Source organism: Bos indicus x Bos taurus, chromosome 8, assembly GCF_003369695.1.
Source record: "Bos indicus x Bos taurus breed Angus x Brahman F1 hybrid chromosome 8, Bos_hybrid_MaternalHap_v2.0, whole genome shotgun sequence".
Taxonomy (NCBI): Eukaryota; Metazoa; Chordata; class Mammalia; order Artiodactyla; family Bovidae; genus Bos; species Bos indicus x Bos taurus.
The window spans coordinates 38,410,629-38,690,575 of record NC_040083.1 but is presented as its reverse complement, the minus strand read 5'-3'; the positions used below and the strand labels follow the sequence as shown (position 1 = coordinate 38,690,575).

The window sequence follows — 279,947 nt, the reverse complement described above, 5'->3', positions numbered from 1 at the left end:
CTTTCCTTCCACAAGAGGATCTTCTCACATGCTGAGTTGTCTAGAATGTTCTTCCCTCCCCTCATTGCCTAGTTTTAACTCCTGTTTATCCTTCAAGTCTTAGCTTAAGTGGAACTTCCTCAAGCAAGAACCTCCTAATCTAATGAATCCAGTTTCCCCTAATTGTAAGATCTCACGGCTCAGATCATGAGCTCCTTATTGCCAAATTCAGACTTAAATTTAAGAAAATGAGGAAAACCACTAGACCATTCATGTATGACCTAAATCAAATCCCTTATGATTATACAGTGGAAGTGAGAAACAGATTTAAGGGACTAGATCTGATAGAGTGCATGATAACTACCCATGGAGGTTGTGACATTGTACAGGAGACAGGGATGAAGACCATTCCCATGGAAAAGAAATGCAAAAAGGCAAAAGGGATCTCTGAGGAGGCCTTACAAATAGCTGTGAAAAGAAGAGAAACGAAAAGCAAAGAGAGAAAAGGAAAGATATAAGCATCTGAAAACAGAGTTCCAAAGAATAGCAAGGAGAGATAAGAAAGCCTTCCTCAGCAATCAATGCAAAGAAATAGAGGAAAACAATAGAATGGGAAAGACTAGAGATCTCTTCAAGGAAATCAGAGATACCAAGGGAACATTTCATGCAAAGATGGGCTCGATAAAGGACAGAAATGGTATGGACCTAACAGAAGCAGAAGATATTGAGAAGAGATGGCAAGAATACACAGAAGAACTGTACAAAAAAGATCTTCATGACCCAGATAATCACAATGGTGTGATCACTGACCTAGAGCCAGACATCCTGGAATGTGAAGTCAAGTGGGCCTTAGGAAGCATCACTACAAACAAAGGTAGTGGAGGTGATGGAATTCCAGTTGAGCTCTCTCAAATCCTAAATGATGATGCTGTGAAAGTGCTGCACTCAACATGCCAACAAATTTGGAAAACTCAGCAGTGGCCACAGGACTGGAAAAGGTCAGTTTTCATTCCAATCCCAAAGAAAGGCAATGCCAAAGAATGCTCAAACTACCGCACAATTGCACTCATCTCACATGCTAGTAAAGTAATGCTCAAAATTCTCCAAGCCAGGTTTTAGCAATACATGAACTTTCAGATGTTCAAGCTGGTTTTAGAAAAGGCAGAGGAACCAGAGATCAAATTGGCAACATCTGCTGGATCATGGAAAAAGCAAGAGAGTTCCAGAAACACATCTACTTCTGCTTTATTGACTATGCCAAAGCCTTTGACTGTGTGGATCACAATACACTGTGGAAAATTCTGAAAGAAATGAGAATATCAGACCACCTGACCTGCCTCTTGAGAAACCTATATGCAGGTCAGGAAGCAACAGTTAGAACTGGACATGGAACAACAGGCTGGTTCCAAATAGGAAAAGAAATACATCAAGGTTGTATATTATCACCCTGCTTATTTAATTTCTATCCAGAGTACATCATAAGAAACCCTGGGCTGGAGGAAGCACGAGCTGAAATCAAGATTGCCAGGGGAAATATCAATAACCTCAGATATGCAGATGACACCACCCTTATGGCAAAAAGTGAAGAAGAACTAAATATCCTCTTGATGGAGGTGAAAGTGGAGAGTGAAAAAGTTGGCTTAAAGCTCAACATTCAGAAAATGAAGATCATGGCATCCGGTCCCATCACTTCATGGCAAATAGATGGGAAAACAGTGGAAACAGTGGCTGACTTTATTTTTCTGGGCTCCAAAATCACTGCAGATGGTGACCGCAGCCATGAAATTAAAAGACGCTTACTCCTTGGAAGCAAAGTTGTGACCAACCTAGAAAGCATTATTAAAAAGCAGAGACATTACTTTGTCAACAAAGGTCCGTCTAGTCAAGGCTATATTTTTTCCAGTGGTCATTAATGGATGTGAGAGTTGGACTACAAAGAAAGCTGAACACTGAAGAATTGATGCTTTTGAACTGTGGTGTTGGAGAAGACTCTTGAGAGTCCCTTGGACTGCAAGCAGATCCAACCAGTCCATCCTAAAGGAAATCAGTCCTGGGTGTTTATTGGAAGGACTGATGTTGAAGCTGAAACTCCAATACTTTGGCCACCTGATGCGAAGAGCTGACTCATTTGAAAAGACCCTGATGCTGGGAAAGGTTGAGGGCAGGAGGAGAAGGGGATAAAGAGGATGAGATGGTTGGATGGCATCACTGACTCAATGAACATGAGTTTGGGTAAACTCCGGGAGTTGGTGATGGACAGGGAGGCCTGGTGTGCTGCGGTTCATGGGGTCGCAAAGAGTTGGACACAACTGAGCAACTGTATGCATGTAATTATTTAGTATCTTCCTCATTAGACTGTAAGCTCCATTAAGGCAGGAATCATATCTGGCTTTGCTCACCATTTTATTTCCTTCTCTTAACACAAAACATGATATGTACTATGTTGTCAATAAATATTTCTTGGTTGTGTGAATAAATGAAATCATAACAGTTTTATGGCAGAAGCATAATTTTAGATACATAAAATCCTTTTTAGTCTTTAAGACCCATGAGACCAAAGACAATGGCTATCTTATTTCTTTGTTACTGTGTACCCAGTGCTTAGTCCTGTGCCCAGCCCATGGTCATTGCTCAATACATATTACTGAATGAGGAAATGAATATATATTGTCCTTTGTAAGAACCAGCTCTCTTGCTGTCTTGTCTCCTTCTAAAGAGTCAGCACTTCCCTTATCTTTAGAAGGTAAAACCTCAGAAGTGCCTCTACCAACACAGAATGACAAGATGTGAATGTCTCTAGTTCCTAGGGGTAGGGCTCAAACATCTCATGGTCTTTTAAACTTTACACTGTGACTTGCTGAGCTGGGTGGATGTCAGAAAACCTAGGGATAAGTTCTACCTCTCAGGAGCTAGGTTACAACTTAAGTCATTTGAGCCTTCTTTTTCTGAACACATAATGTTTGCAAAGCATTTCTGACAATATTCCATGGGAGGCAATGTGCCATAGTAGAAAAAAAGCCTGGTTGTCAGTCAAACAGAACTGATCAGTGAGGCTGACTCAATTCATCTGGCCTGACAGACATGTTATTTTTTTTAATGTGTCCCTTTATGACCAAATAAGTTAAACCAACTTCATGGGCACTGAGAGTCCCAAGTCCCTGTTTGCCATCTCTCCATTATTTCCTATTAACCTGGCCAAGGTGAGTGGAAGGGCATGGCATGCCAGTTGTCAGGTTTCAGGTGAATTGCCAGTCTCTGTCTTCCACAGAGGTCATCTCACGACCTGTGCGCCTTCTTCCTTGGAAGAGGGGCTAGTGGGGGGATATGGTGGAAGTTCTCTAGGACTGACTTTAACATCAAGGGAGGTGCCAAGCCAAGAGGTGGAAAGAGAATCCAAACCATTTGCAAAAGACAGAGCAGATGTCAGAGGCTAACAGAGGATCAAAGACTGAGAAATCAAGAACAGTGACTCCAAAGGCAAAAGAGATCTTTGATCAATACTGTAGACAGGTCCTATTGCTACAGCAACAGGATTAGATGTACTCACTTGAGGTGGTGTGAGGATGGGTCAACTATGTTTAAATGTGCAGGAATAGGGCTTATGCCCAGGTTCAGGAGACACCATTAGTTTGTTTTCTGGTTTGTTTATTTGGGGGTCAGAGGGCGGGTTCAGGTCCCATCAGGCTTAAGTGAGGGCCTCAGGGTGCTAATGGACAATTGGTCTTCCCAATTATGCCACACTGCAAGGGAATATTTGAGAGCTGGTGACAATGTATCAGCTACAAGAAGAACCTGCATTAAGCCAGGCAGCCTGGGAGCTAACAGTGGTGGTAGAAAAGAGCTTTCTCAAGGGCACAGAAGCCAGATCTGCAAATCCCCCTTTTGTTTAGAGTTTTTCTACCCCCATGAGCTGAGCTGTCCCTGGAGCCTAGGACGAGGGTGATAGTACACCACTCTTACCTCCCCTTCAAACTCCAGGCTGGTCCCTCCTGTTCCTTAGTGTCCTGTCACTGGTGGCCACACAGGAGGTAGAAAACCAGTCCAGTTGCGTTATAGCTGAAGCCACCATGTCCAATTACCCTTTTCCATGGCCAATTAGAAAGGAGATGCTCTAATTTTGAAAGAACTTATATCTGACTAAAAAGGCCTTTTGAATGGGCAGAAGACCTAAGGAGACATTTCTCCAAAGAAGAAATACAGATGGCCAATAGACATGTGAAAATATGCTCCACATCACTAATTATGAGAGAAATGCAAATCAAAACTACAATAAGGTATCACCTCACACCAATCAGAATGGCCATCTTAAAAAGTCTACAAATAATAAATGCTGGCAAGGAGAAAAGGGAACCCTCCTACACTACTGATGGGAATCTAAGTTGGTGTAGCCATTGTGGAAAACAGTATGGAGGCTCCCCAGAAAACTAAAAATAGAATTATCATATGATCCAGCAATCCCACTCCTGGGCATATATCTAGACAAAGAAAGTGAAAGTGAAAGTGAAGTCGCTCAGTCATGTCCAACTCTTTGCGACCCCATGGACTATAGTCCACCATGCTCCTCTATCCATGGGATTCTCCAGGCAAGAATACTGGAGTGGGTTGCCATTTCCTTCTCCAGGGAATCTTCCTGACCCAGGAATCGAACCCAGGTCTCCTGCATTGCAGGCGGATGCTTTAACCTCTGATCCACCAGGGAAGCCCCCAAAACTATGACTCAAAAAGAGATATGCACTGCTATGTTCATAACAGCACAATTCACAATAGCCAAGCCATGGAAACAACCTGAACATTCATCAACAAGAGGAATGGATGAAGAAGCTGTGGTATATGCATACAATGGAATACTACTCAGTCATAAAAAAGAACAAAATAATGCCATTTACAGCAACATGAATGCAACTAGAGATTGTCATACTAAGTGAATAATTCAGAAAGAAAAAGACTTCACTTATATATGGAATCTAAAATGTGATACAAATGAACCTATCTATGAGACAGAAGGAGAAGGCAATGGCACCCCACTCCAGTAAAACTCTTGCCTGGAAAATCCCATGGACGGAGGAGCCTGGTAGGCTGCAGTCCATGGGGTCACTAACAGTCACACACGACTGAGCAACTTCCCTTTCACTTTTCACTTTCATGCATTGGAGAAGGAAATGGCAACCCACTCCAGTGTTCTTGCCTGGAGAATCCCAGGGACAGGGGAGCCTGGTGGGCTGCCATCTCTGGGGTCGCACAGAGTTGGACATGACCGAAGCAACTTAGCAGCAGCAGCATGAGACAGAAACAGAATAAGGGATATAGAGAATAGACTGGTGATTGCCAATGGGGAGGGAAATAGGAGAGTGTAAGAGTGGGAGCTGGGGATTAGCACATGCAAACTGATATGTATAGAGAATGGATAAACAAGAAGGTCCTACTGTATAGCACAGGGAACTATTAGTATATTCGATATTCTGTGATAAGCCATAATGGAAGATAATATGAAAAAATGTGTATTACGTATAACTGAGTCACTTGGCTGTACAGCAGAAATTAACAACATTGTAATTCAACTATGCTTCAATAAAAAATAATTTTTTAAAAAAGACCTTCTGGAAACCAACAGGGTAAGAAAACTGGCTCTTTTGGAGGAAAATATAAAACTGGAAACTTGTGCCACATTACACTCCCCCAAAATCAAGTAGAAATCAGAATATGAACAACTTTTTAACTGATAGAAAATAAGGTAATCATAATTTAAAAATTATAATTAAGATTTAAAATGGCCAAGGGCTCTAATCAAAAAAGATTTAGAGGAAATCATAAAGTGAAAAAAAGTCACATGTTGAGCAAATAAAATTCAAAATTTCTGCGTATCAAAAACAATGACCAAAACAATGAAAAGTCTAATGACAAACCTGAAACATTATTTTAAACAAGTTTTTAAAACAAGAGACTAATATCTTATACACTGTCTCTCATCCCCTCTGTCTTGAGAGATTCAATGTATATATCTAATTTTGTTATATATTATATGTAATTTATTATAAATTAATAGCTATATTTAACTTAATATATATAAAGTCAGCAAGAAAAATATCAATGCCTCATTAGAAAAATATGTAAACCAGTCACCCTTTGTATCAAAGGAACACATGTGAAAATGTAGACCATTTTAAACTTATCACATGGAAAAAGCTTCTTGCATTCTATTTTTAATTACAATATGCATGCTGACAAAAATTTGATTGATAAGCACTTACATGATGTAGGTGGAATAACTATCAAAATGCCTTTTTGCAAAGCAATTTGGTAAGATGTACCAGGAGCTTTAAAAGAATTCACAATTTTCGATGTAGTATTTTCATATGAAGGAACGTGTTGATGTGATAAACTTAAAAAAAAAAAAGGAAAAGAAATATGCAGGTTCCCTGGTGACTCACTGGTAAAGAATCCACCTGCCAATGCAGGAAACAAAGGTTTGATCCCTGATCCGGGAACGTCCCACATGCCACAGAGCTACTAAGCCTGTGCACCACAAATATTGAGCCTGTGCTCTAGAGCCTGGCGTCACAAATTCTAAGCCCAGGTGCCACAACTAACGAAGCTGCACGTCCTAGATCCTGTGTTCCACAGCAAAAGAAGCCACCGCAATGAACCACATGAGAAAAGCCTGCGCAGCAATGAAGACCCAGCACAGCCAAAAACAAATAATAAATAATTTTCTTAAATGCAAAAGGATTGCTCACCGATTAAAGTCAAATATGTGGAAATGACTTCAGCATATAAAAATCCAGTCAAATAAATTATAGTATATCCAGAGTGTGGGACATCATGTAGTATTAAATACAACATTGCCAAAGTCTATCCGATAATGTGGGAGAAATGCTCATGTTGTAAATACTAACAGAAAGGAAAAAAATAGCCAAAATTGAATAAAGGATATACTTAAGAATACTAAAAACATGGAAGGAAATACATGGATACAATGACAGTGGTTTTCTGTGGGTGATTTTTTTCTTCTTCATTCATTTCTCTCTCTTCCACCTTTCCTACCATGATCTCAGTGTTCCCTTTCAGAGCCTCAGGCTCCTCAACCCTGTGCCTAGGAAGACACTTTAAAATCTGCTGCATTTTAATCCTTAGGAAGGCAGTTTTTAAATTGATTCCAGCATGGATGTGATCCAACAGGGGAATGCAATGTCAAAACCTCATCTCCAGCCTAAGCACAAGTACATTTGTAGACTAAAAGGTTTTAGGGTAAAGATTCAACAATTAATGAATAGCTGAACCAATTAAAAAAAAATTAGGGGAGAATTTTCATGAATAGAGAAGAATTCATGCTTAGACTTTTAAATGGCTTTGGATTTTGCATTTTCTCTTCCCTCATCCATAGTGCATTCCTTGTATTAGAGGAAGAGAACCCAGAGAGCTGGAAGTCTCTAGGAATTTATTTGAGGGCCACATGCCCAGGGCTTTGTTTGCCTTCCTCCCTGGGCTGTAGGGGCAGGAGAGCCAGAACAGAGGTGGGTGACTCAGCAGTTTAGGGGGTGGAAGAAGCTGACTCTGGGCCAAAGTTCAGCTGTTTTAGACGTGTAACAAAATTAATGTTCATGTATGTTGCCAGTGTTCAGCACATCTAAGAATGCATGCCCAGAGACCACCTGCAGCCCCCAGAACCTCTCTTGCAGGCTCTGACCCAGGCCCATTTCATGTGACCTCCACTGGGACCTCTGCAACTGTGCTTCTCCCAGACACCTGAAGGAGAAAAGGGATAACAACGGATCTGGGATGAGAATAACAAATCTCTCCCACAGTGTAGTCTGAGGACCATGTGGTATGAGAATTACTTGGGCACCTGCTTAAAAAACATCTTCCTGTGTCCTACCCACCTATTGCATCTGACTCCCTGCAGGTAGGGCCCTGGAACTGTGATTCCTGCATACACTGAAATGGTAAACCACGGTGCAGTCAAGGGCCTTCCATCTCTGGTCCACAAGCCCAAGATGGCACACAGGCTGACTGAGCAGAGCCTGGGCCAGATGCCCCTCCTCTCACCTAAAGGAAGATTGGATCAGCATCGCTGCTGCCACCGTCTCCCAACCTGCCATGCCCTCCTGCACCCCCAGTGGCCAGAAGGACTGTGTAGCACCTTGGCACATCTTGTTAGCAGTTAGGAATGTCAGACCCAGAAGGTGTTCTGGCTAAGAGCATGGGTTCTGCACTCAAACTGCTTCCATCTGTGCTCTTTACTACCAGCTTGCTGTGTGACCTCCAGTGGATTATTTACCCTTGCAGTGCCTCAGTTTCTCCAACTGAGAAGTAAGGTTAATAGGGCTATTTTGAGGGCCTTGAATGGGAGACCTGGCAAGAGCTCAAGGTGTGAAAGCTGTTGCTCCTTTTCTGTGGTTTGAACCTATTCTGTAGGACATTCACAAGATGAAGAGATAACATCTCTGGGTCTCTGACCTGGTTTCCAAAACCTACAGGTCACTCTTTTGCTGGTGGCTATATGTGAGTGAAAGGAAATGAGAGAACTCGACAGACCCTTTACAGAAACTTAAAGTTGTTAAGATCACTGCGGACAGTGACTGCAGCCATGAAATTAAAAGATGCTTGCTCTTTGGAAGAAAAGTTATGGCAAACTTAGTGTATTAAAAAGCAGAGACGTCACTTTGCCGACAAAGGTCTCTATAGTCCAAGCTATGTTTTTTCCAGTAGTCATGTATGGATATGAGAGTTGGTCCATAAAGAAGACTGAGCTGAGCACCCAAGTAAAAACTGATGCTTTCAAACTGTGGTTTTGGAGAAGATTCTTGAGAGTCACTTGGATAGCAAGGAGATCAAACCAGTGAGTCCTAAAGGAAATCAACCCTGACTATTCATTGGAAGGACTGCTACTGAAGTTGAAGCTCCAGTAATTTGGCCACCTTATGCGAAGAGCCAACTCATTGGAAAAGACCCTGATGCTGGAAAACATTGAGGGCAGGAGGGAAAAGGGACGATACAGGATGAGATGGCTGGATGGCATCATCAACTCAGTGGACAAACTCAGTTTGAGCAAACTCCGGGAGATAGTGAAGGACAGGGAAGTTTGGCATAAACCTCAGAGATGAGGTCCTTAAAAGGGGCTAACTGGTGTCTGAACCAATGGGGTTGCAGAGTCAGACACAACTTAAGCCACTGAACAACGACAACAAAGTTGTGAAAGGCAATTTACAATCTTAGCCTGAGGGAAACTTGCCTAACCTTGAAATACAAGGCTTTCATATCCTTGCAAGTATTGTACATTTTTCTTTATCCCCACCTTCTTGGTGAGAGGTTTTGTGGAAAAACTATTTCCCTTTCTTATCTCAAGTCTTGGTCTTCTATGGTACGAAGCAGTCAATGAGCAAAAAAACCAGAAATACCAAGAATAAGTACTCTTTTTTTAATAATAAAGAGTATTCAGTCATTAAATTATTATTAATATTATTCAGTCATAAAAAGAAATGAAGTGCTGATACATGCTACAATGCGGATGGACCAAGAAAGCATTATGCTACACGAAAGCAGCCAGACACAGAAGGTTGCCTATTGTCTGATTCTGTTCACATACAATATCTAGAATAGGTAAACTAACACAGAGAGAATGCAGATTGATCCTTTCCAGGGATAGGGAGAGGGGGATGGAATCAACTGCTTTATGGGTACAAAGTTTCCTTTGCGGGTGATGAAAATGTGTTGGAACCAGACAGAGGTGGCAGCTTGTACAATATTGTGAATGTACTGTTGCTGCTGCTGCTGCTAAGTCACTTCAGTCGTGTCCGACTCTGTGCGACACCATAGACGGCAGCTCACCAGGCTCCCCCGTCCCTGGGATTCTCCAGGCAAGAACACTGGAGTGGGGTGCCATTTCCTTCTCTGATGCATGAAAGTGAAAAGTGAAATTGAAGTCGCTCAGTTGTGTCCAACTCTTTGCGACCCCATGGACTGCAGCCTACCAGGCTCCTCCATCCATGGGATTTTCCAGGCAAGAGTACTGGAGTGGGGTGCCATTGCCTTCTCCATGTGAATGTACTACATGCCATTAAATTGTACACTTTAAAAATGGTTAATTTTATACAATATGAATTTTACTTCAGTAATAATAAAGTTATATTCACTATAAATTATACACAGCTGACCAGATAGTAAGTGGAATTTAAAAAGAATTCTTAGCTCCAGAAACAGATGCCTGTCCAAGTTCAAAGTTACAGTACAATGATTTTCTACACCAATGCTATTGTTATAAATTGTGATGATAATAATAAAATAAGATAACCTCTTATTTTCAAGCAACCCAAACTAGGATTTCTCACTCAAGGATTATTAATTTATTTCTAAGATAATCAGACAGATCTGTGGCAGAGATGGTCATTCTTCAAAGAAAGCAAAGAAAGGACCTTAATTCATAGCCTCATTTTTAAAACCATTTCCTCCAAGATTCCTCCATGGTTCTAATTTCACTTAACATAAAGAGTTACCCAAATACCCTGGTCAGAGGTAAAGCTAATTTTTAAGGGACTCCTGTAAGATCAGGAGGCCAAGTTGAGAGATTCAGAGATAAAAACCCACAAGGTCTTGTGCTGTTGTGCTCATAGGGTGGTTTTGACTAATTTGGGGCAACAGAACATTTATAAACTATTTTCTGATATGGGCAGATAAGGTAAGGCTAAAACAGTTCAGATTACGGTTGCAGGGAGTGGTAAGAACTGGGGTGAACTGTGACCCCCAAGCCCCACCTAAATCTGTGACTACTGCTCTGTGGAATTGGGAAGCCCAGCATAACCAGGTCTTCTAATCTTTCAAGAAATGGCAGAAATTCAGATATTTATGTGAAAGCTTCTGCTCTGCTAATGTCAAGAACTAATTTTAAAAAGAGAAGATCATTGTGCACACCAAAACAAAACAGGTCTGTAAACGATCCTGCCTGCCAGCTGCCAGTTTAGAACCTTCAAACCCTTATCTTTAAGCCTTCAAGGACACACTTGCCAGAGATAAGTATTTCCCTGAGTGAGAATCAGATTATACACTGAATTCTTAGCTCTCAATTGAGGGTAAAGTTTTCAGCGCTAGAGTAGATCAGATGTAGCCAGTGTAGCCGGACCTCTTTCTTTTCTTTGCAGGTGACAGGTGAGTCCTGTCTAGTGCTTCCTCATTCTACTCCTCACCACACCCAAGCAGTGTGTGCTTTGAACACACGGGAGCATGAAACTGATCCGCAGTTACAGCCCTGTTCCACCCTCTTAGATTTGGATCAAGCTGGGGCTATGCCACTGTATTTACTCTCTGAGTGTCCCATGGGAAGGAAGGGAGGGAAGAGCAGAGAGTGAGTGGCCTAGGATAAAGCCCACAGCTGTGGGAAACAGAGCATTCCTCCACAGAGTGGTCAATATCAGTAGCAACACTTTTTTTTTTTTCTTTTTTAATCTTTTGGCCATGCCACATGGCTGTGGGATCTTAGTTCCTTGGCCAGGGATTGAACCCACACTCCCTAGGTTGGAAGGCAGAGTCTTAATCACTGGACGGCCAGGAAAGTCCCTGACTCTTAATTTGAAGTGGAATCCTCTGTAAAGTAGGAGGGAATTTCCAGGAGTTGAGACTCAGTCAAACCTACAAATTGGTTCTGATGTACAGAAAAACACTTTCTTCTTAAAATTAGATCCCTGTTCTAGAAAACACTGCCATCCTACATCCCAGCACCTTCCTTCCTGCACCTTCAAGCTCTTTTTGTCCAGGTTCAGACATAAGTGGACCCAACAGGAGAGATTAAATTCAACTTTTGTAAGAACTAAAGAGAAACCTCTGCAGTCCGTCTTGCTGAGACCTAACAAAAAGCCACTTGGGTCAGACTGAACGGCCCTTGCTCCTCTTGCAGAAACCTAGGCGAGCTACCTGCATCCGTCCTTCTGATTGTGTGTATACTGGGTGGGTTTTTCAGCTTTATCGGCCTTTCAGGAAACCATAAATAGACTTCCAGTTGACACTCATGCATTCTGATTATGTCAACCCCAGTTCTTCCTTCCAGAGACACCATCCTGACTATAGAGATAAAATTCAACAAATATCACATTTTTCCAACTGGTCTATCCATAAATTATGGCTGGTTTTCTCCAGAGTGCAAGTAGTGCCCTGGGCACACTGGTGGCTTAGCTGGGTTTCCTGCTGACATGAACAGAGGGAAACGCCCCCTTCCACTGGCCAGGACCCTCCCTAGGAACAGCATCTGGCCCCTTTGAATCTTTTATAACTCTACTTGCTGAGCCTAAAACCTATATCTTGGTATTTCGCTTGTTTCTGTTTCATCAGATGAACTTCAGTGCCCTTTCTGTATTGGCTTAAAAAAAAAATTGTTTATTTTTAAACCTGTAATGCCCCTGACCTGTGACCCTGAGAGGATCTGACAATTGTTTGTGCTCTTAAATTAAAAAAAAAGAAGTTTCTTAAACTTTGGAGGAGTGGGGAGGAGAAAGTGTGAAAGAGACTAATTTGTTCAAGTTATTTATCTTCTCTCTGTTCTGTCTGGCAAAACCAACCCCTAATTGACTGATTATCTCTTCCGGCTTGCAGGTTAATCACACATACCCTCCCCACCTCCTGCCACCAATACCTCACCCTTTCCTTTACTGCCAAGAATCTTTGTTGTTTCTGCTAAGGAAGAGGAAAGAAAAAACTAGAATTAGTTCTCTTTGATTACCCAAGAGAGGTTTGTGGGGCCCAGGCCTTATCTTGATCTCTCTTCAAGCAAATAATGGAGTCCACTCTCACCTCTTAGGGAGTACATCTTACTGAGAGCCCTTTGAGCATTCTGTGATAAAACTTCCTTGAATGAACTTCTTGCTAGAGTGAGCCAGGACTCCAAGGTGGAAGGGCTTAACAGAACAAAATGTGGGGAATGAACGAGCCTATGAAGTTCTTTTGAGACCATAAAGCCATCAACTGGTACAGGCGGAAGTTCCAGAAGGAAAGAGGAAATCAGTGAAATTCCATTGTTACAATCCTCGTGGTGTTAGGGACAGGAAAAAAAAGGGAAGAGAAGGAATCATTTTGGATTACCAGGTACACAGATGTGGTAGGGTAGGGCTTCTTGAACTTGATTGTAGGAAACACCTACGATCGGAGTCTGGAGGTCTAGGGTGGGGGAGATTCTGCGTTTCTAACAGGCTTCCTGACAATGCCAGTGTTGCTACTTTGCTACCCTTTTAGAAGCAAAATGATAAGAGTATTTTGGGAACTAGGGACTAGCATAAAGGTGAGGTGCAGTGAGGGGCAGAGGCAAGAGAGAACGAAAAGAAGTCTGCTACCACTCCACTATGAAGTGAACAGACGGACAGCCTTCCAGTGAGGCAGCCAAGAGGAGAACAAGACAGCCAGTGGAGATCAATATAGGTTGACATTCTGGCTCTGCCACTACTCTGCTGTCTGATCTTAAGGAAATCATTTCATCTCTTGGTGCCTCTGTTTCTGCATCTGTAAAAGCAGAGATAGTAAAATCTGCTTTGGCCAGTTTCCAGGGTTACCCTAAGGATTACATGAAATAAACATAAGGAAACTCTTTATAGATACCAAAGTACTTTGCAAATGTAACCTATAATTATGCTGATACCACTGCAAATTTTCACCCACATATGATTAACACTAACTCTAACTACCTTTCTCAGAGCACTGGACACTTATTCCCATGAGACTGGAAAAGAGGAACTTGTATCTGTTTCATCATCCTTCTAAGCCTTTGTGATGTTCACTGGTCCATGTCCAGGCCTTTGCTATCCTTCTGGTTCAATATTAATCACTTCATCTGTTTTATTGGATGATTAGTCCTCTCTGAAAAGATGAAGGAAGTGTTTGTGTTGATGGAGACTTCTCTTTTCTATTTGGGGCTGTCTCACATTTCACCTACACTCTTGGGCAGAATAGTTGATTTTCCTGTTTGATGTGGAACTAGATGCCCTTTCATTAGGAAACTCTAAATGAGTAGCCCACAAAGGTGTGTTACAGATGCTTCTCCTGAAAACAGGGCTCATTTTCCTTCCAGTGTGACAGGGCCCCTCCCACCAGATTCAGTACCTTTCCTGCTACATAACCTCAGCACCAATGCACAGGCACCCACCCAGGCAGGCCTCAAGGACCACAAATACCAAGGGGAGAAGGGAAGAGACTCTGGCAAATAGAATTTTCTGTTTAACTCACCATTAAAGGGAGGTCCCTTCCCCAAGTCTTATAATTAAAATTTTTTCTGAGACGCTACTCTCCAATTTACCACCTTAATAAGGAGAATATCTCAAACAATTAAAGCTTTGGAAGATTAGGATTTTGCAGCACCTGAGTCATCATCCTGAATATCATCACTGATTACACATGATGCTAAGGTGTAGATGACTGCAGACAGGCTCCAGATTGGTTTTTAAACTAAAGCCCCAAATTTTCTCCTCTTAAGTATAACACATAGCAGGTAGACAGTATGCCATGGGCTTAAACATTTTCTTATTTAATCCTCAAAAACCAACCAATTAAAACAAGACAAAAAACCATACAGTGATTGATTATTAACCCACTTTAATTGATGAGGAAACTGAAGCCCAAAGAAAGGATATAATTTACCAAAGGTCACATAGTGGCCAAGGTGGGATTTGAAAGTAAATGTGCATGTTACGCAAAATAATAGCCCCCAACAATGTCCACACCCTAATGTTAGAACCTGCGAATATATTACCTTACTTGGCAAAAAGGAGTTTGCAGATTGCTTAAAATAAGGATTTTAAGATGGGAGATTATCCAGGATTATTTGGATGGGGCTAATGTAAACATGAGGATTCTTATAAGGGAAAGTGAGAGGTGGGAGAATTAAAGAAGTGATGACAGAAGGACAGGTTGGAGTGACACAGAGCTACAAGCCAAGGAATGCAGACAGCCTCTTGGAGCTAGAAAAGATAGGATATGGATTCTCCCCTATGGCCTCCAGAAGGAGAACAGCCCAGCTGAGCCATTTTGGTCTTTATTTTTTCTTTTTTAAAAAAGAAATTATTTAATTTAATTGGAGGCTAATTACTTTACAATATTGTGGTGGTTTTTGCCATACATGAACATGAATCAGCTACAGGTGACCTCCAGAACTGTAAGGTAATATATTTGGTTCTTTTAAGCCACTGCATCGGAGAAGGCAATGGCACCCCACTTCAGTACTCTTGCCTGGGAAATCCCATGGATGGAGGAGCCTGGAAGGCTGCAGTCCATGGGGTCACTGAGGGTCGGACAGGACTGAGCACCTTGACTTTCACTTTTATGCATTGGAGAAGGAAATGGCAACCCACTCCAGTGTTCTTGCCTGGAGAATCCCAGGGACAGGGGAGCCATCTATGGGGTCGCACAGAGTTGGACACGACTGAAGTGACTTAGCAGTAGCAAGCCACTGCATTTGCAGTAATTTCTTATAGCAGCAATAGGAATCTAACACACATACAGGTGTTTCGTGGAAATACTGCAGATTTGGTTCCAAACCACAATAAAATTTATATTGCAATAAAGTGAGTCACATGAATTTTTCATTTACCAATGCATAAAGAAGTTAGATTTACATTTTCATTACTGTGCACTTAATGGATGACAGTAACATTACATATACATATACACTGGATCATAGAAAAAGCAAGGGAATTAAAAAAAAATAACATCTGCTTTATTGACTATGCTAAAGCATTTGACTGGATCACAACAAACTTCAGAATATTCTTAAGGAGATGGGAATACCAGACCACATTACCTGCCTCCTGAGAAATCTGTATGCAGGACAAGAAGCAACAGTAAGAACTAGACATGAAACAATGGACTGGTTCAAAATCGGGAAAGAAGTATGTCACCCTGCCTATTTAACTTATATGCAGAGTGCATCATACAAAATGCTGGGCTGGATGACTCACAAGCTGGACTCAAGATTGCCAGGAGAAATATAAATAACCTCAGATATGCACATGATACCACTTTAAAGGAGAAAGTGAAGAGGAACTAAAGAGCCTCTTGAGAAAGAGGAGAGTGAAAAGCTGGCTTAAAACTCAACATTCAAAAAATTAAGATCATGGCATTTAGTCCTATCACTTCATGAAAATAGGAGGGGGAAAAAGTGGAAACAGTGTCAGATTTCATTTTCTTGGGCTCCCAAATCACTGCAGACAGTGACTGTAGTCATGAAATTAAAAGATGTTTGCTCCTTAGAAGAAAAGCTATGACAAACCTAGATAGTGTATTAAAAAGCAGAGACATCGCTTTGCCAACAAAAGGCCCTTGTAGTCAAAGCTATGGTTTTTCCAGTAGTCATATATGGATGTGAGAGTTGGACCATAAAGAAGGCTGAGTGTCAAAGAATTGATGCTTTCCAACTGTGGTGTTGAGAAGACTCTTGAGAGTCCTTGGACAGCAAGGAGATCAAACCAGTCAATCCTAAATGAAATCAACCCTGAATAATCACTGGAAAGACTGATGCTGAAGCTCTAATGCTTTTGCCACCTGATGCAAAGAGCCGACTCATTGGAAAAGATCCTTTTGCTGGGAAAGATTGAGGACAGGAAGAGAAAGGGGTGAGAGAGGATGAGATGGTTGGGTGGCATCACTGACTCAATGGACATGAGTTTGAGCAAACTCAGGGAGTTAATGAAGGATAGGGAGGCCTGGCATGCTAAAGTTGATGGGGTCGCAAAGAATCAGACACAACTTAGCGACTGAACAATAACAGCATTAGATATAAAAATGTACATGTATTACATATATGTTTAAAAATACTTTATTGCTAAAAACAATCTGAGCCTTCAGTGAGTGGTATTCTTTTTCCAACAGTAACATCACTGATCACAGATCATAACAAATAAGAATGAAAAAGTTTGAAATATTGCAAGAATTACCAAAATGTGACAGAGAGACACGAAGTGAACAAATGTTTTGAAAAAATCGTGTCAAAACAGTTGCTTTGACACAGGATTGCCACAAACCGTCAATCTGTAAAAAGTGCACTCTCTGAAGTGCAATAAAGTGGAGCACAATAATCAAGGTCTGCCTATACCAATAGGAAGAAGAGCGGAAAGAAAAGTCTGGTTTTATCAATGAGTCATATGTATGTTGCTGTTAGACATTTCTGGTTTTACACCCAGATTTAGGGAACTGTAATTATTTTTCAATACTCAGAGCCTGAACTATTAACCACAGAATGAAAGAGCCTCTCCTCACCTCCACCCCCAAACAAGACTTCTGTTGTTTGAAAGTGGTTGTGTGTAGCTAGAATTCTGGTTTAATATGGAGTATTAAAGAAATAAAGACTATCAAGTTTATTTACATTGGAAATTATTGGTAGACTTCTTGAGTATCACCTTTCTAAGAGTGAATAGTGTGGACTGGTTTATAAAGGTGTCCGTTTGAATGCAGGTCAATGGCCGAAAGGAAAGGAGGGACCCACTTGGTGTACTCTGATCACATGGGGTGATTCTGAGCAGAAAGAATGAATGGAGAAGACTTTCAGTGCTTCAGTCTTGCAAGCAGATAGCCATATCCTGTGGGGGACAGAAGGGACCCTCAAGATAATCATCCAAAACTTCATTTTACAGAAGAGGAACTTAATCCCAGGGAGGACAGCCAACTTGCCCAAGGTACACAGTGAGTCCTCAGGCAGGACCAGAGCCCAGATCTGGCTCCTGGTTCCAGTCTCTTGCTCTGCCTACTCCCCTGACTTGGCACATAGTGTAATTTTTGTACACTAATTGGGCATTTCACATAAAAACATTCACAGTTTGGTCACTGTTCAGAGGATGGTATTTGTAGACACTGTCTTAAATCAATAAGAAATTTTCATACTTCAGTAAACTGTCCTATTATACTTGTCCAATAAAACCCATGCTGCTGGAAAACTCCATGGACGGAGGAGCCTGGTGATCTGCAGTCCATGGGGTCTCAAAGAGTCGGACACGACTGAGCGACTTCACTTTCACTTTTCACTTTCATGCATCGGAGAAGGAAATGGCAACCCACTCCAGTGTTCTTGCCTGCAGAATCCTAGGGACGGGGGAGCCTGGTGGGCTGCCATCTATGGGCTCGCACAGAGTCGGACACGACTGAAGCGACTTAGCAGCAGCAGCAGCAGCTTTTTAACAGGTTTATTTCAGAGCCACAGATGTTACAAAATCATTGAACTATAACATGTCTTTTGCAAGTTCAGTTCTTGCAGGAGTGCCTATGTCAGCATCGGCTGTAGGATTACATTTAAATCCACCTAAATTTTGACATAAGATAGGTGAAACCAGGCCAAAGGGCACCTTTCCACCCATCCCTAAGTTCACACACACAGGCTTAAATGAATGAACCTAGAGACCTAGATTTCCATAATTTCAATCTAGTCTTCTGTATATATATCAGCCTCCCAGTGCACATACCTACCCACCCAATAAAAATGCATACCTGGTGGCCACAGACATACTTAGTCCTTCTAAAATCTGCTTTCCTACATAGGAGCACATCTTCAATTTAGTTGAGTGCCTACTGTGTGCCAGGAATTGATGTAGGTTTGGCGGGGGGCAGGGGGGGCTTGGGGGGGTGGATACAAAAATTAAAACGCCCCAGTCCCTGATTGATGGAGCTAGGTATTAATAGATGTAGGTATAGTAGATTATTTCTATAACCATTTTACCAATGAGGACCAAAACTAGAGTACTTATTAATAGGCCCAAGGTCACACAGCCTGCTGTTGTCAGAGCAGACTAGACCCCAGGGTGTTCCTCCTTTAAACTGGTGTGAATCTGTGAATAGACTGCCTCATAATTACCTAGGGTTCTTGTTAAAAATGTAGAATTCCTCAGCCTTCAGAGTCAGAGGCTGGGAGGATTAGGAGGCATACTGTGACTGAGCAATTTTAATGTTTAACAAGCTCCTCAGGGGACTGATACACACTCAGGTTTGTAGACTTCCAAGTATATCCAGTTGTCTGTGTTTTTACTCAACTGGCTATACATAAGAATTAGCTGGAACATTTAAAATATATATGAATTCTGGGCTCAATCCTAGAGGCCTATATCCAGTTCATCTGAGTGGTGCCCAGGCAATTACACAACTTTGGAAAGTTGCCAGAAGGATTCTAATGTGCAGAGTTCAAAATCCACAACTCTGGGAGCAGTGAAAACAAAGACTACACCCCGAAGTCAAGGTAACTCCCCAAGTAAGTCAACCCTATCCTTCTGGCTGTGTTCTAGCTTGCAGGCTCCTGAGAGGAAGTATGGGGTTTAGAGAGAATAGAGAAGGAATGAGGAACAAGGTTGGGTCCCCTGAGAAGACCAGGGCTTTGGATCAGAAATAAGTGTAGAAGTGCTAGTTGCTAGTTGTGTCTGACTCTTTGCAACCCCACGGACTGTAGTGTTGCCCTAATGGTCTGGGAGTGAACAATGAGAATGAAGACAAAACACGAAACTTGTTGCAATGGGTCAGGGGACCTGCAGCCTCTATTGGACTGAGGTGCAGAGTCTGCTCTGAGTCCAGCTTTTATTCCTAATTGCAGACTACAAGACTCTTTTTGATCTTAGCTTTCCCAAGACACTACACTGACATAGTCCAGATCTTGTTTTTATCCCAGGCCATTTCCTTTTGGGCTAGTCTCAGGAGAAGGCAATGGCACCCCACTCTAGTACTCTTGCCTGGGAAATCCCATGGATGGAGGAACCTGGTGGGCTGCAGTCCATGGGGGTGCTAAGAGTCGGACTCGACTGAGCGACTTCACTTTCACTTTTCACTTTCATGCACTGGAGAAGGAAATGGCAACCCACTCCAGTGTTCTTGCCTGGAGAATCCCAGGGACGGGGAAGCCTGGTGGGCTGCCGTCTATGGGGTCGCACAGAGTCAGACACGATTGAAGCGACTTAGCAGCAGCAGCAGCGGGAACAAGCAGCAAGTGCATAGGCAGCGTTCATGCCTGACGCCGACCCTGGTGTTCCAAGGACCATGCTTTCATGATCCCAGTCATACTCCCTTCTGGGTCTGGCCTTGGGGGTTGTAGCAAGGAGATTATTCTTAAGAAAAACATGAAAGATAATTATTAATACATTTTCTTAATATATGCTGTTTTGCCAGTTGCTATTTCTGTGGAATTTCTCAAGGCTGTGAAAGGACATTATTAGGAATTCCCACTATACTGTAGCCTGCCATGCTCCTCTGTCCATGGGATTCTCCAGGCAAGAATACTACAGTAGGTTGCTATTCCCTTCTCTAGGGGATCTTCCTGACCCAGGGATGGAACCCAGATCTCCCACATGCAGGCGGATTCTTTACCATTTGAGCCACCAGGGAGGCCCACCTCATTCCCAAATCAGTGAGAAGGAACTGCTCAAACCCTTAGGTCTTTCCCTAATGATGTTTCCCAAAGATTCCCCCAGTGTTCCTTCTTTGCCGGTATCAAGCAAAGCTCCTGGAGTGTTTGTTTCCATTTTGTGGACATAGTGAATCTTATAATTGGTTTGTTTTTCCTTTATTCTCCTCTGAAACTCAGAGCCAAATCTGAGGCTCACCTTTAGCAATAATACAGCACCTATGGCATGCACTGTGTATTTTCTTAGCCCTGAGCCACTTCTTGTTTCCCTTTAGTTTTTTTCATCCCTTGTTTCTGCATTTACTGTTTTTTCCCTTGGACAAGTGTTCTCTTAATTTATTCTGACAGGCTGTAAGTGAATAAATCACTATTTAAAGAGCTATTATCAATATAGTTTTTCTATGTCTTAGGTCATATAAAAATAAAAGAGCATGCAAATAATACTGAGAAAAGAAGTGGGTGGGGAGAGAGGCTCCTGTGAGACCCTTGCACAGTGTGATGCTCTCCAACAGTGAGAGTTAATCTGCTCAGAGCCACTTAACAAGGATTTTTAAAACTTTTGTGGTCAAACCCTTTCACACTTTCCTTCTATTTAAAATCAGTGCACTTGTTGCATCATTGGCGGCAGGAATTACAATATCAAGGCCTGGCAGTTGGGAAACTAGGCATTGTGACTATGAGTCATTTTAAAAAGAACATGAAGTGGATTTCCTTGCTGGTCCAGTGGTTAAGAATCTGCCTTGCAATGCAGAGGACATGGGGTTCACTCCCTGGTCTGGGAACTGAGGTCCCACATGCAGAGCAGCTAAGCCTATGCACCACAGCTACTGAGCCCGAGTGTTCTGGAGCCCACGTACCACAACTAGAGTCCGTGCACCACAAGGAAAGATCCTGCATGATGCAACAAAGATCCTGCTTGCTGCAACTAAGACCCAATGCCCAAATAAATACTTTTAAAAATTATTAAAAAATAAAAAGTATATATAAAAAAGGAAAAGAATGACTGTCTTTCCTTTCCACATATTCATACACACATAGAAAATTTATTTTAAAATGAAAAATTGATAGCTATGACAGGGAAGCAACCTAGACATCCACTGACAAATGATAAAGAAGATGTGGTACATACACACAGTGGGATACTATTCAGCCATAGAAAAAAGAGCAAATTCGAGTCAGTTCTATGAGGTGGATCAATATAGAGCCTGCTATACAGAGTGAAGTAAATCAGAAAAATATTGTATATTAATGCATATATATAGAATCTTAAAAAAATGGTATTTTTGAACCTATTTGCAGGGAAAGAATGGAGACACATATATAGAGAGTGGATTTGTGGACACAGTGGGGGAAGGAGAGAGTGGGACAAAAGGAAAAATAACATAGACGTAAAGACACTGCTGCTGCTAAGTCGCTTCAGTCGTGTCCAACTCTTAGCAACCCCATGGACTGCAGCCTAACAGGCTCCTCCGTCCATGGGATTTTCCAGGCAGGAGTACTGGAGTCGGGTGCCATTGCCTTCTCCACATAAAGGCACTACCATGTGTAAAATAGATAGCTGGTGAGAAGTTGCCACATAACACAGGGAGCCCAGCCATGCGCTTTGTGATGATCTAGAAGAGTGAGGCGGAGAAGGCAATGGCAACCCACTCCAGTACTCTTGCCTGGAAAATCCTATGGATGGAGGAGCCTGGTGATCTGCAGTCCATGGGATCACTAGGAGTTGGACACGACTGAGCGACTTCACTTTCACTTTTCACTTTCATGCATTGGAGAAGGAAATGGCAACCCACTCCAGTGTTCTTGCCTGGAGAATCCCAGGGACGGCAGAGCCTGGTGGGCTGCCGTGTATGGCGTCGCACAGAGTCGGACACGAGTGAAGTGACTTAGCAGCAGAAGAGTGAGGTGGGGGCAGGGGAGGGCAGCTCAAGAGGGAGATGATAGATGTATTATTATGGCTGATTTGTGTTGTTGTACAGCAGAAACTAACACAACATTGTAAAGCAACTGTCCTCCAATTAAAAAATAAATTTAAAAAATAAAACAAAAAATTGAGAAAAAGTTATAACACTACATCTAAAATGATTTGCAAAGGAATTTTTCTTTACAAGTGGCCTGAAGTAGTCAGACAACAAATTAGGGAGATTTTGATTACATGGTGAGTCAACAAGGCATTTTTGTTATTGTTTAAAGAAACTCATTGCCTTAGAAACATTTTTTAGTTGTTGATGATCCTATAAACAAAAAAGCTCCCATTTCTAAATAAAAACTGAATCCGAGACCATATAGACATTTACAGCAATTATATTTATCTAAGTGACATACATAATTCAGTGGTAAGATGTTAACTACATTTCAGTAACAAATATGCTTTCTTTTTTAATAGCCAAGAACAACAGAGAGCGTGCAGAACCTGAAGGATAATCTCAAAGTCACTACGTTTTTCTAAAGTCTTCACTTTAGATGCCATTTTCAGCACAGGTGACTAGCAGAGGCTTTCATACGCTCGAACACTGGAACCTTTGGTTACTAGCATTCCAGCAAAGCAGCCAACCATTTTAAGGACGTTTTAAGTGAACAATTTGCAAACCCCAATTATGTCTATTTTTTAGCCTTATTAATATATATATTACTAAGCTGCCTCAAATCTGCATTTTGAAATAAGGGAGATTATAGAAAATAACAGTGACAGAAGAGATTCCATTCACCACAGAGAAGTGATTTATAAGTGGGATGAAAATCTTTTCCTCTTTCAATACCAAAGGGCCATGCCACCTGCCAGTTCTTGCCACTGAAGCAGGCAGGAGGGGAAACTTTTTCCTCTGTTCTCATGTTTAGTCACTGGGACCTGCAAATTAAACTGACAGGAGAGGGAGTTCCCTGGTGGCCTAGTGGTTCGGATTTGGTGCTTTAACTGCAGAGGCCTGGGTTTGATCCCTCATCAGGGAACTATTCCACATGCCAGCCAAAATATAAAAGCCAAACAAAAGCACCCCCCAAAACAATAACAACAACAACAAAAAACCTGCCAGAAGAAAAGGCATACAAATTTTATATGCACAGAAAATGCTTCACAGAAAACAAGTGAAAACTCAAAAAAGTAGCTAGACTTATATATTAACAAAATGATAATAGTGGACAAGTAACTAGAAAAAGGAAAGAGGGTTTGCCCCTATTCCAGGGGCAGTAAACTATGGGAAAGTGACTAGGAAACTCGTGGAGGAGACTACCAGGAGGTAGAAGGTAGGGCTACTTTAGTAAGGTCTATTTATGCAGACAGCCTTCCACCTACAATGATAAGTATCATTCTCCCCATCCTATACAAGAAGTGGTAAAAATTATTGCAACCTTCAAGAGGGAAATTACGCTCTGCTTTGTAAAGAGGGTAGGGCAGAGAGCTCTTGCATTCGCTGTTTCTCAGTTGCTTCAGCTCAAAATAATTAATATGCCAAAATGGCATTCTTGGCATAGCTTATCTGGAGCCACACCACTTGTCTTCCCTCTTGCTCTGTGGCTGTGGCTCAGAGATACCTGAGGTTTCAGGGCTGAGCCCCCAGGATTGTTGTATTTGTCCTGTAAGGAATCATGCTCTGCCAGCTAAGAAACAGCCACCACATGGGGTTCAAAGGATTCTGCATCCCAGCTTGTGTGTCTTCCTAACTGTGCTTCAACCTTGAGAAACAAGGGTTGGGAAGCCTCGGAAAGCCAGGTAGGTGGGAGTCAGAAGCTCTGGCAGGGGTCCTAGAAGCAGCACTCCCCACTCCCAGTTCTCCAGGAAATGGGTCTCAAACTTGAGTGTGCATAAGAATCATCTGGAGGTCTTATTAAAATCAGATTCCAGGGCTCTCCCCAATAGATCTAGGAGGGCCAGCAATTTGCATTTCTAGCAAGCTCCCAAGGGATGCTGGTCAGGGGACTCCACTCGGTAGCACTGCCCGAGAGGTAGGACCTTCCAGTCAGGGTGACGTGGGGAAACAGGGGCTGTTGTGGGTGAAGATCCACTCCAGACTGGGGGTAGGAGAGGGGGCCACGCCCCTGTGGATGTCTAGGTGCTAAAAAGAAAATAGCTGGGATTTTCCATCAACTGAGTATTGGTCAGGATGGTACACTTAGATGGGATATGAAGGGAGTTTAATAAGGGACTGTTTACAAAGGTGTGGGCAGGATGCAGGGAATTCAGCAAGGGACAGTGAAGCACTCTAGGGCTAGCTGCAGTGGGGACATGTCTCCACCCCAGGCACCTCAAGGGGCAAGGAGAGGCAGCTGCTACCACAAGTCTACAACAATCAGTGTAGCTCCAAAGAAGGTGCCCGGATGGGAGCCGTGGCTTTTGACAAGGGGTGGAATCAACCTCATGTCAACACAGCAGGCAGGAAACTGACCGGAGAATAAGTAATTGATTCTCATTATTCCAGGCAGTTATGCTCTACGAAGTAGCTGCTAATACTGAATTAGTGAGCACTGAAACTTCGTTCCCAGGCGAGATCCAGAGCTAGGGTCCTGCCACAACATTTTCATCACCCAATCAATACATATCCTTGTTTAATGTTTGTTTCGAATTGTTGTTGTTTAGTTGCTAGGTCCTGTCTGACTTTTTGCAACCCCATGACTGTAGCCCGTCAGGCTCCTCTGTCCATGGAATTCTCCAGGCAAGAATACTGGAGTGGGTTGCCATTTCCTTCTCCAGGGGATCTTCCCCGACCCAGGGATCAAACCCAGGTCTCCCACATTGACAGGCAAATTCTTTATCACTGAGTTACCTGGCATATAAATTGTTGATTCATTAACCTTGAACTCACAGCCATGAGCACCTGAACGCAGCTTATGTAACACACATACATATTTTTTCCCATAAGGAACACTACACAGCACTTCAGCAGTATGCTTGGGGGCCATTTAAAACAGTGAAATCACCAGCAAAAAAGCACAGACGTGAGAAAACATGGTGTTAACAGACTGTGAAATGGATGCTTATTCACAGTATGAGAGCTGAAACAAAAAGGCAGAGCAGTTGCCTTGTCTGACCTCATCTGGGAATGAGCACATTGGGCAACAAACCTTTTTTTTTTTTTTTTTTAAACCATTCTGAGCGTGTCTACAAATGACCACAAAGGCACCACAAGCATTGATTTGGGGATTATAAATAAACTTTAGCAAGTAGGCAAATCTGCAGCTGTAGAATCTACAAATAAGGAGAATCAACTTTACGTACACTTCACTCTTCTCCTTCCTCTAATCCATTGGTGCCTCCCATTGACCGAACCCAACCAGAGGGCACAAGGACCCTTGATACAGTCTTATAAAGGTCAATTTTCAAGGATACTGAGAAGGATGAGGAAAAAGTGGTGAGCAGTTCTGGGAAGGACCTAGAGAATATTAGTGCATCATCCCTTATTATTTATAGCCTTGGCTGAAACCCTAAGGGATATGGCTATTTTATAAGCCATTCATTCATTCATTCTCTCACTCATTCATTCATCATGGAGTTTTTGAGCACAGAGCACTAGGCTATACACTCTAATCTGTGTAGGAGAAGATTGAAAAGGTTAGAAGATAGTTTCCCGTATGGAACTAACACAATACTATAAATAACTAAATAAAAGATAAGAGTTCCCATTGAGCTATTTAAACATCTCCTACATTCCAGACCCTGTTTTAGGTGCGCAGGATATAGCAGGACCCAAGAAACATCCCTGCCCTGATAGAACTTACAGAGCAGGAAAGGGGAAATACAGTGAGTGAAGCACCCTGCTCTGGAATCCTAAGTGGAGCAGAGAAGCCTCTACTGTCAAGGGAACAATGAGGGGCCCCAGATCTAATTAGGGCAGAAAGAATGACTGTGGAATAGTCAGGGAGAGCTTTTTAAAGGCAAGAATGAGTGGCTTGACGGACTCTGAGTCACTGCCAGGAACCTAGAGCAGAGGAAGTAAGAAAGGCGAGAAGTGAAGCCATGTCTGTACACAAATGTGATTACGTTGTGCGTCCAAATGCTGAGAAGTGCCGATGAGAGCAAGAGTTAAAATGCTGTCAGAGCTCACAGGAAGGCAAGGTCACACTGCACTGGCCCTGAAAGCATGAGGCGGACTCAGGAGGCTGAAGCACCAGACAAGTTATTCTAGAGCTCCTGGCTCACTGTAATAATTTCCTAAAGGCAGGGACCTGTCCCCTGTGCCCGCCACATACAGCATCCACAGGGCAGCACTGATGACACTCATTCTCCGAGCCTGCAGCTGCCTGGAATTGCCCAGGGCGGGCCACTGCCCCCTCTGGAGTTCAAACGTCAGAGTTGTAAGCAAAGTTCCTTAAAGAGAGCCTCAAAAACTTAACAGGGGTAAAACTGCAGGGCAATTGGGATGCTGGGGAAATGTTCAAATCACATCATGCAAAAGGGTCTTCTTTACCCCCATGAATTGTTCAATAACGTTGCACGGATTCTCCTTGCTCAGCTTCAAGTGGGTGCACTTGTAGAAGTAGGGAGGAAGGAAGGGAGGGAGAGAAGATGAATTGATGGATGAATGGTAACAAGTAAAACCTAACATTCTCTATGCTTGTGGCACTGAGCTGGCTCCAAGCTGTGGTTCTTTCTACTCATCAGGTAGTGGGGTTCACCAAGCCGGTCCTGTGTGCCTGGCTCAGGGCCAGGCCCTCACACAGGAATGGACTCATTTCAGGATTCCAGTATCCGTGAGAGGGAGACACTGATTCCTCCATTCACTGAGTGAGGAATGAGGGGCCCAAGGAAGCTGAGTAACATTTTCCAACTCTGTGCTCTGTCAGAGGCAGAACTGAGACCGGAAGCTAAGCCTCTGTCTCCAATTCATGTCCTCTTTCTTTATTCCATTTCTATTTTGCTTCCTCTTCTCCTTTCCTTCTATATTAATAAGAAGGAAATCCTTTTGAAACAGTATCTTTTTCTGTTCTAAATAGGCCTTAATGGAGCTTTATCACCTGGCAAAGATGCTATTTTTGTTTCAGTGAATTCTGGGTGCTCTTGCTACCCTCTTGGGAGTACCTTGCTCTTTTAACCTTTCAAGCACTTTCCCACCCCTCACACCATTTAAACCTTCAGTGGTCTATAAGGGAAGTTATGGTCTCCATTTTACAGATGAGTAAATATTAATAGATGCTCAGAGGAATTTAATGATTTACCTCAAAGTCATGCATCCCTACACTGAGATAAAAAAAGGAAGACTCTCTGGACTCTTAGTCTCTTTCTTCTAGCCTGGGAAGGAGAATCTTTTTCTGCTTTATTGACTATGCCAAAGCCTTTGACTATGTGGATCACAATAAACTGTGGAAAATTCTGAAAGAGATGGGAATATCAGACCACCTGACCTGCCTCTTGAGAAACCTATATGCAGGTCAGGAAGCAACAGTTAGAACTGGACATGGAACAACAGACTGGTTCCAAATAGGAAAAGGAGTACATCAAGGCTGTATATTGTCACCCTGTTTATTTAACTTCTATGCAGAGTACATCATGAGAAACGCTGGGCTGGAGGAAGCACAGGCTGAAATCAAGATTGCTGGGAGAAATATCAATAACCTCAGATATGAAGATGGCACAACCCTCATGGCAGAAAGTGAAGAAGAACTAAAGAGCCTCTTGATGAAAGTGAAAGAGGAGAGTGAAAAAGTTGGCTTAAAGCTCAACATTCAGAAAACGAAGATCATGGCATCTGGTCCCATCACTTCATGGCAAATAGATGGGGAAACAGTGGCTGACATTATTTTTCTGGGCTCCAAAATCACTGCAGATGGTGACTGCAGCCATGAAATTAAAAGATGCTTATTTTTGTGTATGGTGTTAGAAAGTGGTCCAGTTTCATTCTTTTACAAGTGGTTGACCAGATTTCCCAGCACCACTTGTTAAAGAGATTGTCTTTAATCCATTGTATATTCTTGCCTCCTTTGTCGAAGATAAGGTGTCCATATGTGCGTGGATTATTCTCTGGGCTTTCTATTTTATTCCATTGATCAATATTTCTGTCTTTGTGCCAGTACCATACTGTCTTGATAACTGTGGCTTTGTAGTAGAGCCTGAAGTCAGGTAGGTTGATTCCTCCAGTTCCATTCTTCTTTCTCAAGGTCGCTTTGGCTATTCGAGGTTTTTTGTATTTCCATACAAATTGTGAAATTATTTGTTCTAGCTCTGTGAAGAATACTGTTGGTAGCTTGATAGGGATTGCGTTGAATCTATAAATTGCTTTGGGTAGTATACTCATTTTCACTATATTGATTCTTCCAATCCATGAACATGGTATATTTCTCCATCTATTAGTGTCCTCTTTGATTTCTTTCACCAGTGTTTTATAGTTTTCTATATATAGGTCTTTAGTTTCTTTAGGTAGATATATTCCTAAGTATTTTATTCTTTCCGTTGCAATGGTGAATGGAATTGTTTCCTTAATTTCTCTTTCTGTTTCTCATTATTAGTGTATACACAATGGAGTATTACTCAGCCATTAAAAAGAATACATTTGAATCAGTTCTAATGAGGTGGATGAAACTGGAGCCTATTATACAGAGTGAAGTAAGCCAGAAGGAAAAACATAAATACAGTATACTAACGCATATATATGGAATTTAGAAAGATGGTAACAATAACCCGGTGTACGAGACAGCAAAAGAGACACTGATGTATAGAACAGTCTTATGGACTCTGTGGGAGAGGGAGAGGGTGGGAAGATTTGGGAGAATGGCAATGAAACATGTAAAATATCATGTAGGAAACGAGTTGCCAGTCCAGGTTCGATGCACGATGCTGGATGCTTGGGGCTGGTGCACTGGGACGGCCCAGAGGGATGGTATGGGGAGGGAGGAGGGAGGAGGGTTCGGGATGGGGAACACATGTATACCTGTGGTGGATTCATTTTGATATTTGGCAAAACTAATACAATTATGTAAAGTTTAAAAATAAAATAAAATTGGAAGAATAAAAAAAAATAAATAAAAATAAAAGATGCTTACTCCTTGGAAGGAAAGTTATGACCAACCTAGACAGCTTATTAAAAAGTAGAGACATTACTTTGCCAACAAAGGTCCGTCTAGTCAAGGCTATCGTTTTTCCAGTGGTCGTGTATGGATGTGAGAGTTGGACTGTGAAGAAGGCTGAGCGCCGAAGAATTGATGCTTTTGAACTGTGGTGTTGGAGAAGACTCTTGAGAGTCCCTTGGACTGCAAGGAGATCCAACCAGTCCATTCTAAAGGAGATCAGTCCTGGGTGTTCATTGGAAGGACTGATGTTGAAGCCGAAACTCCAATACTTTGGCCACCTGATGCAAAGAGCTGACTCACTGGAAAAGACCCGATGTTGGGAAAGACTGAGGGTAGGAAGAGAAGGGGATGACAGAGGATGAGATAGTTGGATGGCATCACCGACTCGATGGACATGGATTTGGGTGGACTCGGGGAGTTGGTGATGGACAGGGAGGCCTGGTGTGCTGCGGTTCATGGGGTCACAAAGAGTCGGACATGACTGAGTGAACCAAACTGAACTGAACTGAGGAATTAGAATGGCAAATGGGCTAAATCTCTGACAGAAGGCTTCTGAGGCTATGTTCAGGCTCCAAGGGGAAGATATGTTAATTGATTAGTAATGTCTGCTGTCGGAGAGGGAATAAGGTAAATGGAGGCACATGGGCTTCGTTTTTGCTAACCCAACCTAACATAACTATTTCTAAGCCTTATCTTATTTCTTACTTTAATGAAGAATTTTGTTAATTCCCTTAGCCTAGCACAAAGTTAATGCTCAGTACAGAGAGGTACTACAATTTATTGAGTAGACTACTGGTTATCAGGCACAGGCTGCTTAGCTACATTTATAGCCATCAAGTTGATCATAAATAAACATTCTGATTCAGCTACATTGAAATATCAATATTTCCTGAGCTGTTTTTACTTCCCATCAGTTCAGGTCAGTTCAGTCGCTCAGTTGTGTTCAACTCTTTGCGACCCCATGAATCGCAGAACGCCAGGCCTCCCTGTCCACCACCAACTCCCGAAGTTCACTCAGACTCACATGCATCGAGTCAGTGATGCCATCCAGCCATCTCATCCTCTGTCGTCCCCTTCTCCTCCTGCCCCCAATCCCTCCCAGCATCAGAGTCTTTTCCAATGAGTCAACTCTTCACATGAGGTGGCCAAAGTACTGGAGTTTCAGCTTTAGCATCATTCCTTCCAAAGAAATCCCAGGGCTGATCTCCTTCAGAATGGACTGGTTGGATCTCCTTGCAGTCCAAGGGACTCTCAAGAGTCTTCTCCAACACCACACTTCAAAAGCATCAATTCTTCAGCACCCAGCCTTCTTCACAGTCCAACTCTCACATCCATACATGACCACAGGAAAAACCATAGCCTTGACTAGACGGACCTTTGTTGGCAAAGTAACGTCTCTGCTTTTCAATATGCTATCTAGGTTGGTCATAACTTTCCTTCCAAGGAGTAAGCGTCTTTTAATTTCATGGCTGCAGTCACCATCTGCAGTGATTTTGGAGCCCAGAAAAATAAAGTCTGACAGTTTCCACTGTTTCCCCATCTATTTGCCATGAAGTGATGGGACCGGATGCCATGATCTTCGTTTTCTGAATGTTGAGCTTTAAGCCAACTTTTTCACTCTCCACTTTTACCTTCATCAAGAGGCTTTTGAGTTCCTCTTCACTTTCTGCCATAAGGGTGGTGTCATCTGCATATCTGAGGTTACTGATATTTCCTCCTGGCAATCTTGATTCCAGCTTGTGTTTCTTCCAGTCCAGCGTTTCTCATGATGTACTCTGCATAGAAGTTAAATAAACAGGGTGACAATATACAGCCTTGACGTACTCCTTTTCCTATTTGGAACCAGTCTGTTGTTCCATGTCCAGTTCTAACTGTTGCTTCCTGACCTGCATACAGATTTCTCAAGAGGCAGGTCAGGTGGTCTGATATTCCCATCTCTTTCAGAAGTTTCCACAATTTATTGTGATCCACACAGTCAAAAGCTTCGGCATAGTCAATAAAGCAGAAATAGATGTTTTTCTGGAACTCTCTTGCTTTTTCGATAATCCAGCAGATGTTGCCAATTTGATCTCTGATTCCTCTGCCTTTTCTAAAACCAGCTTGACTTCTAACCAAATGTGTGGTGTTTTTCCCAACAGTGGTCGGTTCTGCAATTCTCTGGACACCAGCTGGGTGTCCAACAATTCCATTCAACTCTGACACTAACTGCCCAGAGTTAGGGGAGACCCCACAGGTTAAGGGCTCAGTCCCACAACACCATCCCCACTTTAGATACTGGTCACAGATCCCAGATTGCAACCTGAACTTCTGACTGACTGGCTCTAAATTGAGATTCTCATGACCCCCACTTCAGGTTTGGCAACTCACTAGAGTGGCTTACACAAGTCAGGAAAACACTTTATTTAAATTCACTGATTTTTTAAAATAAAAGATACAACTCAATAGCCGCCAAATGGAAGAGATGCGTAAAGCAAGCTATAGGGAAAGGGTTGAAGCTTCCTGCTCTCTCTAGGAGCATCCCCTCCCAGCACTTCAGTGTGTTTACCAACCCAGAATCTCCCCAAACCCCATCATTAAGCAGTTTTATGGAGGTTTCATTATATAGTCAAGTTGGATTAAATTATTGCCCATGAGGTGGGGATGTAAATTAATACAGCCAGTATGGAAAACAGAATGGAGGTTACTTATTGTACAGGAGGCAGTGACCAAAACCATCCCCAAGAAAAAGAAATGCAACAAGGCAAAATGGTTGTCTGAGGAAGCCTTATAAAAGGCTGAGAGAAGAGAAGTCAAAGGCAAAGGAGAAAAGGAAAGATATACCCATCTGACTGCAGAGTTCCAAAGAATAGCAAGGGGAAATAAGAAAGCCTTCTTAAGTGAATAGTGCAAAGAAATAGAGGAAAACAATAGAATGAGAAAGACTAGAAATCTCTTCAAGAAAATTAGAGATACCAAGGGAACATTTCATGCAAAGATGGGCACAATAAAGGACAGAAATGGTATGGGCCTAACAGAAGCAGAAGATAATAAGAAAAGATAGCAAGAATATACAGAACTGTACAGAAAGGTCTTAATGACCCAGATAACCATGATGGTGTGATCACTTACCTAGTACCAGACATCCTGGAGTGTGAAATCAAGTGGGTCTTAAGAAGCATTACTACAAATAAAGCCAGTGGAGGTGATGGAATTCCAGCAGAGCTATTTCAAATCCTGAAAGATGACACTGCTGAAGTGCTGCACTCAATATGCCAACAAATTTGGAAAACTCAGCAGTGGCCACAGGACTGGAAAAGGTAATTTTTTATTCCAATCCCAAAGAAGGACAATGCCAAAGAATGTTCAAACTATTGCACAATTGCATTCATCTCACATGCTACCAAGGTAATGCTCAGAATCTTTGAAGCTAGGCTTCAACAGTACATGAACCGAGAATTTCCAGATACACAAGCTGGATTTAGAAAAGGCAGAGGAACCAGAGATCAAATTGCCAACATCTGCTGGATCATAGAAAAAGCAAGAGAGTTCTGGAAAAACATCTACTTCTGCTTCATTGACTATGATAATGCCTTTGACTGTGTGATCACAACAAACTGTGAAAAAATTCTTAAAGAGATGGGAATACCTGACCATAGTACCTGCCTCCTGAGAAACCTGTATGTAGGTAAAGAAGCAATACTTAGAACCAGACATGGAATAATAAACTGGTTCAAAATTGGGAAAGGAGTACATCAAGACTGTATATTGTCACCCTACTTATTTAACATGCAGAGTACATCATGTGATTTGCTGGGCTGGATGAAGTTCAAGTTGGAATCAAGATTTCCAGGAGAAATATCAATAGCCTCAGATGTGAACATGACACCATTTAATGACAGAAAGCAAAGAGGAACTAAAGAGCCTCTTGATGAAATTGAAAGAGGAGAGTGAAAAAGCTGGCTTAAAACTCAGCATTCAAAAAACGAAGATCATGGCATTTGGTCCTATCACTTCATGGCAAATAGATGGGGAAACAATGGAAACAGTGACAGACTTGATTTTCTTGGGCTCCCAAATCACTGCAGATGGTGACTGCAGCCATGGAATTAAAAGACGCTTGCTCCTTAGAAGAAAAGCTATGACAAACCTAGACAGTGTATTAAAAAGCAGAGAAATCACTTTGCTGACAAAGATCCTTATAGCCAAAGCTATGGTTTTTCCAGTAGTCATATATAGATGTGAGAGTTGGACCATAAAGAGGGCTGAGCACTTAAGAATTGATGTCTTCAAACTGTGGTGCTAAAGAAGACTCTTGAGAGTCCCTTGAACAGCAAGGAGATTAAACCAGTCAATCCTAAAAGAAATCAACCCTGAATATCCAGTGGAAGAACTGATGCTGAAGCTCCAACATATTGGTACCTGATGCAAAGAGCCAACTCATTGGAAAAGACACTGAGGCTGGGAAAGACTGAAGGCAGGAAAAGAAGAGGATGACAGGACAAGATGGTTGGATGGCATCGCCAATTCAGTGGGCTTGAGTGTGAGCAAACTCTGGGAGGTAGTGAAGGACAGGGAAGTCCACGTCCTACAGTCCATGGGGTCACAAAGAATCGGACAGGGCTGAGTGACTGAACAACAACAATGACCCTGCAGTCCGACTACTGGACATACACCCTGAGAAAACCATAATTCAAAAAGACATATGCACTTCAGTGTTCACTGCAACACTATTTACAGGACATAGTGTCCTGTAAATGCTAGGACATGGAAGCAACCTAAATGTCCATCAACAGAGGAATGGATAAAGAAGATGTGGTACATATATACAGTGGAATATCACTCAGCCGTAAAAAAGGAACAATATTGGGTCATCTGTAGAGACGTGGATGGACCTAGAATCTGTCATACAGAGTGAAGTGAGAAATGGAATATTTCCTGTTATAACAGTAAACAAAGGATGTGACAGTCATCAGCGATTGCAGCCACCATGGATGGTGAGCTGGTGAGCCTTGAGGGAACTCAGGAAGCAAAGAATACCTGCCATGTAGTAGCCATCAGACTGCAGCCACACTCTGTAGGGAGCCCTGAGGAAACTCAGGATATAACACAAGATACTGGTCTCAGATAGCTGATTGCATATCAAAGGAATGATGTCAGTAAGCCCAGACTCTTGCATCTTCCCATAGGTAGAAAAGTGCTAAATTCCTTGACATACATAGCTTCTTTAACAAACATATGAACACCAAGTGGGGGAAAGGAAAGGTGGGATGATTTGGAAAATTGGGATTGATACATGTGTACTGCCATGTGTAAAACAGATAGCTAGTGGGAACCTGCTGTTTAGTGTAAGGAGCTTAGCTCGGTGCTCCATGATGACCCACAGGGGTGGGATGGAGGGAGGAGGGAGGTTTAAGTGGGAGTGGATATAGGTATATTTATAGCTGATTCACTTCATTGTACAGTAGAAACCAACAACATTGTAAGGCAATTACATCCCAATTAAAAAAAAAATTGTTGCCCACTGGTGGTTAACTCAATCTCCAACCCCTCTCCCCTTGCTGGTGGTTGGGGGTGGGGTGAAAGTTCTAATAATCATTGGGAGACCAATCCCCATCCTGAAGTTATTTAGGGGCCAGTCATCTCATTAGTATACAGAAGACTTTTATTGCTGTGGAGATTCCAAGCATTTTTAAAGAGCTATGTGCCAGGAACCAGGGGGAAAAAAACAAATATATTATTTGTCACAGTTGGCCTTAGACATACCTTGGAAAAACAAAACTCCTTTGTACACAGATGTCAGTACCAGGATTAAAGGAAATCTGATATAACTTTCTTAGCACAAAACAAGCTTACATTAAGTTTATTAAGACAGCAGTTTTATATGTGATAAATACGATTATCAGTATTTTAGGCATGAAGTTTACTGCCAGTGAGCACAAGAGCATTCTACTCATTTCCATGTCCCCAGTGTCTGACCAGTCCTGGGTACTAACAGGAAATGAGTGAGTGAGTGAAGCTGAGGACCATTTGCTGATTTTAACTGGTGATATGTCGCGTGTCCCCCCTCTAGTGGCCATGAAAGGTTGCCGGGACAACTCCTACAGCTTTTCTTTCAAAATGCTCTTGTACGGACGCTTCGGACATTTAAGACGATGTCACTGGTGACTGCCATCTGTGTGCCCATGTGGTTGTGGATGCATGCAAATATGGTTACAAATACCAAGGAGCAAACAGCCACAAGCAAGGCCCCAGAGGCAAGGTGTCTTCCAGTGTTCAGACCCCCACTATTATTATGTACAGAAAAACAGTCTCTGCCTGAGGGAGGGAGAGAAAGTGGGGCTCTAAGTCTAGCCAAGGTGTTAGGTTGAGGGCAAGAGAGAAATATGCTCCCTGAGACGCTGACTCCAAAGCACGTGTCCTGCTTGGCCAGAACAACAGGAAGAGGACACCCCAAAATCATGCTCTTGAGAAACTTGGACAACCCACATCTTGTTCTCCATCCTCATGCTTTCTTCAGCTCCCTGCCTGTGACACAGGGACAACCTGCTTTCCTGGAAGAACACTCCATAGTGTGGTGCACGCTGTAGCAGCCCAGACCCAGGAAGCAAGACATGACATTGCTTATTTTTCTGCATCTCAACTCAATTTCTGTGTCAAGTGCCCAGTTCCCAGGAATACTGGAAAGAAAGCTCATTTAACAGGAGCTGTGTCAGGGCCCCGCGGCTTGTCTTTGCCAACCCTTGCTGAGATATTTGAGTTCCTGACTTTCTGGCACCTTCAGTTGGGTGATATTTCTGCTCCCAGTCAGCCAGTTGAAGGCAAAGGAGTCATTCTGCTTTCTCATGCCCTTGGGAAGTCATCAAAGGTCCTTGCCTGCCAGAGACACCTCTGCAGTGGTTTCTCACTCAGAGGTTTTGCCAGGGAAGCACAGCCCCGAGCCATCCGAAACCCACCAACTTCATCACTTCCCTTCCATCATTTTGACCCCACTTTAGGTCAGGGGATCTTTTCTAATTTATGGGAAAGTGAAGGGATTGGTAAGAAGTTGTGCTATCTGGACATGTGTGCATTTTCTAAGACAATGAAGACACAATGGCCTGGGGCGTAGGTGTGGAGTGTGTGTGTGTGTGTGTGTGTGTGTGTAAAAATATGAACTACCAGGGAGGGAGAAAAAAAAAACACAGTTACTTACTCAATGTATTAGCCCAAGACTTTATTATTGGCCTGAGGCTGTGTTGGATTTGAGTGAAAAGGGAAGATTTAAGGAAACACATTATACTCAGGGTACATGACTGAGTTTTGATAACTTGGTTTTACTTCTTTTTGAAGCACTTAGGAAGGAGGACGCAGGAGCCTTGTGTGTCATTCTTGATTAAGGACCATTTGTCTAGTTCCAGAGATGGCAATAAAAAAGGACCCATTTGTCTTGTTTCAGAGATGGCACTAAAAGCAGGTGCATTTGCCTGTAAGGAGTGGACACTTAACTGGAAACTCAGACCCACAAGGTAGGACCTCTGGAGATCTGGCAATAAAAGGTGGAGGGAGGTACTGAGCAAGTGGAGAGAGCCAAGGGGACGTTCTCTCCCCAGTGCAGACAGGGCTCACAAGAGTTGACACTGAAGAAAAGATGAGAGTTCAAGCATCTCAGTAGGGGCAACAGCAGTGTCGGGGTGGGACACCAGTCATTCCCTTTCCCTAGGCCACTTGGGGAGATGGCTCCTGGCCCCTCTCTTTTCATGAGGCCAATTGAGTGTAGTTTTTCCTGTTATTAAAAGTGGCCAGAGGTTCAGGGACTGCCTATCTAAACACAAGTCAACCATCTTTAAAAAAAAGTCCTTAAAAAAAAAACAAAAACAGATAGCCAAGAGGCACATGAAAAGATGCTCCACATCACTAATCAGAGAAATGCAAATCAAAACTACAGTGAGGTATCGCTCACACCAGTCAGAATGGCCATCATTAAAAAGACTACAAATAACAAATGCTGGAGAGGATGTAGAGAAAAGGGAACCCTCCTACACTGTTGGTGGGGCTCTAAAGGTGGCGCAGCCACTGTTGAAAACAGTATGGAGGTTCCTCAGAAAACTAACAAAATTAGTTAATAGAATTATCACATTATCCAGCAATCCTATTCTTAGGCATATATCCAGACAAAACTATAACTCAAAAAGAGACAGTCACCCCCTATGTTAACAGCAGCACTAGTCACATAGCCAAGACATGGAAGCAACCTAAATGTCCATCAACAGAGGAATGGATAAAGAAGATGTGGTGTGTATACAAGGGACTGCTGCCGCTGCTGCTGCTAGGTCACTTCAGTCGTGTCCGACTCTGTGCGACCCCGCAGATGGCAGTCCACCAGGCTCCTCTCTCCCTGGGATTCTCCAGGCAAGAACACTGGAGTGGGTTGCCATTTCCTTTTCCCACAGTGGACTGGTACATATACACAATGGAGTATTACTCAGTCATTAAAAAGAATACATTTGAATCAGTTCTAATCAGGTGGATGAAACCGGAGCCTATTATACAGAGTGAAGTAAGCCAGAAAGAAAAACACCAATACACTATACTAATGCATATATATGGAATTTAGAAAGATAGTAACAATAACCCTGTATATGAGACAGCAAAAGAGACACTGATGTATAGAACAGTCTTTTGGACTCTGTGGGAGAGGGAGAGGGTGGGATGATTTGGGAGAATGGCATTGAAATATGTATAATATCATATATGAAACGAGTCGCCAGTTCAGGTTCAATGCACGATACTGGATGCTTGGGGCTGGTGCACTGGGACGACCCAGAGGGATGGTATGGGGAGGGAGGAGGGAGGAGGGTTCAGGATGGGGAACACAGGTATACCTGTGGCAGATTCATTTTGATATATGGCAAAACCAATACAATATTGTAAAGTTAAATAAAATAAATTTTTTTAAAAAAAGAATGAAATAATGAGATACGCATCAATATGGATGCAACTAGAGATTGTCATACTAAGTGAAGTCAGAAAGACAAATGTCACAGGGTATCACTTATATGTGGAAGCTAAAATATAATGCAAAACAGACACAGTCACAAACACAGAGAAGAGACTGTCAAGAGGGAGGGGGTGGAAGGATAGAGTGGGAAGCCAGGGTTAGCAGATGTAAGCTTTTGTATATAGAATGGATAAACAAGGTCCTACTGTATAGCACAGAGAAGTATATTCAATATCCTATGATGAACCATTTATATACATAAATATGCTGTGCTAGTTTATTTCAGTCATGTCCAACTCTTTGCAGCCTTATGGACTGTAGCCCACCAGGCTCCTCTGTCCATGGGATTCTCCAGGCAAGAATTCTGGAGTGGGTTGCCATGCCCTCCTCCAGAGGATCGTCCTGACCCAGGGACTGAACCCACATCTCTTATGTCTCCTTCATTGGCAGGTGGGTTCTTTACCACTAGGGCCACCTGGGAAGTAGATATATACACACGCGCGTGCACACACACACACACACACACAGCATTCACTGATGGCTAAACCAAAACTCCTGTTTTATACCAACGGTTATTACCCAGCTTGACCCTGAAGGCCTACAGCTTTCGGTCTTTCAGGGCACCAGCTGACCATCAAAGCAAATTCTCATTATAAAGGGGTACATACTTGTTGGGGTCATGGGGTGGGTCTTGGGCCCTGGGAAGGGATTTGTCCAAGGGACTCCAACCAAGACAGTGTATGGCAATCCAGTGAAATGTAACAGAAAAGCCAGAATCTGAGTGTCTCTCTTAAAGGTGGTAGAATTAAGGGAGGAAAAGTATCAGAGGGAAAGACTGAAACAAGAGGAGGAGATGGAAATGTCTGTTTCTGGTGGCACACCTTCGGAGAAAAACTCTTTTGAGACAGTTTCTGCTATGAGTTTGAAAACCCAGTTCCTGGGGCAATGGAAATACCAGTAGTATCCCATAATTATGGGAATGAAACATCCATTCTCTGTGGGGAGAGGACCAAGACCATGCTGTTTTCTTAGACTAGTGTCAGTTTAAATGTCCCATTAAATACACAATGTTAGAAATGTACCATTTCTGAGACTGGGCAGCTGAGGGGAGAGTTTAAAGGCAGTATTTCATAGCAGGAGTTTCTATAAAAGCTGTCATCCAATGACTTAAAAGTACACTGGGCCACAACCTGGGACCTGGAAAATTCCAAGGAATATCTTTCCATCATCGCTACCTGTTTTAGGACCAAGCCATTGAAAAGCCAATTTCTCATTTCCACTCCTTGCACCAAGCCTAATGTAGTTTTAAGAACCATGGGCAAAGCCTGCTCTATCAGTGGTGATAAAAATGAGGTTGGGCTGAGTTGGGAGAGGGAAGGCTGGCATGGTTTCCCTCCCTGGCTGGGTGTAACTGCATTCTGATAAATCTTACTGTTTAACAGGTTCTGTAAGGACCAAGGGAAGGTCAAGGGCATGCATGCCTTTGGAAGCCAAGCAGAGATTCTTGGAGGCTTCAAAAACTAATTTAAAATATAAAATTCTTATCACAGAAGCCACACTTATTCATCATCAAAATTTAGCATGTTATATCTTTCTAGATATATAAATACATATATATATGCTGCTTTTTAACAAAAATGGGATTATTCTATAACATACTTATTTCACTTAACAATATAGTATAGGCACTTTTTTTGTGTATTAACATAAATCTACATCATTTTGGGGGCTTCCCTGATAGCTCAGTTGGTAAAGAATCTGCCTGGAATGCAGGAGACCCCGGTTCGATTCCTGGGTCAGGAAGATACGCTGGAGAAGGGATAGGCTACCCACTCCAGCCTTCTTGGGCTTCCCTGGTGGCTCAGCTGGTAAAGAATCCACCTGCAATGCGGGAGACCTGGGTTTGATCCCTGGGTTGGGAAGATCCCCTGGAGAAGGGAAAGGCTACCCACTCTAGTATTCTGGCCTGCAGAATTCCATGGACTGTATAGTCCATGGGGTCGCAAAGAGTCGTATAGGACTAAGTGACCTTCACTTCACTTCACTCACCATGTGTAAAACAGTTAGCTAGCAGGAAGCAGCTATATAACACAGGGAGCTCAGCTTGGTGGTCTGTGATGACCTAGAGGGGTGGGATGGTGGGGAGTAGGGTGGCTAAAGAGGTAGGGGATATATGTATATGGATTGTAAAGTAATTTTACCCCAGTTTAGTAACACAGGTTATGTTTTCTCGACTCCATCTTCAAGACAGTGGCAGCAGTGTCTGTGATCTAGTCAGCAACATGCAGCTCTTTGTCCACACCCAGGAGCTACACACTCTCCAGGTGACTGGCCAAGAGTCGCTCGCCCAGATCAAGGCTCATTTAGCCTTGTTGGAGAGTGTTGCTCCAGAAGATAAAGTCCTGCTCCTGACAGGCACATCCCTAGAGGATGAGGCTCCCCTAGGCCAATGAGGGACAGGGACAGGGATTCCTGTCTAGAAGCTCTGAGTACTCTAGAAGTAGCTGGCCACATGCTTGGAGGTAAAGTCCATGGTTCCCTGGCCTGTGCTGGTAAAGTAAGAGGTCAGACTTCCAAGGTGGCCAAAAGAGAAAAAGAACGCTGGCCGGGCCAAGAGGCGTTACATAGTACAATCAGGGCTTTGCCAATGTTGCACCCACCTTTGGCAAGAAGGGCCCCAGTGCCAACTCTTGAGTCTGCTATAATCTCGGCTTTCTCTAATAAAACCACTTAGCATGATAAAAAAAAAAGGTAGGGGGTGTTGAAAACCAATGAGTTAACTTAAACATGTGTGTATGTGCAGAGTGTGTTCATTAAGTGATGGATGTTGTATTTCTTCTTTTTCCCCAAACCAGTAAAGAATTATAGTGCTTTTTCACTTCAGAAGAGGGGGCCCATTGACTTGTCCTGGCGGCTGCCCTCTTTGCATAATTGAAGAAGAAGGAGAATGGTGGGGCAGGGGTCCCTGAGGCAGCTAAAGGGCGGGAAGGGGTGATTCATTCTCTTTGCTGTTTTGCTGGTGAGTCACGGTGTTTGACTGACCACCTCTGGCCAGGTTTAGAAGGAAGGCAGAAGAGAGGATGACAGAACTCAGGTCAAAGAGAGGCAAAAGAGAAGAGAGTTAATGGCCCAGATTCTCTGACCAGTTCAGTGGGGTTGGAATCCCTGTCCCTAGAAGCCCCAGGTTCGTGCATTTGGCCTTCCTGTGCCTCAGCCTTCCCATCTACAAAAAATAGATGATGATGGTGCTGTAATGATGATGACAGAATCCACCATGCAGGGTTGCCTTAAAGATGAACTGAGTTAACATATATAAAACATTTAGAACTGTGTCTGGTACATGACAAGGGTTCACTCTTATTAGTCACACTGTATGGAATGAATAGAACAGACAGTCTAGGTCAGGAAAGGTGTCTGAGATTGTGTTTCCCCTGCATCATCGTCTGTGCCTGTGGACAGGTGGCCAAGAGCTTCGAATAGAGGCTTGTCTAAGCCCACAGAGTCAGCACAGGGAGGCCAGGAAACTTTGATCCTTAACCTTTGTGTTTCTTGTTATAACCGCACGTTTGTAACTACAAGCAAAAGTCTGTCCTGAATCTCGGACTTGGGCTCCTTAATTGCTGTCCCCTCTGTGGAACCCATGGAGAAGGCAATGGCACCCACTCCAGTACTCTTGCCTGGAAAATCCCATGGATGGAGGAGCCTGGTAGGCTGCAGTCCATGGGGTCGCTAAGAGTCAGACACGACTGAGCGACTTCACTTTCACTTCTCACTTTCATGCATTGGAGAAGGAAATGGCAACCCACTCCAGTGTTCTTGCTTGGAGAATCCCAGGGACCGGGGAGCCTGGTGGGCTGCCGTCTACGGGGTCACACAGAGTCGGACACGACTGAAGTGACTTAGCAACTGTGGAACCCAAGAGTCTGTAGGCTCCCTACCTTGACTGAACAAGAGCTGGAAAAAGGCAGCTAACAGGATCTGTTGAATTACCAAATTACCTGCGATAGTTTTGGGATTGCAGAAAGATCATGGGAAAGACTGGTTACTAGTTTGGTATTAAAAACCACCAGCTACTAAAGAAATAATCCTGCTTTGGGGGTGGAGTGGCAGCCCCCTGAGCCAGCCAGGTGCAGCATTTCAGGGACACAAGTGACCTGAGAACAGGTGCTTTGGGGAGAATTCTATGGCTAGTTCCTGGTGGCTACATATCTGTCTGCTAAAGGCTTACAGCAAACACCAGAGAGAAAAATAAAATTTTTCTATAGGAAAAGATATTCTAATTTAATGAAATATAATATACTAAAGTATAATATTAGGTTAGTGCAAAAGTAATTGTGGTTTTACATTGTTGAACTTTGCTGTTTGATATTGGAATACATTCTTAAATATGGTTATTTTATACATCATTTTAATGTGTGTTTTTCACTTTATGTCTTTTGCTTTGCCTTATTACTTGCTATGTATTTTATTATATTTATTTTAGACTACAGAAATGATGTTAGACAAAAAGCAAATTAGAGTGATTTTCTTATTTGAGTTCAAAATGGGTCATAAAACAGCATAGACAACTTGCAAGATCAACAACGCATTTGGCCCAGGAACTGCTAATGAACATACAGTGCAGTGGTGGTTCAAGAACTTTTGCAAAGGAGACAAGAGCCTTGAAGATGAACAGTGGCTGGCCATCAGAAAGTAACAACAACCAACTGAGAGGATCATTGAAGCTGATCCTCTTAAAACCACTTGAGAAGTTGCCAAAGAACTCAACATCAATCATTCTACGGCTGTTTGGCATTTGAAGCAAGTTAGAAAGGTGAGGAAGCTCAGTAAGTGAGTGCCTCATGAGCTGATTTCAAATTTTTAAAAATTGTCATTTTGAAGTGTCATCTTCTCTTATTCAATGCAACAACAACAAACCATATCTCAATCAGACTATGACGTGTGACAAAAAGTGGATTATATAGGATAACTAGTGATGACTGGCTCAGTGGTTGGACAAAGAAGAAGTTCCAAAGCACTTCCCAAAGCCAAACTTGCATCAGAAAAAGGTCATGGTCACTGTTTGGTGGTCTGCAGCCCGTCTGATCCACTACAGTTTTCTGAATCCCAGCGAAGCCATCACATCTGAGAAGTATGCTTAGCAAATTGACGAGATACCCTGAAAACTGCAACGCCTGCAGCTGGCATTGGCCAATAGAATAGGCCCAATTCTTCACCATGACACCTAACCACTCAGTACACAACCAACACTTGAAAAGTTGAACGAACTGGGCTACAAAGTTTTGCCTCATCTGCCATAGTCTCTTGACTTCTCACCAACTGACTGCCAGTTCTTCAAGCATCTTGACAACTTTTTGCAGGAAAATGTTTCCACAATTAGCAGGAGGCAGAAAATTCTTTCCAGAAGTTCACTAAATTCTGAAGCATGGATTTTTATGCTATAGGAATAAACGAGATTATTTCTTGTTGGCAAAAATGTGTTGATTGTAGTGGGCCCTATTTTGATTAAAGATGTGTTTGAGCTTAGTTATAATGATTTAAAATTCACAGCTTGAAACCACAATTACTTTTTCACCAACCTAACACTATATTTAAAAAGTAAAACATGTTCACCATAGACAATTCAGAAAAGAGAGAAAACATAATGAAGATATAAAGTTATTTTTGTGTGTTTCCTTTTTTGGTTCTTTATATTTTTTTAAAGAAAATTATATTTGTAGTACAGCTTTGAAGCTGTCATCATCCTAACCATTCTGAAAGTTATTTTTTTATTAACTCAAAGCTATGCTAAATGTTATAAAAAGCGTTTAAACATAACACCCTGACTCACACTACAGAAATGCGTTACCAGGACTTCCCTGGTGGTCTAGTGGCTAAGAGTCTGCCCACCAATGCAGGGGACGTGGGTTTAATCCCTGCTCCAGGAAGCGCCCACATGCCGTGGAGCATGGGGTCCATATGGCACAGCTACCGAAGCCCGTGTGCCCAGAGCCCATATGCCCCACAACAAGAAGCCACCATTGCAACCAGAGAAAGCCTGAGAGTGGCAACGAAGACCCAGCACAGCCAAAAATAAATAATTTTTTAAAGAAAGAAATGCATTATCAACATAGATACACCTAAGATATATCATGAACAAAATAAAAATATTTAAGCCTACACATGAAAAGACAGCAAAGAATGTATACATTACTAGAAAAAAGTAGTTAATGGCATTTGTGTGGTTCTTCTTGGCCTTTGACTATGAATCCATAGTAGTATTTGATATGATTGAGATTATAAAGTATATTAAATTTTATATCTTGATTTTCACATATTATTAGCACTTTTCCATGTCATTAAGTATGTTCTTCAAGATAACATTTTTAATACCTGCAAAGTATTCTAGTACAAGGATGGACCATAATTCTTTTAACCATTATTAGACATTTAGACTATTTCCAATTTTTTTTTTTTACCCCAGTTATGAACAATGCAACCCTAAGCTTTCATAGTTAAATATGTGTGTGTATTTTCAATTATATCCTGAGGTTAAAATCCTAGAACATGGACTTGCTAAGGTTCTACACTCTCCTACTATCAGGGAGAATGCAAAGCTTCCCCTGCAAGGCCCCTTGGAAAGGAAGAGCAGGAGGGGGATGGCTGACACAGATCCAGAAAAATCCTATCAGGACATGGTGCTAAGAGGTAAGGCTCTGGGTGATGACAGGTGTAACCCTCTGGTGCCCATGTAGGGCTGCTCCGTATAGGCTCTACTTTAGGGGCCTCTGTTCTTTAGGCCCCAGGCTGCTGTATTAGAAATGCATTTAAGATTACTTTAAGCAAAAAGGGAGTCAATTAGAAGAACACTGGAGTATATCTCAGGTAATCAAAAGAAGGGCATGTAACCCAACCATGGGAAGGGCAGAGACACTGCTGAGCCTTAGAGGAAACAGGGCCCAGGGAGTCAAGTATATCAGCACTTCTCCATCAGGTACCTTACTACCTGACCAACCAGCCAAGCCAGGAGGACAGGCTCTGTAAGAACATGAAAACTCCCACATATGGGCTTCTCAGAAATAAGGATGCTACTCCATGAAGAAAGTGAAGGGAGAGGCCTTTGGGGTCTTTTTTCAAGTTGAGATAACATAATGGACGTGGGACTGCCTATTACTGGGACCTGTCACTGTCACAGGCCCTGGAAAAGTCTAGGAGTGGGCTATCTTTAGTTTTTCTCAAGAATTTAGGAAGGAATATCCTTTCTTTTGGGCTTGTCTTTCCTTGTTTCTTCCTGCTCTTAGGTGGTGAATCCTTTAGGACCAAAATTAGGAGATGGGCCTTGGGGACAAAGGTGGAGGTGGTCAGTATAGGGATAAGTGTTAGCGCAAACGTACAAAATGAGCACTGTGGCTCCCATAAGCTCCAGCCCAGCTTAGTAGGCCTGGAGAGTCCGTGCAGTGATCTGGGACCAAAAACCAGTACAAAGGCCAAGGCTTGTGTGGAGTGTTCCCAGAGCACACCTTCCTTCTGCACCTGTAGCAGCAGAAGACTGAGGATGTGGGGGCGAGCAGTCCTGGCCAAATATCTGTCCATTTCTTTATGAACAACAAAAAGGGAAGCACATTTTTAGGGATTTTGAGACATATTATGAAATTACTGTCCTGGAAATCACACCAGTTCACACCCTGCCTGGAAGCAGCCCAAGAGTCCAACCACAGGGGGTTCTTGCCAATCCTGGACACAGCACCACCTCAATCAACTACAATGAGCACCCAATGTTCTGCATAGGATAGAGTTTTCCAGAGACCCAATCAATCAAGTATAATAATCACCATCATATAATGCCACTGGATAAAACATTGTACTGGTTCCTTCTAGGCAAAGTTTTTACATAATTTTGCTATAGTTTTTTTTTTTTTTTTTTTTAGATAAGAAATTGCTTGGGGACTATTTTCAAATGATATAGAATTCAGAGGGCTTCCCTGGTGTCTCAGTAGTAAAGAATCTGTCTGCCAGTGCAACCAATGTGGGTTTGATCCCTGATCCAGGAAGAACCCATATGCCACAGAGCAAATAAGCCTGTGCACACAACTACTGAGCCTGGTCTCTGGTACCAAGGAGCCACAATTAATGAAGCCCGTGCACCGCAACAAGAGAAGCCACCAACTAGAGAGCAGCCCCACTCACCACAACTAGAGCAAAGCCCATGCAGTAATGAAGACCCAACACAGCCAAAACTAAATAATAAAATTTAAATTTTTTTTTTAAAAATCAGAAGTATTTCTTGGGAAACTTTTGTTTTGCTGTGCTTTTTTCTCATGCTGAAGGTTTTGTCTTGATCACAGGCATTAGAGTTTGGGTGTAGCCTTTCTGTTTTTTTCAAGCATTGGGGTCCATTTTTTCAAGACTGGACAAACATGGATGAACGCTTGCCTGCCAGGGCTTCTCTAAACAAACATGATGTGTTGGGCAACGGGTCATAGGACATGAAGAGCACACACCAATACACAAACATTGATATTATCTGACATACCTGGCCCTGTTTGTAGTTTCACAATTGGATCAAAGCATGATAGAGTTGGAAGGACCTTCGGAGACCATCTATTCCAAGCTTCTCCACCTAATCTACCCATACTTACAGATGGAGGGAGGGGCTAAAAGTGGCTTGTCTGTGGTTATACATGCAGAATAATTGATCAAAAATAAGATGTGGGGAAATTCCTGGCAGTCTAGTGGTTAGGACTCCACCTCCTCATCCCCAAACCAGGGTTTGAGTGAAAGGTAAACATGCATTTAAGTAAGAATTTAAGTTTTGTCTTTCTTATGTCCAAATATTTTAATACACATAGAGAATGATCAGTAAGTCAAGCACAATACAGCCAGGAAAGACCTGTGTGCAAGTATTTTGCAGTTTCAGGACTCCACCTCTTAGTGAGGAGAAGTTAAGCTTGAAGGAGATCTCACTACAGACCAGTGGTTAACCAGTGGTTACAAGTGTAAACACAGCTCCACAGACATATACACAATGGAGTATTACTCAGCCATTAAAAAGAATTCATTTGAATCAGTTCTAATGAGGTGGATGAAACTGGAGCCTATTATACAGAGTGAAGTAAGCCAGAAGGAAAAACACCAATACAGTATACTAACGCATATATATGGAATTTAGAAAGATGATAACAATAACCCTGTGTACGAGACAGCAAAAGAGACGCTGATGTATGGAACAGTCTTATGGACTCTGTGGGAAAGGGAGAGGGTGGGAAGATTTGGAAGAATGGCACTGAAACATGTAAAATATCATGTATGAAACGAGATGCCAGTCCAGGTTCAATGCACTATACTGGATGCTTGGGGCTAGTGCACTGCGACGACCCAGAGGGATGGTATGGGGAGGGAGGAGGGAGGAGGGTTCAGGATGGAGAGCACATGTATACCTGTGATGGATTCATTTTGATATTTGGCAAAACTAATACAATTATGTAAAGTTTAAAATAAAATTAAGATAAAATAAATAAATAAATAAACACAGCTCCGACTATGGTATTTGTTAATGATTATTCTTTGTTAGTGGCTTTTGGCTCAGATTCATCCTGTAGCAGGTAAGGCTGCTAAATTCAAGGTCACAAAACTGAGTTCAATGCAATGCTCTACTTCTTTGCTAACTGTGATCTTTGATAACGACCTCCTGAATCTCAGTTTTCTCATCTTTAAAGTTGGGATAATAATACTGGCCTTATAGGTCAGAAGATAGTGGGTTTAAATGTATATAGTCACGGGACTTTCCTGGTGGTCCAGAGGCTAAGATTCCTCCCTCCCAAAGCAGGGGGCCTGGTCAGGGAATTAGATCCTACATGCTGCAACTAAGACCCGTAGCAGTCAATTAAATAGAATGAAAAAAAAAAAAAAGTATATAGTCTTGTGACCGCCCCACCTCTGCCAAAGAAATCCTGTTTCTAATCCCTGGAACCTGTGAATGCTACCTTCTATGGAAAAAAGGGTATTTGTAGATATTATTAGATTAAGGAATTTGAGATGAGCAGATTATCCTGGATTAATGAGGAAAGCCCTAAACATTAATACAATCACAAATATCCTTACAAGAGGAGAGCAAAGGGAGATTTGACTACAGATGGAAGACAGAAGGCAGTGTGACCAAAGAAGCTGACATGAGAGTGATGAAGCCACAAGTCACGGAAAGCCAGCAGTCACCTGAGGCTGGAAGCAATAAGGCAAACATTCTCCTCTGGGGCTTCCAAGGGGGAGCGTGACCTGGCCAACACCTTGACTTTGACTCGGTGAAATGGACCCTGAACTTTAGGCCTCCAGACCTGTGAGAGAATAAGTTTCTGTTGTTTTAAGCCACTGAGTCTGTGGTAATTTGTTACAACAGCCACAGGAAGGTAATATAGATTCCACTGAAATAAAGAGATTGTTGGAGTTACAGCTCTATGGTGTCTTAGACTTCCTCCAAAGCCTGACAGTTACATGAAAGTGACAAAACTGTAAATTCCAGGCTGATATGATCCAGAGAAGAAGAGTAAGATTTAGGAGAAGTCAGAGGCCCTGTCAGCAAAAACAAGACCAGGAGCTGACTGTGGCTCAGACCATGAACTCCTTATTGCCAAATTCAGACTGAAATTGAGGAAAGTAGGGAAAACCACTAGACCATTCAGGTATGACCTAAATCAAATCCCTTATGATTATACAGTGGAAGTGAGAAACAGATTTAAGGGACTAGATCTGATAGACAGAGTGCCTGATGAACTGTGGAATGAGGTTCATCACATTGTACAGGAGACAGGGATCAAGACCATCCCCATGGAAAAGAAATGCAAAAAAGCAAAATGGCTGTCTGGGGAGGCCTTACAAATAGCTGTGAAAAGAAGAGAAGCCAAAAGCAAAGGAGAAAAGGAAAGATATAAACATCTGAATGCAGAGTTCCAAAGAATAGCAAGAAGAGATAAGAAAGCCTTCTTCAGCGATCAATGCAAAGATATAGAAAACAACAGAATGGGAAAGACTAGGGATCTCTTCAAGAAAATCAGAGATATCAAAGGAACATTTCATGCAAAGATGGGCTCGATAAAGGACAGAAATAGTATGGACCTAACAGAAGCAGAAAATATTAAGAAGAGATGGAAAGAATACACAGAAGAACTGTACAAAAAAGATCTTCACGACCCAGATAATCATGATGGTGTGATCACTGACCTAGAGCCAGACATCTTGGAATGTGAAGTCAAGTGGGCCTTAGAAAGCATCACTACGAACAAAGCTAGCGGAGGTGATGGAATTCCAGTTGGGCTATTCTAAATCCTGAAAGATGATGCTGTGAAAGTGCTGCACTCAATATGCCAGCAAATTTGGAAAACTCAGCAGTGGCCACAGGACTGGAAAAGGTCAGTTTTCAATCCAACCCCAAAGAAAGGCAATGCCAAAGAATGCTCAAACTACTGCACAATTGCACTCATCTCACACGCTAGTAAAGTAACGCTCAAAATTCTCCAAGCCAGGCTTCAGCAATATGTGAACCATGAACTTCCTGATGTTCAAGCTGGTTTTAGAAAAGGCAGAGGAACCAGAGATCAAATTGGCAACATCTGCTGGATCATGGAAAAAGCAAGAGAGTTCCAGAAAAGCATCTATTTCTGCTTTATTGACTATGCCAAAGCCTCTGACTGTGTGGATCACAATAAACTGTGGAAAATTCTTCAAGAGATGGGAATACAAGACCGCCTGATCTGCCTCTTGAGAAATTTGTATGCAGGTCAGGAAGCAACACTTAGAACTGGACATGAAACAACAGACTGGTTCCAAATAGGAAAAGGAGTTCATCAAGGCTATATGTCACCCTGCTTATTTAACTTATATGCAGAGTACATCACGAGAAACGCTGGACTGGAAGAAACACAAGCTGGAATCAAGATTGCCGGGAGAAATATCAATAACCTCAGATATGCAGATGACACCACCCTTATGGCAGAAAGTGAAGAGGAACTCAAAAGCCTCTTGATGAAAGTGAAAGTGGAAAGTGAAAAAGTTGGCTTAAAGCTCAACATTCAGAAAACGAAGACCATGGCATCCAGTCTCATCACTTCATGGGAAATAGATGGGGAAACAGTGGAAACAGTGGCAGACTTTATTTTTCTGGGCTCCAAAATCACTACAGATGGTGACCGCAGCCATGAAATCAAAAGACGCTTACTCCTTGGAAGGAAAGTTATGACCAACCTAGATAGCATATTCAAAAGCAGAGACATTACTTTGCCAACAAAGGTTCATCTAGTCAAGGCTATGGTTTTTCCTGTGGTCATGTATGGATATGAGAGTTGGACTGTGAAGAAGGCTGAGTGCTGAAGAATTGATGCTTTTGAACTGTGGTGTTGGAGAAGACTCTTGAGAGTCCCTTGGACTGCAAGGAGAGCCAACCAGTCCATTCTGAAGGAGATCAGCCCTGGGATTTCTTTGGAAGGAATGATGCTAAAGCTGAAACTCCAGTACTTTCGTCACCTCATGCAAAGAGTTGACTCATTGGAAAATACTCTGATGCTGGGAGGGATTGTGGACAGGAGGAGAAGGGCACGACAGAGGATGAGATGGCTGGATGGCATCACTGACTCGATGGACGTGAGTCTGAGTGAACTCCGGGAGTTGGTGATGGACAGGGAGGCCTGGCGTGCTGTGATTCATGGGGTTGCAAAGAGTCAGAAACAACTGAGCAAATGATCTGATCTGAGAGGCCCTGAGGCCTCTAACTTTGGGCTGAGGTGGCCTCTTGTGGGCTTGAGAATTCTTCACAGGAAACAGAGATGTTTGTAGATGCCTTTCAGGCAAAGCATTGCTTCTTCAGTGACTCTACATAGCTTGAGAGTGGGGTTCCAGAGGGCTTTAAGGGGTGGATGGGACTTCTCTGCCTGGAAGAAGGGCAGAATTCTGTTAGTTTTGAAGAGAGTGAGGGGACAAAATGAGCAAGTTGCAGAGGGCTGAATGCCTGTTGGTGGCTCATCAGTAAAGAATCCACCTGCAAGGCAGGAGAGGTAGGAGACTTGAGTTCGATCCTTGGGTCCAGAAGATTCCCTGGAGAAGCGAATGGCAACCCACTCCAGTATTCTTGCCTGGAGAATCCCATGGACTGAGGAGTCTGGTGGGCTATGGTCCTAGGGTTGTAAAAATTTGGATACCACCAAAGCAACTCAGCACGCACACACAGGTCATTTCTTTCAACCCCTTCCTTCTTCATTCAAGTTACAAAAAAATCACAGAATCATGGGTGTAATGAATCTGTCCCTCCAAATTTTATTGTGGAAAATTTCAAATATATAGAAAAGCTAAAAAAAAAAAAAAAAAAATTGAAAGCAACCAGCCATATACCTAGATTTTCCAACTAACATCTTATCACATCTACTCATCTGTGCATTCTTCTATCCACATCAGTCCATCTTATTTTTTAACATGCTTCAGGCCTCAGTACAGTGCTAAACATCTCAGTTATGCATCTCCACCATTAGCTAGGGTGGTTTCAGTGGATTTTTTGGTGCAAACCACAGAAAGAGAGCTTGAGTTTGCTTCTGAACTGACATGGGGAAGAAACAGGCCAGCAGACTGGACACAAATCTAAGAGGAAGAAGTGTAAAGACGTAAAGCCAGGGAGGGCGATGAAATGTGGGGAGGGGGCTGGTTTCCTGTGAGATCAGGAGTTGGATTAGAAGAGCAGCTTAACCATATTCCATCTGCTGTCCAAAATGTGTTCATACAGGCGAAGGTCCAGTGGTTACACTATGTGTATGGGCAGATGAGGCTGAAACCGTACTTATAAGCCCCACAATCTTTTCCAGGTTGGACATGTAGGAACCTCATCAGTGCAAAAGTTTAAAGGAAAAAGATCTTTTATTTTTAAAAGTATCACCGGAAGGAGAAGAAAGAGGAGGAAATAAATATTTGAAGAACTAATGACAGAGAATTTCCTCAAATTAATGTCAAGACACCAAACCACAGATACAGGAAGTACAGAGAATACCAAGCAAGATAAATGTCAAAAAAAACTACACCTAAGCATATCATATTCAAACTACAGAAAAGAAAAGATGAAGGAAAAAATCTCCCAAAAAAGTCAGAGGGAAAAAAACACCTTACCTATAGAGCAGTCAAGAATTATATCCTCAGAAATCATGCAAGCAAGAGTGGTGTGAAATATTCAGAGTGTTAAGAGGAAAAAACACCAACTTAGAGTTCTGTATCCTGTGAAATTATTCTTCAAAGGTGAAGGAGAAGTAAAAACTTTGTCTAAGGCAAACAAAGATTGAATCTGTTGCTAGGAGAGCTGCCTTAAAGAAAGGTTAACAGAAGTTCTTTAGAGAGAAGGAATCGTCCAGGGAAGAAATTCGTCTAGGATTTCTCTGGTGGTAGATAAGAATCCGCCTGCCAATGAAGGGATGTGGATTTGATTCCGATCCAGGAAGATTCCACATACCTCAGAGTAACTGAGTCCGTGTGCTGCAACCATTGAAGCCTGCACGCCTGGAGCCTGTGCATCACAACAAAGAGTAGCCCCCACTCCCTACAACTAGACAAAGCCTGCAGGCAGCGACCAAAAGTAAACAAATAATTTTTTTAATTTATTAAAAAAAAAAAAAAACAAATTCAGGTCTAGGAAAAGAAGAATGTTAGAAAAGGAATAAAGGTAAAATTATTTCACATTCCTGAAATAAAACATGCTCATGCACATTCACACACACACATAATGTGTGCTTTTAACAGTATATCTTGCCTGGAAGGAAGGATGACTCAGAACTCTGAGGGAAAGGGAAGGAGGGAGCTCCCAGGAAGCAGGGAAGCTGGTGTATAGAGACTTGGCCCAGGGATGGATGAGGATTTTTGCTTCTGCCTGGGCTGGGAGCCTGCCCTCTCCTGGGTAGGGAGAGAGGAAAGAGGAAGGCCCAAACCTGCCCACAAGATGACATCCTGTCCAGCCAGAAGCTGGACCTTTGGCTTTCCAGGTGGCAGTCTCACTCAAGACCAGAGGAGAGAAAAGAGCATCAGAAGCCATGTGAAGGAGACCTCTGACCACAGGAAGCAGCAACATTACTGAGGCTATGAACCAGGGACCACCAGAGTCCCGGTGAGAGCTGGGGATGGTGAAGGTTTCAGACACGGCAGGATGACTCAGCCTCAGAGCAATGGACCAGCAGCAACTGCAGACCCAGCTCTCTGCCTGAACTTGCCACCATTTGGTCTTGCCTGCACCTCTAGCTTGATGCAGCCTAGAGAAGGGGAGGGAGGAGAAGTTTATGATTCATGGCTGTCCCGTCTTTTTTTGTGCCTCATTAGCCAAAACAGCAGACAAGGCAATGGCACCCCACTCCAGTACTCCTGCCTGGAAAATCCCATGGATGGAGGAGCCTGGAAGGCTGCAGTCCATGGGGTTGCTGATGGTTGGACATGACTGAGCGACTTCACTTTCACTTTTCACTTTCATGCAATGGAGAAGGAAATGGTAACCCACTCCAGTGTTCTTGCCTTGAGAATCCCAGGGACAGAGGAGTCTGGTGGGCTGCCGTCTATGGGGTCGCACAGAGTCGGACATGAAATGACTTAGCAGCAGCAGCAGCCAAAACAGAGAAATCCCAAGGCTGGAGATTTGAACCTCAAAGTCTCTGCTCAGGAGAACCGAAATGGAGCAGGAGGGCACGGTGGCACCTATGTGGCAGAGGTGCGGGGTATGGGAAACAATGGGAAAGGCCTGTTGGGTTGATCTTTCAGAGACTCACCTGCCTCCCTTCAGAGCTGAACATGTCTACAGTGATAGAGACAGCTTGGGTCCTTCCTGCCAGGGACTCTGGTGCCAAAACACAGTCTCCCTCTGTTTGGTCATCTTCTGCCAAAGGTGACAGGATTGCTTAGTTCAGAACCTGTATGATGGTTTAAGCATTTGCCTGAGTGATGTCAAGGACCAGCAAACCCAATGTCAGGGATGGAATTTGCCACGTTAATGGAAACAACTTTTGAGTTGGTACTGGCAGTGCTAGTGTTGGGTCTGGTTCTGTCACACACCTTTGTGTGACCTGGTGGGTCATCTCATCTCTCTGTGTCTCAAAAGAGACCACTCATTACCTTCAGATCATTCAGACCAGCCAACTCTCTGCAGAGGGCAGTGAGAGAGAGGAGCATGCTTATGCCAGGTGGGAGGGTGGGGGTGCCCCTAACCTTAGAGCTACTACCCCCAGACTATGAGGTGGAGAACATTCCCACAAAGGTATAATTGTAACAGATCAGATGTGGCCCAACATGTGAGGGTGTCAACATGTGAGACCATGGTGGGATGAGCTAGCCCATGGCCAGGGAGGGATAGCAACAGGCCTCTAAGGACTGGCAGGACTGGGCCTGGGGCTGTTCAGAAAGCTTTCCTGGGAAGCTGTGAGTGGGCTCAACCTTCTCTCTATCAGCCTATACTTCTGCCCATGCCAGAGAAATGAATGTTAAAAAAAAAAACTTTTCTCAAACTTTGGCTTGTGTTAGAATCACCTGCAGGACCTGTTAGAACACACATTTCTGGGGTGGGAACCCAAGTTTCTGATTCAGCATGTCTGGAGGGGGCATTGAGAATATACTTTTCTAACCTGTCCCCAGGGGCTGTTGCTGACACAGAGTTTGAGAATCACTGAATTTGGGGAAACACTTTTATTTTATGTGACATAATGGTAGAAAACTATATGTTATCATCTCACCACAAACTTGCTGGGTAGATTCCGGGCAGTCTGTGAAATTCTATTATGAGTGAATGTGTCCCCTGAAAAGATACAGTGAAGTCCTGACTCCTCGTATCTCAGAATGTGACCTCACTTGAAAATGAAGCTGTTGCAGATGTATTAGTTAAGACGGGGCCCTATCAGAGCAGGGTGAGCCTTTAACCTGACATGACTGGACACACAGAGAGGGCACAAGGCCATGTGAAGAAGGAGACACAGAGAAGACAGGTGACAGATCCTTCAGGTAAGGACTGCAAGCATGATAGGGAGATAACAAGAAGTACCAGAAGGAGCAGTGGGGGCCTTTGGCTGACAAGTCACTGAAGCTACAGCCACCTCCTTAATGAAAATGGGGCCTTCCCTAGCCTCCATGAAGTAGCTGCCAGCTCAGCCTTGGAGACACCCTGTCCTTTCTAACAACACACTTCTCCACCTCATCTGAGGTCCCCTATGGGTTTCTCTTTGCAATCTGGCAGAACTTAAATAAGAATAATCTTAAAAAAAAATACTGTTCCCACTTTATGGTTGAACAAATTGAGACTAAGAAAGGTCAGATAACTAATCCAAGGTCATATGGCTAATAAACAGCAAACATGGAACTTGAACCCTATATCCTGAGAAATCTGTATGCAGGTTAAGAAGCAAAAGTTAGAACCAGGCATGGAACAACAGACTGGTTCAAAATTGGGAAAGGAGTATCTCAAGGCTGTATATTGTCACCCTACTTATTTAACTTATATGCAGTTAATACATTTATATGTATGCAGTTAATACATTTCACATTACATCATGTGAAATGTCAGCCTGGATGAATCACAAGCTGGAATCAAGAAGTATCAACAACCTCAGATGTGCAGATGATACCACCCTAATGGCAGAAAAGGAAGAGGAATTCTTGATGAAGGTTAAGGAGGAGAGTGAGGAAGCTGGCTTAAAACCCAACATTCAAAAAACTAAGATCATGGCATCCAGTCCCATCACTTCATGGCAAATAGAATGGGAAAAAGTGGAAGCAGTGACAGATTTTATTTTCTTGGGCTCCAAAATTACTGCAGAACAGTGACTGCAGCTATGATTAAAGTGACTGCAGCAATTAAAAGATGCTTGCTCCTTGAAAGAAAAACTATGACAAATCTAGACAACATTAAAAAGCAGAGACATCATTTTGCCGACAAAAGTCTATCTAGTCAAAACTATGGTTTTTCCAGTAGTCATGTTGGATGTGAGAGTTGGACCATTAAAAAAGGCTGAGTGCTGAAGAATTGATGCTTTCAAACTGTGGTGCTGCAGAAGACTCTTGAGAGTCCCTTGGACAGTAAGAAGATCAAACCTGCCAATCTTAAAGGAAATCAACCCTGAATATTCATTGGAAGAAATAATGCTGAAGCTGAAGCTCCAATACTTTGGCCACCTGATGTGAAGAGCCAACTCATTGGAAAAGACCCTGATGCTGAGAAAAATTGAATGGAGGAGGAGAAGGGGGCGACCAGGCATGAGATGTTGGATGGCATAATTAATTCACTGGATGGAGTTTGAACAAACTCTGGGATTTAGTAAAGGACAGGGAAGCCTGGCATGCTGCAGTCCATGGGGTCATAGACTCGGACATGACTTAGCAACTGAATGACAACAATTCATTCATCCCTCATGGGAAAGGCCCAAGTAGGATTTCTTGGCATGGGTAGATTCTCATGTTAACTTTTCACATTTCGATCAATGCCCTCTAAAGAGCACAAAATGGCCACACCATGGGCCCCAGCGAAGGTTATCTAGCAGGCAGTGACCTTGACAAGCTACTTAAAGGTGATCATTCCCTCTCTGGCTTTGAGGCCCAGAACAGGACTCAATCCTGAATGTCTGCATGCATTTCTCTAATAAGCATTTATTAAATACCTTCTGTGTTTCCCAGCCTGTGAATGTTAATGGTCCATGCAATTCTTTCTTTTGAGGCATTATCTTTCCAACTCTTCACCACTAGCACAGAATCCATCTCCTCAAGCAACCAATGTGACTTATCATATTGAGGAATTCATACAAGAAAGGGATGTCTCAGGGAGCTCAACCCAGTGCTCTGTGACAACCTAGAGGGTAGGATGGAGTGGGAGATGAGAGGGGGTTTCAGGAGGGAGGGTGCATATGTATACCTATGGCTGATTCATGTTGATATATGGCAGCAGGCCAACAGAATGCTATAAAGCAATTATCCTCCAATTAAAAAAAGAAAAGAAAGGGGTGTCTATCTCACTTGTCCACGTATAGTTTGAGAAGGGCATACTCCTCACATAGCTCTTGTATGACATATCAGATTCAGCAAGGGAAAAAGTAACTCAAATTTTCTGGTGACTAATGAGTCCTTGGCCTAGCATAGGTGCTCAACAAATATTTATTGATTAGATGAAAGAATTTGGGCAATTTTCAATTAGGAAATAACAGATCAAAATCTGTTGTAAAGTCATCTCTTCATTATTTCATTCACTCACCCAAGAAATAGCTGTGGTGTACCAACTACACATCAATTAAAAAAAGAAAGAAAGAAATATCTGTGAGCCCTTGCTTTGTGCCAGCAACTGATAATGCAAAAGTCTCTGCCCTTGAGAAAGTCAAAGAATAATCCACATAGACAGTTCCTGGACACATGTTCTAAATAAATGACTCTGGGGAAGGGTAATCAGTCTTAACGTTTCCTATGGTGGACTCTGTTTAATTACTGGGCAGTTTTCCTCTGAGGGAAGCCCCATATTTAAGTATGGGAGTTCGGCCATCTCCACTCTGCCAATTACTATCTAGTGACCTCTAGTTACCCAACCTCCACAGGCCTCAGTCTCCTCTGTTAAGTGGAAGTAATAATAACACCCACCTGATAGCCGTGCTGTGGGGCTTCAAGGAGAAAATGAGACAACCTACATTAATCACTTCACTCAGTTTCTGACACACAGTAAAAATACATTTAATATACATGTATGGGCTGAACTCTTCATGGAAAGGGACTCATTTAGGCTCTTTGTTAACTACCTGAAGGGAAAGGCCAATCACATGAGAAGTTGGACTGATAATGACCCTTCGTGGTGACACAGCCCAAAGGTGTTCTTGGAGCACCATGGAGATCCAACTTTGTGACAAGATGCCTTGAGAAACTCCACTGGACAATGGCTTTCCCTGAAGACTCATAATGTGCATAAGAAAACTAAGGATGTCCAGAGAGTTATAGTTAAACAAAATCAATCTGTTTAAGTTTGTTTAGACCAGTGTTTTCCAATCTTTCAGGCCAATAAGATACACTGGAAAAACCTGAACTCATGAATTTAGACTTGGAAGGAAACTCTGGGCAGAGAGAGCTGCTTGGGCCCTGAGTGCCAGCCTCTCCTCTGGGACTTTTCCTTCCCCCTGGGGTCCTCTGACTTTACTATGTGTTGTTATCCTACTGATTGCAAGGGCTATTCTGATACTTCATTAAAATTCTTTGGTTTCTCCTGGTAGAGCTGATACTGGCTGAAATATTACAAAAATTTTACTAAATACCTCTAGAAAAATACAAAGAAACAGCAAGAAACCCAGTTTCTGGGGTGCAAGCCCCTGATCCCACCACAGCCTAATGCTCTCAGGCAGTCTCCTTAAAACCCTGGATGAGCTATCTTCTTTTGGTCCCCAAAGAGCTGCCTAAACCTGCATGCACACTAATTGGCAATATGAAATCTGTATTCTCTTGGTCAAATTCAACCCTAATCTTGAAAGCCAGCAGCACCTGACACTGGTCCCACATTGGTCTTGGGGGGCCACTACTGCCTCTTTTGGGGATTCTCAGGTGGCGCTAGTGGTAAAGAACACGCCTGCCAATGCAGAAGATGATAGTTTGATTCCTGGGCTGGGAAGATCCCCTGGAGGAGGGCATGGCAACCCACTCCAGTATTCTTGCCTGGAGAATCCCATGAACAGAGGAGCCTGGTGGGCTGCAGTCCATAGATTCGCAGAGAGTCAGACATGACGGAACCAACTTAGCAAGCACTGCCTCTTTAAAAGAGTGCCTAACTTGGGCCCCTGAAGCTCCCCTAAACTAACTGACAAATGGACCCTGCGCTGGTCCAGACAAATAAGCTTAGGTATAACACATAGGAAGGTGATGCAGAGATAAGGCAACTGGATGATTTGAGTCACAAGGTCGGTCTATTGAGGTTTTGGCTTGAATACCAGCAGAATGTTAGAAATGATGGATTTATCCAATCCATGAGTATGCTAAAAAAAAAAAAAGCCCAGAGCTGGGACCTCCCCTTCAGATGATAACTCAAGTTAACCAGATTATTTTTAACATAACAATTAAAATTAAAATGCTATGTAGAAACTTCTTTGTAAAAGAAAATCAGCATTGAATTCTTTAACAATTAAAAAATCTGAGATAGACAGCATATCCACCCATCATCTCCACAGAAACTGTTAGAAAGAAGGTATAAAGCACAACTCTGACCTTCAGCAATTTCAAGTTCCACCTCTTCCCTATTATCCCAACATTGTTCTTGAAGTCCCAGGATCTCAACCCCGATGGATGAAATGAAATTGCTTAACTCCCCATTGAGTTTATTCTTTTCTGCTTCACACACAGAAAATACTCCTTTTACACAGAGACAGTTCGTGTTTTTATCTGTCTAAGGTCTGGAGTTATTTCCAGGCATTCTGGGAGACCAGCAGGAAGGCAGAACGGAGCACGTCTTATGGGTGAGCCAAATGACCTTCACTTACTGAAACACAGCCAAAAGTTCATTATAAATGGTCACTCTCTCAAAATATAAAAACTATGGGGCTTCCCTGGTGGGTCCAGTGGTTAAGAATCCACTTAGCAATGCAGGAGACGTGGGTTCTGATCCCACATGCCTTGAGACAGCTAAGCCTGTGCACCACAAACATTGAGCCTGTGCTCGAGCCGGGGAACCACAACTACTGAGCCTTTGAGCCCAGTGCCCATGCTCTGCAACAAGAGAAGACACCAATGAGAAGCCCACACACTGCAGTGAAGAGCAGCCCCCATTTGCTGCAACTAGAGAAAGCCTATGCACAGCAATGAAGAATCAGAACAGTCATGAATAATAAATATATCTTAAAACAAAAAACTATGGGAACATCAAAATGTCAGCCCTTAGAAGCCAGAATTTCTCGTGGGATTGTAGATTTTGTGGCCATGGAAGGAAATCTGGAAAAAGTGCTTCCAGAGACAGAGGAAGGTGGCAGCTAATACTTCAAATGTTTATTATTTGCAAAAACTTTCTTAACCCTTTTAGCTCTTTGATACTAAAAGGGAAGAGGGAGGCTTGGAGATCATGGCTATCCTTCCTCAATGTGCCAGCACCCAGGGACCCTCAAGGCTACATTCTAGAGCCCTTTTCTCCTCTGAGCACTCCTCTGTATGTGGCAGGCACTGCTGAAGAGCTGTGAACAGTGATTAAGACCCTTTCCCATCACTAAACCTCCACCAACTCTTCAGGGCAATACCTGCCGAGAGAGATACCAGGCTCTAGGAGATGGTAATTGTGCAGGGAAAGGAGGATTTCTTTCAAAATTTAAAAGATAAAAATATGCTGAAGCAGACAGCTGTGTTGTCCTTAATGTTGAAATATTATCCCATTTTCCTCTGACGACCGTACCTCCTAAAAACTTCACTGGGGATGAGATGGGGCAAGAGTTCAGTTCACTGAGGTTCCATCATGGGCCAGGCTCTGTAGCAGGCACTAGAGATATGGAGATACATGATTCCTACCCTCAGGGGGCTCAGGAATCCATGGACACATCAGATGAACAGACGTGTCAACACCACAGAGTAAGCAGTAGGAAGGGAGTACAAACAGGGAACATCTGGCAGCCTTCCACAGTCTCTGCTCACAGGATTTCCTCTCACAGTGCCAATTAGGAAACAGAAAATCTAGGGAGACTTCTCAGAGATAAATCCTCACTTGGGGAGCCTTGTGACAGCCATCATTTGCCAAATGTTGTCAAGGTCTCTCTCTGTCTTTCCTGCATCCCTTCCTTCTTATATTGGTAACAAAAAACCAGATGACCTCTGAAAATTTCTCCTTCTCTAATTTATCAGCCTTGATGGGGTATTAAGCATCCCTGCCCCTACCATTAGTCCATGCCTGAACAAGGATTTGATCATATCAGATCGGATCAGTCGCTCAGTCGTGTCCAACTCTTTGCGACCCCATGAATTGCAGCACGCTAGGCCTCCCTGTCCATCACCAACTCCCGGAGTTCACTCAGACTCATGTCCATCGAGTCAGTGATGCCATCCAGCGATCTCATCCTCTATCGTCCCCTTCTCCTCTTGCCCCCAGTCCCTCCCAGCATCAGAGTCTTTTCCAATGAGTCAACTCTTTGCATGAGGTGGCCAAAGTACTGGAGTTTCAGCTTTAGCATCATTCCTTCCAAAGAAATCCCAGGGCTGATCTCCTTCAGAATGTCCTGGTTGGATCTCCTTGCAGTCCAAGGGACTCTCAAGAGTCTTCTCCAACACCACAGTTCAAAAGCATCAATTCTTCGGCACTCAGCCTTCTTCACAGTCCAACTCTCACATCCATACATGACCACAGGAAAAACCATAGCCTTGACTAGATGAACCTTTGTTGGCAAAGTAATGTCTCTGCTTTTCAATATGCTATCTAGGTTGGTCATAACTTTCCTTCCAAGGAGTAAGCGTCTTTTAATTTCATGGCTGCAGTCACCATCTGTAGTGATTTTGGAGCCCAGAAAAATAAAGTCTGCCACTGTTTCCACTGTTTCCCCATCTATTTGCCATGAAGTGATGGGACTGGATGCCATGATCTTCGTTTTCTGAATGTTGAGCTTTAAGTCAACTTTTTCACTCTCCATTTTCACCTTCATCAAGAGGCTTTTGAGTTCCTCTTCACTTTCTGCCATAAGGGTGGTGTCATTTGCATATCTGAGGTTATTGATATTTCTCCCGGCAATCTTGATTCCAGCTTGTGTTTCTTCCAGTCCAGCGTTTCTCATGATGTACTCTGCATAGAAGTTAAATAAACAGGGTGACAATATACAGCCTTGATGAACTCCTTTTCCTATTTGGAACCAGTCTGTTGTTCCATGTCCAGTTCTAAGTGTTGCTTCCTGACCTGCATACAAATTTCTCAAGAGGCAGATCAGGCGGTCTTGTATTCCCATCTCTTGAAGAATTTTCCACAGTTTATTGTGATCCACACAGTCAAAGGTTTTGGCATAGTCAATAAAGCAGAAATAGATGTTTTTCTGGAACTCTCTTGCTTTTTGATTTGAGACCCCAAGCAAGATCCTCCAATCAATTTAAATCTCATATTTAAACAAGGAGGAACTAGTCAGAGCTGATTTCTTCCTCATAAAAATAACCTGAAGGGTCATCTATTAATTAATTCCTACCACCTGTGTCCAGGTAGAACTCAGCTGTATTCCTTCTTAAGATCTGGTATGCTTAGTTTTTTTTTGTTGTTTGTTTGTTTTTTTAAATTATGTGGGTCACTTCTATAACCTTCCATTAATTTTCTTATATCCTTAAGTAGCCAGAGTCAAGTTTGTGTTGCCAGCAAGCAAAGAACCCTGACTAATGCAAGAGTTCACTGCACACCAGGCACACGAGCCTGACAGCCCCCTCAGAGAGACAGACACTCTGTTCGTATTCTGTAGATGAGCAGACTAGTGCCAAGAACCTTGCATACCTGAGGACCACAGTCAGTCCATGCCGGAGCCAGCATTTGACTCAGAACCAGAATCCAAAACCAAAACCCAGGCTTTCTCCTATTCATCTCTCCATGTCACCAATACATTGCCCCAACATTTAAGGGCAGACTGCTGCTTCTAGGTTTCACGTCAATATGATTTACGGTTCACAAAATGTTTCTACACACAACGACAGCACATGTAATCCTCGCAGTCACCTAGGAGGTAGATTAAATACCATGACACTGGAAAACAGACTGACCCTGAGCCTGGTCAGCCTCAGTGTTTTTTCCCCTGCTTACAACCTTTCTATGACTCAATGTAACCAGCAAACGAGGGTCAAAAGCTTTGGCATGGCGTTCACACGCTTTGAGCTTCAGAACCTCAGGACTACATTCCTTTTCTGTACTTTGAACTCCAACCGTACAGAACTTCGAGCAGTCCCCCAAACCCGCCAGGCCGTCCCACACCTGTGTGCCCTCCCTCCATGTGGATGTCACCTTCCCAACCTGGCTCCCAAGTCGTGACTTGCAAAACGTTTACTTATCCTCTGCACTGAGAACGCCCTCCCCATCTCACATCTGGCGACCCCCTGCTCACCTTTCCAGACTCAGAGGAAACTCACCTTCCTTTAACAAACTTCTCATGTGCCTCCTGTCCCCAAGAATAACCCATACCCCTGCTATTTCCTGGGCAGGAATCTGGGGTGGCTCCAATATTATCTGACATGGTGGTAAACATAGCATTCCACCCCAAAGATCATTCCAATCAGTCCTGCAAGCCCATCCCTCTTGATACTGACTGGTCACAAGTGGCCATGGGATTATTAAATCCCATTTCTGATCTATTAATGCTCTTTTCTCTGCACCTGAACAGACTCAGGAACTGGGCCTTTGTTCTCACACACAACCAGCTTCTGTGCAAGCCTCCAGACTGACGCTAGTTCTCCCCAGAACAACTTACCTGTTGGATTGAGGAACTGACGGAGCCTCGTGAAAGTCCAGCCTGAGACCCGCAGAAGCTGACTCTTGCTCTAGAGTGCCCGAGGGAGAAGGGCCGGGGTGGGGAGGGGGTGGGTGTCCTGTTAGGCGCCCCCGTGTAGATACACCTTCGTTCTGCTCCCATCTGGACCTCATCACCGCCACTTCCACCCTTCCGACCAATGGCCCTTTATACCACAGGCAGTATAACTTGTTCACTGATTAGCACTGAGCAATTATCAGACCACAGCTGAGCATTATTAGTTCACAGGCTTATGCTGCTATCCCACCCTCTTAAGGCTATTTGCACATCCACAGGAGATTCCTGGAGGCATCAGCCTTTCTCAAGTTTTAATAATTTGCCAGGCATTGCACTGGATGATTTTATGTATTTTATCTCATTTAAATCTCACAGCAATTCTGTAATAATTATTAATTCCCATCTTGTAGATGGGGTTGCTGAAGCTCAGAGAGCTTAAGAAACTTGCCGAAGGTCACACAGGTAATAATGGGAGCTGGGATTCAAGGCCATTCTGACTGGGTCCCAGGACTCCACCGGGGGTAGGGAGAGAGTACTGTCTGTGGCCTGCTTCAATAACCGCAGAGATGTCTACCTGTCTTCTCCACTTTCTGATAAGCAAGTTCTGTTTGTTTAGCTTCTCCTACAAAAGGGCAGCACAAACAACTCCCATTTACAACAATGCCTTTCATAATATTCTAGCATTTCTGTGGTAAGAGAGCAAGAGCTCACAGTCTTGTGGGGCACTGAAGAAAGTTCTAATCCCCAAGAAGGAAAAGTGAAGAGGACTCTGGTTCCTGAGCACTGTGAATGAGAGGGTTTTGAAAAGATCAAAGAAGCATCTCTGCAATCGGTCTCCCAGCTGCTTCATCATGTGGGGGCCTGCTGTGCAAGGGGACCAAGGCCCACCAGGTGGCAGCAGAGAACAGGTCAGTGGCCGGCCAGGTGCTAAACTCTAATCCTGAGTCTGGGGCACAGGAAGTGCAGTGTCAGGCCCACACTCAAGGCAGGTCTGAACTGGGCCAAAGGGGTGGTGGGTATGGCAACCTTGTAGTAACAGCTTACACAGTCGTTAAACTCAGTCTGTGCCAACCAGGTGGTAAGCCTATCTCCTTTAACTTTTACAACCAATCTAGGGAGTAGATACTATTAATAACTCTCTTTTTTTAGATGCATGCAATGACGTTCTAAGAGATTTATGATTTATCCAAGGTCACACAGACCGAAGAGAGGAAGTGCAGGCAGTTTGGACTTTAGAGCCCCAACTGTGAGCCTGTTGGTTGTGATGGTGGTGGTGGTGGGTAGATGTTACACCAGGGAAGAAGAGAAATCACTAGTGGGGGTGGGGGTAGGGTGAGGGCAGGTGGAGCCTGGGCTGGGCTGGACTGGCTCTGGGGCAGATCCTGGGGCCTAGGCCAGTCCAAGGACAGTGACTAGGAGCCTGAGGCAAAGGGAACTGCTGGGGGCACTTTCAGGAAACGGGATGTGTAGGATTTTGAGGCTGAGGGTCCCTGGTGACTTATTTAAAGAAGCCACCCTAGCTCTTCCTGGGTGCTTCACTCTAACAGGACTGGGTACTCCAGAGGCTGCAAAACCACTCAAAAACCTAAAGATATGCCCCTGTAAGATCTGATCAGGGCTCCCTTGCTGAGCTCCAAAAAGCAGAGTAGCTGGAAGGGAAGTGCCAAGACAGGTCACAGTATCCACAGTGAGCTGGGCCTGGTCCCAGAGCCTCTTCTGGGGGAGCGGACAATGCCAGCTGCCTTGCATTTTCCACCCTGGAACGGTGCCCGGGCACACTCAGGGCCCCTGGATTAGCTCACATCACTGAGGGACTTGAGCAAGACCCAGGAGCTTCCCTTTGCCCAGAGATACAGGTTAGTACCTTCCTCCTTTCTGGTCTGGCTGCTCATCATCCAGGGGGCCACGTTAGTTGAGTCCAACTTAGCACATTTCAGTCTCTAGGCTCAGAACTGCATCCTTTAGTTAACATGTCTTGTAGGATTCTAGAACAGAAAAATGGCATAGGTAAAAAACTAAGGGTATCTGAGTGAGATATGGCTTTAGTTACTGGTTCATTATTGTAACTAATTTAAGATATTAATAATAGGGGAACTGGGTATGGGATATCTATGTATTATCTTCATATTCTTCTATAAATCTAAAGCTGTTCTAAAAAATAAAGTATACATTAAAATTTTTTAAAAATAAAGTAAATAAAAGAACTGTATCCTTCTTTCTAGACTAGCACCCACCACTAGGCCTTCCTGGGAGTTATTGGGCATAAACCTGAGCCTCAGGTTAAAGTTGCTCTCCTCAAATCCCTTGACACCAAAGGCTTGTATCCTTCCTGATTTTCTTATGAAATCTCCTAAATCAGCCTCAGTTCTGGGAGTCCAGACCAAGTCTGATTCTTTCTCTGCTGTGGGGCCTTTGCACTGATTCTTCTCTATGAAACACTCTCCATCCATCTGTGAATGGCTGACTCCTTCTTGTCACTCAGATCTGTTTGCATATTCTCTCCTTTTCAGAAAGGAGAGAACAAGGATCTCACCTAATGAAGACCAACCTCACTCATGCTGTTTCATTTCTCCCATGCCATTTCCACTGATGATTATCCAGTGCTGATAATGCCCTCACACAAGACAGTCCAATGGGAACTGGAAAGAACCATAAGATCTGCAAGCTGGGGAAGGGGACCTCGTGTTGTAGTCATGTTAGTCGATCAGTCATGTCCAACTCTTTGCAACCCCATGGACTGCAGCCCATCAGGCTCTTCTGTCCATGGAAATTCTCCAGGCAAGAATACTAGAGTGGGTTGCCATTCCATTCTCCAAGAGATCTTCCCAACCCAGAGATGGAACCCAGGTCCCCTGCATTGCAGGCAAATTCTTTACCGTCTGAACTACCAGGGAAGCCGTAAAGGGGAACCTTAGTGGTCATTTAATCTAAGTCCTTGGCTGATGAGAACTTTCACATTCCTTAATTCTGGTGGGTGTTTTGTTTAGTTTTTGCTTGTTTACAATGGTTACAGACAGCTTGTGAGCAATGATAATTCTGTCCCACTGAAATAGTTCTCGGCTGTACACATTTGACTCTCAGAGCAGGCTATGTAGGTTGAATTAGCCCTGGTTTCAATTAAATTCTAGGTAGGTCATATCCACCTTCAAAGAGGAAGTTTTCTCTGCTCCTTGCCAATGCAAGAAACCCATTCTTCCCAGGGGACAGTCATCTCTGAGGGTGTCACAAAAAACCTGGGAGCTTAGCTCAGGAAGTTTCAGGGATCCTCCAATTCCTCTTCTTGATCAGGAGGTCATGCTCCTAGATGACCCTCATGCCTGAGACCAAAGGCTCACCCACACTTTGAGGTGAAGATGAGGGTGGGTAGAGGGTGCCCCGTTACGACTGAATTTCAATTAAATGGCAAATAATTTTTTGCACTAAAAATGTCATGGGACACAGTTATACTAAAATCTATTCATTGCTTGTCTGAAATTCAAATGTAACTGGAAAGCCTATATTTTATCTGGCAATCCTACAGATGAGGGATCAGCATTAAAACTAATGACTCCCCTAAGATGAAACCTGGTCACAGTGAGCCATGACTTTTTGAGGAGAGGAATGAAGTTGGTTTCTTTCACGCTAATTAAGCAATCACAAATGACCCCATCAGAAATCCAAACTCGTGATTAACATGGGACTCGAGACCAGGGGGGAAAGAAAATTAAAAAGGTTAAGAGCCAGAGAAGCAATCTTCACACAAACGGCAGCCAGCAGACGGAGTTGGTCCCAGGCAGGCAGGTAAGAGCAATGCCTTTTCACCCACTCTTTCAGAACAGAACAGGGTTTGGGAGATTCCAGTGGACTCCTCCAGCCTCCCTGATACCTGGATGTCGGCAGAATTCTCCTCAATATTCACAATTCTCCGACTTTTGAGGGTTCACAAAGTCTCCTCCTAGGTCCTACCTCTAGACTGCCCGGAAGCAAAGCAGAGAACCAGGAAAAGCAGTTATTCGTAGGCTGTAACTGGCTCGTGAACAGCTGTGTCTAGTCTTCTGAAGAACCACTTTTCTTGGCTCAGGTAGGATGAAGTACATTTGCTGTCCTGCCACTGTTTGCCAAGGCTTGAAACTGGAGGTATAGATTTACAGAAAACAACTGAATGCAGAATTCGTTGTGTGTCTGTCATTTTGAACAGAGTTCATCCCCACATTATTCACCTGAGATGATCAGTAAGGTCAAGTGTGACTTCTTCTTTACAACTGGGAAGTGCAAATGGCACATGAAATTCCCCAAGGAAAGAGTTCATGGGGTGAACTCTACACTCCCCTTTCCCACTTCTCTTCAGCTGTTTTAAACGGGCTCATTAATATAACTCCATGGGGATCAGACCTATGCAATTCACGAGAACAGTAAAAGGGATGAAAAACACACAATAGCAAGGAGAGAAGAGAAATCATTGTTGGTTTTTAATAAGCACACTCTAATAATGACCACTGAAGTTCACGAGCTTTTTATTTGTTTGTATCATAGTTTAAAATTTCATATTTGGGGGACAGTTTCCTTTGTTGGAAAATGGGCTTGAAGGATGCTGTGCTAAGGCACATGCCCATTATATCATCAGAGCCTTTTATTTGTCCAAGGATTGATATAAAATAATACCTCTGGAGAGAAATAACTCCTCTTATTAATCTGTCTTGAGCCAGGGAAAGTAAGCAATGAATTAAAATGCTTGTTTGTTTCTCTACAAGTTTATGGTATAGAGTCATATTAACTCTCAAATCACAACTCAGTTTGAAAGTTTTTTCCTTTTGTTTATAGTTTCTTCTTTGAACTTAAATTTCAGTTGGTAGAAAGGGGTTAAAAACCTGAGCAATTCCCACTTGATATCTGGGAAAGAAACAAGTACGAGTCCTTGCAGAGACAGAAAACAGAGGGTTTGGATGTCAATTTTGGTCACCTAGCGAGAATGTCTTTGTGGGTGTTTTTGAGATGGTAAGAACACTCTGGATGCATGAAATGACACCTCTGTGCCCCTGCTGCTAGGTGTCCCGTGGCCTGACCCTACAAGATGCCAAGAGAAGAGGCTCACTTCTTCTATGGTTCCCCCAGGAAAGGGCACAGCCACTCTTATGTCACGGCTGAAGAGTAAGTTCAAATCCAGACCCAGCGGGGTTACAGTTTGCTGTTTGCTGACACAGCCTCTGGCTTCCACCAGCACGTCTGTCCGTAAATCTCTCTAGTGTTTATTTCTCCAGAAATAAACCTGGCAAAGAGGGAAGGAGACCCTGAGGTCCTACAAAAGGTCTCAGGTTTCTCTGAGACCAAAGAGGCAAAGAGGGAGGGAAGGCAAAAACCCAGATCTTGCCATTTTTGTTTGCATTCTTGGCTATGAGGCCTTCGCTGTGGGTTCCCGGGCTGAAAAACCTCTGTCCGAGAGCATGATGCCTCTGTCCTCAAGCCTTGCCTATCTACTCCACTTGGGCTCCCAGAGGTGGTTTGCAGATAGAACAGAGGCAAGTTGCCAAAGGACAGTGAGGTTGAAGGGCAGGTGCATCCCTCCACCTGTTGACTGAGTCCAAGGTGAAGAGGGTGGTCATAACCTTTGCATCAATGCTTTACCCTAAAGAAAGGTGTTTTGTATTATGAATTATTTTAAAATAAGTATTTGCATGATTAAACATTTCTAAGTGCTAAGCAATATACACCAGCTCAAGATGCTATTCTCTCCTTTGAAAAAATCTTACAACCTACTGGGACAGTTAGGCATGGGAGTAATTTCATCAGGTATAAGTGCTGTGATGGGGACCTAAGCCACAGGACATACTCTGCAAGGATGAGAGTGAGCAAGGGGTGGTGGTGGTGGAGGGGCCCCTCTCTGAGTGGAGACTCCAATAGGACAAATGAGGAATTGCCGGGGTCCAGCCCCGGTGGATCCAGGGAATTCGAAGCGGGGACGGCGTTGGCGAGGATCAGGAAACAACTGCTTATTTAAACTTTAATTAAGGATATAAGGAGTAATAGAATAAGGATAGCTCAGTGAGGAAATTCAGTGGAGAAAAGAGGCTGAATAATTCAGCCAGAAGGTAAGAGAAAGAACGACATGGTGAGACCAAGTTTCGGTGAACAAGGCCCGCACTTTATTTTCCAAAGTAGTTTTTATACCTTAAGTTATGCATAGAGGATAATGGGGGAAGGGGTAGAGTCATGCAGTAAGCCACGCTTTCTTCCTGCGAACTTACCATATGCAAAAGTTTAGGTGATTTGCATCATCTTCTGGCCCGGAGGCCTGTTAACATTTTAAGAAACTTATTTTTCTCTAAAGGTGATTATTCTAAAGTCAGGCGCCAGCCTCCAAAAAGCATTAGATAAAGTTGCATTCCTACAGAGCAAAGGTGTGGTGGGCTATAACAAGAAAAAGAATTAACTCAAGGGCCCCAGGTTACAAACATTAAAGCTACTACTTACACCAATTATATTAATCAATACACTGCCAGGGACACAGCAGGTAAGGGATATGGAAACTTAGCAGCAAACATTGGCCTGACAAGTGAAAATCCCTTCACCAATACAATTTCTAATCAATCTTTTAACTGCTAAACGGAATCTGTATTTAGACAGTTTAGAACATCTCATGCCTCTCACAGTTGGGAGGCTCTAAGCAATCACATGTGGCCGGAAAAACCTATTCAGGCAGGCTAGAGGACTTCCAAAGGAGTTTGTAGGTTGAAACACTGTCACACCCAGGAATTATTAACTGGAGCTGTAAGCTAACTCTTTTTTCAGAGAGAGGTAGTGGGGGACAGCCCCCCGTAAAGTCAGAGGTGTAGGTGAAAGCACAAAGCAGAAAGTAGGCAGACTCTGGTTTTAGGGGTAGATGCTCGAGAATTTCCAGGGAGACTCCTGAGGCTTGATCCCGCCTTTGCGTATGCCGAGCCTCCTTCCTCACGACCTTTGCCAGGGGCGGAGCTCGCTCCCCGCATCGTTTGGACGGTCTCTTAAGTGATCTGCTCAGAACCTCCTGCAAACCTGCTGTCTTGGGAGAGAACTGTTGAATTACTTTACTGGAGTGAACTAGCAGGGGCAAGAGAGATGGAGAACCTGTCAAAGGCACTGAAGAGGAATTCAGGCTGGAGTATTTCTTCAGAAGACCCTAGTGGGATTCCCTAATATCCCCGCATGGTCAAATGGGATGTGGTGGTGAGATCTTCTGGAAAAAAGTCCCAACAGCAAAAAAATACTCTTGAGGGGTGCAACTGCACGTGGTATTAGGTAGTATACTTTTCAGGATTTACATGATGACTCAACAGACTCTACCTCTGTGAAACCACAGTTGAGAAGTTCTCAGTTGAGGTGGCACAAGCCACCTATGGAGCTCGTGAAAATGCAGCTTCCTGGGCACTGCTGCCCAAGAGGCTGACTCAGTAGGTCTTGAGGTCAGGGGCCCCGGATCTGTACTTTAACACGCATCTCAGGCAACTCCCTTGCAGGAGGTATTTGGGTGACATCTGAGGAGCCCTGCCCTGCTGGGCAATGGGTTCTTATGGTGTGTCTGGCACATCCCAGCATTTTTGGCTCTCACTTCCTGTGTGTGAGCGCAATGTGACTGTGGTGTGAGGAGTTCAAACAGAGCTCTGTGTGTGTCGAGATGCCCGAGGGGGTGACCACAGACCTAGGAGGTAGAATGAGAGCACAGGCATGCTGGGAATGGAATCATCTGCCTTCAGTCACGAGAACCCACTGAATGCCCTTGTAACAGCTCCATTTCAGGAAGGGGTGATGCGGTCAAAAGGGCACTGGCTGGGTACCTCAGGCCAGTCGCTATGAATGCTGGTTCTGTCTCTCTCTGGTTGTGCAACCTTGGGCATATTACCAGCCTGAAGTCTTGGGGATGTCAGATGTGAAATGAATGTCATACCTACCCCTGAGGATTGTTGTGACAGAGCCAATAGCAGGGTGCTCGCCATAGTGCTTGGCAGGGTTGTTGTGAGAATTAAATAATCTAATGAATACAGAATGGTTATCATGGTACCCAGCTTACAGCAGACATTAAGTCAAAGTTAATTTCTGTTTCTTTTTTGTGGACTGACAGTTGGGGAAAATGTTTTAAACTAGCCCTAATGGAAAGATAACTCAGTCCACAGAAGGGTCAGCTGCCACTGCACCTGTTGCACTTGGAGCCTGGGTGCCAGGGCCCATGGCACTTAGCACTGCTGCGTGGACACACACCTGAGAGGCTCCTAGAGATGGTTCTGTCTCTGTATATGCATGCTGGACGCCCACGGGTGCCTGGTGTAGGGTGGGGTGGAATACTCCTTGGGGACTGGGAGATACTGCTCTGATCACAAAGCCCCTGTGAAGAGAGAAGACTGACGCAGGTTTCATCATAATCTGGAGCAAGGTTTCCATACCAAGGTGGACTTGTCTGTCTCTCGGGCCAGGGCTGCAGGGATTGGCATCCTGATAGTGATTCTGGGAATTCTACTACTTCTCAGCTGCTGGTACTGCAGACGACGAAGTGGATACCGAAGCTTGAAGGTCAGTAAAGTGTTCCCACTGCTGAGTCTCTCCAGTTCCAGGACCTCTCTTCTCCTTCTTTCTCTGAAATTCTGGGGAGTGTAGTGACAGTCTCACGATCACCTCCAGCACTGATTCATGGTTCTGATGCATCTTTCTCTACACTTCATGTCTTATAACTCTTCCTTTGCCTCTGCTCAGGCATGAATCCCAACCAGGAACTTGGTCCATCTTTCTGATTCCACTCACAGCAAACTCGAGGGCCTGCCTATGTAGCTGATGGTTTGTGGGGCAAGGAGGAAGGCTTCGTGGTCCTCTTGCACAGTTGAACAGAAATACACGAGACACTCCAGGTCTTACCAATCCTTCTGGGGATTCCCACTGGCTCTGTTACTCCCCTTAGTGGCCCATTCTTCTTATCCTACCTCTTCACCCCTTTCTTTCCAGGTTTCCTGGGAATTCCAAGTTCTTCTAACTCTATTAGCAAGCAGTCCAGCATAGCCAGGACCCATGTAGCCATCAGTGCAGTGAGGAAACTGTCCACCCCTCAGCAGCACAAAGCACCACCAGGTTTTTAACAGGCTCCTCCCTCCTCTGATGCTCGATGTGGTTTTATTAGGATTTTTGCTCCTTTACCCATATAAGCAGGAAGTTAACAAATGACAATGTCCAGTCTTGGGGTAGCAGGATCCTTCAGAAACAAGCAACATCAACAAAGTCACTAACCTGTGAAGACTACAGGTTTCAGAAACCTTGCTTCAAAGACAGGTGGCAGTTTGGAACTTAAGCATCCAAAGGCATTCTCCACAGTGAGCAACAGGATAGAAGGAGAGTTGCAATTTTTCTTTCTCCTCTCTCTTTATTACAGATCTGAAAGCTTCTGAGGTTGATACATAATGGGAAAAATTTTATCTTTACAAAAGATGTTGGAAAGTCCCCTTCCTCATTTAGCAACACTTCATTCAGAGAAAGTGGTTCTGTGATGGAGAGGAGGGCTGGTCTGGGTGGAAGTCTAGAGCCTGGCAGTTCCTGAGAAGGAGAAGGAGAAAGTGAAAATGGTAGCTTCAAATTCTTCTCCTTGCTGGAAAGCTTGGGAAGTCCCATATGACCCTTTTCCTAATGGCCATCTTGCCATAGTGTCCCAGATATAAATCATGAAAGGGTGAACGTGGGGAGACACAGTCACCAAGCAGCAGCCCTCCAGTGTGGTGGCATTAATGGGAAGGAGAAGTTCTTGAGTCTGAATAAGACTCCAACCATAGCAAAGCCTTGGGTTGAGAGGTTAGGGAAAGAACTCTTTGCTCTCTGCTATACGCTTACTCCTTGGAAGGAAAGTTATGACCAACCTAGATAGCATATTCAAAAGCAGAGACATTACTTTACCAACAAAGGTCCGTCTAGTCAAGGCTATGGTTTTTCCAGTAGTCATGTATGGATGTGAGAGTTGGACCGTGAAGAAAGCTGAGTGCCGAAGAATTGATGCTTTTGAACTGTGGTGTTGGAGAAGACTCTTGAGAGTCCCTTGGACTGCAAAGAGATCCAACCAGTCCACTCTGAAGGAGATCAGCCCTGGGATTTCTTTGGAGAGAATGATGCTAAAGCTGAAACTCCAGTACTTTGGCCACCTCCGTGAAGAGTTGACTCATTGGAAAAGACCCTGATGCTGGGAGGGATTGGCGGCAGGAGGAGAAGGGGACAACAGAGGATGAGATGGCTGGATGGCATCACTGACTTGATGGATGTGAGTCTGAGTGAACTCTGGGAGTTGGTGATGGACAGGGAGGCCTGGCGTGCTGCAATTCATGGGGTCGCAAAGAGTCGGACACGACTGAGCGACTGAACTGAACTGATACACTTCATGTGTACCTCTAGAACAGGGTTATGACATTGCCTTGTAATTTGTTACTTTTTGCTTCTTCCACACCTTCTCTTCATCCCATTTGGAGCTGATGCAGAGAGTATTTTTATTCCCCTTTTACTTCCAGAGCCTAGCACAATGCCTGGCACATGGCAGTCAGCCAATTGTATGGCATAAGGATTTGGTCTCACTCTGCTGTTGACTTACTGGTGGCCTTAGATTTTCATTTCTCTGAGCCTCATTTGCTCTATTATACACCTGGACACAGATGACATACATGATGCATATCACTTTTTATGTAATATATGCTTTCTTCTATAATTAAAAAAATTAATTCTATGTTTACATATTAAAAAAAAATGATTAGTCATTCAAGGAATAAAAGCTCTACAAACTCAGTATGTTGGTATCCATTCCTTCAGTTCAGTTGCTTAGTCGTGTCCATTCCTTCAGTTCAGTTGCTTAGTCACGTCTGACTCTTTGCAACCCCATGAATCACAGCAGGCCAGGCCTCCCTGTCCATCACCAACTCCCGGAGTTCACTCAAACTCATGTCCATCAAGTCGGTGATGCCATCCAGCCATCTCATACTCTGTCGTCCCCGTCTCCCCCTGCTCCCAATCCCTCCCAGCATCGGGGTCTTTACAGTGAGTCAATTCTTCTCATGAGGCGGCCAAAGTATTGGAGTTTCAGCCTCACCATCAGTCCTTCCAATGAACACCCAGGACTGATCTCCTTTAGGATGGACTGGAGAGTGAAAAAGTTGGCTTAAAGCTCAACATTCAGAAAACTAAGATCATGGCATCTGGTCCCATCACTTCATGGCAAATAGATGGGGAAACAGTGGAAACAGTGTCAGACTTTATTTTGGGGGGCTCCAAAATCACTGCAGATGGTGACTGCAGCCATGAAATCAAAAGACACTTACTCCTTGGAAGGAAAGTTATGACCAACCTAGACAGCATGTTAAAAAGCAGAGACATTACTTTGCCAACAAAGGTCCATCTAGTCAAGGCTATGGTTTTTCCAGTGGTCATGTATGGATGTGAGAGTTGGACTGTGAAGAAAGCTGAGCACCGAAGAATTGATGGTTTTGAACTGTGGTGCTGGAGAAGACTCTTGAGAGCCCCTTAGACTGCAAGGAAGACTGTCCATAATTTCTAGCTTGATGCTACCCAGACAAAAAAGCAACCTTTCCCCCCTTATTCTGCTTCAACACTCTCTTATCTTAAATGCGTTCAATGGAAGAATGATAGTCTGAGCCATGGCCTCCGACACTGAACATTTGCCTGGCTGTTCAACCTGCCATCCTCCAGTCCTCTTGCAGAGTTTCTGGAATTTTTATGAGATTTAAAAACTGTGTTTAAATTCTCTGATTCCTTCTAATGTTTTAAAATGGAGTCATTTATTTTTAAAATTAATATTAAAATCTTGTTTTGAGCTTTCGTATCTCCTGAAAAGCCAGGTTGGGGACCAGCAGTCTAAGAAATGTAGGTAAAATTATGTAAAGTAGTGCATTAAGTACTGTATTTAATTACATAATTACCTCCCTGTCTCTCTTTGGTGATTCTGTTTTCATTATATAACAGAAGAAGATAAATGACGATTAATGCAAGCTTCAGGTACCACTTTTAAGCAACCTTTATTAAGCTTTGAAATATGTTTATTTTTACACTTTCATTGACCACAGAATGGTAGAAAGGTTGGTTGGAAGTAAGGCCTCCTAAAATTTCTTCCTTGCCCAACAATTCCTCTTAGACCTGAAAAACATCTTTTGAAAGGAAAGACTGCTTTTTGCAGAAATGCGTTTCTGCAGAAAAATGATTTATAAGGCATTGGAAGTTGGCTTTCATATATATGAATTTTATTCTTTCACTTCTAAGTTTAGGACATAACACTTCTTATTCTTGGGGAAAAATTCAAAAGCTCTCCTGACAGCTCAGTTTCCACTCACATCTTTCAGTGTCATGTTTCTCAGTGTACACTCAGGGGCCCCTGCACTCAAATAACCTAGGGTTCTTGCTAAAATGTAGAGTCTGGGACCATCTCTGGTGGTGGGACCCAGGACCCTGTTTGAACACACACACTGAAGTTTGATGCAAATACACAGAATTGGCAGTGAACTGGGGAAGTGAATCAAGCTCCTAACCTATGGTAGGTGAGAATTAAAAAAATAAGGAATAAAACCAATAATCGAGGTAAAGGGAGAATGCATTAACATTAACACACCTTGTGCTGTGCTATGCTGTGTTTAGTTGCTCAATCATGTCTGAGTCTTTGCAGCCTCAAAGACTGTAGCCCGCCAGGCTCCTCTGTCCATGGGGATTCTCCAGGCAAGAATACTGGGATGGGTTGCCATGCCCTCCTCCAGGGGATCTTCCCAACCTGGAACGGAACCCAGGTCTCCTGCATTGCAGGCAGATTCTTTACTCTCTGAGCCACCAGGGAAGCCCAAGAATACTGGAGTGGGTAGCCTATCCCTTCCCCATGGGAACTTTCCAACCCAGGGATCGATCCAGGGTCTCCTGCATAGCAGGCGGATTCTTTACCAGCTGAGCTACGCAGGAAGCCCATTAAGCACCTTACTGGAGGTATATCACTGGTAGCTGTGGAGGGGAGCAGAACCTCCTTGGATCCTCTCGTCAAGATTGGGGTCTCTGTGCTTATATACTTCCAAAAGGTAGTGTCAATAATGATTTCAGAGTAGAGTTTAGGAAAACTTCTTTACAGCCGGCAGACTCTATAGGTACCAGCCCCAACCATGTCTGGTCTCATCCAACTGATGATCCAAACACTTCTCCTTCCTGGGAGACCCATATGGATGCCATTCTCTTTCAACCCAGTAACGCCAATAATCAACCACAGTCTACAGACAAGACTGTGGAGGAGGCACTGAACAGGCATGGCCTTCCTGTTCCAGTTCCCCTCAGCCAGGACCCCAGAGAGCTGCTCATGTCCTACTGGTGGATTTGGTTCACAGATAATGTTTGGGTCTGTAACTTAAAAAAACGGAATTAGGTGCAAACATTTGAAAGTAACATTTTATATAAAAATCTTAATTTCTTGTTTATTTTTTGAAAAAAATAAAAAGATCTGGCAAAACTTGGCAGCTATGCAGTGGTTTGTCCCTTTAGAAGGGACACATACTCCCTCCTTTTCTATGGCCCCCACCTGACCTCCTCCTTCCTCTAAGGGTCATATCGTAGCAGGATCATGCCAGGCACAGGCAATAAGGAAGTGCATTGCCTAGAGAGCCCGGGACCAGCAGTATCAGTATTACTTGGGAACTTGCCAGAAATGCAAATTTATAGGGCTTTACCCTATACCTACTATGTCAGAAATTCTGGGTGTGAGCCCAGCAATCTGTGTTTAACAAGTCCCCCAAGTGACACTGCTGCATTCTAAAGTTTGAGAATGACTACTGTGGAGAGGCTCTGCCATCCCTGGGATTCTCCAGGGTAGAGTACTGGAGTGGGTTGCCATTGCCTTCTCCAATGCATGAAAGTGAAAAGTGAAAGTGAAGTTGCTCAGTTGTGTCTGACTCCCCACGACCCCATGGACTGCAGCCTACGAGGCTCCTCTGTCCATGGGACTCTCCAGGCAAGAGTACTGGAGTGGGTTGCCATTGCCTTCTCCGTGTCATTATGGGGAAGGCAGAAATAGTGTCCCTGCTATCAAGCTGTTCCTATGTTTCTCCTCACTGTGAAACCACCTCCTGCCTCCCTAGCTCTGATCTACTGCTCTTGTAATCATTCTCTGAGATCCAGTTTTATATTTCACTCTTCTTCTCCTTCCTTTCAAAAATATTCATTGACTAACTAATAGATGTCAGGCACTGTATTAGGTGTTTTGTTGTGCTCAGTCATGTCCTATTCTTTGTGACCCCATAGACTGTAGCCTGCCAGGCTCCTCTGTCCATGGGATTTTTCCAGGGAAGAATACTGGAGTGGGTTGTCATTTCCTCCTCCAAGGGATCTTCTCGACTCCACATCTCCTGCATTGGCAGGTGGGTTCTTTACCACTGAGCCACTGGGGAAGCCTAGTTCTGAGAGGTAGGTGACATTATCTTCATATTACTGATTAAAACACTGGAATTCAGAGCGATTAAGTGCCTACCTGAGGATACACTGAAGATAAGTGGCAGGGCCAAGATTAAAACTCATTCTTAAAACGTCAGCTTCCTTCTCTTTTTCTTTAATGGACTCAATTATTTTTTTCTCACCCATTGACCTTCATGAATTCACATTTCAGGACAAAAACATTCATGCTGGTACTCAAAGTACCCTAACAGGAAGATGTTCACATGAGGGGCTTGGTCAACAGGACAGCAAATTGCCTTTTCAAGAGAACAATTGTGAACCTGTGGTAGGTTGAGATCTTGCATCCTGGTGTTTCTGTATATGCCTACTTTTAACTCTAATGAATAAAATATTGCCATTTAAAAAACAAGGGCAATGTGAATATATTTAATGCTACTGACTAAAAAATGGTTAAAATGTTAAATTTTATATGGTATATTTTACCATAATAAAAAGTAAATAGTAAGATTAAGAACAAGGGAATTCACAGAGGTTTTCTTAAATTGTGTCCTCTCATATCCAGAGTTTCCTGGGTCAATAAAGAAACATCTACATGTAAGGCCCAAAGGAAGAACTTGGTTCTGGATACAATGTCCTTTTGTCTCATGCTTTTTAGTATAATTGCTTTGGTCCTGAACATAGACATAACTAACAGAGGGAAAAAGTACCTATTATTAATTGTTTAGAGTTGCACTGTCCAACAGTTGCACTGTAGCCACTAGTCACATGCGGTTATTGAAAACCTGAAACGCAGTACTTTGAATTAAGACATCCTGGAATACGTACTAGATTTCAACAACTTAGTACAAAGAAAATAACATAAAAATCCACTAATGAGTTTTATACTGACTACAGGTTGAAGTGATAATATCTCACTTCAACATGAAAGTGGGGTTAAATAAAATATATTAGTGAAATTAATTTTACTTGTTTCTCTTAATTTTTAAACATGCAGCTACTAGGAATTTTAAAACCACATATGTGGTACACTCTATTTCTACTGGACAGTCCTGGTATAGATGCAGTAATTATAGCTTTTGAGAGCACTGGCTCCAGAGCCAAATTCCTATATTTGACTCTTAGCTCCATGACTGGCCAGTTGTAAGACATTCATCAAGTGATTTAACCTCCTTGTGCCCCAGTTGCCTGACCTGTAACATAAAAGCAATGGAAATATTCCTAAGGTTGTTGGAATTAAATGAGGGCCTGATACATTTGTGCTCTGTTGATAGAAGCAACAGCCTTTAGACACAGCTATCAGGATTTATGCTTGTGGTAAAGATATTGTGTGATCAGTGTCTGTAACAGGACTGAAAAATTTGTAAGTTAGGGCTTGGGGCTTCTACTGATAAAGATAATCCAAGGAGATTTTGGGGAAGCCACTTAGCCTTTTTCCTCCCCCCACCACTGCCCAAATGCTTCAACATACACACTTGCGTAATTTAACATTAATTACCTCACTGGGTGGAAATTAGATATGGACAGTTAAGCGAACAAGTTTCAATCCAGAGCGAAAGTATAAACATGATGCTAACTATTTTGACTTAATCCCTCTTCGAGAACCATGTGTGTTGTTGTTAAGCCCATGCTCTCCTTTCTCATCCTCACAGATTCCCAATGCTCCACCCGCTTATGAGAAACTGTCTGCAGAACAGTCACCACCACCTTATTCTCCATGAGAGCCAGCGAGGCCTTGAGAGGTGCTGAAATGATTTCCCTCATGCTTTTGCTTAAAATTGATGTGGATATGCAATGTTATGCTTCAGAATGCTGTAGAAACAATGTATATGAGCTCTACTAATAATAATAAGCTAAGTGTCAAATTCTTTGTAGGGCAACTGATTGAGGAAATGATAAGAAACATTAAAATGGGAAAAACTTTGTCAATAAACATTGTAATGGATTGATACTATCTGTGCCAGTAATAATAAATCTACAATGTTATTTTCTGAGGGAGAGCATTCAAGTGCTGTTCTGGGACCAATGGATTTCTTTTTAAGTTAAAATGTGGCTAAAAACTAACCACTATTCTGATTTTTGAAGAAGCAGCCTCTTGACCAACATGAACTCTAACAGAACAGGTGCAGGTTAGTCTGTGTTATGGAGTACTCAAAATGATACCTTTACAGGTTTAAGATCAAGAGCTGAATGACCGAACAAATTACAGTCAGATCCATCTGATCAGGAATCAGTCATGTCTCTTTGTGTTCTACAGTTCCATGGTGCAATAACAACACACTGCAGAGATACTGTATTTTCAGTAATACAGTTCATGCAGTTCTAATTACATTTCACTTCAATGCTCAATGCTATGATAATTAATGACAAGGATTTCCTGTTAAATCAAAAGGTGGTGTAAGGACTTAAACAAATAAAAGCTACTCTAGTTTGGCTGACACCTTGGTTTCAATGTCCCAAAGGCAATTTACCTCCTTTGGGCTCCCAAATTCCTCTCAAAAGAACATACAGAAGAAATCATAAAGGATCAGAAATTCTGGAATGGTGTCTTTATTTGTATAGCAACATTGCAATTTATGTGACATCTACATATTATTATCTGTCTAATGTTTTTCTTCTGATCAACCTCATTTAAAGTTTTTTGGCTTAACTTATATCACCACTCTAAATGGAAAACCAGTATCACTTTTTCTAAGTAGGGAATAAAGATAAAAAAGAAGATAATGAAAGCAAATTACTTTCATTGGAACCTAGAAAGATACTGATGATCACAGCAGGCCATCAACTTGAGACCTGCCCTCATTATTAAATAGGAAGATTAGCAAGAATCAGAGAAAATCTTCTGACATAATTAGAAGGCTTGTAAGAGAAAGAGATGACTTTCTCATTCTGTGACTATGTATCTAATGCTGAGTCAGTAAACCACCTACCATCCTCTTGTGTCAGTGGAAATGCCAGTGTGGCAAAACTGCATCATTTTCACTGAAGACAAGCTTGCATGGGGTGGGGGGACACTGAGTAAAGATATTTAGTACACACATTGAAAAAAACACATCATTCCTCAAAGTGCTAAAAGACATCCCATCTTTCCCGATTCTGTCCAGTCTAACTACTTAAACCCTCTCTCCCCTTTTCAAACAAATATATTCTGAGAAAGAAAACTTAACTAGGATTTGGCTAGCTCCTATCCTCATCTGTCTTGAGCCTCAGTCCTCCACTTCTACAGAAGAACTTGTATCCCTGTGCCCAACCACAACTGCTTATTTATCATTGTGTGTCACTGAGGGTAGGGGTAGGGGTCTGAGACTTACTTCCACCCCTGCTATAAACAATCTTCCTGCTATTAATAAAGTCCCAGTAGGAATGTCAAAAAAATTTTTTTGACAAAAAAATAAAGTTGGAGCCCTATCTCATATCATTATAAATATTAGCTAAAAAAAATTCATAGAGCTAAGTATAGGAGTTGAGACTACTTTTTAGTTAAGACTTCTTATTTTTCTTAGGAGAAAAAGAAGAATAAATTTTTGCAAAGTTAGATTTGGTAATGGTTTCTTAGATATGACAGAAAGCCACAAGTGATGTTGGTAAATGGAACTCATCAAAATGAAAAGCATCGTGCTTCAAATGATGAAAACAATCAAGAAAGAGAAGACACACAGCACTGGGAGAAAATATCTACAAATGATACAACTGATAAGGGACTTGTACGTAGTTTATATAAAGAACTCTTACAACAACAACAAACAATTAAAAAGTGAGCACATTTACAACACTACATATATTATATATATATATATATATATATATATATATATAAAATCATGGGTTCATACTGATAACTCCAATTCTAAATCAACTACAAAGGTTTAGTTGTAACCTTTTTCATTCTAAACTCTTTTCATGTTTTCAAATCCATTTTTCCTGCTAGTTGGAAAATGACTTCTGTTAATCTCAAATTACCAACTTACTGCATTAATCACCTTAGTATGTAAGCATTTTACCATCAGTCTGCCATGCCATTCCACGCCCCCTCAGGAGATGCTCAGATCCTGACATCTTGCTGTGGACTACCACCAACAAGCTCCCTAACTGGAACCCTCCTTATCCTGCTCAGGTGTCCAAACCCTGTGCCCAAGCTTCTAACGGTCTGCCTACCCCTGACATAGAACTCCTATGGAACCTATTATTCAAATGTCCTCTTTATCACAACTGGGCTCTGAAAACCTTAGCTCAGTGATCACCAACCCCATCCCCCTACCCACTGTGCACATGACCTCCTCAAACTTCTTTGGCTGCTCACTCCCTACTCTGGGCCAAAGTCACCCTTGCCCTCACCTTCCCACAGATGTTCTATCTTCTGCAGAGACTTCATTGCCACTCATTGGCCACTACTATTACCTACACCCTGCACAACTTGGCAAAGAATAATAATAATAATAAAGAACCTATGGCTTGAGCCCTGGACGCCTTCAAGATCCCCAGACCATCATTTGCTGAGAGTTCTCTCTTTTCCTCATGGACAAAGGCTCTGTTTACAGCATTTTTCAAGGTAGTGTTCCAGGCGATGGACAAGGCTTCACTGAGTTTGCCAGAAAGAAGCTAGAAGAGTGAAATTCCATTTAAAGGAATAGAAAATGCCAGACAAAAGAAGAAACTGCTTCCTTCACAGAGGCAGCTACACTTTTGAAAATGAATCTCTGGACTGGAGATCAGCTGACAACTCTGGGAGCCATGAGTTGAAGATAGCAGAGTCACATGGGAGGAGCCTGGGTCACTGAGTCACTACTGGAGGAAAGGTTCCCCCATCTAGGAATGCTTTGATTAAATGGGGGTAAATTGGCCCCAAAGAAAATCCATGAACTGTTAACACATTGCCAAATTTGATACTGAAACCCAAGGCTGTTACTTAATACCTTTTTGAGGACCTTCAGGGCTCTGTCCCTGCCCATGTGAACTGACCAAACACAAACCAGAAGCCTCCAGGGGAGAGAGGTCTCTGTGACCTCTGCAGCCAGGATTAGGCTTCCACCCTGTTGAACGCAATTATAATTCAAGAGAATGAGCCTCACCCTGGGCTGTGGGCATGAGTCCTCTACTGCAGTGTGCCCTACCATTATGCCTGTCCAGCTCATGGGCAGAGAATACACAATGGCATGGAGCTGCTTTGATCTCAGAGGCTTCCTGCAGAATTGGGTTAAGATTAGAGTAGTCAGAGCTCATGGGTGATCTCCTCTGGCTGCAATCAGTGTTTTCCACTTATCCAAATGCACTGGACAGATAATATCACTATTTGTGCAGTAAGCAGAGCAAAGTTAGACAGTTCTGGTCTTCCCTCATCCACTCACCCTGCACCAGCCCTCAGAAGCTGTTCTCATTTTTGAGATAAGGTGCAAGTCTCCATGGGTTTCCTGAGGAGATGATACTGTAAAGATGAAAAAAAGCTAGCCAAAAGATTTTTAGCTCAAGTTAGTCAGTGAGAAGACCAGACTGATTACACAAACCAATGAAGTGCTCAAGTCACCTCCAGTAGAGACCAGTTCTCTGAAGTTACAAACACTGAGTTTGGTAGTACTTATAAATATCTGGACAGGTCCACTTGTCATTTGAGAACATTGTAGATCTTCTCCCAAAAGAACAAAAGTGAGCCCCCTAAACTCTCATTCCATGGCTTGATTTTAAGGACACTTAAGGGCTTCCCTGGTAGCTGAGGTGGTAAAGAATCTGCCTGCAATGCAGGAGACCCAGGTCACTTAAAAGTTGCATCAAAATCCCTTAATCTCAAGTGACTGTCCCAGAACATATTAAAAGCATTTCAGAAGGATACAGAACAACTTCAAAAGGAAATCATGGATGGTTTGAAAATACTTATTTTAAAGAAAGCCTAAAACTGCTATCCCAAGATGGGGGAAAAGAGTGGAAAATAAAAGAACAGGAAAAAATGCTTGGCAACTTGAAAACACAAAGGAAAGAGGCTTTCCATGGTAAAGAGGGCCCATTAAAATCTCTGAAACTGCACCAAAGACAATAAGTTTGCCTGATTTCTCTAGAGATTACATGGTTGATGGCAACTTGAAATTAGATAAAGAGCAAGGCAGAAACTTGAGAACTCTCTGGACTGTCAATCAGAAGTCAGTTTGAAGGAATCCACTGACCCTGACAAATGTATCCTTAAAAAGGTTTGAAGGAGAAAAACCGATGACTATTTAAAAAGTGAAGAAAATTAAATGAACAAATCACTTACAGTTCAAATGAATGCTCTCCAAAGTAGACAAAGTCTTTGCAGTCTGAAAACAGTTTGAAAGTGAGGTCCAAAAACTTTAGCTAAAACTTCAAATAGTGTCTGAACTATGTTAAGAATTAAGAACGTGTGACACAAATTTGCAGAAAATAATCAAGGAGAGAATTTACTGCATATAAATTGAGAAATGTCCCAAAGTGCACAAAAATATTAGTCATATACATCAGAAGGATGATCCCTAGAAAGTATGGCCTTGAGAATGAGCTGGAAAGCACTTCCTTTTATCAAAGCTGGATTGTCTTCCATGAGAAAAAAGCTCAAAAAAGTTGTTTAGCAGCTGAAGGTACAAGTCCATCCAAAACTCCCCAACTATCCTTCCCTCTCCAACCCTCCCACCAGCAACCATAAGTTCGTTCTCTAAGTCTGTGAGTCTCTTCCTATTTTGTAAGTTCATTTGTATCATTTTAGATTCCACATATAATGGAACTCTGCTCACTGTTATGTGGGGCCTGGATGGGAGGGTGTTGGGGGAGAATGGATACATACGGCTCTGTATGGCTTTGCTGTTCACCTGAAACTATTACGACATTGTTAATCGGTTATAACTCAATACAAAATAAAAAGTTAAAAAAAAAAAAAAAGAAAGAAAGTTGTCTGGCAGTTACTGAGCTAAGAAGATAAAATAATCAAAACAAAAAATTGGCTGGAGCAGTTTAAATCCAGCTTTTCCTAAGTTTCCCACACTGTTCCACATGTATCCCTGGACAGAGGTAGAAGAGTATCAGGAGATTCTGAATCATCAGGTCCCCAAGGAAGATGGAGGGTTAAGCTCTCACCCTGAACAGTTCCCATGTCTTTTTAACCTCACCTCTCTTTTGATACCATTACTGGGAGGTATCAGGTCCTCACATCATCTGGTCAACTCACCTAGTAGTCAATTGGTCTTCCTGTGTCTCAGCTGTCCCTCAGCCGTGTCTGACTCTTTGCGACCCCATGGACTGCAGCATGCCAGGCTTCCCTGTCTATCACCAACTCCTGGAGCTTGCTCAAACTTATGTCTGTAGAGTCCATGATGCCATCCAACCATCTCCTCCTCTGCCATCTCCTTCTCCTGCCTTCAATCTTTCCAAGCAGCAGGGTCTTTTCCAATGAGTCAGTTCTTTGCATCAGGTGGCCAAAGTATTGGAGTTTCAGCTTCAGCATCAGTCCTTTCAATGAATATTTAGGACTGATTTCCTTTAGGACTGACTGGCTTGATCTTCTTGCAGTCCAAAGGACTCTCAAGTCTTCTTCAACACCACACTTTATACAGAGTGAAGTAAACCAGAAGGAAAAACATCAATACAGTATACTAACTCATATATATGGAATTTAGAAAGATGGTAACAATAACCCGGTGTACGAGACAGCAAAAGAGACACTGATGTACAGAATAGTCTTATGGACTCTGTGGGAGAGGGAGAGGGTGGGAAGATTTGGGAGAACGACATTGAAACATGTAAAATATCATGTAAGAAACGAGTTGCCAGTCCAGGTTCAATGCACGATACTGGATGCTTGGGGCTAGCGCACTGGGACAACCCAGAGGGATGGTGTGGGGAGGGAGGGGGGAGGAGGGTTCAGGATGGGGAACACATGTATACCTGTGGCGGATTCATTTTGATATTTGGCAAAATTAATACAATTATGTAAAGTTTAAAAATAAAATAAAATTCTAAAAAAAAAAAAAAAAAAAGCATGAATTCTTCGGCACTCAGCTTTCTTTTGAGTCCAACTCTCACATCCACACGACTACTAGAAAAATCACAGCTTTGACTATATGGACTTTTGTTGGCAAAGTAACATCTCTGCCTTTTAATATGCTGTCTAGGTTGGTCATAGCTTTTCTTCCAAGGAGCAAGTGTCTTTTAATTTCATGGCTGCAGTCATCATCTGCAGTGATTTTGGAGCCCAAGAAAATAAAGTCTGTCATTGTTTCCCCATCTACTTGCCATGAAGTGATGGGAACAGATGCCATGATCTTAGTTTTTTTGAATGTTGAGTTTTAAGCCAAGTTTTTCATTCTCTTTCACTTTCGAGACTCTTTAGTTCTTTGCTTTCTGCCAAAAGAGTGGTTATCTGTGTATCTGAGGTTATTAATATTTCTCCCTGCAATCTTGATTCCAGCTTGAGCTTCATCCAGTCCGGCATTTCGCAATGATGTACTCTGCATGTAAGTTAAATAAGCAGGGTGACAATATACAGCCTTGATGTACTCCTTTCCCAATTTGGAACCAGTCTGCTGTTCCATGTCCAATTCTAACTGTTGCTTCTTGACCCGCATAGATTTCTCAGGAGGCAGGTAAGGTAGGCTGGTATTCCCCTGGGAATACCTCGTAATCCCAGGTAAGGTGGTCTGGAATTCCCAATTTCCATCTTGAATTCCCCAATTCCCTTTAAGAATTTTCCACAGTTTTTTTTTTTTTTTTTTTTATCCACAAAGTCTTTGGCATAGTCAATAAAGCAGAAGTAGATGTTTTTCTGGAACTCTTGCTTTTTCAATGATCCAACGGATGTTGGCAATTTGATCTCTGGTTCCTCTGCCTTTTCTCAAACAGCTTGAACATCTGGAAGTTCATGTTCACGTACTATTGGAACCTAACTTGGAGAATTTTTAGCATTACTTTGCTGGCGTGTGAAGATGAGTCCAATTGTGCGGTAGTTAGAACATTCTTTGACATTGCCTCTCTTAGGGATTGGAATGAAAGCTGAACTTTTCCAGTCCTGTGGCCGCTGCCGAGTTTTCCAAATTTATTAACATTTACTATGTGGCAGGCATTATCTCACCTAATTCTCAAGCAATCATGAATTGTAATTTAATTATCTTCACTCACGTTACTTTTGCTTTCAAAGCTTCCTTAGCTTCCTAACTACTTTCAGCGTATTTTTCAGTCCTCTTTCACACAAGTTAATTTTTAATCCTTCTTCATTAATCCTCTTAACCCATATTATTCTATTCAAACCCAAAGGTTCTGTTCCCTGTTGTTTGCGCTTTTCCTTTTTAAAAATTGAGGTACAATTAACATATAACCACATCAAGTTAACATTCACTACACAGTTACGGTTTCTTCTTCTTGTGGTGAGAACTTTTCAGATCTACTCTCTTACCCACTTTCAAATATACAGTAGTGTTGTTAACTTCCTTGTGATTTTCTGTGACTTGAGTCTCTGCAGGCTGAATTCTAAACATACTCTTTTATCTCAATACAACCACCTTGTGTATAAAACCTCTGGCAGCTCCCTACTAAACTCTTAGTTCTTTATTCCTCTGACATTTACTTTTAACTTGTTATATTCTTTTGCTTTTTGTGGGACAGGGATGGAAATTTATCTATGTTGTTACTACAGCCTCTTTTGTATTATATGGTTCTCAATAAATGTGTAGAATGAGTTTATACAACTCTTCAGATTTGACTTTACATTGAAAGTTATGCCTTCAGTTTATGTTGATAACTATATATATTAAGAATGATATTAAAGGGACTTCCCTAGTGGTCCAATAGTTAAGACTCAGTGTTCCCAATACAGAGGACCTGGGTTCAATCCCTGGTCAGGGAACGAGATCCTGTACGCTGCAACTAAGAGCCTGCATGCCTCAATGAAGACTTACCACCCCCATCAAAACAATGATATTATACGTAAGAAAACACATAGTTTCGGCTCTCTAGCACTTCATATATTATTTTTAACTATAGATTTAATTATAGATTTTCAGAGTCTGTCTCCAAGTTAAACTATAAGAACCTGAACCATACCATGCCCTTCAGCTTTCTTGTTAGTAAACAGCCAAGCATCAAGCACCATGGTAGATATAAATGCTTTCTGACAAAATGAGGAAAAATACCTGGGGCAGATGACAGCCTAATAGCAATAATGAGGCTTCAGGTTCAAGTGATGGCAAAACAACTTCTGGAATGAAGGTAAGTTGTATATCATTTCTGTATTATAGTACAGTATAATTTTTAATAACTAAACTCCCCATATTTTTTAGATCACTTTCAGATCCTGCCACCTTCTCAAGCTTTTAATATTAACTATATCTTGATTCGCTCTAAGTCAATGACAAACTAGATTGTAAACATTTTCATTTATCTTAGCGTATATTATAGCCATCACTGCTTTGATCATAAAACTATTGATGTCAATTACATATTAAATACACCAATAAAATTAGAGCCTTGGAATGAAAACAGAGATCTAAACAGCCACTTAGTATTTTATATATATACTAAATCACAAAGGAAAATTTTTTGGTAGGAAAAGTCATAAGGAATGAGAGAAAAGAGCTAAATACATGAGAGAAAGGAATGTTATTTCAGCATGTTTTAACTTAGCATTTAAAGTGATACTGAATACTGACATCCAAATGGCTTATTAATTCTATACTAAATGTGGAAACATACCCTTCTAGGATCATGAAGTCCTGCAGGTAGCATTGTGGCGATTTTTCTTCCTTTACATGGACACTTCAATGGATGACCTTTAAAGACTACTAAATGATAACCCTGAACACAAAGAACTGGGGAATTTGACTTTGCACTCTCTGGCCAAGATCCCAGAAATCCATGTGACTTACGAAACTGGAGGCAGAGGAAAAAGAATTTGACTTTTTGATTATATAAATCCATTAATTTAGTCACATTTCTAGTAAAAATGGGGTATTACTTTTTAAAAAGTAAACTAGACCTTAAATAATATAAGCTAACTAGATTCCTCATTCATTCAACAAATGCATATTGAATACCTACTGTGTGCCAATTGCTGGGGTGACAATGATGAAGACTAATGAGGTCTCTCTCTCTTTTTAAGGAAGACAGGCTGTAAATAATTGCGTACAAATAATTTTATTACAGCTTTGAAGGAGTTCCATGTACTTCTCACTCTATGACCTCAATCTGAGTGACTGCAATAACATGATGCTGGCTGGCATAAGGAGATAGAGTTATGTAATACATAATAAGAGCATATATAATGAAACATTAAGTCAAAGAGAACATCTGGGAAGACCGTGAAGTCTTAAACTTTCTAGGAACTGAAAGAAAACTACAGTACAGAAAGCAAGGAGGGTTAATTAAAATTAAGCTGGAGAGTGAAGCAGGCACAGACTGAAGATAGTAGGGAGGAGGGACTTTAAGGTTCACCATACCACACAGAGCTTTGATAGTCATATTAGGATTTTGATTTAGGAGTTAGAAAAGAATTAGTGGTTAATAAGTGAGAGCCTTCACTGGGAATAAAGTGAGTCATAAGTAACTAAGTAGTTTCTGGAAGTGATCTAGAGAATTCTTCTCAGACAAAAGATGAACTGTTTTAAAGATTTAAAAAGTTGAGTAGGTAAATCAATGCAGTGTATTCAAATATCACCCACTTCTCCCTGAAATCCAACCACTGTTTCTAAACTGACAAGGAAATGGGGAAGGTGACTAGAGTACAACATAGACATGATTAGCAAAGTTACTGCCTTAGAGTATGAATACAGGCTTTTGAAAGACTTTAACAACTTTCCAGGAATATTCTCACTGCCCTCTTCATTTTGATAACTAATAAATTTCAGTGTAGTTTCAAAAGAAGTCTTCAGGCCTACTCTTCCATACCATCTTCAACCTTGGACTATTAACTCCATGTGATGAGGTTTAATAATATCACTACAAATGGAATGTGGACAAGTATGCAATCATTATCCCAAATAAGATAATGGATACAAACATTGAGTAAGTATAAAATCTACCTTTTATTTAAGTAAAGGCAAATCTGAAATACCATAACGTTAAAACCCAAGAGAAAGCTGACCCATAAACACTGCTTTACCATGAAATTTAAGTAACTGCTCTGTAATGAAAAATCTGCAAAAAAGGAGGGAGTATTCATAAATAATTTGAAAAGGTGCTTGCATTCATCATTCTAAACTAAAAAAAATTCATGTTTTTAAATATCATTTTGGAAAATCACTATGAACCAACCCCTCAATGTAAAAATAAATGTATCGGGGGAAATTAGGTGAAGGGTACGTGAAACTTCTCATACTATCATTGCAACTTCTTCTGAATCCAAAATTATTTAAAAAGTTGAAAAAACATATTTGGCTTAAGATTACTTACTTTGATCAATGTAGAATTTGGTGATGAATTAAGAAAAAAAAGTTAAAACAATGAAATCCAGAGTGAAATTTTAAAGCAGAAGTCATGTAAAGTTATGCAAAAAGGATTTAAAGCATTAGGTTCAAATACTGAATATACCATCCACTTGAAGAAGGAAATGACAACCCACTCAGTGTTTCTGCCTGGAGAATTCCATGGACAGAGGAGCCTGGAGGTTTAAGTCCGTGGGGTCGCAAAGAGTCGGACATGATTGAAGCAACTTAGCACAGCACATACCATCCACTAGCTGAGTGACCTAGGACACACCATTTAAAATTTCAAGATTAACTGTGAAAGTCAAATGAGATATGTGGAAACAAAGTTTGTAAATTGTAAAGCCTTGTAAAAATGCTGTTTGTGGTTAAAATTTCCTAGCTTAAAATTCCTTTTTGTAAATATCTGTCCTCATTTTATATCACGTTATCTTTCAACAGAACAAGAACGCACTTCAAAAATGGTATTCAAACAAGGAAATACAGCAACTCAGTTTATTACATGCAGATTCTTCTGCATTGATGCTAACAGTTCACTGGTCCAAAATTACTAAAATACTTAAAAAACTATACATTATGTAAACAAAACATAAATAAGACAGCATAGTTCTTTGTACATATAGTTTAGTACAGGTTGTTAAGGATTTAGGGATATGTACAATTTTACACAATGGACTGCATTTTCACAATGCATAAATATATATATATATTTTTTTACAGAAACAAAAATATTATTCCACTAAAGACACAGAATATTGTATCAGAGATACACGCTGCAACAGTCCAAATTCAAGAAGAAACATGTCGATGCAGGTGTGCAAAACCCTAGCTTATTCCAAACTAGTCAAACTTGACTGTTCAATTTATGTCATATAGACAGGTAAATCCTGTCTATTTTAAACAAATAACCTTTGAAAACATACTCACATCAATGAGTGAAACGGAACAGATTTTTTCCTCCCCAAGAAAATCAAAGCCTTGTTGCAAGCTAATGAAAAGATACATTAACACACACACAAACTATGTATAGTATGTTTTCAACAGTATAATAAACAGTTAAAATTTTTATGGGAGTCAAAACAATGCCCCATTATTTAAAACCTGGCTCGTTTAGTCTAAATTCAAGATGCAGCTGTGTCAGGCTTCTCTAAGCCAGATGACTGAAAAGCAGGGAAGACAGAGGCAGGATTTCGACTGGCAGATACAATTTGAGAGAGTGATGGAGAGACTGAAGAAACCTTAGATGCTGGAGTATTTATGGTATTCAAAATGGCTCCTTCTGGGCTGACCAGTAATTTTTTGACTGACGTGTCCAAATGAAATACTGAAGTGTTACTTGGCAGTGGAGGATTACTAGAACAAATGGCAGAAACCAAAGATGTCTTAGCCAAAAGAGTTGCTGGAGGAGACTTAATTACTGAAGTCAGTGACACTGTTGGTACAGGAGGTGGAACAGAAACTTTAGCAGTTGGGTTTATGATTTGTGGTGCTGCAGGTATTGTGGATAGAGAACTTGCATTCCCAAGAGAGTTTACAATTTTTGTAGAGCTTTTTAGACAATGTTTTACAGGTTGCCCACTTAAAGAATTATTTGATGCTAGTGTGATCTTCTGGGCCAGGTTATCTACTGGCGTAGGCTGAGCACCTTGGCCACTATTAACAACTAAGGGAGGTCCATATTTTGGATTAGTAGATATAAGAAGAACATGGCTGCCTGCTCCAAGACCTTGTGGTGGAACTATAAACCGGGCTCCATTAATCATGATCTGAGTACCAGGTGCCAAAGGTGTACTGGTGTTGATGACTATTTTTTGCTGAATACAAGGTTCACTGAACTGACTCCCTATTAGACTAGTTACATTTGATGGTGCTGTAGCAGTGTGAATGGCAGTGACACCTGGAGTAGAACTGTAACTAGGGATCGATTTTAAGAAAGCAGGGGACATTTGCTGGTTTGGCAGAGAAGCAAAATTGGAAATGTTAATTATTTTACCTGGATTTGGTGAAAGGGATGGCAATTCAGTTTGAGGTTTATTTGTGTTTATATTTGTTGGCACTGTAGTTGAAACCCCCGGTGACTGAAACTGGACCGAAGTCCGAGATTGTCTTTTAGAAAGAGATACAGAACGTGTAGTTCCTGGAACTGTTGCTGCTTGTGCAACTGTATTGATTATTTTAGGGGATATAGTCACAGGTGTAGGCAAGGCAACAGTAACAGGGATTTGCAAAGCTGATGTTAGACATTTCGGAGACACTGTTGGTTGTGTAGCTGAAATCAGAACAGATGATGCAAGATGTCCTGTTTTCACAGTTGATATAGCCACAGTGTTTCCGAGATTTGATGTGCAAAGTCTGTTTGACAAACTAGGCATAATTCTTGAAGAGGTATCATTTCCACTGACTAAAACAGGAGGTCGTGTCCCAACTGAGGCAGGGGTTGAGGTCACTGAAACAGAACCCAAAGATACATTTGCTCCTGTTCCTGAAAACATGTTTACTGTTCTTGAAGCAGAAACCACTGATTCATTAACAGGAGTAATATTTTGACTCATAAAATTTGAGCTTACTGGAATTGAACTGCCACTTGTTGACAATGGTAAAACATAGCCCTTGCTACTTTTCTCTTCTCCTTTTGAGGTTACATTTTGCAATATGTTAATTGACGGTAGAGCTGGCACACTGCCTGAAGTATTAACAATTGCTTGGCCTATGTTTAGCCCAATTTTCACATCTTTTATCTGAGACACAGTTGGCGATGAATTTATTTTTATTGGTGTTCCCACTGTAGATGGAATTAGTACTATCTGGGGCTGCTCTGGAGGCTTAACATATGTTTTACTCAATGGAGAAGGAAGAGCTTGTTTTAATGGTTCTGCTACAATAGTTGGGGTTGAAGTGCCACTGGGAATTGCAGCATTTATAAAAACTAATTTCTGGGCAGAAACACCTGGAGATGTTGGTGCAGGTGCCACATTAATCGAAGTTCCACTGCCAGAAGAAAGAACAGATGGAGCTGACACCAGCATAAGTTTCTGCACTGGAGTCCCACTGATAGTATCTCCATTTGCTGTTGCTTCTGATCTTGTAACAGGGTAACTTTTTGTGACATAATCTACTTGTTGATGTTTAGCTGGTGTACGAATAACATTTGAACTGGTTTGTCCACAATTTCCTGTTGATACGTTAATTACACTTACCGAACTATTTGCTGTTGATAATAGAGGGCTAGAAGAAACAGAGGACTTTAAGGGAGAGGAGGGCATGGGTGAAGTTTTATCTATCATATGGCCCAAATTACCACTGCAGGAAGGTTGGCTTAATGTAAATTTAAGATTTTTGCCTGTGGATGGATTAAAGCCAGCTGGAATGGAAACAGAAGTAAGTGCTTGGCCAAAAGATGGGAGACTAGATGTAGCAGTTGTTCCAGCTACTGACGAAAAAGCAGATGATGATGAAGCTGTTGATTTTGGTACCAGAAATGCCTGAAGCTGAGGAGCAATAGTGAAAACTGAACTTGAAGATAAACTGTTGGGTGAATTCTGATCTGGATTGGTCTGTACTTTTACAACTCCAGTGTTTCCACCTCGTGTCCTAACAAGAATTGACTGTGAATCTCTTATACACACAGTTTTCAGTTCTTGCTTTGCTTCAGAAGAATCAGCAGTCTGTTGTGCAAAACAGTTGAGGGAACTACTGGAATTTGTAGATCCATTTAGTGTTGTTGCTGATAACTGAGGCTGAACTGTTGAGGAAATGGTGGGTGAAGCAATGGGCTGTGGGAACGCGGTGGCTGAAACTGTGTTCTTGAATTTTCCTGCCTCACTCTGGCTAGTCTTAACTGGTGGTGCTAACAAATTACTTATGGAGGTTACAGATGTCAAAGACTGTGGTCTAGCACTACTCACATTTGACAAAGGGGTAACTGTCTTGTTGAAAGCTGTATTAGGTAGTTGGGTAGAAACAGTTCCTGTTGGGTTGACAAGAACTGATGGTAAAGAAGAGTTTACATTTGCTGTCTGTGGGAAAGATGAACCATGTTGTTCTGTACCTTTTTGTTGAAGTGGTGGTATTTCTTTTGCAACTGCTTTCCCTTCCTTGTGCTGAATCACAAAATTCTTAGGCAGAATGAGAACCTGTTGCATAATTTTTTCTCCTGATTTAGGATCTAGCATAGGTTGCATCTGAATCTTTACAGAGCTGTTATGAAGATCTAAGGGCAACCACTGACCACAGGGCATTTTGTATACCATCTGTAAAGGACCTTTTGTACTGGTGTGGCAGGTCAATGCTGGCTTTATGGGGCTTGCTTCTGGAGGAGATATAACTGGCTTTTCCACAGCAGGGGCACTTCTACCTGTGGAAGGGGGCAGTTGATTTGTTAAGGTCACTTTGTTCCCAATATTCTTTGCAAGCAAGGCCTGAATAGGTTTGGTCCCTTTCTGGAGAGTAGACACTGGTGTTGAATCCAATGAGGCAAACGACTCTGGACACAGTGGCTCTGTATGCTTTGATTCATTCAAACAGTCCATCTGCACATCACCTTCTGCATTCTCAACCACTGTCTCATTTGTGCTTAACTTTGCTTTCTTCCTTGGGGAAAGCTCTTTTGTGCTATCATCCAGGTAACTAATTTGCTTGGACTGTCGTTTAAGTGTTTTAGGCAGTGTCTTCAGTACATCTTTAGAAGGCAATTCCTTTTTCAACAACTTACTTCTGGCCATAGGAAAATCTATTTCTGACAATTTCATATCATCTGAAAATGATAAAAACAAGCATTTTGTTTATATAAAACAACAACTGAATAGCAATGATAAGATCAATTATAAACAAAGAAAGTCAATCTTTGATCCAGCGATTTATTAAAAAAACTGTAGTGCGATTCAAGTCTCAGTACCACTGATGGAAATTAAGGTAAGGAGACCATTGACATGGTTATCCTCATACTGTAACCATTCCCAAGAACAACATATTATTAATGAGAAAATTATGTTTGGTCAGATTCTGCTGCCAATACAAGTGTAAAAGGACTTTACAGCTTGAGATACTCAAGCCAGCAATTAGGGCTCAGAATTTACAGTAGACTAGTACTCTACTAGTCTACTTTTCTCCTTCTAGACAGAGAAATCTTCATATCAAAGAGAGACGTTTCTCCCTATTTTCTTTTTTTTAGAGAGAGACTGTAAAGAATAAAAAACATTCAGTTTTTTTCTGCTGTTCAATTATTCCTACAGTAAAAAATTTATGTTCATATCTGGTCAAATTGGGCTGATGAGAAGTTACACCTTTTCAATTCACCAAAGACATGAAATGTAATAGGTTAATACATTTCTAAGCACAAATTTTCATACCTATCAGATAACTAAGGAAAGTTATTTAACTGGATTTACAGAATAATATAATCTGACAAATTGAAAGGAATTAAAGATAATCTTATCCAGCCTCCTTATAAGAATGAGGTGTCCACTCTAGTCACATTAGGTCATCAACATAAAAAATAAAAACAAAAAACACTTCACAATTATTAGGGACTTGCCAAGTTCCATTTAAGCAACATCACATATAGTGTTTCAAAAATAACAACAATAAAAAGAAGAGGATACACCTATTTCAAAGGGATTGTATATTAATGATGTGTGGTCTGTACTGAGCAATAACTTGCCTATAGTTTGGAGTCAGGTACTGGTTCTAGAAACTCCTAGAACAGTAATAATGACTCCAAAGAACCTTTAATAAGACATTAGCACAGCTTCAAACATAATAGATTTCCCCAATCAATAAACCTCATTAACCAGACTATCTTCTATCTCCACAAAAGATACTAAAATTTCTCTTTGTGCTTGTAGTGTTGATGTAAAGAAAGTTTGAATGCCCACCTAAATCAAAATGATCCTTCTCCAGGATATCTAGAGGTTCTGTGGTGTCTACAGACTTGCTACTGATTTCTACTTTAGGGGTTTCTCTTCCAGGATCTCCTTCACCTTCTTCACTAGTCCACAGTTCTCTAGCAAATTTATCATGATCAGGCTGTCTTCTAAAATCATCGTAGTCTTTCTTTAGGCGACTCCTGAAATAAAATATTCAGCATAAAAATACGTATGTGTTAATCTCTTGGAAGCTAAAGTAACTCAATATTTCAAACTATTTATTTCAGTATTTTCAATTAAGTCACTAAACCTATATTTTAATCAAGTGTGTGTAAGATGCCAATGATGATTGTTCAAGAAGACACAACACAAGATGTAGGCATAGGAAACTTAAAGATTGTATCTGTAAAGTATTTGCACATACCACCCACTGTCATTTTAAAGTCTACTGGGAGACCTATTAAATGTGAAAATGTGAAAAAGATTAACTTTTTTCTCTAGCTACACTGACAGAAATAGACTTGAGATAGTCTTAAAATTGATTATAATACTGTTTAAAAGGCCACTTAAAAGCGTTAATCAAAAAATTCTAAGAAACAATATTTATTATTTTTGACTCCTACAAAGAGTAACAAACAAAAATAATCCTTCATTTAATACTGAAAGCAATCCTATCTAAACCTTGGGTCTCACTAGAATTTTTTTTTTAAATTAAGTATAGGAAAACAAAGCTGGAAAGTGATCCTTTTCACATAAAAACAGTACTTATGTTTCTATGAAACTACAAGAGATAGAAACATTTCCAAGTGATTGCATGGTATTTTAAAAATCCTTTATTATTCATTTGCTTTCAGTTGAGTTTCTCTATTCTATTTTAATCTTTGTTTATTTTGTTTGTTTAAAAAAATCTGAACATACATTCTCCAATTTACTTTTGCTACAAATCCCTATCTGTGCATACCGGAGTTTAAATCTCACCTCTGTCACTAAGCAGTTGTAAGACTTCAGACAAGTTCCTTAAACTTTCTAAGCATCAGTTTACTTATATGTACAAAGATACTTATCTCATAGTTATGTGTGGCACATAAATATTTAACAAATGTTAGTTAATAATTACTCTCAATGTATTTACGTTTCAATGATTGCTTAAGGGTTTTACAGAGCAGATGAGAGCTATAAGATAATAGACTGGATTATCAAAGGATAACTAAATTTAATTTCCTTTTGGCATCTGGTCCCATCACTTCATGGGAAATAGATAGGTAAACAGTGGAAACAGTGTCAGACTTTATTTTTTTGGGCTCCAAAATCACTGCAGATGGTGACTGCAGCCATGAAATTAAAAGACGCTTACTCCTTGGAAGGAAAGTTATAACCAACCTAGACAGCATATTCAAAAGCAGAGACATTACTTTGCCAACAAAGGTCCGTCTAGTGAAGGCTATCGTTTTTCCTGTGGTCATGTATGGATGTGAGAGTTGGACTGTGAAGAAAGCTGATTGCCGAAGAATTGATGCTTTTGAACTGTGGTGTTGGAGAAGACTCTTGAGAGTCCCTTGGACTGCAAGGAGATCCAACCAGTCCATTCTGAAGGAGCTCAGCCCTGGGATTTCTTTGGAGGGAATGATGCTGAAGCTGAAACTCCAGTACTTTGGCCACCTCATGTGAAGAGTTGACTCATTGGAAAAGACTGCTGCTGGGAGGGATTGGGGGCAGGAGGAGAAGGGGACGACAGAGGATGAGATGGCTGGATGGCATCACTGACTCAATGGACGTGAGTCCGAGTGAACTCCGGGAGTTGGTGATGCACAGGGAGGCCTGGTGTGCTGCGATTCATGCAACTGAACTGAACTGAAAGGGGAGTAGTATAAAGTTTCTCCCTTCTCAGTCTTCTTCTCACCTTGGCTAAAGACTTTGCTCTTTATTTCACAGAAAATGGAAGAAGCAATCAGACAAGAACTTTCATATGCTCACACCTTGTCTGTAACTTAAGACCTTCATCTGTACTCATATTCTCCATCTAACCCCCTCATATTCTCTAAGCTGACCCCTCCAACTTATGCATCCTCCCTCAACTAGTCAAGAATCTCCAAAGTACCTTCCATTGTCTGATCCATTTCTGCCTCTCTATTTGATCATTTCCGCCAGTATACAAACATGTTATTTCTCCCAGGAAGAAAAACAAACAAGGACAAAAACAAAACTAAAGCACTCTCTTTGACTCCAACTTGTCCTTCCAGGTACTACCCTACTTCTCTGCTCTACTTTTATAGAAAAACTCCAATTCCTCACCCCTCATTCTCTTCAAAAGACTAAGACTTTTACCCTCATTTTCCTCAGTTCATCATGAGCAGTTTCCTTTTTGAGACTTTTTTTTTAACCTGTTTCTAAAACATCACTATTTCTCTTGGTTATGCTCCATCTTGCTAAATATTCCTCCTCAGTATCTTCTGCTGAGTCCTACCATCTCCACCACATCTAAATGCTGGAATGCCCCAGGGTTCAGTCTCTTAACTGTGCTCATATACTAGGTGATTTCTATTATCTCATAGCGTAAGTATAATCTATATCCTGACAACCCCCAAATTTATATCTTTACTCTGGCTTATTCCCTTGAATTGCAACTCATATACTAAACTGCTTATTCAGTATCTCCAATTAGATGGCTGAAAGGGATATCAAACTTAACATGTTGAAATCCTAACTCCTCAATCCATCCCCTCCCCAAAATTCTGTTTCCTCTATCTCAACTATTGGCAATTTCATTATTCTAGCTGTTTAGATAAAAATATTGGCACCACCTTTTTCTCATTTTTTTTCTGACACTCCATATGCAAGTCTTAAGGAAATTCTACCAATCTTACTTTCAAGATATATCCAGAATTCAACCACTCTTTGCTGTTTGCATTGCTACTACTGTTGTCCAAGCCACTATCATTTTTCACCTGGACTACTGCTAAGCGTAACTGATTTCCTGCCTGTATCTTTGTGCCACTCTAATCTCAACCAAGTAGGCAGAAGGGAGTACTTTAAAAAAAGTCAGATCATGTAATTCCTGTTTAAAACCCTTCAAAGGCTTCTTGTCTCAGAGTAAAAGCCAAACTCCTTAAATTCCTATATGGTCTGGCTGTGTTGGTGTTCAGTCATTATTTCCGACTCTTTGCTACCCATGGACTGTAGCATGCCAGGCTCCTCTGTCCTCCACTATCTCCCAGAGTTTGCTCAAATTCATGTCCACTGAGTTGGTGATGCTATTTAACCATCTCATCCTCTGATGCCCTGCTTTTGCTCAAGGTGCAATACTTTGGCCACCTGATGTGAAGAGCTGACTCACTGGAAAAGATATGATCTGGCTACCTTTATCTGTATTTCTCTGACTCTCAACTCTTACCACTTTCCTTCTCATTCACTCAGCTCTCCTTATGCTCACCCCTTTGCATTTCCTACAAATGTCAAACATGCTTTCAACCTTAGAGTTTCTGCATCTTAGATATCCACATGGTTCTCTTCCCTATTTCCTTAAGGTCTCTTCAAATACCAACTCATCAAGAAAACTTTACCCAACATCCTGTAAAAAAAGCAATCATTATCCCATCTAAACCAAGCATTTCTTTCTTTTTTAAAAAGTATTTATTTATTTTTGGCTGTGTTGGGATTTTGTTGCCACGCTTGGGCTTTCTCTAGTTGCGATGAGTGGGGGCTTCTCTCTACTTGTGATGCACGGGCTTCTCATTGCAGTGGCTTCTCTTATTGAGAAGCATGGGCTCTAGGGTGTGCAGGCTTCAGTACTTGCAACACATGGGCCCTAGAATGTGGTGGCTTCAACAGTTGTGGCCCATGGGCTTCATTGCTCCAAAGCAAGTGAAATCTTCCTGGACCAGGGATCAAACCTGTGTCCCCTACATTGACAGACGGATTTTTAACCACTGGACCACCAGGGAAGTCCAAAGCGAGCATGTCCTTTTTTTTTTTTTTCCTATATAGCACAGTGAACTATATTCAATATCCTGTGATAAACCATTATGAAAAAGATGAAAAAGAATACAGTATATAGATGAGTCACTTTGCTGTGTAGCAGAAATCAACACAACATTGTAAATCAACTATACTTGAATAAAATACATGTAAAACATTTTAATTATAGGATAATTGCTTTACAATATTGTGTTGGCCTCTGCCTTACATTAACATGAATCAGCCACAGGTATACGTAAGTTCCTTCCCTCGTGAACGTCCCTCCCTCTAGTTGTCACCTCATCCCACCCCTCTAGTTGTCACAGAGCACCTGATTTGAGTTCCCCACGTCATGCAGCAACTTTCCACTGCCTATCTATTTTACATATTGTAATTTATATGCAAAATAAGTATATCTTATTCCCTTTAACCAGCTTCATTTTTCTTCACAGCACTTATCGTATCTGGCATTTGAGTTTGTCTGAATAGACATAACTAGTAAGGAGATTCAATCAATAACAACAACAAAATCTCTAGACATTTCTCCAAAGACACATAAATTGCCAATAAGCACTTAACAAATGTACTTAATTTCACTAATTATTAGGGAAGTGGAAATCCAAACTACAGTGATATACCACATTATACTCATTAGGATGGCTATTAAAAAAAAAGAAAATAACAAATGCTGGTGAGGATGTGGAGAAACTGGAATTCTTGTACATTTATGATGGGAATGTAGAATTGTACAGACAGTATAGAAAACAATATGATAGTTCCACAAAAAATCAGGTTTATGAGGTCTATCTTCTTTGTGAAATGCACCTTCTATCATTTAAAATATTCATCTTTGTTTCATTTAGAAAGAAATTAAAAGTAGAATTACCATAGTCCACTTCTAGGTATACATCCCCAACACTTGAAAGCATGGTCTTAGATATTTGTACACCCATGTTCACAGCAGCATTATTCATAATAACTAAAACATGAAAAGCCTCCCAAATGCCCATTACAGATGAATGAATAAGTAAAATGTAAGGCCTCCCCAGACAGCCATTTTGCTTTTTTGTATTTTTTGTATTTCTTTTGTATTTTGTATTTTTTGTATTTCTTTTCCACAGGGATGGTCTTGATCCCTGTCTCCTGTACAATGTCATGAACCTCCGTCCATAGTTCATCAGATCTAGTCCCTTAAATCTATTTCTCACTTCCACTGTATAATCATAAGGGATTTGATTTAGGTCATACCTGCAGATGACACCACCCTTATGGCAGAAAGTGAAGAGGAATTAAAAAGCCTCTTGATGAGAGTGAAAGAGGAGAGTGAAGTTTAAATTGACTTAAAGCTCAACATTCAGAAAACGAAGATCATGGCATCTGGTCCCATCACTTCATGGCAAATAGATGGGGAAACAGTGGAAACAGTGTCAGACTTTATTTTTTTGGGCTCCAAAATCACTGCAAATGGTGATTACAGCCATGAAAGTAAAAGATGCTTACTCCTTGGAAGGAAAGTTATGACCAACCTAGATAGCATATTCAAAAGCAGAGACATTACTTTGCCAACAAAGGTCCATCTAGTCAAGGCTATGGTTTTTCCAGTAGTCATGTATGGATGTGAGAGTTGGACTGTGAAGAAAGCTGAGCACCGAAGAATTGATGCTTTTGAACTGTGGTGTTGGAGAAGACTCTTGAGAGTCCCTTGGACTGCAAGGAGATCCAACCAGTCCATTCTGAAGGAGATCAGCCCTGGGATTTCTTTGGAAGGAATGATGCTAAAGCTGAAACTCCAGTACTTTGGCCACCTCATGTGAAGAGTTGACTCATTGGAAAAGACTCTGATGCTGGGAGGGGTTGGGGGTACGAAGAGAAGGGGACGACAAAAGATGAGGTGATTGGATGGCATCACCGACTCGATGGACGTGAGTTTGAGTGTACTCTGGGAGTTGGTGATGGACAGGGAAGCCTGGCGTGCTGCAATTCATGGGGTCGCAAAGAGTCGGACACGACTGAGTGACTGAACTGAACTTAGAGTAGTCAAAATTAAAGACACAGAAAGTACAATGGTGGTTGCTAGGGGATGGGGGAAGGAAGGTACAGAGTTTCAGTTTCACAAGATGAAGAGTTCTGGAGATGGATGGGCTAAGAGAAACACAACATTATGAATGTTAAAAAAACTGGTATTAAATATACCACTGAACCATACACTTAAAACTAGTTAAGACGGTGAATTTTATTTGTGCATTTTACCACAATGAAAAAAACTGGGGGGAAAAAAATATAAACCACACAGTAGGGGTTTTGTTTAATTAACATTACCTTGTCAGGACTTAGGAAGTGCCTTGCACACAGGCTCAAAGATATCTGAACTACAAATCAATGGGATACTACTAATTCCAGGACATCTTCCATAATCATAAAGTATGAGTGTTAAACTAAGTGAAACAGATAATAAAGCTTGATTTACCTGTTTCTTTGAAAAGCTTTCATTAACTTTGGTTCCCATGGCAGCAATTCGTTTAAAAGACGTATCAATGTACTATGCAATTCTTTTACAGCTTGCCTCCGATGATACCATTTGCCCTAAAAACACAATTTGAAAAGTAAATCCTTTAGATTTAATCTAAAAGTCAACATCAAGACTTATTTTCTGAGTAAAAAACAAAACAAAATGCCGATACCCATCAAATAAGTACATATCTCTTCTTCAGAAGGTTGCAGAAAGGAGAAAAATATCCTATAATAAATCTTCTTTGATATACTTTAAAGATTTTCAACTATACAGGAGAAATCTAAAACCCATTGAATCAAACCAGGACATAAAAAGTTTTCTAAAGCTTTTAATTGGGTCAATTATAAATATTCAATAAATCACAAAAATGCATGTAAAGATACAAACATTCATATAATTATGTAAATTATATGGCTCATTTCTGTAATATTTCCAAAAGGCTGGGGGGGGGGGGGGAAGAAAAATCCAAATTGTTATCATGTCCAAAAGCAGTCCTCTTAACAAACTTCCTTAGGAAATTTTACAATTATTTTATTTACAAATGTTTTCAGCACAGAAAAGCAAACAAGTGGTCACCATTTCGATTATTTTTATGCTATACTAAGGGATAATAACTTGACACCCGCCCCCCCAACCCCGCCATTTGCTAAGTATTATCCTAAGTATTTCATTCATACATGGAGAGAAAGAGACAGGGAGAGAGAGATTGAGTGAGCATGAGTGTGTACACGAAACAGCAGTTACAAAAACCTTCTAAGGTGTGTGCATTTTTAGTCTTACTTAACAAAAGATGAAACTAAGGGTCAGCGAGATTAAATGACTTGTTTAAAGGTTCTCTGACTTAAACCCAGATCTGCCTGTTGGTGTAGTCCAAGTTCTAGAACTAACTATATTACTACCTCTTAAAAACTGTATCACATAAATTCAGTCTGACACAGGTTATAAAAATCTCTAGTAAAGATATATTTCACCGTACCCATAAAATTATTTGCATACCATAGGAACAATAAGATTATAGAAGTTATATCTTTAGGTAAGCTACTGCTCCACGTCTATCAACATCACCACCACCACTATCACTATTATCATTTACTGTTATATAACCATGTTGTAATTTTTATTTGGTAAACAGCTTTGAAATATAATTTACATACCACACAGTCCACTCATTTTACTTCGTTTATAACAAAAACATACAAGTAAATGTTACAGATCACATTCAACCTGCATGAAACTAGATTTCATCCCACAGGAACTCTGAGTCACATTTGTATACAGGCAGAATATTAAGGCAGAAAAATAACCACTCCCTAGAGTAGAGCATAGGAGAAGGCAATGGCACCCCACTCCAGTACTCTTGCCTAGAAAATCCCATGGACAGAGGAGCCTGGTAGGCTGCAGTCCATGGGGTCGCTAGGATTTGGACATGACTGAACGACTTCACTTTCACTTTTTACTTTCATGTATTGGAGAAGGAAATGGCAACCTACTCCAGTGTTCTTGCTTGGAGAATCCCAGGGATGGGGAAGCCTGGTGGGCTGCTGTCTATGGGGTCGCACAGAGTCGGACACAACCGAAGTGACTTAGCAGCTGCAGAGTAAAGGATATACTAATCTGTGCATAAAATTCCCAACTTTATTTGTGTCTTCTTAGCAGCATAACAAATTATTATATGTGAAAAAATTTCAAGAAAAGTTAATTTTTATTTCATATACTAACCTGAACAGACATCTTGTCAAAAGCTTTCTAAAAGGACCCAACTAACAACAAGTTATACCTCAAGTTATTTTTCTCAAAGGAAAGCACTCATTGTAACCCATGAAAGTAAAACTAGACTATGAACAATAAAACTTAGCAAAAAAATACTTTTAACCTATGGAAAGCTATCTGAAGAAGATGAAAAGGCAGATGATAGTCACCCTAAATCCTTTTTGGAATGAGGTAAGATTTTGTTTCAATAAAAAATAGAAAATAGGTAGATGGAGAAGACTTTTCCCTTTAACAAGGCGTATTAACAACATTCCTTTTTCTACATCTCAACTTTTATTTGGTTCAAAAATGAAATGGTGACTGTGGAAATAAACTTTTCCTAAGCTAAAGAGGGAAAGTCGCTCAGTCATGTCCAACTCTTTGCTACCCTATGGACTATACAGTCCATGGAATTATACAGGCCAGAATACTGGAGAGGGTAGCTGTTCCCTTCTCCAGGGGATCTTCCAACCCAGGGATTGAACCCAGGTCTCCTGCACTGCAGGCAGACTCTTAACCAGCTGAGCCACCAGGAAGATGATGCTGTTAAAGTGCTGCACTCAATATGCCAGCAAATTTGGAAAACTCGGCAGTGGCCACAGGACTGGAAAAGGTCAGTTTTCATTCCAATCCCAAAGAAAGGCAATGCCAAAGAATGTTCAAACTACTGCACAACTGCACTCATCTCACACGCTAGCAAAGTAATGCTCAAAATTCTCCAAGCCAGGCTTCAACACTACATGAACTGTGAACTTCCAGATGTTCAACCTAGATTTAGAAAAGGCAGAGGAACCAGAGATCAAATTGCCAACATCCGCTGAATCATTGAAAAAGCAAGAGAGCTCCAGAAAAACATCTACTTCTGCTTTATTAACTATGCCAAAGCCTTTGACTGTGTGGATCACAACAAATGGTGGAAAATTCTTCAAGAGATGGGAATACCAGACAACCTAACCTGACTCCTGATAAATCTGTATACAGGTCAAGAAGCAAGAGTTAGAATAGGACATGGAACAACAGACTGGTTCCAAATTGGGAAAGGAGTACCTCAAGGGTGTATATCTCACCCTGCTTATTTAACTTAAATGCAGAGTACATCATACAAAATGCCAGGCTGGATGAAGCACATGCTGGAATCAAGATTGCTGGGAGAAATATCAATAACCTTAGATACACAGAAAACACTCACCCTTATGGCAGAAAGCGAAGAGGAACTAAAGAGCCTCTTGATGAAAATGAAAGAGGAGAATGAAAAAGTTGGCTTAAAACTCAACATTCAGAAAACTAAGATCATAGCATTTGGTCCCATTACTTCATGGCAAACAGATGGGGAAACAGTGGAAACAGTGAGAGACTATTCTTTTGGGCTCCAAAATCACTGCAGATGGTGACTGCAGCTGTGAAATTAAAAGATGCTTGCTCCTTGGAAGAAAAGCTATGACCAACCTAGACAGCATTTTAAAAAGCAGAGACATTCCTTTGCTAACAAAGGTCTGTCTAGTCAAAGCTATGGTTTTTCCAGTAGTCATGTATGGATGTGAGAGTTGGTGTGAGAGTTGGACCATAAAGAAAGCTAAGTGCCGAAGAATTTATGCTTTTGAACTGTCATGCTGGAGAGGACTCTTGAGAGTCGCTTGGACTGCAAGGAGATCAAGTCAGTTCTAAAGGAAATCAGTCCTTAATATTCATTGGAAGGACTGATACTGAAGCTGAAACTCCAATACTTTGGCCACCTGATTCGAAGAATTGACTCAGTGGAAAAGACCCTGATGCTGGGAAAGATTGAAAGCAGGAGGAGAAGGGGATGGCAGAGGAGGAGATGGTTGGATGGCATCACCAACTTGATGGACATTAGTTTGAGAAAGCTACCCGAAGTGGTGATGGACACAGAGGCCTGTCGTCCTTAAGCCCATGGGGTCACAAAGAGTCAGACACGACTGAGCAACTGAACTAAACTGAACTGAAGCTAAGGAGAGCAGAAAGAGGAAAGATATAAGGAATGAAGCTGGGGAGAATATGCTCTTCCTGGTATAATTAAATGGAAAAGTGTTAAAAGACTAGGGGGTGCCAGCATGCTGAATTCCTTATTGTGCATGCAAGCTAAGTCACATCAGTTGTGTCAGATTTTTTGCGACCCTATGAACTGTAGAGCCCACCAGGATCCTCTTGTCCATGAGATTCTCTAGGCAAGAATACTGGAGTGGACAGCCATGCCTTCCCCCAGTTATTAACTGGAAGTTAATATGAAGAAGAATGACAGATTTGAGTTAACCTAGGCAGTATGGTTGCTGTATAAGTTCGCATAGTGGTGGTGGAGCAGGGAATACAGAACTAACAGAATTGCAGGACGTTTAGGACTAGGTAGTTGAGGCACATGAAGTGGAGACTGTGTAACTGGATACTATTTCAAGACATTTATCAGCTCTGTTTGCGTTTTGACTAAATTACAATATTAATTTTTATAGGAAAGAATTTGAAACATATTAGGAAGACTTTACCTTTTGATTTTATTTTGGTTACTAAATTTTAATTAATCTAATGCCCAGAAAATATATGACTGAACTAACAGCACACAGGGAAGGGGTCATATAAATTCATCAGAGAACAGACTTCTAACTTTCATATAACTCTGTTTCACCCACTGACCTGTTTGTAAATGTCTAAGGTCTTTTAATTTTATATATGTTTTTTTGGCCTTCTTCCCTTTCTTTAGTCTAAATATTTGCAACTTGGGGTAGTGATGGTGTGGCTCCTAATTTATATTTGAAAATGCCTATTTAATCACTCTGTATTTCAAAAAAAGTTTATTATTTCCATAACACAAATTACAGAAAGTAAAGGCTGATAAAATGTTTGACTAGAGAAGATACACATAAAGGATATAATGACCTCAACAAAAGGGCATCCCTATACCTGCCATGGGGTATGTGTGTTATCGATCAAAAGGTGGGACATGTTTAAAAAAAAAATTCAGACTCACTACTCTGGGACTGGTGTTTGATGCAGTAGTGTACTTTAATCATTTGACAGTAAAAGAGAAACTCACACTGCTTGTTTCATTTATTATCTTCTTTGGTCAATATAACCCAAATGGATTTAAAATAGTGTGTTCTTTTCTACCCAGTGCTGATCTCAAGAGTATCACAGTATACAATGAAACTAATGTAGAGAACTTATGAATTTTTAAATAAAGTTAGCCAAATGGTAATAATCTGACTTAACTTAGATCTAATATAAAATAAAAATCCATTTAAAATTAAATAAGTATTTCCTGAACTTTCAATCAGATTAACTGAAAGTTAGCAATAGCTTTTATGACTGACCAACTTTATATACACAGATAAAGGAAAAACTATCATGATTCTAGGATGAAATTTTTAAAGCTAAAGGGGAACTTGGCAGACATAATTTTACAGATGGAAAATGTTTAAGGTAAACAGAGAAGTACTTGTAGGTGGGAGAGACTTTAGAACTTTAGATCTCCTGAATGCTAAAATCCATTTTCTTTCCACTGCACAAAGCCACTTCTCATGGCTTACATACAGACAGTCCCTAAAGAACAGACTGTATTGTGTAATTCCTATATTTACATATTTCTGTGATGCAAATATTAAAATCTCTAAAATTTACATTAATTAAAATAATACTTAAAACTATGGTGATCTAAAGTTTAAAAGTGAATTAAAAAACAAGGAAAACAGCAAGCTCCCCATCTCCAAATACATGACAATATGGCTACAATGAAAATCAGAAAGGCTCTTACAATCTTCATCTGCACTGATCAATAGAGAATAAAAGATAAAGATGGTAGGTAGACAAAAATTTAGAGATGAGCTAACATCTATCCTACTCAAACTCTTCCAGAAAATTGCAGAGGAAGGTAAACTACCAAACTCATTCTATGAGGCCACCATCACCCTAATACCAAAGCCTGAAAAAGATGCCACGAAAAAAGAAAACTTCAGGTCAGGATCACTGATGAACATGGATGCAAACATCCTTAACAAAATTCTAGCAAACAGAATCCAACAACATATTAAAAAGATCAACATCATGACCAAGTGGGCTTTATCCCAGGGATGCAGGGTTCGTCAATATTCGCAAATCAATCAATGTGACACATCACATTAACAAATTGAAAGATAAAAACCATATGATTATCTCAATAGATACACAGAAAGCCTTTGACAAAATTCAACATCCATTTATGATAAAAACCCTCCAGAAGGCAGGCATAGAAGGAACATACCTCAACACACTGCTACTGCTAAGTCACTTCAGTCGTGTCCAACTCTGTGCGACCCCGTAGACGGCAGCCCACCAGGCTCCCCCGTCCCTGGGATTCTCCAGGCAAGAACACTGGAGTGGGTTGCCATTTCCTTCTCCAATGCATGAAAGTGAAAAGTGAAAGGGAAGTTGCTCAGTCATGTCCGACCCTCAGCGACCCCATGGACTGCAGCCTTCCAGGCTCCTCCATCCATGGGATTTTCCAGGCAAGAGTACTGGAGTGGGGTGCCATTGCCTTCTCTGACATAATAAAAGCTACATATCATAAATTCATCGCAAACATTATCCTCAAAGGTGAAAAATTGAAAGCATTTCCCCTAAAGTCAGGAACAAGACAAGGATGCCCAGTTTCACCACTACTATTCAACATAGTTTTGGAAGTTTTAGCCATAGCAATCAGAGAAGAAAAAGAAATGAATCGAAATTGGAAAAGAAGAAGTAAAACTCCTACTGTTTGCAGATGACATGATTCTCTACATAGAAAACCCTAAAGACTCCACCAGAAAATTACTAGAGCTAATCTAGTAAAGTTGCAGGATATAAAATTAACACAGAAATCCCTTGCATTCCTATACACTAACAATGAGAAAACAGAAAGAGAAATTAAAGAAACAATTCCATTCACCATAGCAACATCTAAAAGAATAAAATACTTAGGAATGAATCTACTATCTAAAGAAACAAAAGACTTACATATAGAAAACTATAAAACACTGATGAAAGAAATCAAAGATGACACAAATAGATAAATATACCATGTTCATGGATCAGAAGAATCAACATAGTGAAAATGAGTATACTACCCAAAGAAATCTATAGATCCAATGTAATCCCTATCAAGCTACCAACGGTATTTTTCAGAGAACTAGAACAAATAATTTCACAATTTGTATGGACATACAAAAAACGTCAAATAGTCAAAACAATCTTGAGAAAGAAGAATGGAACTGGAGCAATCAGCCTGCCTGACTTCAGGCTATATTACAAAGCTACAGTCATCAGGACAGTATGGTACTGGCACAAAGACAGAAACATAGATCAATGGAACAAAATAGAAAGCCCAGAGATAAATCCACGCACCTATAGACACCTTATCTTTGACAAATGAGGCAAGTATATACAATGGAGAAAAGACACTCTTTTTAACAAGTGGTGCTGGGAAAACTGGTCAACCACTTGTCAAAGAATGAAACTAGAACACTTTTTAGAACTAACATCCAAAAAAGATGTCCTTTTCATTATACGGGGCTGGAATGCAAAAGCAGGAAGTCAAGAAACACCTGGAGTAACAGGCAAATTTGGCCTTGGAGTACGGAATAAAGCAGGGCAAAGGCTAATAAGAGTTCTGCCAAGAGAATGCACTGGTCATAGCAAACGCCCTCTTCCAACAACACAAGAGAAGACTCTACACATGGATATCACCAGATGGTCAGTACTGAAATCAGACTGATTATATTCTTTGCAGCCAAAGATGGAGAAGCACTATACAGTCAGCAAAAACAAGAACGGGAGCTGACTGTGGCTCAGATCATTAACTCCTTATTGCCAGATTCAGACTGAAATTGAAGAAAGTGGAGAAAACCACTAGACCATTCAGGTATGACCTAAATCAAATCCCTTATGATTATACAGTGGAAGTGAGAAATAGATTTAAGACACTAGATCTGATAGACAGAGTGCCTGATGAACTATGGAATGAGGTTCGTGACATTGTACAGGAGACAGGAATCAAGACCATCCCCAAGAAAAAGAAATGCAAAAAAGCAAAATGGCTGTCTGGGGAGGCCTTACAAATAGCTGTGAAAAGAAGAGAAGCAAAAAGCAAAGGAGAAAAGGAAAGATATAAGCATCTGAATCCAGAGTTCCAAAGAATAGCAAGGAGAGATAAGAAAGCCTTCCTCAGGGATCAATGCAAAGAAATAGAGGAAAACAATAGAAAGGGAAAGACTAGAGATTTCTTCAAGAAAATTAGAGATATTAAGAGAACATTTCAGGCAAAGATGGGCTTGATAAAGGACAGAAATGGTAGGGACCTAACAGACGCAGAAGATATTAAGAAGAGGTGGCAAGAATACACAGAAGAACTGTACAAAAAAGATCTTCGTGGCCCAGATAATCACAATGGTGTGATCACTCACCTAGAGCCAGACATCCTGAAATGTGAAGTCAAGTGGGCCTTAGAAAGCATCACTACGAACAAAGCCAGTGGAGGTGATGGAATTCCAGTTGAGCTATTCCAAATCCTGAAAGATGATGCTGTGAAAGTTCCGCACCCAATATGACAGCAAATTTGGAAAACTCAGCAGTGGCCACAGGACTGGAAAAGGTCAGTTTTCAATCCAACCCCAAAGAAAGGCAATGCCAAAGAATGCTCAAATTACTGCACAACTGCACTCATCTCATATGCTAGTATAGTAATGCTTAAAATTCTCCAACCTAGGCTTCAGCAATACATGAACCGTGAACTTCCAGATGTTCAAGCTGGTTTTAGAAAAGGCAGAGGAACCAGAGATTAAATTGCCAACATCCGCTGAATCATCGAAAAAGCAAGACAGTTCCAGAAAAACATCTATTTCTGCTTTTTTGACTATGCCAAAGCCTTTGACTATGTGGATCACAATAAACTGTGGAAAATTCTGAAAGAGATGGGAATACCAGACCACCTGACCTGCCTCTTGAGAAACTTGTATGCAGGTCAAGAAGCAACAGTTAGAACTGGACATGGAACAACAGACTGGTTTCAAATAGGAAAAGGAATATGTCAAGGCTGTATATTGTCACCCTGCTTATTTAACTTATACGCAGAGTACATCATGAGAAACGCTGGGCTGGATGAAGCACAAGCTGAAATCAAGATTGCCAGGAGAAATATCAATAACCTCAGATATGCAGATAACACCACCCTTATGGCAGAGAGTAAAGAAGAACTAAAGAAGAAAGTGAAAAGAGGAGAGTGAAAAAGTTGGCTTAAAGCTCAACATTCGGAAAATGAAGATCATGGCATCCGGTTCCATCACTTCATGGCAAATAGATGGGGAAACAGTGGAAACAGTGTCAGACTTTATTTTTATGGGCGCCAAAATCACTGCAGATGGTGATTGCAGCCAGGAAATTAAAAGATGTTTACTCCTGGAAGGAAAGTTATGACCAACTTATACAGCATATTAAAAAGCAGAGACATTACTCTGTCAACAAAGGTCAGTCTAGTCTAGGCTATGGTTTTTCCAGTGGTCATGTATGGATGTGAGAGTTGGACTATAAAGAAAGCTGAGTGCCAAAGATTTGATATTTTTTGTGGTGTTGGAGAAGACTCTTGAGAGTCCCTTGGACTGCAAAGAGATCCAACCAATCCATCCTGGAGGAAATCCGTCCTGGGTGTTAACACATTGGTAGGACTGATGTTGAAGCTGAAACTCCAATACTTCTGAGCAACTGACCTGAACTGAACTGAGAACACTTTCTAACAGCATACACAAAAATAAACTCAAAATGGATTAAAGATCTAAATGTAAGACCAGAAACTATTTAAAACTCCTAGTGGAAAACAGGCAAAACACTCTCTGATGTAAATCATAGCAGGATCCTCTATGACCCGCCTCTCAGAGTAATGGAAATAAAAGCAAAAATAAACAAATGGGACCTAATTAAACTTACAAGCTTTTCCACAACGAAGGAAACTATAAGCAAGGTGAAAAGACAGCCTCAGAATGGGAGAAAATAATAGCTAATGAAGTACTGACAAAGAGTTAATCTCAAAAATACACAAGCAACTCTTGCAGCTCAATTCCAGAAAATTAAGCAACCCAATCAAAAAATGGGCCAAAGAACTAAACAGACATTTCTCCAAAGAAGACATACAGATGGCTAACAAACACATGAAAAGATGCTCAACATCACTTATTATCAGAGAAATGCAAATCAAAACCACTATGAGGTACTATCTCACTCAGGTCAGAATGGCTGCTATCAAAAAGTCTACAAACAATAAATGCTGGAGAGGGTACAGAGAAAAAGAAACCCTCTTAAACCTTTGGTGAGAATGCAAACGAGTACAGCCACTATGGAGAACAGTGTGGAGATTCCTTAAAAAAAACTGGAAATAGAACTGCCATACAACCCAGCAATCCTACTGCTGGGCATACACACCGAGGAAACCAGAATTGAAAGAGACACATGTACCCCAATGTTCATCGCAACACTGTTTATAATAGCCAGGACATGGAAGCAACCTAGATGTCCATCAGCAGATGAATGGATAAGAAAGCTGTGGTACATATACACAATGGAATGTTACTCAGCCATTAGAAAGAATGCATTTGAATCAGTTCTAATGAGGTGGATGAAACTCGAGCCTATTATACAGAGAGAAGTAAGTCAGAAAGAAAAACACCAATACAGTATATTAACGCATATATATGGAATTTAGAAAGATGGTAACGATGACCCTATATGCAAGACAGCGAAGAGACACAGATGTAAAGAACAGATTTTTGGACTCTGTGGGAGAAGGCGAGGGTGGGATGATTTGAGAGAATAGCACTGAAACATGTATATTATCATATGTGAAACAGATCGCCAGTCCAGGTTAGATACATGAGACAGGGTGCTCAGGGCTGGTGCACTGGGATGACCCAGAGGGATGGGATGGGGAGGGAGGTGGGAGGGAGGTTCAGGATGGGGAACACATGTACACCCATGGCTGATTCATATGAATGTATCGCAAAACCCACCACAATTCGTAAAGTAATTAGCCTCCAACTAAAAAAAAAAAAAGAGCAGAAAAAAAAAAAGATGGTAGGTAGAAAGATTAAGGAGTAAATGGTTATTTGTGGAACAGTGTTATAACTGTTTCTATAATAAAAAATACATTTTATAAGCTTTACATATATAAGTTTAGTCCTGACTTTTCTTTATAAACAGGTACGTCAATATGGAGATAAATGAACTATTTCTAATAATCAGAATTCTATTTTCAGGAATAAAAAATGTTTCTAAAATAATCCCAATGTGTTACATGAACTTAATAATCCAAATATTTACTGATGGTCACTTTAAAAAGAAGAGTGATATATCTTTTTTAAATAAATTTACTATAAAGTTTAACATGAAGTATGAATTCAAGCTCACACCATGGAACCAAAAGTATACAGTATGATCTAAATTTGAGGCTTACCTTTCAATATTTTCTCATCCAATGTCCACAGCAGCTGTAGATTGCCAGCTCCCTTTCCATGAGATGGCTCAACTGTCAAATACTAAAGCTTTTATAACCTGATAGGGATTACTACAACAAGGAGTTTGTCTATGGTCACAAGATAAGTGCTTTATTATATTATGCAGTTTTATAAGCTTTATAATGTGATATGTTAATAACCTAAGGAACTACAAGAGAAAGATACTCTGAAAAAACTTACAAAACTACACAATATTGTAAAATGGAAAGCTAAGTCTGTTTGTGTGAAATGAGTGGGGAGGGAAACTTACCTTACAACTAAAGAAAAACTCCATTCTGCTGCAGTAATCTGGGATGGGTATGACAGACCAGCAATAATACTGGCTGGGGTGTTGCGAGGAGAGGGAATTGGCAATCTACTGATGCTGGGGACACTGAACATCTAGAAGGAAGAAAAGAGGAAAACAAATAAATTCTAGATTTATTAAATGTCTCATCATTATGGATCTTTTGCACATTTAATAAGTTTAGATACTCTGAATATTAGGTGAAAGTAACTGATTTATACAATTCATTCTGTTACTTTTAGATTTTCTTACACCAATTTCTAAACAAAATCGGTATCAACTGTTGTATGCAGAAAAAGATTATCATATATAAATACATAAAGAATATTTTTAAATTGAAATGGTATTATTGTGATAAAAATATAATTTTTATTAAAAAGAAGAGTACAAAAACATAATGTATATGAAAAAGGCATCAATGCTCTCTTTCTATATGCTTCTATTTATACATGTTGCTGGAGCACAGAAACAGGGATCATAAAACAAAAGCATTTTTTGTTATAGGCTTGGTTCTTGTCACAGACATAAATCATATGGTGGAAAGGGATTATATAATAATACATCATGCTTTTCCAAGAAAATTCAAATAGCTTTTAGAAAAGTCAAATGGATTTATATATAAAGATGTCTTATTTAAAAACATTAGGAGTATCCAAAGTTAGAATAATTTAATGGAAATGGATAAAAACACAGCACAAGTTAACTGGAATTAAGCATTTTAATAATTTAATTATTTCACATTCTCCTTAATCTAAGTAATAGTAAATGAAAAAGTAACACGTATTTACTTTTTTTTCTTATTCCTCACCTAAAGAAACTACCACTATATTAATATATTCCTGCATATTCACAGTTTTGGGGGTAAAATACCACATTCATCTTGGTGGTATACAGTCTCTTGAAAAAGTACTAGTTAGACAATATAGTGAAGTGTTTGAATATTAGTATGGAAGAAGTTAAAAAAAGTATTTTAACACTACCAGAGGTCTTAATATGAACTATTCTATCATATACTAATGTTTTCTCTTTAGGTACTCTTACCCACTTTCTCTTAATACTAATTCAATAGGAAACAAAAGCATAAAGATATCCAACACTGCACAGCACGTACAATGTTTCCATTGTATTTCTAAATGAGCATTTAACTAGAAAGCATGATGATCAACAACTACATCAGTGATAATACTGGAAATTTCAGTGTCATTTGACTTTGTAGAGACTGTGAACAGATCACATTCCCAGTAGTCATTATTACTGGGGAAGAAAATCTAACAATATGGATATAACTGATGGTATGTAACCACTTCCATTCATAAAGAAGAAAAAATCCTGGACTAGAAATTAACTACTGAGTAGTATCTGAATCTGACCCTTTTTAGTAAACTGGTGGTAGCAAAGAGGTTAATAACATTTTATCAAATCTACACCTGTTATCAGAAAGGTGGGTTCTCAAGCAATTCACAGCACAATCTGAATCACTAAGTAATGCTACACTGGTAACACCAGAGCATAAAAAGTTCCATGTAAATGAAACTATGACTGGGGATATACTAAAAGTAGGGTCAGTATTCTACTTATTTTTACTTTCTCAGGCTCCATTACAATACCCAGCACACAGCAGGTCCACAATAAGTATTCAAACCACAGAAGTAAATTTCTAAGCTGAGATTTTCTACTTAGCTGAAAAGATTTTTAAAAATTGATAAACATTCCTAAAATACATGTCTTCCAGATTTTCTGAACACACAATGAATATAATTTAACTCTTACTGACTTGTTCATCATTATGAACAAGCCATTGTTTCATATTTTAAAGCAGTGATGCTAGGGTTTACAGGGCTATAACCTATATTCCTATATTAAGTGGTTATTGATTACTGTTAGTTTTGGACCCTGAAGTCTTTTTTGTTTCTTAAATTGTCTATCAGTATTTCATGCAACTAAATCTGTCTTAAAATACTTTTGTCCTAATTAAAAGCACTTGCTACAACTAGTTAGCATCATATCTTCATTAAAAGAAACTGGTTCCATACAAGGATATATATATACATATTTTTTTTTTTTTTCCTATTTTAAAGTGCTAGAGATCCATATGTGGACTCTGTCTTCTATTTAGACTCTTTTTTATTCTTTGGTAGATCTAGATTAATTTTCCTTTAATATATAATGAATCACTTTTACCTTCGTATCTATAGAGTATAATAAAATGGTAGGGAAGTTTTATTGAGTTGGACACGACTGAGCGACTGAACTGAACTGAATCTTCTCTATTGTTTGGATGATATTCTTCCCTAATCCACAAAAGGTATTAAACTATTATATCTTTAAATTTTGGGAGCTTTCCAAAGATTTTGATTTCTTCTGTAATATAAATAAACAGAATGATACAAAGTTCATTTTTGGTCTCAAGCACCTTATGGATTTAAATTCAATTTGTCAGAACTCTTGTCAGTGAAAGGCAGTAGAGTTAAATAGAAATAGATAAATAGAAAATAATAAAAATTTACTTGGGGCTTTGAAAAATATTTGGCATTTAAACTTACTTATATTTGAGTACGTGTGTATGATATGTAATTCAAAAGAGTTTAAAGCAAATTATAAAAGCTGCACTATGAAGCTCTACCTATAGAAGGATCTGTCACCTAGTTCAATTCTTCCTTGAAGTTCACTCCATGCTGAGAACATGCAGTATTATTTCTCTGGCTGATGTAAAAAATATAAAACACTTTCCCTTTTTAATTGGAACTTTCATTGGGAGAAAACAGGTTCAAATATTACTTTTAAGAAAGTTTCCCTGATGGGATACAGACTACATCAAATTCCAGTAAGTGGAAACAGTGAGCACTATTATAGGAGTTAATATCCAGTTCTCAGTTGAGCAGAGTAGTTATTAAATGTCAAAAAAAAAAAAAAAAAAAAAGCCCCAAAGTGAGACCTACCATAGACAAATGAAGATAATGCATTCTCAGATAATTTGGTGACTACAGTCAATTGAAGCTTTGTCTTACTAGCCAGCTATTGTTCTGGTTCATGTTTCCCGTCATCTAGTTCTCTTTCCTTACTATTATTTTGAGTATGTCAGTTAATATTTGATTCTTCATAAAGTCCATATGTTATCTACCTTTCCACCCTTACTCCCAAATAATATATAAACATGTCATTAAGTGAGTGAAGCAAGTGTCTAGAAGTAGTGACTCCTGAATTTAAATAGCTTGAAAATCAAAGATCAAGTCTTTTATAAAAGGACAGGAGTCAGCCCAACCAATCCTGATTAAAGATTTATCCTCAGGATTGGGGAGAAAAAGCTTAAGCTCTAAAGTGAATTACTTGAGGATAAAGACTTTCAGCCTCTGAATATCATTACCAAGTTCCTTGGTGTTATGTACAGTACACAGACCACATACTCATTGAGGAAGTACTTATTGAGGAAGTATGTGCCTAATGAATAAGACTAGAATATGACAGGTAAAGGAACTTATTTATTATACAGGGTTTCCAAAAGGTTATTTTAATTTTTTGAAAGCTTTAAATGTGACTATTTAATGGCAAAGCATCTTCCCCCCCACAGCTGAGAGTTTTTTCAGTTTTGTTAACCTTTATCAAAAGATCTAGAATAAGAAAATAAGATACATAATGATATAATCATCAAAAACTTATTTAAGGATAATTTAGATATTACTGCAATCTCTGCATGACTGATACTTGAGGCCAGATAATTCTTTGTTGTGGGGGGCTATCATGTGCATTATAAGATTATACAATGTAGAATATTTTTAGTAGCACTACTGGCCTCTATCCATTAAGTGTCAGTACCACCTCTTCAACTATGTCAATCAAATATATCTTAAGACATTGCCGAAGTCTCATAGTAGGGGTGCAAAATCATTCCTCATTGATAACCACTGGCTTTTACAAAACTCTGACAAAAACTAGGGTGTAATCATCTTTGATCTAAGCTTCTGATTTCTCTAATGTTTGATCTAGTTAATGTACAGCCTTTGGTTAAGCAAGAGAAGTCCTATTATTATGAATTTAAATTATTTCAAGAACATAGTAAAGATTAATTTTATTCATGACTTGCAATTTCTTCCTAATTCTCTTAAAACATGTCTTACAAAAAAACTACGCTTTTTGACATACTGTAATTATTGTGTATATATTTTTGGATGTTTTTAAAAGTTAACAATTTCACAAATACTTCCATATAGTAACAATGATCTACAAATATTTTATTTTACCAGCCTTATGACATACCACTGTTAATATTATTGCTCTCTTTACTATGAGAGAGATACTGAACATAATATCATGTAAATTACTTTTGGGGGGATAGGGGAGTAGTGTGCAAATATGGGAGGATAAAAGTTAAATACTAACTACGACTACAGGACCAAAGAGTACAGACAGTTTTATAGCTTTTATTACATACTGAATATGAAATCTGGAAATATCTGAAGTCTTAAAACCTGCTCAGTGCTGAAGTGATTAACTGCTAAAAGGTGTATTAGAAAGATATGGTATTATATTTTAAATTTTAGTTTATCTATATTGACAACTATCATTTATCATGTCATAGTCCAGACAAGGTTTCTTTTATCTTTTTGTTTTCTGCCAAATGTTCACTTTTCCATATATCCCATCTCTACACTGACTTTTCATTATCAAAAAGACTGAAAACTCTTTTAAGATCTAAACAATACTATAAAACATAAGGAAGTTATGCAAATATGAGAGATTAGGGTCACTTGAAAAATTAAGAAATATAATAACCATTTCTGTATTAGTCTTATGAAAATCTATCAAGTTTGATTATTTATACAGCAAAAATGTTTAACAAATTTCAAATGTAATAGGATCAGGAAAATTTATCAATATCTTAGGTGTAAAACTATCTTTCTGGAAAACTAATAAATTTCCAAAGTACAACTTTTATCTCGATTAAACCCACAAAGATAAAAACAATAAAATATCACGATGTCTTTAGAGCACTAAAAAAACCCCCTATGATCTAAATAATAATGAGACAGACAAAAATTAAAGGATTTTGTCAAACTATATAATTCTATTTATCTCTGTCAGATGTCTCACTTTAAACAAAACTCAGGTAGGTAATTTGTATGGCACTGGAAGATGTAAAGGACATTGATTCCTCTTTGAATAAGCCTTTAAATGAAGTAATGGGATCAAGTGAACTAAAGTAAACTCAAGAAAATTAAATCATTTATTTCTCTCTTCACACTATAAATCATAAGTAGAATTAACTGTCCTGCAATAATGAGTAAACAATCCAGATTTTAAAAGACTAACTCTTCCAGTACAATGAGCAGTTTAATGGCAAAACCTCCAAGAGATTAATAAAGCTTTTTTAATGGAACATTGACCTGGATGAGGAAATGGGGTAATTCTTCCTTGTTGCTTTGGTAAGAAAAACATCTTGAAATGCCCTATAGAGAAGCTTCCCAAAACAACCAGGTGTTTAAATGAATCCATGTTAAAACCCTCTATCACATATGTAATTTCTATCTTTAGTAACAACATTTATGACAACCAAAAGTTTATATGGAATATATATCTTCTTTGTTTTTGAAGCCATTATTATGGATATGAAAGTTGATGAACAATAGAGTTGTTTTGACATTATTTTTCACAGTGATATCCTCTTATGAAGAACAATACTAATAACTTCATTTGTCTGGCAATGGTGAAGGAAGCTCACTATGCAAGGAATAAACAAAATGGTTATCACTACCACCAAGTTCATACATTTCATTATTAACAAAATCTCTCCAGTTCTTACCATGAGCCCAATTTTGACAATATGGCTACTTGCTCTGCAACCATCAGTTAGGGCAAGTAAATGGACACACACAAGAAATGACAGACTGACAATGAAGAGACAGAACAAAAGCAAGCAAACAAACAAAAACCTTCAAAACATATAACCTAAAGGCCTATCTGTGAATGTTTAATAAGAGTTACTGACATCAATAGATTTTTAGGGAATCAGTACAATTATGGATATTCATAATAATCCCTGAGTTATCAAGAAAAGGGTTCAATTATGCTCAGTATAGTACCAGGAGGCAGGGAAATCTTTTTCATTAAATGATTAAAGTAAGGATTTTAGTACTGAATGTTTAGGTTTTCTAGAAAATTCAGTTAAGTGGAACCCCTACTCCCAAATGATGACAAACGAGTATTCAATACCAACATAAAGTTCAATAAAGCTTATCATACTCAGTATCAGCTTTTGTAAAAAATAAGGAATGACACTGAGATGTAAACTTTTACTATTCCTTTATTTCTGCCCATTTTATTGATTAAGATAAGTATTCATGAAAACAATTTTTTAGTCAGTTTATTTTAGGGCAAGTAGCCTGTATACAGATAATCTCAATTATTCCCAAAAAGTAAAGTTCAAACAATTTCTGTTTCTTAAAGAGCAGAAAACATATTTTAAAACTAATATGCAAATACCAAGGGTTATGGACGTGTCAAAAATTTAGAGACACAAAACCTAAACAATTAAAACCTATATATAACCTAAAATTTTCTGATAAACATACCCCTAAGTATTATAGAGTCAAATATTTGTAATTTATATTTTCTTTTACTCTTATAATTACTTCTGTGAAGGAAGGCAATATGCTAATCCCTTATACTACCAATGGAAATGAGGTGGATGGCTTATAAAAAAACTCTAGGATGCTTGCAAAAGTCTTTTTGTCTTACACTACATAAGTAAGCACATAAGCCTATTATGCTTTAAACTATCCATTAAAAACAAAATCCTAATTTATAATATGAGAACAAATTAAGATGAATGTTATTGTTTAACTGAAGCTAATAAAAAATAACAAATTTACTTAACAGAATTCTGTTTAGAGTCATGAAGCATGGACAAGTCACTAAAAATAAATGGCTTCTGCAAAAAAAAAACTTTAAATATCCTGATCAAAATTTTTTTTTCCTATTAAATAATAGAATCACTCCTTTAAAAACATACACACAAAATACATTAAAAAATACTGGTTGAGGAAAAAATATTTTAATATAGTTTGAGAAATATATCACAGAGGTTGTTTTAAAACATGTAGGGTTCATTCCACACCAAGAGACTGCTGACGTATTCAAAACAAAACAAAGCAAAACAAAACAGATAACCTCTCACAGTCTTATAATGATCTAAACCATTTTTAATGGAAATAATCCTAAAATAAGTTTTCTGCATTCTCAGATTATATATTGTACACAAAAATGTATTGAACATGATGCTTTCTTAATGCATTTGATAGCTGTCCTTATCTTATCTCTTAGATTATAGCCAATAGTCTCAGGGGTATCATGTGGGATACTTCTGAAATGCTTAAGGCTGTTTTACCTCTGTATTAAATGATCTCAGAGTACTTTAATTTCCTTCCTTCAGAGTGCTACCAATATGTCCTTTCTGAACAACATATAAAATGAGTATTACAAATCTGCTGATATGAATGAAGCTTGCTGTACCTCTAACCTTATTATCATACACAATTCTAGATTAACAGGTTCTGAACAAATTCCTAAATGTGGTTTCATGACATTCCTGAGGCATAAAATAAAGAGATTTTTAAAAATAGTGACTGATTTTTTTTTTCAATGCTTAAAGCCTTCTCCATTTATTTATTGGTGTTTGTGTTTCAAATCTATGATATAATAGAACTATAAGTGTCAGTTAAATGGGTATTACTGATTTAACAAATAACATAATTGAGTGTTTTACCAAGTGCTGGGTGAATAAAAATAAAGCCCTTTATACTCTATTCTCTCAAAAACAGTTAAAAGCGAAGGTAAAGGTTAATTGTGAATTTAATATAGTGAAAGTTAAAAGAAGACCTTTAGATGCTAAAGGTTCTTAAGATATACTGTTAAGCATGGATCAAAAACATCTGGGGCAAGATTAAATAATTTACATGTTATTTACGTCAGAGCTAATCCATTAAATGCATATAATTATTAATTAAGAATATCTGTAAGGCAAGCACTACCCCAAAACTACCAGTCAGAAAACAACCAACCAGTATATTGGGAAATACATAAAACTAAACCTGATAGAAACCAGGCAAACAAAATTAATTTACTTGCCCCAGCACCATGTTTGTCTACTAAAAGTGAAAACTAGACCACATAGGAAAAATAAAAGAAACATCTTTCTATTTTTCAAGCAAATTTATATGTAATTCAGGACAACAAGATTTAAAAAGGCTTTAGAAAAAGCAGGAATAAATTTTAATGCTGACAATAATAGATAGAACTTTTGGATCAACACCTACCGATTTTTTTCTATTGTTTTCCAGATCTTTGAGTTCATTCTCGATTTTTGTGATTAATTCCCTGAGTTCATCAAGATTAGTGCAAATAAGCTAAAATAAAACACAAAAACACAGCTTGATAACACATAATATAAAACACCCAAAATGTGGTAACAGAAGTTGTTTTAACACACATTGAATTCACAATTATTTGTCTTTGTAACAGTAAAATGCAAAGAAAGCTCCACAGTTGATATTTTAAAAGATATTTACTTGTTATGATGTATGAACTTCAGGCTTAGTATAAAATTAGCTGAAATTTCAACATTGGTGGTTTCATCCCACATCCCCATCTTTCAGTTTGTTTTATAATCCAGGTTTTTTTTTTTTTTTTTTAAACATTCTTAACTTTCATCCCAGAATGACAAAGATCTGGAAACTCACCCTAGATTTCACAAGTTACTGGATCACCTTTATGAAATGTTTCATCAAGCAGTCTCTGAGCAGGTGAATAAATGCACCCCTGGAGAACTATTGTTTTACTTTTGCTTTGGTTGCTAACTATATAACAAATTGTATCATTGCTGTTGGGACTGCTAATAAAGAGGGGCTCCAACTATATGAATATATTGAAAGAAGTTAATGAAATTAAGTATACATTCTTTATATGGTCTTAGTAGTCTTTAATAAAACCAGATCCAAAGATAGCATCTATTGCCTTTCATAACTGCGTGGTTCACCTTATTTCGCTTTGGTAATATTGGCAAATGGTCAAAACAATTGGTCTTTAGTTATTAATTAATAATCAAACAAGTTTGGCTTAACTGCTAAATATTTAAACAGTGAAGCATTGGCAACATAACAAAAATATTAGTAACTACATTTTAGATCTTGTAAAATTATACTGAATGTTTCAATCAGTTTGATAATATTCAACTTGTTTTCTAAAATAATTTAAGCTTATAGTTTAAAAAATCTGTCGTGAAAAAGAAATAGAAGATTTCTAAAACAGAACTGCAATCACATACAGGGGAAAAGTTTTAGATTTAATGAAAGTCTTATAATGTGTAATACTGTATAAATGAAAAAATACTATACTTATAAAGCTATTAATTCATCATTAATTTTTTATTAGTTTCATGTTTTTAAAATTCATTAATTTCTGGTAAGGGCACTGTTTTCCTAAAAGGCATATTTTCTTTTAAAAGAAAATGAACAAAAACACAAAGCAAAAGAGGACTACAACAAGATCATTCCTAGTGACAACTATGTGACAAAAATGGGAGACTAGGAGCCTCCACACTTTAAGTTGAACCATATGAAACGCTGATATGCCTTTGATCTACAAAAAAGACAATACGGTTCAACTGAATAGACTAAGAAAGAATTATCACAGGTAATATAAATTATACTTAGTATTAACAATGATTAGAAACATCTACATAATTTCAAACTCACAGAACTGACAAAGCAGGGAAAACATGTATTTAGGCAACCCAAATTAACAATTTCAGAGTAGAAAACACCAGTAAAACAACTAAATAGTAGGATATTGCTGCTGACACATTATACACATTTGCCTTTGCTAAATCTACAATTATGGAAGAAATGCTGATGTAAAGTGGCTAATTACGTAAGTGCCTTTAGAACTAGATAATGTCTTCAACTTCTATCATATCAATAAAGCCTCAGAACCATGTTAGCCCTACACCAGGTTTCTAGTAAGTGCTCAATGGGAACTAAACTTGTATAAACTGCTATTATGACTACCATGTCAAATTTGCCATGGAACTTTCAAATGGTTACACCCCTTTCACTGAACTTGGTGTACTAGGTTAATGACATGCTCATTTGTACATACGGCAAAGCTCAGAGCAATTTTCACTTGCATTTAGCTGTCTCATTATACATGGAGTAAAGGTACATTTTCTTTGTACTTTGTAGAAACTTACAGTAACAATGAAAATATATACCCCTATACCTGAACACATCCTAAAAAATTTAAGATCTTTTAATTAGCAATTAGTCATGAGATCAGAAAATATTTATATTTCATTTAAGGAAACAACATAGTTTTGAAGTCAAACTAGGAATTATTTCTATACCTTAAGAGCTATATATTAAAAAAATACTTTCCTAGTTAGCAAGCTGTATTAAATCAGTGCTTCTCAAACTTCAATGCACATAAGAGTCACTTGGGAATCTTGTTAAAATGAGGCTTTTGATTTAGTAGGTCTGAAGTGGGACCTAGGATTCTACATTTGTAACAAGTTCCAAGGTATGGGCTGCAAATCTCACATTTTTGGGCAATTATGTACTAAATGATTATGAATTACAAATCTGCATGGTCACAGAAACATTTGGTAGTATGGAGCTAAATGAGTACAAAATTTAAAAAGATTTATCTTCAAATAGGGGATGGGATACTGAATTAAAAGCACAATGTTCAATGTTAATGCACAAACATTCCTTAAATGCCATGATTCAAACATAAATTTTACTGAATTTGAGGGTTAAATATTTTTAGCAATATTTACTTTGAACTTATCTTGAAGTGACTTAATACCTACCTCACAATTTATACTCTTTAAATACTAATATATACCTCCCTCTACATATATATGTAATATGTAATACATATACTCCAAATATAGAGTCAAGTTATTAGAAAATTCTTGTATGGGAACATTATTCTAAATTTGTTACTTATCATTTTGAGGTTATATTTTGAGGGAAAAATAATTATTTATGTCATAATTATCATTTTGAGGTTATATTTTAAGGGAAAAATATTTATGTCAATTCTGTCATTTATACATTCTTTACAAAGTAAGGTCTGTGTGTGTGTGGCCTTTTTTGTGCGTGTGTGGGCTTTAAACTCAGCTTAATTTCAAATGATGCTTTTAAAAATAAAATAAATCCAATAAGAAAAGTTCACTTTAATAAGGAGAACATAAATTTTTTTGAACAAAGCAAAAACACCTTATTAAGACCTCCTTCTCATTACCTTAAATTTGGGGGGAAAAAAAAAATCTAGGGCTTAGTGCCTGCAAAGGTGAAAGAAAGCTCCACAGCAGCTTGGATTATAGTCAGGACACACTGCCAACAGTCAAAGAGAAGGTTTTCAGTCATACTGCAGAAGGTTAACAAGAAGAGTTTTCTCTCCCAGGAAGAACCTCTTCAAGGTTGTTAAACTCTCCTTCAAATTAATCTTTCACTTGGTGCAACTCGTGACAGTCACAAAATCATAAATTTTACAGCTGAAAGGGACCAAAAGAAAAAAAAAAAGTAATTTGGTCCAAACCTTGGCCAAGGCTAAAGAGGGGTATCTCCAATTCACACACAAGCTAGTTTAACAGAGATTAAGTGACCAAAGATGACACATTCATAGAGGAATACCATGGAACCTAGGACTCCTCTTCCTCTTACATCATATTCTTTAAGGGTTCTCTCTAAGCAAAATAAAACAAATTAAAAAAAAAAATCTAACAATAATTTGAACGTGTATTATAGTTTTGAGCTTCACAGGTGGCGCCAGCGGTAAAGAATTCGCCTGTCAGTGCAGGAGCCGTAAGAGATGCAGGTACTATTCCTGGGTGGGGAAGATCCCCTGGAGAAGGGAATGGCAACCCACTTCAGCACTGTCGGTAAAATCCCATGGACAGAGGAGCCTGGTGGGCTACGGTCCATGGGGTCGCAAAGAGTCAGACAGGACTGAACGACTGAGCACCATGTTATAGTTTTAGGAATTAATTTATATCTAAGCTTTCATATCTATTAAATTTAAGTATTAAAAGGCCCTCTCTCCAACTCAAGAAGCAGATATGTGTGTATATAGTCTATAGAAATAAGTGTATATGGTGGAGAAGGGGAGGTCCTGTAGAGATCAAAAGAATTCCATAATCACATCTCAGAAAAATTACAAAGTAAATCACTATTTTAAGCTACATATTATGTCCTTCAGGTATAAATTCAATAGGTTTGAGAGATATTTACTTTATTTGTTCCAAAAAGAACGTAAGTAAGATAGCATACAAAAGTAAAACAATATGGTAAATTACATTAAAAAGCAAAGGGAAATGCAGAGAAGTCAAAATGAATAGGTCCAAATAAAATGGGTCATGTTCACTACCATTCTAATAAAACATTCCAATAATTTATTATAAAGTTATAAGCAAAAGACTAAATGCATGGTGTAAATTCAAAATCTATATTATATTTAAACTAAAATTATATTGACATCTGTTAAAATTATTAGGACAGAACATTCCTTTCACTTCTTATGATCATTCAGAAATAATGACTACTTCAAAACCTGCAAATAAAGATATCATGAGCAACATGACAAGTCTGATTAATAAATCAAAACATTTTTATACCACTATATGAGTAAAAACTGGTGTTTCTCTCAAGGTACAATATATAAAAACAGAAAAAAATTTCAGGGGGAAGTAAAAGTCCATGATGTTAAAAGTGAAATAAAAAGCTGAAGCTGAAAATACTCATTTTAAGAGGCAGCAATTCAAAATAACAATATAATCAAAAGGTCCTTAACTCTGTGAGGCAGTTAAATTCTAATTTTAATTTTGATCCCAAATTGTCACATTGAGGATAGTACCTTATTTCATATCCCTTAGTTTCTCCATTGCTTAAATGGAGCAACAGTGTTTTTTTCAGAGGTATGTTAAGGATCATTGAGTTTATGGTTATGCTAAAAAAAAATACTTCTATATAAATCTTAGTCAACACCTGGATTCTGGATTTTCTCTGCAAAGAAGCCTTTAGAATAAATCACACACATGGAATAGGAGCAAGCACACATGACATGGAATATGTAGGTTACCAATAAAAAGCAGAGTCATGGTACCTAAGTCTCTTAATTTTAAAACTGTATTTTATTGAGACTTGACAAACTATGTTTTAGGAATACTTTCTATGACTCTGTTATAACTGTGCACAAAAAGAAAATTCACATAATATTAGGCTTCTCTTTCAAATATTAAACATATTAATATTCTTGGTAAAAGTTAACTTTATTAAGAAAATAAATATTCACTTTTCAATCTAACAGCCTTCCTTGTGCTACAAAACTGATATAGAAAAACAAAAAAATAGTCCAGTCAATTTAACAAAGTAATCAGTAAAATTGTTAAATCTGACACAAAAGCTTAAATCACCAACAAGTGCTGATGACTAAAAATATTTCCTGACTTTTTGAAACTATTGCTAAGTAAAAACATGGCAACTTCCCCTATATGCCAAATGTATAACTCCTGATAGCACTATAGTAAGGAGGGCTAAGCACAGGTTTTCCCTCTAATATAATGATGCAAATACTACTACTTGGTTTTTTACTTTTCAAATACTTGTAGGCTTAATGATGAAATGTGACCAAATCTGAGACTTAATCCAAGCTCTTAAGTTGCTGGGTAAAGTGGTAAAGGTCAGTAATAGATGCTCTTTAACCAATAATTAATTGATTTTCCTACTCATACAGTACTGTCTGAAGCATCTGACATGCTTATTTAAAAAATAAGATAATAAAACATTAAGTTCTATCACTTAATCCTGACAACAACCTTATGAGGTGGGAACTATTATTATTATTACTCCATTGTACATATAAGGAATTAGAAGCTTTGAGCAGTTAAGTAAGTTACAGAGTTAGTGCTAAGATGGCATTCTAACCCAAGTAGCCTGGTTCCAGAATCCACATGCTTAAGTACTATCCAGATTACTAATATCTATCTAGATCCTCTGAACCAAGGATGGACCATTACAGGATGAAATCCAGGATTTTTCATTTTTAGTAAAAGTATAAGTTTCTTTTTATGCCATTGAACATTTGAGAACCACTGATATAACACCTAGGAAAAACTGGTACAGATATGGTCAGTCTCATTATAATATACACACAAATATAAATACAACAGGCCTTTGACTGTTTACAGTGTATACTTTAAATAGGAGTGGGATGATTATGTCTTGTCCTGAGGTATAGGTATCACTTGTTTATATGAATAAACATGGATTCTTCCTGAAGCAAACAGGCTTACACATTTCATCTAGCTAAAAAAAAATCAACAACTATCAAATTAAAAAGTAGTTGAGGTCAAAGACAGGATTTACTTTTTCAATTCACCAGAACCTTAAAAAAAAAAAAAAAAAAAAACTTTATGCAATTTAATCCCTGGACATGTTTCTGAAGTACTAAATGTCATATTGTTAGAGCTTTTTGAGAAAGAAATAAATTCACTTCTTTGTTTTATAATAATCAGTTTTCTTACATGTGGGAAGAATAATTAAATAATTAAATCAAATAGTTAAAGAAACTATCACAGAATTATTCTGAAAGGCAAAACTATAAGTTCTGCATGTAACAACAAAGTTTACTAGTGACTAATATTATCTCCTATTCTTTGCTTATTTGAAGCAAATGACCTATTTCTTGGAAGATGGCTGTCAATTTTCTTTCTCAATACTACCATGGTATTTAAATTATAAATTAGGATAAGAACACCTGTTCTCATAAGTCTATTCCCCATCCCCAGCCCCACCCACCACCAACACACAGCCCTGCCCTCTTTCCAGAAAACCTTAAGAGCCAGGAAGAGGATGTTGTTTATTTTAAACAGTTCAATTCAGCAAAACATGTACTTTTGACCTTCAGTTTCTGAGTGGTAAGCAAATGGTCAGTAACTAACTAAAAGCATCACTTAAGACAGTGTTTTTCATACTTTTTTGCCCAGAACTCATGGTCAAAAATACATTTTACACTGCATGTCAGTAAACACACACAATGGAAACCAAAGTTTTATGAAATAACATTACCTTTACTATATTTGACACACTCTTAAAATTTCTATTTTAACTGTGTTAGCTTAAAAAAGAAATTCTGGCCATGTAATATACTAAATTAATTTTCATGCCTCACTAATGAGTATCACCTTCAATTAAAAAAAATATGCAGTGTTACTTACTACATATAAAAATCATCCATTTAATATAGGGATGAAGGCAAATATCAACAATGGACCAGATTTGTCTTGAGATTCATATTCCCAGGATAAATACTTTGAGGTATTAAGGAAAAAAAATAAGTGGGAGAAGCACGAAATCAGTGGAAGAATGAATAACCATATACTATTGTAGCATTAAATAAGGCGCACAAGCAACGGTAGAAAGGTCTCTAAATAAACAGTAAATACTTTTTTTTTCTTTTTACTGAATATGCTGGAACCAGGGTTACTTTATATAAAAGGATTCTGTAGAAATTATTCATCCTAAGGATGTCATTAAAAATATTCTAAAATACTAAGAGAAAAACATATCTATTTTCTTTATTGTTCATTTAAAAGTATTAAATTTGACCAGTTATTAACTTCCACTAAAAAAAACACTTCTAAAATAGAAATTTTACTTAAAAAAAAAAAGGATGTGTCTACATTTTTGGATATACATAATTGTTAAACTCATATTACATATTATCAGTATTTTCACGGTTATTACTCTTTCATTTTCTTCTTTGTTACACTCACAGAAATTCATTTTAACATCACTTATATTTTTTGGAATTGTTAGTTTTATAATCTAAACCAACCAGAAATAGATAGGACACACTACTACAAGAAAATTTTTAGAGAGTCATTTGTTGTAGAAAACTCATCTTTTATAAAGTAGAAAATAAAAATATTATTTAATTAAGGTAAACTTCTCTGCTTATTCCAGTATCAGCTTCAAACAGAAAACTCTTGACATAATCACACAGCAAAACATAAAAGTACTTTTTTTCTTTTTGCAGAAATGTTTAAAAAACATTCAGTTAATATTCTCTCTGAAGTTCATATATAGCTGTGTTAAAAAAAAAAAAACCCTGTTTTTTAAGTTAATAAATCTATCATTTCTACAGTGCCCAAATAAATTAAAATAGATTATCTAGGCAATATTAGCATGTACAAACTAGAGTTTGTTCTTGGAAGACTTTCATTTACACATTTATATTTATGTGTGTGTGTGTGTGTGTATATATGTATATACACACTCATACACTGTACGCTATACTGTACTTAACAGTTTAACATATTTCTATTAAACCACTTCTATAAGATAGCATAGCATAAAAAAACCACAGATTTTTTTAATATCAAGACAAAAAGAGAGGTAAAAATTTCTGAAATACTAGCAGATTAAATCATTGCTATGTCTGCACTTGCAGGGAAAAAGTCATAGTTGGAAATATTTCATTGAAGTATTGTGTGTTATGGCAGAATTTGGCCAGTCTCTTGAGGAACAACATAAACACAGATATAAAAAATTAAACTGAAAAACTTTGAGACAAAATTCAAACATTTACCTGAAATTCTGGTACAGTAGGTGACTTTGTGACAGTTTTCCTCTTCTTTGTGATTGCTTTTTTAGATATGGATTTTTTTCCTTTCAAGATTAAAAGAGAAAAGCTTCATAATGCTGTTTATAGCATTTCATTAACAAAAAGCAAATTACATAGAACCTTGAAAGTTAAATTATAACTAACAGATGGCTTCTAGTGAGTCAAATAAAAATGATGAATCAAAACAAGCCCCAGCAAAAGCAAACATCAAACTATAACTACCCATAACAGACATATTAACAAATGGTGTTTTCTTAACAGCCAAACTATTATAATCTCTAATGTGTTGCACGGTACCAGAATTTATTACAATAAGATTTGGAAAATAAAAAGTCATATTACTACTGCTTAGTTAAAATATAACTCACAACTTAAAATGAGGTTACATAAGGGGAAAAAAAAACCTTACCTTTAACAACGACTTCTGTAGTCAGGAACTTGTACAGAACTATACTCTGAAGACTATGGTCTTTATTCAACCTAATGTGAAAATCCTCTCAGTAGCTTAGGAAACAAGATTTTCCTTCTATCTCTTTAGCTCTGCACTCCCCTAATGGGCTGCTGTTGGCAGTATTCAATAACCAATTTTAAAACAAGGTAAACATTTCCCTTTAAAGTGCACCTCATCATTTGCGCAATCAGAAACCACAGGGAAAAATAAATCCATAATCTTAAAGAATTTCAGTTTATAGCATAAAGTATATATAATCTATAATATGTATTTACACAGACTAAAGAAATACATGCATACATACAGCCTTTATCTTATTTTAGTAAGGAACATATTAAAGTAAATGTTTTTCCCCATTTATAATTGGCAAAATCAATTAATAAATTATTTACTTAACAAACACCAGATACAGTACAATTTATGGGGACAACAAAGAATTATAAAATGGAAACCCTGCCCTCCAAAAGTTTACAATGTAAGGGAATAAAAAATTAAAGTTAATTTTAGCTCACAATCATTTGTATGCTAAAATCAGTTTAAAAACTACTATTTTTTCAAAAGAGAAAACTGCTATACAATAATCTCTATTGTTCTTTTCTAAATATTTTAATAGGTATGATGATTTTGCATGAAAACAATCAATCTGATCGCAGCATTTTATTCAAGTCATAAGTACATTCTAGTTTACAATATAGTTGTATTTTCTTTTGTATTTGTAAAATCAGATCACAGAACTATAATTTGAATCATTTCTAACTGACTCAATAGAACCCAAGTATACCACACTTGAACTACTGCAAATTTTCAACTGCTGAGATTCACAAGGGTTTTAGTGTTTTGTTCTAATAGGTAACAACCTGCTACTGACTTTTGCTTTTAATTAAATTTAAGAACCTAACATATATTTTATTTTCTCATTATTCTTATTTGCTTATGTGCTCACACAGTACAAATATTAGAACTAAATTTATACAAAAATAGGTATATGGGTGGGCTGCTTTAGCAATATCCGAGAAGTGATTCCCAGGTGGTGCTACTACTAAAGAATCCACCTGCCAGTGCAGGAGATGGAAGGGACATGGGTTCAATCCCTGGGTCCAATCCCTGGGTCCAGAAGATCCCCTGGAGGGGGAAGTGGTAATCCACTCCAGTATTCTTGCCTTGAAAATCCTATGGACAGAGGAGCCTGGCAGGTCCATGGGGACCACAAAGAGCTGGATATGACTGAGCACTATCATACTATATAACACAGCTAATAACTGACTTCTAAACTGGGTGCAATAGGTAACTCTCAAGTGGACTGATGAATCTGAACACCAAAATCTCTCTCCTCTGAGACATGCTACCTTTACTGTTACTGAAAGTTTACAGGAAAAGATTTAATTGCTTGCTGACTTAGGACAGTTTGAAGGAAATGAAATCCTTCCTCATTCCTATTCCCCACCCCTCAGAACGCCTCTAACTAGCTTTTTAAAAATAATTTGATTTTGTATTTACTAATTTGTAAGCACAACAGAGGACGTTTTTGATATTTCCAATCAATCTGATATTATTGCCACAGAGACACTAAACTTAGGTAATAAATTCTCAATTAACTCTAACAACCACTCTATTTGAATAAATTAAGCAGCTGAGGTGGTTACTGGGTACCTCCTTTCATCATGTCATTTAGATAACTTAAATGTTATTAAGAAACTGGAAGTAGTATTGGGAGTTTTGGAACTACCTACCTGGATTGGAATTTCAGCTCTAACCACTTACAAGCTGCAAGACCTTGAGCAAATTATTTTATTTCCTTGTGCAGCTTCACAAAACAGGGATAATAATATTACCAACTCTGTGAGAATTATACAAGTTAAAGTATGCTAAGAGCTTAGACTACTATTAGGCACAGGGTAAACCATCAACACATCATTAGTGGTTCTCATCTGCCTTAGATACGTTGTGGTAAGAGTTTAAACAAAATGTTAATTTTTTTTAACCTTCAATTTATTTTATTAACTTACTCCTTCATTTTAATTCTTCAACTTTGTACATTTATCAATTAATGTAACACTATACAGTGTTACAATTATCTGTTTACATGTTTCTCTTCCTTACTAGATTGGGAATTACTGACAACAAAAATCCCATTATTCATTTTGTATACAAGTTAAGATCCTTAAATATAAGAATCCTACTCTTCATCAGAAATGTTCAGTCTGGGGGTAGGAAAAGGAAGGCAGGTAACTGTTTACAATTCTGAGTCCATTTTATAATGAGGAAAACACAGACAAAGAATTTAAATAATTTACACAATTTACCAAAGAGTGTCACAACATGACCTAGGAATGGTAGTAAGGAAACTAACATTTATTGAGTGCTTACTATGTGTCAGACACTTAGTAAGGTGATACATAAATTATCTCAGTTAATTCTCAAAGAAACCTTCCAAGGTAGGCAAAACCTCCATTTTAATGTGGGATAAATGAAGATCAAAAGGTTCTTAACTTACTTAAGTGTTACACTATAATAAGTAATCCCCACAGCCAGGGACTCTTTAACTCCAAAGTTCATGCTCTTTCCATTATGTAATTCTAACCTCTTAAAAATCATAGTTACCATTTATTGATTCCTACCATGTGCCAGGCACCATGCTAGGTACCACGCATTTGCTATTCCATTAATTTTTGTGAAACTACAGCCAGATAAGTATTAGCTCATTTTTCACAGAGAAATAAACAGGCTATAATCAGGTAAATAAATTAACAGAGAACTTATAACTAATATGCACTGAAGCACCTATTTGTACTAGATATGTCTCACTTCAAAGCTGTGCTCTTTTTATGGTAAAATACTGCATTTTTTCAGACTTTCTGCAGGGAAGTAATTTGTATTTGACTGGTTTCAGAACATTCCTTTAATTAGGGTTATAAGATTTGCATATTCACTATTACTTAATATCTTTGTCCTCAGTGGAACAATGGCATTAAAACAGGTATAATATCATATAAGAAATGAATCGCCAGTCCAGGCTTGATGCAGGATACAGGAAGCTTGGGGCTGGTGCATTGGGATGACCCAGAGGGATGGTATGGGGAGGGAGGTGGGAAGGGGGTTCAGGATGGGGAACACGTGTACACCTGTGGTGGATGCATATTGATGTATGGCAAAACCAATACAATATTGTAAAGTAAAAAAAAATAATAATAAAAAAATAAAATAAAACAAAGTTTCCTGTATTCATCAATAAAAATTAACTGTTACTGTTCATTAACTATTGCTTTTAAAATGGAGAATGGAATACTATAAAACCACACAGCCTTTATTTGGTAATCTGTTTTTGCTCCAGGGCAACCTACTCCAGTATTCCTGCCTGGGAAACCAATGGACAGAGAAGCTGGCAGGCTACACAGTCCATAGGGTCACAGAGCTGGAAACGACTAAAAAACAACAAGCTATATAGAGGGCAAGTTACATACTCCCCCCACCCCAGGGGGCTTACTTGATCATACCCAGAGTTTTACACCCATTGCCCTAAGTCACCTGGTCTCATAAAATATAACTGTCAAAAGTCAATTTAAAACATACAAAGAATTTCAACACAGTTCCTGAGCCTAAAACATAGACATGGCAAAAAGTATCAACATGCACCTCAAAATGGAAAAGGAAACCTAAATATGGCTTCCTAACTAATGATATAAGCACAACCTAATGAAGTTTTTAAAAATTATGCTTAGATCAGCTCTAGAAGGAAGCCTAACTTAACAGGGAAAGATAGAATTAAAAATACAGATTTACACTATAACGTAGGCATAGAATTGTAGTCATCAAGAATAAGGAGATACACTTCATCAGAAAAATTAAGGTGACTATCATTCCCAATCCAACTCTTTCCTCCATCTCATTCTTCATTTTTACCTTCACCTGGTATCCCTGCCTGTATTCACTCCTTGGCTCCTTGAACTACTAAGACTTCCACTTCAATGCTCCTAGATTCAGCACTCTCATGTTTAAAAACTATTCAACACACATACTTCTATCTCAGTACTTTCATTTTAGGGATCCTGATGTGAATGAATACTAAGACACTGATCACTACTAAGACACTGATCACTGTTAAAACTGGAAACCCAAGGGCATTTGTATTATCAGCAATTCTGGTAAGAGCCTGTTAGACTGTAAAGTCATAGAAAGTCTAAATATGATTTTTATTTACTAAATGTCCATATGTTGGCTAATATATTCTTTTTAAGTTGGCATTTTACTTTTATTTATTTATTGTAAGACTTAGATGAGACTTAAAAGGCTTAGAATAGTGCCTGGTACACAGTAATCATTGTAAGAGTATTGGGTTTTTGGGGGTGGGGGAAGTAGAAGGCATTAAAATAAAAGGCCATGGAATATAATAAATTCTTTCACTTCTGTATCTTGGCATCTTGAATTGGTTCTGTAAGAATTTTCTCCATAAAGACACATATCTATACTAATATTAACAGAGAATTATACAACTGTTTCAAAAATACGGGCCTGGGTTTATTTGATTATACAATATAATCAAATATTGTAGATTACATTACTTTCTCAGTCATTCCCTATAACCAGCTCATTACTTTTTATACATTTGATATATTTTATTTCAACCTCATTTCCCAGACTGCATTCCTGGTTCAATTATCTAAAACAGCACCACAAACCCAGAAAGAGATCATCCCCAAATAGCATATTTCCATCATTCAAACGGCTTCTAAATCGTCAACTTTCAACTTTTTCCTTAAGTTCTTCTCTAATTACTCTACTTTTTCTCAGTGAAACTTTGCTTATTTACACCTCCATGGTTTTGCTCACTTATTAACCACTTTCATCTACCCAATCCCCCTTATTCTTCAAAGTCCTTCATCCTCTATAAAATCATACTATAGAAAACATTGATTTATCCTCTCTGACCTTTGATTGTATGGTCTTTACTGTATACTTAACAATTATTAAATGAGGCTATTTACTAATTTGAATCTTAATTTCTTCACTTACAACACTTGTCCTGTTTATTTTAATTGGTTTAGATGAACTACACAAAATGATTTGGTTGAAAATAATGACCCTGTAAGTAGGGAAAAAACCTTCCAAACCAAATGGGTTGAAATAAATAACTTAAAAATACCACAAGCTTTTTCGTAACAGTCAGTGTACTGTGAATCATTTCTGTTTATTTTTTCAGGTTTTATAAAAAATCCTCTCATTTTTAAAATTTATAACTCATTTCAGTCAACTATATTTGCTCTATACAATCTACAACAGTATGTTACTGAAAACAACTGAAATGTCCATTAAGGAAGCTAATTAAATGAACTACACAATACACATAACAGAATCCTAGGCACTCATTTAAAATGATGGTACAGAGATCTATTTATTGCACAAAAATGTTCGGTAAACTGTCATGTGGGCAAAAAAGCAGACTGCAAAATGGTATGTATAGTATAATCCTACTCAAAAATAAAAATGCTTTGAAAGAATAAAAAAATACATGTTAAATGGTAAATCTTAGTTACTAATATATCTTGGAGAATCATATTATGTGTGTTAATTTATTCATTCAATAGATTCCTACACAATGTGTTAGTTATTGTGCTAAGTATTAGGGAGCAAAACCAAAAATAATCCTTCTATTCTCAAGGATGTTATAGAAATGAGGGGAGACAAGCATCAAAATAACCTAGAAATAAATGCAACTATTAAGAATAAATTTTATAAATAAGTATTATGAAGGAGAAGTATCTGGTGCTGTAAGTATGCATAATTGGGAAAATGACAATGTTTTTATATTCTATAATGTTTCTAAGAATAAGGAACAGGTTTAAATAACTGAAAATAAATTCAAAATTTACAAGGCAGAAAGAGGGCTTCCCTGATGGCTCAGTTGGTAAACAATCCACCTGCCAGTGGAGGAGACACAGGTTCAATCCCTGGTCTGGGAAGATTCCACATATTGCGGAGCAACTAAGCCTGTGCACCCCAACTATTGAGCCCATGTGCCCTAGAGCCTGTACTCTGTAACTAGAGAAGCCAGTGCAATGAGAAATCAGTGCACTGCCACTATAGAGTAGCCTCCGCTTGCTGCAACTAGAGAAAAGCCTGCACAACAATAAAGACCCAGCGCAGCCATACATAAACAAATTAAAAACAAAATTATATTTTAAAAAAGCAGAAAGAAAAGTTTAATTCTGAAAATAGACTAAAATGTTTATGGGTCACAAAACTGCCTCAGTGCACTAAAATTAGCAAATCATTTTCACCCAATTTGTCTTTGTGCCTTCTACTAAAAATCATCTGCCATTACAATAAGAAGGTTTTACTGAACTAAAGATTCCAAAATTTCAGGTATGTGTAATCAACAGAAAATGGACCAGGTTGACTACATAAATCCAGACCAACCACATTTAGCCCACCCTAAGTAGAGATTCATAAATCAGCCATGGATGACACAGCTTATCCCAAAACATATTCTACAGCAAGGGTCCCCAACCCCTGGGCCTCAGATTGGAACCGATGCAGGGACAGGTACTGGGTCTCGGCTTGGTAGGAACTGGGCTGTACAGAGAGTGGCAAGTGAGCAAAGCTTCCTCTGCCACTGCCCGCCCCCCTCCCCATTACCACGTGACCCATCACCCTCCCCAGCTACTCCCACCCTTGTCCATGGAAAAAGTGTCTTCCCTGGTGCCAAAAACTGCTGTTCTACAGAATATTATTACTTGAAAAAAAGTTCTGTATTCAAGTAAACTTGAAAAATACTAGGTTAAACAAAACTAAACAGTTTTCTTCAAGATTTTCTGGAGTCCTTAATACACCAGCTTAGAATCATATATGTGTAATTCTGAAGTCCAAAAGTCTCTGAAAACTAAAATTTTAAAAACAGCTTATATCAAAACATGATAAAGTGTTATGAGGTTCTTTATAGTCTTCATCTCATTTAGACTATCCATACATTTTCCTGTAGAAATTATACATTTGATTACAGGGGTTGCCCTAAGGTCCACTGGGGATGTTATTTAATAAACATTACATGCATCCGTATACCCTTCTAAAATCTGAAAATTTCTGAAATATCTGGTACAAAGTTTTATAAGCTGCATTGTGGACCTGTATTAATGCAAAATGTGAATCTATAAGAGGAATAGTTCCCAAACCTATGACCATGAGGTTCACTTTTAAAAAGAGTAAGAAAGAAAACACTGGATTAGGATATGCCCAAAACCAACTATAAAAGGCCCCAATGTCACATATTTAATAAAAAAAAAAAAGCTCAGGGCAAAGTCTCAGAAAGACAAGTATACAGAATGATATAAAACAAATGTTTTGTTGTTATATCATTTTATGTAATGCTGTTATGACAGTAAGAAGTTTAGTGTCCAATGAAGAAAAATAATTGGTCTATGCTTACTCAGTACTAACAAGGAAGAGGAAAACTGTATTAGCCAGATCCTAGTATTTTTGTCATTGAAAACTGACTTTCTAAAATTTGCTCTGAAGAAAAAAAGAGAAAGTGTATAGGCAAGTGCATTATTTTCTTCTACTTCATGCTGCAAGCCTTTTCTTCCCAACAACAGGCTCTGAGAGCGTGTACAAGTACTCACTGAATTTGGTTTCGAGTTTTTTTTCATATACTTGTCTAGAATGGGACATGCATCTCCCACAAATTTTATATCTGACCTACACACACTCTGAACTTTCATTTAAAAAATGTAGCAACACTTTGTGTGTTTACAATATAAACTCCTTTTAAATCAATCCTTAGGAGCTAATGTTTTTCTTCTGCAACTGGTAGTCTGTATAGGAGCTACATCAATATCTATTCTATAAACCATCATAAATAAGTCATAATTACATTTGAACACCTGAATCGTAGGTCATAAATGAACACTTAAAAGGTTTTAGGTAACAATGGTATTAATAAAACTATATACTTTAGAACTGAAAAAAGTTTTTAAATTTAAAAATATTACTTACTATTTTAGAGGCTAACATTTCAAAGAGAACTTGGCAAATCAGTCAAAATAAATTTATATAGCCTAATGGATTGCTTATAAAATTTAATGGATTTATGACTGAAAGTTACCTTAAAAAAAAAACTGTACCTTTTTATCATATAGATCATTGTGGATCACTCTGCAATTTTTAGTTCAACAAATTAAGCCTGTTCTTGATAGTAAATTTTATACTATTTCTTTATCAATTATATATTACATACACATTTTAAAATATTTAATTATATTTAAAGATTTTAAACAACTAAGGTATAACAACAACTATATCAACTAAATAAAGTTCACTTCCCTCATTTGCCAACTCATTAAGTTATTGTCAAATCTTAATTATCTTTGTTACTGAGGGAAAGAGTAAAAAACTGAAACCCACAAATGATGATAAACCACAACCTGTTTCAGTAAAACATTCAAGCTTCTCCCAACCCAGCAACATTTTCTTAGGGTTAATTAAATGAAGCTTTTATCTCATCTATCCTATTGGTAACTGAGACAGAAATTGATTAAATGGCAAACAACAGGAAAAGCAAAAGCACCTGAGTAATTTAAAATGCAGTGCAATCACTCACTGAAAACTTTATTCGTAAGATTTTCTTGTTGTTAACATTCAAACAGGCTTGTGACAAATAGAGTGAGTACTTAAATTTGGTGTAAGACAAACTTACAAATTCTTAAAACAAATAAGCTTCATAAGTTATTAAAGTAAAGTAGTCGCTCAGTCGTGTCTGACTCTTTGCAACCCCGTGGACTGTAGCCTACCAGGCTCCTCTGTCCATGGAATTTCACAGGCAAGAGTACTGGAGTGGGCTGCCATTTCCTTCTCCAGGGACTCTTCCTGACCCAGAAATTGAACCTGGATCTCCAGCATTGCAGGCAGATGCTTTAGCATCTGAGCCACCAGGGAAGCTCATCGTAAGTTACTAAGTTGATGTAATTTTTTCCTTATAGACATTTTTTTCTGGATATGAAAATATATACTAAGAGAACTTTTCAGAGTGCTAAATATATATAATATGGGAAAAAACTAGGACCCAGAAAGATAATCTAACTTGCCTTGGTTTAAGAAGCTAGTTGCTATGAACTTTTTGTTCTAGGAATGATAGCTCCTGATATCAGTGCTTTGTCCATTGCACAGAACTGCCCTTAAGCTGGGGAAAAAACACTTCTTAAAAAGGATGGCAAGGATCACTTATGGAGAAACTGGTCCAGAGAATGTTCAAAGATTTTCAACTGAGAATTAAATTCAAATGTATTACATTGGTATTTTGTTGTTGCTAATACGTAAAACCTCTTCTGCTCTGGGTTTTAATTATGGGGACTAATATAAAACTTGACATTCATACACACACACACACACACACACAATATATTTCATTATGTCAATCAGAGCCTTCCATGATGCCTAATTGAAAGAACTACTTGAAGTATGCTAAAATGTAATCGTTGCCCATTTGTGTCAGCTTACCAGATTTGTGCTTCTTGTGTTTTGCTTTCTTTTTGATGATCAGTAACTTATTCTGGATCTCAGGTTTGTAAGACTTGAATGCAAGGGAATGAAGACTTTCACGCTTTCTCTGTAAGTTTTCATTCAAAATATCTTTCAATTTCTTTTTTTTCTTTTTCTTCTTTTTTGCCCTCATTTTAGTTAGTTTGAGTTTCTTGTGGCTCTGCAGTGACTGTTCTAATAGAATATCCCTTACAACTTTGTGGCAGTTAATGTCTGGATGATCACTGTGGCTTCCATTTACATGTATCTGGCAAGATTTCAGAGCATTTTCTTTTAACGGACTGGGTTCAGGCTTTACTCTGGAAGCTTCACCATATTTTTCCTGATTTTCTATAAACCTTATTTCACCTGGACTGAGAGGCTCTCCAAAGCTAGTAACCTCCCCTGGACTTCCTGGTTTCTCTAAATTTTCTTTACAACAATCAGTTATATTCATTTCACAGGGCCTGCGAATTCTAATTTCACAGTTAGAGTTCACTTCCGTTTCAACAGAGATGTCATGATTATCTAAGTTCATTTTAGCAGGGCAGCAGGTTGGATCAAAATTAATTTCCTGCTCTTTCCTGAAGGCAGAGGGCAGGCCTTCTCTACTACACCTATGCTCTCCATTACTTGCACTAACATAGTCACACTTCAATTTCTCCAGTTTAATCCGAGGTACTCTTTGTATTTTAATGGGTGGAATTGGAAATTCTGGGGCCTGAAAAGGTCTTTGTTTGTAAATCCGTACATCTGCACCACAGAACTGTGGAAAATGTACATAAGCATTCTCCAAATAATCATAACCAAGAATAACTTCCCTGCATTCATGAATAGGTTGACCAAGTACAGCATCTTGAACTTCCTTTTGTGTTTCATACACAAAGTCACAAAGACCCTTAAGTATCCATACTTTTTGGTAGAAAGGTAGCTCATGAAAAGGTTTTTCTTCCAATGGATTAACTTCTCCAAGAACTTTAAAAAACTGAGGACACAACCCAAGTTTTTCAGCACAGTTGTCAGGATTTTCTGTCTGCCCTACAGCCGTGTACCACTGCTGCACTTTCTGTCTCAGTGCTGCTTCCCAGGTCCTATAAGGCAAAGTAGGTCTTCGATGTAAGGTAGGTCTGCGATGGGGAGGACTTAATAGAGAAGTCATTATTTTAGATAGAAAAGCATTACATTGAGGCATCAGAAGACAACGTTCCAATTCGTAAAAGACTATTTCTGGCAAATTTAAAATTTGCTGGGCCAAACAAAGGAAATGCCCAATAGCTGGAATTTCCCACATGGTCTCCATACAAGTTGGAGCTGCTTGAGCTAGAAGTTTTCTTTCCCATTCTTCTATTTCCTTTTGACTAGCTTCTTCTGCTTCTTTTCTTTCCTGCTCCCGAAGCCTAAAAAAATTTAACAAATTATATTATTACTATTTTAAATAGAGAATACCATAAAATACTGAATTTTAAGTATGTCATATTTATCTTCAGACAACAAGGCTCTCCAGTTTAGATGTACTGCTATTTTTTCTTTTTTTTATCAGATGAAATAAATATACAACTTGATACTGAGTTTTATGGATGGAGGATTATCACTGACATTGCCGCTCAAAAGTAAAATTCAAATCACAAGTCCATCAACTTAAAAATAAATGGAAAAAAGTTTTAAATGTTTACTAAACAAAACACTCCAGTACTCCAGTACTCTTATCTGGAAAATCCCATGGACGGAGGAGCCTGGTAGGCTGCAGTCCATGGGGTCACTAAGAGTCAGACACGACTGAGAGACTTCACTTTTACTTTTCACTTTCCTGCATTGGAGAAGGAAATGGCAACCCGCTCCAGCATTCTTGCCTGGAGAATCCCAGGGATGGCAGACCCTGGTGGGCTGCCATCTATGGGGTCGCATAGAGTCGGACACAACTGAAGTGACTTAGCAGCAAACAAAAGCACAGTTTAATGTTTTCTAGAAGCAATATGATGTCATATAAGAGCTATAAAGATGTTTACATCCTTTAATCCCATAATTCCATGCCTAAAAAGTTATATGAGGAAGATAATTCAATAGAAGAAAAAGTTACATGTCTGTAAGTGTTAACTGGAGTTCTATATAAGAAAAAAGAACTATAAAGAAGTTGTATTACATAGCTGGAAAATAAGCTGGCTATGTTATACAGCCTTTAAATTAAAATTATGAATAACATCTATAAACACAAAAAATATCAGAACACAGCACTTAACAAACAATATCAATAATATATGCACATACTAAATAAGGAAATGACAATATTCCAAACATAGATGGTTCCTAGGTCAGTGAGATGATGAGTGTTCTTTTCCCCTTAAAAATTTCCTCATGTTGAAACTGTAAAAACAAAAATATTGTTTCTTTATGGGCACTGCTTTAAATTTTCTTAAATAAAAAATTAAACTAGATAAAAAGAAAGAAGTCTTGTGATTTTGCATTAGGCAATGTGTTTTTAGATATGGCACCAAAAGCACAGTGACAAAAGGAAAAATGATGAAGTGGACATCATCAAAACTAAAGCTTTTTGTGCTTTTAAAGGACATCATCAAGTGAAAAGACAAAGACAGATGGGAGAAAATTTTTTCAAAATCATGTATCTAGTAAGAGATCTGTATCTAGAAAATGAAAGAACACATATAATAATAAAAAAGGATAAAATAGCCCAACTAAAAATAGACAAAGGATAATTTCTCCAACGAAGACATAAGCAAATAAAAAGATGCTCAACATCATTATGCATTCAAGAAATGTAAATCAAAAACCAAAATAGGATACCAATTCATGCCTACTAAGATGATTATTTTAAAAGAGATAATAACAATTATTGGTGAGACATGTGGAGAAACTGGAAACTTCATACACTGTAAAGGGTACAGATGCTTTGGAAGGCAGTCTAACAGTTCCTCAGAAAGTTAAACATGTGACCCAGGAATCCTACTCCTTGGTACATGTCCAAGAGAAATGAAAATATCAAAAACCTGTACATGAATGATCATAGTAGAAATACTCAAAATGGCCAAAGAGTAGAAACATGAAATGTCCATCAACTGTCCAACGGATTATTAAGAAGTGGCATATCTATACAATGCAATATTATTTGGCAATAAAAAATATACAGTGCTGATACATGTTACAATACGGATGAACTCTGAAACATAATGCTATGTGAAAAAAGTCACCCACAAAATATCACATATTGTATAATTCCACTTATATAAAATGTCCAGAAATGTACGGAGACAGAAAGAAGATCAGAGGTTTCCTAGGATTGAAAAGGTGTGGGAAATGGAAAGTATCTTAATAGTCTTTCTGTCTTAGGTGACGAAATGTTCTAAAATTGACTGCAGTGATGGGTGTACAACTCTGTGAATATACAAAAAAAAAAGAATTTTATATTTAAATTTGTAAATTCTATTGTGTATGATATACTAAATCTGTATTAAAAAATTGAAGCATATAAGGTTTTAGGAGAGACATTAGAATATGACAACAAAGGGGGGAAAATGTAATAACTTCTCTTATTTCTGAATTTTCAAGACTGAACTCTTCCTCTAGAATAGATATATAAAGATGTGACTAATTCATAAACTCTAAATGAACACTGAGGTATAATGTCTGACATTGGCTATTTCTCTGTACTATCATATTATAATCTGTTAAAACACAGTAAGAACACCATTTTAGCAGTATTGGGACTTCTAATTTTATCGAAAAAGCCTACTTTTATATTTCTGGCTGAGAGGTCACACCATAACTACCTTGCTATTACTGATAGAATAAATTATCTTATCAAGTAGTCTGGTTCATTAAAGAAGTTAATAGAGAAACATATAAAATGTGTGATTTGGCATTTAAGTATTTAATTACATCTAAATATCCAAACAATGTTAGACATTTTAGCAAAAAAAATTTTTTTTTCAAAAGTGCTTATGGTTTTGAGGAGTTTCAGTTTTTCATTGAATGGGGGTGGTGGTGGGATGGTAGAATTTGGCCTCCCTAGTACAAAGGTGAGATTCCAAAAGCCCACAATATTAGCAGAAAGGTGTACTAGCAATAACAGTCCCTTCTTCTGGCCCCAACTAAAGGCCTGAAAGGAAAACTGTCTTCACAACAGGAGTGGTGGATGGAAAAAAAAAAAAAAATCTCTTCTAAGAATTTATAACTGTAAGCTGACTAATGTGGATTTATTGCCGACATTCACATTTCCTGGGTGCTCAGAAAAGTTTAACGTAGTTTCATGTCAAAATGTAGTCTCATGACTTGAACAGAAAAAAATTAAATCTCTAAGGCAATGCACTTTGTAACTGGATCTTAAGGAACTCCCACACGGATACAATGACAAGGAACGAGTTAAAACAAAACAAAACAAAACAAAACCTCAAAATATAAAAGGAAAGAAGTTATTGTGAGGCTCAGGAAAAAAAGTATGACTTCTAAAAAAACTACAGATACGGGAATTTTAGGAGGTGGAAAATAGGTCTGGTGAAAAGAAACTGAAAACATGGGTAAAGAGGAGATTATTTTAAAATGGCAAGGTAGTATTAAAAAGAACTGAAGAAAATGAGTAAATATGGAAACTAAGAACTTAAAAGGTTTACAGCTAACTCAACAGAAATCATGGAAGCCAGAAGACAATGGAATATCTTTAATGTACTTAAAAAATAACTATCAATGTAAATTTCCATTCACAGCAAAAGTATCTTTCAAAAATGAAGACAAAAACAAAGATATTTTCAAACAAAAATGTCATATTTGTGATGAACAGAACCTCAGCCAAAGGAAATGCTAAAGGATTTACCTCAAGTGGAAGAAAGGTCAGTGATACTAGACTGATGATTAGAGACGAGAAAAGAGTGAGAAATTGGAACTATATAGGTTAATCTATATAGATAGGGCATAAAATAATGATAAAAGCGCTTTGTGGAGTTTAAAAAGAAGACAAGATAAAATTAAAATTTATTATAACAATAGCAAATAAGCTGTGTGAGAGATGATTAAATTTAATAGTGTTTCAAGGTCCTTGTATTAAACAGGAAGATGGTAAAAATACTGATTAGGCTTTAATAAGTTAAGGAGGCATGTGAAAGTTGAAGGTAGGGACTAAAGTAACAAACTTTAAACATACAAATTAGTAGAACCAGAAATATGGAAGGAAAACCATATAGCAATGAAAACTGGTGGTATGCATGTTAACTAAAGCAGTACTTGGAGGGGCATATATAAATAAGAATGTATATTTAGAAAAGAAGGAAAGTTGAAAATAAAATATTCATATTCATTAAAAGAAAAGAAAAAAACTAGAAAAAGAAGAGCAAATCAAAGTCCCAAAGTTGAAAGGAAATAGCAGAAATTAATGAGATATAAAACAAATAGAAAAATAATTAAATTCAAATGTTTGTTCTTCAAAAATGTTATTAAAATTAACAAATGCCTGATAAAACTGATGAGGAAAACAAAACATACACACAAAAACCAATACCAGAAATGAAAATGATGAAAATGAGTTTATAGATTCTATAATTTAATCCTATAGATTCTACAGATATAGACAATACAATGTTTATTATAAGAAATTTTATGCCAAGAGACAATTTTAATGAATAGGCAAGTTTTTTGAAGAACACAAATTAACAAAACCGACACAAGAATAAAAATCTGAATAAACCTGTATTTATTGAAGAAACTACACACTTCAAAATCTTCTCTACATAGAAAAATTGGGGTCCTAAAGCCTTCACAAGAATTCAACTCAAAAATTTCAGTTAATGAAACAAAATATAAAAAGGGCATGTTAAAGAAGTAAAAGTGGGAATTAAAAATAATGAGTAATAAGAATTTATCAGAATGATTCAGAAAGATTTGTTTTAAAAAGGAACTTCTAAAAATAAGAAAATACAAACACAAAAATAAAACTCAAAAATAAAAGTCTAACCATCAACTGGAGTGCTAGAAAATAAGAATACAGAAATGGGGTAGTAGTGTGGTAATGACAGCAAAATTCAAAGAGATAATGGCTAAGAATTTCCTAGAAATAATGAAGGACATAAATCCCCAATTCAAAAGGCCCTAGAAAATAAATTAAGAGAACCACCCTTGGGCATACCATAATAAAACAATAAAACATCAAAGGAAAAAAAAAATCTTGCAAGCAGTCAGAAGAGAAGAAAAAACAGATTACATATACAAAAATGATAAAAAGATTTGAGAGATTTCTCAATAGCAACAAAATAAATGCAAAACTAACTATCATTCATGGATAAGGATAAATTAAAGTTATTTTCATTTAGATAAAAATCAGAACTCATTCTAAAGTAAAAACTTCTAAAATGTCTTGTTTCCACCTGACGAGATAACAAGGAGTCAAATTTACTTTCCTACTTGAACCAATCATAAAAATCCTGACAAAATACACAAAACAATGGTTTGTAAGAATTTAAGTATCAAGCAAAGGACAGTGATCTCAGAGAGATGGGAAACAGAAGGTGAGACCAAAAACTACTGCAGTTTGTCAGTTTCAGAGAATTTTCAGGCCATGATGCAGGAAGGGAAATCCAGATAAGAGTCTAGCAGACTCCACAAGATGAGAAGCCAAGAGTCCAGAGACACCAAGGCAGCAGAGTCTACAAGAGATAAAACTCAAGAAGAAAGAGCTGCATAAATTTTTACAGAGTCCTCCTCAACTTCAGAGCAATAACTAGTGTATGCATGTAAGGTAATAACCCAAAACTAGGTGAGGGAAAAATACCCAAAAGATTAGAAAATAAAGTGTTTATTCCCACAAGCCACACTGGAAAAATTCAAAATTCAAAGGAGAACAATTAGCCCTAGACGGAGCATTGCTCTGGACTCAAGTAACAAATCATAAAAGATCCAAAATGACCAAATTGTTTCAAAATAATTACCGGCATTTCAGAAAAAAAGCTCTAGAAGACCTATAGAAATATAAACATATCTGGCACCCTCCAAGATAAAACTCACAATGTTTGGCATCCAAACCAAAAGTACTAGGCATAAAACAAAGCAGAAACACATGATCCATAATGAGATAAATGATCAATCAAAATAGACCCATAAATGAGACAAATGGTAGGATTAGCAAATAAGGTCATTAAAGTAGTAACTGAAACTGTAATCCATATAGTCAAAAAGTAGAGACATGAAAAATTAAGTAGTGACATGGAAGATATAAAACAGATTCAAGTTAAACTTTTAGAGATGAAAACTACAATGTCTGAGATGAAAATATACTGAATGGGACTAATGGCAAATTAGACATAGCAGAAGAAAAGATTAGTGAACTTGAAGACAGTAACAGAAACTATCTAAATTTAAAGATACAGAGAAAATACTTCTATAGTATATACTTCAGGAAAAAGATGATCATAGAAGTTCTAAGATGAAAGAAGGATTGAAGAACAAATCAACTGTGAACCATATGGGTAAATAAACATTATTACAAAAAACAGTAACAACAATGTCTAGTTTGGGGTAAAAAATGAGATAGAGCTGAATTATTAATCAATAATACATAAGACAGATGAGGCAGAAAAGATCCATATTAACAGAAAAAGAGCATGTAACTTGCAAATAAACAGAAATACTTATAAGTGAAATAAATCTTCACTTCCACAGATGGATGTCAACAGATAATGCCAAGCTAAAAAATCAAGAACTATTAATAGCCAACATAAGCATATATTAAGAAATATGGAAATAATTACTAGAAAAATTACCCAAAAAGTTAAAGGTAGATGTTTCTGAGTCATGAATTTGAAGATGAGCTGAAGTAAGGGTTGCTATCTTTCATTAAAAGCCTCAGTAGTACTATGTGACTTTTAAACTATACAGCCAATGAAATTAAAAAAAAAATTTCATAAATCAACTTTTTAAAAGCTAAAGAATATTAGCCAGGACCTATAAAAGAGCCAAAATGAAAAAGATTTATAGATACTGTATATCTTACCATGGTAGATTTATGTATATTTTGTATCTTAACATGAAACTGAATTTCTCTACAGTTAATATATACTGAGAAGAGTAATCATTTATTCAATGTTCTGTTAACTAAAAAAAAGGTTTTCAATTTATTTCTCATGAAATGTAACTCAAGAGTTTAAAGGTTTGGTATAGGAAATTGAATCTGTTCGAATATCAACCATCAAAAAGTGCATTTAGCATACTTGGCACTGAAACTGATTTTGGTCAACCATGTCACAATTAATTATGCTCTGTTTTTGTACAGGTGAAAAAGTAATAACTAGTACTCAGGGAAGAAAATGAAACGAGGAGTTGGAACAGACCAAAACACTTTTATGGACTTGTTTTTGTCTAAAACAGTGTTAGCAACCTTTGGCCAATAAAGGCTAGAGATATGGCAATTTCAGACACTATTCAACTTACAGATGGGGACATTAAGGACATAGAAGGACAATGAGATAATTTCCTTAGGCTTACATAGTGTATTAGTGCAAGAACCAGCAATATAAATAGTCTGCCATTGGTAGGTTAAAGTTAGCACCAACTGGCTTACTCTGGGAAGAAGAAAATTTAGGCAATAATTCATGCATTCTGCAGGATCAGGTAACTGGAAAGGCCGTGACATAGTTGTGTTATGATGCAGCCAAATATGGACATTGCCTGAAGTTATTTAAGGGCTGCTACTCATGCTTACGTTCCCTACAAACTAAACCTTTCAGGAGACAATGATGGATTCTAAATTCAAACCATGAGTACTGAAGAGGTAGGAGGAAGAGAAAGTCTGGTCTGGTACAGGCCAGCGTAATGTGGAATAATCCTTTAGAACTAGAACTGTGAGTCTCCATCCTGTCCTCAGCAGGGTGGTACATATGGAATGGGAGCTTGCCAAAGACCTCTAGAGTCAATATCTATAATATGCCAATGAAAAAAAAATTAAACACATTTAAAAAACACTCTATTAAAAAACGCTGAAGCAAACCAGTGTGCTCACAAGGACAGATTAAAAAAAAAACAGCTTTCAAAGTTATTCTCAATTCAAAAAATTGTTCTGAGGTGTTATACTAAAATCAGATAACAGCGCTACATGTTTCTAAAATGTTAGCTCAAAAAATTAAGCCTTCAGTATTTGGGTGATGCTATAAGACTGCCTGAGGATACTTAGAAAAACCACATTCACTAGTGGGAAAAAGGAAAGTTAAAGAGAGTAGATCCTAATAGTTCTCATCACAAGGAGAATTTTCATCTTTTCATTATATCCATATGAGATGATCAATATAATTAAATCTACTTTGGTAATCATTTACGTAAATCAAACCATCATGCTGTATATTTTAAACTTATACAGTGATATATATCAATCATTTCTCAGTAAAACTGTAAGTAAAAGTAAACACTACAAAATGAACAAAAATTTTTTTTTCCTGGACAAGTTCTTGATTGTTCTTTACTGGCTTAGAGAACATTAATCCGTTACTATGTAAAATACTAATAGAAGCTGTGCCTTAGGTTATTTTGGTCATAAATAACTTGGCAGGAACATCATTCATGAGTAAATAGCTTTACAAAGAAGTTATTATATGTTTTAAAGTATCCTAACTTTAATAGTTTTATAAATTTTATCTAATGCCTATCATGTATAAGAATACAGAGAGGTGAAAGTATGGGCCGCACACTTTACAATCTAGTAAGAAACATATACAGAAGCTGTAATGCAAAATAATCCATTAACTGAAAAACCATTATAACACAATGTTTAAGCTAGTTGAATGAAAAAGGAAAGCAAGACATTCATTTACATTTTCAATATAAAATATTATATTTTAGGAAAAGCAATCATTGATATTGTTTAGTCAAGCTTTTTACTTAACTATAAACAAAATCTCTTCCAGCTAAGTAGAAAAGGAATTAAGCTCTGTTAAGGGTTTGTTGTTACGAACCAAACTTAACAGATATGAACTGCAACTGCACTTTGACAACTTCTCCAGGAAAAATTAGACTGCCACTATTATTTGGTACTTCTCATACTAGGAACCTAGAACAACTAGAAGCTCCCACCACCACCTTTGTCAAAAGATAAACTTCTTGCCTAAGACTGCCACCTCATGTTGGTCCCAAGCAATTTCAAGTGAGAAGAGTATGACTGGTCATGGACCTCCTTACCTTAGTTGTGAGTGGGTATGAGAATACAGATTTCCTGGCAACTGCTTTGCAAAGTCAGGAAGGCAGGAGGAGAAGGGGATGACAGAGGATGAGATGGCCGGATGACATCACCAACTCGATGGACATGAGTTTAAGCAAGCTCTGGGAGTTAGTGACAGACAGGGAAGCCTGGTGTGCTATAGTCCATAGGGTCGCAGAGTTGGACACAACCGAGCGACTGAACTGAGCTGAGCTGAACTGCTTTGTGAAGTTAGGGCTTGTAACATGGGAAATTACCAAAATGTAGGGCAACTATTCAAAAATGTGGGTGGTCACAAATGACAAATGTCTACTTCATTAAGTCATTGTTACTTTAGGTTATTAAGAATTTGAAAATAAATCAAATGTAAGTCATAATTTCTAAATCACAGAAATGTAAAAAACATTTTTACTTTTAACTTTAGCAATTTCCAGATCAATAAAATACCAATAAGTTTATACAACTTACATGCACACTACTTTTGGAAATCCAAATCATTTTGCAAAGAAAAGAATGGTGCAGTGGTACAATATTTTTAACATGGCTATTATTTGATTAAAACTGATACCTAATACTGTCATATTTTGGATTAACTGAAATTTACTTGAGGAAAGCTAGCTTTCAATTTTAACAATTTTATTTTTTAAAAACAGTTATCTAAAATGTATTACATACATTCCGGCTTAATAAACAAGGAACACAAAATATAGTTTAACCTTTCCTTAATGATTCAATGTCATCATTATTAACAAAATGCAGTGTTCATGAGTATCTTAAAGACTATTCCAGCAACTACACATTAATCAGCCCTTTCATTCCATTTTCCTCTTTGACTTATAGTGCTCCTGTCTTCTAAATCTTAACAGTGCCTCCCTACATTAATCAGCTCCAAGACTGGCTGCTACCCTATTAGCATTTACCTGGAGAAGGCCAGACTACCAACCCCTCAGTTCAGTTCAGTTGCTCAGTCATGTCCGACTCTTTGCTACCCCATGGACCGCAGCACACCAGCCTTTCCTGTCCATCACCAACCCTTACTCAATGTTTATTTCTCTCTGTTAAATACATATCATCTGCCATCCCCTTTGTATTGGTTTCCAATGCATCTAGGTAAATAAAGATAATAGTATAGGAATGTCGGGATTTTTGTAATCTGAATAAGAAACCATGGTATTTATAGCCTATACTGTACAAGCAAGGGAAACTACCTACTGTATAAAAATAAAATACAGAGTAAGGACTCCCTTCTTTTAACTGAAATAGATCACAAATCAGAGACCTAACTGTTGGACTTAAAAGATTTTTTAAAATAGTTTACTTTTAGGTCTGTGTCTGCCCAGATGATCACCTAAAAATTATTAGATACCTGTCAGTTAACTCAAGTATCGCCATATTACCATAATATGAAATAGAATTATTCAGCTTGCTGCCAACTTGAATTTCCAATATATCGAATAAAAAGTTGTCTAAAGCTAATGAACAGGAGGAGAACATTATTTTCCCACTTCTTATACCAGAAGTTTTAATCAAAAAACAATAAAAAAGAGAAAGCTACACCCAGGTTTTAAGCACAACTACAGTAGCCATATGATCTCTGCAACCTTCCCTGTCTTCCAATCTGACCCTTCTTTATGATGTTTCCAAAGTCCCTTTCAGACCAAATTTTTCAGTAGCCATATTCTCAGCTAGTCTCTGACTAACTCTCGACAGGATAATTAGATTGACAGAATTGACAGATTGATAAAATCATGATAGCCGGCAGAAAAATTATACACAGGGAGGCAGGCTTTGCTTAGCACTCCTATGTATCACATTATATGTTGCTGATGAAATGTCATATTTTCCTTCTGAAGATATATCATATTTTCCTTCCTTTTTTTCCCACCAAAAAATCTTGGGAAAGGTCCAAAAGACGTTAAAAAAATAACAAAAACAAAAGACTCTGCTTATCCCACTAGTTAGGTGGCACTTTATGAATTTTAATACTTACTGCATTTTCAACTATAAAAGAAAATCATGCTTATGTTAGAAAACAAAGGTTAAAATAAAAGGTCTAACTATTCTTGATAGATTTCACAAGTTTTTATGTAAACTCTAAATTTGGATGCACATAAAGTTAACAATCTCTTGGCACAGAAGAGAGAAAAGGGAAGCTGGAGTGGCAAGGATAGCAAGAATGTGGGATAAAGGGTGTACAATGGGGTTAGAGAGACAAGATGAGGCCAAAAGCTGAAAGCAGAGTCTTATAAACTATATTAAGCCATTAAAGTTCTTGTGTGTACCTGCTTTGTTTTGAGGAGGTAAAAAGTAATGGGAACAGGAAAGAAGGCGTGATCAAATCTGCATTGGGAAAAGTTCATTCTACTTTTTAGACATGAATCTGAGCAAATTCTGGAGACAGTAAAGGACAGGGAAGCCAGGCATGCTGCAGTCTATCGGGTCGCAAAGAGTTGAATACAACTTACCTACTGAACAACAAAATCCTACCTTTAATGTGAAAAACAGAATAGAATGAGGGTAAGCATGGACACAGTTTCACTAATTAAGAGAAGATTATAGTTGTCTAAGTGAGAGATTAAGGAACCGGATGGAGACAGAGAAGATAGAGGGAAGCAGATTAAAGAGAGATTTAGGAAATAAAACATCAATATTTGGGACTGAATTTTGATTTGTGTATAAGGGAAAGGAAGATGTCCTGTATGAATCTCAGATTTCTAACTTAAATATGAATCTCAGATTTCTAATTTAAATAATCTAACAGATGGTGGTGCCATTCACAAAGATAGGGAGCACTACAGTGAGATCAAGTTCTAGGAGTAAGCACTAGGCTTTCATAATTAATTTTTGGTGTAATCATTTTGAAGAGATCTATGGCAAATATCTTTTGTTTGCCTCCAGATCTACTCTCTACTGTATAGTTTTATCTGTATCAGTAGGCAACCTCATCCGCTAGCTTTCCTTAGGTTTAGTCAAGACAGTCCTGGCAAGATAGGAAAGTAGGGTAGAGTATTTATTCCCTTGGCCTCCTCTTTGTGAAGTTTTTGGTATTTGCCTAATCCGCATGTGCTATACAAACAATAACAGGGAAATAACTTGAGATGATGACTAGCTCTGTTTAATGTCCTGTTAAATTTTCATGAACAACATAAGCATAACTGTTAAGAACGTGTATATTAAGTTCATGTAAGTGGAATAAAACTTTTATAAATGGACTTAAAAGTTTTGTTGGGGGAGCTGTGTCCTTCAACAGAAGGTATCATCTCAGTAGTCTCTTCTTTATACTCCTCTCTGGGGTACCAGTAACTAATCCCCCTTGTTTACTAACAGCCTTATGTCTTTTTTTTTTTTTTTTAAGACATTTATTCAGAGTCATGATCAGACTATTACATTTAGCAATCAACAGCATGGGTGCAAAACAACAACAACAACAAACTACATTAAAACACTTTGTTGGAATGCTTTACACTTTCCACAGAACAGAAATTAAAATTACCTGTTTTACAATTAATCACAAGTACAGTCCTCAAGCTGCATTGTCTAAAACATGTCTTCTTTGTAGTAGCTAGGCCCTGAAGGGATGAGCAGTGTCAGTGGGAAATGATGTAGCCTCTGACTTGAGGTACGGGACTACATGTTTATTTCAAGCATCAGGTTCTCTTTTATACTTTTTCAAAAGCATTAGGTCAGAGGTTTGACATTTTCAGTTCCCCCTCACCCAGATTATTGTCTCAGTTGCCCTTCAAACAGGGTTCCTGCTTCAGCAATTCTCTCACAATCATGTTCACTTGTGATTACATTGTAACTCATGCTTATCCCTGGGCTGAATACCACATTCCTCGGTTTATTTCTTATCTTTCTAAATCCTTGCCCCTAGTATCCTAAGCTCACTATCCCTTAAAAAGGTTTCTAACTATTCTTAATTATTCCTAAACCCTAAACTCAGCAAACTTCTTTTGCCATAAACATTTCCCTCACAAACAGGTCTCAGATAACAATCTTTCCCATGGCCTCAAACTGTGGCCTATGTGCAAGTCCTGAGACATTCTTTGCAAAAATCCTTGAACAAATGTCAATGGTTACTTTATAGATTATTTTCTGGGCACAACTGTAGAAGGCTTTGTGCTTTCTCAGGCTTCTCTCAAGAACAATAAACACCTTAAAACATTCTTTCCAGCCAACTCAACGGAAGAAAGGAAGAAACAAGTCAGAATCACAAGAGCTAACTCCTTCATCCCAGGTCCGTGCCTGCGGAATGAGGAGAGGGGGCTGGGACCGTGCCTCCATTTTGTCAGTAATGCCTAACGCGGCTCCCGACACCACTGTGCTTGGCTGAGTTCACAGATCTGTTGTAAGCTGTAGTTTCCCTGTCACTTTTTTGGCTCTCCTCTCCTGCTAAGTTTTGTTTCCTGCCAGAAATTAAAACATTCCACCACTGCCATAGCTACTGCTACTACTGGAACCACCAAAGTGACCTTGGTTTCATGGTTTGGTGAAGTACTGGCCTCTACTGCCATAGGGGACAGAACTTCTGCCTCCAAAGTTTCCACCTTTTGTGGGCCCAAAATTTGAAGACTGATTGCCGCAACTGCCAAAATCATTGTAGCTTCCACCATCTCCAAAACCGCTTCCATCATTACCAAATCCATTATAGCCATCCTCACAGCCACGATATCCACCACCACGGCTGCCACCAAAGCCACTTCAACCACTAAAGCTTCTTCCACGACCAAAGTTGTTCCCACCAAAACCACCTTCACAACCACCACCGAAGTTTCCAGAACTACTTCAACCTCTTTGGTGGACGAAGCACTAGCTACCTCTTACTTAGAGCTTTTCTTACTTCACAGTGTGGCCATTCACAGTGTGGTATTTCTGAATGACAATCTTGTCTATGGAGTTATGGTCATCAAAGGTTACAAAAGCAAAGCCTCTCTTCTTGCCACTGCTTCAGTCAGTCATGATTTCAATCACTTCAAATTTCCCATACTGTTCAAAATAATCTCTCAGGTGATGTTCTTCAGTGTCATTAAGGTCATCAATAAAAACTTTTTTTACAGTTAAGAGGGCACCGGGTATTTGAGAATCTTCTCTTGAAATGGCCCTCTTTGCTTCCACAATTCTTCCAACCACCCTGTGTGACCTCACACTCATGGCTGCATCCACCTCCTTCATAGGCATAGGTGACAAACCTGAAGCCTCTGGAGTGCTTGGTGTCTGGATCCGTCATTACCACAGTCTGTGAGCGTTTTCCATTACTCAGAATGGCTTCTCAGACTCTCATTGGTTGTTTCAAAGCTCAGTGCTCTGATGAAGAGCTGCCACAGCTGTTTGGGCTCTTTGGGAGACTCTGACTTAGACATGACAGCAGTGGAGTGGGGAGCCTTCTAAGACGCTTATTGACAGCATCCATGGGCAGAAACCTCATGCGAAGAGTTGACTCATTGGAAAAGACTCTGATGCTGGGAGGGATTGGGGGCAAAAGGAGAAGGGGACAACAGAGGATGAGATGGCTGGATGGCATCACTGACTCCATGGACATGAGTCTGAGTTAACTCCGGGAGTTGGTGATGGACAGGGAGGCCTGGGGTGCTGCGATTCATGGGCTCGCAAAGAGTCGGACACGACTGAGCGACTGATCTGATCTGATCTGATCTGATGGGCAGAAAGGAGTAACCTAACGAATGTATCTCAGCTTCACGTCTTAATGTTCAGCTATATTCCAACTTCTTTGGAAATAAACCCTCTTTGAATTATCCCATTTTGAATGTGCCACCTATTTCCTGAAGATGAGATACACTGATATCGTCACTGATAGATATTATATCCAGAGAATATATTAAGTATGCAATTAGGCTTCAAAAGAGAAGTTTGGGTGAGAGACATCTATCTATAAGTCTTCTATATATAGGTGGTATGGGAATGAATGAAATCACTTATGAAGAAAGTATAACATGAGAAAGGAGAAAATCTTAGATTAAAAACTAGAGCTGTGGCAACAGTTGGGCAGTTAAGAATCAGAAAGAACTACAATATTGAACAATGATGGCACTTAAGACTGAGGGGGAGTGTCTAGAGTTAAAAAGTTTAAATATTCATGTGTTCTTGGGAAGGAAAATAGGTATATTAAATTTATTCTTTAAATATACATAAGATACTTTATTGTCATAATTAATTACTTTATATAAAACTAATATGATGGTAACTACTTTATCAATATAACTTCCTTACAACAACTTTAAGAACATATTACTGTAGTTATTAGTGTAGCAACACTCTTTAAAGCACTAAACAACTTGCCATGACCATAAGATTAAAGGCAGAATGAATATAGAATTGAATGAAAAAGAATGAAGTACCTAGAAGGTGAAAGACCAAACAAAGCTGGACGCATCATGCTCCCTGACTTCAAGTGATGTTACAAAGCTATAGTAATCAAGAAAGTTAGTTACTGGCATAAAGACAGACTCACAGATCAATGGATAAGAACAGACAGCCCAGAAATAAACCCATGTATATATATATCAACTACTTTACGACAAAGGAGACAGAATATACAGTATGGAAATCACAATCCTTTCAATAAATGGTGTTGGGGAAACTGGACAGCTACATGTAAAAGGATGAAATTTGACCACTATATTACAACATACACAAAAATGAATCCAAATGGATTAAAGACTTGAATGTAAGATCTTATACTACAGAACTCCTGGAAGAAAAAGAGTCAGTAAGCTCCTTGACGTAGGTCTTGGTAAAGATTTTTGGATCTGACAACAAAAGCAAAAGCAAGAAAAGAAAAAAGTAACTAAGTTTGACTACATCATACTATAAAAAGCTCTCTACAGCAAAGGAAGCCATCAACAAAATGAAAAGGCAAGCTATTAATGGGAGAAAATATCTGCAAATCATGTATCTGGTAAGAGGTTAAAATCCAAAATATATTAAAAAATTTATACAATCCAATAGTAGAAAACAATTTGATTAAAAAATGGACAGATCTGAATGTACATTTTTCCAAAGACACAGAGGGTCTACAGATACATGAGAAAATGATCAACATCATTAATCATCAGGGAAATGCAAATGAAAACCACAATGAGATATCATCTCATACCTGTCAGAATGACCATTATCAAAAACACAGAAAATAACAAATCATTGGTTAGGATGTGGATACAAGGGAACCTTTGAGCACTGTTGATGGTAATATAAACTGGTGCAACCACTATGAAAAACAGTATGGAAGTTCCCCCTAAAATTAAAAATAAAACTACAATATAATCCAGCAATTCTACCTCTGAGCATTTATCTGAAGAAAATGAAAACATTAACTTGAAAAGATATATGCATCCCCATATTTACTGCAGCATTATACACAACAAACGAGATATAAAAACAACCTAAATATCCATCAATGGATGAATGGATAAAGAAATTGTGGTATTCATACACAATGGAATACTATATAGCTAGCAAAACTGAAGGAAATATTACCACTTCTGACAGCATGGATGGATTTTGAGGACATTACGCTAAGTGAAAAAAAAGTCAGACAGTGAATGATAAAACTGTATGATCTCTCTTGTATGTAGAGTCTGAAAAAAAAAAAAGAAAAAAGAGAGAGAACAGATTGGTGGATGCCAGAGGAGAATGGGGAGAGTTAGGAAAACAGGTTGAGTGAGTCAAACATAAAGAAGAAAAATAAAATTAAAAATAAAGTAGAATGGATACACACCCACAGATCTATCTATCCATATCCTCATCCTTAAATAAGACAAGTACATGAATGTGTACTGTAGCATTCTATAATAATGCAACTCTAGAACTAATTCAAAATGTGTATCTTATCAGGTAAATGACTAAACTGTAATACAGTCAAATAATGGAATATTATACACAAGCACTGGAAATAAAATACAATGAAATAATTCAAGACAGCTAAATCTCAAGACACATAACGTTGACTGAAAACAGAAGACTGCCATTTATATAAAGGTTCAGTCAGTTCAGTCGCTCAGTCGTGTCCAACTCTTTGCGACCCCATGAATCACTGCACGCCAGGCCTCCTTGTCGATCACCAACTCCCAGAGTTCACCCAGACTCACGTCCATTGAGTCAGTGATGCCATCCAGCCATCTCATCCTCTGTCGTCCCCTTCTCCTCCTGCCCCTAATCCCTCCCAGCATCAGAGTCTTTTCCAATGAGTCAGCTCTTTGCATGAGGTGGCCAAAGTACTGGAGTTTCAGCTTTAGCATCATTCCTTCCAAAGAAATCCCAGGGCTGAGCTCCTTCAGAATGGACTGGTTGGATCTCCTTGCAGTCCAAGGGACTCTTAAGAGCCTTCTCCAACACCACACTTCAAAAGCATCAATTCTTCGGCGCTCAGCTTTCTTCACAGTCCAACTCTCACATCCATACACGACCACAGGAAAAACCATAGCCTTGACTAGACGGACCTTTGTTGGCAAAGTAATGTCTCTGCTTTTGAATATGCTATCTAGGTTGGTCATAACTTTCCTTCCAAGGAGTAAGCGTCCTTTAATTTCATGGCTGCAGTCACCATCTGCAGTGATTTTGGAGCCCCCAAAAATAAAGTCTGACACCGTTTCCATTGTTTCCCCATCTATTTCCCATGAAGTGATGGGACCAGATGCCATGATCTTCGTTTTCTGAATGTTGAGCTTTAAGCCAACTTTTCCCTGTCCTCTTTCACTTTCAAGAGGCTTTTTAGTTCCTCTTCACTTTCTGCCATAAGGGTGGTGTCATCTGCATATCTGAGGTTATTGATAGTTCTCCTGGCAATCTTGATTCCAGCTTGCGCTTCTTCCAGCCCAGTGTTTCTCATGATGTACTCTGCATATAAGTTAAATAAACAGGGTGACAATATACAGCCTTGACGTACTCCTTTTCCTATTTGGAACCAGTCTGTTGTTCCACGTCCAGTTCTAACTGTTGCAGGTTGCGTACAGATTTCTCAGCAGGCAGGTCAGGTGGTCTGGTATTCCCATCTCTTTCAGAATTTTCCAGTTTATTGTGATCCACACAGTCAAAGGCTTTGGCATAGTCAATAAAGCAGAAATAGATGTTTTTCTGGAACTCTCTTGCTTTTTCCATGATCCAGCGGATGTTGGCAATTTGATCTCTGGTTCCTCTGCCTTTTATAAAACCAGCTTGAACATCTGGAAGTTCACGGTTCATATATTGCTGAAGCCTGGCTTGGAGAATTTTGAGCATTACTTTACTAGCATATGAGATGAGTGCAATTGTGCGGTAGTTTGAGCATTCTTTGGCATTGCCTTTCTTTGGGATTGGAATGAAAACTGACCTTTTCCAGTCCTGTGACCACTGCTGAGTTTTCCAGATTTGCTGGCATATTGAGTGCAGCACTTTCACAGCATCATCTTTCAGGATTTGGAATAGCTCAACTAGAATTCCAACACCTCCACTAGCTTTGTTCATAGTGATGCTTTCTAAGGCCCACTTGACTTCACATTCCAGGATGTCTGGCTCTAGGTCAGTGATCACACCATCATGATTATCTGGGCCGTGAAGATCTTTTTTGTACAGTTCTGTGTATTCTTACCACCTCTTCTTAATATCTTCTGCTTCTGTTAGGTCCATACCATTTCTGTCCTTTATCGAGCCCATCTTTGCATGAAATGTTCCCTTGGTATCTCTAATTTTCTTGAAGAGATCTCTAGTCTTTCCCATCTGTTGTTTCCTCTATTTCTTTACACTGATCTCTGAGGAAGGTTTTCTTATCTCTTCTTGCTATTCTTTGGAACTCTGTATTCAGATGTTTATAACTTTCCTTTTCTCCTTTGCTTTTTGCTTCTCTTCTTTTCACAACTATTTGTAAGGCCTCCTCAGACAGCCATTTTGCTTTTTTGCATTTCTTTTCCATGGGGATGGTCTTGATCCCTGTCTCCTGTACAATGTCACGAACCTCATTCCATAGTTCATCAGGCACTCTATCTATCAGATCTAGGCCCTTAAATCTATCTCTCACTTCCACTGTATAAGGGATTTGATTTAGGTCATACCTGAATGGCCTAATGGTTTTCCCTACTTTCTTCAATTTAAGTCTGAATTTGGCAATAAGGAGTTCATGATCTGAGCCACAGTCGGCTCCTGGTCTTGTTTTTGTTGACTGTATAGAGATTCTCTATAAAGGTTAAAGACATACAAAACAATGCTATATATTATCTATTAATATATACATAAAAAATGCTCAGAAATGACCTCCTTTTCCTGGTCATGATGCAGTAACTGAATCAATCTTACCCTCACTCTGTAAACAATTACAAATTGAATAAAATGCACAAAACAAATGTTTTTAGACATTGAATATCAAATAGTACAAGACTGTCATCCCCAAGAAATGAAATAAATGAGGTGATCCCTACAATTGACTGACCTCTTAACTAAAAGCAATTAATTTCCAGACCATGAGCAGAGACAGCAGAAACCCAAACGGTCCAGTGGAGTTGAGTTGAGATGAAAATCAGCATTAGGGGAGTAAGGCACCTAGAAATTGTGAGATAATTCTAAAAACAAGGAAGCTATGCAGAAAAGAGCTTCAGAAATCTATACAAGGGTACAAAGTAGGACAAGAATGACTAGAAAATTGTAAGATCAAGTTCATAGACACAATAGGGAGACCAGAGGAAGTGTGGAGTTCTCAGTCATCACTTGGGGGCATTTGGTGGAGACTCCAGAGAGGTCAGGTCTTAGCATGTGCTTAGTCGCTCAGTCGTGTCGAACTCTTTGCGACCCTATGGACTGTAGCCTTCCAGGCTCCTCTGTTCATGGGATTTTTACAGAAATAATACTGGAATGGATTGCCATTTCCTCCTCCATGGGATCCTTCAGACTCAGGAACCAAACCTTTGTCTCCAGGGTCTCCTTAACAGAACGAGGATTCTTTACTGCTGAGCCACTAGGAAAGCTCATTACATCTTAGTAGGAAATGGCAATCCACTCCAGCACTCTTGCCTGGAAAATCCCACGCACAGAGAAGCGTGATAGGCTACAGTCCATGGGGTCGCAGAGAGTCAGACACGACTGAGCGACTTTACTTTCACTTTCTTTCAATGTAACTTCGGAGAAGGCAATGGCACCCCACTCCAGTACTCTTGCCTGGAAAATCCCATGGACGGAGGAGCCTGGTAGGCTGCAGTCCATGTGGTCGTTAAGAGTCAGACGTGACTGAGTGACTTCACTTTCACTTTTCACTTTCATGCATTGCAGAAGGAAATGGCAACCCACTCCAGTGTTTTTGCCTGGAGAATCCCAGGGATGGGGGAGTCTGGTGGGCTGCCACCTATGGGGTAGCACAGAGTCGGACACGACTGAATCGACTCAGCAGCAGTAGCAGCAGCAGCAGCAGGGCTGAAGTGGAATGAAGGTTATTCTAGACCCATCTTATAAGAGCTTAAAACCTGGAGTTGAAAGGATTATCAAACTGATCCACAAGGAACTTAACTCCCTGGAAGAACAAAGCTCAGTCCTCTTTTAAGAAGGTAAATACAAATCTAAATACTCAGCAAGGTAACATTCACAACATACAATTTCTAATAAAAAATTACTGGACATGTCAAGAAGCAGAAAAATGTTACTTACAACAAGGAGAAAATTGGTCAATTGGCTTAGCAAAGACAAAGATGATGGAGCTAGCAGAAAAGGACATTAAAAGGAACATAATAAGAAATGAAGATATTAAAAAAACAAATGTAACTTCTGGAGCTGAAAAAATACAAACTCTGAAATAAAAAAGTTCCCTGGATTAGACACTACATTAAAAAAGATTAGCAAAACTTCCATGCAATCTCAATCAAAATTCCCTCAGGTGTTTTTTGTTTGGTAGGATTTCCAGTATGATTCTAAAATTACACAGAAATGCGAAGATCCCAGTATAGCCTAAAAATTTTAGGGGGAAAAAAAAAACAAAACACAAAGTTGGAATATTCACACTACCAAATTTCAAAGCTTATTATAAAGCCACAGTCATCAAGTCAACATAACTTAAAGATGGACTTATAGATGGTAAAGAACAGAAAGTCCAGAAAAACTCACAAATATATGTTCATCTGATTTTTAGCAAAGATGCAAAAGTAACTTATGAATGCTAAGTCACTTCAGTCGTGTCCGACTCTGTGCGACCCCAGAGACGGCAGCCCACCAGGCTCCCCCGTCCCTGGGATTCCCCAGGCAAGAACACTGGAGTGGGCTGCCATTTCCTTCTCCAATGCATGAAAGTGAAAAGTGAAAGTGAAGTCGCTCAGTCATGTCTGACTCTTAGCAACCCCATGGATTGCAGCCTAACAGGCTCCTCCGTCCATGGGATTTTCCAGGCAAGAGTACTGGAGTGGGGTGCCATTGCCTTCTCCGAACTTATGAATAATAAATAACAAAACTTAGAACAGTTTTAAAAACTGCTGAGTAGGGGGTACCAAGGCCTTTGATTTTATTCTTTGTTCCATGCTTAAAATATCCCTAGTTAAAAAAGAAAAGGTTAATGCTTTACCCAAAGAGCAAGCTTAATTCATATTAAATTATCATAGTTACTACACATTTAAAGGAGGGTTTTCCCCCCATGTCTTAATTCACCCATGTTTATTTGATGTTACGCACAGGACACACACATACATATATAAAACTGGAGAAAAGAAAAGGATTCTCATATTTCCAGATTCTTACTAGCCATTCCTACTTACTTGCTTAAATGTTTCCCTCATCACTTCAAACAACTTATTAAAGACTACAGTTCACAGATCTGTCTCCACACCACTGACTCAAGTTCTTTTATTTTCTTTGATGGTTCCATCATTTTTAGGTCACGGGTACAGCATACTTCTCAGGAGTACAAACTATAACCACAATGCTCTGGTTCAAATCTTAAATTCACCATTCAAAAACTGCCTGACTTTGGGCAAGTTACTCGTCTATCTGCCTCAGGACAAATACTGAATACATATGAGGTACTTAGAGCTGCTGCTGCTGCTAAGTCAATTCAGTCTGAACCTGGCAAATAGCCCTGCACAATAAACGTTAACTATTCTTTTTTATTTTCTTATTGCTACTATTACAACTATCTCCAGACTCCTCTTTGTCTCTTCCTATGTTCCTCCTATATCAAGGACGGTACTAAGTCCTGCTGATTGTTTCAAGAACAATTTAACCTTCTTCCTATTTCTGGTCATCAGTAGTGGAGCACTAGACTCCTACAGCCTTCTTCCTATAAGCCTTCCTTTTCTTCAATTTCTCTCTACATTAATCTATTACATACTACTGTCAGATTAATCTTTAGCCCCTTCCATACAACCCCCTTTTCTATAGCAGGAGTAGTTTTATGAGGCTCTATACAAGGAAAAGAAGTGGGTTTTATTTATTTTATTTATTTATTTTTTTTTTGAGGACACTGTGGGTTCTCAACTAACCACTATTATTAAAAAGTATGGTGGTACAGAAAGCCTCAGGTTGTATTTTAATCCTACAAAGCAAGCTAAATTATTACAAGAGGAGTAACAATATATTATAAATTGACTTTGACTAGCATTAGTAGTTCTCTATTATATCAGCAATTGCTAATATAGTTTGAGATATGATTTAATATAAAAATTATCAGTCTTTTCTGAGTAATCACTTACCTCTCTGGGCCCTACTCTCTTGCTATTTAAAAAAACCTTATAGATAGGTCATCAATCTCTGTACTCCCTGACCCTAAAAGTTAATACTAATTGAGCACAACATTCTTTCCTGATGAGTCCAGAGTAAGCATAGTTATCCAGGAAATTAATACCAGTGAAGGAACTGGCATAAGTGAACTTATATGTCATTTTGAACTACATTATCTCCAGAGGTTCTCCTAATTTTAAATGTTAAAGGTCTGTGCTTCTAAAGTTCTACAAATCTATTCAAAATTCTTCTCATTTAAAATTTATAATTCAATTGAGACTACTTCCAGAAGTATAGAAAACAACCTGAAATCTTTCATAAAAATTATTTTTGTATAGTTTTTAAATAATTGGGTTTAAAATTGTACTTTGAAACAAATTCCATTTTGATATTTCAGTATTAACTCATATTTAGGTGAGAATGCATTTTGGAAACACTACTAAAATGGGCCCAGAAATTTGATATGGGCACACAAAAGTTACACAGCTACTCTCTGAAATGTAGTTCTTAAAAATTTAAACAACATGAAACTTAACTGTTTTTGTGTGTGTTTTTTTTTAACATTTACCTTTTTTCTTCTTTTGCTCTCAGCTGTTCTTCCTGTCTCAAAACTTGAACCATTACAGATTCAAAAACTCCACTTGTCAAGCCTGCCAAACTTCGTGGTGTTGACCGACGCCTTGTTGAAGTACATGCAGTTCCCTTCTCATCCTCCAATCCATAATAGCCTCTAGATGTAACTGCTATCGTTGTCTTTTCTCTCAAGTGCCTTGGAGAAGAATAAGTCATTCACAGGTCAAATCTTCTGGGTAAGCAATAAACCCCCTCAACCAGCATCTTAAGAAGAATCCTTTTTGCTAACTACATAAAACTTAGTTAAACCGTGCTTAGCTATGTTTCAGATTTTTATCCTTGCTACATAATTTCTAATTTTCCTTACTCATGTCATAAAATCAGTCTAAGTGATAGTGTCTTCCCTACATTAAAAAATATAAAACTGAAGCACTAAATTAAGAATTAAAGATCTCTTTAATGAAAAAAATTTGTAAAATTAAATGTAGCACACGTTTACATCTCTTTATAGATTTCATACTACTTATCATTGGTATGGGAAAGTATATAATAAAAACGTTTTGGGAGAGAAAATTTATGATACATAAACATGTTGAAGTAATTATAAACAAATGAAGCATTATAATATATAAATATTAAGTGGTAAGCATTATGATATATAATTGTAAATTTAGAAACTTTCTGACTAAACTATATAAAGAACTTAATCTAGAGTTCTTCTTCAACATCACCATAAATATCTCCCTTACCCTATATTTAGTAATACAATACTAACCTAATGCTTAAAGATAATGATGAAAAAGTTTCTCAGCAGTTTGATTAATTACCCATAATTGAATAAAAACTATTTACACTAAAGAAACATTAATCTTATGAATTTTTAAGCCTAGACCAAAAACTGACTTCTGAATTTATGAGTTAATTGTGAAAAGCATTAGGGAAAATAACTGCTGTTGTACCTTTGCAAAACATGCCAGAGCCTCTGAAAGCTTTGTACAGGTTGTTTCTACAATGGTAAAATCAAATCAATCTTAAAACCAAGCATTCATTATGCTGGAAAGGAATGTATATCAATTAGAATAGAAGTTGACTCTGTAGTTGTATTTCCCTACTATCCTACAGGCACAGCTTTCTTTAATACAAAATAAGCTAAAGGATCACCAAAACAAGATTTTATGTCATGAAATAAACTCCTGTACATCTTGAACTATATTCACAGTGGTTTATTACTCTAAGTTAGAATAACTTTTGTCTTACTCTCAGGCCATTTAGGGCCCTTGAATAGCATGTCTGCAAAGGTCTACTGTGGCACCGTTACATGTTTTGTTTACTATCAGGAGATAACATTTTAATTAATTCAGCTTTTGGCAGGGCATAAACTTTTAAATTGGTTTTCCAGTGTTGCTAAAGAACTTGAGCTAATCTATCCATACTATTTCAGGCTGTGATCTTTTAAGCTCAATAGCATACATCTGTATAATAGTTAATTGGGCTGGGAGTAAGGAATGTGGGCCCAAGGAAAATAAACTGGTAATAACAGATACTGAATGGGTATATCCGGGTTCATTTTAGTAGAGTGTTCACACTGATAGACTGACTAGTTCTATAATTTTATTTATCTCCTTATCAATACTAATGGAAAAGGACATTCATGGACAATATTACACTAAAACATGAAGACACGTCAGAAGTCACAGGGCATGGAGCATGGGGGAGAAGAGTTAAGAGAAACATTAAGTCATATGCTTAAACTGTCATGTAAACAAGTCAGAAACTAAATTTTACCCTTTAACTTCAGTCATTTAAGTAGAGACAATGAAGTTTCAAATTACTTTTTAAACATTATTTTCTCAGAACAAAGAGAAATTAATATCCTTTATACTCATCAGAAATAAGAATTTATAAGCTTTTATATTTATCATTCATAATTCAAATACAAAGAAAACTGTTTGTCTTGTATCAATACGTAAAGATAAAAGGGTCTAAGGAAAAAATTCTTATCCAACGTGAGTGGGTATGTAAAACTGTCACAGCCTTCTCGGACGTCACTTCGGTAATAATTATTAAGATTTAATGTGCACATATCCTTTGACCAATCATGCTTCTAGGAATTTGGCCTACAGACATATATCCACTACTGTGAGCAATAATACACACACAAAATATTGTTTGTTATTCAAAAAGAACAATGTGGAAACAAACATCTTCCAGTAAGAGATCAAATAAAGTCACGTACATCACACTGGAGAAGGAAATGGCAACCCACTCCAGTATTCTTGCCTGGAAAATTTCATGGACAGAGGAGCCTGGTAGACTACAGTCCATGGGGTCACAAAAAGTCGGAAATGACTGAGCACGCACATCACACCACACAATATCATCATCTATTAACAGCAATAGGTAAATCTGTATGTACTCACTATAAAAGATGTCCTTACTACATTGCTGAATATAAAAAAGCAGTTTTTGGACAAAACATATTTTTTTAACCCAAAGGAATTATATACAAGTATATGCATATGTAAACATACATATGGCATCTAGTAGTATGTGTTTGTGTACGTGTTCAAACTCTTACATAGATTATTGCAGTCTCTTTGTGACAATCTCCTGGCTTCTACTCAGATTTCTCTACAGTCTATCCTTTAGGCAACAAACCAAGTAATCCTTTTAAAAAGGTAATTAGATTAAGTCAATGCCCTGCTCTGTCTCCTCTAAAGCCTTCCAGTTATACTTAAAATACAACACTAAGTTTCGATGACCTACGAGAGCTAGTATGATATGGTTCTCATTTACCTCTGCAGACACTATCTTCTATGACTCTGCCTTTAGCTTTTTGTGTTCTGGTCACAAATGTCTCCTTATGATTCTCAGTCACACCAACATTTGCTTTGCACTGGATCTCTCTCCTGTAAGGCACTTTCCCCTTAGATATTTGTATGGCTAGGCATTATCACTTCATTCAAATCTCTATTAAAATGTTACCATATCTTAGAGGGCTTTCTTGACCACCACAACCAGCAACAGATTCCCTGTCATTCTCTATTCCCTTACTCCAGTTTTTTTTTCTTCATGCTACTCATCATATACTACATGATATAATTATCTATTTACTTGGTAATTATTCATCTTCTTACCAGAATGAAAGCTCCAGGAGGATAAGGACTTTGTTTTGTTAATGGCCATTACCTTCAGAGCCTCAAATACTATTTATACATGGCATTTGAAAGGATACAAGCCGAACTATATTTTATTTTAAATTTACACACATAGAGTTGAAAAATTCCAGTCATCTATTCTGTTGTTCACAGTAAAAGAATCTTGATCAAACATCTCTTACTAACTAGTAGTTTTCATTTTCATTCATCAGAGAATAAAAGGCAATAAAATAAGATGAAAATAAGTCTCACAAATAAGTCTTACAAATAAGAACTGTCAGATAATTAATCAACATTCAAGTTACACAAAAAATAACTCCCCTTTTCTAAAATTGAAGCTTTTTCCTTCCTACTAGGAAAATTATTCTATGAAATCAGTCTGGCAGTAGTTTGAAAATAACAGACTGCTAACTGTAAATAAAAGCTAAGCAACAATTATAGTTGATTCATTGACTTTTATAGTTATCCTTTTTTGCCCACTCACAAAGCGTGAAAGGTCTTTTCTGTGGTGTTGATACATCCCAAATATCAGAATTCAGAGGTGCAATTTTGTTTAAAATTACTAAAATAAATATTAAGATGGAAACGGGCTGACATTAAGTTTTACTTAATGTTAACATATGGACTAACACTGACCCTCTACTAAATACAGATATTTGGAAAGGTTTCCACTACTACACGACTTTATGTTACTAAAACAATGTAAAAGTGACACCTATAAAATTTTTATCTGTATACTTAAAAGTTGGAAACAGAATCATCTAATCTGCTTAAAAATATTCTCAATGAAGAGTTTCAACTTCTTTTAAACCCATTTACTTAAAAAATTTTAAATGTAATACAGCCCTCAGGGTCCTGACAAGGAAGAGAGAATACTCAAAAGGAGGTGATGTTTAATGAAGAATCTATTTACAAATGTGCAACTAAGCTTCAGGGAAACTAGGAAGGGATGGAGAAGCACTCGTGGACCAGCCATAGAGCATTTTATCACTCTAGACTCAATAGGGAGGGGAGAGAGTAGTTACTGGAACCAAGAAGCTGCCATTGTAGGAGAGAGCTACACATGATGATGTACAGCTACTGACAACCTGCAACACAGCAAAAAAGAAGCTGTTAGATAAATATTTCTGTCTCTCTGTCAGTGCCTCCAATTCACTGAATCCAATCAGAAACCAGAGAACAAGGCAGACAAATTGAAGGAGTCCTTAGAGATCAGCCTCCCAGGACACAAAGCATAGTGAACAAGGGTAGAGACTAGATTTGAAGGGGGCTAATGTATGCAGGTCAGGAAGCAACAGTTAGAACTGGACATGGAACAACAGACTGGTTCCAAATAGGAAAAGGAGTACGTCAAGGCTGTATACTGTCACTCTACTTATTTAACTTATATGCAGAGTACATTATGAGAAACACTGGGCTGGATGAAGCACAAACTGGAATCAAGATTGCTGGGAGAAATATCAATAACCTCAGATATGCAGATAACACCACCCTTATGGCAGACAGTGAAGAAGAACTAAAGAAGAAAGTGAAAAGAGGAGAGTGAAAAAGTTGGCTTAAAGCTCAACATTCAGAAAACGAAGATCATGGCATCTGGTCCCATCACTTCATGGCAAATAGATGGGGCAACAGTGGAAACAGTGTCAGACTTTATTTTTCTGGGCTCCAAAATCACTGCAGATGGTGATTGCAGCCAGGAAATTAAAAGAAGCTTACTCCTTGGAAGGAAAGTTATGACCAATCTAGACGGTATATTAAAAAGCAGAGACATTACTTTCCCAACGAAGGTCCGTCTAGTCAAGGCTATGGTTTTTCCAGTGGTCATGTATGGATGTGAGAGTTGGACTATAAAGAAAGCTGAGTGCCGAAGAATTGATGCTTTTGAATTGTGGTGTTGGAAAAGACTCTTGAGAGTCCCTTGGACTGCAAGGAGATCAGTCCTGGGTGTTCATTGGTAGGGCTGACGTTGAAGCTGAAACTCCAATACTTTGGCCACCTGGTGCGAAGAGCTGACTCATTTGAAAAGACCCTGATGCTGGGAAAGATTGAGGGCAGGAGGAGAAGGGGACGACAGAGGATGAGATGGTTGGATGGCATCACCGACTCAATGGACATGGGTTTGGGTAAACTCCTCGAGTTGGTGATGGACAGGGAGGCCTGGTGTGCTCCAGTTCATGGGGTTGCAAAGAGTCGGACACGACTGAGCAACTGAACTGAACTGAACTGAATGAAGACTATCCAGCACATCAGTTTAGTACTGGTTTTCAAGAGCAACTGACCGATATTAGGGAAGGCAGAACTTTTTTTGGTGGATTTGAACAAAACCTTTTGCCTGTCTGATAGATAAGCATCATTATGCAGTTAGCCCAGCCTGTCATGCACTTTTTCCATCTGTATTTGTGTATCTTTATGAACTCTGAAATGAGCTTCCTTGATAGCTCAGTTGGTAAAGAATCTACCTGTAATGTGGGAGACCCTGGTTCGATTCCTGGGTCTAGAAGATCCCCTGGAGAAGGGATAGGCTACCCACTCCAAACTACAACAGTCTGAAATCAAGTACCAAAAGAACCCCATTTCACTTTTCACATTTCGAACGATCATTTGCCTACACCTACTCCACTGAAATTCCTCTTCCCAAATGACCTCCTACTTATGTAATTCAAATGATAATTTTTCATTTCTTATTCACTCAACTTCTCTATACCATCCAATACTCTTAAAACAAACCTTTCAAATAGTTCTAGAGTCAAGGATTACAACAAGATTTTTTAAAACTAATGAAATATCAAAACATCCTACCCAAAATAACTTCATATTGTTATTTTTTTAAAAAATAAAATATGCTTAATCTCTTATTTCAATTATCTAGTTTAATGTGTTATATATAATGTTTTACAATATATACAGCACAACTGTACAGTCGAATCCATATATAATTTATAAATAAATATGCATACAATTGGGATACATATTGGAAACTTGGAAACTTTTTCTGCTTGAGGACCCAGACCATAAAAATTTGGAGACCACTTCTCTCATTGCAGGTATATATCTGATACCCCAGTTTTCAGAACAAAGAAATCTTCATCCACACACACACACATTTCTCACAGACTGTTAAATCTGTTTCCTAATTGATCTTCTTTACTTTCTATTCTCCGTTGTTCTTCTATTCTCAGTTGTTACTCTTATTCCCTGTGCATTTTTAACTCCTCTTTATCCAACCTTCCAGTTCCTTGTTTGAGTTCTTTATTTGCTCTATTTACTCTAATACAGTTCAGCCTCATGTAGATAACTAGTTGGGATCCACTGATCCATCATATATGACTAAACCTCTCTTTTTCATGTTTTTGTTTTGGCCACACACTGCAGCATGCGAGATCGTAGCTCCCCAGTGATAGAACCTGTACCCCTTGCAGTGGAAGTGCAGAGTCTTAACTACTGGACTGCCAGGGAAGTCCCATGACTCACCTCTTCTTTTATCTCATCTCCCTTGACCAATGTATCTTTCTGTCTCAGGCACCCTATCTCTCTCTTGCATCTCAGCTGAAAGGTCCTTCACTCCTATACCTTCACTACTAAGGACTGCTGCTGCTGCTGCTGCTAAGTCGCTTCAGTGGTGTCCAACTCTGTGTAACCCCATAGACGGCAGCCCACTAGGCTCCTCTGTCCCTGGGATTCTCCAGGCAAGCAAACTGGAGTGGGTTGCCATTTCCTTCTCCTTCTAAGGATGGTAGGAAAAAAAAAAAAAAAATCACCACTTTGTAGTCTACTGTCTAACTGTAACCTAAACTGGACTCACCTAAGATGACTTCTTTGAAGGAAGTCAACTCCCTCTTTGGTTCTCCATTACAGCAACTTCAAATGTCACCATTATTCAAAAGCTTCACCTCACTATCCATTATCACATAGTAGCTGACTTTGCTTACTACTTATTCCACAGAGAAAATGGTAGTTTTAAAGAAAGAGTTCCATTAACTTTCTGTTTCTCAAAAAATAAAAATTATCTGAATCCAAACAAAATTTATCTGAATTTTAAGTTGCAGTGAAAAAAGTGCTTACGAAAAACTAATCCAGCAGCAGGTTTTCAGAATTTGTATTTCGTTAATTATTTCCTGCATTTTCAGCCTGTCCATGCTAGTTGCCTTTAGCATATAAACATGTCCAAGTTTTTATTAAATACAAACCATTCCCCTCAAGAAGTACCACATCTAAACTCTTGGTCCATTTCACTTTTCACATTTCAAACTATCATTTGCCTACACCTACTCCACTGAAATTCCTCTTCCCAAATGACCTCCTACTTATGTAATTCAAATGATAATTTTTCATTTGTTATTCACTCAACTTCTCTATACCATCCAACACTCTTCTGTCGACTTTAACCTGCACTTTGCAGAAAGAATAGTTTTAGATAGATAGGCAAGAGTGGAGAAGCAATACTAATTAACAAGAAAAATATTCATTCATAGTATTCAAATTCACTCATTCAAAATATTTACTGAGCAACAGGGATTCAGCAAGGACATGCTGACAGTTTGCATATAATCAGGTTGAAACAATGGTGACACCACGGGGGGAAAAAAAGTGAGAGTTGAAAAGAAAAACAGGAAATCTGGGAAGACCTGGTTAGAAACACATTTAGTTTTTAACATTTTCACATAACAGTTACACAACCAGCTGTGAAAGTTTTATGGACAGAAATAGGGAAACTAAAACAAAAGGAAAGGCCGAAGATATAGATGTGGAAGTCTTAGCAATAAAGTCATAAAAAACAATCTCTCCACAAAGGAACAAATATAGGGAGACATGATCTAGAAGCGTAACATTAGGGATCATCCATAATTATAAAGAAAAACATAGCAAAAGAAGAGGCAGATTCAAAAGATAAGCTATTCTTAAGACAAGAAATAGCACAATAACCAACAAAGAGAAAAATTTTAATATCAAGTGATCTAAACTACTTAATCCTCCAGATAGATGGAGAAAGTACTAAGTAAAAGCCAAGGATTAAGCAAGAAGACATTCATCAGTAAAATTCAAGAGGGCAACTTCAATAAGGGAATAATTAGAAATAACTTTGTAAGTTAAAAAATATCTGAGAATTTTTGCTCATACCTGAAGCGGGCATCAAAAAAATTGACAATAACACCCCTCCCCCAAAGACCACTACTGAAAACCAATCATTTTGCTTAGAATAAATTTCCGTTTCTTGATTTTGCCTTTCTAATTTTAGGAAGGCACAAAGGTAAATGTCAAGTTTTTATTTACATATGAAAAATACTGGGAAGTGCCTTACCAACCTTGATAGCTCTGATATGCATTTTCCGTAAGTTAAGGCTGCCCTGTTGAACATTTTACTAACTTTACAGCTACTCCTTATCACACAGAAGCGGTCAGGAGTTCTTAGTACAGGTAGAACAGAGGGCTCCCTAGGTCACTATCTTTCAGAGACTGGTTATGTCATTTTCCCTAGAAAACACTAAATCTGTGACAAGTCTGCAAAGTGGGCAGACAGATACTTTGGCTTCCTATTCTTGGCTAACTCCTCTAAATATCTGCCAAGTATTGATGAGGATTTAAAGTGGGATACTGTACATTCAGAATACTTTCAGATGAGACAAAGACACAAAGAAGAAAGCTGGGAAAGCTAGGATGAGTCTTGCCTCTACCTACCTGAAATAACAGATCATAAAAAAGAGATGTAGGACCCTGACAAGAGCTGAAGACTTAAATTAGGAAGATGTAGAAAGTGGATATCATGGTGTTTATAGAAAATAAGTAATGCTACCAACTTCTCTATTGTTCATTTCAAGAATGAGAAGAATATCATTCTTACTCCCCACAAACTAGTAATTCCTATTGTTCTCTCATATACTTTTAATGCAAAAATGAGCATTTTATTTCCCCTCCTTTATGGAGATATAACTGACATAAACCACTCTGTAAGTTTAAGGTGTATAATATATTGATTTGATACACATATATTTTGCAGAACGATTACCAGAGGGTTAGCTAACACCTCCACTGGGTCACATAACTAAAGACAAATATTTAAATCTTTCATTTCTGAATTTTATTTTTCTTCTGATTTAAAAAATCTTCAGTTGTTTTACCCTGCCCTCTGGGTTTTGCAAGGTTTAGCATGTGCTACAGGACTCTGTAGCTGTACTGTCTCTCATTTACTCCATAAACATTTATTGAACACTACTGGGTCCCAGGCTGTGCTTTGGGAGCTGGGGATTCAGAAGACAATGGTCTTTGTCTTACAGGTACTTAACTGCTCTCTTGGATTTTTCCATTCATATATGCTGCTTGGTATTGCACCTCTGCACCAGTTTCTCTGTTCTTTCTTCCCCTCAACATCTGGTAAGCTTGTTTCTTCAAAACCCAAGCCAAATCTCTCCCTCCTTGTAGACTTCTCTATCTTTGACAATAATCATTCAACTCCATCTCACTGTGGTTCCAGTCTTTTTCATTGATGGCTATTCTGCAAATAGTTATGATTTTGGTGTGCTTGTGAGATGAGGTGAGCTTGGGGTCTTTCTATTCTGTCATCTTAGCTAATCTCTCCATCTCTCACTTATTTCTTCTGCCAAGTGACTAAAAAATGAGTGGTTCAAATGCTGATTCCACAATACTATAAAAAAATATAAAAAGTACCTTATGTAAAATTAAGAATATAAAAATTTCATTTCTGGAGAACTAAGAAAAAATCATTTGACAGAGGACTCATCTGATTAGATATTAAAATGGATTTTAAAAGTCACAGTAATAAAGAATTTTAATGCCAAAAGATGAAGAGTTAAAACATACCAACAGTACAGTGAAAAGAGTTCAAAAGTAGATCCAAATATTTAAATATATTAATATTACAAAATGGTATATCAAAGCAATGGAAAAAAATAATGCTGTGACAAATAAGTGGATGTGAGATAAAAAATAAAGCTCAACTTCAACCTCAATGCTTGATCAGACTCATTTATTTATTTCTTTTTTCAATACTAAGTTCTCACAGATACTGAGTTAGGTGCTGGCATCAACACTTACAGGCAAAATTCCTCCTTGCTGAGCTTACATGTTAGTAAAAAGATACACAAAAAGTGAGTAAACAAATAGATACATATAAGTCCTAACTATAAGATAGTATAAGTTCTGTGAAAGACAGTCAAGAATGATTTCTCCAAGGAAATGACAGGAGCCGCCAGCCATGATCAAAACAAACAAAAAAAGCAAACCAAAAAACCGAAGAAAACTTTGGGGATAAGAATGTTCTAGGTAAAAGAAAGAGCAAGTTTTATAAAGGTGAGGTGAGGTGAGAAATGGCTTGGCAGATATATAAAGAACAGTAAGCCAAACTCCTCACTATAGCCTCAGTGCCAATGAAGAACCTGATGCAAGGTACTGACTTCCCAATGCACATTTTTTTTTTTTTTAGGTCTACCCTGGCTGCTGAGTAGAAAATGAACTCTAAGAGAAAAAAGCAGAAGCAGGAAAAACAAATCAGCAAACTATAGCAGTATTCCAGTCAAGAAATAATAGTTTGTACTTAAGGGGAGACAGTGAAGAGAAATAGGCAAGATTTAAAATATACTTCAGAGGAAGAAAACTCAGGAATTGTTGACATACTTAAAATGAGAAATAAGTGAAAAGGAAGAATCAATAAAAGGAGCTAGTTTTTTGGTCAGAGCAACTTCACAGACAGACAGTGGAATCATTTGCTCAGAAGGCAAGAATAGGCTTAGAAGAAAAAAACAAACCTAAAGCTAAGTGTTTTTTTTTTTCTTTTTTATTTCAATACTTTATTTATTTGGCTGTGCCCGGTCTCAGCTGTGGCACTCAGGATCTTTGATCTTCACTATGGCATTCAGGATCCTTTTTACTTTCTGCATGCAGGATCTAGTTCCCTGACCAGGGATTGAACCCAGACCCCCTGCACTGGGAGCACAGATTCTTAGCTATTGGATCACCAGAGAAGTTCCTAAAGTTCAGTTTTGAACATGCTAAAATTTGGAATGGCTAACTTTTATTCAACATAGTATTGGAAATCCTTATCACAGCAACCAGAAAATGAAAAGAAATCAAAATTGGAAAGGAAGAAGTAAAACTGTCACTGTTAGCATATGACATGATACTATACGTATAAAATTGTACAAATACCACCAAAAAACTACTAAAGCTTATCAATGAATTCAGTAAAGCTGCAGAATATAAAATTAATATACAGGAATCTGTTAAGTTTCCATACATGAACAATTAACTATCAGAAAGAGAAATTTTTAAAAAATCCCATTTACCATCAAAGCAAAAAGAATAAAATATCTAGGAAAAATATCTAGGAATAAATCTAAGGAAATAAAAGATCTGTACTTGGTACAGTGTACATTATAAGACTAATGAAAGAAACTAAAAATGATAAACAGATGGAAAGATACTCCATGTTCAGTGAATGGAAGAATTAATATTGTTAAAATAACTATTCTACCTGAGAAAATCTACAGAGTCAATGCAATCCCTATCAAAATACCAATAGTATTTTTCACAGAACTAGAATAAAGAATTTGAAAACTTGTATGGAAACACAAAAGACACTGAAGAGACAAAGCAATCTTGAGAAGAGAAGACAGATGGAGGTATCAGGTTTCCTGACTTTACTACAAAGCTACAATAATGAAAACAGTACAATACTAGCATAAAAGTAGACACACAGACAAATGCAATAGAATAGAATACAACCCGCCCCCCCATGGTAATTAATCTGTTACAAAGGAGGCAAGACTATGTAATGGAGAAAGGGAGTCTCTTCAACAAATGGAGTAAAATAATGAAATTAGGTTATTTTCTTATACTATATACAAAAGTAAACTCAAAGTGGACTAAAAAACTAAACGTAAGATGGAAAACCATAAAACTACCACAAGAAAACATAAGAGCACTCTCTGACATAATTCATAATAATGTTTTTTTAAATATTTCCTTTCCTATAGCAATATTTCCTTTTCTAAAGCAAAGGAAACAAAAACAAAAACTTAAAAACGATGTCTTACTAAACTAAAAGCTTTTGCACAACAAAGACAACCACCAATAAAGTGAAAAGACAACCTACACTGGGAAAAAATATTTGCAAACAATGCAAATAACAAGATATTACTCTCCAAAATATACAAACAAAACAAAACAAAAAAGACAAAATGTACAAACAGCTCATACAGCTCAGTATTAAAATACCAATACTAATTTAAAGATGGGTGGAAGCCCTGATAAGACATTTTTTCAAATAACACATACAGATGACCAACAGGCACATGAAAAGATGTTCAACATTGCTAATCAGAAATGGAAATCAAAATCACAATGAGATATCATCTTATACCTGTCACAATGGCTATTATCAAAAAGACCATAAATAACAAATACTGGCAAGGATACTGAGAAAAGGGAACCCTTACCTACTGTTGGTGGGAATGTCAATTGGCACAAGTATGGAGAGTCCTCAAAAGACTAAAAATAGAACCACCACATGATCCAGCAATTCCACTCCTGGGTATATATTCAAAGAAAATGAAAACACTAATTTAAAAAGATACATCTCAACGTTCATAGTAGCATTATTTACAATTGCCAAAATATGACAGCAACCTAAGAGAACATCAACAGATGAGTGGATTAAAAAACATGTGGTTTGTGTGTATGTGTATAAAATATATACAACAGAATACTACTGAGCCATAAAAAAGAATAAATTTCACCATGTGCAACAACACAGATGGACCTGAAGGGTATTATGCTTAGTGAAATAAGTCACACAGAGAAAGACAAATACTGTGTGATATCACTTATATGTGGAATCTAAAAAATAAAACAAATGAATAAAACAAACAAAAGCAGACTCACAGATATAGAAAACAAACTAATATTTACCAGTGGAGACAGGGAAGTAGGGAGAGGCAATCACAGGGGTAGGGGATTAAATAGATGCCAACTACTAGGTATAAAATAAATAAGCTGCAAGGATATACTGTACAACATAGGAAATATAGCTTATATTTTATAATAGCTTTAAATGAATATAACATATAAAAATTTTCAATCAGTATGTTGTACACCTGAAACTAATATTATAAATCAATTTATACCTCAATAAGAAAAAAATGGTAAAACTTCATACAAACAGAAAAAAAAAGCCCTGAGACATCCAAATGAATACAAGAAACTAGTGATGGTATTAACCTATTTTAGTAGGGGACCAGGCAAATGAAGAGGAGATATTTTTACTGTAATACTTCTCCTACCATTTAATTTTTTGCCACCAAGATGTATATATTATTTTTTAAATTAATAAACTACTGACAAAACAAACACTACTGAATTGTTAAGCAAAGTCAGTGTACATCAGTTATACTATTTCCTTTAGATTATCACAGTAGTTACACTTTATATGCATAGTTTTTAATAATTTATACTGCAAACACATACTGTCAATCTCACCACAAGTATCTAAATGCTCCCTCCACCCTGAAATCTCTTATGATCCTATTCTCTCAGTTTCTCTTCCAGGTAGAAAGGCTTCTCTCAATCTCTACAGCTCTAGATCCTAAGCAGCAAGCATTGTGATTAAGCACCTGGGCTCTGGAGCTAAATAGATTCAAATCCAGGTTCTGCCACTAATTAGTTTGGGTAAACTAATTTTCCTGTGTCTCATTTCTTCATTTGTAAAATACATTATGTAAATCATTAATTACTTCAAGAGTTGTGGGGATTAATAATTTAATATAGATAAAGCCTTTCAAACAGAGTGGCATTACTGGCATAATGCAGCCAAGGCAGTTTGCTCTACTCCTTGTTGTAAACTGGCAAATTAATCACACATATTGTTTAAAAGTATAGCTATACAGTAATGAAAACATTAGGAACTAACTTGTGTGACTGAAAACATTTAAAAATAGTTTTAATATATATTCTTATTATAAATTTCACAAATTCATCATGCCATCACTGATGGCTTCAGCCTATTTCTTAATAAGTTATGCTAATTTTTAGTGAAAAGCAGTCTGCATTTTTTTTTGTTGGTAGCCAAACAAAGCATACGGAGAAGGCGATGGCACCCCACTCCAGTACTCTTGCCTGGAAAATCCCATGGACGGAGGAGCCTGGTAGGCTGCAGTCCATGGGGTCGCTATGAGTCGGACACGACTGAGCAACTTCACTTTCACTTTTCCCTTTCATGCACTGGAGAAGGAAATGGCAACCCACTCCAGTGTTCTTGCCTGGAGAATCCCAGGGACGGGGGAGCCTGGTGGGCTGCCGTCTATGGGGTCGCACAGAGTCGGACATGACTGAAGCGACTTAGCTTCAGCAGACAAAGCACAAGATGGCTAATCCACATGATGAAAAAATAACCTTAGAAGAAAAAACTACAGAGTCAAACAAAACAAAGCAAAACAAAACCATTGCTAAATGAAAAGGTCCTACTGTTGCTATCCTATAATCTGACATGCAACAATATACACACATAACAATCAAATAACAAAATAAAATCTAGTAAGTGATAAGCAGAATATATGGCAAAATACATAAACTACATATGGTAAATTAAAATTTTGTACTAACATTTTGTGTGTGAGTAAATGATACATATACAGATGAGATAAAGAAGACTAACAAGTGATATCTGATGGGATAGGTGATTTTGTATTTATTTTTTTAACAATTTTCCATGTGTTTCCAGTCTTCTTCAAAGAGCATACAGAGTGCTTAGCAAAGTATTATAATCAGCATATAGAAAGAATGGATAAATGTTAACTATTTGTAAAAAAGGATTTACATGCTAATTTGGTGGTGGTCTGCTGCAGAGTTGGAGGCACTGAGTGTAGCAGTGGGTGCATGGGACCTTTTGAAGGAGGTCACCATTATCTTTATTTCCTTTACCATAGTTTGAAGTAAAGTGAAGTCGCTCAGTCGAGTCCAACTTTTTGCCAATCCATGGACTGTAGCCGACCAGGCTTCTCCATCCATGGAATTTTCCACGCAAGAGTACTGGAGTGGGTTGCCATTTCTTTCTCCAGGGGATCTTCCTGACCCAGGTATCAAACCCGGGTCTCCTGCATTGCAGGCAGATGCTTTACCTTCTGAGCCACTTTGGAAGGGGCTGAGCCACCAGAGAAGCCCACACCATAGTTTGGCCCCAGGTAAATAATAGCCCCACCCATCCACAGAAAATTGAATTAAAGATTTACTGAGCCTGGCCCCGCCCATCAGAACAAGACCAGATTCCCCCTTAGTCAGTTTTTCCCATCAGGAAGCTTCCATAACCTCTTATCCTTCTCCATCAGAGGGCAGGCAGACTGAAAAATCACAATCACAGAAAACTAACCAATTTGATCACATGGACCACAGTTTTGTCTAACTCAATGAAACTATGAGCCATATTGTGTAGGGCCACCCAAGACGGACAGGTCATGGTGGTGAGTTCTGACAAAACGTGGTCCATTGGAGAAGGGCAAACCATTTCAGTAGTCTTGCCTTGAGAACCCCATGAACAGTATGAAAAGGCAAAAAGAGAGTTCACTGAAAGATGAACTCCCCAGGTCAGTAGGTACCCAATATGCTACTGGAGATGAGTGGAGAAATAACTCCAGAAAGAATGAAGAGACAGAGCCAAAGCAAAAACACCATCCAGTTGAGGATATGACTGGTGATGGAAGTAAAGTCTGATGCTGTAAAGAGCAATATTGCATAGGAACCTGAAATGTTAGGTCCATAGATTAAGGCAAACTGGAAGTGGTCAAACAGGAGCTGGCAAGAGTGAACATCAACATTTTAGGAATCAGCGAACTAAAATGAACTGAAATGGGTGAATTTAACTCAGATGACCATTATATCTACTACTGTGGGCAAGAATCCCTGAGAAGAAATGGAGTAGCCATCACAGTCAACAAAAGAGTCCAAAATGCAGGACTTGGATGCAATCTCAAAAATGACAGAACGATCTCTGTTTGTTTCCAAGGCAAATATCACAGTAATCTGAGTCTATGCCCCGACCAGTAATGTTGAAGAAGCTGAAGTTGAACGGTTCTATGAAGACCTACAAGACCTTTTAGAACTAACACCCCAAAAAGATGTCCTTTTCATTATAGGGGACTGGAATGCAAAAGTAGGAAGCCAAGAAATACCTGGAGTAACAGGCAAATTTGGCCTTGGAGTACAAAACGAAGCAGGTCAAAGGCTAACAGAGTTTTGCCAAGAGAATGCACTAGTCATAGCAAACACCCTCTTCCAACAATGCAAGAGAAGACGCTATACATGGACATCACCAGATAGTCAGTATCAAAATCAGATTAATTATATTCTTTGCAGCCAAAGATGGAGGAGCTCTATACGGTCAACAAAAACAAGACCATGAGCTGATTGTAGATCAGATCATCAACTCCTTATTGCCACATTCAGACTTAAATTGAAGAAAGTAAGGAAAACCACTAGACCATTCAGGTATGACCTAAATCAAATCCCTTACAATTATACAGTGGAAGTGACACATAGATTCAAGGGCTTAGATCTGATAGAGTGCCTGAAGAACTATGGACGGAGGTTTGTGACATTGTACAGGAGGTAAGGATCAAGACCATCCCCAAGAAAAAGAAGTGCAAAAAGGCAAAATGGTTGTCTGAGGAGGCCTTACAAATAGCTGTGAAAAGAAGAGAAGCTAAAGGCAAAGGAGAAAAGAAAACATATATCCATCTGAATGCAGAGTTCAAAGAATAGCAAGAAGAGATAAGAAAGCCTTCCTCGGTGATCAATTCAAAGAAATAGAGGAAAACAATAGAATGGGAAAGACTAGAGATCTCTTCAAGAAAATTAGAGATACTAAGGGAACATTTCATGTAAAGATGGGCTCAATAAAGGACAGAAATGATATGGACCTACCAGAAGCAGAAGATATTAAGAGGAGGTGGCAAGAAAACACAGAACTATACAAAAAAGATCTTCATGACCCAGATAATCAAGATAGTGTGATCACTCACCTAGAGCCAGATATCCTGGAATGCGAAGTCAAGTGGGTCTTAGGAAGCATCACTACGAACAAAGCCAGTGGAGGTGATGGAATTCCAGTTGAGCTATTTCAAATCCTAAAAGATGATTCTGTGAAAGTGCTGCATTCAATATGCCGGCAAATTTGGAAAACTCAGCAGTGGCCATAGGACTGGAAAAGGTCAGTTTCCATTCCAATCCCAAAGAAAGGCAATACCAAACAACGTTCGAACTGTCGCACAATTACACTCATCTCACAAGCTAACAAAGTAATGCTCAAAATTCTCCAAGCCAGGCTTCAAAGGTACGTGAACGGTGAACTTCCAGATGTTCAAGCTGGATTTTGAAAAGGCAGACGAACCAGAGATCAAACTGCCAACATTTGCTGGATCATGGAAAAGCAAGAGAGTTTCAGAAGAACATCTACTTCTGCTTTATTTGACTACACCAAAGCCTTTGATTGTGTGGATCACAACTAACTGTGGAAAATTGTGAAAGAGATGGGAATACCAGACCACCTGACCTGCCTGCTGAGAAATCTGTATGTAGGTCAGGAAGCAACAATTAGAACTGGACATGGAACAACAGACTGGTTCCAAATCAGGGAAGGAGTATGTCAAGGCTGTATATTATCACTCTGCTTACTTAACTTACATGCGGAATACATCATGTGAAATGCCAGGCTGGATGAAGCACAAGCTGGAATCAAGATTTCCGAGAGAAATATCAATAACCTCAGATATGCAGATGACACCACCCTTATGGCAGAAAGCGAAGAAGAACTAAGAGCCTGTTAATAAAAGTGAAAGAAGAGAGTGAAAAAGTTGGCTTAAAACTCAACATTCAGAAAACTAAGATCATGCATCTGGTCCCATCACTTCATGGCAAACAGATGGGGAAACAATGGAAACAGTGACAAACTTTATTTTGGGGGGTTCCAAAATCACTATAGATGGTGACTGCAGCCATGAAATCAAAAGACACTTGCTCCTTGAAAAAAAAGTTATGACCAACTTAGATAGCATATTAAAAAGCAGAGACATTACTTTGCCAACAAAGATCCATCTATTCAAAGCTAAGGTTTTTCCAATAGTCATGTATGGATGTGAGAGTTGGACTATAAAGAAAGAAGCACGCCGAAGAATTCATGCTTTTGAATTGTGGTGTTGGATTCACTTGAGAGTCCGTTGGAGTGCAAGGACATCCAACCAGTCCATCCTAAAGGAAATCAGTCCTGAATATTATTGGAAGGACTGATGGTAAGCTGAAACTCCAATACTTTGGCTACCTAATGCCAAGAACTGATTCATTGGAAAAGACCCTGATGCTGGGAAAGATTGAAAGTGGGAGAAGGGGACAACAGAGGATGAGATGGTTGGACAGCATCACTGACTCAATGGACATGAGTCTGAGTAAACTCCGGGACTTGGTCATAGACAGGTAGGCCTGGCATGCTGCAGTCCATGGGACTGCAAAGAGTCGGATATGACTGAGTGATTGAAATGAACTGAAAAAATTAAAAATAGATCTCAGTTATCCTATCATTTACACACTTGCCAAGGACGACCCAGAGGGATGGTATGGGGAGGGAGGAGGGAGGAGGGTTCAGGATGGGGAAAAAAAAAGAAAAAAAAAGAAAAAAAGAAAATAAATAAATAAATAAATAAATAAAATAGCAACACACCGGTGACACTGGGTGACCAGGGGACCTGCTGTAAACAGCAACTTAATAAAATAAAACCCTGGTGACAAAAAACAAAAAAACAACTTTAGAAATAACAGTTAATTTCAATTTCACTACCAACCAAATTCCCTACCATGGAATTAGTAAGTAGAGGAACTTACTAATGTACAGGCAGTTGTATCATTATCAGGGATTCAGATAAACCGGAGGGTATTAATGGTTCTCATACTTGTTCAGTGCTCTTTGGCTCACCATGAAATAATGTCTTATTTAACATAATTAATTTTTTTCTAAAAACCTTTTATTTAGCTTGTTTAATGTTTAAGATTATGTTCTAATAAGTACCTATGAGTTACAAATATAGGTTTGGGTCTATAAAAATTAAGCTAACAAATTAAGCATAACTAGCTGATATTGTCGGAGAAGGCGATGGCACCCCACTCCAGTACTCTTGCCTGGAGAATCCTAGGGACGGGGAGCCTGGTGGGCTGCCATCTATGGGGTCGCACAGAGTTGGACACTACTGAAGCGACTTAGCAGCAGTAGCAGTAGCAGCTGATATTGTACCTGCAATGTAATAATTATATTTGTCCTATTTATTTTTTTTGGTTACTGGTAAACAAAGTTGTAGAAAACAACCTGGAAGATATAGTAATTTAAATAGGCAAAATTCTGTATTTAATATAGTTTTTTTCCCCTGAGAACTGGAAGATTGAAATTATCCACTTATAGAAACAAAACTAAGTCCAACTTAAAGTATTTAGATATTTAAACATGGCACATTATCCAAGTTATTTAGCAAAAGAAAATATTGTCTCTTCTTTCTAGCATTATTCTAAGATTTTTGCTTAATAAAAAATCCTTTTATGTAATGTAAACGGATACATTTCTATTTAATCCTTCACCAAATCTGCTAAAAGAAGCAAAGTCAAATGCAAAATTAAAATCTATTAACTAAGCTTAAAATTAAGGGATGGGAAAACATCAAACTGATGTTAGTTTTCTCTTCTAATTCATCCCATCTATATGTCTCTTGTAATTCTCTAGCTTAAAAGCTTTTAACTTAATAACTCACTAACAAGGAATATCAAACTCTCTATTAGCACAGCATATTAGACCCTTTAAGATCTGGCTCCATAATCTGGCCCTTCCAGTCACAGCTGTCATTACTTCTCTATATATAACTAGCACTCTAGCCAAACTAAACTACTGACCATTCCCTAACTACATACAGTGACTTTGCTGCCTCTGAACTTTTGAGAATGCTATTCTTGTTGCCTGGAATGACCTCCACATCAACTTAGTTTATTAGCTTCTGTCTTTCCATTTTCATCTTGAACCCCTCTACACTGCCGATCAAATAATAAGCATTGTAAATATATTTTGATTATAAGGAACATTACCCATCTTTCTACATTAACCATACACTACCTTCTATTATGCTTTTATTTATTGTATCCATCCTTTAAGAGAGGATATGGTATCTGAATTCAACTTAATTAATATATGCTGAGTTTCTCTGCCCTTGAAGAACTGGTTTCTAGAAATACAAAAGCATCAGAAAATCTTAAACTTGGAGGCGGGGGGCAAACAGATAGCTTCAATATCATGATATTCAAAAACTTCAATACAAATCATATAAATACAAAAAGTGGGTTAAGAACAGAGGAATATACCTAGCTGAAACAAAGGCAGAAGAAATTGTGCAATTCTCCTTAGGAGATAACAATTTTGCTGAATATTTTTTAAAAAGCAGCAATTCTGACTCGATATAACTGAGTATTTATTTGATTTTGATAAGCTCATTTATTTCATTAACTGAAGAATTACCAAACAATTAATATCACAATACAGACAGACCCATAACTACCATTGAATTTTTAAGTGCTATAACCAAATGCAAAGCGAAGAATCATGGAATGCAGTGAAAAAAACAATTATGTATCAGACTTCATAGAAGAGGTAAAATCGGAGCTGAGCCTCAGATAATAATTAGGCTTTCAGTAGACATAGAAGAAAGAGAAGTAGAAAAGAAGACACTCCTGATGTTTTGAAATTGCTCTGAATTTGATGAAGTTAATGGCAACAACTGGAAATTGAATTCCAGAAAAAGTCAATGTCTAGTTCAACACAAGTGTCGGTGGCAAAACCAGAATTAAACTCAGTTTACTCCCAAAGTTAAGATATCTTCAGTGCAGTAAGTCATATATTAACTCTTTCAGAGTTCTAGAATACCAAGGGGGCTATTTCTAAAACATTTTTCCTCTTAATTTAATGCAAAGCAAAACTACTACTTAATAAACAAGTCTCTCTAAACACCAAAGAGTATAAACACAGGCATAATGTAACACTAACTTCAGGTACTATTCAAATTCTGTTATTTCTGTTAAAAGCCTAATTCTTCCTTCATTTAATTGGAATTTTCTCTACTTTAACCAAACATCATCATAACTTATTGAATGTTTGTTAATTCTGTGTCTTAAAATTACAGTTTTTAACTTATTTTGGGTCTGTGCTCCTCTGCTGACCTAATAAAAAGTTTTGTACCCTCTTCCTAGATAAAATGTAGGCACCAGTCCACACTACCACACACACTTTTGCATACAATATGGGGTAGGGATGGTTTAGAACTCTAATTTTTAAATATTATAAAGGCTTGGAACTCAAACTGAACTATAGAAGAAAAATACAAAATTAAAAAACAAAAGACTATGAGGTCAACTATTACATTACTTTGCCTGATATAGTGCAGAGCAAAGCTATGAGAGCTAATCTAGATCTCTTTTCACTGCTCCCCAAAATCAAGTAAGAAACATAAAGAATACATTATCCACAGCTGATTTATGATGTAAGATCATACACATAGGTTTAAATGCATAAAAGTGACAGGAATAGAATCTTGGATCTTTAATTTCAGGCTTTTAAAAATTCTGGTACTATTTAATACATTAGCCCCATGTAATAGGAATTACTCAGAGTATTTTAATTCTAAATTAGAGACTGCTCTGTGTAACATTCTATGATAAACATGTGACTTTCAATGTCTCTCCATTCTTTTTCAAAGGAACAGAAATGCAAACACCTAGGATCATGTGTCCCCACCCCTTCCCCAACACTATCCCTCATTTGTTACCATTTCTTCAAGCTGTATGTATTTCACAGGAACACATGACTACATGAAATCTGCTTCTTAATTCTCTCCTACCTTCCCTTCATTCTGCCTAAAGGTTGACAAGTGTAAAAACAGTAATTAAAAAAAAATACCTCAATGAAAGAAATTTTAAATTCTGAGGTGAAATCAATCATGAAACACTGTTACTATATCCTGAAGTATCAGTCCTGGAACTTTATTTTGCATAAAAATCATTTAGGAGTTTATTAAAAATGGAGCTTCCTTATCCCCACCCTGAGATATTGGGTTAACATATTTAAGTATGCTATTCTGGGGCCAAGGTCTCTGCCTTTAACACAATTCAAATGCTGGTTATTTAGGAAACACTCTGAGAGGCACAGCCCCAAAACCTTTTAAAATGACCGGTACAACTTATAGCTACCTACTACTTAATTTTTAACCAACATTTATAGAAGTCAATAGCAACAAGCCAAGCAGAAAAAGTCCCTGCCTGCATAGAGTTTATACTCTAGTGAGACAGGAGAAAAAAGATATATAATTAAATCACATTATATATTATGTTGCAATAAATGCTATGAAAGAAGACAGAAGGTTAAGAAAGGATAGAGACTGACCAGACAGAGGGAAAATTTGCATATAAGGTAGCAACAGAGTAGAAAGTGAGGGAGACAGAAAATGAGCTTATCTGTGGGAAGAGTCAAATTTAAAACTGCTTTTCCTCAAGCACAAGTATTTGAAGATAGATATGAAATATGTTTTATACGTTCTATTTTGTTTACTGATTATATTTTATTTTTATCTTCCAATTTTAGTAACTCATATGTTAAAAATTGGGCTCATGGGCAAACATGGAAACAGTCCACATTTATGTCTATGGGGAAACGCTCCTATAAACTTATATTAAAGTTTTTGAGATGATCTCTTTCCTCAGTGCCAAATGAAGTGGATTTGTTCTTATTTTATGAAGACACAAAAACAGACCCTGAATTCACTAGGAATTATATATTTAGCAGAATCTTGGTGTACCTTACTGCATTTGTTAAGTAAGCTACCACTGAAATTGAAAAGTTTAAGAACATAAAGCATGAAATGCTGCAGGGAAAGTAATTCCAATATTCTACCTGCATGCACATTTTGTAAGAGAGATTTCCTTTCTAATCTCAACCTTAAAAAACTGAAAATATACATACATCATTACCATAAAAGTCAATGTACTAGGCTAGTATAAACTAGCCTTTTGTAGAACTGAAACAAAACTATTTACCTTTAAAGCTTTTGCAAACTTAAACTGTAGTAATTATAAACCGGCATGTTACCATTTGAAAGAAACCTTATGTCTAGCAGATGAGACATATCTGAAGGAAAAAGGGGGATGTGTTTTGGAAAGAGAAGCTCTCCAAAACACTTCATGTGCTAAATAGTCAGTTCAAATACTTTCTGCAATTTTATCTTGGCAAAGATTTTTTCACTGATTCTAACTTAGAAGGCTTAAATTTCCACAAACGAGCAATATTTGTAAAGTAGTACAAAGTAGAACAAGAGGTAAATAGTTTTACCTTAAACTAGTTTATCTCAATCTGTATTCTCATCTTTTTTTCTCTTTTAGAGGGATTCCTAGAGAGAAATGAACAAGCCTGAATTTCCAGATATACTACCATTGCAGAGATATAAAACAAGCTATCAGAAGAGTTATTTTTGTCTGAAGGTACATTCATCATTTGCAGCCATGAAATTAAAAGACGCTTACTCCTTGGAAGGAAAGTTATGACCAACCTAGACAGCATACTAAAAAGCAGAGACATTATTTTGCCAACAAAGGGACATCTAGTCAAGGCTATGGTTTTTCCAGTGGTTATGTATGGATGTGAGAGGTGAACTATAAAGAAAGCTGAGCGCCGAAGAATTGATGCTTTTGAACTGTGGTGTTGGAGAAGACTCTTGAGAGCCCCTTGGACTGCAAGGAGATCCAACCAGTCCATCCTAAAGAAGATCAGTCCTGGGTGTTCATTGGAAGGACTGACGCTGAAGCTGAAACTCCAATACTTTGGCCACCTGATGCGAAGAGCTGACTCATTTGAAAAGACCCTGATGCTGGGAAAGACTGAGGGCAGGAGGAGAAGGGGACAACAGAGGATGAGATGGCTGGATGGCAACACCGGCTCGATGGACATGGGTTTGGGTGAACTCTGGGAGTTGGTGATGGACAGGGAGGCCTGGCGTGCTGTGGTTCATGGGGTCGCAAAGAGCTGGACACGACTGAGCAACTGAACAGAAGTGAACTGAACATTCAGATGGCTCTACTCAAAAGCTTTAAATATGAAAGCTTGAAATGAGTTCTTAGTACTAGCTATTTCAAGCATTTCAAACTGCACCTACAAAATCTGAAGATTTTATATTTTGAATGATATTATAAAAAGTAACAACAACAACACATGGATCAGGGATTCCCAGGTGGTACTAGTGGTAAAATAACCTGCCTGCCAGTGCAGGAGACATAAGAGACACAGGTTTGACCCCTGGGTCAGGAAGATCACCTGGAGGAGGGCATGGCAACCCACTCCAGTATTCTTGCCTGGAGAATTCCATGGACAGAGGAGCCCAGCGGGCAACAGTCCATGGGATTGCAGAATTAGACATGAGTGAAGCAACTTAGACAAGGCTGTGATCCTAGTGTGATTAGATTGACTAGTTTTCTGTGAGTATGGTTTCAGTGTGTCTGCCCTCTGATGCCCTCTTGCAACACCTACTTTATTGACTATGCCAAAGCCTTTGACTGTGTGGATCACAATAAACTGGAAAATTCTGAAAGAGATGGGAATATCTGACCACCTGACCTGCCTCTTGAGAAACCTGTATGCAGGTCAGGAAGCAACAGTTAGAACTGGACATGGAACAACAGACTGGTTCCAAATAGGAAAAGGAGTACATCAAGGCTGTATATTGTCACCCTGCTTATTTAACTTATATGCAGAGTACATTATGAGAAATGCTGGGCTGGAAGAAGCACAAGCTGGAATCAAGATTGCCAGGAGAACTATCAATAACCTCAGATATGCAGATGACACCACCCTTATGGCAGAAAGTGAAGAGGAACTCAAAAGCCTCTTGATGAAAGTAAAAGAGGAGAGTGAAAAAGTTGGCTTAAAGCTCAACATTCAGAAAACGAAGATCATGGCATCTGGTCCCATCACTTCATGGGAAATAGATGGGGAAACAGTGGAAACAGTATCAGACTTTATTTTGGGGTGCTCCAAAATCACTGCAGATGGTGACTGCAGCCATGAAATTAAAAGACGTTTACTCCTTGGAAGGAAAGTTATGACCAACATAGATAGCATATTGAAAAGCAGAGATATTACTTTGCCAACAAAGGTCCGTCTAGTCAAGGCTATGGTTTTCCCAGTGGTCATGAATGGATGTGAGAGTTGGACTGTGAAGAAAACTGAGCACCAAAGAATTGATGCTTTTGAACTGTGGTGTTGGAGAAGACTCTTGAGAGTCCCTTGGACTGCAAGGACATCCAACCAGTCCATTCTGAAGGAGATCAGCCCTGGGATTTCTTTGGAAGGAATGATGCTAAAGCTGAAACTCCAGTACTTTGGCCACCTCATGCGAAGTGTTGACTCATTGGAAAAGACTCTGCTGCTGGGAGGGATTGGGGGCAGGAGGAGAAGGGGACGACAGAGAATGAGATGGTTGGATGGCATCACTGAATCGATGGACATGAGTCTGAGTGAACTCCAGGAGTTGGTGATGGACAGGGAGGCCTGGCGTGCTGCGATTCATGGGGTCAGAGTCCGACACGACTGAGCAACTGAACTGAACTGAACTGAAGCAACTTAGCATGCATGCATATATTGTAAAAAAAAAAAAAAAAAGTACAAAGTGGACGGGAAAATTAATCACTCACAGTTACACCACCCAGTTACAGCATCTAACATGACTGTACTGTCTTACAACTTTGATAATACATATTTTTAACCCAATTCTTTTTCAAAGTTGTAGATTCTAATTTACTTTAAATATAATCTTTTATTAACTGTAAAACAGAAAATCTGACATATAGAAAATTTTAAAAGTAAAATGAATAACACTTAATTGGTTTTCATAATTCTTTTTTTTCCAAAGTGTATATATTTAATATCTTGATTTTAAGCACAATTAATTGTGGAACATTCACTGGTCCCAAGTGGAAGATGATGTAACAAAGGGCTTGGTTATCAGATAATACCACCACTGGGGTTTATTAGTGCTTCCCATTAAAAAAGAAGAACAACCTCTTCAAGTAATTTAAAATACATTTTAAAGATTCATATTATTGTGGAAGCTCCCTGGAAACGAAAACAGCTATTATTTGTTCTCTACTCTTGTGGAAACAATCTAGAGATCATTTGAGAGCTAAAACACAAAAACAAAAAGAACATAATCTTCTCTCCAAAAACATGATTTCTTTTCCTTGCTCTAATTTTTTTTCTTAGAAATAAAAATAATTACAAGGGCACAAATACAATGAGAAACAAACTTTGAGGCAAAACACCTTACAGTCTATTAGGGCATTTTTTTTTTTTACTGTATTGGATCTAAATCATTTTCAAATGGAACAAAATCTCCTAAAATACTAAAGCTGTAACTTTACTATATTCCAACTATACTTCTTATTTATTCCACAATTTTTTTTTTTTCTTTTTGGTGCACAGGCTTATTAGCTGCTTCATGGCATGTGAGATCTTCCTGGACCAGGGACTAAACTTGTGTTACCTTGCATTGGCAGGCAGATTCTTTACCACTGAGACACCAGGGAAGCCCTTATTTACTCCAGAATAAACTCTTTTCAGCTTCATTAACTGCCTTTTCTCAATTAAGCATTTCAACTTTTAATATACATTATACACACTTTAATCATGTTTTTCTCATCTTTCCAAATTGAAGACAAATCCTTACACAAGGTTCTGTCTTGGATCCCCTTGTATTTTTACTAGACTCTATCCTGGGCCTTCCCTCCCATTTCTTCAACCATTCTCCTTTTGCAGGTTAATTCCTAATTAAACACCTCTAATCTAGCACCAGTCACTCTGCTGAGCTCCATATTCAGCCTTCTAATAATTCTCAGCTGCGTATCTTCAAATGCATGCCTCCTTTCACATTCCCTCAGCATCACCATCACTTGGGCTCAAATGTATTCATATTTTGGACATCATCCTCTCCATCATACCCACATCCAGTAGCTTGCTACTGTGCTACTTTTACTTACAGAATTTACTTCTCTTATAGCTTTATCCGCCTATTTATTTCTACTGCTTATTATTTTTTGATGGTATTAACTCAAGAACCTTTTAATAGGTTTCCTTCATTCTCTCTTCTTCCATTTTAGCCCTCAAACCTCAAAATAGTAGTACAATCATGTCACTCCCTTAGCTAAAAATTGTGATGAATCCACACTGCCTACATTATAAATTCCTTAGCAAGCAATCAAGGTCCTCCGTAATTACTGTTGCTGTTGTTCAGTCGCTAAGTGGTGTCTGACTCTTTGTGACCCCATGGACTGCAGCACATCAGGCTTCCCTGTCCTTCACTATTTCCCTGAGTTTGCTCAAATTCTTGCCCATTGAGTCGGTGATACTATCTAACCATCTCACCCTCTGTCATCCCCTTCTCCTTTTGCCATCAATCTTTCCCAGCATCAGGGTCTTTTTGAACGAATCCTCCATAATTAGTCCCAGCTTATCTTTCTAGATTTATCTGCCACTACAGGATCTCATCATTCTAACCAACCACTGGATATAAACCACTCCTCTGCAATATGCCCTCTCCTGCCTCCATACATGTAATTGTTTGTTTACTTACCACCTTGAAGTTAGGGATAAAGTCATGTTTATCATTGTAATCACAGAGCTTCACAAACTACCCATCATAGGATAGGTCAAATAATTGTTTCATGAACTCTTAAACTTCACCTATCAATAGTCTACTCACCTTTCAAAATTATGACCTCTAAAACAAAATCTAATGAAGTATTTTTTTCAATCCCAGCTTTCCCACCTCCTTCGAGTAGTTGATCCCTCCTCTGTACTTTCATAAAACTCTGTAATAAAGCTAATCACAGTAGTCCTCAAAGAATGCACCCTTAGAATATATAGTTAATCCTTGAACAAGAGATGTTTTAACTGCTTGAGTCCACTTAAACACAGATCTTTTTCAACAGTAAATACTACAGCACTACACGGTCCTCAGTTGGATTCAGCTGGTTGAATCTGCAGATTCAGAACCCCGGATAGGGAGGAACCAAGTACATGCATTTGAATTGTGATGTTGGAGAAGACTCCTGAGAATCCCTTGGACTGCAAGGAGATCAAACCAATCAATCCTAAAGGAAATCAACCCTGAATACTCATTGGAAGGACTGATGCTGAAGCTGAAGCTCCAATACTATAGCCACCTGATGAGAAGAGCCAACTCATTGGAAAAGACCCTGATGCTGAGAAAGATTGAGGGCAGGAGGAAAAGGGGATGACAGAGGAAGAGATGGTTGCGTGGCATCATCGGCTCAATGAACATCAGTTTGAGCAAACTTTGGAAGATGGTGAAGGACAGGGAAGCCTGGCGTGCTGCAATCCATAGGGTCCCAAAGAGTCAGATATGACTGAGCAACAGAACAACAATAAAATATATGGAGGGTCTATGCAGGGTCAAGTTAGTTTTTTTTTTTTTCTTTATGTTTCAGGGTCAAGTTAGATGCAGATTTTCAACTGCATCAAAACCAACATATACCACCAAAAATCCAAAAATGATTGTTTTCCCAGTTTGTAGGGAGAAAAATCTGAGGAGCTAGGCAGAATCTCATCATTAAGGGTTTCTTTCCATAATTTCTTTTAAACCTTTTTTATCCCCTAGCAAAAAATCATACAACTAAATATATTGATATCTCAGGATGCACTGTAAACAGTGCCATGACTTCCAGGTGTTTTGACAATGGATCAAGTCTGAAAATCAGTTTTAACATATTTTAACCCTTTACCATAACTGTGTATGTAAACCTCTTGGGCCAAGAACCGTCCCTTAAGTCACAGAACAAAGCAGAAGCTCAAAAAATGTTTTGTTAGTTGAAATCCTTCCTCCGTCCTTTCATCACTGCACTTAAAACATTTTCTGAATCTTCTTGAATAGCACTTTTTTTTAAATAATGGCAACTATAATAAATAGAATTACATGGTGTATCAAGCACTAACATTCTATAATTCTGAACAAGAAGTAAATCCAGCTTCTATTAGCAAAGGTACTCAATTTTTAAAGACTTACAAAAAAAAGACAGAATTACACATTCCACTGGGAGTTGAACTACTAGGGAATAAGAAACACCTTGTTAAAATCCCCAGTTAATTTCTAGGTTTTGATCTTAGTTGAGAATAAGCAAGCCAACAAATTTCAAATTTAACTAAGAAGGAGATTAAAATCAAGGTACAAAATCCATATGTAGTTCAATTACTACTTGTACTTGGAAACCTCTGTTTTTAAATTTCTGAGGCTTCATAATGATGCTTTTGTATTTTCATGTCCAACTAAAAAGCAATTACAAAACTAAGTAATCTTTACCTATAGTTAAGAAAGCCTTTTTTTTTTTAAATAACCCATTATATGTACCTCTCTTTAACAGCAACTTAACTCAGAAATCAACAAAGATAAATCATGTTCAAGCTTATTTTCACCAAAATATTATTTTAAACGGCAAAAACTAAAACTTCAAGTTCAGCTCTGTTGGGGTCACGGGTGATGCCTATTCTGTAATTACAACTTATTAAAACTACATAGCAATATTCTTAAAGCTTTCAAAAATATTTTTAAATTTAAAAGCATTCAAAAATATAATTTAAAATTCAGAAGAGGCAAAAATTCTTATTAGGCATAACTTCTATTAAGTATTTTCTATTCCTTTCCACTTATTAGATGATTTTCTCCCTATTCCTTAATGCTAATTGCTATTTCCCTCCTGGGTATGTGGGCGTGTTCAGTTAAGTCTGACTCTCTGTGACCACATGGACTATAGCCCACCAGGCTCCTCTATCCATTGGATTTTCCAGGCAAGAACACTGGAGTGGGTTGCCATTTCCTACTCCAGAGGATCTTCCCAGCCCAGGGACTGAACCATATCTCTGGCGTCTCCTGCACTGGCAGGTGGGTTCTTTACCACTAGCGCCACCTGGGAAGCCCTCAGTTGCCTCAAATACATGAATGAGATCCTTTTTAAAATATGTAACTGTGAGACTAGATATGCTAGTCTTAGTCGCAGTTCTATCACAAATATTATATATATAAAACAGATTGTTATATATTACTAATAAAATTACATATGATAAAATGTCATTTGTAGATTATACAGATGTAGTGTTATCATAAACACAAGACGCAAACCAAAAAACTTAGAAATGTTAACAGGATAAAATAAAAATAAAATATACTAAAGTTGTAATATTTTCTTCCTTCTCCCCAGTTGATCATCCTGCATACCTGCTGAAAAGCGGACACTACCCTGGAGACCATACTGTAGCCATAGGAAGTACCTGTAGTTACCAGAAACACCTTGCTATCCCATGCCTTGCATTCACTGTAGTTCAATATTCTGGAATGTCTCTCTTAAACATTCCCTCTAAGAAAATCCAGAAGCAATCTTCAACTTCTTTAAGAAACAGTTCAAGTATAAACTTCTCTATACCTTTTAACTCCATTATATTGTAGAATCATCAATCTTTTTAAGTGTCTTTTCCCCTACTCAACTATATACCACTTAAAAGAGTAGAAAACCTCTCTTTTGATATCTGAATGTCTAGTTCTGACAGATACACATTTGTGCAAGCAATACTTTCAAAGAACAGATGAAAACACTGAGATTCAAGTTATACAATCTGCCCAAGGTACATACCACTGGACTGCTCTGCAATAATGTGACACCCTCTCTATCTGATGTACCTCATTTCTTGCTCAGTAATATATGAAGCAGCTGTAAAATTCTACTTAAATTCGAAAATAAGGGTTAATTCAGTATCTTACAAATACATATGAGAAGACAAAAGAAAACAAATTTAATATCTAAGTGTTTTTTATTATTAAAATATGATATACCACTTATTTAGAAATAAGGTATCTGAATCATCTATTTGCTGAAAATCAGACTCATGTGGACAGTCTATATTGTTCTGGAACATCTATATATCCTAACTGCATACCTAACAGTTATAATCTACGCTTTTCTTGAAGTGGTGCCCACTCAAAGCATTTATTTAGTAATGACTTAGATTTTAGCCTAGTACAGAAAAAGAAATGATTTCCTAGATCTACAAATGTGGTTTGTCGAACCTATTATTTACAAAATGTTTGTACATATCAAATACAAAAAAAGTGAGCGACTCAAAAAGCCTTAATTATCTCTTTGAGATCATCATATTACTATTTACTACTAAACTGCAAGAATTTTCTCTCTCCTGGACTAAGAATGTCAGAAATACATTACTATGTTTATAAACAAAAGAGTGTTTTCTGTATGGATGCTATTAGATTATATGCTAATACAGTATTTTGAACTTTAATCATTAGGAATGATTCAAAACATTCAGAAATTAACCTTTATGTGAAAGAGAAATGGTCTCCCTGCTATTTTGCAGGACTTACATGCACAATGGTTCTGAAAACACCTGTATTCAAACCTATTTGCAACTTCTAAGCACTTTTCATGCAGTCATTATCCAGCCTCATTCTAAATCCCTGTTTCTAATCTGTAAAACTAGATGCTTGAACTAGATAAGCTCTATGGCTTCCTCCATATCTAAAATCTTGTGACATCAACTTGGAATATATTTTACTACTTAAAAATAATGTGAATGGACTGTTTCTCATGTGAGTCATAACTATAAAACACTGTGAAGACAAGGGTAACAAACACATCACACAAATAAAATGCCACTAAATAAAGTATAAAAAGTAATATACAAATTTGTGAATTATTCTATTACCAAATAATTCAGTGTTAAGAAAAGATTCAAGAAGAGGTTCCTTAGTTTAAACAGAGCCGCCCTAATGAGTCAAGCACTAAGTTAACCATTGTTTTCAGTGAAAGAAGTCACTGGTAGCCTCGAAAACAGTATAATTGGAAGCCAGAGACAGATTAGATTATTTTAAAATTACAATTATAAATCAAGGACAGAAAAGTTAACACAACTTTTCAGGAGCTTTTGGATAAAAGCACTCGCACACGTCCCAGTTTCAGATATGAGAACATTCATTTTATTCAACTACCACTACTAGCATTATAATGGTTAAAACTTATCTTGAGCTAACTATATGGGACTGGCACATTCGACTTTACATTTATTAATGCATTTAAGAAACAGCAACCCCATTAATTAGGTACTGTCATTATCCTCATTTTATAGATGAGGAAACTGAGGCCAAAAAGGTAGAGTGACTTGCAAGTTCACTTTCACTAGTAAAGGGTCAAACAACTGGATCACTTCAACCACAATTTCCAACAACTTTCAATTACTTTTTTATTCCTGACGAATTTCCGCTAGAGAAATTCAATTGGCTCCTATCAATCACAGAATTATAAATTAATATGTTTATTTTGGTAGCCTCCTGTGTTACATTATCACTTCTTACAATGGAAAAATAATTGTGAGGAGGGCATGGCAACCCACTCTAGTATTCTTGCCTGGAGAATGCCCATGGACAGAGGACCCGGCGCGGTACAGTCAATGGGGTCGAAAAGAGTCGGACACGACTGAGCACACCCACCCACCTAGAGTGTACCGAGAGCATACACACACCCACTCACCCTCCCACCTAGAGTGCACCGAGAGCGTCGAGCCACCTGACCTCCCTATGACTTCTGGGAGAATAAACACCAACATCCTAAGCTTATTAAAATATTTGTGCTGATACAAAAATTCAGTCCTCTTAGATGAAGCTGAGAGAAAATATCAAGAATATGCCACAGTAACTGTTAACCATTTAATAACACTATACACTCCGATGACCGAGCTGAGTAGTAAAACGATATAACCTTAAGTTTGAAACCACCTTTTACACGAGCCAACATAAATTTCTAATGATATTTCATTCCAAAAACGTTTAAAAGTTTCTTGCCAAAACTGTCTAATGAAAGTTGCAAGGCCATCTTCCATCCTACTAAAACTTTTCCTCTCCCTACTCCTATAATTCTTCCTACGGGCACCTTTTCACTTTACTTCCACAAACTTTACCTGCTCTTCAGCGCTCGGTTCTCGGCTCTCTCCTCGGGTTCTTTTCCGTCTGGGCGTGGGGTTCTTTCGGCCGACACCCTCCACACCCCTGCGGGCCCCCGCCCAGCACTGCTCCTCCTCCCGGGGTTCTGACTCAGCACCTATCAGCGACGCCCCCCGGCCCCTGGCCCAACCCATCCTCGGACACGTGCGAGGGTGTGTTTGTGTCAGTCCGTCAGTCCCGCCGGGAACTGGGCTCACTCACCGAGAAAGAAGCGCCAACTTCTGCTCCAGCATCATCTCCAGCTTCTGGCCCTGTTTGGAGATCCAGTGGTCCACTCCATGCTGGCGGTAGCACGTCTCCAGCATCAACCTGAAGTCCGCCACGAACTCGGTGATGCCCCCGTACTGGCCGCTGGCGAACTTCTCCTCCATCTTCAGCAGACACATGCCCTGACCGGGCTGCTGCGGGAGGGCGCGACTGCCCCGGCCTCCGCCGCGCGGCCCCTCGGCCGCCTCCTCTTCCCTGGTGGCAACGCCCCCCAAGGGCTGGAGGAATGGGGCGGTGAGGCCTCGGTGCTTCTCCTGCAGGAACTCGCCCAGGATGCGGTAGCCCTGCTGCAGCTCGTAGGTCAGCTCCTGCTCCTTGCAGCCACCGCCCCCGACCACCATCTCCTCCTCCTCTTCGTCGTCGTCCGCGTCCTCCCTCAAGGAGGCACTCCTTCGGGCCGGCCGTAAGGCCGGCGCCGCTGCCACCAACTCGTCGTCGTCCTCTTCCTCGGCCGCCGGTGGCGGCCGCTCCTCTTCTCCGGCCGGCTTCATCTCCCCCGGCTTCCCGGGCACGCTCATGCCTCCGGCAGGCCCAGCTTGGGCGGTGTGCAGCGGCCGCTCGAGGCGCCGGGGCACGCGTGAACGCGGACCGCTTCCTCAGGGCTCAGGGGCGCCGCGCAGCCTCAGCCGCATCGGGCCTCGCTCTTCTCAGCCGCTGGCTCGGCTCGTTGCGCGCGGGGGTCTCGAGCTTGCCGCCCGCGGGGCGGGGTTACATGGGGCGCGGGGGAGGGGGGAGAGAAGAGGAGAGCCTAGGTGCCCTCCTCTCCCCTCCCCCCGGCGGCGGCGCGCGCGCACGGCCCTAGCCTGCCTCACCCCTCCGCGCCCCGCCCGGCCGCTCTTAACCCGCCAGGCCTGGTTTGGCCTCCGCGCCCCACCCCCTCCCGGGCCGGCTTGAAGGCAGGGAGGGGGCGAGGAGAAAAGTGGGCTTCTTCTCTAGCCTCCCCGGAGGGCGCCGAAACGCTGGGCCGCCGCGGGTCGGGCTCCTCCTCCTCTCCCTCACACTCCCTCCCGCCCCTCTCTACCTGCGGGGGACCCAGGCAGGAGGAGGCGGCGCGCGGACGGGGCCTGGCGACAACTGTCAGTTAGAAGCCCTACTGGGCGGGGGGAAGAGGAGGGGCCGGGAGAAAAGGGGGAGGGCACTTAGCGTCCCCCCCCTCCCCCCCCCGCCCCGGCTCTCCAGGTTGGGGCGAGCTGTGGAAAGTAGCAAAGAAAGGGGCACCGTCGCCGTCGACGGTGAGCATGCGTAGTAGAACACTACCACCCCCACTTCACGTACCGCTACGTGAAAGCCGGGACTTCGTCTCAGCTTCAGGCCCTGAGGCCTGGTAGGTTGCGCGGAGCAATGATGTCATCAGCTTGTAGCCAACTGGAAGGGGCGGAGTGAAGAGAGACGCAAAGCAGCAGCTGGGCTTTGCTCGCCACCTCCTGAGTGGGAGGCTGAAAGGGTTTTAGAAGTGGGCTGTGCTAAGAAGATATTTGTTCCGCTAGACCCCTCTTAGCGATAAAAGCTAAAATTAATCCTGCAGGCGCTTGCTAGACAACTTTCGTTGATGGAAAGTGAAAGTAGACATAAGTGTAAGTAGACATAGAATGTAAATCCTATCCTATTGTAAAAAATTTTCCTTTGCACACTCAACACCCTCCATCCCCGTGACTGCTGGTTTTTCAACGTAGAATTGGAATTTGTGAAGTTTAGAAAGGTTCAAGGACTCGACCAATTGGAACATATGTTCACATGCAAAAGAAAAAGAGATGATGTATAGAACTCGAATTTCTAAAACTCCTGTCCCCGTCTTAACATCAGTTCCTATTTTGGAAGTTAATCCCATGTTTTCCGTTAAAGTGAAAAGACATCCCCACCTTCTCAATTTTTGACATCTGCTAAGAAGAGTAATGGAAGGGAATGGAACCTCATTTTAAAGTCCTTGGGACTTAAGTCTTCAAATATTTCAAATCTATAAACTTCGGCATTAAACAGTCGTTAGCATGACCTTTCAATCTCACCACATTTTAAAATTACTGTTTAGGGAATGTGTAAGAAGTGAGCTTATCATTCCATTAGTTGACATATTGCTTAAAAATGAGTAGAAAGTAACTAACGGTTCCTTAATGCAGATATTACTATTTTCTCACGTTCTTTTTCAAAGATGCACATATTCCTTTTTCTGCTTACACAGGACGCTCTTGCTTGAAACATCAAATTACTTGAATACAAAATCAAAATTTCAGAAAGTAAGCATTTTAAAAGTAAAGATGTGTAACAAAGTGATTGGGATATATTGACTCTTAAGACTGTTTTACTTCCAATCGATGTGGACTTTTAAAGCACTGATAAAATTCGAAACTAAAAAGCTTTTTCTTTTTGATTTTTGCGGGGGGGGGGGGTGGGGGACCGTCTAGTATGTTAGATAGTCTTAGGTAAGAGTTAAATGGGGACACTTTTAAGGTTTTAGGGTATTGACAACCCCCCCCCCCCACACAAACACACACCCATCATCTAGTTTATCTAGATCTCCTCTTACCTCATCAGACATTTGTCATTTATTAGTTATTTACAGCGTTCTCTCTCCTTAGAGCCCATGAGTGAAAGTTGCTTAGCCGTGTGGACTCTTTGGGACCCCATGGACTATACAGTCCATGGAATTCTCCAGGCCAGAATACTGGAGTGGGTAGCCTTTCCCTTCTTCCCAACCAAGGAATCGAACTCAGGTCTACAGATGTACCTTAAATCAGGAACAAAGGCAGACCAGTCTTACTTCAGGGACTGGCAATCAAAGTGTCTAACTGGACATCTTTCATTTCCTTTGAGAAAGCCCAAGAATCTGGACCCATCCCATCAGATATCAACTCCTTTTCTTTAGCCACCAACCATATTTCATGACTCTCAGATAATATTAGCTTACATTTATTGAACCCTGTGCCACTGATCACTTTATATTCATAACCTTAATTCTCACAATTAGCTAGGCCTTATGTGAAGAGTTGGACACGACTGAGCTACTTCACTTTCACTTTTTACTTTCATGCACTGGAGAAGGAAATGGCAACCCACTCCAGTATTCTTGCCTGGAGAATCCCAGGGATGGGGGAGCCTAGTGGGCTGCCGTCTATGGGGTCTTACAGAGTCGGACACAACTGAAGCGACTTAGCAGCAGCAGCATGCTTATTTCACTGATGGAAAACTGTTCAGGTTAAAAAAGCAGCTTGCCAAAATTCAAATCTAGGTTTGTCTTCAAAATTGTCCAGGTGCCTAATTCCAAGTCATATGGTCAGTTCAGTTCAGTCTCAGTCGTGCCCGACTCTTTGCGACCCCATGAATCACAGCACGCCAGGCCTCCCTGTCCATCACCAACTCCCAGAGTTCACTCAGACTCACGTCCATCGAGTTTTCCAATTTTTCATGCACAAGAATATATGGAATTGGTAGAAATGTTTACCAAAAGCTTCTTATATAAGGAATATTAATAAAGACACCTGGATGAGTAGCAGGAAACTTAGCCACGTGTCACTGAGAGGCCAATTAACTTTGATCGTAACTATTATGAAAGTAGAATCAGGTCCTTGAACTTTTAAAAAATATAGATAAATGAGAAGAAAAACTGCCTTTCAATCCCACCATCCATAGAAAACCTCTATTAATACTTTGTGGTGGGTTTTTTCTATTTATTCATCTATACTTTTAAATTTAATCTTATTAAAATTATGACCATACCCCAACCAATGTCCTTTTCTTTTTTTCGCTTCATTAACAATAAGTAACTACAGGGAATGTATAGGAATTGCATATTTAAAATCTCAATTTCGTATTTCTGTCCGCAGTGGCCTAGATGGCCTGGTCAACTGGTAGGAGGGGAAACAGGGAGATTTTAATATAAAAGGAATTCCAGACCATAAAAAAGAACACAGAAGAGGTACAAACACCAACAGCAGTAACAGCTACCATTTATTAAGCACTTGCTAGGTCTTAAATACTCATTAAATGCTTTACATACACAGTACTCATAACAGCCCCAGGAAATGCATTACAGATGTATTTGTTCTTAAATTTTGGATCAATAATTTGCTGAGTAGAAAGCTTCTTTTTCTACCCTACAAAAAGCCTGAGATTAAAGACCAACATTGTAATTAATATAAGTAACCCCAAACTTACAGAACTGCTTTCTTAGAATCCACACTTACTGCTAAATGACTGGTCATCTCAAAGCTGTTTTCTTTTTCATGTTTAAAGACTAATTTTGCTTCCCTTTCACGATCACAATTGAATTCTCTTTAATGCTACTAAACAACTAAGAGTTTCTTCAAAACACATCTATTTAAGCCCCATTTTGAATCAGGGCTTCTCTTATTGAACTGCTTTGCAGGGAAAAATGGCATACATACACAATGCAATATTCTGCTCAAACACGTAACAGTGATTGACTCCCACAAATAATCATTTACTCTTTGTCAAATACTGTATTACAGTATGTTATATGCTACCAATGTTAGATGTACCAGGATACCCTTTACAATAACTGTGGTCCTTAAGAGTCCTGGATAAGTTAAAAAAGACAGACTGATCTGGCTAAGATTTTAAAGTTCTCTTAACTATCAGCTGGACACCTTGGGAACTAGAATATGGATATGTCTCAGCCTCAGGAGGACATTATTAAAAAGTTATTATGTATTATGGAGAAAACTCCCCACATCCACTGCAGTATCTCAAAACTCTTTTCCAATACCAGCATCCTCCCATTACTATGAAAACTAGGAGTATCATAAAGGAGAAATAAGCCTGCCACTATATTCTTCACTCACAATTCCAAAGAGTTTGTCCTGGAAGTTCTTCTATCCCATCTTTGTGCACTCTTTAACATCTTGTGTTAGGCAGCAGGACACCCTGACACCAAGCACACTGCTTGCCCAGCATCAGGAATTTAGACAAATAGCAACAATATACATACTTCACATCAAATAGAAGAAAGGTGACAAACATTTTAAGACAACAGAAGCACAGGTTATCACCAAGGTCTGTGTTTGATAAAACATGCAAGGTAAACAGAGGCTATAACACTGACTAATCATGGAGAAACACTGGGAAGGAATATAAACTGCTTAGCAGGGAGAGAACAGCTCTCTCAATCATAATGGAATCCACTCACAACACTTATTTGGAGTTACTTTTATGGGGGATGATATTCAAGTAATATTAAAGTGCTTCAAGCAAAATTTAGCAATTCCTGTAAGGCTTCCTGCTGCTCATCATCAAGATGGGAAATGCATTCCAACCATAATTCTTCAGAAGTCTGTACCTGACGTACAACATTAGCTAGGCGTTTGGCACAAGGATCTTCATAGTTAATAGTCTCATTAATTTTTCCTTCTGCAATTATACTAATTATTTTTGGGAGATTGGAATTATTTGGACCAAGTACAACTGGGTGGTTACTTTCAATTAAGTCACAGAGAAAACTCAAAGTCTGAATAGCTTCCTCTTTATCCTCATGCAGTGGAAGCCATGACAACCAGTGTGGAAGAACTTCATCTACGTTTACACAGTTAGGCTTAAACCTCAAAATCTTCCCTACTGCTGAGATACAGTTCTCTGTAGCAATGACATTTTTTTTGGTTTTGGAATTTGCACACTTAATAACTTTCACCAGCAGCGGAACAGCTTCTGAACATAAAGAACGATAATCATCTCCACCAAACTGTGCCATAACACCCAGGCCATAAGCAGCAGCTTGCCTGACTTCAGGGTTGTTGTCTCGCATATTTAGTAGCATTGGCCACCGAAAATATTCAACATATTTAAATGAGGTTGGACTGCAGTGCTCTATGATATCATCAAATATGCACAATCCCCACTGTCTGTCTGGCCATGGCCTATTAGAACAAATTAGATTTACAATTAATGGAAGTAGCTGTTCAAACCACGGTAAAATCTTTTCCTTGTAAGTACTAAATAATGAGTGCAAAATATCTGATACTTTGGTCAGAATATAAACATCACATTCATCCTCATCTTGCAGAGACATTTCAACCTGTTGATCATAGTTTTCTTCCTGTCTTTTAACCTGTCTTAGTTCTTGGTTTTTAAAGTGCCCTTCAAGTTTTGCTTTCAGTATTTCTCCCAGTTCTTCCAAGTGTTCATCATTAAGGCACCCATCTCCCATTACTTCAATGGATTTTGCAAAAGAATTCATTATTTCTGAGAGTACATCTGTATCGGGTTCGGTCCCAATAGCCTTGATTAAGGGATCACATATGAATTGCCACATCTGTGCAAGATACTCTGGCCCCCGAATTCTTGCACATTCCAGGAGAAAAGGCAAGGACTCTGCAGCTGCCACTCGAACATTGTCATGGAAATAAAATTTCAGTAAAGGAACCATCAGTTTTACAACTTGTTCTGTATAGTCCATAAATCCTTCTCTTAACTCCTTAGCATAATAAACCAACATCTGGCAAGCAGTTGCTTTTGCTTCAAGTCCTGAAGTTTTAATTCCAAAACTTTGCTGGTCTCCAAGATTTACAAATTGCCATCCATCATCATCACTCATATTCTCCACATCTTGTGTGTCTAAGAGAGCAACGTCAGGTTTAGCTGAAGCAGTCTTAATAAGAGGCTCAATAACCAGTGGAAGGTACTGTTGAAAATCACTTCCAAGAATTTTACACATTCTAGCCCATGCTGAAACCATGTAAGAGGTCTGAGGGTCATCATCTTCCATATTATTTAAGTCTGATTGTGTCTTCAACAATAACTGCATCACATTTGATGCATCTTGCATAAATTTTTCCTTACCAACAGCAAGACCAACATGGCTAATGCATTCAATAGTCTTTCCTTTCAGAAGTTTGAGTTCCTTTTGAACAGCAAGCTCAACAGTATGCTTTAGTGAGGGCATAAATATATCATAGTATGGTACAAATTTTTCTTCTATTGTATCTGCAACTGAGGCAATGGTTGTCACAAGCTGTTCTAAGGCCAACTTAGTTCCATTGCGAATCAACTCTTGAAGTTTAATCACCAAGATGGAATGTAGATTTCTTAACATACTATCCAAATATAGAACCAGCAATGATTTGGGGCAGTCTTCAATAAAAATAATAAGCGCAGAAGCTGCATGTGACTGTACACGCTGATTACCTTGATTTTCCATAGTACGCAAGAGAGCTGCAATCACAGTTTCATGGAATTTCTTTTGGAAGTTAGGTGCAAAATCTGTAGCCATCTGTCCAAGTGTAGTACAGGCTGCAGCCCTCACCCTTGGATGAGGATCCTGAAGAAAAAGCAAAACAGAGTTAACTGTTTCATCTAAAATTGATTCCATTTGCTGATGGCATCCTTCTCCAATAGCAGATAAGGCCATTAATCCAGCATGTCGGTATTTCCAGTCAGGGCTCTGCAGCATCTGCATGATATGCTCCTTAGTCATTGGTAAAACAAGTTTTCCACCAAGCCCACAAGCCAGTCTGTCTAATGCACTCTCAGCAGCAACTGCATTGCTGTCAAAATCATCTTCTTCCATTTCATCAGCATTTACCCAGTCCTCGTCATCTTGTAGATCAACCATCATTGCTAATATATGAGGAACTGCCTGTGCAATAATATTTGTATGTTTTTTCAACATTGGGGTGGCAGTTTCAGACAAGGTCACTATTACTTCAAGTGCCAGCTGGCGTTGCAGATTACTAAGTCTAGAGTCTCCACATAACTTTAGACTCAGTTGCAGAGTATCTTCTAAATAAGGACCCAAATATTTAGGTACAGTATCTGCAATCTCGACAAGGGATTCTAGCACTGAATCATCATCCTGGTAGCATGAATCATTCACAGCCTGTAAGATTCCAGGAAGCAAGTCTGCAAAGTCTTTGAAAAGACCAATATTATTCTCATTAGCAAGTACAAATGCAGCTGCAGCTCTAGCAGATAATGTCCTGATTGCTGGATGTTCTTGATCTTGAATACACTGGTCCAACAACCGTTTGATGATATCCAAATCGTGCCGCTCCTGGTTCCCAAAAATCCCCGGAAAGTGCCAGAAAACGTGAAGTGCAACTTCCCATAGAACCACATTTTTAGAGTAGATTGAATCAACAAGGAACTTCAGACCTTCAGGCCAGTGGTTAGTGCCATCCTCATCTATCAAATTCCTGGCCAGGACTGCAAAAATGTCACAAAGTTTTTTCCTCATACTAGCATGTGTTTCTAACTTAACAGCCAGTATCAGTTCAATCTTGACGTCCCTCTGAACATCAGAAGGCAAATTTGGATAGACTTCCTCAAACCCAGAGGACAAAAGCCGTCGTAGCAGGGCGGCAGCCATTTGTCTCACCTCATAACCTGCTCTTCTATTTCTGACGGCATCTAAGAGGAATGTAGTCTTACACAGACCTGGGATATTTTCATAGATTTCCTCTGCCTGCCGCCGCACCATACAGCTTGGATTGATCAGGTTCTTCAGAAGCTGGTAAAACTCTTGCTTTCCCGACACGGTCGCCGGTACTCCAGCAGACCCGGACGCCGCCATCGCGTTCTGTCAAAGCAACCGCGACGGGGAAGAAAGGCGGGGGTCTGCGGCCCGGAGCAGTGACATCAGCGAGGCGCCGGCGCGGAGGGGCGGGGCGGGGCCGCTTCTTCCTCCCCTGCCATGGCTCCTCTTGGTCTGGGCTTTGGGAGGCGGGAAGTCTGGTGGCGCGGGACTCGTGGGGTCGTGGTGGGAGCGAGGATCGCTCTCCGTCTGATTTCCAATAAAATGAAAATTCACCTGCAGAGGGGAAAAAATAAAAGTGTGATAATGACTATTAGAATGGGATTATGGGTTTTTTCGTCTTTTATTTCTAAACTATATCTATGGTTGTTAAACTGATAATTTTAAAACAGAGCATACGCCTTGAAAATCTGCTAAGTGAAAGAAGACAATCACGAAAGGCTATATGTTATATAATTCCCTTTATATGAAAGGTCTTAAATGGAAAATCCATACAGAAAGTAGATTAGTGTTTGGCAATGGCTGAGGGGAAGGGAGAATAGAGAATAACTGCTGTCAGGGAAGTTCTTTCTGGGTGATGAAAATGTAAAATTGATAAGTGAAGATAGGTGCACAACTCTGTGATTATACTCAAACCACTGAATTGTACAATTTAGATTGGTGAATTGTATTGCATGTGGATAATACGTCAATAAAGCTTTTTATCAAATAAGTACGATAAAAGATAAAGACAACGATTACCACCCCACTATTACATCTAATGCAGTAGAGCAGAGGTGCTCAGATTCTGGTGTGTGTCGGAATCACTTGCTTTGTGGATTATAATAAAGAATGAGAAATGTATTTGAGTGATGTATGATGAAAAGTAACGTGGGTTAGTAACATTAGAATCCTGGTCTTGTCTCAAAATTGATTTGAATCCCTGGTCTTGTCACTCAAGATTTTCTTTGCAAACTTAAAACTGTTTTTACAGTTTTGCTTTTCGTAGAGAGCAGCTGAGGTTATTCTAAGAAATAAGTGCCCCTGAGGCTAAATATTGTTTCTTTAATTCAGGAAGGGTTGCTTCCCTGGAATTACCAGGCTCATTAATTACACAGGCTCAGGGGTAAATAATCCACCTGCCAGTGCAGGAGGCACAGTTTTGATCCCTGGTCCTAGAAGATGCCACATGCTGTGGAGCAACTAAGCCCTTGTGCCACAACTATTGGGCTGTGCTCTAGAGCTGGGTAAATAGGAACTGCAACCACCGAGCCCACAAATCACAACTACTGAAGCCTGTGTGTCCTAGAGCCTAGTGCTCTGCAACAAGATAAGCCAGTTCAATGAGAAGCCTGCCCACCGCAACAAAGAGTAGACCCTGCTTGCTGCAATGAGAGAAAAGCCTGAACAGCAAGGAAGACCCAGCACAGCCAAAAATAAATAGTAAAATACATTTTAAAAATTATATATAAAAAAACAATCATCATTACTTTAACAATGATTAGATCTTACTTTTGTATGGGCCTTACCACTCTATCATTTTAACCATTACACAGGTTTGCAAGATTGGTAGAATAGGTATAATACTAATTTTAGATGAGAAATGGAAACTCAGGAAGGTTAAGGGATTTGCCTAAGATGACACACTCTGAGTCTCAAATCCACCTCTTCTGAAAGCAACACCGATGCTCTTTCACTTCCCCATAATTACTCTTGATTTTGCAATACAATCAGAGGTTTTCGCTTATTGCAGGGTATATTTTAAACTTCTCTAAGTTGGCTGAATTTTAATTTTGTTCCTGTTAGTTCATCAGTAAAGAATCTGCCTGCCAATGCAGGAGATGCAGGTTTGACCCCTGGGTCAGGAAGATCCCTTTGAAAAGGAAATGGCAACTCACTCCAGTATTCTTGCCTGGGAAATCCCATGGACAAAGGAGCCTGGTGGGCTACAGCCAGCAGAGTCACAAAGAGTCAGACACGACTTAGTGACTAAACAACAACAAATGCTCGTTTAAGAAGAAACCTTATTCTCCAAACAGTGCTTTTTATTCTGTGGACTGAAAGTCAACTGCATCAGAATCACTTGAGAAACTTATTTTAAAATGTAGATATTAGGGCCCAATCTCTGAACTACTGAATCAGAATTTCTGGGTGATACAACCCAAGAATGTTCAATTTTAACAAGGACACTGGGTTTTCACGTGAATACAAAAATTTGAGAACCACTACTGAGATCAGTGTTGGTTCTGATTCCAAGATCTTGACTACAGTTCTGCATCTTGCTCCAGAGTCAATGGCTTTCCCACCATTCTTTGAAAAAGTCTAATTATAGGGCCTTTGCATTCACTCTTTCAGAAAATCTTAATAACTATTACATGTTGGGGGGGGGGGAAGCTTGTCTTAAAACCATATCTGTTAGCATATTAAAGACACAAAAACTAGGATGAGATACCACCACAGGCCCAATACAATGTTTTAAATTTAAGTCTAAGAATATCAAGTGATACTGAGAATATGGAATAATAAAAAACTCAATGACACTTTTGGTGGTAGTTTAAGTGAGTTGGTAGAACCACTCTGTAAAAAATGTTTGAAAAATGCTGGGTTAAGATTACACAGTTATTCATTTATTTTCTCAGCACACGTTCATTGAGGGTATACTCAAGTATGATGCTATGTGCTGGGGATAAAGATTAAATACATGAGGATGCCCATGAGAGACAGTAAATACCATATAGTGTAGTGATCACTGTGGTGATGCAACCATGTGAGGTTGTGGAGGCAGCTAAGGGAAATCAGGCAAGGCTTCCCAAAGGTGGTGATACCAGGGCTGACCTTTGAAGGATGAATCTTTATTCACTATTTGAATAAAGAGAAGAAGTTTCTAAGTAAAGGGAACAGCTGTGTTCAAATGTGGAAAGGTCTTAGAGCCTAGTGTGGTGAGTTCTGCCAGTATTTCTTGCTGGAGCATTGGATGTGTGACTTGAGGGGGCTTGGGGATGACATAGGAGGCAGGAAGGAGGAAGACAAAAGTTCTATAGCCAGATCATGAAGGGTCTTATATTCCATGTTAAGAAATTTGGCTTTTTTCCCCCAAAGGTAAAGAGGAGCAGTTTAAAGATTTTAATCAAGGGCTGTGAAATGATCCACATTTAGAAATATTACTTTGATAGCAATGCAAAAACTGAAGTGTGAAGATTGGAGGCATTTAGGGCTTTCCAGGTGGCAGGGTGGCAAAGAATCCACCTGCCAATGCAGGAGACATAAGGGACATGAGTTTGATCCCTGGATCGGTAAGATCCCCTGGAGTAGAAAATGGCAACCTGCTCCAGTATTCATGCCTGGAAATTTTCATGGACAGAGGTTCCTGGCAGTCTACAGTCCCTAGGGTCACAAAGAGCTGGACAGGACTGAGCACACACACAACCTTAGTTCAGTTAAACTGAAAGTCTAAATCATTGCAGTGGTGGAAGGAAAGAAAAGAGGGCAAGGACTAGATAGATCAAAAGAAGTCATATCAATAACACCTTACATGGAAAGAAAAAGCCTAGGAAATCTTCCCAAGTTTTGACCTGGGCATCTGGTTGGAGATGCTGTAATTTACCTATTTCTTTACCCACACATGAGGAAAGAACAGTATTAATGCAGACCAAAAGACTGCTAACTCTTTCTAGAAGAATTCCCTAACAAATGAAAGTGTTAATTCCTCAGTGATGTCCAACTCTTTGTGACCCCATGGACTGTAGCCCAATGGACTGACATGGGGTTACAACTCTTTGTAACCCCATGGACTGACAGCTCCTCTGTCCATGGAATTTCCCAAGCAAGAATACAGGAGTAGGTTGTCATTCCCTTCTCCAGGGGACCTTCCCAACCCAGGTGTCGAACCCGGGTCTTTGGATTTCACGCAAATTCTTTGCTGTCTGAGCCACCAGGGAAGTCTTGGCTATGCACCAGGTGGTACTCAGTGACATTTTATGAACAAAGATGGAGTTACTCCCAGTCTTATCCAAACTCTCCAGTATCCAGTGAAAGCAAAGTGAAAGTCGTGTCCGACTCTTTGCAACCCCATGAACTATAGTCTATGGAATTTTCTAGGCCAGAATACTGGATAGGGTAGCCTTTCCATTCTCCAGGGGATCTTCCCAAGCCAGGGATCGAGCCCAGGTCTCCCGCATTGCAGACAGATTATTTACCAGTTAAGCAACAAGGGAAGCCCAAGAATACTGGAGTGGGTCTTCCTTAAGAAGATGAGTCCCCAAATCCATATTTTGTTCTCTGGTTTCTCCCACACTCCATAGTGATGGTCATTGTTACAAAAGTAAGAGCTAAACGGAATCCATTTTAGGAAAAATATTTATGTTCTTAGGTTAGAAGAACATACACAGATTTAAAATCTTAAAATACTTCCTCTCTAGATTGCATAATTCAATTCTATTTACCTTTTGCGCTGTTATTTCCTACCCACCCCCACCCCCTAAGGAGCACACATAATATTCAAGATTTCAAGAATGGACTTGAAGATTTGATTAAACAACTTTATTAAACTTTGTAATTAAAATTGGATTTTAAATTTGTTTGCACTGTTGAGAGGGCATTTAAAAATATTTCCGTAAGGTGTAAGGTGGCTCAGAAGTGGACAATTCAAGTATTTATTAGCACCTTGCTAAGTGAAGAAAAGTGAAAAGTAAATTGCAAATTTCTTCCAAGATCTGAGAGATTTAGAATCAAGTGGGAGGAGATAGAATTAAATTGAACATTCTTGACATTTTTGCAAGAATAATCCATAATAAATAAAAATATAGAAAACAAAAAATACTTGAAGGCTCCCACCAACCTAAATTAAAACAGTCAGAATATCAGAAAGAATAATGCTTCTGATGAATTAAAAAGACTCTAAATATAATCAGCAAAAGTTCCAAGTGTCTAATACTAACAAAAGTCACAATTCATTGATCATCCTTGGATGGTAGGTCAGCAACTGAAAATTAAAAATAATCAATATTTTTCCTGCCTTCCCATATAAACTGCATTTCAGGATAACCTAACAGCTATTCACATTCTTCTTTATAGAATTCCATATAAAAAGTGCACAAAAATGCTAAAATCAGAAAATTACTGTGTTGTAACCCAAAAGAAATAATGAATGTAGGCAGCAATAACCAGTGGATGGTAAAACCATTAAATGAAACATGGGTTGGGATTTGATAACAGAAGGATTAGGCTGAAACTACCTGAAGTTCCTGATTAATCTTAGTATTATTAAAAGTGGGATAAACCAGAAGTGTCATTTATGTGTTATCTTTTGGTTTCACATTCAAATTTTCTCTAATTTGTTCTCTGATGCTGAGGTTGGGCTCTGGAAGCAAAATTTCACCTTTCTTAGCTTGGTCCCTGAGAGTTTCCACCAATAGGAGCCGCTAGAGACTGGAGGCTAGAAAAGAGAGAAAAGAGATTGCTCCTTCTTGTTTTTCCTTTTCTTGTCTGGATTGCCCCAGCAGTGGCCCGTCCTCCTGGTGACAGTACTTTCCTCTTAATCCAATCGCTTCCTGTCTCTGCAGAGATACCCACAGTAGCCTGGGGGCACTCATTCCTCTGAGGTTTCACCTGGAGCTCTGAGCTCAAAGATGCCAGTTCCATTTTGTTCCTTCAGCTTTAGGGATGGTAGCAGGTCCTTCAGTTACCATTTTTTATTACATCAGTGCTGTTTATTCACTCCTTCAGGTCTCTCACACCTATGTAACCAATCTCTTAAATCTTCTCTTCAAGTATTTAGTGTGGTTTCCATTATTCCACCTGGACCTTGGCTCATTCATATATCAAGCATTCAAGTGATGCAATAGGGAGCACAACTATAAAGTATTTTTATTTAAAATCAGGTTTATTAAGGTATAATTTACATGCAATTGTTGTTGTTGTTTAGTTGCTAAGTCATGTGCAACTCTCTGCGACCCCATGGACTGCAGCACACCAGGCTTCCCCGTCCTTCACCAACTCCTAGACTTTGCTCAGACTTATGTCCATTGGGTCAATGATGCCATCTCTGTCACCCCTTTTTCCTCATGCTCTCAATCTTTCCCAGTGTCAGAGTCTTTTCCAATGAGTTGGTTCTTTGCATCAGGTGGCAAAAATATTGGAACTTCAGCATCAGTCCTTCCAATGAATATTCATTGGATTAATTTCCTTTAGGATTGACTAGTTTAATCTTGCTGTCCAACGGACTCTCAAGAGTCTTCTCCAGGACAACAGTTTGAAAGCATCAATTCTTCGGCGCTCAGCCTTCTTTATGGTCCAACTCTCACATCTGCCCATGACTACTGGAAAAACCATAGTTTTGACTATATGAACCTTTGCTGGTAAAGAAATATCTCTGCTTTTTAATATGCTGTCTAGGTTGGTCATAGCTTTTCTTCCAAGGAGCAAGTGTCTTTTAATTTCATGGCTGCAGTCACCATCTGCAGTGATTTTGGAGCCCAGGAAAATAAAATCTGTCACTGTTTCCATTGTTTCCCCATCTATTTGCCATGAAGTGATGGGACTGCATGCCATGATCTTAGTTTCTTGAATGTTGAGTTTTAAGCCAGTTTTTTCACTCTCCTCTTTCACTTTCATCAAGAGGCTCTTTAGTTCCTTTTCACTCTCTCCCATAAAGGTGGTGTCATCTGTATATCTGAGGTTATTGATATTTCTCCTGGCAATCTTGATTCCAGGTTGTGATTCATCCAGTCCGGCATTTCACATGATGTACTCTGCATATAAGTTAAATAAGCAGGGTGACAATATACAGCCTTGACATACTCCTTTCCCGATTTGGAACCAGTCTTTTGTTCCATGTCCGGTTCTAACTGTTGCTTCTTGACCTGCATACGGGTTTCTCAGGAGGCAGGTAAGATGGTCTGGTATTCCCATCTCTTCAAGAATTTTCCACAGTTTGTTGTGATCCACACAGTCAAAGGCTTTGGCATAGTTAATAAAGCAGAAGTAGATGTTCTTCTGGAATTCTCTCGCTTTTTCTATGATCCAATGGATGTGGGCAATTTGATCTCTGGTTCCTCTGCCTTTTTGAAATCCAGCTTGAACATCTGAAAGTTCTCAGTTCAAGTACTATCGAAGTCTCGCTTGGAGAATATTGAGCATTACTTTGCTAGTGTGTGAGGATGAGTGTAATTGTGCTATAGTTAGACGTTCTTTGGCATTGCCTTTCTTTGGGATTGGAATGAAAACTGACCTTTTCCAGTCCTGTGGCCACTGCTGAGTTTCCCAAATTTGCTGGCATATTGAGTGCAGTGCTTTCACAGTGTCATCTTTTAGGATTTGAAATAGCTCAGCTGGAATTCCATCACCTCCACTAGCTTTGTTTGTAGTGATGCTTCCTAAGGCCCACTTGACTTTGCATTCCAGGATGTCTGGTTCTAGGTTAGTGCTCACACCATCTTGGTTATCTGGGTCATGAAAATCTTTTTTTTTGTATAGTTCTTTGTATTCTTGCCACCTCTTCTTAGTACCTTCTGCTTCTGTTAGGTCCATACCATTTCTGTCCTTTATGTGCCCATCTTTGCATGAAATGTTCCCTTGGTATCTAATTTTCTTGAAGAGATCTCTAGTCTTTCCTAGATTCTATTCTATTGCTTTCCTCTATTTCTTTGCATTGATCACTGAGGAAGGCTTTCTTATCTCTCCATGCTATCCTGTGAAACTCTGCATTCAGATGGATATACGTTTCCTTTTCTCCTTTGCCTTTAGCTTCTCTTCTTTTCTCAGCTATTCATAAGGCCTCCTCAGGCAGCTGTTTTGCTTTTTTGCATTTCTTTTTTTGGGGGATGGTTTTAGCTGACTGTGGCTCAGATCATGAACTCCTTATTGCAAAATTTAGACTTAAATTGAAGAAAGTAGGGAAATCCACTAGACTGTTCAGATATGACCTAAATCAAATCCCTTACAATTATATAGTGGAAGTGACAGATAGATTTAAGGTATTAGATCTGATAGATAGAGTACCTGAAGAACTATGGACAGAGGTTCGTTTTCCACAATAGATGTATGCTATTAAAGTATTAAAAAATTGAAAATAACCCAACAACGGAAATAATAGTTGTTGCATAAGCCATGATATTGTAAGATGTGTTGAAATGGTTTTGTGGGAAAAGAAGATATATAATATGTGCACACCACATATACTTTGTATAAAAATATGGCTCTGTGGGCCTGGAGTGAGGCAGGGGGAGAGACTTCCTCCAAAGAGGGCATCTTACTGGGCCCCAAGTTGTGTGCCAGGCCTGGGGTCTTCCCCTTAGGTCATGCTCCAGGACAAGCAGATAGATCTCTTTCTCACTGGGGCAGTGGTGTACTTCTGTCCATCTTTTTGTGATATGCCCTGGGGACTCATGAGTGCAAGCTCTTCTGACCATTAACCAAACAATCTAGAAGTGTCCCCTTAGGTGCGCGTGCGTGCTCAGTCGTTTAGTTGTGTCTGCCTCTTTGTGACCCCATGAACTGTGGCCCGCCAGGCTCCTCGTGGGATTCTCCTGACAAGAATACTGGAGTGCGTTTCCATTTCCTCCTCGAGGGGATATTCCTGTCCCAGGGATCTAATCTACGTATCCTGCATTGGCAGGTGGATTCTTTACCACTGAGCTACCTGGGAGGCCCGTAGATATACCTTAGAGTACTGTAAAATCTGGGATCTTGTGCTCTGGAGCATGACAGAGAAAAGCAGGAAAACAGTATCAGCAGGAAGATAGTATCTGTCCTCTGGGGTCTCTGGAGAGGATAACAGTCAGCCTTTAGATGTGTGTTTAATTGCAGGCTTTCCCCTTAGGCTGTGGCTATGAAAACAAGGCATCTGAAGTCTGTATCTTGGCGCAGGGTGACACAGGTGGGGTTAGACGGCAACAGCACATATCCTGGACCGGAGTGAGGGAACTGCTCCCAGATTTTACTTCCAGTAAGGACATCCAGACTCACACACCACAACTTCCTACCAGAATCTATGGGGAGATGTGACATGAAAGAAAGCACCTTAAGCTTAAAGGCACATAGCAATAATCTCAGTTCTCAGAAAAGTGGTGAAACATCATGGTGAGAGGAATGTTATGCATAAACGCATGTGGCAAGTTTTGCATGAGATCCCATAGCAGGTGAACCTCTGGATAACCCAATCATTAAACAGTAAACTCTACTATGAATGATTCTAACACCTTAGATGGAGAAGGCCAGAGAAGGCAATGGCACCCCACTCCAGTACTCTTGCCTGGAAAATCCCATGGACCGAGGAGCCTGGTAGGCTGCAGTCCATGGGGTCGCAAAGAGTTGGGCACAACTGAGCGACTTCACTTTCACTTTTCACTTTCATGCACTGGAGAAGGAAATGGCAACCCACTCCAGTGTTCTTGCCTGGAGAATCCCAAGGACGGGGGAGCCTGGTGGGCTGCCGTCTATGGGGTCGCACAGAGTCGGACACAACTGAAGTGACTTAGCAGCAGCAGCAGCAGCAGATGGAGAAGGCAATGGCAACCCACTCCAGTACTCTTGCCTGGAAAATCCCATGGATGGAGGAGCCTGGTAGGCTGCAGTCCATGGGGTCGCAAAGAGTTGGGCACAACTGAGCGACTTCACTTTCACTTTTCACTTTCATGCATTGGAGAAGGAAATGGCAACCCACTCCAGTGTTTTTGCCTGGAGAATCCCAGGGATGGGGGAGCCTGGTGGGCTGCTGTCTATGGGGTCGCACAGAGTCGGACATGACTGAAGAGACTTAGCAGCAGCAGCAGCACCTTAGATGAGACTTCTTAGAGTGCTGATGAGACTTCTTAGAGTGCTGATTAAGCTATCACAAGTTATGGACAGCAGAAACCTACCACGAGATTAGCCAACACAACAAACTGAAATATTAAGATAAAGTTTTTTCTTTTTTTTTTTAGTTTATTCTCCTGGAGACTTCTCAAGCATAAGTTTCTTTCTTTGAAAATGAAGCACCCAAGGCAACAGATTTCCTCAGGGAATTTAAATCTTATTTTAAGAAAAGAATCATCTAGATAGAATTGCATGTGGAGTTTTCTCCCTACCATCATAACTATGGCAACAATATTAGAAAGAGCTACTCTGTGCTTTGACTAGGTGAACCTTCCTAAGAGTCCTTTTCAAATTCCCAGGCTATAGTTTTGGGATTCATTTAATGGAAAATTTTTACAGAAATAGTAGTCAACTGCCTGACAGTAGATTTCCTATTATTCCTCCATCCTGGTTATTGTTTTAATAACAATAAAGTGACAGGCTGATAAGAAAATATAGGTCTAGGTTCTTTGGGTTCTTTTCTGTTTTCCTGTAAAGTTTCTAAGATTTCTAATTTATTTAATTTATTTTAAAGATGTTGACTTACATAGCAATTTAGTACAACATTCTATGTTTGTGGCATTTACTTGGTCTTTTACCTAGGCATTTTTTGATTGCCAGGAGAAATATCAATAACCTCAGATATGCAGATGACACCACCCTTATGGCAGAAAGTGAAGAGGAACTCAAAAGCCTCTTGAGGAAAGTGAAAGAGGAGAGTGAAAAAGTTGGCTTAAAGCTCAACATTCAGAAAACGAAGACCATGGCATCCGGTCCCATTACTTCATGGGAAATAGATGGGGAAACAGTGGAAACAGTGTCAGACTTTATTTTGGGGGGTTCCAAAATCACTGCAGATGGTGACTGCAGCCATGAAATTAAAAGATGCTTACTCCTTGGAAGGAAAATTATGTCCAACCTAGATAGCATATTCAAAAGCAGAGACATTACTTTGCCAACAAAGGTCCGTTTAGACAAAGCCATGGTTTTTCCTATGGTCATGTGTGGATGTGAGAGTTGGACTGTGAAGAAGGCTGAGCACCAAATAATTGATGCTTTTGAACTGTGGTGTTGGAGAAGACTCTTGAGAGTCCCTTGGAGACTCTCCAAGGAGATCCAACCAGTCCATTCTGAAGGAGATCAGCCCTGGGATTTCTTTGGAAGGAATGATGCTAAAGCTGAAACTCCAGCACTTTGGCCACCTCATGCGAAGAGTTGACTCATTGGAAAAGACTCTGCTGCTGGGAGGGACTGGGGGCAGGAGGAGAAGGGGAGGACAGAGGATGAGATGGCTGGATGGCATCACTGACTCAATGGACGTGAGTCTGGGTGAACTCCGGGAGTTGATGATGGACAGAGAGGCCTGGCGTGCTGCGATTTATGGGGTTGCAAAGAGTCGGACACGACTGAGCGACTGAACTGAACTGAGGCATTTTTTTAAAATGAAGAAAATGATATATTAACAAAATTGATGAAAATGTTATATGAAGAGACAGAATAATGACTGGACCAGTGAATGTTCTTTCAGTTTTTCAGTTCAGTTGCTCAGTCGTGTCCGACTCTTTGCAACCCCCATGGACTGCAGCATGCCAGGCTTCCCTGTCCATCACCAACTGAGTGTTCTTAGAGGACGATAGAGAAAAACCTTTTAGATTAGTGTCATTATAAATCATTCACTGACAATGAGCACAGACCTTTTCCTAGTATCAGAGAACTTAGGTAACTTGTCTGATGTCATACAGCTAGGAAGTGCAGAACAAGACTGGAACTTAGACTTTTTAGCTCTCACACCATCCATCCCTGGTGTGGGAATGTACAAGTAGAGGGATAGATTTCAAGGAAAAGAATGATGCTTCTATTGCAAAGAAGGAGAGCCTGAAAGAGAATGCACCTGAGGTAAGCTTGCAGTTGTGATGGTAGGTAGGCAGTGGTTGAAGGACTTTTTTTTTCCTAAAGATGAATGAATGATGAATAAAGATGAATAAAGATCATCATGGTCTCTATTTTTTGGTGAGACCATTGGTCTTAAGTACGGCAGTGAGGGTTTGAGGAAAAAGTCAAAGGTTTTGGAGAAGCCATGGGAGTGAGGAGTGAGGTATCTCTCGTTGAACAAAAATAATTTTAGGAATTGAAATGGGGAAAAAAAAGAATTGCAAACTTTTCTTCAGTTGACATCAGAAACCAGGAACCCACAGTGGCAACAATCCATTAATTATACTCTAAAGTAAAAAAGGCAGAGTTCAATGTCATTGGTTCAATTCTACTTTGTAAAACACCTGCATGTGTGTATAAAACATGTGTAGGAAAATGTTTAGTATATATACCAATTTGTTACAGTGGTTACTTTTTACTCATACATTTCAGTGTGGTTTGAATTTTTATAGCAATATATTTCTGTATTACTTGTATAAAAAATGGGGAAGGTGATGGCCTGGTAAAGGCTTTAGGCTCCTGAGCATGTCTGCTTCTCCACAGAGATCACCTAGAGCCAATTGTATAGTGATTGAAGCTTCAGAGCCAGGAAAAGTCCTACCTGAAACCTCGTAGCACAGTTCACAGCTGCTGCATAAACCACAATGCTTAAACCAGAGCCAGTACTCTAGGATTAGTGGTATCCAGTCCCACTACTGCTGTGGTAGAAGACTCCAGCTTCCCAAACAGCTTGCATCTGTCCATTAAAAGCATTCAGACTCAGGGAAGATCTGGAAAGGTTCATAAAATTATATTTTCCAGCTGCTGAAATCTATGCCTATAGGGAATCTCCCTCCAGCTTGTGGGAGAGGTTTCCACATTCTGTTTTGGCACTTGTGATGAGTGACAACTGCAGAAATTCCATGGCTGGTCCAGATTGTAAGCACTTTTCTATTTATATTTGTATGTCAAGATACATCTAGAGCAACACAAGTTAATTTTTGAAATATGTCTAGTCAATGCAGTCTTCCTGTGAAGATTAATTCTATAAAATAAGACAAATGAGAGATAGCAGTGACAAATAGAAGAACATTCAATTAAGCAAGTTTCTTTTTGTGATAAAGAAAACAGAAATTAAGGACTGAAGGCCAAAAATCAAAACAAAACTGTTCATCCCGATAACACAGCGCTAATACTGGAAAAGACTTGGAAGGTAGATAGAGCTAGATTCAAATTTGTGCTTCACCGCTTTGAGACTCTGGGGAGAATTACTGAACTTCAAGCTATCTGCTCATCTTCAATGGGGAATAATAAGACGTAGTTCACTGGGTAATTCTAACATCCAAATGAGACAAAATATAAATGTAGAAATTTGTTTTGCAATATTAATTCATGTGGGTTTTTCCCCCCATTTTTTTGCCTTCTTCATTTTCCAAGAAGGTCATTTGGTCATCCCTTCCTTGGGATTTATTATAAGGAAGAAAGCTGTTGTTTGAAAACAAAAGTTGCTTTTCTTGTGTTTTGTGAAAGCTTAAACTCATCAAGGAGATTGTTTTAGGTATGAGTGGTATGGGAGGGGGGTGGGTATTCTTATAGGGAATGAAATAGGAGCAGAATGAAATAGAAGAGGAAGTGGACATTTCTGCTCAAGGAAAGGATGGAGGATATTCCATTAGGATGGGGGAACTACTGTTCTTCTGGAGGTTGGATTGCCACAGGTGTGTAGTGAACAGGTGAGACTACATGCTAGTACCTGATTCCCAGATCTGTAAATATACTGTGCCCAAAAGGGGTATGCTTCCATACTTGCAAACTTCCAAAGGACTATTTGAGCTCAAGTAATGAACCTCATTCCAGTACTCTTGCCTGGAAAATCCCATGGACGGAGGAGCCTGGTAGGCTGCAGTCCATGGGGTTGCTAAGAGTCAGACATGACTGAGCGAGTTCACCTTCACTTTTCACTTTCATGCATTGGAGAAGGGAATGGCAACCCACTCCAGTGTTCTTGCCTGGAGAATCCCAGGGATGGGGGAGCCTGGTGGGCTGCCATCTATGGGGTCGCACAGAGTCGGACACAACTGAAGTGACTTAGCAGCAGCAGCAGCAATTAACATCTCAGTTGGTGGTGCAAAGTGTGGACCAAAGCCTAGAGTGGTTTCTCCATTTACTTTGTTCTTTATAAGACCCATTGAACCTTCTGTATAACTCAGTTGAATGGGAGTGGGTCTTTGCCTGTATTTCCTTGAGATGACAGCTTGAGACAAAAGCTGGGGCATAGGTAATCTGAGACGTAATCCCATGGAGCAGGAGTTCAGCACAGAGAGTGAGGGGAAATCAATATCAGGTTGTATTATTGAGTTGGTTACTGGCATGGGTTCAAATCAGAATTGTTCGCCCAGTGAGGACTAGGAGAAAGAGGAAGAAGCATTTATTCTTCTACTCCTGCCTGTAATCAGTTGGGACATAAAACTCTCTTGTTTTCATGTATATAAAAGAGCTGAACAGGCACCTATGGGCACTTACAACAAGGAATCAGAGAAGCCCTGGGGCAGGAAGTGAGGAAAAGTAGGTACAGCTTGAGGGGAGGTGCTTTCATGCTAAGAGTGAGGAAGCCTGCAGGAACCTGTTTATCACAGCCATTGGAGCTGAAGGTTTCAGAATGTGAAGTGGGGCTCCAGATGTCTGATATAGAGAGAGGCTCAATAGTGACTGAGCAATATGGGCATAGAGATTTTTAAAATTTATTTTCCTCTTGATTAAAAAGTAATGTGTATTTTTGGAGTAGACTCTAACTTAATTAGATTAAATACAATTATCATCTTTCTGATATATCCTTAGTCGGGGTCTAAAATTTAAACCTGCCATAGTAGCACAATGCCTAACAAAACAGGCATGAGTCTTTTGGTCTCTGTGGGAGAAGGAGAGGGTGGGATGATTTGGGAGAATTGCATTGAAACATGTATAATATCATATATGAAACGAGTCACCAGTCCAGGTTCGATGCATGATACTGGATGCTTGGGGCTGGCGCACTGGGACGACCCAGGGGGATGGTATGGGGAGGGAGGAGGGAGGAGGGTTCAGGATGGGGAACACATGTGTACCTGTGGTGGATTCGTTTTGATATATGGCCAAACCAATACAATATTGTAAAGTTAAAAAAAAAATACACTCAATGACACAAACAAAAAAAGATTAATTACCATCGTCTAATCACACATGAATATACATAGGCACACACATACAACATATATATACACAGCTTTTTCTAAAATAAGAGGAAAAGATATTAATAAGTGCTGTGATTCCATTATGAGGTTGCACCTGTGTGACATTAGCATCTGGCTCTGAACCTCCAAGAAACTGACCAATGGCCTCCCCTCTGACTGGCATCAGAGTCCTCACAATGCTCTCTAATGGTACCTAGAGTAACTTCAATAGCCCTGTGAACAACAAGTTAATTCTGAGCAGAATCACCCAGCAGAGCTGTATCAGAGCATCAACTGCTCAGTCTGCCTCACTTCATGGGTCTCATGAAGGCACACAGGGTGAGCCCTTATTCTCCAAGGCCACCCCTTCAGAAGCACCCTGTGAAATCCATCCTTTCTTCTTGGCAAGTGTAACTAAATTTCAATTATTTATAGGACCTGGATATAAAACCCAACATTTTTTCACTGTTCAGACTACAATCCTGCTCATTCTTATAAAGCATATAAATATTCATAAAGATTAAGGAAAAACCATTATATGATTCCTAAAGACCTACCTGCAAAAACACAACTAAAATTACAATCCACAATTACAAGAATAATAAAGAAGAGATACTTCTGAAGGAAACATAATTACATTTTCCTAGTCCCCTATTCTGGCTTCTTGTATAAAAATACAGTATTTTTACATGAGTAGTTCTGTTCGTAATTCTAGGTACTGTATTTTGTGTATTTACAAATATTAATCTGAGAAGGCATCCAAAGCTTCATCAGAGTGCTAAAGAGTTATTTGGCATGTTAAGAACAGCTGTAAATACGTGTAAAAAAATGAAATTAGAATACTTCTTAACACCATTCACAAAGATAAACTCAAAATGGATTAAAGACCTAAATGTAAGACCAGAAACTATAAAACTCTTAGAAGAAAACATGAGCAGCACACCCTTCAACATAAATCATAGCAAGATCTTCTATGACCCATTGCCTACAGTAATGGAAATAAAAGCAAAAGTAAACAAATGGGAAGTAATTAAACATAAATGCTTTTGCACAGCAAAGCAAACCACAAACAGGATGAAAAGACAACACTCAGAATAGGAGAAAATAATTGCAAATGAAACAACTGACAAAAGATTAATCTCCAAAATATACAAGCAGCTTATACAGTTAACATCAGAAAAACAAACCACCTAATCAAAAACTGAGCAGAAGACCTAAACAGACATTTCCTCAAAGAAGACATACAGATGACCAATAGGTACATGAAAAGATGCTCAACATCACTAATTATTAGAGAAATGCAAATCAAAAGTACAATGAGGTCTCACCTCACTCTAGTCAGAAAGGCCATCATCAAAAAATCTACAAACAATAAATGCTGGAGAGAATGTGGAGAAAAGGGAGCCCTCTTGTACTGTTGGTGGGAATGTAAATGTTCGCCACTGCGGAGAACAATACAGAGATTCCTAAAAAACAAACAAACAAACCAGGAATAAAACTACCATATGACCCAGCAATCCCACCTGAGAAAACCACAATTCTAAAAGACACATGTATCGCAGTGGTCATTGCAGCACTATTTACAATAGCTAGCACATGGAAGCAATGTAGATGTCCACCAACAGATGAATGGCTAAAGAAGTTGTGGTGCATACGTTCAATTGAATATTACTCAGCCATACAAAGGAATGAATTTAAGTCAGTTTTAGTGAAGTGGATGAACTTAGAACCTGTTGTACAGAATGAAGCAGGTCAGAAAGAGAAAAACAAATATCATTAACAAATATTAATGCACATACATGGAATCTAGAAAAATGGTCTGATGAACCTATCTGCAGGGCACCAATAGAGGCACAGACATAGAGAAGAGACTTGTGGACATAGAGGTGGAAGGAGAGTGTAAGACGAATTGAGAGAGTAGCATTGAAACATATACATTACCATATGTAAAATAGATAGCCAGTGGGAATTTGCTGTATGAGGCAGGGAGTTCAAACTAGTGCTCTGTGACAATCTAGAGTGAAATGGGGTTGGAGGTGGGAAGGCAGTTCAATAAGGAGGGGACATAAGTATACCTATGCTGATTCATGTTGATGTATTGCAGAATCCGACCCTACATTGTAAAACAACTCCCTGGTGGCTCCGATGGTAAAGAATCTGCCAGTAATGCAGGAGACCCGGGTTCGATCCCTGGGTTGGGAAGTTCCCCTGGAGAAGGAAAAGGTAATCCACTCCAGTATTCTTGCCTGGAGAGTTCCATGGACAGAGGAACCGAGAAGGCTACAGTCCATGGGGTCACAAAGAGTCAGACACGACTGAGAGACTTTCACACTTCACACACACACAAATAAATAAATTTAAAAAATAAATTGACAAACACACACACACAAAGAACAGCTGTAAAAAGTTGTATGTGCTTCTGTGAGGAAGGCTTGCAAGACTCAATAAAGCTATGAGCCATGCCGTCCATGGTAACTCAAGACAGTCAGGTCATAGTAAACAGTTCTGACAAAACATAGTCTACTGGTGAAGGAAATGGCAACCTACTACAGTATTCTTGCCTGGAGAACCCCATGGACGGCATGAAAGCCAAAAAAGATATGACATCAGAAGATGAGCTCTCCAGTTTGGAAAGTGTTCAATATGCTACTGCAGAAGAGCAGAGAGCAATTACTAATAGCTTCAGTAAGGATGAAGCAGTTGGGTCAAAGTGGGAACAACTGCTCAGTGAATGTGTCTGGTGGTGAAAGTAAAGTCCAATGCTATAAAGAACAATACTGCATAGCAACCTGGTATGTTAGGTCCATGAATCAGGGTAAATTGGATGTGGTCAAGCAGGAGATGCCAAGAGTGAACATCGACATCTTAGGAATAAGTGAACTAAAATGGATGAGAATGGGAGAATTTAATTCAGATGACCATTATATCTACTACCGTGAATAAGTATTCCCTAGAAGAAATGGTCAACAAAAGAGTCCAAGATGCAGTACTTGGTGCAATCTCAAAAATGACAGAATAATCTTATTGTTTAGTATAATAGAATAATCTGCTTATTTAACTTACATGCAGAGTACATCACTCGAAATGCCAAGCTGGATGAATCACAAGCTGGAATCGAGAAGTTTCCAGGAGTCGAAGCTGCCAGGAGAAGTTTCAACAATCTCAGATATGCAAACAAAACCACTCTAATGGCAGAAAGTGACAAGGAACTAAAGAGCTCCTTGATGAGGGTGAAAGAGGAGAGTGAAAAAGCTGGCAATGAAACTCAACATTCAAAAAACGAAGATCATGGCATCTGGTCCCATCACTTCATGGCAAATGGAAGGGGAAAAAGTGGAAGTAGTGATAGATTTTGTTTTCTTGGACTCCAAAATCACTGTGGACAGTGACTGCAACCATGAAATTAAAAGATACTTGCTCCTTGGGAGGAAAATTATGACAAACCTAGACAGTGTTTTACCAAGCAGATACATCACTTTGCCAACAAAGATCCGTCTAATCAAAACTGGTTTTTCCAGTAGCCATGTATGGATGTGAGAGTTGGACCATAAAGAAGGTTGAGCACCAAAGAATTGATGCTTTTGAATTGTGCTGGAGAAGACTCTTGAGAGTTCCTTTGATGGCAAGATCAAACCACTCAACCCTAAAGGAAATCAATCCTGAATATTCACTGGAAGGACTAATGCTGAAGCTGAAATTCCAATACACTGGCCACCTTATGTGAGGTCATTGGAAAAGATCCTCATGCTGGGAAAGATTGAAAGCAAAAGGAGAAGGGGGCGGCAGAGGTTGAGATGGTTAGATAGCATTACCAAGTCAGTTGACATGAATTTGAGCAAACACCGGGAGATAGTGAAGGACAGAGGAGCCTGGAGTGCTGCAGTTCATGGGGGTCACAAAGAGTTGGATGGGACCTAGTAACTGAACATTTTACTCTTACCACAGGGTGGTGCTATTGCTTTAAGAACAGGGAGCCTAAGGCAAGCTCCTTGAACAGGCTTACAACTTCCTTCAGAGAAACTTGAGAAACAAAGGTGTGACATGGTCACAGAAAATCACGATAGTCTTAGTTTTTCAAGTAAGACACATACAGAAGGACACAAGTGGTTGAGAAACACAGAAACAGTAACATGGAGAAAACTGTAAAAGCCAAAACCAGGAGGTAGGGAATCATAAGTGAATAGAAATTATGAGTCAATTGAAATAATATCAAATTGCATGAGTTGTATCATGTCCTGATAATGATTTATTTCTCTATAAAACCTGCTGAGAATACTTAGCTTCATATTTCTTATTTCCTTATCCATCTTTCCAATCTATTATCTGAGACCATCTGAGTGAGCCGATGTGCCTTGCAACTTGGAAGAGAAATTAGCATAACTATTTCCCAAATCTGTTTCCTCACTTCTTCACTTTCACTTCTTACTTTCATGCATTGGAGAAGGAAATGGCAACCCATGCCAGTGTTCTTGCCTGGAGAATCCCAGGGACGGCGGAGCCTGGTGGGCTGCTGTCTATGGGGTTGCACAGAGTCAGACACGACTGACGCAACTTAGCAGCAGCAGCAGCAGCATTTCTAAGTCTACTGCCACGCTTAGATCAAGCTTTCATTCTTACTCACATAGATGACTAGAATAATAATTTATACCTTCCAAGGTTTCAGTCATCCTTCATGTAACCTTTTTATTTTTATTTTTTTTTCATGTAACCTTTTTAAAACACAAATCTTGTCACTCTGTTCATAAATAATGCACATCATACAACAGTAAATCATAGTGTTGGCTCCAGAATGGTTCTACTCTCTCTGTGTACATGTGCTGGAGGTTGAGAGAGGAGCATTATCATACCCTTTAGGAAGGGAACTGTATCTCAGAAAGGCTGGGTGATTTAATTCACTCTTTGGACTTGCATCACCAAGTATATGCTGAAGACCTCTGCTTCACTCCACCTTCTCCTGACCTTAGGATGCATATAGGCAACTGTGAAGACTTACAGACAGCTGAATCTGAACATGTCTAAAGCAAAGCTCATTAGCTTTTCCTTCCTATGAGAGTGATTTAATTTCTTTCTTTAAAGACTGTTATTACCACTTGTCCAGGTCAAAAACCTTGGGTTCTTCCCTGACCTCTCCCACTTCCTCATTCATATTCAAGAAATCACCAAGTTCTCTTAATTCTGCTTCTTAAATATTTTTAATCTAAACTCTTCTTCCTATCCCACCGAATTACCTTATTCTTATCCATTTCTCTCAGGTAAGTCACTTACAAGTCCTCTTCACCTACTCTAGCACTCCAACCCTCACCTCCACCAAGCAAATCCATTCTGTAGTCTGTATTTGTCCATGAAGTGTGTGCATGTGTGCTAAGTCACTTCAGTTGTGTCTGACTCGTTGAAACCCTATGGACTGTAGCCTGCTAGGCTCCTCTGTCCATGGAATTCTCCAATCAAGAATACTGGAGTGAGTTGCCATGCCATCCTCCAAGGGCTCTTCCCAACCAAGGGATCAAACCCATGTCTCTTATGTCTCCTGCATTGGCAGATGAGTTCTTTCCTAATAGCACCACCTGGGAAGCCCATTTGTCCATGGATGACTACTTAAATAAATTGTAATAGATTATGATATATGTATACAGTGTATTATTGAATAGACTTTAGAAAGAATAAAGCAGATTTGCATGTGCTAAATAGAAAGTTTTCTAGAATATTTTGCTTAATAAAAATGCAAACTACTGAACAGTATCTATCATATCATCCTTTTAGGCAAACTAATTATAAAGTATAAAAAATGTTGTCATATGTGTGTACAGATTATTTTTATTATTTTTATAACTATTCCAAATAAAATGGCTACTTACGTACTAAGGGCCTGGAGTGGTAAAAGCAGAAGTATGAAGACTTTATTAATTTTCTACTATGGAAATTTTCAAACACACATATATGTAGGGAGAATAGATCGTTTCTTCCTTTCCCATGATCCAGCTTCAATAATGATCAGTTCAATTTGTTTATATTCCTACCCACTCACTGGAGAAGGAAATGGCAACCCACCCCATTGTCCTTGCCTGGAGAATCCCAGGGACGGGGGAGCCTGGTGGGCTGCTGTCTATGGGGTCTCACAGAGTCGGACATGACTGAAGCGACTTAGCAGCAGCAGCTACTTTTATCTACAATGGATTATTTTAAAGCAAGTTCCAGACATTATATTATTTAATTAGTAAATAATTCAGTATTTATGGCTAAGACAGAGCTGTCCAATAGAACTGTCTGCAATGATAGAAATATTCTACACATGTACTGTCCAATACATAGCTAATCATACATGGCTACCAAGCATTGAAATGTGGCTGATGTGCTTGAGAAACTAAACATTTTAACTTTAAATTTTTAATTGACTTAAATCTAAATTTAAATACCTACATGTGGAAGGGGAGGAGCCAAGATGGCGGAGGAGTAGGACGGGGAGAACACTTTCTCCCCCACAAATTCATCAAAAGAGCATTTAAAAGCCGAGTACATTCCACAAAACAACTTCTGAATGCTGGCAGAGGACATCAGGCACCCAGAAAAGCAACCCAAGTCTTCGAAAGGAGGTAGGAAAAAATATAAAAGACAAAAAAAGAGACAAAAGAGGGAGGGACAGAGTTCTGTCCTGGGAAGGGAGTCTTAAAAAGAGAGAAGTTTCCAAACATCAGGAAACCTTCTCACTGCCAAATCTGTGCCGAGCTTTGGAAGCACAGAAGGCAACATAACAGGGAGAAAAAAATAAATAAACAATTAAAACTCGCAGATTGTGAGCCCTACGGTAACTCCCCCAGCGGAGAAGCAGCGCAGATGCCTGCACACGCCATTAGCAAGCGGGGGCTGGGCAGGGAGGCGCGGAGCGGGCTGCATTGCTTAGAGTAAGGACCTGGCCTGAATACCCTGAGCGCTATCTGAGCGAGATAATCTGGGCTAGCAAACCAGACTGTGGGATATCTATCACTCAAAAAGCCAGCCCTAACCTAAGACACCGCCAAGCCCGCGCACGGAACAAAGGACTGAACAGAGATAGCCGGCTGCAGACCTTTCCCCTCCGGTGACATGCAGCCAGAGCCGGAAGGGGGCAATCGCAGCCCCAGAGAGACATTATCTATAAAACTGTAAGCAGGCTTCTTTGCTAACTAAAACTTCTTGGGGGTCTGGACGGTCAACATCTCCCTGAGAAGGTGCGCCAGTTGTACACCTAGATAACCGAGCGGTGGGGAGGCGATAAGTCGCAGCGATTGCGCTCGCTAAACACCTCATCACCTGAGCTGCTGGGACCTGGGAAGGGCACAAAACCCATGCCCAACCAAGTCCGCGCCTCTGAGGACGACCCGAGTGCCTGAACCTGAGCGGCTTGGACCTGGGAGGTGCAGGCAGCCCAGGGCCAGCCACGGATGGTTCCCGGCAGAACAACCTAGAGCCTGAGCAGTGTGGGCAGGGAGGCTACACGTGCCGTGAGCGGGGGCAGACCCAGTGTGGCTGAGGCACTGCGAGCACACGCCAGTGTTACTTGTTTGCAGCATCCCTCCCTCCCTCCCCACAGCGCGACTGAACAAGTGAGCCTAAAAAGAAAAAAAAAAAAGTGTCCTGCACCGTCCCCTTTGTGTCAGGGCGGAAACCAGACACTGAAGAGTCCAGCAAACAGAAGAAGCTATAACAGAGGGAACCACCTTGGAAGCTACAGGCAATAGATTAAAACCCTGTGGTTACTACCGACTACATAGGAAGGGGCCTATAGATCTTGAGAAATAAAAGTTGGACCAAGGAACTAGCCAAAAATGAGCTGAACCCACAATACTCACAACAAAACCAGAGAAAGTCCTTGATATATTTTTACTATTTTTACGATCATTCTTTCTTTCTTTTTTTTAATTAAAAAAAATTTTTTAAGTCCTCTATTATTCCTTTAATTTTCACTTTTATAACCTATTACTTTGCAAAAAAAAAAAGACCCTATTTTTTTTTCTTCAGCAAACTTCATATATATATATTTTTTATAATTTTCTGACCTTGTTTTTTTTTCTTCTTCTTTTCTTTAACATTATATTTTTGAAATTCCAAACTCTACTCTAGATTTTTAATTCTAGCTTTTTGGTATTTGTTATCAATTTTGTACCTATAGTTTTTTTATAATTTCTGTGACTTTTTTTTTTTCTTTTTCTCTGTTTCTTTCTCTTGTTCTTTTATATAACATTGTATATCTGAAATTCCAAACTCTGCTCTAGATTTTTAATTTATGCTTTTTGGTATTTGATATCAATTTTGTACCTGTATTTTCTTTATAATTTTTGCGACATTGTTTGTTTTTGTTTGTTTGTTTTTTCTCTTTTTCTTTTTCTTCTTTTTTTTTTAACATTGTATTTTTGAAATTCCAAACTCTACTCTAGATTTTTAATTTTTGCTTTTTGGTATTAGTTATCAATTTTGTACCTATATTTTCTTTATAATTTTCACGACCTTGTTTGTTTTTGTTTGTTCGTTTTTTCTCTCTTTCTTTTCCTTCTTCTTTTCTTTAACATCGTATTTTTAAAATTCCAAACTCTAGATTTTTAATTTTTGCTTTTATGTATTTGTTACCAATTTTGTACCTTTAAGAACCCAATCTTCAGGACCCATTTTTCACTAGGGAGCGAGATTACTGGCTTAACTGCTCTCTCTCCCTTTGGACTCTCTTTTTTCTCCACCAGGTTGCCTGTGTCTCCTCCCTAGCCCCTCTCTACTCTACCCAACTCTGTGAATTTCTGTGTTCCAGACGGTGGAGAACACTTAGGGAACTGATTACTGGCTGGTTACTGATTACTTATTATTACCTCCTTTTCATTCCCCCCTTTTATCCTTCTGGCCACCTCTGTCTCCTTCCTCTGTCTTCTCTTCTCTGTATAACTCCGTGAACATTTCTGAGTGGTCCAACTGTGGAGTGCACATAAGGAAGTGATTATTGGCTAGCCCACTCTCTCCACTATTGATTCCACCTCATCTCATTCGGGTCATCTCTAACTCCCTCCTCCCTCTTCTCTTCTCCATGTAATGCTGTGAACCTCTCTGGGTGACCCTCATGGTAGAGAAACTTTTCATCTTTAATGTAGATGTTTTATCAATGTGCTGTATAGAAGGAGAAGTTTTGAAACTACTGTAAAAATAAGACCAATAACTGGAAGCAGGAGGCTTAAATCCAAACCCTGACTCCAGGGAACTCCTGACTCCAAGGAACATTAATTGACAGGAGCTCATCAAACGCCTCCATACTGACACTGAAACCAAGCACCACACAAGGGCCAACAAGTTCCAGGGCAAGACATACCAAGCAAATTCTCCAGCAACAAAGGAACACAGCCCTGAGCTTCAAGATACAGGCTGCCCAAAGTCACCCCCAAACCATAGACATCTCATAACTCATTACTGGACACTTCATTGCACTCCAGAGAGAAGAAATACAGCTCCACCCACCAGAACACCAACACAAGCTTCCCTAACCAGGAAACCTTCACAAGCCACCTGTACAAACCCACACACAGCGAGGAAACGCCACAATAAAGAGAACTCCAAAAACTGCCAGAATACAGAAAGGACACCCCCAAATCAGCAATTTAAACAAGATGAAGAGACAGAGGAATACCCAGCAGATAAAGGAACAGGATAAATGCCCACCAAACCAAACAAAAGAGGAAGAGATAGGAAATCTACCTGATAAAGAATTCCAAATAATGATAGTGAAATTGATCCAAAATCTTGAAATCAAAATGGAATCACAGATAAATAGCCTGGAGACAAGGATTGAGAAGATGCAAGAAAGGTTTAACAAGGACCTAGAAGAAACAAAAAAGTCAATATATAATGAATAATGCAATAAATGCAATTAGAAACACTCTGGAGGCAACAAATAGTAGAATAACAGAGGCAGAAGATAGGATTAGTGAATTAGAAGATATAATGGTAGAAATAAATGAATCAGAGAGGATAAAAGAAAAATGAATTAAAAGAAATGAGGACAATCTCAGAGACCTCCAGGACAATATTAAACGCTACAACATTTGAATCATAGGGGTCCCAGAAGAAGAAGACAAAAAGAAAGACCATGAGAAAATACTTGAGGAGATAATAGTTGAAAACTTCCTTAAAATGGGGAAGGAAATAATCACCCAAGTCCAAGAAACCCAGAGAGTCCCAAACAGGATAAACCCAAGGCAAAACACCCCAAGATACATATTAATCAAATTAACAAAGATCAAACACAAAGAACAAATATTAAAAGCAGCAAGGGAAAAACAACAAATAACACACAAGGGAATTCCCATAAGGATAACAGCTGATCTTTCAATAGAAACTCTTCAAGCCAGGAGGGAATGGCAAACATACTTAAAATGATGAAAGAAAATAACCTACAGCCCAGATTACTGTATGCAGCAAGGATCTCATTCAAGTATGAAGGAGAAATCAAAAGCTTTTCAGACAAGCAAAAGCTGAGAGAATTCAGCACCACCAAACCAGCTCTCCAACAAATACTAAAGGATATTCTCTAGACAGGAAACACAAAAACAGTGTATAAATTCGAACCCAAAACAATAAAGTAAATGGCAATGGGATCATACTTATCAGTAATTACCTTAAACATAAATGGGTTGAATGCCCCAACCAAAAGACAAAGACTGGCTGAATGGATACAAAAACAAGACCCCTACATATGTTGTCTACAAGAGACCGACCTCAAAACAGGGGACACATACAGACTGAAAGTGAAGGGCTGGAAAAAGATTTTCCATGCAAATAGGAACCAAAAGAAAGCAGGAGTAGCAATACTTGTATCAGATAAAATAGACTTTAAAACAAAGGCTGTGAAAAGAGACAAAGATGGTCACTACATAAGGATCAAAGGATCAATCCAAGAAGAAGATATAACAATTATATATGCACCCAACATGGGAGCACCACAGTATGTAAGACAAATGTTAACAAGTATGAAAGGAGAAATTAACAATAACACAATAATAGTGGGAGACTTTAATACCCCACTCACACCTATGGATAGATCAACTAAACAGAAAATTAACAAGGAAACACAAACTTTAAATGATACAATAGACCAGTTAGACCTAATTGATATCTATAGGACATTTCATCCCAAAACAATGAATTTCACATTTTTTCTCAGGCGCACATGGAACCTTCTCCAGGATAGATCACATCCTGGGCCATAAATCTAGCCTTGGTAAATTCAAAAAAACTGAAATCATTCCAAGCATCTTTTCTGACCACAATGCAGTAAGATTAGATCTCAATTATAGGAGAAAAACTATTAAAAAGTCCAACATATGGAGGCTGAACAACACGCTGCTGAATAACCAACAAATCACAGAAGAAATCAAAAAAGAAATCAAAATTTGCATAGAAACGAATGAAAATGAAAACACAACAACCCAAAACCTGTGGGACACTGTAAAAGCAGTCCTAAGGGGAAAGTTCATAGCAATACAGGCATACCTCAAGAAACAAGAAAAAAGTCAAATAAATAACCTAACCCTACACCTAAAGCGACTAGAAAAGGAAGAAATGAAGAACCCCAGGGTTAGTAGAAGGAAAGAAATCTTAAAAATTAGAGCAGAAATAAATGCAAAAGAAACAAAAGAGACCATAGCAAAAATCAACAAAGCCAAAAGCTGGTTCTTTGAAAGGATAAATAAAATTGACAAACCATTAGCCAGACTCATCAAGAAACAAAGGGAGAAAAATCAAATCAATAAAATTGGAAATGAAACTGGAGAGATCACAACAGACAACACAGAAATACAAAGGATCATAAGAGACTACTATCAACAATTATATGCCAATAAAATGGACAATGTGGAAGAAATGGACAAATTCTTAGAAAAGTACAACTTTCCAAAACTGGACCAGGAAGAAATAGAAAATCTTAACAGACCCATCACAAGCACGGAAATTGAAACTGTAATCAAAAATCTTGCAGCAAACAAAAGCCCAGGTCCAGACGGCTTCACGGCTGAATTCTACCAAAAATTTAGAGAAGAGCTAACACCTATCCTGCTCAAACTCTTCCAGAAAATTGCAGAGGAAGGTAAACTCCCAAACTCATTCTATGAGGCCACCATCACCCTAATACCAAAACGTGACAAAGATGCCACAAAAAAAGAAAACTACAGGCCAATATCACTGATGAACATAGATGCAAAAATCCTTAACAAAATTCTAGCAATCAGAATCCAACAACACATTAAAAAGATCATACACCATGACCAAGTGGGCTTTATCCCAGGGATGCAAGGATTCTTCAGTATCCGCAAATCAATCAATGTAATATACCACATTAACAAATTGAAAAATAAAAACCATATGATTATCTCAATAGATGCAGAGAAAGCCTTTGACAAAATTCAACATCCATTTATGATAAAAACTCTCCAGAAAGCAGGAATAGAAGGAACATACCTCAACATAATAAAAGCTATATATGACAAACTCATGGCAAACATTATCCTCAATGGTGAAAAATTGAAAGCATTCCCTCTAAAGTCAGGAACAAGACAAGGGTGCCCACTTTCACCATTACTATTCAACATAGTTTTGGAAGTTTTGGCCACAGCAATCAGAGCAGAAAAAGAAATAAAAGGAATCCAAATTGGAAAAGAAGAAGTAAAACTCTCACTATTTGCAGATGACACGATCCTCTACATAGAAAACCCTAAAGACTCCACCAGAAAATTACTAGAACTAATCAATGATTATAGTAAAGTTGCAGGATATAAAATCAACACACAGAAATCCCTTGCATTCCTATACACTAATAATGAGAAAACTGAAAGAGAAATTAAGGAAACAATTCCATTCACCATTGCAATGGAAAGAATAAAATACTTAGGAATATATCTACCTAGAGAAACTAAAGACCTATACATAGAAAACTATAAAACACTGGTGAAAGAAATTAAAGAGGACACTAATAGATGGAGAAATATACCATGTTCATGGATTGGAAGAATCAATATAGTGAAAATGAGTATACTACCCAAAGCAATTTATAGATTCAATGCAATCCCTATCAAGCTACCAATGGTATTCTTCACAGAGCTAGAACAAATAATTTCACAATTTGTATGGAAATACAAAAAACCTCGAATAGCCAAAGCTATCTTGAGAAAGAAGAATGGAACTGGAGGAATCAACCTACCTGACTTCAGGCTCTACTACAAAGCCACAGTTATCAAGACAGTATGGTACTGGCACAAAGACAGAAATATAGATCAATGGAACAAAATAGAAAGCCCAGAGATAAATCCACGGACATATGGACACCTTATCTTTGACAAAGGAGGGAAGAATATACAATGGATTAAAGACAATCTCTTTAACAAGTGGTGCTGGGAAATCTGGTCAACCACACGTAAAAGAATGAAACTAGAACACTTTCTAACACCATACACCAAAATAAACTCAAAATGGATTAAAGATCTAAACGTAAGACCAGAAACTATAAAACTCCTAGAGGAGAACATAGGAAAAACACTCTCTGACATACATCACAGCAGGATCCTCTATGACCCACCTCCCAGAATATTGGAAATAAAAGCAAAAATAGACAAATGGGACCTAATTAAACTTAAAAGCTTCTGCACATCAAAGGAAACTATTAGCAAGGTGAAAAGGCAGCCTTCAGAATGGGAGAAAATAATAGCAAATGAAGCAACTGACAAACAACTAATCTCAAAAATATACAAGCAACTCCTACAGCTCAACTCCAGAGAAATAAATGACCCAATCAAAAAATGGGCCAAAGAACTAAATAGACATTTCTCCAAAGAAGACATACAGATGGCTAACAAACACATGAAAAGATGCTCAACATCACTCATTATCAGAGAAATGCAAATCAAAACCACTATGAGGCACCATTTCACACCAGTCAGAATGGCTGTGATCCAAAAGTCTACAAGCAATAAATGCTGGAGAGGGTGTGGATAAAAGGGAACCCTCTTACACTGTTGGTGGGAATGCAAACTAGTACAGGCACTATGGAGAAGAGTGTGGAGATTCCTTAAAAAACTGGAAATACAACTGCCTTATGATCCAGCAATCCCACTGCTCGGCATACACACCGAGGAAACCAGAAGGGAAAGAGACACGTGTACCCCAATGTTCATCGCAGCAATGTTTATAATAGCCAGGACATGGAAGCAACCTAGATGTCCATCAGCAGATGAATGGATAAGAAAGCAGTGGTACATATACACAATGGAGTATTACTCAGCCATTAAAAAGAATACATCTGAATCAGTTCTAATGAGGTGGATGAAACTGGAGCCTATTATACAGAGTGAAGTAAGCCAGAAAGAAAAACACCAATACAGTATACTAACGCATATATATGGAATTTAGAAAGATGGTAACAATAACCCTGTGTACGAGACAGCAAAAGAGACACTGATGTATAGAACAGTCTTATGGACTCTGTTGCAGAGGGAGAAGGTGGGAAGATTTGGGAGAATGGCATTGAAACATGTATAATATCATGTATGAAACGAGTTGCCAGTCCAGGTTTGATGCACGATACTGGATGCTTGGGGCTAGTGCACTGGGACGACCCAGAGGGATGGTATGGGGAGGGAGGAGGGAGGAGGGTTCAGGATGGGGAACACATGTATACCTGTGGTGGATTCATGTTGATATTTGGCAAAACTAATACAATTTGTAAAGTTTAAAAATAAAATAAAATTATAAATAAATAGCTACATGTAGCTGGTGGTACCATCTTGAATAGTACAGCTCTTAGATATAAAAGCTCTTTTTAAAAAAAAACATAATTGCTATATATCACATTAAAAATTACTACTGCTTTAACATCATCAACGGAGAAGGCAATGGCACCCCACTCCAGTACTCCTGACTAGAAAATCCTATGGATAGAGGAGCCTGGAAGGCTGCAGTCCATTGGGTCGCTGAGGGTCGGACACAACTGAGCGACTTCACTTTTACTTTTCACTTTCATGCATTGGAGAAGGAAATGGCAATCCACTCCAGTGTCTTGCCTGGAGAATCCCAGGGACGGGGGAGCCTGGTGGGCTGCCATCTGTGGGGTCGCATAGAGTCAGACATGACTGAAGTGACTTAGCAGTAGCAGTAACATCATCAAATTTGAAATGCCAGGGCTCAAATTTCCCCAGATACATTATAATTGTTCTTTTACAGTTAATTTGTTTGAATCTAAACCCAAACACTTTATAGCTGGGTTGATATATCTCAAGTTCTCTTAATCTAAATTGAAGAAAGTAGGGAAAACCACTAAACCATTCAGGTATGATCTATATCAAATCCCTTATGATTATACAGTGGAAATGCAAATAGATTCAAGGGATTAGATCTGATAGACAGACTGCCTGAAGAACTATGGATGGAGGTTCATGACATTGTACAAAAGGCAGGGATCAAGACCATCCCCAAGAAAAAGAAATGCAGAAAGGCAATATGGTTGTCTGAGGATGCCTTATGAATAGCTGAGAAAAGAAGAGAAGCTAAAGGCAAAGGAGAAAAGAAAACATATATCTATCTGAATGCAGAGTTCCAAAGAATAGCAAGGAGAGATAAGAAAGCCTTTCTCAGTGATCAGTGCAAAGAAATAGAGGAAAACAACAGAATGGGGAAAACTAGAGATCTCTTCAAGAAAATTAGAGATACCAAGGGAATATTTCATGCAAAAATGAGTACAATAAGAGACAGAAATGATATGGACCTAACAGAAGCAGAAGATATTAAGAAGAGGTGGCAAGAATACACAGAACTATACAAAAAATATTTTCATGACCCAGATAACCACGATGGTGTGAGCACTAACCTGGAACCAGACATCCTGGAATGCAAAGTCAAGTGGGCCTTAAGAAGCATCCCTACAAACAAAGCTAGTGGAGGTGATGGAATTCCAGCTGAGTTATTTCAAATCCAAAAGGATGATTCTGTAAAGTGCTGCACTCAATATGCCAGCAGATTTGAAAAACTCAGCAGTGGCCACAGGACTGGAAAAGGTCAGTTTTCCTTCCAATTCCAAAGAAAGGCAATGCCGTAGAATGTTCAAACTACCACACAATCGCATTCATCTCACAAACTAACAAAGTAATGCTCAAAATTCTCCAAGCCAGACTTCAACACTAACAAAGTAATGCTCAAAATTCTCCAAGCCAGACTTCAACATTACGTGAACTGAGAACTTCCAGACGTTCAAGATGGATTTAGAAAAGGCAGAGGAACCAGAGATCAAATTGCCAACGTCCATTTGATCATCAAAAAAGCAAGAGAGTTCCAGAAAAACATCTACTTCTGCTTTATTGACGACACTAAAGTCTTTGTGTGGATCACAATAAACTGTTGAAGATTCTGAAAGAGATGGGAATACCAGACCACCTGACCTGCCTGCTGAGAAATCTGTATGTAGGTCAGGAAGCAACAATTAGAACTGGACATAGAACAACAGACTGGTTCCAAATCTGGAAAGGAGTATGTCAAGGCTGTATATTGTCACCCTGCTTATTTAACTTATATGCAGAGTACATCACACGAAATACTGGGCTGGAGGAAGCACAGGCTAGAAACAAGATTGCTGGGAGAAATGTCAATAACCTCAGATATGCAGATGACCCCACCCTTATGGCAGAAAGTGAAGAAGAACTAAGAGACTTTTGATGAAAGTGAAAGAGGAGAGTGAAAAAGTTGGCTTAAAACAACACTCAGAAAATTAAGACCATGGTATCTGGTCCCATCATTTGGTGGCAAATAGATAGGGAAACAATGGAAACAGTGACAGACTTTATTTTCTTCGGCTCTAAAATCACTACAGATGCAGCCATGAAATTAAAAGATGCTTGCTCCTTGGAAGAAAAGCTATGACCAACCTCGACAGCATATTAAAAAGCAGAGACATTACTTTGCCGACAAAGGTCCGTCTAGTCAAAGCTATGGTTTTCCAGTAGTCTTCTATGGATGTGAGAGTTGGACTATAAAGAAAGCTGAGTGCTGAAGAATTGATGCTTTTTAACTGTGGTATTGTAGAGGATTCTTGAGAGCCCCTTGAAATGCAAGGATATTGAACTGCAAGACTATTGAACCAGTCAATCCTAAAGGAAATCAGTCCTGAATATTCATTGGAAGGACTAATGCTGAAGCTGAAATTCAAATCCTTTGGCCACTTGATGCGAAGAACTGACTCATTGGAAAAGACCCTGATGCTGGGAAAGATTGAAGGTGGGAGGATAAGGCGATGACAGAGGATGAGATGGTTGGATGGCATCACTGACTCCATGGACGTGAAGTTGAGTAAGTTCCAGGAGTTGGTAATGGACAGGAAAGACTGGCGTGCTGCAGTCCATGGGGTCTCAAAGAATCGGACACGACTGAGTGACTGGACTGAACTGAACTCTGTTGATGATCTATGATTTTTCACTGTATATCAACCTATATAGTTTGAGTGTTTAAAAAGGCCTTAAACCATGGCTGTATCACTTTTAAGGATTAGTATCAGTATATCATTAGGGCTTGTCTGAGGTGGTGGGACTATATGCCAATACTTGTGTGCATTAAAAAAAAGCTTACTTTTTAAAAAAGTATAAATCTTTTTATATCCTTTCTCTGCTTAAAATGCTTCAGTTTTTCTCTCAGCTTCTGGGAAAACATTGAACCTATTCTCCAGGTCTTCCAAAATTCTTGGAAGGTTTTCAAGAAGGTTTTGGTGCCTCTCTTACCTCTTTCTGCCTTCCTCTTTTCCAACCCTCTCACTGCAATCATACTGATTCCCTTTCAGTTTCCATAATAAGCCATGATCTTCTTCTCTAGTGACTCTCTGCATACACTGTTCCACTCCTTGATGTTTCTTCCTTCTGTTTTGCCCATAACTTCTATTCACTGTAGCTCTAGATTAAGAGTTATTTCCTCTATGAAGTCTTCTCTCACCTAAGACTCGGTTACAGGTCTTAAAGAACCCTGTGCTTACAGCTATCACAGTCTTTACTACACTGAGGTTCAAAACTGCCTTTCCATATTTAATTCTGTGGAGACTCTTTTTGAGTAAGGATTATGTCAAACATATTTTTGTAACTGTGGTTGCTATTAGAAATGCCTAACACATGATAGATCTTTTATTAAATATTTATTGAATCAATGAATTAGGTATTTTACTCAAGGTCAAAAATCAACAATTTTCTTTGGAGCTCGTATTGTCAAATCAGAGAAGGCGATGGCACCCCACTCCAGTACTCTTACCTGGAAAATCCCATGGATGGAGGAGCCTGGTGGGCTGCAGTCCATGTGGTTGCTATGAGTCGGACATGACTGAGCGACTTCCCTTTCACTTTTCACTTTCATGCATTGGAGAAGGAAATGGCAACCCACTCCAGTGGTCTTGCCTGGAGAATCCCAGGGACCAGGGACGAGGGAGCCTGGTGGGCTGCCATCTATGGGGTCGCACAGAGTCGGACATGACTGAAGCGACTTATCAGCAGGAGCAGCAGTGCCCCACAAGACTGTGAAGTGACTTAGCATATTAGCATATTGTCAAATGCCACTTTGAACCATTTAGTCTTATAATGTTCTTATTTTTCCCTATTTGTTGTTTATCTTTCTTTCCACTTGCTAGAATATAAGCTCCATGGGGGCAAGGATCTTTATCTGTTTTGTTCACTGATGATATAAAACTTACAGAAGAGAGCTGGAACACAGTAGGCACTCAATAAATATTTTTTGGATGGAAAAATCCCTTCTCTGGAAATAATGTGCAATAATGTTTTCTTATCAAGTTTACTGATGTATAATTTACATACAGTAAATTACATCTATTTAATTATATAATTCCATGAGTTTTGACAAATGATTGTACTCATGTAACCACCATGATGATCAAGATATAGAACAATTCCGTCACCTCAAAATATTCCCTTGTATCCTTTCTCAATCAATAATTCCAAGCCTGGGCAATCACTGATGTGCTGTCTGTATAGATTAGATCAGCCTCTCCTAATGTTTCATATAGGGATCACACAACAGGTACTGTCTTGAATTTGACTTCTTTTACTCTGCACATTGTTTTAGAAATAATGACTTGTAGTTTCTTTTTTTGTGCAAGTTTTGTTATCTCTATGTAATGTTGTGACTTGTGAGTATCTCTACCCACACTTTAGGCTTGTGCTGGATGTTTCTGTGCTTGGTGTTACTATAGGAACCAGATGGTGGCACCAGACTACTGCACAGAACCCACTACAGAATTCTGAGTCCAAGCCCATGTCTCTGTGTCCATTAATTAGGTGATGTATGACTGAAAGAGACGTTGAATATGTTTCTTTCACTAAATTAGTTAATTTAGTGTTGCTCCTTCATAGGAGGAGTGATGGAATAGAAGTTAAACATATGATTCCTAGAACCAGATTGCAGGGTTTGCATCTTGGCTGTGCCACTAACTAGCTGTGCGATCCTGGGCAAGTCAATTAGTCTATAAAATAGAGATGTTTTCTAAGTCATTGTAAGAATTGAATATGTTAAGTTGTGCTAAGTGTTTAGAATAATACTTGGCAAGTGGTAACCTCTCAGTAAGTTTCTACTGATGCTGTTATTTACATTGTTGAAGCAGTGTTTTGCCCACTGTCACATAAATCAGAAGATCATTAAGGATGTATACAGGAGCCCTCAAAAGTCTTTGGCACAGTCATTTTCTTTGCAAATTTTACTTTGATATAGTCTAGTGCTTTGATTTGTCTATTTTTGAGAAATCTCCATATTATTATTATGCAATTCAAATCCTTGATCATGTCCCTATGGGAAAAAAGTTCTCTTTCAAACCTTATGATGGAGTTACAACTCCCTGGACATGATATTTACTTTGCTTAAGAGGGAATAACATCTTCTAATAACTGGATATATTTTTCAATACATGAAGGTTTAATTTTCATATGGAAAGATAATGACTGATAGACTGAATGTTATATCAGTCAGAAGCAACTTCTTAAAATATAATTTTAAATTTTAAATCATATGTTTGAAAACAAAGAAGATTTCTGAAAAACTAAAGCTTTGTGAAAAACACTAAAATTAAGATATGTGTTTGTTATTAAGCTACTGTCCCTCAGCTTCAAATCCATCCTCTGTTTGCCTCTATAAAGGTGGGGACAGAATTCTGCAAACCCCATTATGTCCTTCTTTGCCATTTGGACCCTGTTAGGCTCCCTTAATACAGATGCTGGAGGGAGGCTGGAGTGAATGGAAGAATCCGACTCCTTCCTGTCTGCTTCTCATCCCTCTCCCATCACCCCAGCAAAGACTCTTCACTTCACCTTGAGTGTCATGCCTTCTGTTAGCCAGAGCTGATTCTAGTTTGCAATTTTCCCAGCACTTCTAGAACCAGCTCCATTGCACCTCTCCAGAGACACCAGCCCCAACTAGCTCATGTTCCTTCCTCAGAGGTCTCAGTCCAGCTCTGCAGTCCCTCATTCAAACACTTGGAGCCCCAATCACTGCACAGCAGCATCCCTCCTCAGAAGTCTGAGTCCTAGCCCCAAAAGGCTCCTCCTTCAGGCTTCTAAGATTTACTTTCCTAACTTTTTTCTTAATTCCCCCAGTCCCAGCTGTGATAGCCGCTTTCTTCAATATCCATTTCCATCATACCTTCAGTGTTCCCTGTTTACCTTGCCAGTTCTCTAATATCTGTTAACAATATAATTCTCTATATCAATGTGTGACAAGATGTCATCTAGGTTACCTTCAGCAAACTTCCCAGACTGTGCATTTATTTATTATCTCTCTCTGTTTATCTTATTATCTTTCTATTTAGCTAGTCAGTACATTTTTATCAAGAATTTTACATATTTTGTGGAGATCACTTGACAGTCTGACTTGGTGTACAGAATTCTCTTCCTGGTGTGGTTTGAAATATACTTTATGGCCCCAGAATATCTCCCATAGGAGCCTGTTGCCTACTAAAATTCCCAGTATTATGAAAATCATCCTTTTTAGTATGAGTTTTAAGAGGATCAGATCCTCTTAAAACTCATCTCTGCAGATGATCTGCAGAGATCCTCTTAAAACTCATCTCTGCAGATCTCTGCAGATACTCCTTGGAGGGTACAACATGGTATCATTTATAGGTTAGTAAGTTATATTGGAACATGGGACATTGTAAGCATCCATAAGTAGCATATGAGCCCATTTCCTGAATGTTCTCCTATATCCCCAGGAACTTCTTACTGACATGCACATTATGCTTTCAATGAGTATGTGTCAAGCGCGCATGACAGTTGAGGTAGGGAAGACTTACTGTGGGACAAGAGGCAATGTTTGAGTGTGGTGGTCTCATAGTCAGAAGGCAACCTGAGGACAATGGCTACCTGAAAAGAGAGGGGCAGAGAAATAGCAAGAAAGAGTGTTGCTTATTTCAGAAGTCTCCTCTTAGGCTGGCCTCCCGAGGTAAAGATCGTGCTTGAGATAAAATTGAATTGGCAACAAACTATCTTTCCTGGGAACCTGGTAAGAGATTATTTCTTGCATCAGGGTATAGATTCCCCTCTACATCTACTTCAGTTCAGTTCAGTTCAGTTCAGTTGCTCAGTTGTGTCTGACTCTTTGCGACCCCATGAATTGCAGCACCCCAGGCCTCCCTGTCCATCACTAACTCCCGGAGTTCACTCAGACTCACGTCCATCGAGTCAGTGATGTCATCCAGCCATCTCATCCTCTGTCGTCCCCTTCTCCTCCTGCCCCCAATCCCTCCCAGCAGCAGAGTCTTTTCCAATGAGTCAACTCTTTGCATGAGATGGCCCAAGTACTGGAGTTTCAGCTTTAGCATCATTCCTTCCAAAGAACACCCAGGACTGATCTCCTTCAGAATGGACTGGTTGGATCTCTTTGCAGTCCAAGGGACTCTCAAGAGTCTTCTCCAACACCATACTTCAAAACCATCAATTCTTCGGCGCTCAGCTTTCTTCACAGTCCAACTCTCACAGCCATACATGACGACTGGAAAAACCATAGCCTTGACTAGACGTCCCTTTGTTGGCAAAGTAATGTCTCTGCTTTTGAATATGCTATTACATCTACTTCATCCCCTCTATATTAGTGCAGAATCAGTCATCAGATCAGGTTTACCGAGAATCACTGACCTAGGCAAACTCAACATGTGAAATAAATTATAGATTAAGAAATTACATTTCTTTTGCAATTCCTTTTCTTCCTTTAGGCAAGACCAGTTTTTCTTAAGCAGTTCTGGGAATGAGGAACTGACAAATGCTTATTCACTTAGCCCAGGTGTCTCCATATCTCCTTCATCTTCATTCACAAGGTTTCCAGCATGGAAACTTTTCATTAACCTTTTTTTTTTTCTCCCGTTCTCCAAATGTTGTCAGAGAAAAAGTTGTTTTTAGAATTTTTTATTATATCCATATCTGTGTCCAAATTTTTATTTTTTTTCCTCAGCAGAGCTGTCTTTAGAGAAGGCTTTGCTGTATGCTAAGCAGCATCACAAAAGTATTAAGAAAACCAAAATAAAAGATGGCACAAGGTGAGCAATGTCAGCATCACAGTGGAATAAGACATCCCTTATTTTTGTCCCCTCCTTCTACTGCCAACAGTAATCTGGCATTTATCCACAGACACAAGTTCTTTGTGAGAGCTATGGATCCAGTACTATATACCAGGAGACCCAGGAGGAGTCATACCAGGTAATAGGCATACAAACCTAAGTCTTGGCTTTAGACCTTGCAGTGTTCACAAACCAGCTGCAGTCCTTCTCTGCCTCAGTCTGGGAACCCCTGGAAGACTGTCTTAGACAATTACCCACAGATGCAAAAGATTTTTTGGAAGCCCAGGTTCCAGAGAAGTCTTAGGAAATTGTTGGAGAAAAAAAAAAAATGTGAGTTTGAAACATTGGACTGGGTAAAAGGAACAACTTGACTTTACGCACATCATCCCTCCCTCAAGGTTGCACAGCTCAGGGCCAGGAATGATCTTCCTTAGCCTGGGTTTATCCTGTAGGTGAAAGGGAGAGTCTGTGAGTGAGCACTCACCTTCCCCAGTTGTGTGGGACATTGCCAAAGGGGCTCATTTCTCTCTCACCTCATCCAGAGTACTTAATCATGAGCTGCAAGCTGGGGAGATGGGAAGAGTCTGGGAGGATAGCATATAGGACTACTGGAGAGCTTAAGGGGCAAAGATCCTACTAATTGCAGTGTGAACTCCATCAAAAAGCACACGCATGAGCCACTGGAAATGTCACACCCATGGATACCTTTAACTGGCCCACAGGCATTCCCAGAATTCCATGAACGTCAACCATACCCACTTCTACCTCAACCCTCTGTATACTCCTAAGGGCAGTAGTGAAAGTGACCTTTGGCAGACAGCTGATGAGCATGCACAGAAAGCCAGTTTGGATCTGAGGGTCAGCAGGAGATAACAAATTTAAGACTTAGTTTCACCTTTGGAAAAACAAAAAGGAGGATGTTGGCACTTGGCCTAGTATGTTATAGGGTTGAGAGAAAGCATATAAGCTTAAGAATTCTGCTACAAGAGGAAGCAAGAAGATTGGAGCAGGTGTATCCACAGAAGTCCTGAGAAAGCCTCGGAATCCTTACCAGGGTTAAAAAAAGTATCTTGCTGAAGGCAGAGGGTAAAGACTGGAGGAAGCGGCTACTAGTTCATATGCAAAGATAGCTATGCACAACTTTAAGGAACATGAAAAATCAAGGAAACATGATCCCATCAAGAATCACAATAATCTTCTAGTCACTGACCCAAAAGACATGGAGATTTATAATTTAAATAATTTAAAATAGCTGTTTTGAGGAAACTCAATGGGTTACAAGAAAACACTGAAAGAAAATTCAACGAAAAATTAGGAAAACAATGTATAAACAAAATGAGTTCAACAGAGATAAAAATAATTAACAACAATCAAGCATAAATTCTGGAGCTGAAGAATACAGTGAATGAAATTCAATAGAAAGCATCAGTAGCAGCAGAGATCAAGCAAAAAAAAAAAAAAAAAGAATATGTGAGACAGAAGACAGAAGAGAATAAAGAAAAAAGAATAAAAAAGAGTGAAGATTTATGGGATACCATTTAAAGAACTAATTTGTGGATTATTGGAGTTCCAGAAGAAACAGAGAGGGGGAAGATGGCAGAAAGATTTTGTAAGGAAATAATGGCTGAGAACGTCCCAAACTGGGGAGAGATTTGGATATCTAAATTCATGAACCTCACAGGTCATCAAACAAAATTAACTTAAAGAGATCCCTTCCAAGATGCAGCATAATAAAACTTTCAAATATCAAAAACAAAGAGAGAAACTTAAAAGCAGCAAAAGAAAAAGAGCTTGAGACTTACAAGGGAACTTCCTAAGCTATCAGCAGATTTTTCAGCACAGATCTTGCAATCAGAGGAAGTGGAATCATATATTCAAAATGCTGAAAGTAAAAAGGCTGCCAACCAAAAATGCTTTACCTATAAAGCTGCCCATCAGAAATGAAAGAGCAATAAAGACTTTCTCAGACAAACAAAAGTTAAGGGAATTCATTACTACTAGATCTATCTTACAAGAAATGCTGAAAGGAGATCTTCAAGCAGAAGTGACAGGTCACCAGTTAGTAACATAAATGCTATGAAAATATAAAGCACAATAGTAAAGGTAAGTAGAGACAAATTTAGAATACCCTAACTGAGTGCCGAAGAATTGATGCTTTTGAACTGTGGTGTTGGAGAAGACTCTTGAGAGTCCCTTGGACTGCAAGGAGATCCAACCAGTCCATCCTGAAGGAGATCAGTCCTGGGTATTCACTGGAAGGACTGATGCTGAAGCTGAAGCTCCAATACTTTGGCCACCTGATGTGAAGAGCTGACTCATTTGAAAAGACCCTGATGTTGGGAGGGATTGGGGGCAGGAGGAGAAGGGGATGACAGAGGATGAGGTGGCTGGATGGCATCACCAACTCGATGGACATGAGTTTGGGTAGACTCCTGGAGTTGGTGATGTACAGGGATGCCTGGCGTGCTGTGATTCATGGGGTCGCAAAGAGTGGGACACGACTGAGTGACTGAATTGAACTGAATTCTATAATACGGTGGAGCGCTAACCACTTAATATAAAGCTTAAAAGAGTATTAAAAATAACTAAAACCACAATAATCTGATAATGAACACAATATAAAAAGAGATAAGTTGTGACATCAAAAACGTATGTGATCTAAGTTAAGTTGTTAACATCTTAAAATCGAGCATTATGAATGTTATGTTTTATGTAAGTTTCATGGTAACCATAAACAATAAAACAAACCTATAGTGAATTCACAAACAGATAAAAAGAAGGTATTCAAGGCATAGGCAAACACTACGAGAAATCAGTAATTTACAAAGGAAGGTAGCAATATATGAAGAAAAGAACAAGGAAACTATAACACATCCAAAAAAAATTAATAAGATGACATTAGTAAGTTCTAACCTATCAACAATTACTCTAAAAGTAAGTGGATTGAGTTCTCCAATCAAAATGTATAAAGTGGGTGATGGACTTAGAGTTAGTCATATGCTGCCTACAACGGACTCATTCCAGCTTTAAGGACACATCAAAGCTTAAAATGAAGGCAAGGCAAGAGATATTCTTAGAAAGCAAAACCAAACGTGAGCAGGAATAGCTTTATTTATATCAGACAAAATAGATTTTAGACCAAAAACAGTAACAAGAGACCAAGGAGGTCATATATAATGATAAAAGGATTAATTCAGTAAGAAGATGCACCAGGACTTCCATGGTGGTCCAGTGGTTAAGAATCTACCTGCAAATGCAGAAGACATGCGTTAAATCCCTGGTCTGCGAAGATCCCATGTGCTGCAGGGCACCTAAACCTGTGCACCACAACTGTTGAGCTCTTGCTCTAGAGCCTTCAGCATGAAGTTGCAGAATGCAACTACTGAGCCTGTGTGTTGCGTCTACTGAAGCTAGTATGCCCTAGAGCCCGTGCTCTGCAATAAGAGATGCCACTGCCACGAGAAACCAGCCCTGCAATTCGAGAGTACCCCCCACTTGCCATAACTAGAGAAAGCCAGCATACAGCAACAAAGACTCAGCACAGCCAAAAATAAATAAATTTAAAAATTATAAAAAAGATGTGACAATAATAAATATATGTATTATGCAACCATTACTAGAGTATCTAAATATATAGGGCAAATAATAACAGATCTGAAGGGCAATATAGACAAAACCACAGTAATGGTGGGAAATTCCAATATACCACTTTCAAGAACGGATAAATATTCCACACCAAAAATCAAAAATGAAACTTTGGATTTAAATTATACTTTAGCCCAAATGTCTAACAGACATATAGAAAGCATTACATTCAACAGAACAGAATATACATTCTTCTAAGGTACACACAGAATATTTTCTAGGATAGATCAAATGTTAGGTCATAAAACATGTCTAAGCAAATTTAAGACTGGAAAATTCAAAAAATGTGGAAATTAAATAAATGATACACTCCTGAACAGCCAAGAGTTAAGGAAATATCAAAAGGGAAATAAAAAATACCTTGAACCAAATGAAATGCAAATACAACATACTAGAATATATCAGATCAGATCAGATCAGTCGCTCAGTTGTGTCCGACTCTTTGCAACCCCATGAATCACAGCACTCCAGGCCTCCCTGTCCATCACCAACTCCCGGAGTTCACTCAGACTCACGTCCATCGACTCAGTGATGCCATCCAGCCATCTCATCCTCTGTTGTCCCCTTCTCCTTCTGCCCCCAATCCCTCCCAGCAGCAGAGTCTTTTCCAATGAGTCAGTCTTTGCATGAGGTGGCCAAAGTACTGGAATTTCAGCTTTAGCATCATTTCTTCCAAAGAAATCCCAGGGCTGATCTCCTTCAGAATGGACTGGTTGGATGTCCTTGCAGTCCAAGGGACTCTCAAGCGCCTTCTCCAACACCACAGTTCAAAAGCATCAATTCTTCGGTGCTCAGCCTTCTTCACAGTCCAACTCTCATATCCATACATGACCACTGCAAAAACCATAGCCTTGACTAGACGGACCTTTGTTGGCAAAGTAATGTCTCTGCTTTTCAATATGCTATCTAGGTTGGTCATAACTTTCCTTCCAAGGAGTAAGCATCTTTTAATTTCATGGCTGCAGTCACCATCTGGAGTGATTTTCGAGCCCCCAAAAATAAAGTCTGACACTGTTTCCACTGTTTCCCCATCTATTTCCCATGAAATGGTGGGACTGGATGCCATGATCTTCGTTTTCTGAATGTTGAGCTTTAAGCCAACTTTTCACTCTCCTCTTTCACTTTGATCAAGAGGCTTTTGAGTTCCTCTTCACTTTCTGCCATAAAGGTGGTGTCATCTGCGTATCTGAGGTTATTGATATTTCTCCTGGCAATCTTGATTCCAGTTTGTGTTTCTTCCAGTCCAGCGTTTCTCATGATGTACTCTGCATAGAAGTTAAATAAACAGGGTGACAATGTACAGCCTTGATGAACTCTTTTTCCTATTTGGAACCAGTCTGTTTTTCCATGTCCAGTTCTAACTGTTGCTTCCTGACCTGCATACAAATTTCTCAAGAGGCAGGTCAGGTGGTCTGGTATTCCCATCTCTCTCAGAATTTTCCACAGTTTATTGTGATCCACACAGTCAAAGGCTTTGGCATAGTCAGTAAAGCAGAAATAGATGTTTTTCTGGAACTCTCTTGCTTTTTCTATGATCCAGCGGATGTTGGCAATTTGATCTCTGGTTCCTCTGCCTTTTCTAAAACCAGCTTGAACATCAGGAAGTTCACGGTTCACATATTGCTGAAGCCTGGCTTGGAGAATTTTGAGCATTACTTTACTAGCGTGTGAGATGAGTGCAATTGTGCGGTAGTTTGAGCATTCTTTGGCATTGCCTTTCTTTGGGATTGGAATGAAAACTGACCTTTTCCAGTCCTGTGGCTACTGCTGAGTTTTCCAAATTTGCTGGCATATTGAGTGCAGCACTTTCACAGCATCATCTTTCAGGATTTGGAATAGTTCAACTGGAATTCCATCACCTCCACTAACTTTGTTTGTAATGATGCTTTCTAAGGCCCACTTGACTTCACATTCCAGAATGTCTGGCTCTAGGTCAGTGATCATACCATTGTGATTATCTGGGTCGTGAAGATCTTTTTTGTACAGTTCTTCTGTATATTCTTGCCATCTCTTCTTAATATCTTCTGCTTCTGTTAGGTCCATACCATTTCTGTCCTTTATCGCAGCACTAAGAAGTAAGTTATAGAAACCAATGCTTATATTAAGAAAAAAGAAAGATCTTAATTTGGACTGCTATCTTTCACCACTCACAAAAATTAACTTGAGATGAATTAAATACATTGGCAAATAATAGGTCTGATAAGGGGTTAATGTCCGAAACATATAAAGAATTCATATAATTCAATAGGAAAAATCCGCACAATCCAATTAATGATGGACAGACATTTTTCCAAAGAAGACTTACAAATAACCAACAGGTGCTTGGCATTCTTGTAGAAAATCAGTTGACTATAGATACATGGGTTTATTTCTGGGCTCTGTAATCTATTTCATTTATCTATATGTATATCCTTGTGTAAGTACCACACTGTCTTGATTACTGAAACTTTGTAGTAAGCTTTAAGATTGGAATTTGTGGTCCTCCAACTATGTTTTTCATTTTCAAGTTTTAGTGTTAAACCATATTTTACTTTTTATAATTAACTTACAATATTACATTAGCTTCAGATGTACACCATAGTGATTCAACATTTTTATACACTGTAAAATGATCATCACAATAAGTCCAGTTACTGTCACCATACAAAGATATTATGATATCACTATATTTCTCATGCTGTGCATTTCATCCCTGTGACCCATTTCTTTTGTAACTGAAAGCTTGTATTTCCTAAACTCTTATCTATTTCAGTCTTTGCCCCCACCCTCTCCTTTTCTGCTTATTGACTATGCCCAAACCTTTGACTGTGTGGATCACCAGAAACTGTAGAAAATTCTGAAAGAGATAAGAATACCAGACCACCTGACCTACCTCTTGAGAAATGTGTATGCAGGTCAGGAAGCAACAGTAGAACTGGACATGGAACAACAGACTGGTTTCAAATACATCAAGGCTGTATATTGTCACCCTGCTTATTTAATTTATAAGCAGAGCACATCATGAGAAATGCTGGGCTGGATGAAGCACAAGCTGGAATCAGGATTGCTGGGAGAAATATCAGTAACCTCAGATATGCAGATGACACCACCCTTAGGGCAGAAAGTGAAGAACAACTAAAAAGCCTATTGATGAAAGTGAAAGAGGAGAGTGAAAAAGTTGGCTTAAAGCTCAACATTCAGAAAACTAAGATCATGGCATCCGGTCCCATCACTTCATGACAAATAGATGGGGAAACAGTGTCAGACTTTATTTTTGGGGCTCCAAAATCACTGCAGATGGTGACTGAAGCCATGAAATTAAAAGACACTTACTCCTTGGAAGGTAAGTTATGACCAATATAGACAGCAAAGTAAGGTCTTTGCCAACAAAGCCCCATCTAGTCAAGGCTATGGTTTTTCCAGTAGTCATGTATGGATGTGAGAGTTGGAATGTAAAGAAAACTGAGCACAGAAAAATTGATGCTTTTGAACTGTGGTGTTGGAGAAGACTCTTGAGAGTCCCTGGGACTGCAAGGAGATCAAACCAGTCCATCCTAATGAAGATCAGTCCTGGGTGTTCATTGGAAGGACTGATGCTGAAGCTGAAACTCCAATACTTTGGCCACCTGATGAGAAGAGCTGACTCATTTGAAAAGCCCCTGATGCTGGGAAAGATTGAGAGCAGGAGGAGAAGGGGATGACAGAGGATGAGATGGTAGGATGGCATCACCAACTCAATGGACATGAGTTTGGGTGGACTCTGGGAGTTGGTGATGGACAGGAAGCCTGGGGTGCTGCAGTCCATGGGGTTGCAAAGAGTCGGACACAACTGAGAGACTGAACTGAACGAAACTCCTTTCTTGCAATCACATGTTTATTCTCCATGAGTATGTTCTGCTTTGTTATGTTTATTCATTTGGGATTTTGGGAATTCCAAATGTAAATGAAGTCATATAATACTTGTCTTCCTCTGTTTGACTTATTTCACTAAGCATAATACCCTGTAGGTCCATTCATGTTGTTGCAAATGGCAAGATTTTATTCTTTTTTAATGGCAGAGTAAGATTCCATTGTGTATATATAAACCAGTCATCTATTGACAGACATGTAGGTTGCTTTCAAATCTTGACTTGTGTAAATAATGCAGTGAACATAGTAGGGGTTCATATAGTTTTTGAATTAGTGTTTTCATTTTCTTTGATATTTACCCAGAAGTGGAATTGATGTATCATATGGTACTTCTATTTTTAATTTTTTTGAGAAACCTCTATATTGTTTTCCATAAAGTATGCACCAATTTACATTTCTACCAACAGTGCACAAGGGTTCCTTTTCCTCCAAATCCTTGCCAACACCTATGATTCGTTGCACTTTTGATAACAGCCATTCTGGCAGTAGTGAAGTGATACCTCATTGTGGTTTTGATTTGCAGTTTCCTAATAATTAGTGACACTGATCATTTTTTTCATGTGTCTGTTGGTCATCTCTGTCTCTGCTGTTGATGCTTCTCACAAATTTTGAAAGTTATATTTTCATTTTCACTTAGTTCAAAGTATTTTTTATTTTCTCTTGAGTCCTGTTATTTGACCAATGGATTATTTAGAAATGCATTGTTTAATTTCCAGATATTTGTGAATTTTCCAGCTATCTTTCTATTACTTATTTCTAGTTCTATTTCATTGTGGTACAAGAACATCCTTTGTATGATTTCTATCTTTCTACATCTCTTAAAGGTTTTTTTGTAGGCCAGAATGTGGTCTATCATGATGAGTGTACACGTGAAGTTGAGAAGAATGTGTATTCTGCTGTCATTTGGAGGAATGTACTATAAATATCAATTAGATGTAATTGATAGTGTTGTTCTATATCCTTATTGTTTTTCTGCTTTTATTACTAACAGAAGGTTATTGAAGGCCATGTTTAAATAAAGTGAATTTGTCTATCAGGTTTTGTCACATATTTTGACATCTTCTTGTTAGTTGTATACACATTTAAATTGTTATGTTTTATCTGAAAATTTATCATTGTGTACTGCCTTTATTATTATGCAATGCTCCTCTTTAACCCTGATAACCTTTCTTGTTTCAAAGTCTGTTTTATCAGGTATTAGTACAGATACTTTAGCTTTATTTTGAGCTGCTCTGTTCCTTTACTATTAACTTAATAAAGGCTTCATCTTTAAAGTGGGATTCACTTTTTTCAGGGAATGATATTTTAAGATGATTTTTTTTTTGCCATGATTCACCACTGATTCCTCCAAGACGGTACAATCTTCTTCAACAGTGACCAGGATGCGCATGATTGCCAGACTAAAGATGTCTTCAGGGAGATAGCCTTTAGGTTCATCTGTCTTCATAGTGAGCATGTCTAGTGTTAGAATGATGCTTTCTGGAATTTTCCAAGTTGGTTTCTTGTAAACAACATACAGTTAGGTCTTTTTTCACTCTGATAGTCTTTCTTTTAATTGGCATGTTTAGAGGATTCACATTTCAAGTGATTATTGATATAGTTATATTAATATCTACCATGTTTTTAACTGTTTTCTATTCATTGCATTTATTTTTGGTTTTTTCTTTGCTCCTTTCTTTTTTGCCCTCTCTTGTTTTAATTGAAAGAACATTTTATATGGATCCATTTAACATCTCCTCTGTTAACAATTATTCTGTGTAAAAACTGTAATGAAATTTACAATATACATTTTTAACTAGTCTAAGCCCCTTTCAGATAACACTATGCCACTTCACATGGGCAGATGCTATAAAACAGAGTACTTCTAATTCCTCCCTCTCATCCTTTGTGACACTGCTGTCATTCATTTATCCACATGCTATAATGATCTGCTGCTGCTGCTGCTGCTAAGTTGCTTCAGTCGTGTCCGACTCTTTATAATCCCATGGACTGCAGCCTACGAGGCTCCCCATCCATGGGATTCTCCAGGCAAGAGTACTGGAGTGGGTTGCCATTGCCTCCTCGGAATGATCTATTACCTTGTTACTATTATTGCTTTAAAAAGTTATACTGTAAATCAACTAAGATTAACAAATTTTTATTTTACTTTTATTTATTCCCTAATTCTATTCCTTTTTTTTTTTAAAAACAAAGCAGGTTTCTGAGCTGCCTTATTTTTCTTCTGCCTACAGAACATTCTTTTTGGTTAAAATAATTTTCTTATAATATTGCTTACCAATACAAAATTAACACTATATAAAAATTTCTTAATCTCATGATATTGTTACCATTGTAAAATCCAAACCAATTTTGAAATCAAAACACAGTATAAAATAGAATTTAAAAATTAGCAATATTAATTCAATATGCTAGATTTTATTTCACTAAAATCACCATTAGTAAGAATATATAGTACTGATTGCTTGTGGTATGGGCTCCTTTGAGTTTGACATGCCTACAGTCTATTTTATTTAAAAGCTTTTTTACTATTAAAAATTTCAAACACACGCAAAAGTGGAAAGATTAGTGTAATAAATCCTCAGGAATCTATCAGCTTCAAGAATTATCAACACATGACCAACCTCATCACATCTACAGCATGCTATTGTCCCCTCTCCTTTTTTCGGAATACAGTAGGTCTTTATTGGTTATTTATTTTAAATATAGCAGTGTGCACATATAAATCCCAAATTTCCTAACTATCCACCAACAGAAGAATGGAAAAAGTTGTGGTACATATAAACAATGGAATATGACTCAGCCATTCAAAAGAATGAAATAATACCATTAGGTATTATTCACTGGATGAACCTAGAAATTGTCATACTGAGTAATGTCAGATAGAGAAAGGGAAATATTGCATGATAGTGCTTATATGCAGAAATGTACAAAAATTATACAAATGAACTTATTTATAAAACAGAAACAGACTCAGAGACTTAAAGAACAAATTTCTTGTTACCAGGAAGGAAGGGTGGAGGGAAGGGATAGTTACAGAATTTTTAAAACATTTCTTCTGGTGATGAATTCTCTTGTTGTTATGGGTTTTGTGTTCTGTTTTGATTTTGTCTGAGAAAGTCTTTATTTATCCCTTAGTTTTGGAGAGTAAGTTCAGTGGATATAGAATTCTGGGTTGGTGTTTTTTATTTTTTTTTCCCCCAACACTTTAAATATTTCACTCCACTTTCTTCTTCTTTGCATGGTTTCTGACAAGAAGTCTATTCTAATTCTTATCCCTGTTGTCCTATTAGATAATGTATTATTTTTTTCCAAAGATTATTTTAAGATTATCCTTTTTGGTTTTGGTTTCTGAAGTTTTAATATGATTCACAGTTATATATTTGGGAATTTGGGGTTGTTGTTTAGTTTTATTATTTCTCCTTCTTGATGTTCTCTGAGCTTTCTGGATCTGTAGTTTGTCTGGCATTAATTTTGAAAAGTCTTAATCATTACTGCTGTACATATTCTTCTGTTTGTTCTCACTTTATTCTCCCTCTGACATTCTAATTACATGCCTATTACCCCTTTGGGGATTGTTCTACAGCTCTTAAATGTTATATTCCGATTTGCTTGTCTTCCTTTTTTTCTGTTTGCATTTCAGGTTGAGAATTTTCTACTGACATATATTCAAGATCACTGATTCTTTTTTTTCAGTCATGCTGAGTCTACTGATGAGTCCATCAAAGGTATTCTTCATTTCTGTTACTGTTTTTTTTTTCTTTTAATTTTTACAACTTCCTTTTGATTCTTTATTAGAATTTCTATCACTTTGTGGTATCCTCCACCTGTTTTTGCGTGTAGTCTACCTTTTCCATTATAGCACTGAATAATAATCATAGTTATTTAAATTCCCTGTCTGATAATTCCAATATGTATTTCACAGCTGAATCCGATTCTGCTGATTTGTCTCTTTAGACTCTGTCTTTTCTTGCCTTTAGAGGATTAATTTTAAACTGGTTAGAAAGTCAGATGTTTTAAACATTTCCTGTAGACACTGGTGCCAGAGACTTTGCCTGCAGTGTCTATTTTGTCTCACCTGTTGACTTTGGGCTTCCTTCAGTAGTTCTCTTCAGAAAATTTGTATCTTTCCTCTCTTTCAGCTGTGGTCCCATAGTTGTTACAGTGCAGTCCAGTCCCATCAGTGTGGCCTAGGGGAGGGGGAGCATGTTACCATCATCTGATTGCATCTCAGTCTTTCAGTAGGTCTATGTCTTCAGGCTGTGATCTTTACAAGTGTTTCTTCATTTTTTTTTCCTTAAAAAAAATTTTTTTTTATTATTTTTTTTTGCTTTACAATATTGTATTGGTTTTGCATCAACATGCATCCGCCATGGGTGTACACGTGTTCCTAATCCTGAACCCCCCTCCCACCTCCCTCCCCATACCGTCCCTCTGGGTCATCCCAGTGCACCAGCCCCAAGCTTCCTGTATCCTACATTGAACCTGGACTGGTGATTTGTTTCTTATATGATATTATACATGTTTTAATGCCATTCTCCCAAATCATCCCCCCCCACCACAGAGTCCAAAAAACTGTTCTATATATCTGTGTCTCTTTTGCTGTCTCACATACAGGGTTGTCGTTACCATCTTTCTAAATTCCATATATATGCGTTAGCATACTGTATTGGTGTTTTTCTTTCTGGCTTACTTCACTCTGTATAATAGGCTCCAGTTTCATCCACCTCATTAGAACTGATTCAAATGTATTCTTTTTAATGGCTGAGTAATACTCCATTGTGTATATATACCACAGCTTTCTTATCCATTCATCTGCTGATGGACATCTAGGTTGCTTCCATGTCCTGGCTATTATAAACAGTGCTGCGATGAACACTGGGGTACACGTGTCTCTTTCAATTCTGGTTTCCTTGGTGTGCATGCCCACCAGTGGGATTGCTGGGTCATATGGCAGTTCTACTTCCAGTTTTTTAAGGAATCTCCACACTCTTCTCCATAGTGCCTGTACTAGTTTGCATTCCCACCAACAGTGTAAGAGAGTTCCCTTTTCTCCACATCCTCTCCAGCATTTATTGCTTGTAGACTTTTGGATCGCAGCCATTCTGACTGGCGTGAAATGGTACCTCATTGTGGTTTTGATTTGCATTTCTCTGATAATTAGTGATGTTGAGCATCTTTTCATGTGTTTGTTAGCCATCTGTATGTCTTCTTTGGAGAAATGTCTATTTAGTTCTTTGGCCCATTTTTTGATTGGGTCATTTATTTTTCTGGAATTGAGCTGCAGGAGTTGCTTGTATATTTTTGAGATTAGTTGTTTGTCAGTTGCTTCATTTGTTATTATTTTCTCCCATTCTGAAGGCTGTACAAGTGTTTCTTCAGTGATATGGCTTTCCCATCCTATTTTCCACTTCTTTTCTTGGTTTCTGCTTTCCGAGTCTATTTTATTGAAGACCTCATGCCTGTTGATTATGCTTTTTTCCTCAAATTAAGTGAGACAGGAAAGCTAAAGGAGACTGAAGTATTATAGAAGGAATGCCTTTCCCAGCTGTTATAAGGCTCTGACAATATACTTTCACCTGGAGAGTGGGTCTTTGCCATGGAGAAGATACCAGGCATATTTTACAATGATCACTCTTTACCTTACCTTGTCAGAGCCACAAAGAATCTTTTGAGAATCTGATGGTGTTCCTGAAAGCAAAAGCCACAAAAGTGTACTGGCCTTCAGTAGTTTCTCATTACAAATGTGTGTGCTCAGTGACTCAGTCGTGTCCAACTGTTTGTGACCCCATGGACTGTAGCCTGTCAAGCTCCTCCATCCTTGGGATTCTCCAGACAAGAATACTGGAGTGTGTAGTCATTCTCTTCTCCAGTTTCTTGTTACACACCAGTCCATTAGTCCACATAGCCTCTAGAAATTCATCAAAATGACCAGTTATTTGTTTTTACCATTTTCTGATTCCAGCAGTTTCTGCCTCAGATAAGCATTGTTGTTGTTGTTTAGTCACTAAGTCGTGTCTGACTATTTGTGACCCATGGACTATAGCACACCAGGCTCCTCAGTCCTCCATCTATCTCCTGTAGTTTGCTCAAATTCATATCCATCAAGTCAGTGATGCTATCTAATCAATTTATCCTCTGCCTCCCCCTTTTATTTTTGCCTTAAATTTTTCCCAGCATCAGGGACTTTCCCAATGAGTCAACTCTTTCCATCAAGTGGCCAAAGTATTGCAGCTTCAGTTTCAGAATCAGGGCTTCCAGTGAACATTCAGGATTGATTTCCTTTAGGATTTACTGGTTTGATTTCTTTTCTGTCCAAGGAACTCTCAGGAGTCTTCTCCAGCACCACAGTTCAAAAGCATCAACTCTTCAGTACTCAACCTTCTTTATGGTCCAACTCTCATATCCATATATGGCTATAGGAAAAACCATAGCTTTGACTATAAGGACCTACCTTTCTTGGCAAAATGTCTGCATTTTAATACTCTGTCTAGGTTTGTCATAGCTTTTCTTCCAAGGAGCAAACATCTTTTAATTTCATGGCTGCAGTCACCACCTGCAGTGATTTTGGAGCCCAAGAAAATAAAGTCTGTCACTGTTTCCATTATTTCCACTCTATTTGCCATGACATGATGGGACTGGATGCCATGATCTTGGTTTTTTGAATGTTGAGTTTCAAGTCAACTTTTTCACTCTCCTCTTTCACCTTTATCAAGAGGCTCTTTAGTTCCTCTTTGTTTTCTGCCATTAGAGTGGTATCCCTTGCACATCTGAGTTTGTTGATATTTCTCTTGGCAATCTTGATTCCAGTGTGTGATTCATCCAGCCTGGCATGTCTCATGATATACTCTGCATGTGAATTAAATAAGCAGAGTGACAATGTACAGCCTTGATGTATTCCTTTCCCAATTTTGAACCAGTCCATTGTTCCATGGCTGGTTCTAACTGTCGCTTTTTGGTCTGTACACAGGTTTCTCAGGATACACGTAAGGTGGTCTTGTATTTCCATCTCTTTAAGAAGTTTTCACAGTTTATTGTGATCTACACAGTCAAAGGCTTTAGCATAGTCAATGAAGCAGAAGTAGACGTTTTTCTGGAATTCCCTTGTTTTTTCTATGATCCAGAGGATGTTGGCACTTTGATCTCGGGTTCCTCTGCCTTTTCTAATTCCAGCTTCTTCATCTGGAAGTTCTCATTTCACGTACTGCTGAAGCATAGCTTGAAGGATTTTGAGTGTTACCTTGCTAGCATGTGAAATGAGAACAATTGTATGGTAGTTTGAACATTCTTTGGCATTGACTTTATTTAGGATTGAAATGAAAACTGACTTTTTCTAGTCCTGTGACTACTGCTGAGTTTTCCAAATTTGCTGGCATATTGAGTGCAGCACTTTAACAGCATCATCTTTTAGGATTTGAAATAGCTCAGCTGGAACTCCATCACTTCCATTAGCTTTGTTTGTAGTAATGCTTCCTAAGGCCCACTGTTTCGGTCCTTTATCATGCCCATCTTTGTATGAAATGTTCCTTTGGTATCTCCAATTTTCTTGAAGAGATCTCTAGTCTTTCCCATTCTATTGTTTTCTTCTATTTCTTTGCATTGTTCACGTAAGTCTCCTTAAGGTAAGTATATCTCATCTTCTTCTCTCTGGTTATACTGTCTCTCTGGGCTTCCCAGGTGACACTAGTGGTAAAGAATCTGCCTGCCAATGCAGGGGACATAAGAGAGGCAGGTTTGATCCCTAAGTAGGGAACATGCCCTGGAGGAGGGCATGGCAATCCACTCCAGTACTCTTGCCTATAGAATTCCAGGGGCTAAGGAGCCAAGAGCTGGACATGACTGAAGTGACTGAGCACACATGCATAAGAAGTCAATCACTGTGACCACTGGGAGCATGAGTCAGAACTACTAAAAATGACTGAAACTTTATTCAAACAATGTCTTAAAAAAATTAAGCACTAAAAACTATTATCTCCTAAGAAATAGTCACTAGCTTCCTAATAGTGTAGTCAGCAGCCTTCTCTTTAATTAGAGGAAGGCAGTGAGTAAGGAAACTTTCCTGGAGATAAGGAAACATCAGTGGTCATAGTTGACTGTGATTATCAAAATAATCTGAAAATTAATCTAGTAACACTGAAACCTGCATGTATCACTGAAAGACAGAAGTGCATCCAAAATGTATCCAAATAGGCCATGCCTCCTCCAACACAAAGATGACTAAATGGCAACTCCATGTGACCACAAAACTCCAAAGAGCTGCTGAAACACATTATCAAGCATAAAATCTAGATAAATTGATGTATTTATTAGAGCCAAGAAATATTTAACTTGGTGTGTTACTGAGGTCCAGCCCCAGTTGGATCCAGGGATATCCTCAGGAGGACAGCGTTGGCGAAAGGATAGTTAAAAGGAGAAAGAGACAGAGGTTTGATCTGACTGGTTTACGTGGGAAACCAATAAAGTTCGTGACACCGAACTTGCTCTGACCACGAAGGCTGCAGGCGCCCTCTCGAATAGCTGAAGGTGCCCTACCTTAAGCACTTTCTTGAGTGGGTCTTAGAAGCCCAGGCAGGTAAGTGGTCTCAGAGAGCCCCCATGCTCCAAATCAGTCATTCTGAAGGAAGAACAGAGAAGAAAAGGAGAGAAATGGAAGCAAGAATGACACGGGGAGACCAAGCCAGATGAGCAAGGCCCATAGCTTCATTTTCAAAAGGAGCTTTTAGACCCTAAGTTGTACATAGAGGATAATAGCGGGTGTAAAGTCATGCAAAGTCAGCAGTCTTTGATCCTTATCGAGACCAGGCTTTCTTTTCTGCAAACTTATTATATACAAATGCTTTAGGTGATTTACATCATCTTCTGGGCAGAAGGCCTATTAACATTTTATGACTCTTTGTTCCAATAAAGGTTAGTTAACCAGAAAACTTGTTTTTTCTAAGAGTAATTATTTTAAAGTTTGGCGCCGTCCTTCGAAAGTGTTAGATAAAGTTGCATTCCTATAGGGCAAAGGTGCAGTGGGCTCACAACAAGGAAAGAATTTATTACCTTAAGGGTCTAAAGTTGTTAACACCAAGGCCACTACTTGTTTTTTCTATATACCAACTATATTAATTAATATACTCCCAAGGATACAATACAGGGGATGTGGAAACTTGGCAGCAAGCATTAGCTCAACAACAAAATCTTCTACTAGTTCTATTCTAACAATTTCTAACTCCCTGAGAGGCTCTATACTATTTGAATATCTTAAGCTTCCCATGCCTCTCGAGCTTGGGAGGCTGTAAACAATCGTATGCGTAGCTGTAGGAGTTTGAATAAACCTGTCAGGCAAATTAGAGAGCCATCTGAGGGGTTTGGATTGAAACACTCCTATTATGCCCAGGAGGCTAATTAACTAGAGCTTTAAGTTGATTTTCTTCAGAGAAAGGTGGTCGGGGATAGCCCCCCATTAATGTCAGAGGAGTTGGTGAAAGTCGTAGAGTAGTAAAACAGACAGATTCTGGTTTTGGGGTAGACTCTCAGGCAGATCCAGGGGGGCCCTCGAGTCCTGACTCGCCTTTGCATATCAGGCCTCTCCGCATGACTTTTTTCGTGGGTGGGAACTCCCATGCTGGCTCCCAGCAGTGTGTGGTATGAATTATAATTGTATTTGTATGTTAATATCCCTTCTTAAATTTGAACTAATTTCTTGGTATCTCATCATCTCCGCTCCAGAGAAATGTAGTGCTGTGCTCACCTAACTGACACAAGCTGGTTCTCTATTGGGAGATACAAATTAGCTTAGAAGTCATGGATTACCCATTAACTGTGATATGGGGGGTGGTGGTGGGGATGTCTTGTAGAGTAAAAGTTTGGGCATTGGGTGGATGATACTGTGTATAACTTTTTAAAATCAATAGAGTCCTTTTGAGGATGCTGCCTCAATTTAAAAGGGATGTTTTATCCAAACTTGGCATCCAAATAATCATTTCTCTCTCTTGCTCTAAATAACAGCTTTATTGAGGTATAGTACATATATCCTAAAACTGACCTACCCTTTTAAACTATACAATGCAGTGCTTTTTTTTTTAAATATTCACAAAATTATACAACCTTCACTTTCTTATTTCAAAACATTTTAATCATCTTAAAAAGAAACTTCATACTCATTTGATTCCCCATTCTCACCCAACCCCATGCCTGCAGAGCCTGGCAACTATGAACATATTTTCTGTATCTCTGAATTTGCATATTCTGGACATTTTATATACATGGAATCATATAACATGCAGCCTTTGGACTGGGTTTCTCTAACCTAGTGTGATGCTTTCAAGGAACCATTTCTCTCTGGCATTGATCTATCTGCTGGGCAGTTTTACAAGATGTTTCTGCCTTGACCCTGGACCCTGTGTGCTCTCCATTTATGTGTAAACTTCTATGACATGTGCTTAAATAATTCCTGTCAACTTCAAGTCTTCCTAGCCCCTACCTACTGGCCATTCTTCTGGCTGTGTCCAGCTGGGGCCCAACTCTACCTATCTGACACTACAGAGAAAAATCTCGGATGTCATGCCCTCCTAGGTATGTGCAGAAACTCCATGGGAATGAGTTAATCTGCTACTCCCTGTGGTTTTTCAAGAAATGCAATAGATATGTAAAAATGTATTTGGAATTTAAATTGCCAATGAAAGCTCTTTGAGATTTCATTAGCTTGGAAATGTTTTCCAAACAATGTTTATAGTTTGATTGGTATAACAGTAATACACATATCTTTGCTTTGCCAAATGATTAAAATACTTCACATAGCTTATTAAAAAATGTCAGACAACTGATGAAGTTAAAGAGTAAATAAAGTAAATATGAAAATAAGTTGCAAATCATCTATCCAGTTGCTTTGTAATTAACCATTCCCTCCTTCAGAAATAAGGATGATTCTTTTATTTCCTACTTTTTGTATTATCCTCTTCTTCCCCTGCATCAAGTATTATTTAAGGATCATGCTTTCTCTTTTTTAATCCAACATACTAGTTTTTATTTTGTTTCTATTTTTCAACTTTGATGGTATAAAAGCAACTTTTAAAGGGGAAATAGCCATCCATAATCCTCCACACATCTATTAAAAATATTGCTATTTTTTTCTATTCATTTTTTAACTCTTTTTCCAGAAAACATATATATATTTTTTACTAATTGCCTGAAATAACTCCATAATACATTTCCCCCTATATTTTTGTAGGACAATTTTAAGAAACCCCCATCAAGTTTCTTTCAGGTTCCTTTTAGGTCTTTTGTAGGTTTATACCTACAAATTCAGGAATCTAATATGTTGGGGTCCTTCAATGGACTGGAACCTGGTGGTCCAGAGTTGATGATAAGAAAGTGAAAGAGAGAGCTGGAGGGAGGGCGAGAGAGAGAGAGAGAGAAAGAAAGACACGGGGACCCAAGCTCTGATGGAGCAAAGGTGCTTTAATGATCTTTCTGTGACTATATATAGGCTGTTGTACAAGAAATTTCTTTCAACAATGATAAAGATCAGAAAACCAAACATACAGCAACCGTTACCAAGGGAACAAGGGATTAATAATGGTCATAAGGTCAGGAGACAATCCATATCTCAAGAAAGAGGATCGAGACTAAGCAGTTTTGTCGTAAGGAGAATGTTTACTGAAGGAGATTCAAGCCTGTCTCATCCTATGACCTCAGTCCTGGGAGCGGTGTGCCGTTCCACTAGTTTCTGACAAGAGAAACTGATAAGGAACAGAGGATTTATGAGAAGCAGCATGTAGGAATCCTCCTGTTAAACATTCCCTGACACGAATAAATTCTATTTCACAGGATTACTATAACAAAATTTACACATGGGCCTTTCTATAAAGCATCTCACAGCATATCACCTGGCTTTATCAGAAAGTACAAACAAGAGGATAAGAAAGAATGCCAACAGGAGAACATGCTCCCTTTTTCCTTTTTTACAGATATACTTTCTCATACTTATAACTTAGGTTGCATAACTTTTTGTGTCTTTATTTTTCCACTTTATCCAGTTATTTTAACTTATCCCATGTATAACACTATTACTTTCAAAGCTTAATAACAGATTTTTCTATATTTTACACACAAATTTTTCAATTTTGGGCTAATATAGTTGTTTCAAATTTTTCAAAAGTATGATATGAGTAATGGCCATGTTGAAACTACCTAGTAGAAGAAATGAAGCAGTCTTTGACCATGGTCAGGCCCTGTACACTGAGTTTGAGATTCTCCACCAAAAAAGGGGAACTAAGACTACCCTGGGTTTAGGACCTAGATGTAGTAGGGCAGGAGATACAGGGGAAGGTCAAGACATCTATCTAATGTCGCAGTTGAAATGTTTGAGTCCCTTATCAGATCCTGGGGCTGCATCAGAGGAAAGCGCTAGATAAGATCATCTCTCTTCTGCTACCCACTTTCTTCCTGGTGATTCCTTCCAAGAAGTAGCCTTTAACTTGGAGTGACTGGGTGGCTGCTTGAGGGTTAAACCATTTAGAGGTCATTCTTTCTAAGGGGTAGAATAACTGGTTCATCTGCAAACTCTTTCTTTAGGGAAGAAGCACCATGGTTCTCAGAAAACTTCGATTTAATAGCACTGGTAGAAATGGGGCAGGAACAGAACCAGTGACAGTTATCTTCTTGTTATCTTCTTCAGCCAATGTATCATCTCTTTTCCAACTCTGCCTGACTTCAAACTTCCTCCTGGATTCCCCAATTTCAGGCAGGCCCCACCATCCACCTTGTTACCCAAATTGCACACCTGGATGTCCACTTGACACTGTCCTTTTCTGATCAAATATTTTCTTATGCACATATGAACACTGCAATAAATAGAGAATCGAATCCATGTCTAAATATTGTCAAGTAGTTGAAGGAATTACTGAATAAGTGGAGTCAGAGTTATCAAAGATTTTTCTATATGCAGATGGCCAATAGGCACGTGAAAAGATGCTCATCATTGCTAATTACTAGAGAAATACAAATAAAAACTACAATGAAGTACCATTCACATCAGTCAGAATGGCCATCATTAAAAAAGTCTAATAAATGTTTGAGGGGAATGTGGAGAAAAGGGAACACTCTTATGCTGTTGGTAGGAATGTAAGTTGGTGTATCCATGATGGAAAACAGCATGGAGTTTCCTCAAAAAAGCTAAGAACAGAGTTGCCATATGACTCAGCAATCCCACTTTTGGGCATGTGTCCAGACAAAACTATAATTTGAAAAGATGTATGCACTCCTATGTTCATAGCTGCACTATTTACAACAGCGAAGATATGGAAACAGCCTAAATATTCATTAACAGATGAATGGATAAAAAAGATACGCTCTGTGTGTGTGTGTGTGTGTGTGTGTGTGTATATATATTACTCAGCCGTAAAAAGAATGAAATAATGCCATTTACAGCAACATGAGCTTATCATACTAAGTGAAGGAAGTCAGAAAGGGAAAGAGAAATACCATATGATATCACTTATATCTGGAGTATAAAATACAACACAAATGAACATATCTATGAAACAGAAACAGACTCAAACAGAGAACAGACTTGTGGTTGTCAAGGGGGAGGCAGGTTGGGGGAGGGAAGGATTAAGAGTTTGAGATTAGCAGACACAAATTATTATATATAGGGTGGATAAACAAGATCCTACCATACATTGCCGGGAACTATACTTAATATTCTGTGATAAACTAATTGAAAATAATGTGAAAAAGAATATATACATATATGTGTATAACTATAAATTTGTTGTACAGCAGAAATTAATGCAAATCTGTAAATCAACTATACTTCAATAATGTTAAAAAACATTTTAAAAAGATTCTGTGTGCAGAATGTGGAAAACTGGAGCTATATCTGAACATATTTATTACTAGACACTTCTGTGTATATTGTTTCAATTAAAATAATTCTGATCAAACATGATTTACTTCAGATTGCTTGTGCTTGGCATACAAGAAGAGTTTAATCGAACTGATACAGTTTTAACATGAGGTCCACAACCACTAGCAAATTTTTTGTTATTTCTTACAGAAGACAATGAGTCAAGCAGGCAGAATGCTCTTTTGCTGTGTTCAAAACTTTAAAATTAAAAAAAAATTCTAATGTTTGTTTCTTTAACAAATAGATAACAAGGGGAAAAAGTAGGAGAAGGTGAACTGCAGAAAACCAGAGGGACTTAAGAGACATATGAGAAATGTTTGGATCTTCATGTAAGTAAACAAAAGGTTAAAAAAGTCTGAGACAGACAAGGGCATCTGCACTATAAACTATAACATTAATATTATAACTTAATAATATTAAAGAATTAATGTTGTTTTTTAGATGTGCATTGTGTTTTCATGTTTTAAAAAAGAGTCAGAGAAAGACAAATACAGAATGAGATCACTTATATGTGGACCCTAAAAAATTTGAACTTGTGGAAACAGAGGAGAATGGTGGTTGCCAGGGGCTGAGGAGTGGGAGTGAGGGGAATGCGGAGATATTGGACAAAGGGTATAAACTTCCAGTTACAAGATGAGTAAGTTCTGGGGATCCAAGGTATAGCGTAGTGACTATAGTTAACAATGCTTTATTATATACTTAAAATTGCCAGGAGAGTCGACCTTAATGGCTCTCACCACCACCACCTTCAAAAAAAAAAAAAAGGTAATTATGTGAGGTGATGGATGTGTTAACTAACTTTATTTTGGTAATCTTTTCATAATATATATGTATCAAATAATCATATTGTACATTTTAAACTTACACACTATTATATAGGGCTCATCCTAAAAGTGTTGCTGGACCGAGCGTAGTGAGAAATGAGAGGAGAGAAGACAAAATCAAGAATCCAGAGTCAGGCTTTGGATACAGCTTCTGTGATAGCCAGTGGTCCTTTTGTTTCAGATCTCCTATTGTTGGTGACATTACTTTGCACAACTTCATCACCTCTGTGGAATCCACTCTGCTGCTAAGTTGCTAAGTCGCTTCAGTCGTGTCCGACTCTTTTCGACCCCATGGACTGCAGCCTACCAGGCTCCTCTGTCCATGGGATTTTCCAGGCAAGAGTACTGGAGTGGGTTGCCATTGCCTTCTCCTGTAACTGCATAGTGATACACCAGTTCAACTTACTGCTATGGGGGAAAAACACCATTTAATGAGACATGAAGACAAAGCACAAACCCGACTAAGGGGACACACGCTGTGGACCACAGCACTGCTATGACCAGAGCAAGTAGGGGGACGGGGGAGGGGAGATGGATGGGTAAACTACAGCCTCGGGGGCTGGGGCAGGGGGACTGGATTGACGATGACTAAGCAGACAACAGGATGAGATAGGAAATCAAAACCAATGATTAAAGCAGACACACCGTCAGAGAACTCCAACAGCAAGGAAAACATACAGAACTGCTCTATTACAAATATTCGGAAAGAAATCAAGCATGAAACCACAGAGAAATCATCAAAGAATTTTAAATATCACCTAATTAGCCAATGATGCGAATTATAAAAACAGTGTGTCAAAAGACCACAAAATGGACTAGTTACCACTTCACAGGCTCTTGCCCATTATGATTGTTTGCTCATACTATGCACCCACACAGAGCATTTCTCACGGAGGCTGTCCCCATTCATGACCACATTCCAATTTTTCTGGTACAGAAAGCTTTATTCACTGGTGATTAAAACCTGATTCACTAATGAGTCTCACACCAAAGTAGGTCATATCTTACAAAAGGTCTGCAAATTTCCTTATTTCCAAGAACTGGATAGTTAGTTTTTTCTTGACCAGGTTTAGAACAGCTTATCATGTATGCAAGAGTCCTTTTTTGGGGAATTTCTATTTTAGTAAGTGCTAAGCTACCTGGTAGAATCTATGGTTTCTTTCTTTTAGACGTATCCCTGGAATGTGCCACTCAGGGCTCAAGATTCTTTGCTAAAAAATGGCTGGAGAGGAATTCTATAGATATGAATCTCAAAGGCTTAACTTTCTTAATATTTATTAGTGCTTTATGTTAATACATACCTGTAACTTTTCTCAATTTTAATTTTAACATATACTCATCAGCTGCAAACTTGGCTGTAGTAAGCACCTGATGAGGTCAACAAAGTGAGGACTCATTACTATCAGTTGTGTTGTTGCTGTTTTTTTTTTTTTTTAACTTTATTTTTAAAAGTTTTAGATTTACAGAAAAATGTTACTGCTATTTTATGTAGGTTAGCTACATAGAATCCTTGTGTTAAGGGTACAGGGGACCCTGGTTATCCTCTTAGAATCAACCACTCAGTCCTGACCCTTTCACCATTTCCTAACCTATCAGTTCAGTTCAGTCGCTCAGTTGTGTCTGACTCTTTGCAACCCCATGAATCACAGCACGTCAGGCCTCCCTGTCCATCACCAAATCCTGGAGTTCACTCAGACTCACATCCATCGAGTCAGTGATGCCATCCAGCCATCTCATCCTCTGTCGTCCCCCTCTCCTCCTGCCCCCAATCCCTCCCAGCAGCAGAGTCTTTTCCAATGAGTCAACTCTTCGCATGAGGTGGCCAAAGTGCTGGAGTTTCAGCTTTAGCATCATTTCTTCCAAAGAAATCCCAGGGCTGATCTCCTTCAGAATGGACTGGTTGGATCTCCTTGCAGTCCAAGGGACTCTCAAGAGTCTTCTCCAACACCACAGTTCAAAAGCATCAATTCTTTGGTGCTCAGCCTTCTTCACAGTCCAACTCTCACATCCATACATGACCACAGGAAAAACCATAGCCTTGACTAGACGAACCTTTGTTGGCAAAGTAATGTCTCTGCTTTTGAATATGCTATCTAGGTCAGTCATAACTTTCCTTCCAAGGAGTAAGCTTCTTTTAATTTCATGGCTGCAGTCACCATCTGCAGTGATTTTGGAGCCCAAAAAATAAAGTCTGACACTGTTTCCACTGTTTCCCCATCTATTTGCCATGAAGTGATGGGACCAGATGCCATGATCTTCATTTTCTGAATGTTGAGTTTTAAGCCAACTTTTTCACTCTCCTCTTTCACCTTCATCAAGAGGCTTTTTAGTTCCTCTTCACTTTCTGCCATAAGGGTGGTGTCATCTGCATATCTGAGGTTATTGATATTTCTCCCAGCAATCTTGATTCCAGCTTGTGCTTCTTCCAGCCCAGCGTTTCTCATGATGTACTCTGCATAGAAGTTAAATAAGCAGGGTGACAATATACAGCCTTGACGTACTCCTTTTCCTATTTGGAACCAGTCTGTTGTTCCATGTCCAGTTCTAACTGTTGCTTCCTGACCTGCATACAAATTTCTCAAGAGGCAGGTCAGGTGGTCTGGTATTCCCATCTCTTTCAGAATAACACTGGCCAAATCACTTTGGATTTTTTGACTAGAAAATTGCACTAAGTTGGCTCAGACGGTAAAGTGTTTGCCTGCAGGCAATGCGGGAGACCCAGGTTCGATTCCTGGGTTGGGAAGGTCCCCTGGAGAAGGAAATGGAAATCCACTCTAGCACTCTTGCCTGGAAAATCCCATGGATGAAGGAGCCTGATAGGCTACAGTCATGGGGTAGCAAAGAGTCGGACACGACTGAGCTACTTCACTTTCACTTTCAAGCAGGGGTCCAGTACCCCAAAACCAGACTTAGGGAGGAGGGAGTGGAGGGAAGCCAAGATACTAGACATGACTCATTGGATATAACCTGACCATCAGTAACAGTCAGTTTTTGAGGCCAGCCAAAGGGGCCAGTTACTGTGTAACAAAAAGATGCGTAAAACTAGAAATCACAAAATTCCTAGAAGAAAAACATAGGCAGAATACTGTATAACATAAATTGTAAAAATACTCTTTTGGGTCTGTCTAGTAAAGCAAAGGACATAAAAGCAAAAATAACACATGGGACCTAATTAAGTTTAAAAGTTTTTGTACAGCAAAGGAAACCATTGACAAAATAAAAAGACAATCTATAGAATGGAAGAAAATATACACAAGTGAGGTGACCAATAAAGGTTAAACACAAAATATATAAACAGCTCATACAACTCAATATCAAAAACAAAAAGCAAACAATTTGATTTTTAAAATGGGCAGAAGACCTGAATAGACATTTTTCCAAAGAAGACATATCGATGGTCAACAGGCAAGTGAAAAGATGCTAACCACTGTTAATCTTCAGAGGAATGCAAATTAAAACTACAAAGAGATAATCACATCACATCTGTCAGAATGATTATCATCAAAAAGAACACAAGTAATAAATGTTGGTGAGAATGTGAAGAAAAGGGAATCCTCATATATTGTTGGTGGAAACATAAATCAGTGCAACCACTGTGAAAAATGCTATAGAGGTTTCTCAAAAAGCTAAAAATAGAACTACCACATGAGCCAGCAATTGTACTCCTGGGTATATATACAAAAAAAGAAAAGAAAACATTAATCTGAAAAGATACATGCACCCCAATGTTCATAGCACATTATCTACAATTGCCAAGATATGGAAGCAACCTAAACTTCCATCGATGAAGAATGGATAAAGATGCAGTATACACACACACAACAGAATATTACTTACCCAGAAAAAAGAACGACATTTTGCCATTTGCAACAACATGAGTGGAGTGGACTTGGAGGATATTATGCTAAGTGAAATAAGACAGAAAAAGACAAACACTGTTTGATATCACTTAAATGTGGAATCTAAGAAATAAAACAAACTAATGAACATAACGAAAAAGAAACAAGGAGGAATCAAGATGTAATAGAAGGATGTGGAACTCACCTCCCCCCACAAATATATAAAAAATTCATCTACATGTGGAAAAATTTCCACAGAATATCTTACTGAATGCTGGCAAAAGATACCAGACGCCCAGAAGTGCAAGAAAGATCTTCATGTAATGGTAGGGTGAGAGAAAAAAAGAAGGGAATTAGGACTGGACCTGCACCCTGGGAAGGGAGCTGTGAAACAGGAAAGATTCCCACACTCTGGGAAGACCTTTCACCAGTGGGAAGATCAGCCAGGACAGAAAGGGAGCTTCAGAGGCTCAGAAGAGAGTGCAACAGCCAGCTGTCAGCAGGCAGTACAGAGAGAGACTGGCACAGAGAATCCATGCCACCTTGCTGCAATCCCCAGCCCAAGATGTGTGCCTGTATGTGGGAAGGATGCTGAATTGGCAGTTTCAGAAGATAGACCCAGGGAGATGACTGAGATTGGTGGCTGGAAGACAGCCAGAAGTGGGTGTAGTACCGGCCAAAAATTAGGGAAGAGGAGGTATACACAAAAGAAGCTCAGGCCTGCCTTTGAAACAAAGTATCATTGTTAAGCAATGTGCAAAGGGAGGGGTAGGGCCTGCTGCGGCAGCCTCTTTCTTAGCTCTGCCTCTATGAGTTTGAAGTGGTACCTTGGGGCTTCTGTGGCTAGGATGGGTCCAGCCTTAGCAAGCTGTGGACTTTGCGGGTGTGTGCATGCCCCCTTTTCAATGGAATAACAACAGGCACAATAAAGAACAGAAATTTTATGGACCTAACAGAAGCAGAAGATATTAAGAAGTGGCAAAATACACAGAAGAACTGTACAAAAAAACTCTTAATGACCTGGATAACCAGATGGTGTGATCACTCACCTAGAGCCAGAAATCCTGAAGTGTGAAGTCAAGAGGGCCTTAGGAAGCATTACTACGAACAAAGCTAGTGGAAGTGTTGGCATTCCAGATGAGCTATTTCAAATCCTAAAAGATGATGCTGTTAAGAACAGCAGATAGAAAGTCAAATTAAAAAAAAATAAAAGCAATACACAAGACCAATGGAATAATATAAAGTTTGCCCATCTACGCATAATAGGTATCTCAGAAGGAGAAGAAAGAGTTCAATTCAGTTCAGTCGCTCAGTTGTGTCTGACTCTGTGACCCCAAGAATCGCAGCATGCCAGGCCTCCCTGTCCATCACCAACTCCCGGAGTTCACTCAAACTCATGTCCATTGAGTCAGTGATGCCATCCAGCCGTCTCATCCTCTGTCATCCCCTTCTCCTCCTGCCCCCAATCCCTTCCAGCATCAGGGTCTTTTCCGATGAGTCAACTCTTCACATGAGGTAGCCAAAGTTTTGGAGTTTCAGCTTTAGCATCAGTCCTTCCAATGAACACCCAGGACTGGTGTCCTTTAGGATGGACTGGTTGGACCTCCTTGCAGCCCAAGGGACTCTCAAGAGTCTTCTCCAAGACCTAGTTCAAAAGCATCAATTCTTCAGCACTTAGCTTTCTTCACAGTCAAACTCTTACATCCATACATGACCACTGGAAAAACAATAGCCTTGACTAGACGGACCTTTGTTGGCAAAGTAATGTCTCTGCTTTTCAATATGCTATCTAGGTTGGTCATAACTTTCCTTCCAAGGAGTAAGCACCTTTTAATTTCATGGCTGCAATCACCATCTGCAGTGATTTTGGAGCCCCCCCAAAATAAAGTCTGACATTGTTTCCACTGTTTCCCCATCTATTTCCCATAAAGTGTTGGGACCAGATGCCATGATCTTCGTTTTCTGAATGTTGAGCTTTAAGCCAACTTTTTCACTCTCCTCTTTCACCTTCATCAAGAGGCTTTTTAGTTCCTCTTCACTTTCTGCCATAAGGGTGGTGTCATCTGCATATCTGAGGTTATTGATATTTCTCCCGGCAATCTTGATTCCAGCTTGTGCTTCTTCCAGCCCAGTGTTTCTCATGATGTACTCTGCATAGAAGTTAAATAAGCAGGGTGACAAAATAGAGCCTTGACGTACTCCTTTTCCTATTTGGAACCAGTCTGTTGTTCCATGTCCTGTTCTAACTGTTGCTTCCTGACTTGAATACAGGTTTCTCAAGAGGCAGGTCAGGTGGTCTGGTATTCCCATCTCTTTCAGAATTTTCCACAGTTTATTGTGATCCACACAGTCAAAGGCTTTGGCATAGTCAATAAAGCAGAAATAGATGTTTTTCTGGAACTCTCTTGCTTTTTCCATGATCCAGCGGATGTTGGCAATTTGGTCTCTGGTTCCTCTGCCTTTTCTAAAACCAGCTTGAACATCTGGAAGTTCACGGTTCACATATTGCTGAAGCCTGGCTTGGAGAATTTTGAGCATCATTTTACTAGCCTGTGAGATGAGTGAAATTGTGCGGTAGTTTGAGCATTCTTGTGTGGATCACAATAAACTGTGTAAAATTCTGAAAGAGATGGGAATACCAGACCACCTGACCTGCCTCTTGAGAAACCTGTATTCAGGTCAGGAAGTAACAGTTAGAACTGGACATAGAACAACAGACTGGTTCCAAATAGGAAAAGGAGTACGTCAAGGCTGTATATTGTCACCCTGCTTATTTAACTTCTATGCAGAGTACATCATGAGAAATGCTGGGCTGGAAGAAGCACAAGCTGGAATCAAGATTGCCGGGAGAAATATCAATAACCTCAGATATGCAAATGACACCACCCTTATGGCAGAAAGTGCTGCTGCTGCTGCTGTGTTGCTTTAGCTGTGCCTGACTCTGTGCAACCCCATAGACGGCAGCCTACCAGGATTCCCATCCTTGGGATTCTCCAGGCAAGAACACTGGAATGGGTGGCCATTTCCTTCTCCAGTGCATGAAATTGAAAAGTGAAAGTGAAGTCGCTCAGTCGTGTCCGACTCTAGCGACCCCATGGACTGCAGCCTATCAGGCTCCTCTGTCCATGGGATTTTCTAGGCAAAAGTACTGGAGTAGGGTGCCATTGCCTTCTCCGATGGCAGAAAGTGAAGAGGAACTAAAAAGCCTCTTGAGGAAAGTGAAAGTGGAGAGTGAAAAAGTTGGATTAAAACTCAACATTCAGAAAATGAAGATCATGGCATCTGGTCCCATCACTTCATGGCAAATAGATGGGGAAACAGTGGAAACAGTGTCAGACTTTATTTTTTGGGGCTCCAAAATCACTGCAGATGGTGACTGCAGCCATGAAATTAAAAGACACTTACTCCTTGGAAGGAAAGTTATGACCAACCTAGATAGCATATTCAAAAGCAGAGACATTACTTTGCCAACAAAGGTTCGTCTAGTCAAGGCTATGGTTTTTCCTGTGGTCATGTATGGATGTGAGAGTTGGACTGTGAAGAAGGCTGAGCACCAAAGAATTGATGCTTTTGAACTGTGGTGTTGGAGAAGACTCTTGAGAGTCCCTTGGACTGCAAGGAGATCCAACCAGTCCATTCTGAAGGAGATCAGCCCTGGGATATCTTTGGAAGAAATGATGCTAAAGCTGAAACTCCAGCACTTCGGCCACCTCATGCGAAGAGTTGACTCATTGGAAAAGACTCTGCTGCTGGGAGGGATTGGGGGCAGGAGGAGAAGGGCACGAGAGAGGATGACATGGCTGGATGGCATCACTGAGTCAATGGACGTGAGTCTGAGTGAACTCCGGGAGTTGGTGATGGACAGGGAGGCCTGACGTGCTGGGATTCATGGGGTTGCAAAGAGTCAGACAGGACTGAGCGACTGAACTGAACTGTACTTGACCATTCTTTGGCGTTGCCTTTCTTTGCGATTGGAATGAAAACTGACCTTTTCCAGTCCTGTGGCCACTGCTGTTTTCCAAATTTGCTGGCATATTGAGTGTAGCACTTTCACAGCATCATCTTTCAGGATTTGAAATAGCTCAACAGGAATTCCATCACCTCCACTAGCTTTGTTCATAGTGATGCTTTCTAAGGCCCAGTTGACTTCAAATTCCAGATGTAGAGGAGATTAAAAATGTATTTATGCTGAAAAATTCCCATACTTAAAGAAGAAAACAGATATCCAGTTACAAGAAGCAGAGGGGTCCCAAGTAAGTTAAACTGAAACAGAACTACACCAAGACATATAATAATTAAAATGGCAAAATTTAAAGATAAAAAGAGAATTCTAAAGGCAACAAGAGAAAAACAGAGTTAGTTACAATGGAACCTCCATAAGGCTATTTGCTGATTTCTCTACAGAAAGATTGCAGGCCAGAAGGGTGCGATAAGATATATTCAAAGTTCGGAAAGGGAAAAATATGCAACCTAGGATACTCTATCCAGCAAGATTACCATTTAGAATAAAAGAAGAGACAAGAATTTCTCAGAAATTAAAAACTAAAAGAATACAATAATACTAAACCTATCCTTAAAAAATATTGAAAAACCTTCTGTAAATTAAAAAGCAGCAAGAATCTAGGAAAGAGAAAATCCCCAAAGTAAATCACTTGTATAAACCAGTATACAATTTTTTTAAGTAAAAAAAAATTCTATGAAAGCAATGATAACCACAATAAACAGCAAAAGGGTAAATATGAATGTCTAAAAGAGAACATCATAAAATGCAGGGGAAGAGAGTAAGAAAATGAAGATTCCACACTGCCCCACACCCTGTCCTGAATGTGTTTGAGCCTATGTAACTACCAGTTAAAAGCAAATAGATATAGGAGGAGGCTAACATACATGAAAAATGGGGTAACCATGAATCAAAAATACACAATAGGTTCACAAAAACTAAAAGAAGAGAACAGAAGCATAATACAAAATAAAATTGTAAAACCACAAGAGAAAAAAGAAAAAGAAAGGGACAAAAAAAGAAATACAAAATTAATGGGCAAACAAGGTTTAAAATGGCAATAAATACATATCTCTCAGTAACTACCTTAAATGCCAGAGATCTAATTGCTCTAATCAAATGACATAGAGTGGCAGATTGGATAAAAGAACAAGAGCCTATAATATGCTGCTTACAAGACACCCACTTAAGGGCAAAGGACACACATAGATTGAAAGTGAGGAAATAGAAAACATACATTTCATGCAAATGGAAAAGATAACAAACCAGGGGTCACAATACTCACCTCAGACAAAACGGACTTTAAAACAAAGGCTATAAAGAAAGATACAGAAGTACACTATATATATGATGATAAAAGGATCAACACCCTGCCTGAGTGTGGGCAGGGTGTTGATCCTTTTATCATCATATATATAGTGTACTTCTGTATCTTTCTTTATAGCCTTTGTTTTAAAGTCTGTTTTGTCTGAGGTGAGTATTGTGACCCCTGGTTTGTTATCTTTTCCATCAGTCAGAATGGCTGCCATCCAAAAGTCTACAAATAATAAATGCTGGAGAGGGTGTGGAGAAAAGGGAACCCTCTTACACTGTTGGTGGGAATGCAAACTAGTACAGCCACTATGGAGAACAGTGTGGAGATTCCTTAAAAAACTGGAAATAGAACTGCCTTATGATCCAGCAATCCCACTGCTGGGCATACACACTGAGGAAACCAGAAGGGAAAGAGACACGTGTACCCCAATGTTCATCACAGCACTGTTTATAATAGCCAGGACATGGAAGCAACCTAGATGTCCCTCAGCAGATGAATGGATAAGAAAGCTATGGTACATATACACAATGGAGTATTACTCAGTCATTAAAAAGAATACATTTGAATCAGTTCTAATGAGGTGGATGAAACTGGAGCCTATTATACAGAGTGAAGTAAGCCAGAAGGAAAAACATAAATACAGTATACTAACGCATATATATGGAATTTAGAAAGATGGTAACAATAACCCAATGTATGAGACAACAAAAGAGACACTGATGTATAGAACAGTCTTATGGACTCTGTGGGAGATGGAGAGGGTGGGAAGATTTGGGAGAATGATATTGAAACATGTAAAATATCATGTAAGAAACGAGTTGCCAGTCCAGGTTCGATACACGATACTGGATGCTTGGGGCTAGTGCACTGGGACGACCCAGAGGGATGGTATGGGGAGGGAGGAGGGAGGAGGGTTCAGGATGGGGAACACGTGTATACCTGTGGCAGATTGATTTTGATATTTGGCAAAACTAATACAATTATGTAAAGTTTAAAAATAAAATAAAATAACAAAAAAAAAAGGAAAAAAAATAAATAAAATATCTATAAACATGAAAAAAAAAAAATAAAAGGATCAACACAAGAAGAGGATATTGTTAACATATATACACCCCACATAGGAGTATCCAAATACATAAACAAATACTAACAGCCAAAAAGGGAGAAACTGACAGGAATACAATAATGGTAAGAGACTTTAACACCCTAATCCCAGTCTCTTCAAAAAGTGGTTTTGGAAAAGTTGGACAGCCACAGGCAAATCAATGAAGTTGGAACACACCCTCACACCATACACAAAAATAAACTCAAAATGACTTAAAGCCTTAAATATAAGACAAGACACCATAAAATGGGAAACCTCTTACACTGTTGGTAGGAATGTAAACGGGTGCAGCCACTATGGAAAATAGTATGGAGGTTCCTCAAAAAACTAAAATACAGCTGTCATATGATCCAGGATTCCCACTCCTGAACATACACTCAGACAAAAGTATAATTCAAAAAGATGCATGCACCCCTATGTTCATAGCAGCACTATTTACAATAACCAAGACATGGAAACAACCAAAACGTCTATCAACAAATGCAGGGATAAAGAAGATGTAGTGTATCTATATATACAATTGTAAATAATGTATATATTTGTGTGTGTGTGTGTATATATATAATGGAATATTAGCTATAAAAAAGAACAAAATAATGTCATTTGCAGCAACATGGATGGACCCAGAGATTATCATTAAGTGAAGTAAGTAAGTAAGATTACTTAAGTGAAATAAGTCAGAAAGAGAAAGATAGATATCATATAATATTACTTGTAATGGAGTCTAAAATATGACACAAATGAACATATCTATGAAACAGAAACAGACTCATAGATAATAGAGAACAGAGTTGTGGTTGCCAAGGGCAAGAGTGACAGGGCAAGAAGTACTGGGAGTTTGGATTAGTAGATACAAACTTAGATATAGAATGGATAAACAACCAACTACTACTGTACAGCACCAGGAAGTATAGTCAATATCCTGTGATAAGCTAATGGAAAATAATATGAAAAATAGTATATATACACACATATATACAATCCAATAACTTTGTTGAATAGCAGAAATGAACAACATAGTAAATTAATTATACTGAAAAAATTAAAAAAAAAAGAGAGAAACAGACTCACAGGTGCAGAGAACAAACTAATAATTACCATTGGAGAGAGGAAAGTGGGCAGGGGCAAGGTATAGGTAGGGGATTAAGAGATACAAACTATTATGTACAAAATAAATTAGCTACAACATATTCTTGCCTGGAAAATTCCATGGACAGAAGAGCCTGGTGGGTTTACAGTCCATGGGGCTGCAAAGAGTCAGACAGGACTGAGTGACTGAGCACAGAACACAAGGAATATAGCCAGTTGTATACTGTGTGGTATAGTATAAGGGAGTGAATGCAAAGCCAGCAGCCTAGGTTGTCAGACTAACCTATCGCAGAATAGCAGAAAGAAAGAGAACTGCAGGAAAGGGCCGCCGTGGAGCAAAGAGCACTGGCGTGAGACTCCAGCCTCATGTGCTTCAGAGATGCCAGGTCCCAATCACCACAAACCCTTCACACATGGTTTGAGGGCTCTGAAGTGGTTGAGGGTTCTGATGTTCCACAGAGAGACTACCTTGGACAATGTGCCTACACCCCTTTCATCCCAACATCTCCCAAAAAATTACCTGCCAGGGTCATTATCTAGAACACCTAGCTGAACATTGGACCCATCTAGGTGCTTCTGAACTTTACCATTGTCCAGACACCAATGCGTTGTGAACTACTTCTCTCAAATACCAAGCTTTCTTTCTTTCTTTTTTACATTCCCCAAGTGGAACCAGAGAGAAGGGAAAAATAGACCCCAGAGGCTTCAGTAAAGCTGCTGGCTAGATGGACTCTTTCCTGGCTTGGAATATAATTTCTTCTGTCTCAGGGCACCCAGATCTCTCCTGTGCCCTAATCTACCTGCTGAGAATAACTGCATCAGTGCAGTCTCTAACTCTGTAACAAGGCTCTGTCAGATAGGTCCTAGCAGGAAAACCATGGCACTAAAAACAGGGAACCCAAGAGGGTTAACAAAAGAATCAGTTTCAAAAGGCTGGGCAGTGTGATGGGGAACCAAGCATGGTGCTGCTTTTTGTGCTGGAAGGGTCATGGAGGAGGAGAAGGGCTGGGCCCAGGAAGTGTAGCTCTAGGAAGGGATTGTCAGGTGGCAGCTGAAGGTTCAGTACAAGGAATCCACACACACACAAAGAAACTTGGTTAAGGAGGGAGCCCAGGATCAAAAATCCCTGATGTCACTCTCTTCCTGTATGTCCCAAGAGCGACTGATCCTTTAGCTAGAGGCCCTGGATTTGAAGACAGACATGTGGAACAGACTTGTAGTGCCCCATATCCACAGTAGAGCCACAGAGTGCTAACTCTCAATCCTTGTGTCACGTGAGAGAGAAACAGGTGTTTGTTTGGTACTAATCTGGGCAAAGTTACCGAGGGGAGCAGCCCATAATGTCAGCCTCTATA

The 279,947-nt window shown here is 39.1% G+C and overlaps 3 protein-coding genes and 2 pseudogenes across 8 annotated transcripts; 2 read left to right on the top strand and 3 right to left on the bottom strand.

Moving 5' to 3' along the window:
- The first annotated feature begins 40,549 nt into the window (after positions 1–40,549).
- On the top strand, positions 40,550–41,068 carry LOC113897057 (annotated as a pseudogene).
- A 26,264-nt stretch (positions 41,069–67,332) lies between these two features.
- On the top strand, positions 67,333–84,800 carry MLANA (melan-A). 3 transcript variants are annotated; one of them, XM_027549332.1, is made up of 5 exons: positions 67,336–67,483; positions 68,729–68,830; positions 72,124–72,220; positions 78,309–78,422; positions 79,747–84,800. In XM_027549332.1, exons 2-5 carry the CDS (start codon positions 68,754–68,756, stop codon positions 79,813–79,815), a joined length of 357 nt encoding a protein of 118 aa, XP_027405133.1. In that variant the 5' UTR covers positions 67,336–67,483; positions 68,729–68,753; the 3' UTR covers positions 79,816–84,800. The 3 variants fall into 3 exon arrangements, with proteins under 3 accessions (XP_027405136.1, XP_027405133.1, XP_027405134.1); XM_027549335.1 differs by lacking the exon at positions 79,747–84,800 and having other exon boundaries at positions 67,333–67,483; positions 78,309–78,541; XM_027549333.1 differs by lacking the exon at positions 67,336–67,483 and having other exon boundaries at positions 68,171–68,830.
- Positions 84,801–90,083: 5,283 nt separating this feature from the next.
- On the bottom strand, positions 90,084–200,709 carry KIAA2026 (KIAA2026 ortholog). 2 transcript variants are annotated; one of them, XM_027549321.1, is made up of 8 exons: positions 198,949–200,709; positions 165,448–165,648; positions 141,002–142,419; positions 131,029–131,108; positions 122,697–122,786; positions 102,787–102,902; positions 96,375–96,565; positions 90,084–95,254 (listed from the first exon to the last, which is right to left on the bottom strand). In XM_027549321.1, the coding sequence occupies exons 1-8, from the start codon at positions 199,530–199,532 to the stop codon at positions 91,623–91,625; spliced, it is 6,312 nt and encodes a 2,103-aa protein (XP_027405122.1). In that variant the 5' UTR covers positions 199,533–200,709; the 3' UTR covers positions 90,084–91,622. The 2 variants fall into 2 exon arrangements, with proteins under 2 accessions (XP_027405122.1, XP_027405123.1); XM_027549322.1 differs by lacking the exon at positions 122,697–122,786.
- On the bottom strand, positions 155,448–156,682 carry LOC113897056 (annotated as a pseudogene).
- A 2,226-nt stretch (positions 200,710–202,935) lies between the features above and the next one.
- RANBP6 (RAN binding protein 6) lies at positions 202,936–207,574 on the bottom strand. Of its 3 annotated transcripts, none has more exons than XM_027549320.1 (2): positions 207,394–207,574; positions 202,936–206,278 (listed from the first exon to the last, which is right to left on the bottom strand). In XM_027549320.1, the coding sequence occupies exons 1-2, from the start codon at positions 207,527–207,529 to the stop codon at positions 206,208–206,210; spliced, it is 207 nt and encodes a 68-aa protein (XP_027405121.1). In that variant the 5' UTR covers positions 207,530–207,574; the 3' UTR covers positions 202,936–206,207. The 3 variants fall into 3 exon arrangements, with proteins under 3 accessions (XP_027405121.1, XP_027405120.1, XP_027405119.1); XM_027549319.1 differs by having other exon boundaries at positions 207,335–207,572; XM_027549318.1 differs by having other exon boundaries at positions 202,936–207,567.
- Positions 207,575–279,947: the final 72,373 nt, after the last annotated feature.

Excerpts from the sequence above, each read along its gene's own strand:
- RANBP6 (XM_027549318.1), bottom strand. The coding sequence starts at position 207,529 with ATGGCGGCGTCCGGGTCTGCTGGAGTACCGGCGACCGTGTCGGGAAAG.
- KIAA2026 (XM_027549321.1), bottom strand. The coding sequence starts at position 199,532 with ATGAGCGTGCCCGGGAAGCCGGGGGAGATGAAGCCGGCCGGAGAAGAG. Across the intron at positions 122,787-131,028 it reads CTACTGTACCAGAATTTCAG|CTTATTTGCACTAATCTTGA; the intron begins GTAAATGTTTGA and ends GTTTTATTTTAG. Across the intron at positions 102,903-122,696 it reads AAAACAATAGAAAAAAATCG|GGCAAATGGTATCATCGGAG; the intron begins GTAGGTGTTGAT and ends TTGTGTTTTTAG.
- MLANA (XM_027549332.1), top strand. The coding sequence starts at position 68,754 with ATGCCAAGAGAAGAGGCTCACTTCTTCTATGGTTCCCCCAGGAAAGGG. Across the intron at positions 72,221-78,308 it reads GTGGATACCGAAGCTTGAAG|GACAAAAACATTCATGCTGG; the intron begins GTCAGTAAAGTG and ends TTCACATTTCAG. Across the intron at positions 78,423-79,746 it reads AGAACAATTGTGAACCTGTG|ATTCCCAATGCTCCACCCGC; the intron begins GTAGGTTGAGAT and ends TCATCCTCACAG.